Source organism: Bubalus kerabau, chromosome 12 (genome assembly GCF_029407905.1).
Source record: "Bubalus kerabau isolate K-KA32 ecotype Philippines breed swamp buffalo chromosome 12, PCC_UOA_SB_1v2, whole genome shotgun sequence".
Classification (NCBI taxonomy): Eukaryota; Metazoa; Chordata; class Mammalia; order Artiodactyla; family Bovidae; genus Bubalus; species Bubalus kerabau.
The window spans coordinates 75,780,112-76,022,207 of NC_073635.1; the positions used below are offsets into that span (position 1 = coordinate 75,780,112).

Consider the following 242,096-nt stretch of genomic DNA (forward strand, 5'->3'; position numbering starts at 1 on the left):
CTCCACTGAAACTCCTGTACTGAGCCCAGGCACTCCCCCAGAAGGCAAAGAGGGGAGGCTCAGGCTCTGCCCTCCTCTGCTGCTCCGAAGCTCCCCATGGGCTGCAGGGAAGGCCTGGAGAAAGCTGGCAGAAGGCATGAACAGCCCACATGAGATGTCTTGTGGCATCTCACACGTTACATTGTGAGAGAACCTCTGTGAGCTTTTCGCTGCCCTCTTAGATTGAGAAAGGGGACTCTGTGGGGAGAGAAACTGCCTCCTAATTTCTTTCATCATGTGTTCAGAACCTAGATAAGTTACAGTGACATATGTCACAAAATACATATGCACATTTCTGGGGACCTTACCTCACTTTCAACTCTAACAATTCCCTGTTCAAGAAAGTATTATCCCTATTGTACAGATAAGAAAGATGAGGCTCAAGGACAGCACTTGTCCAAGGTCTTGGACCCAAGTTTGGGGTTCAACATGGTTGTCTCACTGGTAGATGGACAGTGTGTATGAAAAGTGCCTAGAATACGCTGTGTGAATGAATGAATGACTGCAGGACTGAATGAACACAATCTTGGGCTCCAACTCTTAAGTGTTTAATTACCAGCTCAACAGTTTCTCTTCCCTTCTACTCTAAATGAAAAAAGATCAAAATTTATATACCTACAACAAGATCACCGTATTATTCTTTGATAATTTCGCATATACCTTGGCTAAAATTGGTGTTATTAATGACAACTTTTAGCTTCAGTTATGAAAGATGAAAAGGTAAGTTCTAGAAAACTAGTATACAGCAATGTGATAATATTGCTGTGTACTTTTAATTTGCTTAAAGAGTAGTAGTTCTCAACATAAAAAAATAAAAAAAGGAAAATGGCAAAAGTACAAGTGATGGACATGTTGATTGGCTTGGTTGTGATAGCTTACGGTGAATGGTATTGAATTTGTGATCTCCAAAGTAGAAGATTTAGCTTTGGGACCAGGAACCAGGCTTGATCACTCAAGAGTTTTTGTGTAGCAGAGTTTTATTAAACTATGAAAAGGGACAGAGAAATCTTCTGACATAGACCTCAGAATGGGGACAGGGGCAGGGGATGGAGAGTGCCCCCCACTAAGTAGTCTTACCAAGGCCTTATATACTTTCACCAGACCCACTCCCACAATATACATTTGAAGATGACAGGATTAGTCAGAAGGTTCTCAAGAAGGAGAAACACGTCCTGGAGCAAGCTACATTGTTATATTGACTACGATAAAGCAATGTAGGAAAAAAGTTTGTCTTTTTCTCCTTGAGAGCCCCAGACCCCTTTCCTCTTCTTGAGGGCTCTGGACCCCTTTCTCCTCCTCGGGGACCCTGGACTTATCAATCTACCTAGGAATTGACTCTCAGTTGTGATGAATATTTCACAATGTATATGTAAATCAAGTCATCAGGTTGAACATCTACATTTATATAATATTTGTCAATTATACCTTAATGCCAGAGGAGAAATTGATTTTAAAGAAACTCTTAATATATTCAAACATTTTTTATGAGTCAAACATATAAGAATGCAAGGTGTTGATAATTTTGTATTGATGGGCATGATGACAATTTATAATACTATTTTCTTGCTTTTCATGCATGTTTGAAATTTTCTGTTGCAAAAAAGAAAAGTGATTAGAGCTGAAAATTGTAATTTTTCAATAACCTACCTTTCTGGTGTTAGCTCTCTCTCGGATAATGCAATCCACAATGTATGGTACCAGACTTTTCCTGATTTACAGTTCTCTTTTACATTCCCTACCTTTTCCAGTGCTGTAAACACTCAGCTACTAGTTCTACTTTAAAAAATGAAGGAATTGGTTGCTAAAGTTGGAGGTCTAGTGACTTCCTTGTCAGTCGGCCCCAGACTGTTCTGTCTGGTCCCCACAACTATCTCAGGACCATAATTAGCCATCTCCAAATTGCCAAATACATTCAATCCCTTCAGCTTCTGCTGTCTTTTTTTTTTTTTAAACTAAGATCTTTTGAAACTTCTTAGCATCCAATTCTGGACATAAACTAACATGGTATTTATGAGACATTGAAAACCAGTGTTGACTTGTACAGGGAAGACTGAATCTGGAGCCAGGGGACTAGAGATTTAGATACTTTCCTTTTTACCTAACCTTTCTGACCTAACTGTTTTCAGGTTTACAAGTGGTGGGGCTGTTTTTTAGGTTGTTTTTTTTTTTTTTTTTTTGCTGGCACTAGAAAGAGAAAACCTCTCTTTCCTTTCTGATTAGGGACTTATAAGGATATGATCCATAACTGCTGGTAGCCATGCCTCCCATTCACATGAAGAGGACAGAAAGAATAAAGCAGGAACCCAAAGGGAAGTCATACACTCAACAACTATTTATTAAACACCTACTGTGTGCCATGAACTCTTCTAGGAGTTAGGGACATATAAGGGAACAGCATGGTGATATAAAAGAGAGTCTGAAGTGAAGTGAAGTTGCTCAGTCGTGTCTGACTCTTTGCGACTCCATGGACTGTAGCCCACCAGGCTCCTCCGTCCATGGGATTCTCCAGGCAAGAATACTGGAGTGGGTTGCCATTCATCAAATCTCTGGGGTTCCTGAGGCTACTAGGTTTCCTCCTTAGATTATGGGACCTGCTGGAGCAGGAGCTGTCACTTTCCAGCTCATGTCCTCTGACTCTGCTCCAGGACTAAGGAGTTTGCTGCTTATCGGCAACTCTCTGCTGAAGGGCCTTTTTCCAGCTGTGGGAGCACTTTGGGACCATAGTCAAGGCAAGTCCAAACCCCTGGATTCAACCCTCAACTGGTGATGGATGGGGAGCTGGGAGATAAGTGTCCCAGTGCCCTTGTCTGTGAGTTGGAACAATTCTGTCTCCCAGCACGCTAAGCAGCCGAGTTGTCTAAGCAGTAACTTGTTAACACAGTTTTCATTGGCTTCCTTCCCTTCTCTGTCTCACTTCTTCACTCCCTACAAATGTTTTCCTAGGATCACTTATAAAATAAACTCCTCCCACTCAAATCCTTCTCATAGTCTGCTACCGGGGAACCTAAACTATGACACTTACCAGAAACATCCTTCTAATTACTGAAAAATATATTTACTCCCTGGAAATGACAACCCACTCCAGTATTCTTGCCTGAAGAATCTGCATTGACAGAGGAGCTTTGCGAGCTACAGTCCATGGTGTCACAAAAAGTCAGACACAGCTGAAGTGACTTAGTATGCATGAACCCATAAAAGTGCTAGCTAATACTATAAACCTTGGATTACCCCATACAGTAGCACTATCTACATGATAATTTTGAGGACTTGAAATGCATCCGGTCCAAATTTGAGATGTGCCATAACTGTAAGATAAGATACACAATAGATTTCAAAGACAGAAAAAAACATTATTTGTATCATTAATGATTTTTATAGTTTATATGTTAATATAGTATTTTGGACACACTGGTGTAAAAATGTCTTACTGATATTATCTTCACTTGTTCCTTTTAAAATGGTTACTACAAATTTAACATTACAGATGTGGTTCACTTTATATTTCTATGGACAGGACTGATGTAACCAATGGACAGGCTCTGCACCACAAATCTCTCACAGTCAAGAAAGCAAATTAATAATATTCATATTATTATACAAATAACCTTGAATGTGATCTAATTCATGAAAAGAAATCATCCTCACATTTCAGAACTTTGTTACTAGTAATGAATTACTTGTGTCACTTCCCACTGGCTCTCAGACATACTTGCATTATGACACTTTCACAAAAAGTCCTGGTATAAAAACTTAAACCAAATTCCTTATTTTGGATCAATATATTCTATTTGATCTTCCTTTAAGATGTTATAATAATAATGGAATCTTGAGTAATTTTGTTTTCAGTTCATTTGGAACACTAGTCCATTACTGAGATGAGGTGTCCAGAAACTGTTAAGAGTTGAGAAGATGTCCTCAGAAAAGAATATACCTAAAAAATTGAAATTCCTACTTCCATTAGGCTCACAACCTAGAAAAAGAATAGGTAAAGAGGAAATTTCAGCAGAGTAAAAAATAAAATAACACAAACACATTCATTCTTACCCTGATAAATTAAGGATGTTTTGTGATGGTGCTGGCATGGATTGTGTCACACAGTTTCATGCTTTGAATGTTTTTCAGCCAAATAAAGAGCCCAAATAGCCATCAAAAAAAAAAAAAAAAAAAGAAAACAGAAAAAAAAGAATACTCCGTCCTAATGAAGGCAAAGTCTGATAGGCACTGTAGTATATTGTTGGCAAAATATAAATTAGAGTAGTTTTTTCAGAAAATAATCTAACAATATTTATTATTCAGATCAGATAAGATCAGTCGCTCAGTCATGTCCGACTCTTTGCGACCCCACGAATTGCAGCACGCCAGGCCTCCCTGTCCATCACCAGCTCCCGGAATTCACTGAGACTCAAGTCCATCAAGTCAGTGATGCCATCCAGCCATCTCATCCTCTGTCATCCCCTTCTCCTCTTGCCCCAATCCCTCCCAGCATCAGAGCCTTTTCCAATGAGTCAACTCTTCGCATGAGGTGGCCAAAGTACTGGGGTTTCAGCTTTAGCATCATTCCTTCCAAAGAAATCCCAGGGCTCATCTCCTTCAGAATGGACTGGTTGGATCTCCTTGCAGTCCAAGGGACTCTCAAGAGTCTTCTCCAACACCACAGTTCAAAAGCATCAATTCTTCGGCGCTCAGCCTTCTTCACAGTCCAACTCTCACATCCATACATGACTACTGGAAAAACCATAGCCTTGACTAAACAAACCTTTGTTGGTAAAGCAATGTCTCTGCTTTTGAATATGCTATCTAGGTTGGTCATGACTTTCCTTCCAAGGAGTAAGCGTCTTTTAATTTCATGGCTGCGGTCACCATCTGCAGTGATTTTGGATCCCAGAAAAATAAAGTCTGACACTGTTTCCACTGTTTCCCCATCTATTTCCCATGAAGTGATGGGACCGGATGCCATGATCTTTGTTTTCTGAATGTTGAGCTTTAAGCCAACTTTTTCACTCTCCACTTTCACTTTCATCAAGAGGCTTTTGAGTTCCTCTTCACTTTCTGCCATAAGGGTGGTGTCATTTGCATATCTGAGGTTATTGATATTTTTCCCAGCAATCTTGATTCCAGCTTGTGTTTCTTCCAGTCAAGCGTTTCTCATGATGTACTCTGCATAGAAGTTAAATAAATAATAAATTTATTATTAGGAGCCTTAAAAATGTTCATTTTTTTTGACTCAATAAGATTTTCACTATGAAGATGAAGAAGGTAAAAAGTCAGCTATAAACAGCTATTTATGTACAAATACTCAAACAGTAAATAATCTGCCTGCAATGCAGGAGACCCGGATTCAATCCCTGGATAGCGAAGGCCCCGTGGAGAAGGAAATGGCAACCCATTGCAGGAAGTACTCTTGCCTGGAGAATTCCATGGACAGAGGAACCTAGCAGAGTATAGTTCATGGGATCACAGAGTCGGACATGACTGAGCGACTAACTCTCACTTTCATGTTTCTCAGAGAAGTGCTTGTTATAATATTAGAATTTAGAAACATCCTAAGTTCAGCAATAGCAAAATGATTGAATAAATCATGAATCACTTTTACAGAAATGCTTTAGATTTCCCTGGTGGTAGAGTGGATAAGAATCCACATGCCAATGCAGGGGATACAGGTTCAACCCCTGATCCAGGAAGATTCCACATGCCTCCAAGGGGCAACTAAGCCCAAGCACCACAACTACTGAAGCCTGTGTGCTTAGAGCCCATGCTCCACAACAAGAGAAGACACTGCAATGAAAAGCCTGTTCAGTTCAGTTCAGTCGCTCAGTCATATCCAACTTTGTGCGACCTCATGGACTGCAACATGCCAGGCTTCCCTGTTCATCACCAATTCCCAGAGGTTGCTCAAACTCATGCCCATTGACTCGGTGATGCCATCCAACCATCTCATCCTCTGTTCCCCTTCTCATCCCGCCTTCAATCTTTCCCTGCATCAGGGTCTTTTCCAATGAGTCAGTTCTTCACATCAGATGGCCAAAGTATTGGAGCTTCAGCTTCAGCATCAGTCCTTCCAGTGAATATTCAGGACTGATTTTCTGTAGGATTGACTGGTTTGATCTCCTTGCAGTCCTGGGGACTCTGAAGAGTTCTCCAACACCACAATTTGAAAGCATCAATTCTTTGGCACTAAGCTTTCTTCACAGTCCAACTCTCACATCCATACATGACTACTGGAAAAACCACAGCTTTGACTAGACAGACCTTTGTCAGCAAAGTAATGTCTCTGCTTTTTAATATGCTGTCTAGGTTGGTCAGAGCTCTTCTGCCAAGGAGCAAGCATCTCTTAATTTCATGGCTGCCGTCACCATCTGCAGTGATTTTGTAGCCCAAGAAAATAAAGTCTGTCAGTGTTTCCATTGTTTCCCCATCTATTTGCCATGAAGTGATGGGGCCAGATGCCATGACCTTCATTTTTTGAATGTTGAACTTTAAGCCAGTTTTTTCACTCTCCTCTTTCACTTTCATCAACAGGCCCTTTAGTTCTTCTTCACTTTCTGCCATAAAGGTGGTGTCATCTACATATCTGAGCTTATTGATATTTCTCCCAGCAATCTTGATTCTAGCTTGTGCTTCATCCAGCCCAGCATTTCACAATATGTATTCTACATATAAGTTAAATAAGCAGGGTGACAATATACAGCCTTGACATACTCCTTTCCCAGTTTGGAACTAGTCCGTTGTTCCATGTCTGGTTCTAACTGTTGCTTCTTGACCTGCATACAGATTTCTCAAGAGGCAGGTAAGGTGGTCTGCTATTCCCATCTCTTGAAGAATTTTAAACAGTATCTTGTGATCCACATAAAGACTTTGGCATAGTCAAGAAAGCAGAAGTAGATGTTTTTCTCGTATTCTCTTGATTTTTCTTTGATCCAATGGATGTTGGCAATTTGATCACTGGTTCCTCTGCCTTTTTAAAATCCAGCTTGAACCTCTATAATTTCTTAGTTCATGTACTGTTGAAGCCTATCTTAGAGAATTTTGAGTATTACTTTGCTGAGTGAGGCCCCAGAGAAGCCTTCTGATGGCTGCAGCCTCCTGAGGGACCCTGAGCCAGATTACCCAGCCAAGCTGCTTCCAGATTACTAACTCTCAGAAATTCTGCAAGATTTGGAGTATCCACGAGTCTCCAGCAGAGGCGTGAGTCAGTAGTGGCCTGCTGCTGGGTTCAGATCAGATCAGTCGCTCAGTCATGTTCAACTCTTTGCGACCCCATGAATCGCAGCACGCCAGGCCTCCCTGTCCATCACCAACTCCTGGAGTTCACTCAGACTCACGTCCATCGAGTCAGTGATGCCATCCAGCCATCTCATCCTCTGTCATCCCCTTCTCCTCCTGCCCCCAATCCCTCCCAGCATCAGAGCCTTTTCCAATGAGTCAACTCTTCGCATGAGGTGGCCAAAGTACTGGGGTTTCAGCTTTAGCATCATTCCCTCCAAAGAAATCCCAGGGCTCATCTCCTTCAGAATGGACTGGTTGGATCTCCTTGCAGTCCAAGGGACTCTCAAGAGTCTTCTCCAACACCACGGTTCAAAAGGATCAATTCTTCGGCACTGAGCCTTCTTCACAGTCCAACTCTCACATCCATACATGACTACTGGAAAAACCATAGCCTTGACTAGATGAACCTTTGTTGGTAAAGTAATGTCTCTGCTTTTGAATATGCTATCTAGGTTGGTCATGACTTTCCTTCCAAGGAGTAAGCGTCTTTTAATTTCATGGCTGGAGTCACCATCTGCAGTGATTTTGGAGCCCAGACAAATAAAGTCTGACACTGTTTCCACTGTTTCCCCATCTATTTCCCATGAAGTGGTGGGACTGGATGCCATGATCTTCGTTTTCTGAATGTTGAGCTTTAAGCCAACTTTTCACTCTCCACTTTCACTTTCATCAAGAGGCTTTTGAGCTGCTGGGTTAGGGGCACTGAATGCAATATTGTGAGCAGGAATCCTTTTGAAGGAGGTCTCCCTTATCTTCATTACCCCCACCATAGTTTGGCCTTAGGCCAAACAACAGAGGGAGAACACAGCCTCACCCATCAACAGAAAATTGTATTGAAGATTTACTGAGTATGGCCCCACCCATCAGAACAAGACCCAGTTTCCCTCACAGTCAATCTCTCTCATCAGGAAGCTTCCATAAGCCTCTTATCTTTATCTATCAGAGGCCAGACAGAAGGAAAACCACAATCAGAAAACTAACCAATCTGATCATATGGATCACAGCCTTGTCTAACTCAATGAAACTATGAGCCATGCCTTGTAGGGCCACCCAAGATGGATGAGTCATGGTGGAGAGTTCTGACAAAACATGGTCCACTGGAGAAGGGAAAGGTAAACCACGTCAGTATTCTTGCCTTGGGAACCCCATGAACAGTATGAAAAGTACAACAAACAGTAGCCCCCACTCACCACAACTAGAGCAAACCCACGCAGCAACAAAGACCTAGTACAGCAACAACAAAAATGGTATTGAATGCTTTGAACAATGACCAAAATGGTAGAAGATCTTAAGAAAGCTGGATCATGAGAGTGTACTGATAAAAGCAACAAAGAAGTTGTGAGGTATTCTGGCAAAGAAGCTATTAGGCTCTGCCTGCCATTCCCATTCCTTCATTTCTCTTTCATGGAAAAATGTGTTTGTGTATCACCTGTCAACTCAGAATCAGCCCACTGTATATTGACTTGTATGTTGACCTATCTTTACTGCACTGACAGCTAATACCTTTTACTGACTCAACTGTAGGTTCTTTCTGGATTCCTAACATTTGACTATGACTGAGCTTTGGTAACTAGAATTATTATTCTTTTTTACTTTGTATTAGGTTTTTCTGGATTCTGCCTGGTGATGGTATTTTACTATTGACCAGAGTCTACCACACAGAGGAATTGAGATTAAAATGATAGTTTGTTTGTTTGTTTGTTTGTTTTGGCTTTGTTTTACTGCCTGAAGTGGGTTTCTCTGGATTCTGTGTAGTGACAATATTTTACTATTGACAACAATCTACCAGATGGAGGATCCATGATAAGGCGATAGCTTTAGAAAAGAAGCAACTGGGAGAGAGCAATTGGCCTTTGGTTCAACGCTGGTAGTTTTGGTCAGAGAGCCTGAGGTACCTCCTCTTCAAATGAGCTGATCTGTAAGGATACATTTAACTCCATGTCATGTAGCCACACAAAGTTCAGAATCAAATTATGTAGTAGAACTTGCTTGTATCCCATGAGAGACATCACTCTGTCTAAATTGAGACCAAATTCTGGACTAAAAGTTTTGATACCTTTATGTGTATGTAATTTATCATTCTGCAACAGCCAAGAGACTTAAGTTTGTATTCATTAATCAAAACAGCCAGGGAGGCTATTTCTAGCACACAGCTAGATGTCCCATTGGGCCATAACCTTTACTCTGCTAACCTCAAACCACTTTTCTTATTTCAAATTTAGAATTTCACCCAGCAGCTGACTATCAAGCATTGCCCTACATCTCTATCAGTCAACTTGTTCAGTTTCCATAAAACAATAATCTCTATATCGTAATGGCCCTTCTTTGTAGATCCATTTAGGTGTTTTATTACATTTTCCTCCACTGTTTAAAAAAAATAGAAGATGGAAAGAATCTATATGCTAATATTGACAACAATGCAATTAACGTAAATATGGAGAGAGCATGAAATGAAAGAAAGGAGGTGCCTCTTCAGTCTGGTTTGGATGCATATTTGAAGTAAGCTGGTTCATGATGTATTTAATTTTTAAGGAAGAGAAACCATGTTTTTGAACCTCTGAAATATCTAGGGCAGCTTTATTCAAACTACCAAAATTTGGAAGCAATCACGATATCCTTCAACAGGTGAATGGACAAACTGGTTCATCCTGGCAATGGAGTACTACTCAGCACTAAAAACAAATGAGCTACCAACAAATGAAACAACATGGAGGAAACGTAAATGCTCATTACTAAGTGAAAGTAGTCAGTCTGAAAAGGCTACATGCTGTATGATTCTAACTATATGACAACAAGGCAAACTATGGAGACAGTAAAAGATCAGTGTTGCCAGAGGGTGGAGGTGGGATGAGAGATGCGTAGATGGAGCACAGGGGATTTTTAGGGCAATGAAAATACTCTGTAATATACCACAATGATGGAAATGCTATCATACATTTGTCTAAACCCATGGAATGCACGACAGCAAGAGTGAACCCTGATGTAAACTATGGATTTGGGGTGACTGCTGTGTCTCTATAGAGTCATCAGATGTAGCAAATCTTTCACTCTATGTTGATAGTGGGGAGGCTATGGGGTGTGGGGGCAGGTGAGAGAAGGAAATCTCTGTACCTTCCCCACCTCACCTCCCCCAGAAAGAAAAATTTACTAAATGCTTGTGAGACACTGATGATCAAACATTCAAACTTCCCTGGTCATCCAGTGGTTAAGAATCCGCCTGCCAATGCAGGAGACGTGGGTTCTATCCCTGCCCTCGGAAGATCCCACAGGCTGTGTAACCCGCACTCTAGAGCCTGCACTCTGCAACTACTGAGCTCACCAACCATAACTCCTGAAGCATGTGCGCCCTAGGGCCTGTGCTCCACAACAGGAGAAGTCACTGCAGTGAGAAGCCCATGCACCACAATGAAGAGCAGCCCCTGCCCACCGCAGGTAGAGAAAGCCCATGCATAGCTACAAAGACCCAGCACGGCAAAAATTAAAATAAGCAAATAAATAACAATTTTTAAAAATGAAGTGTTATAATAGAGGAAATGAGATTTTCTAACTTATAGATTGAGATTCATTTTAATAAAATGTCCCATTGATCCCTTATAGTATTTCTTAGACTTATACAACAGATAATAATGTTCTTCAATTGAATCAAGAAAGTAAGAACAATTTACCTTTTCTGTTGTCAATTTTTTAAAATAACTTATAAAACACTACCAGAGTTATACTCTCCTTCCCACCCCTTGAAAATCAAGTCCATTTTGCTTCATTAAATTTTCTGTTTCTTAAATATAACTTCAGTGAAATTAAGAGAAATGGAGTTTGAGGTAAGAAATACTTCTACAAAATTAATTTGTATTGCATATTATTAATATTTAATCTATATTTTAGATACCCTTATAAAATTCAGAGGTTAAAAGCTGAAATATTCTTTCTAAACATAAAGAACTTTAGAATTCTTTCTTTGTTTTCTGAGAAGAGACTTCCCTTGCTTCCTTTCATCCAGTCTACTTTCAATTGCACTCTCAGGGAAGCTATGGGTACAAAAGTACCAAATTGCATCTGAATGAAATGTATTTCCTACCCTCACCAAGCATACAACTTATAATTGTGTGTATAATTCCCATTCTTAAGAGTCACACCTTTGCGTGAAGGCTTTCATTATATGTGGACAACAGAAATGAAGTCCATCATGTGTCAATATTAAAACAAAACTATTGACTTTTTATGGACATTTTTTCTAACACGTATTGCTGATGTCCCTCCCTCGCAGTTTGCAGAACATAATGACAAACATTATTAACTATTTGATATCATTACCAGGAGTAGAAGTATGCCATTTGGTGCAATACACTTAGGGTCTAATGAACATAGGTATAGGGGTTTACAGATTCATTTATATACACTTACTAACAACAAATTAACTTTTAAAAATTTCATATCTAATATTTCTATATTTTTATTTCTTATATTTTCTAATAATACTTTACTTTTTACTACTTTTAAACTAGCTTGTAAAGTAAGATTTAATCGGCTTTAAAATACGGACCTAAAGATCTCTGCTAGGAATAATTATGAGTTTGCAGATCTAATTTTGGCAACTTAGATCCCTCTTGGTGTCAGATGTCTTCTGTGAGACTGAAATTACCCAAGGATAACAGCTGGAAAAGTGAATGTTATCAGAAGGTGCTTTGGTTTACCAGTGGCTTTATGAAAGTGAAGGTGAAAGTGAAAGTTGCTCAGTCGTGTTGGACTCTTTGCAACCCCAGGGACTATACAGTCCATGGAATTCACCAGACCAGAATAATAGAGTGGGCAGCCTTTCCCTTCTCCAGGAAAACTTCCCAACCCAAGGACGGAACTTAGGTCTCCAGCATTGCAGGCAGATTCTTTATTAGCTGAGCCACCAGGGAAGCCCATGGCTTTGGAAGTGTTCCTAAATGATTAGTAAATTTCCTCTCTTCTTTTGACATGAAATAGTTTAAGAATGCTAAAAATATTCCCCTATTTTATTTTTTAAATGTAAATAATTCCCAAATGGATTCCATATTAAGTATTCACACTTTTCTATAGTTATTTAAGGATTTTCATTAAAAAAAAAAAAAAAGATATACAGAAACACATTAAAGAGAAAGAGGGAGAGAGAAGCCCAAGGCTGAGACCTGAGACCGTCCAGCATTCACAGGTAGAGACTCACCCAGGGAGACTGAGGAGGGAGAGAAAGTGCAGTCACCGGAGTGCAGAAGAAGCTGGAGCCCATGCCTCTGAGAGGCTGGTAAGTTGAAGACAGAAGAGTACCAGTTGGATTTGGCAAAGACAGGGGTTTTGGTGATTTAGGTAAAGCATTATTTTAAAGAGAAAGAGATTGAAATCTTTTAAAGATGTGTTGAGCAGAGAACCATGTCTGAAGGTGTGGAAAAGTGATTATACACAACTCCTGTGAGAAAGTTTGCTGTGAGGAGGAAGAGAAAATGGAAAAAGTAACTGCTGGACTATAACCCTTGAGGAGGCACTCGTCCACACTGTGAACTGTTCAATAACCAGTCTAAAATAGACTGTTTAAGTAACATGGGTGAGCCGATGTTGTCAGTATCTGCCCTGGTGCCTTCCATGTCACCCTAGCCTGACTTCCTGCAACTCTGCCTGAGGGCTTTGTCTGCCACCTGAGTCAGCTCTGCTAAAGCACAAGGCAGCCAGGAGGGCTGGGGAATTTAACGTCTTCCTCTGCTCTCCCCTGGCAGCCTTCAGTCACCAGACAGACAGAAGCTGGCATGTAAATACCCCTACTCCCTCACGCAGGGAAGCTAACCCTGAGGCTTGTGCTCCACACTGTCTCCTACAGTTTCCCAGCAGGACTGTGTTCCAGTAACCCAGCCTGGAACATACCTGATAACACATCCTGTGCGGCCCTCTCTCCCTTTCTTGTCTCACTTACCCACTCCATTACCAGTGTTTCCTGGGACCCCCTCCCAAATAACCTATTGCATTCAAATTCTCATCCTAGACTTTAGCTTCAGCACACCCAAACTAAGACAACCGAAAACATTCATGTAATAACATGAAACCATTATACCAATTTTGCACAAGAATGCACGAAACAAGAAACATTAAAAGAAAATATTTCAAAATGATAACAATGATCATTTCTTTATTGTGGAAATATGGGTGATTAAAAAAAAACAAATCTCGTTTTTCCTCAAGAAAATAAAGTGGTTTTCTTTTGGTAAAGAAGTACTGTAATTACAACATACAGATTAATAGAGATTTTGTGAATTTCAGAAGGTGATCTTAAAAGAACAAAGAAACGGAAAGAAAGAAAGGGAAGCCACTCAGTCATGTCCAACTCTTTGTGACCCCATGGACTGTAGCCCACCAGGCTCCTCTGTCCATGGGATTTCCCAGGCAAGAAAACTGGAGTGGGTTGCCATTTCCTTCTCCAGGGGATCTTACTGACCCAGGGATCAAACCTGGGTTTCCCCAATTGCAGGCAGACGCTTTTCCATCTGAGCCACCAGGGAAGCCCTAAAAGAACAAAAAGTATTACCAAAGAAAATATGGCCGCTGCTAACTTTCTCAGCAGCACATAGCAAATGAAGTACCAATATTCATATGAAAAACACACCAATGGCTTTTGTTATAGTTACCATTTATCGATTATTGTAACAATACCCTTTTATCATCTCACAAATCCTTGCAATACTACTGTAAGGTACATATTATTCTTATCTTTTTACATAAAATATAGTTCAGACAACAGTGCATTCTCCAAAATGGGGGAAGATTTGAATCCAGATATTGGTCCCAAAGCCCATGAACTTCCTGCCACTTTGGGCTGCCTCTCTCTGTACCTTCAGGTATTATTTTAGAGTCACCAACATAAAGTCAAAGAGTAATCACTGCATCAACATTTCTAATGTGCTTGATGCAATTTAGAACTAGGAGGATAGATGTGTATGAAGACACTTTGCTGGGGCAAATGGCTTCTTCAGAGCAAGCTGAAGTGTGGTCACCAGAGTCATGTTGGATAGAACAATTAGAATGCTGTGCTGTCAAACCCTGGAGGCAAGAACAGTACATCACCATGGTGGAAAAATCAAACTGTACCACAGAGAGATGGATTTTTTAAACTACGAGGCCAAGAAAGCACAATCCTAAAGTATATCTGAGCTTAAAGGACCAAAAATGGCACAGAGTACATAATAACATACTGTAGAATAAATTTTTGGTCACAGTTAGGTTCTTTAGTCATACTTTACACAAGAACAGCTCTTACTTATCTCTCAACTGTATTTGCTTGGCTATCTACTAGATGCCAGTCACTCACTACTTTACAAGGTAAAATGCAGATTAATCTTTATGAGATAATGGAGAAATGAGCCTGTTATTTCTATTTTTAGCTTATTAAAAATGAGCTAAGAGTTATAATTTCTGGATCTGCACTGGTTCACAATGTCTGGACCATAGGCTTCTTAAAGCAGGAGAAGATCCGCTCCCTCAGACTCGAGTGCCCACTCAATGCCCTGCCCACAGGAAGTCTTAGAAAGCACATACCTGGTGAATGACAAGGATACCCACACCCCACCAGAAAGAGGAGGGCACTGCAACCTCTAAAAACATTTACTGTGACTCAAAAAGTTTCTCTGTCTCTCAGGACCAAAGGGAGAACTATGCTTCCCCCACTGCCTGAGATACACAGGGATAATGGCCAAAACTGATCAGTGGAGATGAGCATAAATGACAGGGACAAAGACAGCCAGACTACTTAGATGACAGCCCCAAACTCCCTAGTGTCTGTTCTACTCCTAGGTTGCTCCTGGAGGAATCCTGTTTTGATAAGAGAGGGAAAGAGGAAAGACCAAAGCACATTCTTCTAGGGGCATGAAGGCAGTTACCCCGTAACTGATGCACAGAGAAAAGTACATAAGCAAGAAGTAAAATTCTGGTTTCTTTATCTCTCAAATAAATAAGTAAATTTAAGTGAACTAATAAGTGCGCATCAGTATAAGAGGAAAATAAGTAACTTCAGAATTTTTCCCATATATGAAAACCATCTGAATAAAAACATAGAAATATTTTTAAAAATATAAATAATAAAATATAAGTAATAAAATATAAATAAAATATATAAATAAAAAATAATAAATGCACTCAATGCTGACTGTACTGTTTCTGTCTATAGTTTACAATGCTGACTGTAGCCCTCTCTGTCTATAAAAAGCTCTTGTCCACTGATTGTCAAGGGAGGGGGAGTCAGCCTTTGGACAGGAGTCTACCCTCCCCCCAACACACAGACCAGCATCCAAAATAAAGCAAATGTTCCTTTCCATCAACCTGGCCTCTTTATTGGCTTTTGAGTGGTGAGCAGATGGAACCCCACCCCCTTCACTTTTTGACCGTCTATGATCAGCCTTGGAACTATTACAGCACCTGTCATGGTGAGAGGGGAGTGAATTTTAGTGTTACAATGAAGGCGGAGTGAGTTAGAAGTCAGAGACCAGACCATACTCAAAACCATCTTGATTTTAGCTGGTTCAAGCCAGTTTTTGTGGGATCATGTTTATCTCAATATCTGTACCCACCTACTTCCTTCCTGTCTCACAAGCATAGACACTGTTTCCATGGTGACGAGGCCATCTTAGCCTGTCACCTGAGAGCCCAGACCTGGTTCTCTGTGGACCCTGATGCCTAGGTCCTTTCCTTTCCTATTTAAATAATACCCAGTTTTCTTCCTTAAATGAAGGGTGCCAGGGGCACCCATTATTTCAGGAGCAACATCAAGCCCCAGACAATAGGGAGCTACCTTATGGGTTAAAAAACAACAACAACAACAAAATAAAACTGATTATATCAATACCTTCCCTTTTGGACCTTCAGGAATAGAAGAGAAATTGGTCTCTTTTTCTTCATCAGGATTATCTCCACAGGTAACAAAGGAAACAGTCATTAAAGGTAAGTTGGGGCCCTTAATATTCCATGAGGCTTGGGCTGTGATGAAACAGTCACCAACAAAGCCCATCAACAATTCCCTGGGAGTAAAAGTAAAACCTTGGTAATAAAATAAAGTCTAACCTTTTGTTACTCCGTTTGTGCTGAGTCAAGTTTCACTTGCTCAAAGGGTGCTTCATGAAGAGGCCTCACACCCGGTCCATCAGACAAGACTCCCTGATGTGAAACAGCTGCGTTGACATCTCAGCTTGGAGGGCTGAGTGCAGGATCATTGCCCCTAGCACTGCGATTCAAGATGGCATTGAGGCTGAGCCACAGGGAGCACAGATGAGCCGGTCCTATGAGAACACCCCCGATCCCCAGTTGACAGGAATCACATTCAGCAGCCCTCTGAAGGGTTTTCAGAGGAAACAGTGTCCTCTAGAGCACATTCTACTGGTACGCGCCACACCCAGCAGAGGGACTTCCCAGGTGGCTCAGCAGTAAATATCCCGCCTGCCAATGCAGGACACTCGTGTTGATCCCTGGGTCAGTAAGACCCCCTGGAGCAGGACATGGCAACCCACTCCAACATTCCTGCCTGGGAAATCCCATTTCCAGAGGATCCTGGCAGGCTGCAGTCCATGGGGCCACAAAGAGTCAGACATGACTGAGTGACTGAGCATGCGCGCACATACACACGCACACCCCTGGCAGAAGGACCCCCACCTCCTGTCGAGGATAGGGGATCTCACTTGGGAGAATCGGTAACAAAATAAAAAATCAAACCATTTCTGTTTCTCATGGTGACTCAGATGGTAAAGAATCTGCCTGCAGTGCAGGAGACCCGAGTTTGATCCCTGGGTTGGGAAGATTCCCTGGAGATGGAAATGGCTACCCACTCCAGTATTCTTGCCTGGAGAATTCCATGGAATTCTCATGGGCTATAGTTCATGAAGTTGCAGAGTCAGACACAACTAAGCGACTTAGGCTTTTTCATACTTTCTAGCAAGGAAAGCAGCTGCCATTTAGGAAGAAATGAGATCTTCAGCTTCCAATAGTGGTTCTCACTTGGCTGCAGGGTGGAATCACCTGTGAGGTTTTAAAAAGTGTTGATTTCTGCATCCCCTCCCCTGAGATTCTGATTTAACTGAGATGAGGCTTCAGCACTGGGATTTACAGAGCTCCCCTGGTGATTCAAATTTGTAGCCAAGTTTACAAACCACTGGCCTTTGCCATACTGAGGATATAAAGAACTCTACCTGTATGAGGGAGCAGAGTAAACAGACAGAGTGATTCTGCAGGAGCAGGAGTATATGTTTCTGTGTACAGAGTGTAGTTGGGGTGGGGGCCTGTGACCCCTTTTGCCCACTCTGAGGCCTTCCTGGCCTCTCATTGCACAGGCTTTCCACGTTTCTCACCTGGATGCCTGGATTCTTCTGTGCCCTGGTGTGATTTTCAGTATGATATAGTTGTCTCAGGAGATTTCATACAAGCCCCACCTTAGTTCATCACACACATAAAAGCAGGATTCCCCAGGTGTGGCTTGCTGGGAGGGAAATCCTGGGAACTATACAGGATGAGCAGCTCAGTAGGAACTTCAGGAGTTGCTCCTGCACAGGGAAGTTCAGGGAGCTACAGGCCAATGGCCAACCATGGGTGTGGCACACAGCTGTGACTGGAACCTTCCTGTGCCTGGGATCTGAGGTGTGTGTTTGTACTCAGTTGTGATGACTCTTTGGGACCCCATGGACAGAGGATGGGATTTCCCATGCAGGAATACTGGAGTGGGTTGCCATTTCCTCCTCCAGGGGATCTTCCCAACCCAGGGATCGAACCTGTTACTCTTGGATCTCCTGCACTGGCAGGTGGATTCCTTACCACTAGTGCCCCCTGGGGGCTTGAGGGAACTGATCCTAAAGTCAGTGACAGGTAATTCCCAGGTTCAGTGATAAAGAATGTGCCTGCCAATGCAGGAGACACAGGAGATGCAAGTTCGATCCCTGGGTCAGGAAGAAGCCCTGGGGGAGGAAATGACAACCTTCTCCAGTATTCTGTTCTTGCCTGGAAAATCTCATGAACAGAAGAGCCTGGTGGGCTACAGTCACAGGGTCACAAAGAGTTGGACATGAATGAACACAGGCAGTGACAAGTGCCTATGATATCAAGCATCAAGAAGTGCAGAGGTGTAATGTAATAAGCATCCCAATAAATAGCAGCTGCCCCTTATTCTGCTCTGTGTGACAAGGATGTGCTTTTGCTTAACTATCATATCACATTTCATTTTTTTTTGGTATATGAAAATTTATTACTATCATTCTTTCATCATCAAAATTTATGATCTTGGTCTTTCCTTCTTGCCTTTGTACAAGGCAAAAAAAGAGACACTGGATACTTTGACAGCCTTAAAGTGGACTCCAGGAATGTCACCAACAGCATGACCTTTGAAACAAAATCCAGCAACCAGAACTTCATCATTTTCCTCAATAAAATTCAAGCAATCATCTCTGGGTACAAAAGGCTGTGATTTTTTACCACTCTTGGTGAACTGAACCCTGACACATTTGCTGATGGCAGAATTTGGATGTTGGCTTCAACCCCTATTTTTTCGAGCACAATTCTCTTGGCATGAGAAGTGCATCTAAAAGGGTTGGCCTTCAGGGCTGTGCCCAAATGGGCTTTATTGTACTGTTACCATGCCATTTCAGGGCTTGTCGGTGGCTACAGAGCTTCCTGGCTAAGACCATGACGCTTGCTCATCCTACCAGCACCATGAGCCTGAAAGAAAGACCATCATGTTTAATTTTAACACAAGCTCGGAGGGTATTAGGATGTTAGGACCCCCACCATTTTACAGAGCTTAAGGACCTTGCTAGAGGTCATAAGACTCCTAACTGACAGATGCGGCCTCTGAGCCCCGGTGGAACTGCACAGTCTGTCCGCGCTCCACCTGTGTCCCGTGGGACCAGGAGGTGTCCCTGCCCAAAGACCTGCTCAGCCTGACACCCTGGGTGGGTCCATGTGGTCCCTCCAGGGGCCTGCAGCCCCTTTGCTCCTATTGCCCCTGACTCAGGTCCTTCCTTTTGCAGGGCAGCCCCCAAGAGCCCCATGGTCAGCAGGAGGACACCCTTGCCCCATTTTAGCAGCTTCTCCCTGCAGCCAACTCCCGGGGGTGTGGTCAGGCCAGGTTGTGAGGAGAAACATGAGAGAGGCAGGAAGGTGTGAGCTTGTGGTCAGCACCTTCCTCTGACCTGGGACCGCCCTCTCTTCTCCTGACACTTCCTGCCACTCCGGGCAGCTCCTCTCAACGCCCCACCCCCCTCCATTACAAGTGCTCCTGTAGCTCTGCTGTGGATCAGAGTCACCAGGGGAGGAGTCAGAATGCAGAATCATAGGCTCCAGCCCCAAAGGTCTGATCCAACATCCCAGTCCCAGTGGATTGGGATGCAGGGGGTCCTCTGAGCACATTCTGAGAAGCATTTAACAGACCTGCCACTCACATATGTGGGCCTTGGGTCAAGAATATAAATGAAGCCCATCCTATATGTTTAAAATATTTAAAAGTTATAAATCAAGCTAACACACTGTCAAGTACACCGTCATAACCACCTGGCAGGCTGGGATTCCTGGACCCTGGAGTTTGGAGCTAGAAGGCAGGACAGCAGAGGGCTGGGCTGACCCAGCCCCCAGCCCTCCCCCTGCTCTTCCCACCTGTGGTTCTGACCCTCTTTGTGCCCTGAGGAATCTGCTGCTCAAGCAAGAGCATTACAGCCTTCAAGTCCAAGCTCAAGCCATCCTATTCCGCCCCATAAACAGCTGTATCTAGACTACCTGTCAGGTTGGGACACGGGTCCCAGGAGGGAGGCCTGCACTGGCGCTGGGAGCAGGGGTTGTAGGGTCTAGGTGCTCAGAGCATGGCCTGGAGAGGGCGGGGCTCCAGGTGGCCACACGCCCTGGTCTGCTCTGGCTGCCTGCACCTGGGGGAAGGTGCAACCGCAGGATGAACTGAGCAGGGCCTCTAAACCAGTGCTTCTCAAACTGTACTGTGAGCAGGATCCACCTGGGATCTGGAGATTTTGTCAGTAGGTCTGGGGTAGAGACCACAATCACGTGTTCCTAACAGCCTCCCAAGCCAGCTGACACTGCTGGTACTCAGGCCTCACTTAAAACAGCAGAGCTCTGGGGCAGGGAGGGCAGAGATTTCCTGTAAAGGACCAGGAAGTACATTTCCAGGCTTTGGGGGCCTTATGGTCTATGCTCAGAAAAACATCTACTTCTGCTCCATTGACTACGCTAAAGCCTTTGACTGTGTGGATCACAACAAACTGTGGAAAATTCTTCAAGAGATGGGAATACCAGACCACCTTACCTACCTCCTAAGTAACCTGTATGCAGGTCAAGAAGCAACAGTTAGAACCGTACATGGATTGACTGCCTGGGTCAAAATTGGGAAAGGAGTATGACAAGGCTGTATATTTATATTTATTTAACTTACATGAAAAATAATGTGCATATTTGTACAACTGAATCACTGTGGTATAGCAGAAATTAACACAACATTGTAAGTCAACTATACTTAAATAAATTTTTCTAAAAACAAGGAAAAAAAAAACAAGGGTGTTATTAAGTTCTTTATTAGTAATGTGTACTCTGGTTACTTGCATGGCCTGTGTTTGCTGGATTTTCCCACTTTAGGCAAACAATTCTTCCTTAAAGAATTAAGCTGAGAAGATACTTTGAGTCCATGAAATGTCGTGTTCCTCTCAACACCCACGCCCTGACATTCACCATGTAGTCAGCCATTGATTAATTTTGGCTGAATTATTTATGACAATGATTGCTGTCACATGGTACTTTTCTGTCAATCTGTCTACATTTGTGAGCTGGCTTTCTACTACAAAATAAGAGCTTTCCCTTCCTCATAGCTATTCTATATCTTATCAGAATCAGTATAAACTCAAGGATTAAAAAAAAAATCATTGTTGTAAAATGTGGGGTGTAAAACCCTCAATCCTCTGTTCACCATTACTTACCACATTTCTAATGTGATATAAACTCCATACCAGAGACTCATTTTTTGCTAGGTAGTCTGCAAAATTTAATCTTAAAAATGTTTTTCATGTAATGTTCTCCAGAATTAAATATGATTAGCTTTTGGATCAAACATGGTTTGGAATACCCAAAGATTCCACCTATTTGGATGGATACTTATGAGCATGTTTACTGAATGGAAAAGAGAATTTAGTCAGAAACATGCAATGTATACTTTGTGCAGAACATTCTTAGTGTGTTTAACTCTTAACCTTGGTTCTTCTTTAATTTTATTTATTTTAATTGGAAGAAAATTATTTTACAATATTGTGGTGGTTTTTGCCATACATCAACATGAATCACCCTTGGGTGTACATGTGTCCCACCATCCTGAACCCCCCATCCCATCCCTCTGGGTTGTCCCAGAGCACTGGCTTTGAGTGCCCTGCTTCATGATCGAGCTTGCACTGGCCATCTATTTTACAAATGGTAATATACAAACACCTTTCAATGCTATCCTCTCATACCGCACCACCCTCACCTTCTCCCACATAGTCCGATAGTCTGTTCTTTACACCTGTGTCTCTTTTGCTGCCTTGAATATAGGATCATCATTACTGACTTTCTAAATTCCAAAAATATGCATTAATACACTGTATTGGTGTTTTTCTTTCTGGCTTACTTCACTCGTATAATAGGCTCCAGTTCCATCCACCTCATTAGAACTGACTCAAATGTGTTCTTTTTATAGCTGAGTAATATTCCATTGTGCATATGTACCACGACTTCCTTATCCATTTGTCTGCCAATGGACATCTAGGTTTCTTTCATGTTTTAGCTATTGTAAACAGTGCTGGAATGAACACTGGGGTACATGCATCTCTTTCAATTCTTGTTTCCTCAGTGTGTATGCCAAGCAGTGGGGTTGCTGGGTCATATGGCAGTTCTAGTTCCAGTTTTGTAAGGAATCTCCACACTGTTCTCCATAGTGGCTGTACTAGTTTGCATTCCCACCAACAGTGTAAGAGGGTTCCCATTTCTCCACACCCTCTCCAGTATTTATTGATTGTAGGTCTTTTGATGGCTGCCATTCTGATTGGCCGGAGAAGGCAATGGAACCCGACTCCAGTACTCTTGCCTAGAAAATCCCACTGACGGAGGAGCTTGGTAAGCTGCAGTTCATGGGGTCGCTAAGAGTTGGACATGACTGAGCTACTTCACTTTCACTTTTCAGTTTCATGCATTGGAGAAGGAAATGGCAACTCTTTCCAGTGTTCTTGCCTGGAGAATCCCAGGGACAGGGGAGCCTGGGGGGCTGCCTTCTATGGGGTCGCACAGAGTTGGACACGAATGAAGCGACTTAGGAGCAGCATTCTGATTGGCATGAAATGATACCTCATTGTGGCTTTGATTTGCGTTTCTCTGATAATGAGTGATGTTGAACCTCTTTTTATGTGTTTGTTAGCCCTCTCTATGTCTTCTTTGGAGATATGTTTGTTTAATTCTTTGGCCCACTTTTTGATTGCACTGTTGTTTTCTGGTATTGAGCTGCATGAGCTGCTTCTATATTTTGGAGATTAATTCTTTGGCAGTTGTTTTGTTTGCTATTACTTTCTCCCATTCTGAAGGCCGCCTTTTCACCTTGTGTATAGTTTCTTTTGTTGTGCAAAAGCTTTTAAGTTTAATTAGATCACAATATGCCAGAAAATTTGGAAAACTCAGCAGTGGCTACAGTACTGGAAAAGGTCAGTTTTCATTCCAATCTCACAGAAAGGCAATGTCAAAGAATGCTCAAACTACCGCACAATTGCACTCCTCTCACATGCTAGTAAAGTAATGCTCAAAATTCTCCAAGCCAGGCTTCAGCAATACGTGAACTGTGAAATTCCAGATGATTAAGCTGGTTTTAGAAAAGGCAGAGGAACCAGAGATCAAATTGCCAACATCCTCTGGATCATGGAAAAAGCAAGAGAGTTCCAGAAAAACATCTATTTATGCTTTATTGACTATGCCAAATCTTTTGACTGTGTGGATCACAATAAACTGTGGAAAATTCTGAAAGAGATGGGAATATCAGACCACCTGACCTGCCTCTTGAGAAACCTACATGCAGGTCAGGAAGCAACAGTTAGAACTGGACATGGAACAACAGACTGGTTTCATATAGGAGAAGGAGTATGTCAGGGCTGTATATTGTCACCCTGCTTATTTAACTATATGCAGAGTACATCATGAGAAATGCTGGGCTGGAAGAAACACAAGCTGGAATCAAGATTGCTGGGAGAAATATCAATAACCTCAGATATGCAGATGACACCACCCTTATGGCAGAAAGTGAAGAGGAACTCAAAAGCCTCTCGATGAAAGTGAAAGTGGAGAGTGAAAAAGTTGGCTTAAAGCTCAACATTCAGAAAACAAAGATCATGGCATCTGGTCCCATCACTTCATGGGAAATAGATGGGGAAACAGTGTCAGACTTTATTTTCTGGGCTCGAAAATCACTGCAGATGGTGAATGCAGCCATGAAATTAAAAGACGCTTACTCCTTGGAAGGAAAGTTATGACCAACTTAGATAGCATATTGAAAAGCAGAGACATTACTTTGCCAATAAAGGTCCGTCTGGTCAAGGCTATGGTTTTTCCAGTAGTCATGTATGGATCTGAGAGTTGGACTGTGAAGAAGGCTGAGCGCCAAAGAATTGATGCTTTTGAACTGTGGTGTTGAAGACTCTTGCGAGTCCCTTGGACTCTAAGGAGATCAAACCAGTTCATTCTAAAGGAGATCAGTCCTGGGTGTTCACTGGAAGGATTGATGTTGAAGCTGAAGCTCCAATACTTTGACCACCTGATGGGAAGAACTGACTCATTAGAGAAGATCCTGTTCCTGGGAAAGATTGAAGGCAGGAGGAGAAGGGGACTACAGAGGATGAGATGGTTGGATGTCATCACTGACTCGATGGACATGAGTTTGAGCAGCCTCTGGGAGTGGTGATGGACAGGGAAGCTTGGCGTGCCAGGGAAGCCTGGCCAAGACTTTGGCCACCTCTTATCCAACAAAGAGTTGGACATGACTGAGTAACTAAATTGAACTGAAACTAGAACAGGAATTTAACTCTTTCTAAATTATCAGTTCAGTTCAGTTCAGTTGCTCAGTCGTGTCCGACTCTTTGCGACCCCATGAATCACAGCACACCAGGCCTCCCTGTCCATCACCAACTAACTCCCAGAGTTCACTCAGACTCACGTCCATTGAGTCAGTGATGCCATCCAGCTATCTCATCCTCTGTCGTCCCTTTCTCCTCCTGCCCCCAATCCCTCCCAGCATCAGAGTCTTTTCCAATGAGTCAACTCTTCACATGAGGTGGCCAAAGTACTGGAGTTTCAGCTTCAGAATCATTCCCTCCAAAGAAATGCCAGGGCTGATCTCCTTCAGAATGGACTGGTTGGATCTCCTTGCAGTCCAAGGGACTCTCAAGAGCCTTCTCCAACACCACACTTCAAAAGAATCAATTCTTCAGTGTTCAAATTTATTCACAGCACAACTCTTACATCCATACATGACCACTGGAAAAACCATGGCCTTGACTAGACAGACCTTAGTTGGCAAAGTAATGTCTCTGCTTTTGAATATGCTATCTAGGTTGGCCACAACTTTCTTTCCAAGGTGTAAGCGTCTTTTTATTTCATGGCTGCAGTCACCATCTGCAGTGATTTTGGAGCCCAGAAAAATAAAGTCTGACACTGCTTCCACTGTTTCCACATCTATTTCCCATGAAGTGATGGGACCAGATGCCATGATCTTTGTTTTCTGAATGTTGAGCTTTAAGCCAACTTTTTCACTCTCCACTTTCACTTTCATCGAGAGGCTTTTGAGTTCCTCTTCACTTTCTGCCATAAGGGTGGTGTCATCTGCATATCTGAGGTTATTGATATTTCTCCCGGTAATCTTTATTCCAGCTTGTGTTTCTTCCAGTCCAGCGTTTCTCATGATGTACTCTGCATATAAGTTAAATAAGCAGGGTGATAATATACAGCCCTGATGCACTCCCTTTCCTATATGGAACCAGTCTGTTGTTCCATGTCCAGTTCTAACTGTTGCTTCCTGACCTGTGTACAGGTTTCTCAAGAGGCAGGTCAGGTGGTCTGGTATTCCCATCTCTTTCAGAATTTTCCACATGTTATTGTGACCCACACAGTCAAAGGCTTTGGCATAGTCAATAAAGCATAAATAGATGTTTTTCTGGAACTCTCTTGCTTTTTCCATGATCCAGAGGATGTTGGCAATTTGATCTCTGGTTCCTCTGCCTTTTCTAAAACCAGCTTGAACATCAGGATGTTTACAGTTCACATATTGCTGAAGCCTGGCTTGGAGAATTTTGAGTATTACTTTACTAGCGTGTGAGATGAGTGCAATTGTGCAGAAGTTTGAGCATTCTTTGGCATTGCCTTTCTTTGGGATTGGAATGAAAACTGACCTTTTCCAGTCCTGTGGCCACTGCTGAGTTTTCCAAATTTGCTGGCATATTGAGTGCAGCACTTTCATAGCATCATCTTCCAGGATTTGAAATAGCTCAACTGGAATTCCATCACCTCCACTACCTTTGTTCATGGTGATGCTTTCTAAGGCCCACTTGACTTTATATTCCAGGATGTCTGGCTCTAGGTTAGTGATCACACCATCGTGATTATCTGGGTCGTGAATATCTTTCTTGTATAGTCCCTCTGTGTATTCTTGCCGCCTCTTCTTAATATCTTCTTCTTCTGTTAGGTCCGTACCATTTCTGTCCTTTATTGAGCCCATTTTTGCATGAAATGTCCCCCTGGTATCTTTAATTTTCTTGAAGAGAACGCTAGTCTTTCCCATGCTGTTGTTTTCTTCTATTTCTTTGCATTGTTTGCTGAGGAAGGCTTTCTTATCTCTTCTTGCTATTCTTTGGAACTCTGCATTCAGATGCTTATATTTTTCCTTTTCTCCTTTGCTTTTCACTTCTCTTCTTTTCACACCTATTTGTAAGGCCTCCCCAGACAGCCATTTTGCTTTTTTGCTTTTCTTTTCCATGGGGATGATCTTGATCACTGTCTCCTGTACAATGTCACGAGCCTCAATCCACAGTTCATCAGGCACTCTATCAGATCTAGGCCCTTAAATCTATTTCTCACTTCCACTGTATAATCATAAGGGATTTGATTTAGGTCATACCTGAAAGGTGTAATGGTTTTCCCTACTTTCTTCAATTTCAGCCTTAATTTCGCAATAAGGAGTTCATGATCTGAGCCACAGTCAGCTCCTGGTCTTGTTTTGGTTGACTCTATAGAGCTTCTCCATCTTTGGCTGCAAAGAATAAAATCAATCTGATTTCGGTGTTGACCATCGGGTGATCTCCATGTGTAGAGTCTTCTAAAATTAGTCTTCTAAATTTTAAATGCTATTAAAAACATTGATAATGTGATAGTATATCCTTTTGAAAGCCAGTATGGCCTCATTTTAAACATAATTATGACGGTGAATAAGAAGGAAGTACTGGAGAGGGTAGTACTGATTAACAACTAATCACATATCCAACATTGTTCGAAAGCAGTGTTTCTCAACTGTCTGGAATTACATATCAGTTTTATTTAATTTTACATTTTCAGCCCATTGCAACTTAGTCACTGATCCACTGTGCAAGGCTAGTATGCACCTCCCCCGTCAAGTGCAACACTCACATTGGTCTCTGGGCTGTTCAGGAACACATCCATCTTAAGTGTGGAATATCATGGCAATAGCTGATGGCTCTGAGTTTCTAGCTTTCTTGAGTTTCCTGTACTTACTTCTAATGGTTATAAACAGTTCATGAACTGGAACTAGTGCGCAGACCACACAGTGAGTGTCACTGTCAGAGTTAATCTTTACAACAACCCTCTGTGAATCATACTATCCCCACCTCAACTTTCAGACAAAGACACTGAAGCACAGTGGACTTCCCAACCTTAAGAGCCCATGGTAAACAAGAGCAGAATTTGTATCCAAACCCATTCAGCAATGTCCAGAAACAGTATTTGTCCCTAAAGGGTGACCCCAGAGCTTGTGCTCCTCCCTGGAGGCTTATGTCATTTTAACTACATGTGGAGGAAGAACAGTCTGATTTAGGCCATCAGATGAGGCCCTCCTCAAATTCACCTTCTATAGTCTACAAACCTCACTCATTCACACTCATCTTGTTCTCCTCTCCTGGTGGTTAGGAATCACCAAGGTCAGTGATTCCACTCTGTGTCTCTGGATGCTCTTGGTCCATCCATCATCCCAACCAAAGAACTCCAAGAGCAGGAATCATATCCATCTTCCAGATGAAGAAGCTGAAATTCAGAGGTTAAGATACTTGCCTAAGTATGTAACTAAGGCTACATGGCTGAAGGGTGTCCATAGTCCATTTTGTCAAGGATGGTGCCAGTTTATTTCCCTAGCACTCAGGCTGGTTACTGCTTTCCTTTCATTCTCAAGTATCCCATTCTGTGCAGTACATTCTTCAGACACCCACACTGCTAGTGAGAGCAGAGAAAGACCTAACAGGCAGATCAGTGTGACTGACTCTAAAACCAGGGCTTTCTGTTATCCCAGGCTACTTCTTAGAATTCCAAAATTACAAAGTTGATAAGGAAGGTTTGTTCTCAGGCATCATTTATTCATTCAGCAAACATTTACTGAGTGCCCCCGATGTGACAGACACTGTGCTGAAAGATGTAATTAAAAAGTGAATAGAACACAGTTTCAAGTCTTTTTCTCATTTGGTTTAGTGAGAAAACAGACCATATGGATAAAGAAAGCTGGGCGCAGAAGAATTGATGCTTTTGAACTGTGGTGTTGGAGAAGACTCTTGAGAGTCCCTTGGACTGCAAGGAGATCCAACCAGTCCATTCTGAAGGAGATCAGCCCTGGGATTTCTTTGGAAGGAATGATGCTAAGGCTGAAACTCCAGTACTTTGGCCACCTCATGCGAAGAGTTGACTCATTGGAAAAGACTCTGATGCTGGAAGGGATTGGGGGCAGGAGGAGAAGGGGACGACAGAGGATGAGATGGCTGGATGGCATCACCGACTCGATGGACATGAGTCTGAGTGAACTCTGGGAGTTGGTGATGGACAGGGAGGCCTGGCATGCTGTGGTTCATGGGGTCGCAAAGAATCGGACACGACTGAGCAAATGAACTGAACTGAGACCCTATGAATACTCATAGTCAGGGCAGGCTACATAGTTTACATAACCTGTGTAAAATGTAAAGAACAGGCCCCTTATTTTAAAATCACCACACTGGATGACAATAGGACACTAACCAAGTACGGTTCAGTTTAAACGAGAGGTGCTCAGGGTCCTACAGAAAGACGAGTTACCTAGGATGATGACTGATCCTAAAGTGACTTCCTAGAAGAGGTGACGACTGGGCTGACCCTAGAAAATGAGATTTCTCCCCTTCATGGACCTTCTCCTCTATTTTTTAAAGCAGAGGGTATTGAGGAGAATCACTAACTCATCATTTTGACTTACACATCAGTCATCAAGATTTTCCCCCACAGTACATCTTCATCACCTACCTTAGAGCTGTGACACAGGATGTGGGGGGACATGGAGATGTGCAGTTCAGACCTCCCTTCAAGGACTCATTGCCCAGCTGCTGGGGGTGCTGCCAGTGGGCAACCTTAAACCACCAGGCTGCATGCAATGATCCTTCCAGGTTATAAAGACCAGCCATTGGATGTGTCAGGACAACCCTGAAGGGCCATCTTCATTCCAGATGCCCCATGGGATCAGCTAAGGTCATCCAGCCAGGGATCAAGCTGGATCTTTCCTTCTGCCCTATCCCGTTTCTTCCCTCCTGATTCCACAGTATTGATTCCAAGGGCAGTCATAATAAACACCCCAGCACTAAACTCCATCTGAGTCTGCATTCCAGAGAACCAGCCTGCAACATGTATCAGAAAACATTCCAGTACTCAGGGAGGAATTTTATTTGAAAATTACTGGTTACACATGTACTTAAAACATTTTAAAACCCCCAAATAAAATACAAAATGGTGGAAACAAGGAGTTTTTGTATGAATATCATTACCTTTGGTTTAAAATCCACAACCTAATGTCTGACCAAAATGAAATTGCTATATATTAATAAAAGAAAAATATTACATTTAAATACATGAAAGTGCCATTTTATATAAAAGGCTGAATGTTAGCAGTTCCACATGTTCAATCTAATAGAAAAAAGCCACTAGCATTTGAAATTTAGAGAACATTATACTTATGAATAACTCATGGGTAAAAGATATAGTTAATGAATTAAATTAGGAATTAGAAAATACATAATACTTTGGAGAGTGGTTGGTGGTAAGTACCAAAACTTGTAGGTTGTATCTAAAGTGGATCACAGAAAAATTGTCAAATTTATATACTTATGTTAGAAAAATAATGATATTATTAATCTGTTTCCAATTTAAGAATTTAGAGAAAAAAAATCTCAAAATAAAGGAAAAGTTGAAAGAAAGAATGATATGATGAACTAGAAAGAAAAACAGAGTATCAAGCAATAATTTGATTCTTTGAAAATAAGAAAAAGTTATACAAGATTATTCATAAAAAATGAGAAGCCTCAAAGAAAACTAAAAGGCTAAAAGAACACAGAGATGATGCAGAGATTAAATATGTAAGATATTGTGAATACATTTATGCCAATCAAGCTCAAGACTCACAGGAAAAAGATCTACTTCTAGAAAAGTTAAAGTTACCAAAATGACTCTGCAGAAATAAAACACTGAAGAGGAAGCACATAATTACCGAAAGTTACCCAGACAATGATGGCTGCACAACACTGTGAGTGTGATTAATGCCAAATTGTGTGATTAAAAATGGTTATATGGCAAATTTTATGTTATATATATTTTACCACAATTTTTTTAATGTAAAAAAATAAAATCCTCCATCTAGAAGACAGTCTAGAACATGTCTGTCTTTCATTAGCAAATCCCCTAGAGGGGTTCCTACTTTGATAAGGCATATTTTCTATTTTCTCTCCTTCTCTTTTAGAGGGCTTCCCCAATGGCTCAGTGGTAAAGAATCTGCTGGCAATGCAGGGGGACACAGATGAATGTACAATATTGCCCTTCTGTATTTTAACCATATATTTTTTGGAGGGTGACATCTCTGTCTTCTATAATGTCACTTAAACTACATGTACTGTATGTTTTTCCTATTTTCTCTGTAGTAGTTTAACTAGAGGTCTTTGAGTGGAAAATGGATAGTAGTTCTGTTAAAGGAAGTGGTGACACAAAACGGCAACTCACACAGTCTTCAAGAATCTGTAATATAATTAGAAAGTAATATGAAATTCTGGGAACAGTAAAAAAAAAAAATTGTAAGAACTTTTTCTCAAATCTTAGAAAATGAGTTTGGCTCCAGAGTCTCTCAGGACACAAAACCTGGGAGACAGCTTTTATCAGTGGCCTGCACCTCTGATTTGGATAAAAAAGAAAATAGTATAACACATAAATAAACACAATAAATCCTTTTGCAAGAGCTTGAAGTCACTGAGTGAAGTTGGAGAAAAATTATAGATTAATATCTTGTAATATGTCAATATCTGTTGCTGGTGTAAAAATAGAACAACATAATTTACGCAGTGCAGAAACCAATTGGAACAATGGAATAGACGTGAACTCATGGTAGAATCACAGAGTTGACTCAAAAGTTGTGAAGGCTGAAGGTTGTCCATTGGCCATTCATAATATTCATAACCACACGGTCACTACGACAGATATCTGGTTATTTTCTTTCAGAGTGCACCTGAGGGGGGTAAAGACAAAAACCACACGTTTATGAGTTTTAAAGTCCTTCTCCTAAGGCAACACATTCTCAGGTCCACGGCTTCATGTGAAGCAAATCACATCACCACTAGAGGCACAATAGGAAAAACCAGGGGTGTGTTTATTCTATGGAGGAAGAAGCCCCATTAAAACCTTCATTGGGGCTGGACATAATGCCAAACTATCTGTACATACACTTGAGTTCTGATCATTCTGATTCACAAATATGTTTTTAAGACTATGTAAAGTTTAAAAATAAAATAAAATTAAAATAAAATAAAAAAAAAAAAAAGACTAGAGTAAATTGATAAGTAAAATCATCTTACTAACTCAAAACCTGGAGAGAAATTAAAAACAAGGTAACAAAGAGGCTGGGAAATCTATTAATAGTGCCTGACCAAGGGTTTCTCATTTTCACATATAAAATGAGCACAACAAATTTGGATGTTAATATCAGGGTGTAATCCCTATATTTTATAAACTCTGATTAACAAACATAGAAAATAAGGAGTAGGAAATGGAGAAAGCATAATAATATGTTCTTGCCCGGAGAACTCCATGGACAAAGGAGCCTGGTGGGCTACAGTCCATGGGGTCACAAAGAGTCGGACACGACTGAGTGACTAACGCACACACACACGTAGTCATTAAAAATAATGAGATAACCACATGCTTGGATATAATCTGAGATACAACATTAAGTGAAAAAAAGAGAAAGAATCACTATCATTTGTGCTTAGAAACAGAAATTTTCTTCCTGATACACAGAACATCTCAACAGAACAGTCAACAGTGGTGCTGGGGCTCCACCTTGGGAGGGAGCTGTGTGATGACAGGATTGGAGAGTGATCTACTTTTTGTTCATAAATTTTAAAAAAGTATTTTAAAAAGTTCTTAAATTTTGTAGCATTAGATAAGCCACGTGTTTTAAAATATATTATTACAAATACATTTTAATTTTCTACAGCAGAGGCCCCCAACCTTTTTGGCACCAGGGACCCAGTTTCTAGAAGACACTTTTTCCACAGACAGGGCGAGAAAGAGGAGGGTCAGGTGTAAAGTGAGCGATGGGCAGCAGCAGCTGAAGTTTGCTCCTTTGTACACCACTCACCTCCTGCCATGTGGCCCAGTCCCTAACAGCCCACGGACCATACGAGTCTGGCCCGGGAGTTGGGGACCCCTGATTTAGAGTCTCTAAGCTATTTAGAACTATGGGTGTATTCTTTATTACTAGAAAGCAAGTCTTCCGTCTACAGCCTTTTAAAAAAATGATCCCATTGTAAAACACTCTATATTCTCAAAGCCCTTAAGTATCTGCTCTCTCATCTGATCCCTGTGATAAGTGTGAAGAAGCCGGCAGGGCTGTAATCCCTGATCTATACACAGGTGAGGACCTGAGGCTCAGAGGCCCTGGGGGACACAAGGCCACGTGGATGCTAAGTGCCTCCTCCATCTATTCAAATGGGTCCGGGCTCCCAGAGCTCGGATATGAGGATTTTATAACTTCTGGGCTGTATTAAGTGATTTCATGAATAGACAAAATGACACCTCTGTTACACACTGGGAACAAAGAAACTTCAGAAAACCTCAACCAGCTCTGCTTCATCACAGAACAGAATGGATAACAGGCATTCATTCTTTGAGCTGAACTGTGTCCCCGCTAACTTTACATGTTGAAGTCCTAAACACCACAGTCCCTCAGAATGTGACTGTTTGGAGACAGTGTCTTTAAAGAGGCAATAAAGCTAAAATGAAGTCATACAGGTGGGTCCTAATATAACAGACTGGAGTTAGATTAAGAAGAGGAGACCAGGACACAGGCTCACACAGAGGGAAGAGCATGTGGGACACCGAGGGAAGATGGCGTCTCCAAGCCAAGGAGAGAGACCTCAGAGGAAACCAACCCTACTGACACCTTGACCTCAGACTTCTAGCCTCCAGGGCTGTGAGGAAATAAGTTTCCATTGTTTAAGTCACCTGCTCTGTGGTCTTTGTATGGCAGCCCTATCCCCTATCAAACTAATGCCCCCTCCAGCTTTATGTATCTAAAAGGTACTTTCTCTGCTATTTCATCGATCAGGGTCAATCAGATAGTGATCAACTCGCCTGAACAGTTTGTTCAAGAAAATGTGATATGGAAGCACCTTCTCCCAGATGTTGAGTTTTCTTTTCAGATGAATGAATTCTGTTCTATCCGTGAAACCTTGTGACTGAGGCTCATGCTCCCAGTGTTATAGCTCTGAACAATACATTGATACCTAATGCTTGCATATTCAAAAAACTGATAATCTGACAGTTTATCCTCCTAAGAGGATGCAGAGTATGCAGAAATAATGTCAAGATGGGATGAGAATCAAGAACTGCATTTGTTTCTGTAGAGGTGACCTGAGCCAGTGGCAGGACTGAAATCTAAGAGTGAGGTTCTGTCACCCTGTGAACTTGAGTGATTGCCTCCACCTTGGCTACCATGTGAAAGGAGCAGTGTTCTCAGACGTGGCACAGAACACAGAAACCAGGACTGCACTTAGCCTCCCCAGAAATTCCCCCTCTGTCTCCCTGGACCAGCTCTGTGACCTTGGGTGAGCCCTGGACCAATCTCTTCATCCATGACATGGGATAAAAAAGGGCAGTCATGAGGATTAAGTGAAATCATACATGCAAGAACTGTGTAAAATAAATGATAAAGAACTATACAAATATAACTTACCATTAATATTGTTAGAGTAGGTTCAGGATTAATAGACCAGGAATCACAAGATTTCTAATTCTATGACCTATGTCTGTTTCTGTACATATCATATGTGACACTTGGTTTAAAATATATACTTAAAGAACAGATTTCTAACTCTGTGTCCGATGCAAACTAGCTTAACACCAGTTATATACATGGGACCACATTCCTTCAAAGAGGACTTAGTTTCCTCACCTGTAAAATGAGGATGTTGAATGCTATTATCTTATCTGAAAATATCTAAAATTCTGAGATCAGTTTCTCATTGCTCAATGTCTAGCTCATACATAAGGATAATATAGTTTTTCAATGAACACTTTGACACATAAGTGGGGACACCTCTCTTTGATGTGTAATGCCTAAGTTCTAAAAACAAAAGGGTTTTAAGAGTCCTGATTGTTTTGGGACTAGGTTATATGGGGAATCACAAATGATTATCCGGTCTCAGGATGGAAACTCTGACTGGGAGACACTCTAGTAGATGAAAGCACTCTGTGAATTTTTGGCACAAAAAATACAGAGCTCCATGTTCATCTTAAAATTTGCATACAGTAAGTACCGACAAAAAGCTATCTCCTACCCGATGAACAGTGGAAGGTACTGCTGTGCATTTCCTCATTTCTAAGGAGGATTGAGATGAAACAGTGACAGAGGGAATTTAGGCCACATTTTAGATACATTTTTCATACAGAAATACTGTTAGATTCTGGGACATGTGTTTTTTTTTTAAACAGGTATTTTAAATATTACACAAGTAATTTTACTCTACTTACAAGTGAAAATCTGGGAAATGCAGAAATGAAGAAGGTAAAATGCATCTATAATTTAATAACCAGAGAAACAGTTTTAATGGGGAAGCCTCATCACATAAGCTGGAAACCTCACCCCACCTTGAACCACGCATCTCAAGTGGTAAGAACACCACACCTTTCCTCCCTCCCTCTATTTTCCCATCAGTGTCAGTCCCACCTTATTCCAGAATGAATTACAGGCGGCTTCATGACAATTGCTAAATCCCTCAAACTAGACCTCAGTTGTCACATCTGTACAAGACACTACCACCTCACCTTTGTTAGAAAGACACCATGTGAGTGAACGTCACTCATCCAGTACCTTCTTCACACCATGTATAGTGCTTATTGCTTTTAACACACCTCATGTTCAAGCGGAGAAGGCAATGGCACCCCACTCCAGTACTCTTGCCTGGAAAATCCCATGGACAGAGGACCCTGGTGGGCTGCAGTCCATGGGGTCTCTAAGAGTCGGACATGACTGAGCGACTTCACTTTCACTTTTCACTTTCATGCATTGGAGAAGCAAATGGCAACCCACTCCAGTATTCTTGCCTGGAGAATCCCAGGGACGGGGGAGCCTGGTGGGCTGCCGTCTATAGGGTCGCACAGAGTCGGACACGACTGAAGCGACTTAGCTGCAGCAGCAGCAGCATGTTCAAGCACCATCCAGAGTACAGTGTTAAGGTATTGTGAATTCCTGATTTATCCTAATGACAATCTACCTTCTTCTGGAAGTTAGAGGGAGCATGGGTGGGGAGGGGGTAACTGGATAAAATTTTAAACAACAAAGAATTAGGAATTAAGTGACAGTATCATGTAGGAGTTTTCTTTACAGTTTAGAAACAGAAGCAACTTATACCTTTCCCTGGTTAATCTTCCTAGACTCAAAGTATTCCAAAATGTTTTCCTTACACTCTCAAATTTCATGGATATTCCTTGACAGCACTCACATCACAAAAGTGCTAAGCACCAGTCAGAATGATACGTAAAGGGTCTGCAAAATGAGAGTGTTCCATGCTCTAAGGGAATCTGAACCTAGGGTCCAAGTGTGTGGTGAGTCCTATCTCAAATCTGTCTGTTAGGCACAGGTGCATGTGCACAGAAGTGCACACTCATCCTACACCCCATCCCCACCACTGTTGCAGATTCTCAGCAGACCTGCCTTCAACCTGCCACATGCTGTTAAGACCCAGCCATGAAGCTTAGTCTCTGGAGGTTTATGACTGAAAAGGGCACAGAGACCCCTGGTGGAGATTCCGGAGAGTGAATCTGGAAACAAACTTCAATTACAACACCCTGCAGCAGGCTTACCTGTTTTGCCCTTTCAATGAGAACAGTGGCCTCCACCTCACCCAGTTGTTGCACCATCTTGTAAAGCAGGCTGTCTCTATTTTGCAGCAAATCATATGACTCATTATATTCTAACAGTTCCCCTGAATCCAAAACCTGTTAATCAGCAGAAAGAAACCAATTAGCACCAATGTTTCACAGTAACATATTGGGTGTGTGTGTGTTAAGTCGTTTTAGTTGTGTCCAGCTCTTTGTGACCCAATGGACTACAGCCCGCTAGGCTCCTCTGTCCATGGAATTCTCCAGGCAAGAATACTGGAGTGGGTTGTCATTTCCTTCTCCAAGGGATCTTTCTAACCTAGGGATTGAACCCATGTTTCTTATGAACCTCCTGAATTGGCAGGTGGGTTCTTTACTATGAGCACCAAATGTTTCACAGTAACATAACTCGGATAATTATTTCAGAAACGGGCAGGACAGGGAGAATAGAGAGAATCTATCTGGGTGGTAGGCCTGCTGGTGTTTAAATGATTTGATTACCCTGTTTTACTAGACAGACAAAGGCCTAATGTGATCTTTTATTATTATAAGGTTATGGGAAAGGAAGAAAATGGAAGTTTTACACTAGGATTACTGGCACTTAACAGGCTGAAGCATCTAATACTCTGCCCAGGGCATTTGGGGTTGTTATCATTAGTCAGTGCTTTTAGCTCTCAGACTCTGAGCTCTGAGGGATATTTATAGAGATACACAGAGTTGGAAAATATCTTGATTCAAGAAAACCAAAGTCAATTTATCTAAAATGTAGGTTGATGTCATGCAAACCAGATGACAGTGACCTGACAGCAAATTGTCAATTTGGTTTGACAGAATCTGATCAATATTTGGGGAAAAAAGGGTGCTTCTAGAATTTCTTCAGGGTTCTGGATTACTGTCAGCTTCTAAGAGGGGCAGAATCCTTTATATGAGAGGTTAAAATACTTCTTAAAGTTGGCTGTGGTTGTATTTTATTACCCTGAGAGTGAAAGGCTGGCAAAAGGAGGTGCTACATAGCAGCATTAGTAGAACTGCTCTGCACACACACACAAAAATCTGTATAAATCCAATTTTCTCCTTGGATAAGATCAAAGAAGCAATTAAGAAATTGAGCTTGTAATTCTAGAGATCATGGCCCACATAGCACATGGAGGCACCCCAATCTAAATTGCCTAGGACCTGAATCTGTTTTTACAAATTATCTTTCTGTTTCTTTTTCTTTCTTTCTTAAGGTGCCTTCCTTTCACTCCTTTTATTATCATTAAAAGGTCTGCTGGGCTTTCCAGGTAGCTCAGCTGATAAGTAATTCACCTGCAATGCAGGAGACCCCTGTTCAATTCCTGGGTTGGGAAGTTCCCCTGGAGAAGGGATAGGGTATGCACTCCAGTGTTCTTGGGCTTCCCTGGTGGCTCAGACCGTATAGAATCCACCTGCAGTGTGGGAGACCTGGGTTTGATCTCTGGGTTGGGAAGAGCCCTTGGACAAGGGGATGGCAACCCACTCTAAGGTTCTTGCCTGGAGAATCCCCATGGACAAAGGAGCCTGGCCGGCTGCAGTCCATGGGGTCACAAAGAGTTGGACCCTTGAGCGACTAAGCACAGTAGGTCTGTGCTTACTGACTAAGCACGATGAAGTGAAGTGGAAGTGAAAGTTGCTCAGGCATGTCTGAATCTTTGCAACCTCATGGACTATACAGTCCAAGGAATTCTCCAGTCAGAATACTGGACTAAGCACAATATGTCTGCTAATTGGAAATTGAAAGAGAGAGGAAGGGGCTCTTAACTCCCTCTTTCTACTTTTTAGTGACTTTGGTTAATGATTTATTTTTTTGGTGGGGGAGGAGGGAGTGTCTAAAACAATATGCTCATATGATATAACTATAAAAACAGTTCTGATGTTAAATAGTATTTCATTCTTCATTTAGAGTAAATGTATCTTAAGAGAAAATGCTGAAACTCTATAAACAAGACATAGGTTGTTTTTCCATATAAATACAGTTAATTTCATTCTTTGTATTTAATTAAAAATAGTTATTAAGTCTCATAAAGTCTCATCTCTGGTTAATCTTTTGTTTACTTCTGTGGATCACTCCTAAGAGCAGCTCTCTCAAAAGAGCCCAGGAATAACAGAATCTGTATCACTCACATAATAATTTATATCTTCTGTAACTTGGCCAACTTAGATGTTCTGATTGTATAATTTTACTTAAGTATGACAGGATAGAACATAACTACTTATTCTGATGCCAAGGAAGAAAAAGCACAATTTTAAAACACAGGTATGCAAACACCTATGATCAATTAATCTATGAAAGAGTAATCAAGCATATAAAATGGATAAGATAGTCTCCTTGGTAAATAGTACTAGGAAAGCTGGACACCTACATGGAAATAAATGAAATTAGAACACACTAATCTTTTTGTATATGTACAACCATACAAAATAAACCATATACAAAAATAAACTCAGAATGGTTTAAAGACCTAATATAAGGCTGGATCCTATAGAACTAGAGGAAAACACTGGCAAAACACTCTTTGACATAAATCACAACAATATTTTCCTAGATCAGTCACCCAAAGCAAAAGAAAAGAAGCAAAAGTAAACAAATGGGACCTAATCAAACACAAAAGCTTTTGAACAGCAGAGAAGACCACCAACAAAATGAAAAGAAAACATTGAATAAATGGGATAAAATATTTACAGATGATGCAACCAACAGGGGGTTAATATCTAAAATATACAAACACCTCATATAACTCAATATCTAAAAACCAATAACCCAATCAAAAAATGGACAGAAGATCTAAATAGACATTTCTTCAAAGAAGACATACAGATGACCAACAGGAAAAGATGCTCCACATCACCAATTATCAGAGAAATGTTAATCAGTCAAAATGAGGTACCACCTCACATGGGTCAGAATGGCCATCATTAGAGTCTACAAATAACAAATGTTGGAGAGCGTGTGGAGAAAAAGTATAACTTGGTGCAGCCACAATGGAAAACAGTATGGAGATTTCTGAAAAAAACGAAAATAGAGCTACCATACAATCTAACAATCTTACCACTGGGCATGTATCAAGAAAAGACAAAAAGATACATACACCCTAATTCAAAGAGATACATACACCCCAACATTCATAACAGCATCACTTACAATAGCCAAAATATGGAAACAACCTAAGTTTCCATCAACAGATGACTGGTTTAAGAAAATGTGATACACACACACCAATGCGCGCGCGAGCACACGTTTGCACAGTGGAATATCCCTCATATCACAATAAATGATGAAACACTGCCATTTGTACCAACACGGGTGAAACTAGAGAATATCATACTAAGTGAAGTAAATCAGGCAGAGAAAGACAAATATGATACCATTTATTTGTGGAACATAAAAAATAATACAAATGAATCTACATATAAAACAGAAGCAGACTCACAGACACAGAAAATAAACTTATGGTTACTAAAGAGGAAAGGAGGGGGCATAAAAATTAGGACTATGAGATCAACAGATACAAACTACTATAAATGAAACAGATAAGCAAAATGGGCTTAATGTATAACACAGGGAAGTATATCCAATATACTGTAATTACCTATAATGGAAAATATTCTGAAAAAATATATACATATTTAGGTGAATCACTTTGCTATACATCTGAAACTAACAAAATACTGTCAATCAACTATATTTCATGTTTACAAACAGGAGTAATACATAGCCAAAACACACTTGAGAAACACTTAAGTAAATTTTCATTAATTTCTGAATTAATTCAGCAAACACATATTGCACATTTATGTGCACTGATGGCATTTTGCTGGATGCTGTGGAAAATGAAAACACACAAAAGCCAGAGACCCTGCCCCTAGGGAGCCTGTACTGAGAGGAGAGAGAGAAGAAAACCTCAAGTGTGTATCATGCAGGTAAAAAAGCACAACAAGGAGGGTTCAGTAACAGAAGAGATGACTCCTGGTCAGAGGTTCTGAGGATGAGCTTCAGGGAGGAGAGAGGGCAATGAACTAGGCCTTGAAGAAAGGACAGGCATGAAAATGCAGAAACAAAGGTGGATGGGTGGACAGTGGTCATTCCAGACACATGGACTATCATGGGCCAAGTGGACAGGAAATGAACCTGGCATCTCCTTGAGGGCAGGGTGATGCAGTTTTCCTTGTTCACTGCTGCATCTCAGGGCCCTGGCATTATACAAGATAAGTAACAGGCACACAGTAGATGAGAGTTTAAAATTAAATACAAATGAAACTAAATTCAGGGTGTGACTGGGTGATAACCCAATGGTGTGATCTGTCAAAACTACAGGGTGAGATCAAGGCGAAGATAAGTCCAGCTGGCATGGGAACAGCTAAGGCAGGGGATACAGGGATGACAGGATGAGGGATGGGGAACTGGAGGACCACATGCTTCAGGTGGAAGGCTGAGGACAAGAGGGAGAGTGAGAGGGGAAATGAGGGAGGGACAAACCAGGGCTGAGGATGGAGGCTTCAAACTCATTTATGTTAAATACTGGAAAAGATAAAGAAGAAGAGATAGTCAGAGAGGAGGGGGAGTTGAGAGGAGCAGGAGGGCAGTGCAGCCACAGATATTCCAAGGAGCTGTCCTACACATAAAAACTAAATGGACCCACTGCAAGATAATACAATTTATTTTCATTGGCAGGATGCCATCAGTGACAATGGAGTGGCTTCAGGGAGAGGTGGGGGCAGGAGAGGTTGGAAGAAAAGCCTAGTAAGAAAGAGATGCCAATCAAACAGGACACTAACAGATGGAGAAATATACCATGTTCGTGGATTGGAAGAATCAATATAGTGAAAATGAGTATACTACCCAAAGCAATCTATAGATTCAATGCAATCCCTATCAAGCTACCAACAGCATTCTTCACAGAGCTAGAACAAATAATTTCACAATTTGTATGGAAAAACAAAAAACCTCGAATAGCAAAAGTGATCTTGAGAAAGAAGAATGGAACTGGAGGAATCAACCTACCTGACTTCAGGCTCTACTACAAAGCCACAGTTATCAAGACAGTATGGTACTGGCACAAAGACAGAAATATAGATCAATGGAACAAAATAGAAAGCCCAGAGATAAATCCACACACATATGGACACCTTATCTTTGACAAAGGAGGCAAGAATATACAATGGATTAAAGACAATCTCTTTAACAAGTGGTGCTGGGAAATCTGGTCAACCACTTGTAAAAGAATGAAACTAGAACACTTTCTAACACCATACACAAAAATAAACTCAAAATGGATTAAAGATCTAAACGTAAGACCAGAAACCATAAAACTCCTAGAGGAGAACATAGGCAAAACACTCTCTGACATACATCACAGCAGGATCCTCTATGACCCACCTCCCAGAATATTGGAAATAAAAGCAAAAATAAACAAATGGGACCTAATTAACCTTAAAAGCTTCTGCACATCAAAGGAAACTATTAGCAAGGTGAAAAGACAGCCTTCAGAATGGGAGAAGATAATAGCAAATGAAGCAACTGACAAACAACTAATCTCGAGAATATACAAGCAACTCCTACAGCTCAACTCCAGAAAAATAAATGACCCAATCAAAAAATGGGCCAAAGAACTAAACAGACATTTCTCCAAAGAAGACATACAGATGGCTATCAAACACATGAAAAGATGCTCAACATCACTTATTATCAGAGAAATGCAAATCAAAACCACTATGAGGTACCATTTCACACCAGTCAGAATGGCTGCGATCCAAAAGTCTACAAGTAATAAATGCTGGAGAGGGTGTGGAGAAAAGGGAACCCTCTTACACTGTTGGTGGGAATGCAAACTAGTACAGCCACTATGGAGAACAGTGTGGAGATTCCTTAAAAAACTGGAAATAGACCTGCCTTATGATCCAGCAATCCCACTGCTGGGCATACACACTGAGGAAACCAGAAGGGAAAGAGACGCATGTACCCCAATGTTCATCGCGGCACTGTTTATAATAGCCAGGACATGGAAGCAACCTAGATGTCCATCAGCAGATGAATGGATAAGAAAGTGGTGGTACATATACACAATGGAGTATTACTCAGCCATTAAAAAGAATACATTTGAATCAGTTCTAATGAGGTGGATGAAACTGGAGCCTATTATACAGAGTGAAGTAAGCCAGAAAGAAAAACACCAATACAGTATACTAACGCATATATATGGAATTTAGAAAGATGGTAACAATAACCCTGTGTACGAGACAGCAAAAGAGACACTGATGTATAGAACAGTCTTATGGACTCTGTGGGAGAGGGAGAGGGTAGGAAGATTTGGGAGAATGGCATTGAAACATGTAAAATATCATGTATGAAATGAGTTGCCAGTCCAGGTTCGAGGCACGATACTGGATGCTTGGGGCTGGTGCACTGGGACGACCCAGAGGGAGGGAATGGGGAGGGAGGAGGGAGGAGGGTTCAGAATGGGGAACACGTGTATACCTGTGGTGGATTCATTTTGATATTTGGCAAAACTAATACAGTTATGTAAAGTCTAAAAATAAAATAAAATTTAAAAAAATAAATAAAAAAATAAATAAAATAGGGGAAAAAAAAAAAAGAAAGAAAGAGATGCCAGAAATGGTTTTTAAAATGGTGATAAACAATAAAGGGAGATCCCATTAGGGACAAATAGAGCGGGGAGGTGAAGATCTGAGTATTGGACTTCTGCTTTTGGCTGCCAGGTGACACAGGAACAATTGTCCAATTTGGGTCCAACTTGGAATTTGGGTCCCTAATTAAATGGGTTCTTGTGATTTTCTCAGAGACTAGACACTGTGGCAGGTATTAACTCAAATTTTTTTCTTAGGTCTTGAAATAAGAAGTCATTCTTCTTGCCCATGGAATGATGAAAGCTGCAGCATGGTCACCTCCATAACTGCTCTCCCAAATCTGCTGCTTTTGTATGTAAGCACCCCCTTAATAAAGTATTTCTTTTCCCTTATTGTGCTCTCTACTTTCACATTAGTTATCTTTTCTCTAAAAACTTTAATGAAAATACTTGGCATGTTTTTGAAGGAGGTTTCTCTTCTAAAATGTTGTAACTATATCCATGTAGGCTTATGAAAGAAAAAAATCCATAAAGGCAAAAAACAGAATTTAAGTAAAACACTAGTTAGGTATAAGCTGTTTTTGTGCTTTTCAGGTAGATATATTACAAGATTTTCTGGTTTTAATGTATCTGGGAAAAAATATACTTAAAAGAGACTTGAGTTGAGGAAAAGAGGTAAAGAATATGCACAATATTGTTTACAAATAGAAGAGGTAGAATTTGAGATTCCTGGTCCTGGGTTTTGTCCTGCGTCATTCATTTTCAAAGAAAAACTGCAGACAGTGAAAATGTTGACCACAGACAACAACCCTGTAAGGGCAAGTGCAGATTTTCATATGCCCCTTTCCTCGTGCTTCTAGGGAGAATACAGGTCATATGAAGGCTGGAGTGTGAGAGATGGGAGGGGACAACTGTGCTATTGGCTGAAGAGAAAACAGGTCATAAGCACCCAGCAAATCCTAAAAAGCACAAGAAGAACTCACCTTTTAATGCAGAGACAGTGGTGAGTCTTAGGAGAAAGAGGATTTCTAATTTATCTGTCTTACTCCACTGTTATGGAGCAAATAAGGATGATTAAATTAGTTGTCATTATGACTTCATTATGTTTCAGTTCAGTTCAGTTCAGTCACTCAGTCATGTCCGACTCTTTGCGACCCCATGAATTGCAGCACTCCAGGCCTTCCTGTCCATCACCAACTCCTGGAGTACACTCAAACTCACATCCGTTGAGTCGGTGGTGCCATCCAGCCCTCTCATCCTCTGTTGTCCCCTTCTCCTCCTGCCGATAATCCCTCCCAGCATCAGAGTCTTTTCTTTTTTTTTTTTATTTTTTAAATTTTATTTTATTTTTAAACTTTACATAATTGTATGAGTCAACTCTTTGCATGAGGTGGCCAAAGTACTGGAGTTTCAGCTTTAGCATAATTCCTTCCAAAGAACACCCAGGAGCAATCTCCTTTAGAATGGACTGGTTGAATCTCCTTGCAGTCCAAGGGACTCTCAAGAGTCTTCTCCAACACCACAGTTCAAAAGCATCAATTCTTCGGCACTTAGCCTTCTTCACAGTCCAACTCTCACATCCATACATGACCACAGGAAAAACCATAGCCTTGACTAGATGGACCTTTGTTGGCAAAGTAATGTCTCTGCTTTTGAATATGCTATCTAGGTTGGTCATCACTTTTCTTCCAAGGACTAAGTGTCTTAATTTCATGGCTGCACTCACCATCTGCAGTGATTTTGGAGCCCAGAAAAATAAAGTCTGACACTGTTTCCACTGTTTCCCCATCTATTTCCCATGAAATGATGGGACCAGATGCAATGATCCTCGTTGTCTGAATGTTGAGTTTTAATCCAACTTTTTCACTCTCCACTTTCATTTTCATTCAGAGGCTTTTTAGTTCCTCTTCACTTTCTGCCATAAGGGTGGCGTCATCTGCATATCTGAGGTTATTGATATTTCTCCCGGCAATCTTGACTCCAGCTTGTGTTTCTTCCAGCCCAGTGTTTCTCATGATATACTCTGCATATAAGTTAAATAAGCAGGGTGACAATATATAGCTTTGATGTATTCCTTTTCCTATTTTGAACCAGTCCGTTGTTTCATGTCCAGTTCTAACTGTTGCTTCCTGACCTGCATATAGGTTTCTCAAGAGGCAGGTCAGTATGTTTAATAAAATTGAAAAATGAGAGAACATCTTTGTAAAATAGAATTCTGAAACACTAACGGCGCTTAATGAACCAAAGCTGGGTAAATCCCTTTGAAGAGTCAACACATAAATAAAGCTATTAACTAAGCCAGTTGGTTCCCAAAAAGTCTTTTGCTTAATTTATTTACAGTAAACAAAACCATTTCAAATAGCTGAGAAAAAAAGAGAAGAAAAGGCAAAAGAGCAAAAGAAAGTTATACCCATCTGAATGCAGAGTTTGAAAGAATAGCAAGGAGAGATAAGAAGACTTCCTCAGCGATCAATGCAAAGAAATAGAGAAAAACAACAGAATGGGAAAGACTAGAGATCTCTTCAAGAAAATTAGAGATACCAAGGGAACATTTAAGGATAAAAATGTATGGAACTAACAGAAGCAGAAGATATTAAGAAGAGGTGGCAAGAATACACAGAAGAACTGTACAAAAAAAGATCTTCTTGACCCAGATAACCACAATGGTGTGATCATTCACCTAGAGCCAGACATCCTGGAGTGTGAAGTCAAGTTGACCTTAAGAAGTATCACTACAAACAAAGCTAGTGAAGTGATGGAATTCCAGCTGAGCTATTTCAAATCTTGAAAGATGATGCTGTGAAAGTGCTGCACTCAATATGCCAGCAAATTTGGAAAACTCAGCAGTGGCCACAGGACTGGAAAAGGTCAGTTTTCATTCCAATCCCAAAGAAAGGCAATGCCAGAGAATGCTCAAACTACCACACAATGTACTCATTTCACATGCTAGCACAGTAATGCTCAAAATCCTTCAAGTGAGGCTTCAATAGCATGTAAACTAAGAACTTCCAGATGTACAAGCTAGATTTAGAAAAGGCAGAGGAACCAGATATCAAATTGCCAACATCCATTGGATTATAGAAAAAGCAATAGAATTCTAGAAAAACATCTACTTCTGCTTCATTGACTTCCCTAAAGCCTTTGACCATGTGGATCACAACTAACTGTGGAAAATTCTTCAAGAGATGGGAATACCAGATCACCTTATGTGCCTCCTGAGAAACCTGTATGCAGGATAAGAAGCAATAGTCACAACTGGATATGGAACAACAGACTGGTTCAAAATTGGAAAAGGCATACATTATGGCTATATACTGTCACCTTGCTTATTTAACTTCTATGCCAAGGACAACATGTGAAAAACCAGGCTGGATGAAGCCAAGCTGGAATCAAGATTGCTAGGAGAAATATCAACTTCAGATATTCAGGTAACACCACTCTTATGGCAGAAAGCAAAGAGGACCTAAAGAGCTTCTTGATGAAGGCGAAAGAGGAGAGTGAAACAGCTGGCTTAAAACTCAACATTCAAAAACTAAGATCATGGCATCTTGTCCCATCACTTCATGGCAAATAGATGGGGAAACATGGAAACAGTGAGAGATTTTATTTTCTTGGGCTTCATAATCACTGCAGAGGGTGACTGCAGCCTTAAAATTAAAAGACCCTTGCTCCTTGGAAGAAAACCTATGACAAAACTAGACAGTGTATTAAAAAACAGAGACAGTAATTTGCTGACAAAGATCCATATAGTCAAAGGTATGGTTTTCCAGTGGTCATGAATGGATGTGAGAGTTGGACTATAAAGAAGACTGAGAGTGTTGAAGAACTGTAGTTTTGGAGAAGACTCTTGAAAGTCCCTTGGGCTGCAAGGAGATCAAACCAGTCAACCCTAAAGGAAATCAACCCTGAATATTCACTGGAAGGACTGATGCTGAAGCTGAAGCGCCAATACTTTGGCCACCTGATGTGAAGAGCTGACTCATTAGAAAAGACTCTGATGCTGGGAAAGATTGGAGGCTGGAGGAGAAGGGGACAACAGAGGATTAGATGGTTGGATGACATCACTGACTCAATGGACATGAGTTTGAGCAAATTCTAGATGATGAAGGACAAGGAAGCCTGGTGTGCTGCAGTACATAGGGTCGCCAGGAGTTGGACATGACTGAGCAACTGAACAAGAACAAAATAAAACCATGCCCATCTGTCTTTGTGCAGATATATTCACCAGTGCCACAAAATGTACTTGTTACAAGAAATGGTAACCCATTCCTGTATTCTTGCCTGGAGAATCCCCATGGCCAGAGGAACCTGGTGGGCTACAATCTATGAGGTGGCACAAAAGTCAGATACAACTTAGCAACTAAACAACAACACCTTCAACACCTATAACCACACGACTTCACGGTGACAACCCTGTCGGTTATGCCCTTCCTCAGTATCAGCCCCTCCCTCAGGCTGGCTGCCTGCCCTGTGGAGCATCAGGTTTTGCAGCAGGTTGACTCATCTCATGTCCACATTAAAGCTTTCAGAACAGACAGTCACCTGCTTTCCTGAAAGGAAAGAGGTACAGGGATTCCCTTGGAGATATTGGGGGTTCAGTTCCAGAACACTAGAGTATAGTGAATATCACAATAAAGTCAGTTATACAAAAGTTCTGGCTTCCCAGGCTGTATAAAAGTTATGTTTAGACTACACTGTAGCCTAGCGAGTGTGCAGTAGCATTATGCCTGAGAAAACAACGCACAGACCTTAATTTAAAAAATAATTTATTGCTCATGGGCATACCCATGGGTGATTCTTGTTGATGTCTGACAGAAAACAACAAAATTCTACAAAGCAATTATCCTTCAATTAAAAAAATAAATTAAGGTAAATAATAATAATAATGTATTGCTAAAAAATACTAACCATCATTGGAGACTTTGGCAAATAACACCAAAAATCACTGATCGCAGATCACCATAACAAATGTAATGATAGTGAAAAAGTTTGACATATTGTGAGAATTACCAAAAGGTGACACAGACACGGAGTGAGAAAATGCTGTAGTCCCCTAAGGTCTAATCCTGCTGTTCCTACAAGAGGAGTCAGCAACCACAACCGTTTTGGGCCAAGATGTAAATAAGTGGCTGAGTTTACATATCCTGGCGGGACCTCCCTGTGACATCACTGATGACCTCAATCAGGGACCCTTAAACTGAAGGTCTCCCAACATAGGAGTGGGAAGGGCAGCTCCACAGTGAAGGACATCACAGAAAACAAGTCCAGTCATTGCAAAGGTGACAGGCTCCAAAGAGAACCCTCACGTTTCTCTTCTCTCTCCATCTTCCCTATTCACCCAGATGCTCAGTCTCCACACCCAGACATCAGCATCAACTCCTCTCTCTCCCCTCAGGTCCTGCATTCAATTTATCACTTGGCTTCTCTTCCTTATCTCCCCCAAATCCAACCATCTCACCATTCCCACTGCAGATACCTTAGTCTCAGCCACCAACAGTCAAGAGAGGGCACAACTGCGAGAGAGATGGAACACTGTATTTGGAGAATTTAAGACCATCAATGTGGTTTTAGCTGTAAAGGAAGGAGGGGGTGCAGAGTGGGACAAAACTAGAAAGGTGGGGAGGAGCCGGGCTGTAAACTTGGCGGTAAACTAAAACATGTTAAAGATTTGTACGCTGATCAATTGAGAAAAATTTGAGGTTACAGAAATTTACCAGGAGATCGGCTTCCCTGGTGGCTCAGATGGTAAAGAATCTTCCTGAAATGTGGGAGAACCAAGTTCAGTCTCTGGGTTGGGAAGATCCCATGGAGTAGGAAATGGCAACCCACTCAGTATTCTTGCCTGGAAAATCCCATGGACAGAGGAGCCTGGTGAGGTACAGTTCACGGGGTTGCAAAGAGTGGGACGTGACTGAGCAAGTAACACACACTAGTAAGTAAAGCACTAAATAAATTGAACATACTTTGATAACAGCAACAAAACTGATTGGTTCAAGGGATACAGATGTTTACATCTGTGAATCAGGTGCTGAGGGATAAGACTGAGAACTGACTAGCAGACATGCTTTCCAAATTCTGTCCTTCCTCACTGTTTCCCTAACCAATCACACATCCCAAGTTGACAGTATTTCTAAGAATTAGATAATAAAAGCGATCTGCTACTATTAATGCTGGAATACCAAAAACCAAAAATAAAGCTGCAGGATACATTTAGGAACAAAGAATTTATTTGAGCAGACCCCTAAGTGAGCTAGAGATCAAGCCATCTTTCTGCTGCTGCCTATAAAACCTGACAAAGGGCTGGAAACAGTTAAATTTTATAGCATCATTTATTTATTATGGAAGAAAGATGTTTGGGGGACAGCCTTCAAAATATACAGTGCTAAGAGGTAAGAACAACAAAGCAACAGGAAAAAGTAGAAATGAAAGGCTACTTTGCCAATTAGCATTCAAGAACACAAAATGAGGGTCTAAGAATGCTGCTGCTGCTGCTAAGTTGCATCAGTCGTGTCCGACTCTGTGCGACCCCATAGACGGCAGCCCACCAGGCTCCCTCATCCCTGGGATTCTCCAGGCAAGAACACTGGAGTGGGTTGCCATTTCCTTCTCCAATGCATGAAAGTGAAAAGTGAAAGTGAAAGTGAAGTCGTGTCTAAGAATACCAGGTGCTAAAAAAACATTTCTGGAATTTGAGTTACTGTCCTGTAGTCTTGGAATTTAACCCAGTCCCTCTTGAAAGTTTGCAGGTGGAGTCAGCTTCCTACTGAGCTGCTCTAGTCCAGACAACTGGCTACACTGCTGGAGCCTAGAGCATCCCTTTGGTTGGGAATGCCCCACTCCTGTTGTTGGACTGCTTGGAGCTCACTCCTGTGCATGTCCAGCTCAGTGAGTAAGGCTACAGGCACTGCTTCAATGCTGACAGCCTGATTGAACGCAATGTCCCCACTGATGATCCATCTGACAATGCATGTGAAGTAAGGGGAGGGGTTGACATTCCAGAAACTGTCTAAGAAGTCAAAAGAGACAGTTCCATTATCATAAGACGTAAGGAAGTTTGGGTGTTACTGTTTATTATTGATTATTACCTATTTTTTGTGGACCATCAAAATACCTAAATATATCTTGCATTCTTTTGGACTGACTTCCCTTGCGGCTCAGACAGTAAATGCAGAAGACCTGGGTTCAATCCTTGAGTCGGGAAGATTCCTTGCAGAAGGGAATGGCTACCCACTCCAGTATTCTTGCTTGGAGAATCCCATGGACAGAGGAGCCTGGCAGGCTACAGTCCATGGGGTCACAAAGAGTTGGACATGACTGAGTGACAAACACATTCTTTTGGGATTATATGCAGCCAAAGGTTTTCCTTTGAGCCATGGTTTCTATATCATTTTGTAAAGCCACATTCTAACATTTACTGAAAGTCAGCAAGCAGCAGAGGGAAACAACAAAGAGATTATGAAAAGAGATAAGGAATAGAGGGAGGAAGGAAAAGAAGATAAGGAAGGAAATATTAACTTACTGAGAGGAAAGAGCCAATCAAATCTGGAGGGAAGATACTAGACAGATGTCCAGAGACCAAAGCTTGGAGCCTACTGCATGTGCAGTGCCTCGATCTACTGTGCAAGAGGCTTGTTGGTTGTTTATCTACAGCCTCTCAGCCTTGATTTGCCTTCCTTTCTAAACTCTCACCTGTGATGCACACATTGGACCTCTGCAAGTCACATTTCAGAGGCTCTTTGGTAAGCTGGCCTCTTTTAGGTTCTGCCAGTAAATGGACTCTAGAGGGAGACTGAAAGTGGGACAGAGCTAATGTTCTATCTGACTTGCTGTTCCTGCAGCGTCACCTCAGCAGTGGGACCTGACTCCGAGCTTCTATTAGCACATGGAGAAATAGCCCCATCCTGCTTCCTCAGCACATATGACCAGCAACTGGGCCTCTCCTTGGAGGTTTGAGCACCAACCATAGGGCCTCTCTTCTGAGTTCTTAGGTCTGAATATCTGTCCTAGGACATGGTAGCTGCTTCCTAAAATCATGACCCCAGCGTTTCCTTTCATTTTTCTAGCCTCCAATTCTTATGTAGCAAATTTCCTATATTAAATCCTTTCAGCTGAAATACTATTTTTCTCACGAGGCCCTTTCTTCTCATGGACTCCCTTCTGACAGCAAGAGCTGAAAAATTCTGCAACCTTAGCCAACAACCTCCTGGCAATCTAAATGAAAGGTTAATTTTTTGATTAAGGGAATTGAAAAATACCGAAACAACTGTGACACAGTAAAGGTGAATATGTTCTAGCCTCTTGAAACATTAAGCTGTAATTTGGGTTTGGAATATTTTCATGGCTGGACGTCTTAAAAAATAACAATTCAAATATAAGAATATAATATAAAATATAAGGTTATTGAATATATTATTTAATAGCACATTTTGAAGTTCATTACTCAAGTTATTTTCAGGTATGAGAAGATAAACCAAGAGAAAATTAAATTACTGGAGGTTTCTATCAAGTTTTACAAGGAAGGATTAGTGCAAAATTGAATATAAGTGAAAAAAACTGAAATGGTGAGGGACTTACCAGTATCCGTTCACAGCCAATAATGGTGCTCAACCTGTGTGTGATGGTTAGCACAGTGCACTGGGCAAATTTCTCATGAATTTTTTTTTGTATTAACTCATCAGTTCGGGAATCAGAGAAGTTGATATACTTCAGTGAAGACAGGAAAGGCAGACTAAAGAGTTAAAAATTAAACATCAATACTTTAACATATAATTTTGTTCCTAAAAAGCTAAGTATAAAAAGTCTATTTAAAAATTTACCATTTTCCATAAAGTGATGGAAAATAGCCTTCCCTTGAAACTGTTTGAAACTATGTGGATTGAAACTAGCTGGATTCCTAAATCCAGCTCTCTTAGGATGCCTCATAACAATATTAACAGCATGTAACTGTCTTGGTTTCTTCCTTTGTTTTCCTTTGTTTGTGATTAATATTATTAAAAGACATCTGCAGGCCAAAGAGAGCACAGAAACATTTTTCAGCATCACTAAATGTTTTCCATTTACCACATTTACAATTTGGATTCCAGGTTTCATGGATCTGAGCTCCATACCTTGGATCCACATTGGATGTGGCTTTGTCAAGAATCAATATCTGATTTTTCCTGAGAATAGCCCTGGCAAGGCACACTAGTTGTCTCTGTCCAACACTCAAGTTCAATCCTGATTCTGCTAATTCAGTATACATTACACAAGGCAGAGCTTTGATGACTTCTTTAAGTTGTACCTGTGGATACAGAAAGAAAAACATTTCGAAAACAAACTGCTGCAGAAATAGAAAAGCCTCTTAGACATTAGAGCTTCAAAGTCCTCATGACTTCTTATGTATCTTACATGTACAGTCACGTGATGGAAAAAGCTGTTTCCAATTCATGTTCACTGAGAAAGATGGTGGGTAGAGTCAAGTCAGGACAGAAAGATCTCAACGTCCCCCCATATCTACCACATGCCGTCCACCAACAACCCCCACCTAGGAATTAGTTCAGAAAGTCTCTCAAAAATTGAAGCTATTTCTCCCAATATGGTTTAAACAGAAAATTGAAAAGGATCTTTATGGTTGAATCAACTTTACCATGATATGTTTTGCTTAGGAGTTGAAAAAAAAATTACAGCAAGTTTAGTTCTCTAAAGATATATTATTAACACTTTACAATTTTTTAACATTTAAAATACTACAAATTTAAACAATGGAAAACTCTGTCTTATCCATTAGTAATCCTGGAACATTTCCCAAGCTTAGTCTATAAATAGTGGACCAGTCAAGTGCATTTTCTTCAATATCATAGATGTCTTCCAGTGAATGAAAACTCACAAAAAACAAGATGAATATTACATCTTATCTCCCTCACAATATGGATATAGGCCATGTTTATACTAATCTATCTTCACAAAATTATACTCATAAGATTAAAAAAAACAAATCTTTAACTACCAAATATAATCTGAAAGTACACTTCGTGGTAGGGGTCAGTTCAATGAATATTCATTTTGGAGAAATATTATGGAGCAAGAAGCAAACTTAGGCTGTACTTAAAGTGAAAGAACGAAGAAATACACTTCAAATAAAGAAACCAACAGATTGATGGCCAGTAAGCTATGTGACACCCTACAGCTTCAGATAACAAAACACCAAGGGTGAATGACTAGCATTTTCATGATATCCTAAATGCTAGAGCACTTCCAAAAATGTGATCCTGAATTGTGCTCCTGATGGAGTCCAATCCCTAGAAAGCAGGATTCTGAGTTAGGATTAAATATGGTATTGGTATTTAGTGATAGCATAAAAGGTGTACAAACTGTAAAGGGTAAGATTTGGATTGTGGTGCAAGTGATTGGTCTTTGTTAAGACTGACATTCTAACTTTGAGGAAATAATCTCACACTTACTCCTGAATTGGATGACATCACATAACTAATCTTGTTTTTTCCTTTTCCTTCAGGTTGTCCATATCTGCTTCATGATGAATAAGAGTTGTAAAGGGAAGTGTTTTTCATAAAATACTGTTTTCTGAGACACTGTATTTATTTATGAATCAGGGATGATTATGATAATAATATGAATATCAGGCCCTCTGTAGTGTAATCATAAAATCAAGGTATGAAGTATTACAATGGAAGAAAAGGGCAACAGATGCAGTAGACAATAATAATTTGAAGTTACAACTGGAGAATCTGAACACATTAGACAACAGTGTAATATGACTATTTTATTACTTAATCAAGATAATTGTGTTAGATTATGCAAGAGAATGTCCTTGAAAAAGACAGAGATTGTGTCTCTTAATGACTGTGATAGACCCAGAATCTGCAACGATGCCTGTCTAAGAAGCTGTCAGAGATATTTGTTGGCAGTGTGAAGGCAGAAGTGAATCTCGTCATATGACATATCTGTCCCTATAAATTAGAAAGTAAATCCATATAGACAGGTTATATATAACACTATTATTACATGTTAAAGGATTATATTCTTATAATAATTAACTGGCTCCAGAATATCACATCACACTGTAAACTGTGGAAAGTATATAAAAAGTTATAATTTAAGGAAAATAGAGCAAATAATACTAATCAAAATTATACATCTCAATATGAAACAGTTCAGATCATTTTTGAGGTTGGGAAAATAATGGAATATAGCAAAATTGAAAAACAATTAACTGAACTTATAAGGCACCCTATTTCTATCATCATAAACATTTTTAAAGTAACCTGCTGTGTAGTGTATCTAGTAGGTGCCAACACCTCTCACAGGAGGTTAACATAGATGTCAGGTGCTTCCCACATTTCGTGGAACCTTCTTACTTCTCAAAAAGAAAGGCTGGTGAGGGCTGGAAGAAGACAGGAAATTGTAATCAACAGATGGGGAAGAGCTTTTACTAGAGCAGGGCCAGCAGTAAAGGAAGTAAAGGACAGCCTGTTCACCTAATACAAGGCCCCGGGAAATGGACATGTGAGCTGTCCCACAGCAAGGACTGAACCACGTGGTTCCTGATGCATAGGCTGCTGACACCCAGGTTTCTGTATCTTGGTTTTCTGTGTGATGAGACACACTTGTGCCCTAACAGAGATACTATCAATGCTGAATTTGTGTAACACAAAATTTTTTAAAGAAATAAGCCATACTTCTCTGAAATGCAGAGATCAACCAAACATTTAGCACCTATTTATCAAGTACTGACTTCCCGGTGGCTCAGACAGTAAAGTGTCTGTCTACAATGCGGGAGACCGGGTTCAATCCCTGGGTCGGGAAGATCCCCGGAGAAGGAAATGGCAACCCACTCCAGTTCTATTGCCTGGAAAATCCCAAGGACAGAGAAACCTGGTAGGCTATAGTGCATGGGGTCGCAAAGAGTTGGACACGACTGAGTGACTCTACTTTCACTTTCACTTTATCAAGTGCTACTTTTTAAAAATCAAAAGACTGACCTAGATCCCATGGGAGACTAGAAGTCTGTCTATGGCTTAGAAATCTAAAGTTTCTGCCATCAGTAGAATCAATTTGTAAAACTAGGACTAATACACAAAATAATTAGTATTGAAATATACAAACCAACAGCAACTTAATAGTCAAATTTTTTTTCATGCAAGGGTAGGGAAATCCAGTGAAGTAGGGCAAGGGGAAACATGACACAAATAACAGGAGCGCCTCTAGAAATTAACGTACCCATACAAATTCTGAATCAGAACAGCAGGGTTCTGTTACCTGCATTCATGCTGCAGCATTAAAATGATATAATCATCAATAAGTAATCATGACATTCAAACTAAATACTTTACTTTTATAAACATTTTCTTATGAAACTTCATAGCATTTTATTGGAAGGATCTTGTTTATCTTTCAATTAATGAAAAACTAATGTCTCCACTTAGATATCCCCTAAGGTCATAAGAATAAAATGAACATTGGAGGGTAATTAATCAACTAGGTCACTCATAGAATTTGACCCCACGCTTTTAATGTCTGGTTTAATGCTCTGCTAAGGACAAAATATTGTATCTAGTTGCTTTGGGTTCTATAGAAAAAGCTAAAATGAAAACATGGGGAATTATTTTGTTGGTTTTCATTGTCAATACACACATTTTAAGTGTACCCATCTCATCACTGTTTTCCTAGAAAGTAAAGAGTTAAAATGATAAGCTTCCCTTAATTACGTGCAATGCTATGAATGTACACACACAAATACTGATGCTAACAAGTTAATCACATTATATAAGTTACCTCTTCTAAGACATTCCACAGTTCCTCCTCCAAATACTCATTAAAGGGATCCAGATTTTTCCTTATTGTTCCAGTGAATAAAACAGGTTCCTAAATACCGCAAAATAGTGAATGTTATTACCTTAATCTCTTTTCATTTTAAACCAATGCTTATAGAAAAGAATGAAAATACAAAATATCAAAGTTCACTGCTATTAAAGTTTCAAATGTATATTTAACAGTATCTCTAAAATAATTTTCCATTGTACAAAGTGTGCTACAAAAAATCCTCTGGACTATTAAACACTAAAAAACGAAAGTGTTTAAGAAGTATTTTCATCTTAAGAGAAAAAAAAAAAACTGAAGAAAAGAAAGGAAAATTTGATTTTTTAAAAAAATTTGCCATTCTGGTAATAAATATCTGTTTAAACACACACAAACTTACATTATAATCACATGAGAAAGTTTATATCAAGATCTATACAAATTAACTGTCAATCCTGGTGTGATTGGAAAACATCAACTGCATGATTAGTTGAGGCTTGTGCTTCAAAGCAAAACTGTTCAATATTTATACATTGGCAATGAAGAATAAACTAGGCTATTTTCTCCATTTGTCAGACTGTCTTCTAGGATCTGGAATCTCTCCCCAGGTATGAATGGAACATCCCCGCATGTTCAAAGAGAATGTCAGCTCCTGGGGCCTGAGGCACCTCTGTCCATGGAGAGATCACCTCTGATTCTGCATCAGCTGGTCCCCATGTTCTCTCACCTGTGCATCAGGATGACCTGCCTCACAGAACCTCGTTACTCACTTCAAGGCCAGAAGGACCTGAAACCCACTGTGATGTGAGCCATAATAAAATTGTTTAAATAGCTTTTGCTATTCATCATCAGGAGGAGCCACAAATAAATTATACTGGAAACACACCTCCTGAGTTTCAAGAGAGAATCTTGTACATAAGCTCATGTAGACAATTTACATTTTCTTCTGGAAGGCTCTAGTAAGCCAGGTCATAAGAATATGGGCAGCAGAGAAGAGCCCAACAGGTTCCTTTCTGTGAAGGGGGCAGAGCAAGGGGAGGCACTGTGTGGGAACCAGAGGAGACCTGACTCTTCCACAAGTGCCCGGAACTTCTCGGAATTACCAGCCTCAAATCATGCCTGGCCTTGGGGCTGGACTTTCCTCCTAACTTCATAAAAGCCTGAGAAGAAAGATGAAGAAGACAAATATTTCTTTTCCTTAGTCATTATAAAGAATGACACTCAGAGAGCCTCCCATACATTCTTTCCCTATTGTCTCAGTTTTATGTCTAGTGATCAAGACATGAATACAGAAGGCACAGGACAGCGTGCCACCAAAAGAGATATATCCCTAAGGAAAGTCCAAAATTAAAAATATACTATGTAGGGAGCTTCATTTGCACAAAGTTGATTAAGTGACTGATAAGCCTACAAAGCAGTGAAAATCACTGGACATACAACATTTCAAGATGATTATTGAATTGAACTGAAAAATCCAGAGACTCAAATTTAAAGTTTCCCTTAAAACTCTTGAATTTAGGAACAAAGATTAACAATCATCTAAGCAATAGTAAGAGTTCCTTGTCAGGAGAATAACCATCATTGTACCCCAGATTTTTATAAAAACTTTTTGTAATTTTCAACCCTAAGATTCCCCTGTGCAGGTGATTTCTCATCCTTTAGCTGTATCTATGAAGTTTGCACAAACAACCAGCAAGATGAGGGGAGGCTGGTCCCCAATATTCCTCACCCTTCTCTTCTCCAATCTTCCCTCCATTATCCAGATCCTTTTAAGTAAGTAGGTACTCCCTGAATGTAATCTCAACTGGCGTTCTTCCTGGGGAATATACTTAACTACTTCAGATCTTGAGCACAAAGGATGCATACACCTCAACTACCTGTTGTGTTTAAGGAAATTATTTAGGAGAAGCTTTCATTTTTGCTTTTTCCTGAAACTTTGAATACAAATTGAGGAGTACTTCTTAAGAACACAGAATTCATCTTTTAAAGTTTCCCCAAGGACGGATGGTCTATGTCCCCACTCCCCTGTCTCTGGTTCCTACTCAGGTCCTTGCTGCCATCACATCTCCCCCAATTCTGACCTGTTCATGGCAGGACCAACAGTGATGGGGATAAGCCTGGGAGAGAGAGATGATCCCAGAAGCTTGCTGCTGTTCCCAGGATCACAGGTAACAGGGATTCAGGGAACATGATGTGGGCCTGGCTCACCTGAGTGGGGCAACTCAAAGAAACAGCACTGGGCTCCCCCTTCTGCAGAGTCTGCTCTCAGCTTCCTAGGCTGCCTAAATCAGGGTGTTGACACACAAGCATCACTGCTTGCTACTCATTTGAAGGGAAGAGAGATGTACGTTTTCTGCACTTAGACAAGTTAACTTCAAGTAACCAAACCAACAGACTTTTCTCCATCTCTAAGCCAACAAGACACTGTAAAGACAGAGGGCTCTTGGCTGGGGAGGGGTAAGATTTTGAGTATCTTCTCCTGACACTTATTATCTCAAAACACATAAATGAAAAAACCCATTTCAAAACTGATATTCTCCAAATGAGACTCAAAACAGGAGGAGTCGTATCTTCTGACTTTACTAAACTTTTGTTATGTTTTGGGGAAAATATCTCATGAGAACATCATTCAGTTTAACTAACATTTATTGAAAACAAAAAATTAATTTGGAGTCAGACAGTTCTAAGTTCTGATTCAACTTCTCATTAGTTATTAGACTCAGGGTAAATTATTTATCTTTCCAAGACAGTTCCATTACTGGAAACTAGGGTTAGCCTTGCAAGGCTGCCGTGACAATTTGAAACACAATGAAGTTCCTGATGTGATGCTAACATGGATCAGGAGCCCAGCTCAACAGGGGGACAGGCAGGGACAGTGACTGTCAAACTTCAGATGTAGTCAGTGGATTATGAAATTAGTTTTGTGCATTGTGATCATCATTTTGTCTTTTATATGAAGTAGAATAGAACTGACATCACAGAAAATATCAGAGCACAGAGCAATAGTAATGTTGTTTTGTGACATTTTTGTTTCTCTATGTATGTGTGTGTGTGTGTGTGTGTGTGTGTGTGCATGCACATGAAATCATGATATGAAGCAGTTCTATCAAGGACCACAGTCAATAGCCACCTGAAGTCTTACACAAGCAGAGTAATTTGCTTCTCAGCCTCTGGAGTTGAAAACCTCTTTAAATTTACTTTGAACCCTATTAGTATATTTTGGAAATTAATACATTGTTGATAATGTCATTTGCAAATATTTTATTCTTTTCCATAGGTTGTCTTTTTTTTTTTTTAATGGCTTCCTTCATGTAAATACTTTTAAGTTTAACCAGGTCACATTTGTTTATTTTTGCTTTTGCTCCCATTACTTTAGGGGTCAGATCCAAAAAAATAGTGCTGTGATTTATGTCAAAGAGTATTCTGCCTATGTTTTCCTCTAAGATCTTATCTCACTAAATATCTTGTCTTACAGGTCTTTGCTCATTTATTCATTTTTATTTTATTTTTTATATGGTATTAGAGAATGTTGTAATTATTTCTTTTACATGCAGTTGTGCATATTTCCCCACACTATTTATTGAAGAGACTGTCTTTTCTTTATTACATATTGTTACCTCTTTTGTCTTAGATTAATTGACATTAAGTGCATGAGTTTATTTCTGGGTTTTCTATCCTCTTCCATTAATCTATGTGTTTAGTTTCTGTGATAGTAACATACTTTTTCATTACTGTGTCTCTGTAGTGTAGTCTGAAATCAGGGACTGTGATTCCTCCAGCTCTGTTATTCTGTCTCAAGATTGTTTTGGCTATTTGCGGTCTTTTCTGTTTCCATACAAATTAAAAAAAATTTTTTTTGTTCTAGTTTTGTGAAAAATGCCACTAGCAATTTGATAGAGATTGCACTGACTCTGTAAATTGTCTTGGGTAGTATGGTTATTTTTAACAATATTGAATCTTTCAATCCAAGAATACAGTTTATCTTTTCATCTGTTTGTATCGTCTTCAATTACTTTCATCAGTGTCTTACAGGTTTTGTATACAGGCCTTTTACATCCTTAGGTAGGTTTAGTCTGAGTTCTTTTTTTTTTTTTTTTTCCTTTGATTTGATGTCAATGGGATTGTTTCCTTAATTTCTCTTTCTGATACTTTGTTTCTAGTCTATATAAATACAGTCAATATCTGTATAAACGGAGAGGGCAGTGGCAACCCACTCCAGTACTCTTGCCTGGAAAATCCAGCTGGTGGGCTGCAGTCCATGGGGTCGATGGGAGTTGGACACAACTGAGTGACTTCACTTTCACTTTTCACTTTCATGCATTGGAGAAGGAAATGGCAACCCACTCCAGTGTTCTTGCCTGGAGAATCCCAGGGACAGTGGAGCCTGGTGGGCTGCTGTCTATGGGGTCGCACAGAGTCAGATACGACTGAAGTGACTTAGCAGCAGCAGCATCTGTATAAACAACGGCTTATACAGCTCAATATCAAAGAAATAAACCTAATCAAAAATGTGAAGAAGACTTAAATAGACATTTCTCCAAAGACATAAAGATGGTCAACAGACCCATGAAAAGATACTCTGCTGCTGCTGCTAAGTCGCTTCAGTCGTGTCTGACTCTGTGTGACCCCATAGACAGCAGCCCACCAGGCTCCCCCGTCCCTGGGATTCTCCAGGCAAGAACACTAGAGTGGGTTGCCATTTCTTTCTCCAATGCATGAAAGTGAAAAGTGAAAGTGAAGTCATTCAGTCATATCCGACTTTTAGTGACCCCATGGACTGAAGCCTACCAGGCTCCTTCTCCAGTGGGATTTTCCAGGCAAGAGTACTGGAGTGGGGTGCCATTGCCTTCTCCGTGTAAAGATACTCAGTATCACTAATTATTCAGTTCAGTCACTCAGTCATGTTCTACTCGTTGCGACCCCATGAACTGCTGCATGCCAAGGCTTCCCTATCCATCACCAACTCCCAGAGCTTGCTCAAACTCATGTCCATCGAGTTGGTGCTGCCATCCAACCATCTCATCCTCTGACATCTCCTTCTCCTCCTGCCTTCAATTTTTCCTAACATCAGGGTCTTTTCTAAGGAGTCAGTTCTTTGCATCAGGAGGCCAAAGTATTGGAACTTCAGCTTCAGCATCAGTCCTTCCAATGAATATTCAGGATTGATTTCCTTTAGGATTGACAGGTTTGATCTCCTTGCAGTCCAAGGGACTCTTAAGAGTATTCTTGAACACCACAGTTCAAAAGCATCAATTCTATGCTGAGTTTTCTTTATAGTCACTAATTATTAGGGAAATGCAGATCAAAACTACAATGAAGTATCACCTCACACTGGTTAGAATGACCATCATTTAATGTCTACAAATAATTAATGCTGGTGAGGGTGTGGAGGAAAGGGGACTCTCCCACACTGTTGGTGGGAATGTAAATCGGTACAGCTGTTATGGAAAACAATATGGAGGTTCCTTAAGAAATTGAAAAAGAGTTACTGGGTGATCCAGCAATTCCCCTCCTCAGCAAGTAACTGGAAAACATAAAAACCATAATTCAAAAAGATACATGCACCCCAGTTTTCACAACTGCTCTATTTACTATAGCCAAGATATGTCCATGGACAGATGAATGGATAAAGATATGATGTATACACATACACACACACACATACACACACACACAGAGGAATATTATTCAGCCATAAAAAATGAATATTGCCATTTGCAGCAACATAGATGAACCTAGACATTATGAGACTAAGTGAAATAAGTCAGGCAGAGAAAGAAAAATATCATATGAGATCACTTACATGTGGAATCTTAAAAAAATGACAGAAATGAATTTATTTACAACACAGAAACAGATTAACAAATATAGAAAGCAAACTAATTGTTTCCAAAGAGGAGAGTGGAGGAGAAGGATAAGTTAAAAATCTGTGTTTAAGAAATACACACTACTATTTTGCTATACAATTGAAACACTGTGAAAAAATAATCAGACACACACAAAATCTGACTCCTGGCTCTGCCCCTTACTTGGTAAGTGGGACAAGCTCCCAGGGCCTCAGATTTTAAATCTGTTGCTGTTACTAAGTCACTTCAGTCGTGTCCGACTCTGTGAGACCCCATAGATGGCAGTCCACCAGGCTCCCCCGTCCCTGGGATTCTCCAGGCAAGAACACTGGAGTGGGTTGCCATTTCCTTCTCCAATGCATGAAAGTGAAAAGTGAAAATAAAGTCACTCAGTCCTGTCTGTTAGGTAAGGATAACTACAGAATTGTGAGGATTAAGCAGGAAATGGCAGGATAAGGGGTTAAAACATGGTAATGATTCCACAAATGTTAGGAATTCTTATAAGTACTTGTCAGTAACTTGTCAGGGACTGTAATAAGCACAGAGGAGCAGAAATGAGAGATACATTTCTGTATCCTCAAGGAGATCCTCAAGGAGAGAAAGAAAATAGCCAAGAGTGTGGGGAGGGCTAAGAAAAAGGGCCAGAGGTCTTGGTGGAAGACTGTTAAGTAACAATGTGTACAAGGTGGTGGTCAGGAAAGAAGCTGCTGGGAGGGGAAAATGAAATCAAGGTACAAGAAAGTGTTATTCTGTCTTCTTGCTTTTCGTGGAAACGTTAGATACGTTTCTCTGTTACTCTTTCCCACAAATTCTTATTGTGTTTTTTTGATTTTTGTTTCTTTGCTCTACTGTTTATATGTATATAAACAATTTAGTTTATATTTTAAACAATAAATATAAAGAAAATCACCAAGCACCACGAACACATAAGAAAAATTAAAGAGCAAAGTCATTCCGGAAAGTATTACTCTTTTTAGTTAAGCAGAAATAATATCCAAAGGCCAGTACCGCAATCATTAAGAATAATAACAGATGCTGGTGACTAAGCATTCCCAAGAAGCAGACATGGGCACAAACCTCATCTCACCCAGTTGTGTGTGCTAAGTCGCTTCAGTCGTGCCAGACTCTTTGCTACCCCATGGATTCATAGCCCACCAGGCTCCTCTGTCCAAGGGATTTTCCAGTCAAGAATACTGGAGCAAGTTGCTGTGCCCTACTCCAGCAGATCTTCCTGACCCAGGGATTGAACCTGCATCTCTTATGTCTCCTGCATTGGCAGGCAGGTCCTGTACCACTAGCACCACTTGGGAAGCCCAGATACATCTTCACAACAAATCTGTGTGGCAATGATTCCCAGGCCTGGTTTAAAGATGAGGACACTGAGGTCTGGAAGCTGAGTAATGTCATCAAGGCCCCGCAGTCCTTTGAGGCAGAGAAGGAATAAAACTGTGGGCCACATTGACACTCGGTCTACACAAACATTCTATCCCTGGCTGCCTCTGAAATGATTTCCTGGGAACTTTGCACATTGCTGTTGTCTACAGATATTCCCTCTTTTATCAACCAATATTGTACCTTAGAGACAAAGGCATATAGAGAGGAATCTACATGTATACAATGTTTGGCACTATTTTGTAAGGATGCTCTCTGAAATGTGTATGTTGAACATGCTCAAAGGAAGGGTGGAAATCAACAGAACAGAACAGAACCAAACTATGTTGATGGTATGTAAGACTACCATCTTACATATGATGGTATGAAAGACTAAAGGTATGTTTAGTCTTTGCTCAGATGTGCTTCCAAACATTATTGGCAGAGCCAAGGATCTTCTAACATTATTTCTTTATCTATAGAGTTATTTTATGTACACCAGCATACAATTCTAATTAAGAAGCTTTAAAAATAAGGCAGGGTATGTTTCGAAAGCTTTGCATCAAAGGAAATGAAAGGAGTCTACAGACATGCCCTTTATTTGTACTAACTAATCTCACTTGGACATTTCAGAGATGAGTACCATCAAAATATAAAACTTGGGAATCTAAACTCCTTAATTTTCTACTGTAACCACAAGTCATGAATTAAATAGCCAGAGAAAATCTTTAAATATGGAGACTGAACGTGCTACAAAGTTCTTCCCATTTTTCCTGAAAGGGATACCTTTAAATTTTTTTTTTAATTGTGGTAAAATACATATGAAATTTACTAGCTTGACCAGCTGTAAGTGCACAATTCAGAGGTATTAAGTACATTTACAATGTTGCACAGTGATCACCACCATCCAGCCACAGAACTCCTTTGGTCTTTCAAAACTGAAACTCTTTAGACATTAAACAACAACTCCCCACTCCCAGCAGCTCATGGAACCCACCATTCTAATTCCTGTCCCCATGAATTTAGTACTCTAGGTACCTCATATTAGTAGAATCATACAATATTTGTCCTCTGTGACTGGCTTATTTCATTTAATTACCTCTAGGTTCATCTGTGTTGTAGCACAAGTCAGAATTTCCTCCCTTTCTAAGGCTGAATAATACTGCACTGTATACATATATGCACCACATTGTGTTTATTGATTCATCTGTCAATGGACCTTTAGGTGCCTCCACCTTTTTGCTACTGAGAATAATGCTGCGATGAACATGCAAGTACAGGTATCACTTCAAGATTTTTCTTTCAATTCTTTTGGATCTATACTCTAAAGTAGAATTGCTAGATCATATAATAATTCTATCTTTAACTTTTTTGAGAATTGACCAACTTGTTTTCCACAGTGGCTTCACTATCTTACATTTCTACCAGCAATGAACAAGGATTCTAATTTCTCTACATCCTTGCCAATTCTGCCAACCCATTTTCTTTCTTTCTCTCTTTCATTTTTCTTTTTTGACAGTAGATGTCTTAAGGGGTATGAGGCAGCATTTCACTGTAGTCTGAAAAGCTGTATCTTGGTTTCAAAAGTACTTAGACATATGTATTACCACATGTAAAATTAGATAGCCAGTGGAAATTTGCTGTATGATACAGAGAACTCAAATTTGGTGCTCTGTGATAACCTAGAGGGGTGGGACAAGGTAGGAAGGAGGTTCAAGAGGGAAGGGACATATATATACCTATGGCTGATCCATGTTGATACATGGCAGAAGCCAAAATGATATTATAAAGCAATTATCCTTCAATTAAAAATAAATTAATTAGAAAAAACAAGAGTACTTAGAGTAATTCCAGGTATTTTAGAAGCCACCTGTAGATAGCAGCATCTGTACTCAGTCATAAGGCCCAAGCCCACGTTCTCCTTCCCTTTGGGTGCCATGCTGAAATGCTTGCTAATAAACAGGCATTTCAGGGCACATTACACCCACATTCCAGGAAGTACATTTGCCTGGCTCTTTGTGTCTCATCTCTTCTCTGTTTCCCATCTCAAGAGGGTGTTTTTATGAGCTTTGTTTGATAGGCAGATGATTATGGAGTATAAAAATAAAACCTCAAAAAAAAAAAAAAAAAAGCAAATCTGTCAAAACAGAGGGCAGGATGAAAGATCAGGACGCCTGGCCTCTATTGCCCTTGGCTATATACCTGGACACAATCAAGGACAGAAATGGTAAAGGCCTAACTGAACCAGAAGAGGTGAAAAGAATACACAGAAGAACTGTACAGAAAGGACCTTAATAACACAGATAACCACCATGCTGTCATCACTCTCCCAGAGCCAGACATTCTGGAGTGTGAAGTCAAGTGGGCCTTAGAAGGCATCACTACCAACAAAGTTGGGCTTCCCAGGTGGCGACAGTGGTCAAGTATCCACCTTCAAATGCAGGAGACATAAGAGATGTGGGTTTGATCCCTGGGTTGGGAAGATCTTCTGGAGGAGGGCATGGCAACCCTCTCCAGAATTCTTGCCTGGAGAATCCCATGGACCATAGCCTGGGGGACTATGGGCCATAGGATCTGCAGAGTCAGCCATGAATGAAGCAACTTGGCATGCACAAAGCTAGTGGAGGCAAGGGAATTCCAGTACAGCTATTAAAATCCTAAAAGATCATGCTATCAAAGTGCTGCACTCAGTATGTGAGCAAATTTGGAAAACTCAGCACTGGCCACAGGACTGGAAAAGGTCAATTCTCATCCCAATACCCAAGAAAGGTACTAAAGAATATTCAAACTACTAGACAATTGCACTCATCTTCCATGCTAATAAGGTTAGGCTCAAAATTCTGCATGCTGGGCTGAAGCATTACATGAACCAAGAACTTCCAGATGTCCAAGCTGGGTTTAGAAAAGGCAGAAGAACAAGAGATCAAATTGCCAATATTCACTGCATCTTAGCGAAAGCAAAGGAAATCCAGAAAACATCTACCTCTGTTCCATTGACTATACAAAAACTTTGACTGTGTAGATCATAACAAATTGTGGAAAACTCTTAAAGAGATGGGAATACCAGGTCATCTTACTTGTCTCTTAAGAAACCTGTATGTGGGGCGAGAAGCAACAGTTAGAACACTGCATGGAACAACTGACTGGTTCAGGATTGAAAAAGGAGTACAAAAAGGCTGTTTATTGTCACCCTTTTTATTAAACTTATTTGCTGAGAACATCATGAGAAATGCTGGGCTGGATGAGTTACAAGCTGGAATCAAGACTGGCAGGAGAAACATCAACAACTTCAGATATGTGGATGATACCACTCTAATGGCAGAAAGAGAAGAGGAACTAAAGAACCTCTTGATGAGGGTGAAGGAGAAGAGTGAAATGGCCAGCTTAAAACTAAATATTAATAAAACTAAGATCATGACTTCCAGCCCCATCACTTCATGGCCTATAGAAAGGGAAAAGCTGGAAGCAGTGACAGATTTCCTCTTCTTAGGCTCTAAAGTCACTGTGGATGGTGACTGCAGCCATGAAACTAGAAGACGACTGCTTCTTGGCAAAAAAGCTATGACAAATCTGGACAGTGTATTAAAAAGCAAAAACATCACTTTGCTGACAAAGGTCTGTATAGTCAAAGTTATGGTCTTTCCAGTGGTCATGAATGGTTGTCAGAGCTGTACCATAAATAAAGAAGAGCACCAAAGAACTGATGCCTTCAAACTGTGGTGCTGGAGAGGACTCTTGAGAGTCCTTTGGACAGCAAGGAGTTCAAACCAGTCAATCTTAGAGGAAATCACCCCTTAATACTCATTGGAAGGACTGATGCTGAAGCTGAACTCCAATAATTTGGTCACCTGATGCAAATAGCTGACTCATTGAAAAAGACCCTGATGGGAAAGACTGAATGCAGAAGAAGAGGGCAATAGAGGTTGAGATGGCTGGATGGCATCACCATATGAAGTAGACATGAACTTGGGCAAACTCTGGGGAGATGGTGAGGTCCATGGGGTCGCGAAGTGTCAGACACGACTGGGCAACTGAACAACAACAGTATACCTGGAGGGATGGTAATTGCTCAGTAAATATTCACGAAAGTATGGAGTGCCTGATGAACTATGGAAGGAGGTTCGTGACATTGTACAGGAGACAGGGATAAAGACCATCCCCATGGAAAAGAAATGCAAAAAAGCAAAATGGCTGTCTGAGGAGGCCTTACATACAGCTGTGAAAAGAAGACAAGCGAAAAGCAAAGGAGAAAAGGAAAGATATTCCCATTTGAATGCAGAGTTCCAAAGAATAGCAAGGAGAGATAAGAAAGCCTTCCTCAGCGATCAATGCAAAGAAATAGAGGAAAACAACAGAATGGGAAAGACTAGAGATCTCTTCAAGAAAATTAGAGATACCAAGGGAACATTTCATGCAAAGATGGGTTCCATAAAGGACAGAACTGGTATGGACTTAACAGAAGCAGAAGATATTAAGAAGAGGTGGCAAGAACACAGAGAAGAACTGTACAAAAAAGATCTTCACAACCCAGATAATCACAATGGTGTGATCACTCACCTAGAGCCAGACATCCTGGAATGTGAAGTCAAGTGGGCCTTAGAAAGCATCACTACGAACAAAGCTAGTGGAGGTGATGGAATTCCAGTTGAGGTCTTTCAAAACCTGAAAGATGATGCTGTGAAAGTGCTGCACTCAATATGCCAGCAAATTTGGAAAACTCAGTAGTAGCCACAAGACTGGAAAAGGTCAGTTTTCATTCCAATCCCAAAGAAAGGCAATGCCAAAGAATAATCAAACTACTGCACAACTGCACTCATCTCACATGCTAGTAAAGTAATGCTCAAATTTCTCCAAGCCAGGCTTCAGCAATATGTGAACTGTGAATTTCCAGATGTTCAAGCTGGTTTTAGAAAACGCAGAGGAACCAGAGATCAAATTGCCAACATCTTCTGGATCATGGAAAAAGCAAGAGAGTTCCAGAAAAACATCTATTTCTGCTTTATTGACTATGCCAAAGCCTTTGACTGTGTGGATCACAATTAACTGTGGAAAATTCTGAAAGAGATGGGAAAACTAGACCACCTGACCTATCTCTTGAGAAACCTGTATGCAGGTCAGGAAGCAACAGTTGGAACTGGACATGGAACAACAGACTGGTTCCAAATAGGAAAAGGAATATATCAAGGCTGTATATTGTCACCCTGCTTATTTAACTTCTATGCAGTATACATCATGAGAAATGCTGGGCTGAATGAAGCACAAGCTAGAATCAAGATTTCTAGGAGAAATATCAATAACCTCAGATATGCAGATGACACCACCCTTATGGCAGAAAGTGAAGAGGAACTAAAAAGCCTCTTGATGAAAGTGAAAGTGAAGAGTGAAAAAGTTGGCTTAAAGCTCAACATTCAGAAAACGAAGATCATGGCATCCAGTCCCATCACTTCATGGCAAATAGATGGGGAAACAGTGGAAACTGTCAGACTTTACTTTTTGAGGCTCCAAAATCACCACAGATGGTGATTGCAGCCGTGAAATTAAAAGACACTTACTCCTTGGAAGGAAAGTTATAACCAACCTAGATAGCATGTTCAAAAGCAGAGACATTACTTTGCCAACAAAGGTCCATCTAGTCAAAGCTAAGGTTTTTCCTGTGGTCATGTATGGATGTGAGAGTTGGACTGTGAAGAAAGCTGAGCACTGAAGAATTGATGCTTTTGAACTGTGGTGTTGGAGAAGACTCTTGAGAGTCCCTTGGACTGCAAGGGGATCCAATGGGTCCATTCTGAAGGACATAAGTCCTGGGTGTTCACTGGAAGGAATGATGCTGAAGCTGAAACTCCAATATTCTGGCCACCTCATGTGAAGAGTTGATTCATTGGAAAAGACCCTGATGCTGGCAGGGATTGGAGGCAGGAGGAGAAGGGCATGACAGAGGATGAGATGGCTGGAAGGCATCACCGACTCAATGGACATGAGTTTGAGTGAACTCCGGGATTTGGTGATGGACATGGGGGCCTGGCATGCTGCAATTATGGGGTTGCAAAGAGTCGGACACGACTGAGCAACTAAACTGAAGTGAACTGAGGGGTAAAAATGATTAACCCTTTTGTTTAATTTGAAAAATATAAAAATAAAAAATAGGTAAACCTAGGTGGCTTATGAAAAGAACATGAGAGTGCATACCTGAGGTGCAACTGACATTTTCTTCCTTAAATCGTGAAGTCCAATATTGCTTGTGTAGAGCCCATCAATCCAAACACCACCTTCAGGTTCTGACAATCTAAAAAGGGCAGCGATGAGAGAACTTTTTCCAGCCCCTGTTCTTCCTACAATGCCAAGCTGTAAAGAGATCCAGGAGAGAGTAAGAATCAACAAAATGCAACAAACCTGGGAGAAATGCTGGTTATTAATGACGAATTTTAAAAGTTCTATATAAAGACTAGTTTTTAAGTTCCTCAGTCATGGCGCTGTTGACATTATGGGCCAGATAATTCATTCTTGGAGGAAGAGGGCTTGTCCTGTGTATTGTAGGATGTTTACCAGTAGCCTTGAACTCAATCCACTAGATACCAGTAGCACCCCGTAAATAAACTGTGGCAACCAAAAATTTCAGACACTGACAACTGTCCCCTGGTTGAGAACCTCCTAGTCCCAAGAAGAGTTAAAAATGACAATCTGCTGGCAGTGAAAAGCCAGTGATCTCCTAAGTGGTCCATAAGAAGTCAGCCTATAAATTAGCTTTATTCCTACAGCCTGAGTAAGTTGACCTGGAGAATTATGTGACTAATTTTATGGAGATATCAACAAGTAAAGTCAGAAGTATTATACATAAAAAAGTATTCACTTTTTCAAGGGCCTAATTATTTAAGAGGAATTATTCTTTGGTAGAAAAACTAAAAAACTTCCTAATATTAAATATCTCAATTATATTATATCTTGAAAGAAAATATCTTAAAATTATAAAATGCAGATCTCAGTGCCTTATAAGACAGAGGACAGTAGACAAAATGCACATAATGAGTCAACATCAACACAACATTTGCTACTTATATGGGACCTTTCACTGGAGCAGTTCAAAAGGTATTTTATAAATAAATTAATACTTGCAATTGCACCTTGGAAAGATACATGTCAAGTGTAAGTCTAGTCATTAAAACCAAAGCAGAGAAAATTCAGTGCACTAATGATAAGATTGGGGCTTTTCTGGTGGCTCAGTTGTAAATAACTCACCTGTCAATGCAGCTGACTCAGGGTTGATCTCTGAATTGGGAAGATCCCCCAGAAAAGGAAATAGCAACCCACACCAGTATTCTTGCCTGGAGAATTCCATGGACAGAGGAGCCTGGCAGGCTACAATCCATGGGGTCACAATGGAGTTGGACATGACTGAGCAATTAATAAATATCAGTTCAGCAGACATGGGTTCAATCTCTAATCCGGGAAGATACCACATGCTACAGAGCAACTAAGCCAGTGCACCACAACTACTGAAGCCCACACGCCCTAGACCCCGGGAGCCACAACAAGAGAAGCCACCGCAGTGAGAAGCCTGGACGCTGCAACTTTAGAGAGCTGCTCACTGCAACTAGTGACCCCTCATGCATTCAAACTAGAGAAAAAACTAGAGCAGCAATGAAGACCTAGCCGAGCTAAAGTAAAAATTTATGTTTATATTATATTTTAGTTTACTTAGTGCACAACAGTATTATGCATGAAAAACAATATCCATACCTTAATTTTCAAATCAGATCAGATCAGTCACTCAGTCGTGTCCGACTATTTGCAACACCATGAAATTCAGCATGCCAGGCCTCCCTGTCCAACACCAACTCCTGGAGTTCACTCAGACTCATGTCCATCAAGTCAGTGATGCCATCCAGCCATCTCATCCTCTGTCGTCCCATTCTCCTCCTGCCCCCAATCCCTCCCAGCATCAGAGTCTTTTCCAATGAGTCAACTCTTCACATCAGGTGTCCAAAGTACTGGAGTTTCAGCTTTAGCATCATTCCTTCCAAAGAAACCCCAGGGCTGATCGCCTTCAGAATGGACTGGTTGGATCTCCTTGCAGTCCAAGGGACTCTCAAGAGTCTTCTCCAACACCACAGTCCAAAAGCATCAATTCTTCGGTGCTCAGCCTTCTTCACAGTCCAACTCTCACATCCATACATGACCACAGGAAAAACCATAGCCTTGACTAGACGGACCTTTGTTGGCAAAGCAATGTCTCTGCTTTTGAATATGCTATCTAGGTTGGTCATAACTTTGCTTCCAAGGAGTAAGTGTATTTCAATTTCATGGCTGCACTCACCATCTGCAGTGATTTTGGAGCCCCAAAAAATAAAGTCTGATACTGTTTCCACTGTTTCCACATCTATTTCCCATGAAGTGATGGGACCAGATGCCATGATCTTTGTTTTCTGAATGTTGAGCTTTAAGCCAACTTTTTCACTCTCCACTTTCACCTTCATCAAGAGGCTTTTTAGCTCCTCTTCACTTTCTGCCATAAGGGTGTTGTCATCTGCATATCTGAGGTTACTGATATTTCTCCCGGAAATCTTGATTCCAGCTTGTGTTTCTTCCAGTACAGCATTTCTCATGATGCACTCTGCATGTAAGTTAAATAAGCAGGGTGACAATATACAGCCTTGACGTACTCCTTTTCCTATTTGGAACCAGTCTGTTGTTCCATGTCCAGTTCTAACTGTTGCTTCCTGACCTGCATACAAATTTCTCAAGAGGCAGATCAGGTGGTCTGGTATTCCCATCTCTTTCAGAATTTTCCACAGTTAATTGTGATTCACACAGTCAAAGGCTTTGGCATAGTCAATAAAGCAGAAATAGATGTTTTTCTGGAACTCTCTTGCTTTTTCCATGATCCAGAGGATGTTGGCAATTTGATCTCTGGTTCCTCTGCCTTTTCTAAAACCAGCTTGAACATCAGGAAGTTCACAGTTCACATATTGCTGAAGCCTGGCTTGGAGAAATTTGAGCATTACTTTACTAGCGTGTGAGATGAGTGCAATTGTGCAGTAGTTTGATTATTCTTTGGCATTGCCTTTCTTTGGGATTGGAATGAAAACTGACCTTTTCCAGTCCTGTGGCCACTACTGAGTTTTCCAAATTTGCTGGCATATTGAGTGCAGCACTTTCACAGCATCATCTTTCAGGATTTGGAATAGCTCAACTGGAATTCCATCACCTCCACTAGCTTTGTTCGTAGTGATGCTTTCTAAGGCCCACTTGACTTCACATTCCAGGATGTCTGGCTCTTGGTCAGTGATCACACCATCATGATTATCTGGGTCGTGAAGATCTTTTTGTACAGTTCTTCTGTGTATTCTTGCCATCTCTTCTTAATATCTTCTGCTTCTGTTAAGTCCATACCATTTCTGTCCTTTATTGGGCCCATCTTTGCATGAAATGTTCCTTTGGTATCTTTGATTTTCTCGAAGAGATCTCTAGTCTTTCCCATTCTGTTGTTTTCCTCTATTTCTTTGCATTGATCGCTGAAGAAGGCTTTCTTATCTCTTCTTGCTATTCTTTGGAACTCTGCATTCAGATGTTTATATCTTTCCTTTTCTCCTTTGCTTTTTGCTTTTCTCCTTTTCACAGCTATTTGTAAGGCCTCCTCAGACAGCCATTTTGCTTTTTTGCATTTCTTTTCCATGGGGATGGCCTTGATCCCTGTCTCCTGTACAATGTCACGAACCTCATTCCATAGTTCATCAGGCACTCTATCTATCAGATCTAGGCCCTTATATCTATTTCTCACTTCCACTGTATAATCATAAGGGATTTGATTTAGGTCATACCTGAATGGTCTAGTGGTTTTCCCTATTTTCTTCAATTTAAGTCTAAATTTGGCAATAAGGAGTTCATGGTCTGAGCCACAGTCAGCTCCTGGTCTTGTTTTTGCTGAGTGTATAGAGGTTCTCCATCTTTGGCTGCAAAAAATATAATCAATCTGATTTCGGTGTTGACCATCTGCTGATGTCCATGTATAGAGTCTTCTCTTGTGTTGTTGGAAGAGGGTGTTTGTTATGACCAGTGCATTTTCTTGACAAAACTCTATTAGTCTTTGCCCTGCTTCATTCCGTATTCCAAGGCTAAATTTGCCTGTTACTCCAGGTGTTTATTGACTTCCTAATTTTGCATTCCAGTCCCCTATAATGAAAAGGACATCTTTTTTGGGTGTTAGTTCTAAAAGGCCTTGTAGGTCTTCATAGAACTGTTCAACTTCAGCTTCTTCAGCATTACTGGTTAGGGAATAGACTTGGATTACTGTCATATTGAATGGTTTGCCTCGGAAACGAACAGAGATCATTCTGTCGTTTTTGAGATTGCATCCAAGTACTGCATTTCAGACTCTTTTGCTAACCATGATGGCTACTCCATTTCTTCTGAGGGATTCCTGCCCGCAGTAGTAGATATAATGGTCATCTGAGTTAAATTCACCCATTCCAGTCCATTTCAGTTCGCTGATTCCTAGAATGTTGACATTCACTCTTGCCATCTCTTGTTTGACCACTTCCAATTTGCCTTGATTCATGGACCTGACATTCCAGGTTCCTATGCAATATTGCTCTTTACAGCATCGGACCTTGCTTCTATCACCAGTCACATCCACAGCTGGGTATTTGACTTCTAAAAGAATGCTAACCATCATCTAAGCCTTTATTGGGTAGTAACATTAAAAAACACTGATCATAGATCAGAAAAACAAATATAATAATAATAAAATGGCTTGAAATATTGTGAGAATTACCAAAAGGTGACAGAGACATGAAGTTAGCAAATACTCTAGGGAAAATAGTACCAATGTAGTTGTTCAACACTGAGTTGTCGTAAAGGTTTAGTTTGTTAAAAAAAAAAAAAAGAAAAAGAAAAGAAGAAGCATTATCTGTGAAGCACAATAAAAATGCATGTCTGTCTTTCTGGGTGTTCTTATACATAAATCAACACACGTTAAGACACAGGTGACAACTGTATCCATGAGAATGTGTGCATCTTCCCATGTTATCAGCTCTACTGACACTGATCCATCTTTGCAAATGGGAACATTTGTAGACTTTGGATAAATGGGCTGAGATATGTAGGGGCATTGAGGGCCACTCATGACCACAGGACTGTGAGCTCCAAATTCCAGTGAGGAGAATAATAAGAAACAAGGGACTTCACGGGCAGTCCAGTGGTTAAGATTCTGAGCTTCCACTGCAGGGGACATGGGTCCAATCCCTGGTAGGGAACTAAGATCCCACATGCTATGTGGCTACACATCCCCTCCTAAAAAGGCAACTCAAAGAAAAAAAAATACACCTGCCTCTGGCTATTTCTACAGTTAAATCATTAAACCTATTAATATAGTCTGAATGTCTTATCTGGGTCACCAGTGGGTTTTACCAATTCCACAAGGAAAGTGTCACCAGGATCAGTAAGTTTACATTCCTAACACCAAAGACACTTAGAAAAAATCTTATTTTAGCTGCTTCGCAACAGCTCCTTTCTGTTTTTCCTACCACTTGGATCAGAGTGGTAAGTGTAAGACAGGAAGTCAGGAGCTGTTGTGTCTTCAGCAAGATGTCATGGGAAAATGATACCGCTTTTTGAAATTAAACTGATGTCCAATAAAATGAAGCTATAAATCCCAGGTTTGTGAATGTGCAGGGAACCATGCCAGGGTTCATCTCTGATGACCACACCAACTTGTTAGACACTTCCTCCTGGATCTCTCTTCACACATCAAACTCAACATGATCAACATCTGATGCCCCACATTAAACAGCCATGTCCTCTGACTTCCTCACTCTACTTCTTTCCCATGCTCATAGGTACAACTGTCCACCTTACTTCCAGCTTTTCCTGAGTCCAGCATGCTGTCAAGCCCTGAAGACTCTACTCTTGAAGTGTTTCATGGCTCAATCCCTCACTTTAAGGTCCACATTCACCACCTGAGTGTCAGGATGCATTATCTTTTAAAAAGCAAAATAAAACAAATCCTTTTTTAATCATAATCAGTGCAAATGAGTTGAAAAGTAAATAAAGACTAGATATACCCTAGAAGTCTGATAAAACCAATCTTAAGATGTTGATGTTTTGATTTTCCAGACTTGTGTTATGTGGTCTTAAAGATATAAATTTACATATTTAAACAAAATATGATTAGTATGAGCATAATGTATCTTCATTTAGAATTTCAAATATTTATTTTATTTTACTCTGCCAGCAAAGGTTCGTCTAGTCAAGGCTATGGTTTTTCCAGTACTCATGTATGGATGTGAGAGTTGGACTATAAAAGAACCTGAGCACCGAAGAACTGATGCTTTTGAACTGTGGTGTTGGAGAAGACTCTTGAGAGTCCCTTGGACTGTAAGGAGATCCAACCAGTTCATCCTAAAGGAAATCAGTCCTGAATATTCACTGGAAGGACTGATCTTGAAGCTGAAACTCCAATACTTTGGCCACCTGATGTGAAGAGCTGACTCATTGAAAAAGTCCCTGATGCTGGGAAAGATTGAAGGTTGGAGGAGAAAGGGACAGCAGAGGATGAGATGGTTGGATGGCATCAACGACTCAATGGACATGAGTTTGAGTAGGCTCCGGGAGTTGGTGATGGACAGGGAGGCCTGACATGCTGCAGTCCATGGGGTCACAAAGAGTCGGACATGACTGAGCAACTGAACTGAACTGTTATAATGTATCTTCATTTAGAATTTCATAAAAATATTTATTTTAAATGGCTACATAATATTACAGTATATATGATCATTTATTTAACAAACTCCTACTGGTAGATATTTAGACCATCTCCAATATTTTGCTATCATAAATAACTCTGTGTCAAATATCCTTGAAGCTCAATCTTTGCAAACAACCTTAATTATTTCCTTCAGATAAATTCTCAGATGTGGAATTGCTGAGAATTAGGCATGTACATTTTAAGAGAAAGCTGTTAAGTATTGCCAACCTAGTCCTCCATAAAAATGATACCATTTTCAACCTCCACCTGTTTCCCTGCACATTCATAAACCTGGGTGTTATGGCTTTGTTTTAATTGACATCAGTTTGATTCTGAAAAGTGGAGTCAATTTCCCAGGACATCTTACTGGAAACACAATAGCTCCTGACTCCCTGTCCCCCGCACCTGCCCACTCAGGTCCATGTGCTTTCACTTCTCAGATTAAACCCCCAAAATTTGGCTCTATGTCACTCCATCCCAGGACATCTCTTCTACAAAACTGTCCCCACTGACCTCTCCATCCTTCATGTCCGTGAGTCAGCTTTCTTGGGGTCACTAGGTAGTTGTGAGGGTTGGATATGAAAATGTGTTACACACCTGGTAGTTCTTTTCCCTGAATGCCCTGCAGGTGCCTAGTTCTTCACTCACTGGATCAGGGCACCGTGCCTTTGGCTCATGTTGGTCTCACCTCCCAGAATGCCTTTCACATGCATTTCCACCTGCTGAAACCCTGACCACACATCACTAAGCCTGTCTCACATGACTGATACTTCAGAAATGCTCTTCCTATACTCTATGTGTGCTTATCCCAATACTAACAGATGTTGTATTATCTTTTCCTAAACTTCTATAAAAATGCTGACCACCTTCTAGCTTGCAAAACTAATATACCTATTTTCTTGTTTCTTCAACTGGCCTGTATATGTTGAAAGTAGGATCTGTATTGGACTTGACTTTTTCTTATTTTTATTCCCTGAGGAGCCCTGAGACAAAGAAGCTTCTGCAGAAAACTGAGATTTTTAATCAGGCCAGAGAATTTATGGAAAATCTATCACCATATTATTTAGACGTATGATAAGTTAGACAAAGAGAAACATGGCAGATGGATCCTAAAGCCATAAATGCAACTTCAAATGCCCAACACCTTATTCTCGTGGGACAGACAACAACTTCCGCCATGTCAGTGGTTATAGTCATTTTATACAGTATAAAAACTACAACCAGCATTGGTCAAGCATTTACTCTGACCCATGTGCTGGGTGCTTTACATGTCTTATCTTGTTTAAGTCATACAACAACCCTATGGGTTAGATCCTATTAATTCCATTTTTCCAAAAGAAGACTGAGGCTTAATTAGTCTGCCTAAAATTTCAGAGTCCATTAAGTCATAGGATGAGATTCAAACCCACGTCTGTCGGCCTCTTTTCCATTCTGCTGATGAACTCCTTAAACCTGGATGGTCTGGTATCTTATCATGTGTCTGGGTAGCTAGAACAGAGAAAATGGGGAGAAGTGTAGCTGCAGTTAAAGGAACAGGCCTACCATAGAGATCCTGTGGCCAGAGAGTTGAAGTATGATGTGGACATGAGTACATATAACACGGTGAATGGGACAAGAGGGATGACATTACTGAGCAGAGAGAATACTTGGGGTCAGGTGGGCTGGCTGTCAGCAGGAAGAACCAGCACCCCAGGTGGGCTGGAAGAGAAACCTGCGGCTAAGTGGGGCAATGGTTCTTGGGATATGAGACAAAGAGACCTCCTGCCCTGCTTGGGGAGCAAGATTCATTTTTTTATCCCATCAGGTGGTGAAAGAGCCACACATACACTGCTGCACTGGGCTGTCTCTGACTCCAGGTCCAGGCAGGGCTGAGCCTGTGGAAAATCCCTCCAGTCCCTTCAGGAGGCTTGTGTGGGGAAGGCAGGAGTAGCATTAAAACTGCCCGTGATGAAGATAGATTCCACTGAGAGGACAAAAGAAATGCAGTGAAATCACACAGAGTTGAATTATAAAGCATAAGTGCAATTTGTGGAATATGAAAGTAAGTAAATCTATAGGGGAAGTGGCACAGAACTTTCTAGAGCCTCATGCTCAGTCATAACAGGGACTTGGGTAACTCTTGAGCTCAATTTCAAACTGTCAAAGATGTTTAATAGAAATCACAGGTTATCACTCATCAGAAATGCCTATGGGAGAGAAAGGAATTTACCAGAAGGTCTTGTTCAAATGTGATGCCGAGTCAAAAGGGCTGGATGGGCTTGAGACTCTGCATTTCTAGAAAGCCCCAGGAGATGTAGGAGCTGCTGGCCCTGACACCACAGTCTGAGTCACAAGGAATTAGAAAGCCAGCAAGGGAAGTGGGACAATCTGGAGTTAGGACAGGGGTTGCTGAGGAGATACTATGTAAAAAAGGAGAAAATGTAGGAAACTAATATTTTTGCATATTACAGCAAGTAATGTGTAAGCATCTCTAAAAGTGTATTATAGAAGTAAGATCTTGAGGGGAAAAAAAATAACAAATCAAAACCAATCTATCTCAACAACTGGAAAAATGCTTTAAAATGGCCCAGAAACTAAAATCATTAAATCAACCACAAAACCATTTAAATGAAAATGGCAACCAGTGTTCAGAATCTAACTGGGAAGATTACGGTGCTCTTTACCTCATTTGGGGTCTTTATTTTTACTTGCTATTTCTTCCATGAATTAGAACTCTATGTAGTACCTACTACACTCTCCTATTGACTCTAACTTTCAGGAATCAGGAGAGCAAAGGAAACAATGGAAAGAGAATAAAGCCCCATTTTTGCTGGGCGGGCTCACTCCCACATCCCCCGCAGCAGCCTCTTTCAATCAAACCCAGCACCAAAGGGGGACCCAGAGTGATGGGGTGGGACAAGTTAGCAGGGAAGGAAACCTGGGATGTTCATGGATGGAGTAGAATCACTTCCTGAACACACCACACACGGTATCATCTCCAAACACAGAAATGAAGCTAACGATGATAAGGCAGAAGGGGACGACAGAGAATGAGATGGCTTGATGCCATCACCAACTTGAAGGACATAAGTTTGAGCAAGCTCTAGGAGTTGGTAATGGACAGGGAGCCCTGGTGTACTGCAGTCCATGGGGTCGCAAAGAGTCGGACACGACTGAGCTACTGAACTGATCTGTGATACAGGGAGTGGACCAACTAAGAGATCAAAAGTCAAATTACAACAGTCATTAATTGTTTCCAAATTCAATTTGCCCTCAAACACTTTAGAATCTCAATAATCCTATAATTTGCAATTTTTAAGAAAGAAGAATAGAATTGATTATGTTCGTAAGTTGTACTGCAGGCTTTCTTAAATAATTCCTGTTTTATGGCTTTGGGGAAAATTAAGACAAGGGTTCATGTCAGGTCAGGTGAGTCGCTCAGTCGTGTCCGACTCTTTGGGACCCCATGAATTGCAGCACACCAGGCCTCCCTGTCCATCACCAACTCCCGGAGTTCACTCAGACTCACGTCCATCGAGTCAGTGATGCCATCCAGCCATCTCATCCTCTGTCATCCCATTCTCCTCCTGCCCCCAATCCCTCCCAGCATCAGAGTCTTTTCCAATGAGTCAACTCTTCACATCAGGTGGCCAAAGTACTGGACTTTCAGCTTTAGCATCATTCTTTCCAAAGAAATCCCAGGGCTGATCTTCAGAATGGACTGGTTGGATCTCCTTGCAGTCCAAGGGACTCTCAAAAGTCTTCTCCAACACCACAGTTCAAAAGCATCAATTCTTTGGCCCTCAGCTTTCTTCACAGTCCAACTCTCACATCCATACATGACCACTGGAAAAATCATAGCTTTGATGAGACAGACCTTTGTTGGCAAAGTAATGTCTCTGCTTTTCAATATGCTATCTAGGTTGGTCATAAATTTCCTTCCAAGGAATAAGCGTCTTTTAATTTCATGGCTGCAGTCAGCATCTGCAGTGATTTTGGATGCAGATGACACCACCCTTATGGCAGAAAGTGAAGAGGAACTAAAAAGCCTCTTGATGAAGGTGAAAGAGGAGAGTGAAAAAGTTGGCTTAAAACTCAACTTTCAGAAAACGAAGATCATGCCATCTGGTCCCATCACTTCATGGGAAATAGGTGGGGAAACAGTGGAAACAGTTACAAGGGTATCATTCATTAAATTACAGCTATAGTCCACTGGGGGTTGTGGTGGAGTTAAAAAGCAGTTCTTTCAGTTGTTCATGCAGTTGTCTTGTGTGTATGTTCTGGTTACTGGCTGCCCACACCTGTGTGTTACTCACCCTTGCAGACAGCAGTTCCTCAGCACCCTCTCTATGCCCTGCAGAATGCCACTTTCTAGGGAACAAACATGAAAATAAGATGCCCCTTGATTTTAAAAAGCCTCAAGGTACTGTGAGATACAGACCTCAAATTATAAAACACGCACAGATGCTATCTTACATTTTAATTACAATAAAGTTCACATAACATAAAATTTAACTACTTAACCATTTTTAAGTGGACAGTTTAATGTTCAGTACGTTCACGTGGTGTGCAACCAAGCTCAATATTTTTTTTTTGCATCATAAAACTGAAATTCTATAACCATTAAACAAACAACTCCCAATTGCCATTCCCCAAGTCCCTGGAGACCACCATCCTACTCCCTGTTTTCCTGAATTTGACCACTCTGTGTCAAATTCATAGAATTTCACCACCTTACATAAGCAGAATCAGAGTATTTGTTCCTTTCGTGTCTGACATTTAGCAAGATGTTGTCAAGGTTTAGCCATTGGTCAGAAATTTCCTCCTTTTAAACATTGGATATTTCATTGTAAGGATTAGTTCCTTCCAACTTTGGGCTGCTTTGAACATAGTTGTACTGTGAATGCTACCTTAAAAGAATATATAAGACACTGAGGAAGAATTGAGAGTCTCGCCTCACCACTTTATTAGGTTCATAGATTTCATGAATCAAAAATTCAGAAAGAGCACAGGCTGGGGATGACTCATTAGCTGAGCTGGAATCATCTGAAGGCTCATGCATCCCCATGCCTGGGCTGGGAGGACCTGGGCTGGGAGGACCTGGGGACAAGGACACCTGGCTTCTCCCTGTGCCCTGTCTTCCTCACAGCATGGAAGCTAAGAAAATGAGACTTTCACCATCCAGATGACAAAGGGGGGAGTCTCTGAGGCAGAGGGCAGACTGCACACTGGAAGCTGGGAGGATGTGGTGCTTTGGGAGAATCAACACGCAACCCGAGTAGCAGTGTGTGTAAGTCAGGAGACATTCTGGCTGCAGAGGGAGATGAGGAAGAGCTTCCTACCAACTTGTCTGCTCTAGTTTATTCTCTTCTTCAGGAGTATGCCCTGGTCCAGGCCAAGGACCTCAAGTTGAGTATAAAGGAGCATCACAGCAGACATGGACACTGGCCGGTTCAGGTCACAAGTCTTCTGCCATCTCCCATGTGGATCTTCCTTGTTCTGTTCAATTTGCTTTTGACTTTGAGCAAATCTGCCTCCATCACAGGCCCTGGTCACTCACCCTTGACTGACTCATGATTCTGGGCTCCACTCTAGTAACAGTGAGCTCACCCCATGGCCCCTGAAGGAGTGGACTTGGGGCTGTGCTCTGGTTCCCGCAGCAGCTCTCCCAGCCCAGTAAGGATCAGATCTGTGCTAAAGAAAGATGCAGTCTGTAGGGGGAGGGCAGAGGGATGGCAGCTCAGCGTGGAAGTGTAGGAGGACAAGTCTACAGAAAAGACCAAGAGAGAGAGGAGCAGGTTGAAAACAGAGGGCACCATGGGAGGAAGAGAAGATTTCAGAAATACAAAGAAGAAAAGATAGAAAGGAGATAGTGGAGAATTAGGGACAGGGAGCTAGGACTGACTTCCCAGACTTTGTATGAATAGTCAGGTGTCACATATAGCATCCTGGGTCAGGTTAAATTTGAGCCCAAGAGCCCAGGGTCCACCAACCACCATGAGGGAGCTCACAGTATAGGGGATAAAAAAATGCCTGTATCCCCATTCCATAGTCAGTTTCCAAAAAAGATTCACCTACATATCACTGATTAAATCTGCATCCATGAGGTACAAAGAGCCCCCTCTCCCTGACACACTGGCAAGGAAACCGAGAACAGATGTGATGCTAAATCTTTAGGTGGATTTTAAAGAGGCAAATGGCTTAAACTAACCTTTTCTCTTGGGTCAGTGGGTGCTTCCAGGTCCTTCAATACCAGAGGCCCATCCAAGCTGTACCTGAAGTTGATATCATAAAAGCCAATCTCTCCCCTATGGGGCCAGGATGGTGGTGCACGATACTCATATTCCCAGGGTGCTTCTTTCTCAAGGTCTGTGTATTCAATCCCCCTTTCTACTGAAATCATCTGAAACACATATGATACCACATGAGTTAGTATCAGAGAGTCTTTTCTATGGATGTTTAGAGACTGAGTTTTGTGACATTGTACAGGAGACAGGGATCAAGACCATGCCCATGGAAAAGAAATGCAAAAAAGCAGAATGGCTGTCTGGGGAGGCCTTACAAATAGCTGTGAAAAGAAGAGAAGCAAAAAGCAAAGGAGAAAAGGAAAGATATAAGCATCTGAATGCAGAATTCCAAAGAATAGCAAGAAGAGATAAGAAAGCCTTCCTCAGCAATCATGCAAAGAAGTAGAGGAAAACAATAGAATGGGAAAGACTAGAGATCTCTTCAAGAAAATTAGAGATACCAAGGGAATATTTCATACAAAGATGGGCTCAATAAAGGACAGAAATGGTATGGACTTAACAGAAGCAGAAGATATTAAGAAGAGATGGCAAGAATACACAGAAGAACTGTACAAAAATGATCTTCACGACCCAGATAATCATGATGGTATGATCACTGACCTAGAGCAATACATCCTGGAATGTGAAGTCAAGTGGGCCTTAGAAAGCATCACTATGGACAAAGCTAGTGGAGGTGATGGAATTCCAGTTGAGCTATTCCAAATTCTGAAAGATGATGCTGTGAAAGTGCTGCACTCAATATGCCAGCAAATTTGGAAAACTCAGTAGTGGCCACAGGACTGGAAAAGGTCAATTTTCATTCCAATCCCAAAGAAAGGCAATGCCAAAGAATGCTCAAACTACTTCACAATTGCACTCATCTCACATGCTAGTAAAGTAATGCTCAAAATTCTCCAAGCCAGGCTTCAGCAATACGTGAACCGTGAACTTCTTGATGTTCAAGCTGGTTTTAGAAAAGGCAGAGGAACCAGAGATCAAATTGCCAACATCCTCTGGATCATGGAGAAAAGCAAGAGAGTTCCAGAAAAACATCTATTTCTGCTTTATTGACTATGCCAAAGCCTTTGACTGTGTGGATCACAATAAACTGTGGACAATTCTGAAAGAGATGGGAACACCAGACCACCTGACCTGCCTCTTGAGAAACCTGTATGCAGGTCAGGAAGCAAAAGTTAGAACTGGACATGGAACAACAGACTGGTTCCAAATAGGAAAAGGAGTACGTCAAGGCTGTATATTGTCACCCTGCTTATTTAACTTACATGCAGAGTACAACATGAGAAATGCTGGGCTGGAAGAAACACAAGCTGGAATCAAGATTTCCGGGAGAAATATCAATAACCTCAGATATGCAGATGACACCACCCTTATGGCAGAAAGTGAAGAGGAACTAAAAAGCCTCTTGATGAAAGTGAAAGTGGAGAGTGAAAATGTTGGCTTAAAGCTCAACATTCAGAAAATGAAGATCATGGCATCCGGTCCCATCACTTCATGGGAAATAGATGGGGAAGCAGTGGAAACAGTGTCAGACTTTATTTTTTTGGGCTCCAAAATCACTGCAGATGGTGACTGCAGCCATGAAATTGAAATACACTTACTCCTTGGAAGGAAAATTATGACCAACCTAGATAGCATATTCAAAAGCAGAGACTTTGCCAACAAAGGTCCATCTAATCAAGGCTATGGTTTTTCCTGTGGTCATGTATGGAGGGGTGAGTTGGACTGTGAATAAAGCTGAGTGCCAAAGAATTGATGCTTTTGAACTGTGGTGTTGGAGGAGACTCTTGAGAGTCCCTTGGACTGCAAGGAGATACAACCAGTCCATTCTGAAGGAGATCAGCCCTGGGATTTCTTTGGAAGGAATGATGCTAAAGCTGAAAGTCCAGTACTTTGGCCACCTCATGCGAAGAGTTGACTCATTGGAAAAGACTCTGATGCTGGGAGGGATTGGGGGTAGGAGGAGAAGGGGATGACAGAGGATGAGATGGCTGGATGGCATCACTAACTCGATGGACATGAGTCTGAGTGAACTCTGGGAGTTGGTGATGGACAGGGGGGCCTGGCGTGCTGCGATTCATGGGGTCTCGAAGAGTCGGACACGACTGAGTGACTGAACTGAACTGAAGAGACTGTAAATGAGACATTTTTCTTTTTTTATCTTTATATCTGATTTTATATTGTTCAGAATATACCACGTCTCTTAGCATCCACACAGGACAGAAACAGGAGTTTGATAAGGCCTTGGATGATTTCAAATTTGTTCATCATCTTCAACACTTTTGCTTACAGCCACTTCCTTCAAATTTATATTAACACTAAAAGAATTAGAGAAATGAATGGTAAGATTTTATTGATCCACTTTTCACACCTGAATGAAAAACAAGAGCATTTTGTCAAATAAAAGAATATTTATGGACACCAATCAGTAATGTGTGGCTACAGAAGGGCCATGCATTATAGATAACAGAAGTGGATGGTCATCAAACCTCCATTTAATTATTAGTCATTTTCTATTCTATTAGAAGAGAGAAGTGAAAAGATTTCATTTTTATTGCTTTTCTCCCTTTAGGAGAAGTTGCAAATATTCAATATTCAAAAGTGTATAATTTATATATTGACTAAGGCCTCCTGAACAACCATGACTCCACATCTTTGAGAGCACTTTTTGAGAGGGAGCTTATCCTACCAGAAAGAAGGGCCACCAGAAAATTCAGGTGTTCAACACACAGAGAATAAGTGATAAAATGGTTGAGGGGCAGGAGAGAGGAGCATATTAATTAAAGAAACCTCAAAAAACTGAATTATTTTAAAAAATATGAGGAATCACCCATTAAGAAACAAAGATAAACAAGCTGCTAAGAAATTAGCTTCTCTCCAGCATTTCAGAACCTCCCACCTACAGACATTTATTGTATTTGAGGACAGTTTGATGTGAATATAAAATGTTCTGCCATGGCACACGTAAGCCTGAGAAAAACATACATACTTTATTTTACATTAACTTTAAGCAGATGGAGAAGAATGTTAAAAAAAAAAAACTTTGTTAACTAAGATGTAAAAATAATAGTTTTACTATTTTACATAAGAATTGCTTTTATGCCACTTAACAGCAAGGAGACCTGGAAAGGCTAAGAACAGAAAGATAAACATTACCATGTTCTCAACTTCGGCACTTTGCCTGACGCACCACTGGAACATCCCCGTGAGTGTGAGCATGAGAGATAGGACCAGGCCAACCTTCCCGAGATTCAAAGCTAAATGAGGAAGAAGAGGAATAAAGTCAGTCTCCTTCTCAACCCCTCATGCAGTTCCTTCTGTCACTTTACAAAGAAGACTCCTTTATTTTTATGAGTTTTAAAGGAGTATAGTTGATTTACAGAGTTGTGTTAGTTTCAGGTGTACAGTAATGTGAATTAGCTATATATATATATATATATATATATATATATATATACATACCACTCTTTTAAAGTTATTTTTACCATACGTGTCATTACAGAGTATCAACTAGAGTTCCCTATGCAATACAGAAGGTGATTTTTAGTATCTATTTTATATATAGTACTGAGAAGATTTCTTTATAACATTTAAATCATTTGCATGTAATGATAGTATTACTCATAATATTACTTCTGAAGACTGAGATAATAATACAGTTAAAAATAAACCCACTATGAGGGACTTCCCTGGTGGTCCAATACCTAAGAATCCAAGCTTCCCATCAGGGGGCTTAGGTTAGATCACTGGTCAGGGAACTAGATTCCACATTCCACAACTGAGAGCTCATATGCTGCAACTGCCTGTCACAACTGAGACTGAAGATCCCACATGTCCCAACTAAGAGCCAGTGGAGCCAAATGAAAAAGTAAATTTTAAAAATAGTATGAATTTAGAAAGCATTAACAATGTTGTTGTTCAGTCACTAAGTTGTGTCTGACTCTTTGTGATGCCACAGACCACAGCACACCAGGCTTCCTTGTCCTTCACTATCTCCCAGAGCTTGCTCAAACTCATGTCCTTCAAGTCAGTGATGCCATCCAACCATCTCATCCTCTGTCATCCCCTTATTCTCCTGCCTTCAATCTTTTCCAGCATCGGGGTTTCTAATGAGTTGGCTCTTCGTGCCAGGTGGCCAAAGTATTGAAGCTTCAGCTTAAGCATCAGTCCTTCCAATGAATATTTATGACTGATTTCCTTTAGGACTGACTGGTTTGATCTCCTTGCAGTGCAAAGGACTGCAATTAAAAAGCATCAATTCTTCTTTCTATTATTGGGATATTTTATTACTATAGACTCTCAGTCTCTTCACTTTCTGCCATTAGAATGGTATCATCTGTATATTTAGGGTTATTGATATTTCTCCTGGCAATTGTGATTCCAGCTTGTGAGTCATCCAGCCTGGCATTACACATAATGTATTCTGCACATAAGTTAAATAAGTAGGGTAACAATATACAATCTTGTCGTACTTCTTTCCAATTTTGAACCAGTCCATTGTTCCATGTCTGGTACTAACTGTTGCTCTTCACCTGAATACAGGTTTCTCAGGAGACAGGTAAAGTGGTCTGGTATTCCTATCTCTTTCAGAATTTTCAACAGTTTGTGCTGATCCACACAATCAAAGGCTTTTGTGTAGTCAATGAAGCAGATGTTTTCCTGGAATTCTCTTGCTTTCTGATGATCCATCAAATGTTGGCAATTTGTTCTCTGGTTCCTCTGCCTTTTATCAACCTAGCCTATACATCTCAAAGTTTCCAGTTCATGTTCTGTTGAAGCCTTACTTGAAGGATTTTGAGCATAACCTTACTAGCATGTGAAATGAGTACAACTGTATGGTAGCCTGAACATTCTTTGGCATTACCCATCCTTGGGACTGGAATGAAAACTGACCTTTTCCAGTCCTGTGGCCACTGCTGAGTTTTCCAAATTTGCTAATATATTAAGTGCAGCACTTCAGCAGCATCACCTTTTAGGATATGAAATAGCTCAGCTGGAATTCCATCACCTCCACTAGCTTTGTTCATAGTAATGCTTCCACAGGCCCACTTGACTTCACACTCTAGGAAGTCTGGCTCTAGGTGAGTGACCACACCATCATGGTCATCTGGATCATTAAGATCTTTTCTGTACAGTTCTTCAGTGTATTATTGCCAGGTCTTCCTAATCTCTTCTGCTTCTCGTAGGTCCTTACGATTTCTGTCTCTTATACTAGTAATTCCAACCAGATTGAGATATACTTTACAGTATTATATAGGTGAGGGTCATGTCATTATTCAAGGTCATTCCTGGTGGCTCAGTTGGTAAAGAATCTGCCTGCAGTGCAGGAGACCCAGGTCAATCCCTGGGTCAGTAAGATCCCCTGAAGGAAATGTCAACCCAATCCAGCATTCTTGCCTGGAGAATTCCATGGACAGATAAGCCAGGCAACAGTCCATGGGGTTGCGAACAGTCAGACACAACTGAGTGACTTTCACTTTCACATGTCATTATTCAGATTTTTGTTCTTATGGCTTCAATTTTCATTGTATAATTTCACTTTCTGCATCCAACGTAGTTGTAGTTTCAACCACAAAAACAAGGCAATGGGTTCTAAGAGCCAGTGCTTTTAAATCTAAAGTATTACTCTCATTGTTCCATTATCAAAGACTGTGATTCAGGGTTATTACTATGGAATAGTTAGGGATGGTAAATTCGTGCCATGCACTCCAACAGCTCTCATCTGGTATCCACACAACAGTGAGGACACTGTTCTTTGCTACAGAGACTCTTTCTCTGCCCAGTACACCAGAAACCTACAACCAAGAGATCCAAGTAGCTCTAAAGTTAAACCTAAACCCTAAGCTGTACAAAAAGCTTAATAGTAAATTTGGTTCTCTCCATTCACGTACAGGACACCACCTGGAATGTTCAGAAGGTCATCTTACTACAGTTGCATGGACCTCAACAAATTTAAAGAAAGATAAAAAGATAAAAGTTCTCAACAAAGACCTATAGTAAATAAATGAACAAACAAACCACCCAGAGTAATCTACAGATTCAGTGCAATACCTATCAAATTACCAATGTCATTTTTCACAGAATTAGAAAAAAAAAAAACAAACCTTTACATTTTGTATGGAAACACAAAATACCATGAAAAGCCAAAGCAATCTTGAGAAAAACAAAGTAGAAACTTGAAGCTGGGTAGAATGAGGCTCCTTGTCTTCAGACTATACTGCAAAGCTACAGTAACTGATACAATATGCTACTGGCACCAAAATCAGAAATATAGATCAATGGAACAAGATGGAAAGTCCAGAGATAAACCCATGCACCTAAGGTCACCTATGACAAAGGAAGCAAGAATATACAGTGGAGAAAAGACAGTCTCTTCAATAAGCGGTGCTGGGAAAATTGGACAGCTATGTGTAAAAGAATAAAATTAAAACACTCCCTAACATTATACACAAAAATAAACTCAAAATGGATTATAGACATCTATGTAACACCAGAAAATATATAACTCTTAGATGAAAACACAGGGAGAATTCTCTCTGACATAAATTGCAGCAAGATCTTTTTTGATCAACCTCCTAGAGTAATGAAAATAAAAGATAAACTAATGGGACCTAATTAAGCTTAAAAGATTTTGTACAGCAAAGAACACCATAAACAATACTGAGAAGACAACCTGCAGAATAGGGAAAAATGTTTGCAAACAAAGTGACTGACAGGGATTACTCTCTGAAATACACAAACAGTTCACACAGTTCAATATAAAAAGAAAAATCCCAATCAAAAAATGGACAGACGATTAAAACAGATACTCTCCAACGAAGACATACAGATGGCCAAAAAGCACATGAAAAGATGGTCAACATCTCTCACCTCACACTAGTCAGTATGACCATCATCAAACAGTCTATAAACAATAAATGCTGGAGAGGATGTGAAGAAAAGGGAACTCTCCTACACTGTTGCTGGGAATGTAAACTGGTACAGTCACTATGGAGAATGATATGGAAGTTCCTTTAAAAACTAAAACCAGAGCTACCACATGATCCAGCAAGCCAATTCCTGGGCATCTATCCAGAGAAAACCATAATTCCAAAAGGTACGTGCACCCTAATGCTCACTGCAGCTCTATTCACAATAGCCAGGACATGGAAGCGACCTGAATGCCCATCAACAGAGCAATAAGGAAGATGTGTGGTATCATATATACAATGGATTATTATCTTAGATGCCATAACAAAGGGCAAAATAATGCCATTTGCAGCAACATGGATAGACCTAGAGACTTTCATAATAAGTGAAGTATGTCAGACAGAAAAACATAGAATATGATATTGCTTTTACATGAATTCTAACAAAAGGCAACAAATGAACTTATCTACAAAACAGAAATAGAGTCACAGATGTAGAAAATAAACTTATGATTACAAGGTGTAAGAGAAGGGAGGGATAAATTGAAAGACTGGGATTGACACATACATACTACTATATATAAAATATTAAAATAGATAACTAATAAGAAACAAATGTAAAGTACAGGGAACTCTGTAATGACCTCTATAGGAAAAGAATCAAAAAAGGAGTGTATACATGTATACGTATTTCAGATAAATTTTGCTATACACCATAAACTAAGACAACTGTGTAAACCAATAAAACTTAAAAGAATGGTCCAAGCCAGCCAAAGCAGGGGCCCAAGACACCACAGGTCTGCTGGAGGCACTTTCATATCTGGTCTTTGCTCTTAAAGATTCTGAAAGTCCAAAATAGAAATTCTTTTCTAAAGGACAATTTATTTGAAACATTAATTAGCATGCAAATTACTAAAAAAAAGATACATGCACCCCAATGTCCATGGGGTATGGAAAAAGAATCTTTAAAAAAGTGGATATACATATAACAGATTCACTTGGCTGTACACCTGAAGCTAACACAACATCATAAATCAACCATATGCCAATCAAAAAATTTTTAAAGAGCTCTCAACAAGGACCTACTATAAATAAATAAGTAAATGGAGAAAAAGATGAAAGTTCTCATCAGGACACAAATGAGTTCACAAGGACCACACGGTGGAGTCACATGCTGCAAACACTTTAATTTCATAGAACCAAGCAGTATATATTTGACAAGATGGCAAGAGAGTAATAACTACAAAGCTATAAACTGTAAACATACTACAAATATTCACATATTTACTTACTTTCTACCAGAATCAGGGCCCCAAAGGCAACAACAGTGACAAAGATGGCACAGATGACATCCAGATACACAGCGAGCCATCGGGACGTCGTCAAAAGCAGGAACCAAGCCTCTGCATTTGTGAACCGTAATAAGCATAATACATAAACAGAAAAACCATGTTAGCTGCTTCTAATGAGGCAGAGCGTTTCCTCAGTTGAGGTACAGAAGATTTTATACAAGGTAGGACAGCAACAGGGAAGGCAATGGCACCCCACTCCAGTATTCTTGCCTGGAAAATCCCATGGATGGAGGAGCCTGGTAGGCTGCAGTCCATGGGGTCGCTAAGAGTCGGACACGACTGAGCGACTTCACATTCACTTTTCACTTTCATGCATTGGAGAAGGAGATGGCAACCCACTCCAGTGTTCTTGCCTGGAGAATCCCAGGGATGGGGGAGACTGGTGGGCCGCCGTCTATGGGGTCGCACAGAGTTGGACACGACTGAAGCGACTTAGCAGCAGCAGCAGCAGGACAGCAAAGTCACACACTCAAGGAACCTGAAGATTCCAGAAAACTAGGTTCTAACCCAAGACAAGGTATGGGACACACAGGAATCAGTCCAGGTAGCAAGCATTGAAAATGTCAACCCGTAGGTTATCAACAGAAATACGATCACAAGAAAGAAGATGGAAAATCATCTCATTGGTGCATTTTCTGCAGTGCCGGGCCTCAGTGTGAAGATCATCCTCTCACATGTCGACTGTTCCCAGCTCTCAGACACAGACAGCAGAGCTCACACTGTTTCCAGCACTTTCTGCACCCACCACAGAGCCCTGCAGTGTTTATTATTAGGAGCCAGTATCTACATGACCATCAGCTAACAGGGTCTGCATGTGGCTTTCAAAATGCTATTTTATCTTCAAAATACAGTAACGATTGAAAAGTTTGACCAGGATTTTATAGACTTAGAGGAAATTCTGAATTTTCTACCTAGGAAAAACAACTTCACCAATACAAAGTATAATCAAGTGGGTGGCAAATCAGGAAATTAGTTTCATCAATCACATCTGCTACCCTCCATCCTCTGAAACAAGTTGGCAAACTACAGCCTGGGGGACAAGAATAGCAACCACCTGGTTCTAAAAAGAAAATTTTATTGGAAAACAGCCATTTGCTGATGTATTATCTTTGCCTGTCTTTGTGCTACAACAGCCAAGGTGAGTAGTTGCAACAGGCACAGTACAGCACACAAAGCCTACAATATTTTCTATCTGGATCTTCGCGAAAAACAAAATTTTACTGAGTCCTGCCCTAAACAGAAAGAAGTCCACAGGGCACAGTGATGGAAGGACAATGCAAGCCAGTCAGGGGAGAAAAGCAGGGGGTCATGGGGAAGAGGGGAGCACAGAGGGGATGCTGAGAGGAAGGGGTGGGTAAGGTGGGTGTGCAGAGGGGGACATGCAGGTGACACAGAGAGAGGTGCTGGCCTACTAGGCCACTTGAGATGGAGGTCAGGCCTCAGAAGGCAGCACATCCCATCTGAAATTATTTCCAGAAACTTACAGACCTGAGTGCAAATCCTGGTATGTGTCGAACAGCTCTTGAAACCTCTGTTCAGATTTGTATGCCCGGATGGTCCAGAGTCCCCGCAGAGAAGATGCTAAGTGGGAAAACACCGGGCTCCGAGCTGGGGAAGCAGAGACAGACACACAACAGAGACAGTCAGGGAAGCTGGATGCGAGGAAACCCACTGACTGCTGGGCTATGTGGTGACACCTCCCACCAATAGGAATCCTCCATGTGCCCTCACTCCTGCTCACATCAGGTTTCACTTTAATGACCTGGGAATGAAAGATTCTCTTTGAAACTATGTTTGACCAAATTCATTCACAGCTAGATTTAGATAAAGAAATTATTTACTGGTTCTTTCATCAAGGTCCTTTCAAACATGCCTCCCTCCAAATTCTCCTGGCATCTCTCCAGGTGGAAACTGTTCACAAATTTTAAAAAATTTATTGAAGTATAGTTGATTTACAATAATGTATTAGTTTCAGGTATATAGTATGTTCATTCAGTTATGTTTTTCTGATTATATTCCATTACAGGTTATTACGAGATGCTGAATAAAATTTCCTGTGCTTTACAGTAAATTCTTGTTGCATACCTATTTCAAATAGTAGTGTGTCTATTAATCCCATATTTCGACTTTGTTCCTCCATCCCTCCAGTCCCCTTTGGTAAGTTTGTTTTCTATGTCTCTGAGTCTATTTCTATTTTGTGTACAGATTTATTTGTATTATTTTTAGATTCCATGTATAAGTGATACCATATTTGTCTTTCTCTGACTTTTTAAAAAAAAATATTATTCTCTAAATCCATCCATGTTGCTTCAAATGGCTATATTTTTTTCTTTTTCATTGTTAACTATTTTTGAATCAGTAGCATTCTAAAATTTAATTCCTCATTAGAGTCCTCACCACCCTGAATTTTGATGAGTTACCTGTGTGCCATCTCCACCTTAGATGAGTAGTCTAAGGGCTGGGATAGAGTCAGTACATCCCCCACCCTGGACCAGAGCCAGACACAGGACAAGGAGAGACGAGTAAGGGAGCAGACAGTCTGCCCCCTCCCCCATCCTGGGCCTCCCCCTGCACCTGCGCCAGGAGCCTCTATGCTGCACTGCCCTTGTGCCCACAGGACCCAGCAGACGAGGAGCCTTTGAATGGTCTTGACTTCTGCTCCGGGAGCCTGATGAATGCTTTCATAACTGCCCTGCTGGATCTCTGAACCACAACATGATCTAACACTTTCCCTTTGTCCTTTGTTCATGCAAAGAGCTGAAAGTGACTTGGTGGTGCCTTTGTTCATCCAGTTGAGTACCTGTGTTCTCATTCCCGAATCCACACTGCTCTCTCTCTCTCTTCACTCTATTGACTAACTTTTTAGCTTCCTATAACGTTTTCTTATAGGAGCAACATAAACTCAGATGGAGCTCATGCTCCAAATAATAAAGGCAAGGGACTGTGTTCAGGCCTTTTCTTCAGCCCAGTAGGTGTCCCAACCCACCCCCAGAACTCAGACAGGAAGCAGGATGCTCACAGGGATGATGAAGGGGTATTACTAGGCCCATCACCCTGTCAGGACAATGCCAAGAGTCCAGCTCCAGAGAGCACAGAAAACTCACCAGAATCAGGCTCTCATTTCCTAAGCAAATGAGGTTACATCAACACTATCCATCACAGACAGGGCTTCTGAGCAGGAAGCAGACGTGGTTGTTCCCCCAGGGAGAGTCCTGGAATGAACTCTCCAGAGTGGCCTCCTTCACCTGCTTCCCTGTCAGGAGATCAAAGTGCAGCTGATTCTCTCTAGCAGGGATGGAGGGCAGGGAGGGCTTTAGAGACCAGGTTTCATCTCAGCCTTGAACACCAGGGAACCAAACACCCCATCACCTACCTCACCTTATGCCCAAGAGTGACAGGCTGGGGGAATCTGGGCCTGTAAAATCTATCCTGCTTCTCTCAAACCCCATTTAGGGCTGAGCAGGATGCCAGGATGAGTGAACTGGAGGGTCTGCAAAGAAAATTAGCTAGTATAGGGGGAGATGGGATGTCAAGGCTCTGGTGGTGTGTTGCCCAAAGTAACACTTTTCCCACAAGCACTGAGCTCGCTGTCCTGAAGCAGACTATGTCCCAGTCATGGTGTCAGCTCAGAGTCACAGACACGTGTAACCCTACAGTTCACATGACTCATGTCTGTGTTTCCCACAACCCTGAGGACACTTGGGGACACACACCCCCAGGACGACAGATCTTCCCAGGCAGGATGATCCCAGGCTGACAGCCCTGCTGCAGATGATCATTCAAGCTATGTGAGACCTGCTAGTTGTGAGTAAGTTCTTTTTTTTTTTTTTTAATTAATTTTATTTTATTTTTTAAACTTTACATAATTGTATTAGTTTTGCCAAACATCAAAATGAATAAGTTCTTGATTGCCTCATGTTCAAGGTTCCAGTGCCTTTGGTCATGACCAGCAAGTACCTTACAAGCATCAGTTCAAGAAATCCTCATGAGAACTCCAGAGACTGAGGGATTAAGAGCACTCACTGCCCAAGATTAACTATTTTAACCCACCAAAGTGACAGACTTGGGTGTGAGACATAACTTTCTTAATCCCAAGGTTGTGCTTTTAATCACAATAGCAGTGTCTCAGTTCAGTTCAGTTTAGTCACTCAGTCATGTCTGACTCTTTGCGATCCCATGAACCCCAGCATGCCAGGCCTCCCTGTCCATCACCAACTCCTGTAGTTCACTCAAACTCATGCCCATTGAGTCGGTGATGCCATCCAGCCATCTCATCCTCTGTCGTCCCCTTCTCCTCCTGCCCCCAATCCCTCCCAGCATTAGAGTCAACTCTTTGCATGAGGTGGCCAAAGTACTGGAGTTTCAGCTTTAGCATCATTCCTTCCAAAGAACCCCCAGGACTGATCTCCTTTAGAATGGACTGGTTGGATCTCCTTACAGTCCAAGGGACTCTCAAGAGTCTTCTTCTCCAACACCAGAGTTCAAAAGCATAAATTCTTCAGCACTCAGCTTTCTTCACGGTTCAACTCTAACATCCATACACGACTATTGGAAAAACCATAGCCTTGACTAGACGGACCTTTGTTGGCAAAGTAATGTCTCTGCTTTTGAATATGCTAGCAGTGTCTCAGAGGGAGAATAATCAGGGTTAAGGATGCTTGTATGTGACGATGTGAATTTTTCTCCAGGCTTTGTTATATATGTTCAGAAAACCCTCAGGTACCATCCAACAGCTTTCAGCACTACTGCACATCTTATTAAGCATCTGAGTTTGAACAGAGTTCCTGGGAATCTAGTATGAGAACTCCTCAAAACAGCAGACTTGATGATCCATGGTCCTAACACACCTGACACACATCTTAACCCTCCCCTAACAATGCTTGTAGCAGACCTTGCTAGTTGATCCTAGCACCTTTCAGACAGAGTTTGGATATGGCTTCATCATTCAGGCACTGCCAAAGGCAAAAAGCTGGTTAGAGAAAGACAACCAAATACCACCCTGGTTTTATGTACTTGTCCATTGCTATGCTCACTTTTGTAAAAATGTGCCCCTGAAAACCCTATTATAATTAGCTGGCAAATGTCATTAAGACGAAAATGTCACCTAAGCTTCCAGAGGCAGTTAGGCAGTAGGATCTGAAACTAAACCTCAGGACGTCAGCAGTCTTTCACAGCGCAAGCAGGATTATGCCTTCTGGTCATAGCAGTCAGGTGTCCTTCTTTTTGCTGGTGGCTCCAGTAGTGACCTGAAGATATACTCTCACTCACTCAGTTGCTCAGTTGTGTCTGACTCTTTCTGACTCCATGAACTGTAGCCCACCAGGCTCTTCTGTCCATGGGATTATCCAGGCAAGAATACTGGACTGGGTTGCTATTTTCTCTTCCAGGAAATCTTCCCAACCGAGGAACTGAACTCATTTCTCCTGCATCTCCTGCATTGGCAGGCAGATTCTTTTATCACTAGCCACCTGGGAAGCCCTAAAACATACTTTCAGTTACTACTTAGAGAAAACAGTGGTGTCACCATTTCAGGCACAGACCCACCACCTAGAGAGAGCATACACAGTTCTAATCAGCTGGCCACCACATTTGGTTACCTGGGGTGTGTAGGAGGCGGTATCTCGATTGAATTTAGTGTCTAACTTATTGCAGAGTACTAGGATGCAGGAAAATCCACATATCCCACAGAGATGATGCCAAAGTTCTCAGACTCTCCAGCTCAAATACTGAGAAAATCCTGCACTGCTTTTTAAAAAAGCCTCAGGAGCAGCCCTTCTCTCCATTTCTGTATGCATGCCTTCCCCAGGCAAAAATGTCTGTCAAGTGTTCCTTCTGGAACAACCCCTCATTGAACATACTAGAGAGCTGCTTTTCAGTAAGACTCTTGAATGACCCCATTTCATGGGCAGCCTCAAACCATAAAATATCTGAGGCCTTGTCTTCACAGAAGACCGGATGGAGCTCATCATTCCTCTTCTGCCTCCCCAGGTCCTTCCATCAATCAAGTCACATCGGCAGAACGTCACACACACCTGGACTCTACTGCTCCCCATCCATCCAAACACCTCACAAAACTGGACTTTACAAAAGTTAGCTGGTTCTCTTGATGACTGAAATTTTTCTTTACATCTTTTATGAAATGGATGATCACTATCCTTTTTGCAACTAATTAGAAAATATCTCTTTAAAAGGTGAAATTTTTAGTCGCTCAGTCATGTCCAACTCTTTGTGACCCCATGAACTGTAGTCCACCAGGATCCTCTCTCCATGGAATTCCCCATGCAAGAATACTGGAGTGGGTTGCCATTTCCTTCTCCAGGGTACTTCCCAACCCAGGGTTCGAACCAGGGTCTCCTGCATTTCAGGAAGATTCTGAAGTCAACAGGGAAGCATCTTATGTGTTTATTATAAAAACAAAACATGCAACTGCCACAGTGAAAAAAAAACTCATTTGACTGGATAACTGAGATTTTTTTTTCCACTTGGTAGATACAAAGAACCATGAGGCTCAATATTCTCTTCTTGGCTTGGTTTCTAGAAGGTTAAGTTGGTATTAATTTGTAACAATTATTTATGGTTGAAGTCTCTGATATGAACATATTCCCACCTTACTTTTTGGCTATAGTTTTTTTAACTGTTAAAAATATATACTTCTACTTTTCTTATTAGTTTTAATATTGATGAAATATGTGCATTAATAATAAGATAAATTATTTCATCATCTGTGATTACCTGCACAGTAGAATGATTAGTCATAAAATGTGATCCCCATTATTATTATTTTTTTTTGGATGCATCTTGCAGGTTCTTAGTTCCCTGACCAGGGATTGAAGCAGCAGAAGCAGAGTCTTAACCATAGGACCACAGGAAAGTCCCTGTTCCCATTACTCTAAAACTAGGAAGCTGAATGGAGTAATAAACTAAATGAATACTGAACAGATCCCCCTCTTGTATCCTCCTAAGAGATTATTTTAAGCATTGTTTATATGAATAGCTTTAAGAAGTGGGGGACTACAAACAGTGTGGTGTCACCCCAAATACTAGTAATGATAAACAGCAAACCTGAAAATAACAGGGCTTATCTTTCAATAGGGCTTCCCTGGTGGATCAGACAGTAAAGAATCCATCTGCAATGCAGGAGACCTGGATTCAGTCCCTGGGTCTGGGAAGATCCTCTGGAGAAGGGAATGGCTACCCACTCCACTATTTTTGCCTGGAGAATTCCATGGACAGAGGAGGCTGGTGGGCTACAGTCCATGGAGTTGCAAAAAGTTAGACACAACTGAGTGACTAACATATGTCTTTTCAATACATTTAACGACTTCAACATACTTGAACATGTGAAAAAAAGTATTTTTCAAATATATCACTTCTGACATATATTTCATGAGGTCTCCTTTACTTTTCTAATCTTTTCCTTTCCTTGTCATTTCTGGTAACTTCAGGAGGAGAAAAATTGTCTATTTTCCTTCTATATTAGTTCCAACATAAAATATTTTTAAGAAAAGTATTTACAGAGTGGATACTCTGTGTTAGGAAATATGTCATGAACAAGACAGAAATGGTCCCTGTCTTCATGGTGCTCACATTCATTCTCCTTGTGCTAAAATGCAAAGATGCAGCTGACCTGCCACCAGTTTATTTGCCTTAAGAACCACACCGACTCATAGTGGCCATAACATTCAATTATCTAACATTGACTTGTGAGAAATTCCAGAAGACAGAGTCTGCAGAATTTCAGGGGTCTGGTTAATTATTGCATAAATGGAAGCCAGCCTGCATTGGATCCCAACCTGAGAGCCCCGGTACTCACTTGTACATTCCAGGCGTTTCACATCGCGTGATGTCCTTAAGAAATACCACCGGAGGACAAAGAAAATGATGCCAAGTGGAATCACAGGTATAGCAATCCAAGGAATCGCAGCCACCATCACGACCACCATACCAACCACAAGAAGAAAAGTCTGAAATAGCAAAAATAGATGCAGAGGCCTCCTTATGAAGGATACTTTTCAAAGATAAACTGTAATGATTTGTTCTATTAGGATTAAACTCCTTCCCTCAAAAAATTTGTTGGGACAGCAGGGAATCTTTCTCTTCCAAATAAATAAAATTATAGGTGGTCCTCATGATATTTAGTGTATATGCTGAGCAGAATGATAAGAATTTTCTAGGTATCCGCACTTGTGATACACTCAGTAGCCCTTTGAGGCAGGCATTACTACTTTTAACGGATGAGAATATTTAAGGCTCAGAGAGTAGGAGCTGAATCCCAAACTATCAGGAGTCAGCAGGTGTTACTAGAGAGATGAGCGAGCAGGCATCACAGGTGAGGAATCCAGATGCCTAAGCTATACATGGAGGAATAAAGACGTGGTTAAATACAAATTCTGTGTCCAGAAAAGTAGGACAAAATTTAAATGTTGACCTTTGGAAGTAGGAATTTCTCTTTCAAGATTTTCTATCCATAGTTAATACTTACGGAGTGTTGACTGTATACAGAGCTATACCTTCAAACATTCACATGTATTAACTCATTAATCCTCACAATAGCTCTATCTAGTAACAGTATTGTCTCATTTTACAGATGGAGAGAGTGAGGCACAGGGAGAGGAAAAACAACTTGATGAACACTGCAAAGCCTAAGTCACAAAACTGGAAAGTCCATGTCATGAGTCTTTATGACATATATAAGCTTGCCCCCAATATACAGCCATCTTTCTATCATTATAGTAAGTATTTAAAATGCCTATTCCAAAGGTTAATGATTGTAACAACGACAGATTCCATTTACCAAGTATTTACTGTATGTAAGACAATGGGCTAAGAGTTCCATGAGCATTTTCTTAATCATCACATTATCCCATGAGATTATTCTATTTTGGTCAAAAAAAAAAAGAAAAAAGAGAGCAGGTAGAACAGAAAACAAAATCATTGGCTGTTGCTGCTTTAAGCCTCCATCTTTATCAGGAAAAGTATGATACCCTTATTTTTTAAGAATGCAATCAACATTTAGTGCCGGCCTATTATGACAGTGAAAGAGGAGAGTGAAAAAGTTGGCTTAAAGATCAACATTCAGAAAACGAATATCATGGCATCTGGTCCCATCACTTCATGGGAAATAGATGGGGAAACAGTGGAAACAGTGTCAGACTTTATTTTTTGGGGCTCCAAAATCATTGCAGATGGTGAGTGCAGCCATGAAATTAAAAGACGCTTACTCCTTGGAAGGAAAGTTATGACCAACCTAGATAGTATATTGAAAAGCAGAGACATTACTTTGCCAACAAAGGTCCATCTAGTCAAGGTTATGGTTTTTCCAGGGGTCATGTATGGATGTTGGATTGTGAGGAAGGCTGAGCACTGAAGAACTTATGCTTTTGAACTGTGGTGTTGGAGAAGACTCTTGAGAGTCCCTTGGACTGCAAGGAGATCCAAGCAATCCATTCTGAAGATCAGCCCTGGGATTTCTTTGGAAGAAATGATGCTAAAGCTGAAACTCCAGTACTTTGGCCACCTCATGTGAAGAGTTGACTCATTTGAAAAGACCCTGATGCTGGGAAAGATTGAGGGCAGGAGGAGAAGGGGACAACAGAGAATGAGATGGTTGGATAGCATCACTGACTCAATGGACATGAGTTTGGGTAACCTCTGGGAGTTGGTGATGGACAGGGAGGCCTGGCGTGCTGCAGTTCATGGCATCTCAAAGAGTCGGACACAACTGAGCTACTGAACTGAACTGAACTGAGCAGACTCACATCATTTGATGGACAACATTCATCAGTTTCAATAATTTGGCTCTCCCCAGGTGAGGGCCTGTTAAAGCTAACCCAGCCTGGAAGACAACCTGGGAAGCAGAGGTAAAATCAAAATGAAGGGCTCCACAGCTGAGCCAATGCTTTTCCCTTAGATATGCATTCGGTTCAGTTCAGTTCGGTCTTTCAGTCGTGTCTTACTCTTTGAGACCCCATGGACCGCAGTACCCCAGGCCTCCATGTTCATCACCAACTCCCGGGATTTACTCAAACTCATGTCCATCATGTTGGTGATGCCATCCAACCATCTCATCCCCTGTTGTCCCCTTCTCCTCTCACCTTCAATCTTTCCCAGTATCAGGGTCTTTTCAAATGAGTCAGTTCTTTGTCTCATGTGGCCAAAGTATTGGAGCTTCAGCTTCAGCATCAGTCCTTCCAATGAACACTCAGGACTGATCTCTTTAGGATGGACTGGCCAACTATCACATCCATACACGACTACTGGAAAAACTATCGCTTTGACTAGACAGACCTTTGTCTGCAAAGTAATGTCTCTGCTTTTTAACATGCTGTCTCAGTTCAGTTCAGTTCAGTCACTCAGTTGTGTCTGACTCTCTGCAACCCCATGAATTGCATCATGCCAGCCCTCCCTGTCCATCACCAAATCCTGGAGTTCACTCAGACTCACGTTCATTGAGTCAGTGATGCCATCCAGCCATCTGATCCTCTGTTGTCCCCTTCTCCTCCTGCCCCCAATCCTTCCCAGCATCAGAGTCTTTTCCAATGAATCAGCTCTTCGCATGAGGTGGCCAAAGAACTGGAGTTTCAGCTTCAGCATCATTCCCTCCAAAGAAATCCCAGGGCTGATCTCCTTCAGAATGGATTGGTTGGATCTCCTTGCAGTCCAAGGGACTCTCAAGAGTCTTCTCCAACACCACAGTTCAAAACCATCAATTTTTCGGCGCTCAGCTTTCTTCACAGTCCATCTCTCACATCCATACATGACCACAGGAAAAACCATAGCCTTGACTAGACGGACCTTTGTTGGCCAAGTAATGTCTCTGCTTTTCAATTATGCTATCTATGTTGGTCATAACTTTTCTTCCAAGGAGTAAGTGTCTTTTAATTTCATGGCTGCACTCACCATCTGCAGTGATTTTGGAGCCCCGCAAAATAAGTCTGACACTGTTTCCACTATTTCCCCATCTATTTCACATGAAGTGATGGGACCAGATGCCATGATATTCATTTTCTGAATGTTGAGCTTTAAGACAACTTTTTCACTCTCCACTTTCACTTTCATCGAGAGGCTTTGTAGTTCCTCTTCACTTTCTGCCATAAGGGTGGTGTCATCTGCACATCTGAGGTTATTGATATTTCTCCCAGCAATCTTGATTCCAGCTTGTGCTTCTTCCAGCCCAGCGTTTCTCATGATGCACTCTGCATATAAGTTAAACAAGCAGGGTGACAATATACAGCTTTGATGTACTCCTTTTCCTATTTGGAACCAGTCTGTTGTTCCATATCCAGTTCTAACTGTTGCTTCCTGACCTGCATATATGTTTCTCAAGAGGCGGATCAGGTGGTCTGGTATTCCCATCTCTTTCAGAATTTTCCACAGTTTATTGTGATCCACACAGTCAAAGGCTTTGGCATAGTCAATGGAGCAGAAATAGATGTTTTTCTGGAACTTCTCTTGCTTTTTCGATGATCCAGCAGATGTTGGCAATTTGATCTCTGGTTCCTCTGCCTTTTCTAAAACCAGCTTGAACATCTGGAAGTTCACGGTTCATGTATTTCTGAAGCCTGGCTTGGAGAATTTTGAGCATTACTTTACCAGCGTGTGAGATGAGTGCAATTTTGCGGGAGTTTGAGCATTCTCTTCATTGCCTTTCTTTGGGATTGGAATGAAAACTGACCTTTTCCAGTCCTGTGGCCACTGCTGAGTTTTCCAATTTTGTTGGCATATTGAGTGCAGCACTTTCACAGCATCATCTTTCAGGATTTGAAATAGCTCTACTGGAATTCCATCACCTCCACTAGCTTTGTTCATGGTGATGCTTTCTAAGGCCCACTTGACTTCACATTCCAGGATGTCTGGCTCTAGGTGAATGATTAGTTTGGCCATAACTTTTCTTCCAAGGAGGAAGTGTCATTGAATTTCATGGCTGCAGTCACCATCTGCAGTGATTTTGGAGCCCAAAAATTAAAGTTTGACACTGTTTCTCTATCTATTTGCCATAAAGTGATGGGACCTGATGCCATCTTAGCTTTCTGAATGTTGAGTTTTAAGCCAAATATTTCACTCTCCTCTTTCACTTTCATCAAGAGGCTCTTTAGTTCTCCTTTGCTTTCTGCCATAAGGGTGATGTCATCTGCATATCTAAGGTTACTACAGGCAATCTTGATTCCAACTTGTGCTTCATCCAGTTCAGCATTTTTCATGATGTATTGCACATATACGTTAAATAAGAGGGAGACAATATACAGTCTTGACATACTTCTTTCCCCATTTGGAACCAGTCTGTTGTTCCATGTCCGGTTCTAACTGTTGCTTCTTTCTTGCATACCGATTTCTCAGGAGGCAGGTCAGGTGGTATGGTAATCCCATCTCTTTAAGAAGAAGACCCATTATTAACACTCTCAGAGCTCCAAAGTTAGGTTACATACCTCAGATTTCATGCCACTAAATTCTGAAATAATTTAAAGCTGTTGTCTCTGACATCTACTTGTAGATGTAATACTATAGCCACCCTCATTGTGGATTGAATATCATATATATATATGATCATGGCATCTGGTCCCATAACTTCATGTGAAATAGATGGGAAACAGTGGAAACAGTGTCAGACTTTCTTTTTTGGGGGCTCCAAAATCACTGCAGATGGTGACTGCCGCCATGAAATTAAAAGATGCTTACTCCTTGGAAGAAAAGTTATGACCAACCTAGATAGCATATTGAAAAGCAGAGACATTACTTTGCTAACAAAGGTCTGTCTAGTCAAGGCTATGGTTTTTCCAGTGTTCATGTATGGATGTGAGAGTTGGACTGTGAAGAAAGCTGAGTGCCAAAAAATTGATGGTTTTGAACTGTGGTATTGGAGAAGACTCTTGAGAGTCCCTTGGACTGCAAGGAGATCCAACCAGTCCATTCTAAAGGAGATCAGTCCTGGGTTTTCATTGGAAGGACTGATGCTAAAGCTGAAACTCCAGTATTTTAGCCACCTCATGCAAAGAGCTGACTCATTGGAAAAGACTCTGATGCTGGGAGGGATTGGGGGCAGGAGGAGAAGGGGATGACAGAGGATGAAATGGCTGGATGGCATGACTGACTCCATGGTCATGAGTCTGAGTGAACTCCGGGAGTTGGTGATGGACAGGGAGGCCTGGCATGCTGTGATTCATGGGGTCGCAAAGAGTCGGACACGACTGAGTGACTGAGCTGAACTGATGACAAGTTTTCTCATAACACAGAGATCCACAATTCTCTAGATCTAGCCAACAAGCAAAGAAGTAATGGTTATGCCATGCTTCCAAATACCAATAATGGATGACAGTTCATAAGACTTGTCATGAGTCCAAATCTCAAGTATTTCACAGGCTTTATATAATCTCATTCTCACATCAATATGAGGAGGTATTATCCTCTCCATTTGCAAAGCAGGAAACTGATACTCAGAGAGGCTTATTGATTTGCCCAAATTCAAACAATTTAGTCATTATGACCCCAAATCTTTTCTTTTAAATTTTGCCTGATACTGTATCACATACAGATACTGTATCACACATAGATACTGTATCATACATCATATATTTCCCCTTCTGTCTGCATTTTCTAACCCTGTTGGGTTTCTTGTGGTTCTATCTGGTCTTTCCCATGAGGGGGCCAGTTCTAGATTCCCAGCTATTTACGGAATAACAGCCTGTTCAGTTCAGAGAGCAAAATGATCATTAAAAGATCTTAAAAGTGCTCACTGGGCTTCCCTGGTAGCTCAGTAGTAAAGAATATGCCTGCCAATGCAGGAGATGTGGGTTTGATCACTGGATCAGGAAGATCCTCTGGAGAAGGAAATGGTAACCCACTCCAGTATTCTTGCCTGGGAAATCCCATGGACAGAGGAGCCTGGAGCACTGCAGTCCATGGGGTCAAAAAGAGTTGAACGCAACTAAGCGACTAAATGGCAACAGTAAGGGTTCATTCTGTTCATAGTTTTTCAGGTACTCTGTCTACCAGATCTAATTCCTTGAATTTATTCATCACCTCCATTGTATAACCATAAGAGATTTGATTTAGGTCAAACCTGAATGGCCTAGTGGTTTTCCCTACTCTCTTCATTTAAGCCTACATTTTACAATAAGGAATTGATGATCAGAGCTATAGTCAGCTTCAGGTCTTGTTTTTGCTGACTGTATAGAGCTTCTCCATTTTCAGCTGAAAAGGACATAATCAATCTGATTTTGGTGTTGATCATTTGGTGATGTCCTTGTGTAGAACTTTCCCTTGTGTTGCTGGAAGAGGGTGTTTTCTATGACCGATGTGTTCTCTTGACAAAACTCTGTTAGCCTATGCCCTGCTTCATTTTGTACTCCGAAAGCCAGACTTGCCTGTTACTCCAGGTATCTCTTGATTTCCTACTTTTGCATTACAATTCCTTATGATGAAAAGGACATCTTTTTTTTGGTATTAGATCTAGAAGGTATTGTAGGTCTTCATAGAACCAGTCAACTTCAGCTTCTTTGGCATTAGTAGTTGAGGCATAGACTTGTATTACTGTGATGTTGAATGGTTTGCGTTGCAAGAGAACTGAGATCATTCTGTCGTATTTGAGTTTGTACCCAAGGACTGCATTTCGGACTCTTTTGTTAACTAGGACAGCTTCTCCATTTCTTCTAAGGGATTCTTGCCCACAGAAATAGATACAATGGTCATCTGAATTAAATTCACCCATTCCTGTCCTTTTTTTTTTTTTATAATTTTATTTTATTTTTAAACTTTACATAACTGTATTAGTTTTGCCAAATATCAAAATGAATCCGCCACAGGTATACATGTGTTCCCCATCCTGAACCCTCCTCCCTCCGCATTCCATCCCTCTGGGTCGTCCCAGTGCACCAGCCCCAAGCATCCAGTATTGTGCATCAAACCTGGACTGGCAACTCGTTTCATACATGATAGTTTACATGTTTCAATGCCATTCTCCCAAATCTTCCCACCCTCTCCCTCTCCCACAGAGTCCATAAGACTGTTCTATACATCAGTGTCTCTTTTGCTGTCTCGTACACAGGATTATTGTTACCATCTTTCTAAATTCCATATATATGTGTTAGTATACTGTATTGGTGTTTTTCTTTCTGGCTTACTTCACTCTATATAATAGGCTCCAGTTTCATCCACCTCATTAGAACTGATTCAAATGTATTCTTTTTAATGGCTGAGTAATACTCCATTGTGTATATGTACCACCACTTTCTTATCCATTCATCTGCTGATGGACATCTAGGTTACTTCCATGTCCTGGCCATTATAAACAGTGCTGCGATGAACATTGGGGTACATGCGTCTCTTTCCCTTCTGGTTTCCTCAGTGTGTATGCCCAGCAGTGGGATTGCTGGATCATAAGGCAGGTCTATTTCCAGTTTTTTAAGGAATCTCCACACTGTTCTCCATAGTGGCTGTACTAGTTTGCATTCCCACCAACAGTGTAAGAGGGTTCCCTTTTCTCCACACCCTCTCCAGCATTTATTACTTGTAGACTTTTGGATCACAGCCATTCTGACTGGTGTGAAATGGTACCTCATAGTGGTTTTGATTTGCATTTCTCTGATAATGAGTGATGTTGAGCATCTTTTCATGTGTTTGTTAGCCATCTGTATGTCTTCTTTGGAGAAATGTCTATTTAGTTCTTTGGCCCATTTTTTGATTGGGTCATTTATTTTTCTGGAGTTGAACTGTAGGAGTTGCTTGTATATTCTCGAGATTAGTTGTTTGTCAGTTGCTTCATTTGCTATTATCTTCTCCCATTCTGAAGGCTGTCTTTTCACCTTGCTAATAGTTTCCTTTGATGTGCAGAAGCTTTTAAGGTTAATTAGGTCCCATTTGTTTATTTTTGCTTTTATTTCCAATATTCTGGGAGGTGGGTCATAGAGGATCCTGCTGTGATGTATGTCAGAGAGTGTTTTGCCTATGTTCTCCTCTAGGAGTTTTATAGTTTCTGGTCTTACGTTTAGATCTTTAATCTATTTTGAGTTTATTTTTGTGTATGGTGTTAGAAAGTGCTCTAATTTCATTCTTTTACAAGTGGTTGACCAGATTTCCCAGCACCACTTGTTAAAGAGATTGTCTTTAATCCATTGTATATTCTTGCCTCCTTTGTCAAAGATAAGGTGTCCATATGTGCGTGGATTTATCTCTGGGCTTTCTATTTTGTTCCATTGATCTATATTTCTGTCTTTGTGCCAGTACCATACTGTCTTGATAACTGTGGCTTTGTAGTAGAGCCTGAAGTCAGGTAAGTTGATTCCTCCAGTTCCATTCTTCTTTCTCAAGATCGCTTTGGCTAGTCAAGGTTTTTTGTATTTCCATACAAATTGTGAAATTATTTGCTCTAGCTCTGTGAAGAATACTGTTGGTAGCTTGATAGGGATTGCATCTATAAATTGCTTTGGGTAGTATACTCATTTTCACTATATTGATTCTTCCAATCCATGAACATGGTATATTTCTCCATCTGTTAGTGTCCTCTTTGATTTCTTTCACCAGTGTTTTATAGTTTTCTATATACAGGTCTTTAGTTTCTTTAGGTAGATATATTCCTAAGTATTTTATTCTTTCCGTTGCAATGGTGAATGGAATTGTTTCCTTAATTTCTCTTTCTGTTTTCTCATTATTAGTGTATAGGAATGCAAGGGATTTCTGTGTGTTGATTTTATATCCTGCAACTTTACTATAGTCATTGATTAGTTCTAGTAATTTTCTGGTGGAGTCTTTAGGGTTTTCTATGTAGAGGATCATGTCATCCGCAAATAGTGAGAGTTTTACTTCTTCTTTTCCAATTTGGATTCCTTTTTTAGTTCACTGATTCTTAAGATGCCAATATTCATTCTTGTCATCCCCTGCTTGACCACATTCAATTTACATTGATTCATGGACCTAACATTCCAGGTCCCTATGCAGTATCATTCTTTATAGCATTGGACTTTACTTTTACCAACAGACACATCCACAACGGAGTGTCATTTCCACTTCAGCCCAGCTGCTTCATTCTTTCTGGAGCTGTTAGCAGTTGCCCTCTGCTCTTCCCCAGTAGCATATTGGATACCTCCCAACTTGGAGGGCTCATCTTCCAGTGTCATATATTTTTGCCTTTTCATACTGTTCACGGGGCTTTCATAGCAAAAATATTGGAGTGGGTTATCATTTCCTCCTCAAGTGGACCATGTTTTGTCAGAACTCTCCACTATGACCTATCTGTCTTGGGGGGCCCTGAATGGTATGACTCATAGTTTCATTGAGTTACACAACCCTTCACCAGGACAAGGCTGTGATCCATGAGGAGGAAAGGAAATGAGGATTCAGTCATTTAAGCTCGGCCAAGCTGTTGATTGTTGTTGTTGTTTTCTCTTCCTGAATGAGGGATGTGTGAGGAACAAAGGTTTTGCAATTTGGTTTTCCTCAAAAAAATTAAAGCATTTTGCTGAGGGCAGCTGTATGCAACTTCTGATGCTCAGAGAAGTCCCTCTTTTTTTAATTTAATAAGTGATTTTTTTGATATTTTAAAATTTATTTATTTTTAATTGAAGGATAATTAAAATGCCTAAATTTAACTTCCACATCTTACCTTCATTTTCATTTGTCTTATTTGTAGGAAGACTTCTTGGAGGTGATGATTTCAATGACAAAAGCAGTGCATAATTGAGACTATTTACTCAATGTTATTTGGGACTTTGGAAAACTATGAAAATTACGTTAATTTGAAATATTTAGTGTCCAATAGTCAGTTTTGAAAACAACTGGTGTTTATTCTATGAGTCTACATAAGAAAGTGCCCCTTAAAATCTTCAAGAATTACAAACCTAGAATCTCTGTAATACAAACTCATGAGATGATATTTATGGGCCTGGAAACTGTGTCTGACAATAAATTTAATACAACATAATGCCGGTGTCATCAGACAACTTTTCTCACTTAAAAATACATATGATGTTTTAAAAATAACTACCCATTACTTAGTGCTCAACATGCATTCAGATGTTATGAAAAGAATAATATTAAAGCAACTTCATTTTGCCTTCCCAGAACATTTATGGAGTTGGTATTATTTTCTCTATTTTACTGAGAGGAGACTGGCTTTGTGTGGCAGAGACAGGAAGAGGGAGAGCTGGGATTCAAGCTTGGAAAGAGAGACTTTAGGGCTTCCCATGCCACTGTACTTTAAAGTTGTTGACATCATAAATGATTATCAGGTGGAATCACACTACATAAATTGATTTTTTTATGCTGCTTTTCCTTCATCCTTTTTGAAATGGTGAACAGCTCCAATTTGCCCACAACTATAATGTGACCAAACAGGCAACTTCTCTGGTAGAGTCAGTGTACAGGATGGTGCACAAACTCATGATTGCCCTCTGTTGGGATGTGGTCTCTGAGTGACATCGTCTGAGTAGATGGACTGTCCTGCAGTGTGGACCACTACTCAGAACCCAGGGTTTCCCTTCCCACACTTGGCATCACTATTACAAAATATTAAATAAATTATCTAATATATAGTTTAAGAGAATGAGAAGGAATTAAATGAGGAAAAGTACACGGAATAAACACTTTAGAAGTAATAAAAATGATCAAGAATCTTCCAAGGTTTATAAAATACACCAAAGACAAGCAGAATCATCAAAAGTGAGTTGAAAACAATTGGCACAAACTATTTCTTTTAAAACAAAACTGAACAACCCCCTTCCAGCCCCTTCCCTTCCCTCCTCTCAGTTGGTGATGGGGAAGAAAGACTGGTTCCCACATAGGAACTCTGCTTCCAGCAGCATCTCCAGCCCCACTATCCACAGCAGCCTTTTCTTTTCATCCAGGATTAAAGGTCACCTCCTAGAAGCTCCGCCCACCTCCTGGACCTGGCTCCATAACTGCCTGCAGCCCCCACATCCACTTTGCCTTCCAGAACTTCCTCCACAGAGCTCCCACAATTAGGATTCCAAAGGCAGCGAGGGGTGAATCTCTGGATGTCTCCCTCCCAAAGGGAGGCTGCAGGAGACCACCCATGACGGGAGGGGTCTGGCTCACCCCTGTTCTTCAGGACCTCAACTCTAAGCACTGTTTGTTGAAGGGAAGGAGGGAGAGAGGGAAATACCACCCACCACCTCACACACACACACAACTCACAAACTACACCCCAACAACCAGCAATACCTCCTCAGACCGTACATTCCAGATGGGCCTGTCTCCGACTTCATTCAAACTCCTTCCAGGAGTAGCCAGTCTTCACCTCAACTCCCTCCACACCTCCTGGATTTTCAACCCTTTGCACTCTGTCCTCCTCACATCTGAAACCTGCTTCTCAGGTCACCAACACCTCCTGATTCCAAATCAACCAACAAGTTTTCACAGACTCACCGTCTCGTTTGCACTGAGCAGATCTGTCCTTCCTTGATTCCCCAACCTACTTCCTTCTTTCTCTCTTGCTGTTCACTGTGTCTCCTCTCCTCCCCTTCTCTCTCTGCTTTTTCTCTGATATCGAGTCTTCTTATATTGGCCCCTAAAAATGCTTCCCTCTCTCTGGGCAATCTTGTCATTTTCACAGATTCAGCTACTACCTGTTCAGTGAAGGGTACACAGGCTCCATGCTCATCCCAGGTCTCTCCCTCAAACACCAAACTCTTACTTCCAATGACCTACAGGACACCTCCACCTTCAACTTCAAGATAATTGAACTACAAGTGGCAGAGCTGGGATTGGAAATCAGCAAGACTGGAATTTTCCCTCCTCTTTAATGAGAATGTTTCCTACTGAAATCAGGTAGTATCTGTCCCTGTCCCTCTATATATCATGCAAAAATATGTGACAATCTGACTATGACCACTAACTAACCATGTGCTAGTAAGCACATGGCAGAAACCCAAGTTAGCCCACCTTACCATAGCAAAGAAACAACCATTCACAAAATATTTTCAAAGTAATTCACAATCACTGTTAAAATGTGACACTGTTTTCAAGCAAAAATAGTTTCTGGGGATAAATTGCATAGTTAAACCCAGAAGGGCACATTTATAAAATAAGTTTGCAGAAGAGAAAACAAAAAAAAATCAGACATCTTTGCAGTAAAAGTCCTCTGCCTCTGAGCCTCAGAGTAATTCACACTGATAACAGTTGAAGCCATGCCCACAGGCTACACTGTCTGCAGTCAGATCTCTGCTGCATTTCTGTGTGCAGCTTTTGACAATGTGTTTCATTTCCAAAATTAACACCTGAGAAGAAAAAGAAAATTCTCCACAGACTAAATAACTGAAAAGTAGACAGAATTAAATAACAGAAAAATACACCCCACATGAGCAATGATACTGAATGAGGAGATGAGAGTGGAGATGACCTTACATCATTCTTTAGAATCTCAAGTTCACAGACAAAAGAGAGACTCGATAGAAGGTATTCCTGTAGGTCTTTCTCTCTCTCCCTCTCTTGTTTTAAGACACCTTAAGACAGAGCAATCAACCTGTGAAAAGAATAACTGCCTACAAAACAAAAGACATTTTCTGAAATGACTTTGATCCTGGAATCAAATTACTGGCTTAAAGGCTTTGTATCTTTAATAACTGCTCTCTATTGCCCTTGTTGGACTTCCCAGGTGGCTCAGTGGTAAAGAATCTGCCTGCCAATGCAGGAGACATGGGTTTGATCCCTGGGTCAGGAAGATCCCCTGGACAAGGTAATTGCAACCCACTCAAGTATTCTTGCCTTAGAAATCCCATGGACAGAGGAACCTCGCGGGCTATAGTCCACGGAGTCACAAAAGAGTCAGACACAATTTAGCAACTAAACAACAACCTTTTCCTCGTTAAAGTATTATTTTCACCTTATTTTTACCAATCTTTTATTTGTAAGTAACCACAATTGGCTTTATCCAAATAAAATAGTGCAGTAAATATTTGTCCTCTGTGGTAATACGATCCATTGTGCATGTCCGATTCTTTGCAACCCCATGGACTATAGCCCGCCAGGCTCCTCTGCCCAAGGAATTTTCCAGGCAAGAATACTGGAGTGGATTGCCATTTCCTTCTCCAGAGGATCTTCTTGACCCAAGGATTGAACTCTTGTCTCTTGTGTCTCCCGCATTGGCAAGTGAATTCTTTAATACTGAGCCACCTGGGAAGCCCAATACAATGCATAATTTAGTTCATCTAGGCTATCTTTCCATGAGAGGTGATTTTTTTCTCTATTATGAAATGTGTTCACAATAAGGGAATCCACACCAGACATCTGGAAGGCAGAGGGAGAACCAATTACCCAGCCTGTCACTGCTTCAGACCAACCTTGATGTGACTGGGTAGCCACTCCTGCCCCAGATGTCACTCATGTTAGCTCAGCCTCCCAATGACAGCTGCACCCTTCTCTCACAAATATAACCTTTACTGAGGATAACAGGGCATATCACCAGGCTGAAAGCCTACCCTCAGCCCCTGTGAGAAAGCCTTGAGAAACAGGCACTCTGCTCTTCCCTGTGAGAACTCTGACAGGACTGGTACATTACCTGGATGAAATCTTGAAATATCAGGGGCAGCGAGTCATCCATATGCCCAATGTCTTTCGAGAAGCGATTTAAAATCCTTCCTGCAAGAACAGGATACAAGAAAATACCCATTTCCTTATAAAGGAACCTTAAGAGAAACAATACGTGCACAAATCGAAACAATATTTTTAAAGCACATGTATTTAGGGACTTCCCTGATGATACAGTGGATAAGAATCTGCTTGTCAATGCAGGGGACATTACAAATTCCACTTTTGAAAATAAAAGATAGGAAAGAGTTCAATTTAATATACCACTAAAAGAGTAAGCAATTTACAGCCCCCAAGCCTTTTGGGCAAAGCAGCCTATCTTTGCAATACTTATTTGGGCTTCTATTTTCTTGAAGGAATGAAGTCGTGCTAAGAGCTAAAGGAGGGGGACACAAGATAAATATTAGTGTGCTGACTGCTCTAAAATTAGTGGCCTTCAGGACTTAAACTTGATCCCAAGTCCTTCAATATAAGTAAGTCAGCATCTGGAGAAGCCTACAGGTCTTGACTATAAAGAGCCTGGTTAACTGTGGTCATGAACACTCAGAGGCTGTGAGAACAGAAATTCAGTCCCACTTAATGCTCCCAACTTTGTGACTATAGTTTTCACACTAACAGGCAAAGTGAAGCAACTTCACACCCATAATAGCATGGACTCCTCCAATCCCTTCCTCACTCTGGCTTCATAATAACATGAGAGTTGTGTGGGCCTCTGCAGTTTACTATCCTGTGCTCTGCTCACTGCCTGGACTAAACAACGTGTGCTGAATAAATCTGAACAGATTTATGAGCTGCTGCCCTCGACATTCTTATTTAATCCTCACAACAGTCTTGTGGAACAGAAAGGGCAGTGGTTATTCCCATTTCACAGGAGAGAAGCTCCCAGACACCATGCCATCATTCTCACAGAGGTTCATTAGGCACGGACCCTGTGCTAAGTGCTGTGAATTATTAACCTGCTTAATGCCCACAATACCAAGATATTGGTGTGTGAACAGCTCCTCATTTTACAGGTAAGAAGATCAAGACACAGAGAAATTAAATAACTAGCATAGAAGTATTCACATAACTATAACTATTACTATTAGTAACTAGCAACAGGACTGAACCCAGCCAGTTGGTTCCAGAGTCCACACTTAAGACCATGACAGCATCCTGCCTGGAGATTTGCCTGGCCAGGAGAATATACCTGCTTTGGCCTCAGTCACATGCCTAGTTGATGACCAGGCTGAGCCTACACTTGTCCTCCTTCCAGTCACATCCCTGCCTCAGCAGGCCCTGTCAGTCATCACCTGGGAGAAAACAAAGCCACCCTGGGCCTCAGCACAAGTACAACCAACTGAACAGAGTGGGCATGTTCACTAAAGAACTGACTCTTCACAGAAACCCAGGTCAGGAGGCTGTCTCCTGAAGCAATACAGGTCAAAGGCCTCAAAGTAGAGGAAGCAACCACTGGAAAACCATCAGGGACACTCTTACTTAATACTGAAGATCCACCTGCTATGTACCACAAGACCTCTTAAATATAACCAAAAGTCCATTATAAAACTAGAGAGTTGATTTTATTGAAGATGATTTATACTTTTAACTGATCTTGTGTTTTAATCAATTTTCCATTACCATTTAGGTAAACCTCAAAATATGAGCACATGTCAGACCTCTGTGATCCCAGAAATGGATGAGCAATGAAAAAGAGAAACACATAGCCTGTCTCCTATAGAGATGTTCCTGGAAGAAGGTCCTTCCTAGTTAGCTTAACATTATTAACACAGGAACATTTCAACAACTAGTCAAAAATATTTCAACACATTTGCATCATATGTTGGGTGCTTCATATGTCTTACAAATGGATTCATAAATCATCCTGCAAAGTAAACATTCATTTATCTTTAGAGACACACATAAATTGGAATAAAAGGTTACATACTCCTATTCAGATTTTCTCTGGTAGGAAAGAATATCAGTGAAGCTTTTCATAGAAAATGAATGGTGATTTTCTTCTAAGCATCTCTTCCATTTTCAAATATCAAATGTAATCAGGAATTAAATGTGTTAACAAGACATATTCACTGAGAAACCTGGTGTCTGACTTACCTATTGGATTTCTATAGAAGAACAATACTGGAGCTCTCAAAATGGACCACAAAATTTTGTTATGCAAAGTTTGTGAAGAGTTAACAAGGACGTAGACTATCAACAGAGACCTTGTGATGCCAAAAAGGATGGTAGAAAAAGTTAAACCTGAAATAAAGAAACATCACTCAGTACAAGATCTCTGCCTTATCCTCAATGATGTTAAAGCATGACAGACAGTTTATAAAGATATTGTGTATTTTACTCTATAAATAAGATTTATATAAAAATTTATACATGTAGACTATAGAATAAATTTATATATATATAAATGTATATTTATGTAAATATACATATGAAATGGGTTGTATAAGAACTTGATGCTGTCACAAAATACATTTATAAAGAAGAATATGAAAATCACTATTTTTCTCTCACTAAATAGAAACAACAGAGGGGGGAAATATCTTATATAAATTACAGTTTCATTCTAGGCTTTCCTAATTCACTTACAAGTTCTAATAACAACTCACAAGAAAGATAATTACAGGCTCCCTTGGTAGTTCAGTGTTGGAGAGTCCGTCTGCCAATGCAGGAGACATGGGTTCGATCCCTGACCCAAGTGGATCTCACATGTCTCAAAGCAGCTTAGCCTGTGCTCCATAACTATTGAGCTTGTGCTCTAGAGCCCAGGAACTACAACTACTAAAGCCCACTGGCTGCATCTACTGAAGTACACACACCCTAGAGCCTATGCTCTGAAACAAGAGAAGCCATGCAATGAGAAACCTGCACATCGCAATTAGAGAGTAGACTCTGCCCTTGGCAACTAGAGAAAGTCCACATAGTGATGAAGACCCACCATAGCCAAAAATAAATAAAACTTAAAAAAAAAAAAAAAAACTTTAGTTACTTAAACACTTTTTAAAAACAAAAAGAAAGATGATTATGAAAAACAATTGATCTTCTTCCCTTTGCCACATTTCAAATCCCCCTAGTTACATATTCCACAAAGCATACCTCAGTTTTAGATATCAGTGTGAGAAGGAAGAGGAACAGGAGAAATGACTTACCATTTCCTTGTAAACAGTAAATTTACATGAAAATTTACTTCTATGTAAAGTAGCTACTTGAAAATCTACTTTTATAGCACAGAAAATTCTACTCAGTGGTGATCTAAATGAGAAGGAAATAAAAAAAAAAATGGGGATATATGTGTACTGTACATATGACTGATGGCACTTTGTTGTACAGCAAAATCTCACATGACACTGTAAAGCAACTATACTCCAGTGAAAATAAAAATAAAATAAATAAAAAATAACATAGCAATTTCTAGGTCCAAGTAGTTTTAAAGAGTACAGAAGGACCATATTAAGTTGCAAACAGACAACTTAATTGTTTGCAACTAACAATTAATTAGTTTGCAAACTATTGCTATTCAAGAAATAGCAAGAAACTATTATATTTTGACAAGAGATAATTATAACCTAAATAATAATTTATAGATAATCTAAACAAGCAACTAACCTCTCACTAAGTGTTTTAAGGAAACACAAAGCATTTGTAAATAAATATTATCATTTAAAATTTTTTATCAATGATAAATGAGCATCACTATGCATATAAAACCATATCCAAAGTCAGAAGGAGCAGCCCCACATCCAAGGTCAGGGAAAACCTAGTAAGATGGTAGGCACTGAAGCGGCTGTGAGGAGATACCCCATGTCTAAGGGCAAAGGAGCAGCCCCAGCAAGACAGTAGAAGTGGCGAATTCATGTTTAGAATCAAACCCAATTCCTGCCAGAGATGCTCAGAGGGCTCAAATGAACCTTGTGCGCACCAGGACCCAGAGTCCCCACAGAGACTGAGACAGAACTGTGTTTGAGAGTTTCCTGTGGAGGTATGGGGTCGGCAGTGGTCTGCCACAGGGACAGGGGCTCTGGGTGTGGGTATGGCATAAGTCCTCTTGGAGGAGGTTGCCATTAACCCCACCATAGAGCTGTCATAACTTACACAGGACTGGGAAATAGACACTTGGTGGGCACAACAGAACCTTGTGCACCAGGACCAAGGAGGAAGGAACAATGACCCCAGAGGAGACTTGCCTATGGGTGTCCAGGAGTCTCCAGTGAAGGTGTGGGTTGGTGGTGGAATGCAGCAGGGTTAGGGGCACGGTCTTTAGCATTACATCCATGGGATCTTTTGAGGGAAGTCACCATTATATTCATTCAGTTCAGTTCAGCTCAGTTCATTGGCTCAGTCGTGTCTGACTCTATGCGACCTCATGAATCACAGCACACGAGGCCTCCCTGTCCATCATCAACTCCCGCAGTTCACTCAAACTCATGCCCATCAAGTCGCTAATGCCATCCAGATATCTTATCCTCTGTCGTCCCCTTCTCCTCCTGCCCCCAATCCCTCCCAGCATCAGGGTCTTTTCCAATGAGTCAACTCTTTGCATGAGGTGGCCAAAGTATTGGAGGTTCAGCTTTACCATCAGTCATTCCAATGAACAGCCAGGACCGATCTCCTTTTGGATGGACTGGTTGGACCTCCTTGCAGTCTAGGAACTCTCAAGAGTCTTCTCCAGCACCACAGTTCAAAAGCATCAATTCTTCAGTGCTCAGCTTTCTTCACAGTCTAATTCTCACATCTATACATGACTACTGGAAAACCATAGCCTTGACTAGACGGACCTTTGTTGGCAAAGTAATGTCTCTGCTTTTCAATATGCTATCTAGATTGGTCATAACTTTCCTTCCAAGGAGTATGCATCTTTTAATTTCATGGCTGCAGTCACCATCTGCAGTGATTTTGGAGCCCCCAAAAATAAAGTCTGACACTGTTTCCACTGTTTCCCCATCTATTTGCCATGAAGTGATGGGACCGGATACCATGCTCTTCGTTTTCTGAATGTTGAGCTTTAAGTCAACTTTTTCACTCTCCTTCTTCACTTTCATCAAGAGGCTTTTTTAGTTCCTCTTCACTTTCTGCCATAAGAGTGGTGTCCTCTGCATATCTGAGTTTATTGATATTTCTCCAAGCAATCTTTATTCCAGCTTGTGCTTCTTCCAGCCCAGCATTTCGCATGATGTACACTGCTTATAAGTTAAATAAGCAGGGTAACGATATACAGCCTTGATGTACTCCTTTTCCTATTTGGAACCAGTCTGCTGTTCCATGTCTAGTTCAAGCTGTTGCTTCCTGACCTACATATAGGTTTCTCAAGAGGCAGGTCAGGTGGTTTGGTATACCCATCTCTTTCAGAATTTTCCACAGTTTATTGTGATCCACACAGTCAAAGGCTTTGGCATAGTCAATAAAGCAGAAGGAGATGTTTTTCTGGAATTCTCTTGCTTTTCTGATGATCCAGCGGATGTTGGCAATTTGATCTCTGGTTCCTCTGCCTTTTCTAAAACAAGCTTGAACATCTGGAAGTTCACCGTTCATGTATTGCTGAAGCCTGGCTTGGAGAATTTTGAGCATTACTTTACTAGCATGTGAGATGAGTGCAATTGTGCGGTAGTTGGAGCATTCTTTGGCATTGCCTTTGTTTGGGATTGGAATGAAAACTGATCTTTTCCAGTCCTCTGGCCACTGCTGAGTTTTCCAAATTTGCTGGCATATTGAGTGCAGCACTTTCACAGCATCATCTTTCAGGATTTGAAATAGCTCACCTTGAATTCCATCACCTCCACTACCTTTGTTCATGGTGATGCTTTCTATGGCCCACTTGACTTCACATTCCAGGATGTCTGCCTCTAGGTGAGTGATCACACCATCGTGACTATCTGGGTAATGAAGCTCTTTTTTGTACAGTTCTCATGTGTATTCTTCTTAATATCTTCTGCTTCTGCTAGGTCCATACCATTTCTGTCGTTTATCAAGCCAATCTTTGCATGAAATATTCCCTTGGTATCTCTAATTTTCTTGAAGACATCTCCAGTCTTTACCATTCTGTTATTTTCCCCCATCTCTTTGCACCGATCACTGAGGAAGGCTTTCTTATCTCTTCTTGCTATTCTTTGGAACTCTGCATTCAGATGCTTATATCTTTCCTTTTCTCCTTTGCTTTTCACTTCTCTTCTTTTCACAGCTATTTGTAAGGCCTCCCCAGACAGCCATTTTGCTTTTTTGCATTTCTTTTCCATGGGGATGGTCTTGATCCCTGTTTCCTGTACCATGTCACGCACTTCCGACCAGAGCTCATCAGGCACTCTGTCTATTAGATCTAGTCCCTTAAATCTATTTCTCACTTCCACTGTATAATCATAAGGGATTTGATTTAGGTCGTACCTGAATGGTCTAGTGGTTTTCCCTACTTTCTTCAATTTAAGTCTGAATTTGACAATAAGTAGTTCACGATCTGAGCCACAGTCAGCTCCAGGTCTTGTTTTTGCTGACTGTATACAGCTTCTCCATCTTTGGCTGCAAAGAATATAATCAATCTGATATAGGTGTGACCATCTGGTGATGTCCATGTGTAGAGTCTTCTCTTGTGTTGTTGGAAGAGGGTGTTTGCTATGACCAGTGCGTTCTCTTAGCAAAACTCTATTAGCCTTTGCCCTGCTTCATTCCGTACTCCAAGGCCAAATTTGCCTGTTACTCCAGGTGTTTCTTGACTTCCTACTTTTGTATTCCAATCCCGTATAATGAAAAGGACATCTTTTGGGGGTGATAGTACTAAAAAGTTAGGACTTCCCTGGTGGCTCAGATGGTAAAACATCTGTCTACAATGCAGGAGACCCAGGTTCAATCTCTGGGTCAGAAAGATCCCCCCGAGAAGGAAATGGCAATCCACTCTAGTACTATTGCCTGGAAAATCCCATGGACAGAGGAGCCTGGTAGGCTGCAGTCCATGGGGTCGAAAAGAGTCAGACTGAGCAACTTCACTTTCATTTTCACTTTCTAAAGGGTCTTGTAGGTCTTCATACCTCCACCATAGTTTATCTTTATTACCTCCACCATAGTTTGGCCCAAGATAAGTAGCAGGGAGGGAACACAGCTCCACCCATCAACAGAAAATTGGATTAAAGATTTACTGAGCATAGCCCTGCCCATCAGAACAGGACCCAGTATCTCCCTTAGTCAGTCTCTCCCATCAGGAAGCTTCCATAAGCTTCTTATCATTCTCCATCAGAGGGCAGACAGACTGAAAGCCACAATCACAAAAAACTAACCAATCTAATTACATGGACCACAGCCTTGTCTAACTCAATGAAACTATGAGCCATGCCGTGTAGGAGTACCTAAGACTGATGGGTCATGGTGGAGAGTTCTGACAAAATGTGGTCCACTGGAGAAGGGAATGACAAACCACTTCAGTATTCCAGCCTTGAGAACCCCATGAACAGTATGAAAAGGCAAAAAGATAGGACACTGAAAGAGGAACTCCCCAGGTTGGTAGGTACCCAATATGCTACTAGAGAACAGTGGAGAAATAACTCCAGAAAGAATGAAGAGACAGAGCCAAAGCAAAAACAACAGCCAGTTGTGAATGTGACTGGTGATAGAAGCAAGGTCCGATGTTGTAAAGAGCAACATTGCAAAGGAACCTGGACTGTTAGGTCCATGAATCCAGGCAAATTGGAAGTGATCAAACAGGAGATGGCAAGGGTGAATGCCATAAAATTCCTAAAATTCCACATTTTAGGAATCAGCAAACTAAAATGGACTGGAATGGGTGAATGTAACTCAGAAGAACTTTATATCTACTACTGTGCACAGGAATCCATTAGAAGAAATGGAGTAGCCATCATATTCAATGAAAGAGTCTGAAATGCAGTACTTGGATGCAATCTCAAAAAACACAGAATGATCTCTGTTCATTTCCAAGGAAAACCATTCAGTATCACGGTAATCCAAGTCTATGTCCTGACCAGTAATGCTGAAGAGGTCAAAGTTGAACAGTTCTATGAAGACCTACAGGACCTTCTAGAATTAACACCCAAAAAAGATGTCCTTTTCATTATATGGAACTGGAATGCAAAAGTAGGAAGTCAAGAAACACCCAGAGTAACAGGCAAATCTGGCCTTGGAGTACAGAATGAAGCAGGGCAAAGGCTCTTGGCATTCTGCCAAGAGAATACACTGGTCATAGCAAATACCTTCTTCCAACAACACAAGAGAAGACTCTACACATGGACATCACCAGATGGTCAACATCTAACTCAAATTGATTATATTCTTTGCGGCCAAAGATGGAGACGTTCTATACAGTCAGCAAAAACAAGACCGGGAGCTGACTGTGGCTCCGATCATGAATTCATTATTGCCAAATTCAGACTTAAATTGAAGAAAGGGAAAGCCACTACCATTCAGGTATGACCTAAATCAAATCCCTTATGATTATACAGTGGAAGTGAGAAATAGATTTAAGGGACTAGATCTGATAGAATGCCAGATGAACTATGGATGGAGGTTTGTGACATTGTACAGTAGACAAGGAGCAAGACATCCCCAAGAAAAAGATATGCAAAAGAACAAAATGGCTGTCTGAGGAGGCCTTACAAATAGCTGTGAAAAGAAGAAAAGTGAAAAGCAAAGGAGAAAAGGAAAGATATACCCATTTAAATGCAGAGTTCCAAAGAATAGCAAGGAGAGATAAGAAAGCCTTCCTCAGTGATCAGTGCAAAGAAATAGAGAAAAACAATAGAATGGGAAAGACTAGAGATCTCTTCAAGAAAATTAGAGATACCAAGGGAACATTTCATGCAAACATGGGCTCGATAAAGGACAGAAATGGTATGGACTTAACAGAAGCAGAAGATATTAAGAAGAGGTGGCAAGAATACACAGAAGAACTGTACAAAAAAGATCTTCATGACCCAGATAATCATGATGGTGTGATCACTCACCTAGAGGCAGACATCCTGGAATGTGAAGGCAAGTGGACCTTAGTAAGCATCACTACAAACAAAGCTAGTGGAGGTGATGGAAATCCAGTTAAGCTATTTCAAATCCTAAAAGATGATACTGTGAAAGTGCTGCACTCAATATGTCAGCAAATTTGGAAAACTCAGCAGGGGCCACAGGACTGGAAAAGGTCAGTTTTCATTCCAATCCCAAAGAAAGGAAATGAATGCTCAAACTACTGCACATTTGCTCCCATCTCACACGCTAGCAAAGAAATGTTCAAAATTCTCCAAGCCAGGCTTCAGCAATACATGAACCGTGAACTTCTTGATGTCCAAGCTGGTTTTAGAAAAGGCAGAGGAACCAGAGATCAAATTGCCAACATCTGCTGGATCATGGAAAAAAAGCAAGAGAGTTCCAGAAAAACATCAATTTCTGCTTTATTGACTATGTCAAAGCTTTTGTCTGTGTGGATCACAATAAACTGTGGAAAATTCTGAACAAGATGGGAATATCAAACCACCTGACCTGCCTCTTGACATATCTCTATGCAGGTCATAAGCAACAGTTAGAACTGGATGTGGAACAACAGACTGGTTCCAAATAGGAAAAGGAGTATGTCAAGGCTGTATTTTGTCATCATGCTTATTTAACTTATATGCAAAGTACATAATGATAAACACTGGGCTGGATGAAGTACTAACTGGAATAAAGATTGCTTGGAGAAATATCAATAACCTCAGATATGCAGATGACATTACCCTTATTGTAGAAATGAAGAACTAACGAGTTTCTTGATGAAAGTGCAAGAGTAGAGGGAAAAAGTTGGCTTACAGCTCAACATTCAGAAAACTAAGATCATGGCATGTGGTCCCATCACTTCATGGCAAACAGATGTCGAAACAGTGGAAACAGTGACAGACTTTATTTTTTGGGACTCCAAAATCACTGCAGATGGTGATTGCAGCCATGAAATTAAAAGACACTTACTCCTTGGAAGAAAAGTTATGACCAACCTAGACAGCATATTAAAAAGCAGAGATATTACTTTGCCAACAAAGGTCTGTCTAGTCAAGGCTATGGTTTTTCCAGTAGTCATGTATGGATGTGAGAGTTGGACTATAAAGAAAGCTGAGTGCCAAAGAATTGATGCTTTTGAACTATGATGTTGGAGAAGACTCTTGAGAGTCCCTTGGACTGCAAGGAGATCCAACCAGTCCATCCTAAAGAAAATAAGTCTGGAATGTTCATTGAAAGGACTGATGTTGAAGCTGAAACTCCAATACTTTGGCTACCTGATGCGAAGAGCTGACTCATTTGAAAAGACCCTGATGCTGGGTAAGATTAAGGGCAGGAGGAGAACGGGACAACAGAGGATGAAATGGTGGGATGGCATCACTGACTCAATGGGCATGAGTTTGATTAAACTCTGGGAGTTGGTGATGGACAGGGAAGCCTGGTGTGCTGCAGTACATGGGGTCGCAACGAGTCGGACATGACTGAGCAACTGATCTGGTCTGAACTAAACTGATCCATATAAAAATGAAAATAGCCCTCCGAACATCTCTTCAACTCACAATGGTAAATAAAGGAGTGATGCCCCTTGTAATAAATATTCCTTCATGTAGTGTTTTTCCATTCAGCTGACACATCAGTGTTAAACTCTGAAACCTGCTCAGATTCCTGAATTCCATCAACAAGCATTTGCCTTAGCCCACTACCCTATATGAATATAAAACAGAATCATTTCCTTCTTCCTTAAAGCCCCCATAGTCCACCAATTAAGAAGGTAAACAGCTAATGTATTTAGATTTCTTAGCAAGTGATTCATAAAATAAATACCAAATTTCAAAGAGTGGATTTTTATATAACACATGCTTTGTAGACAGTTTATACAAGTGTTTCCTATGGGAATATTGTTATTTATTTATTTTTACTGGAATATACTTGCTTTACAATGTTGTGTTAGTTTCTGTACAAGGAAGTAAATCAGCAATATGTACATATATCCCCTCCTCCTATACCTCCCCTTCTCAACCAATCCCACCCCTCAATGTCCTCAGAGAGCACTGTAGTGAGTTCCCTGTACTATCCAGCAAGTTCCCACTAGCTATCTAGTGTATGGTAGTGTATATATGTCAATCCTAACCTGTCCATTCATCTCCTACACCTCCCCCACATGTTTCCATATATACGTTCTCTACATCACTATCTATATTCCTGCAAATAGGCTCATCTGTACTATTTTGCTAGAGTTCACATATATGTGTTAATATGTGCTTTTTTTTTTTTGCTTTTCTTTCTGACTTACTTCACTCTGTATAACAGACTCTAGGTCCACCCATGTCTCTACAAATCAGCTAATTTCATTCTTTTTTGTACCTGAGTAATATCCCATTATATATAGGTACCATAAATGAGACAAAAAGACAATCCTCAGAATGGGAGAAAATAACTGTAAACTAAGCAACTGACAAGGGATTAACCTTCAAAATATACAAACAGTTTATGTAGCTCAATATAAAAAAAAAATAAACAATCCAATCAAAAAATGAGTGGAAGACATAAATAGACATTTCTCCAAAGAAAACATACAGATGGTCAACATGAAAAAAAAATAGTCTATATCACTAATTATTAGAGAAATGCAGATCAAAACTACAATGAGGTATCACCTCACATCAATCAGAATGGCCATCAGCAAAAAATCTTACAATAAATGCTGGAGAGGCTGCAGAGAGAAGGGAACCCTCTTGCACTATGGTGGGAATGTAAATTGATATAACTACTATGGAGAACAGTACGGAGGTTCCTTACAAACTAAAAATAGAACTACCATATGACCTTGGTAGTCCAGGAGTCTCACTTCTAGACATATACCCAGAGAAAAACATAGTCCAAAAGGATACATACCAGGATATATGCACCCCAATGTTCATTGCAGCACTGTTTACAACAGCTAACATGTGAAAGCAACCTAAATAACCATTGGCAGGAATGGACAAAGAAGAGGTGGTACACACATACAATGGACTATTACATGGCCATTAAAAAAAAATGAAATAATGCCATTTGCCACAACATGGGTGCGCCTAGAGATTGTCAGGCTGAATGAAGTAAGTCAGAGAAGGAGAAATATTGTAAAACATCCCTTATAGGTGGAACCTAAAAAGAAATTATACAAATGAATGTATTTATGTAACAGAAACGTACTGACAGACTTAGAGAATGAAATTATGGTTGTCAGGGGGAAGAAGAAAGGGGAAGAGATAGTTAGGGAGTTTGGGATCAACATGCACACTCTTCTATATTTAAAGTGGGTAACCAATAAGAACCTACTGTATAACACAGGGAACTCTGCTCAGTTATGTGATAGCCTGGATGAGGGGTGGGGAAGGGATTTGGAGGAGAATGAATATATGTATGGCTGAGTGCCTTTGCTGTCCACCTGAAACTATCACAATGTTGTTAATCATCTATGTGTGCATGCTAAGTCACTTCAGTCATGTCCAACTCTTTGCAACCCTATGGACCATAGCTCATCAGGCTCTTCAGTCCATGGTGCTGGGAGCCAGCACAGGAGTTCCCACCCTTGACAAGGTCATGCGGGACAGCCCTGACGGCCAAGGCTAGTCAGGACTCGAGGGGCCCCCTGGATCTGCTTGAGCATCTACCCCAAAACCAGAATCTATCTGTTTTACTATTTTATGACTTTCATCAACTCCTCTGATATTAACAGGGGGCTATCCTCAACCACCTGTCTCTGAAGGAAATCAACTTAGGGCCCTAGTTAATAAGCCTCCTGGGCATAATAGGAGTGTTTCAATCCAAACCCCTCAGATGGCTCTCTTAACTTGCCTGACAGGTTTATCCGGACTCCTATAGCTACACATATGATTGTTTACAGCCTCCCAACTGTGAGAGGCACAGGCAGCTTAAGATATTCAAATAGTATAGAGCCTCTTGGGGAGTTAGAAATTATTAGAATAGAACTAGTAAAAGATTTCATTGTTGAGCTAATGCTTGCTGCCAAGTTTCCATATCCCTTACCCACTGTGTCCCTGGGAGTATAATTAATTAATTAATAATTAATTAATATAGTTGGTATATAGAAAAAATAAGTAGTGGCCTTGGTGTTAACAACTTTAGACCCTTGAGGTAGTAAATTCTTTCCTTGCTACAGCCCACTGCACCTTTGCCTTATAGGAATGCAACTTTATCTAGTGCTTTCAGAGAGTGGCGCCAAACTTTAGAAAATTACTTTTAGAGAAAATAAGTTTTCTGGTTAACTAACCTTTATCAGAACAAAGAGTCATAAAATGTTAATAGGCATCCTGGCCAGAAGATGATGTAAATCACCTAAAGCATTTGTATATGATAAGTTTGCAGAAAAGAAAGCCTGGTCTCGATAAGGGTCAAGGAATGCTGACTTTGCATGACTCTGCATTCACTATTATCCTCTATGTACAACTTAGGGTATAAAAACTCCTTTTGAAAATAAAGCTATGGGCCTTGCTCATCAGGCTTGGTCTCCCTGTGTCATTCTTGTTTCCTTTTCTCTCCTTTTCTTCTCTGTTCTTCTTTCAGGATGACTAATTGGAGCATGGGGGCTCTCTGAGACCACTTAACTGCCCGGGCTTCTAAGACCCACTCGAGAAGGTACCTAAGGTGGGGCACCTTCAGCTATTCGAGAGGGCGCCTGTGGCCTCTGTGGTCAGAGAAAGTTCAGTGTTACGAACTTTATTGGTTTTCTGCATAAACCAGTTAGATCAAGCCTCTTTCTCTCCCCTTTTATCTATCCTCTTTCACCAACGCCGTTCTCCTGAGGGAATCGCTGGATCCAACTGGGGCTGGACCCTGGTACCATGGGATATCACAGGCAAGAATACTGGAGTTGGATGCCATTCCCTTCTCCAGGGATCGAACCCAGGTTTCCTGCATTGTGGGCAGTTTCTTTACTATCTGAGCAACCAGTGAAACCCAATCATTTATAATCCAATATAAAATTATTTTATTATTTCTATTTATAATTTTAAAATTAATTAATTGATATTATTATTATTTATTATTATGCCCCAATGTTCATAGTAGTAAATATTTATAATAGCCAGGACATGGCAGCAATCTAAATGTCCATCAACAAATGAATGGATAAAAAGATATTTAAAATTTTAGATGATGACATCCTTTAAACAATGTATAATATTATATATATTCTAAGCTCTTGTGAATACAGTGAGTCATGTTAATATTAGTCACATGTTAAATTAATCACACAGCTGGAGATAAGATAACACTGTGAACTCAAGGTAAGAAAGAGAAGGAATCTATCCCCAGATGCTGGATTCCCCCCGCTTAGCCTCTCAAGTAATTAGTGATGCCCAAGAGATGAGCAGTGTGGTGAAGGGGATTTTGCATACCTTCAAGATCAATAAAAACCAGAGCTTATTCAGACAGAATTGGAACAATCTGAACCACAGAGTAGGGATCTGTTTCTAATCCCATTGCCCAAGGATATAACAATATAAGATTTAGCTAAAGCAACCTATTAGAATAGACAATACCATGTATTTACAGTGGCTGATTTTCTGAATGTGCAATCCTGGTTTAACTACCAAAATCCAGTGCACAATAAATCAAGAATCTCCATTCAACTTCTTTCTTCTAGATTTTAAAGATAATTGTTCTAGTTAATTCACAGAGCAAATGCAAATCAAACTCTTAAATCTGTTGAGACATTACTGAATTATGCCTGGAAGCCCTAGATGCTCACACAGGCTCCTTGTAAGCACCTCACACTCTCATATAATAGACTGGAGAATTCAACTTTACCTGAATAGGCTCCTAAATACCAGTTCAGATCAAGCATAACAATTGTCTCTCCTTTTCCAAATACCTCAAAATACAGGGCACTTTGTAAATTTGCCCTATAGAACAGGGAAGAAAAAAATATTATGCTTCAGACAGAATGTATTCAAATATATATATATATATAAACTCAATTTGAGAAATGTATTTTATGCTAGAAAAATGGCTCCCAGTTCACAGGGCTCTGTGTCCATCTACCTTATAAAGATTCAATTTGAATCACAACCTTCAGTTTTCAAAATCATCTATGAGGAAGCTGCTGAGGGTCAGACCTGGGGAGAGACTCTCCCCAGGACAGCGTCACTCTCCACCAGCAGGAACTTTACTTTTTCTTCAGGGAAACTATGTGAGGGTCAGAAGAGGAGGCTGAACAAGCCCCTCCCTTCTCCCCGTGACTGTGGGAAGGTGAGATTTCATGCAGATTTCACAGCACTTTGGGTCAGATCAGGAATCACTCACCAGTATGCAAGCCACCAGTCCTGCAGGGCGTAGGCAACCTGGAGCAGGAAACAACAGTCACTCACACATTGACATCACAGAGCCTCACACCCCGCTCAATAGGATGGGGGATGGAAAGGCTCCAGAAAACAGAGATGGTCCTTTCCGCCCAGGTCTGTGCCAAGCCCCACACCTCAGATGGCTACAGGTCAGAGGAGAGCATCTTACATTTTAAACTCTTTAAAAGATATTATTTTTTCCCTGGAAGTTCTCTATCATGTACATAATACCGATAACCTTCAATTATTTTGCTCCCCACAGATAACGTATTTCAAAGCAAACACAAGTGAACCGCAAAATGCAGTAATCATAGTGCAAATGCGGGGGTTTTTTCCAAGAAAAAAACATTTGACAGGTACTGTGATGGTCAGCTGTCTGTGTCAGCTTGGGCAGGCCAGTGTCCAATGATTCAATACTCGTCTAGATGTTGCCATGAAGGTATTTTGTGGATGTGGCTCACATCCATCATCAGGACTACAGTAGAGGAGATCACACTCAACACTGTGGTGGCCTCATCCAGTCAGTCAAAGGCCCTAAGAGCAAAACCTGAGGCCTCTTGGAGGAAGAAGAAATTCTGCCTCAAGACAGAGGGGTCGGCTCCTGCCAGACGTTCCAGCCTTCAGGCCTGCCTTTCTGATTTCACATTCATCCAGCTAGATCCCACAACTGCATGAGCCAGTTCTTTGAGATAAATATCTTCATATACATATTAAAATAATGATAACATAAATACAGTATAAATATGTAAATACCAAGCTGAGGGCACACACCAAAATAAATGTCCTTATTTACCTGAGCTGCAATGTTCACTAGAATAAGCAAAATGATGATAAACCATTGAGCACCGACTGTGAAGTAATCGTTGTAGGTTTTAATACCAACTTTTCCTTCCAAACGGTCCTCTAGAGGAAGTGTGACCTCTATATTCTCAGTCTGGGAGGGAAAAATGGCAGTGAGAGACAAAATTTTAAATAAGGAATCCCCGAATGTGAAAAGTTCAACAAAGCCCTCTACGGCAAAACTGTGGGGAGACAGACACGTCTCATACACTAGTAGAAGTGCAAGATGGTCCATCTCCTATGGAGAGGAGTGTGAGAATATCTGGCCAAACCATGTGTGCATTTATCTTTGGACCCAGCCATCCCACTCCTAAGAATCTGTTAGAAATAAGAAAGTATCATTTGTACAAGGTTATTCACTGTTGGGTGGCTTTGCTTAAAGTCAGTCATGACTCTCAGCAGAAGCTTGTTCCAAAATAATACACAAAATGATATGAAACTTGTGTATCCTTCTAGATAATTTGTGTCATTCAATCATAAAAACATGAAACATACAACATACTTGTGGTTCAAAATACTAGCTAAATACAGTAAACTGAGGTCACAGAGTGAATTTGAGTAAAATGGGTTTGGATAGTAAGAGACAAGCATATAATCTGAATCTATTTGATTCCTAAATTTCAGAGAGTGATTCCTGAGTTTAGAAACTGAGGAATTAATCCAAATGCTTATCAGAATCATCCAGAGTTTGGATGCTGAGGATATCTATGTATGTTTTTAAGGGAGATAAGGGCAAGGAGATCCAACGGGTCCATTCTGAAGGAGATCAGCCCTGGGATTTCTTTGGAAGGAATGATGCTAAAGCTGAAACTCCAGTACTTTGGCCACCTCATGCGAAGATTTGACTCATTGGAAAAGACTCTGATGCTGGGAGAGATTGGGGGCAAGAGGAGAAGGGGACAACAGAGGATGAGATGGCTGGATGGCATCACTGACTCGATGGACGTGAGTCTGAGTGAACTCCGGGAGTTGGTGACGGACAGGGAGGCCTGGCGTGCTGCGATTCATGGGGTCGCAAAGAGTCGGACACGACTGAGCAACTGTTCTGATCTGATCTGAAGGACTTAGAATGCATTATACAGTCACAGGAGCACAGGATGTCCTCAGCTCTCTCCTAACCACTAGGATTCAAGGTGGATTAGATGTCGTTCTCAGTCTTAAAGGATAAGAAAGGAAGATGGGAACTAACTTCAAAGTCTCCCGTTTGTCAGGTTCTTTGCACATGCTACTTCTGATCCATCATAAATCATCTGACAATGAGGCAAAATACTACCATTGGTCACCTGCAGTGCCAGGACATTCCAAAATATAGGAAAAGTAGCTGATTTAATGTGGCAACATCAGGACTCAGTCTAAGGGGATCTTCACATTAAGCCTCTGGATGCATAAGGGAAGCTGGGGGCTTCCACAGTGAGTAGGATGTAACTATGGTAAATGAAAGAGTTCATATATCATTGTGAGTCACATACACCCAGGAAGTCATAGCAGTGCACCCACTACTGATCTCCATAAAATCCTCTATCCAACACCCAAAGGAGAACCACAAGCAGGCTTGCTCCCTTCATGCTCTTCTAACTCTACCAGTTCCATGGAACAGGGCCTTGGACTCTTAGGATCTACTTTAGGACAAATGAAGATGTCACCAGTGGAACAGACTGAAGCTCCAGGAGTCTACCAAGAGCAGACATACAGCAGCATATTGCGGGATGAGAAACTCACATCTTGGAGCTCTGAAGCAGCACTTCTCATCAAGGGTCTGGACTGATTCTTCAGGGTAGAAGATTCCAGATCTGGAGATGGTTCTTCCTCATTCCTCTTTAAAAGGAAATCAAAATCTACCCCCGATTTCAGGAGCCCAATGTAAGTTCCATATTGTACTGTTTTGCCCTAAAATAAAGAATTTGAGAGGAATATATTTGCATTAGATAACAGTAATATAATCTGAACACCAATCAACTAAATTTAACTGGTAATAAATTATGATTTTCCTAAGAAATGATCCTTGAGTCTGACATTGTGGTTGACAAATCTAATGCAGTTCAATTCTGCACAGAACAGAACATTTTATTCTCTGCTAAACCCTGTGTCAGGTTCTGAGGGATATGAAAGAAATGTGTGATGATGTGTTAAGAATGGAGACCACTGACCTAACTACCGTGGGCACTTAGGGAAGCAAGAAGTACAGAGGTTGTGGGAGGATCAGCACAGTCTTTTTAGACAACATGGGAACTGAGAAACACCTCATGTGAGAAGCAGAATTTTTAAAAAAATTAATTGGGGAGGATATTCCAGGAGAGAAAAATACTGACACAACTACATAGGTAACAGTCATTCATCAAAACTTCACTGACCACTGTCATTTTCATAGTTTCATGCACTCAGCTGGGACAGGACATGTAGGAACCAGCCCTGGACAGAGAACCCAGGAGCTGCATCTTCACAGTATTTTATAGCTTCCCCACAAATGCAGGAAGTTCCCAGCTGAAAATTCAATATTCCACCTTTTGAAGCAACTAAACAAGGACGCCATGAGATTGGGGTGGTGCTAATGCCTTGGCAGCCAGCAAACCAAAATCTAAGCCACAATCAGTGCACCCAGATCCAAGAAAAAACCTTAGGAACAACCAACCACAAACAGCCAATGAGGCTTCCCCAAATCAGGCCTCTGTTTTAAGTTACAGCCAATCTAATCATTTTCTTTGAACACATGTGACATATCCTTGCACAGTTTCCCTCCCTTACAAAGTCATATAAAATAATATGCAGATATTTTCACAATTTTCTCACCCCATGTAACAAGACTCAGCTGATTTAGTTAGTGGCAAACAAAATATTATTAAAAAAAAATCCTAAAATGAAAAACTCATAAAATGAGAGCAACTCTGGTTAAGACAAGTCAGGTGGAAGAAGATGACCCAGGACCCTCACTGGACCCCTTCTCACCCTATCCCCTGAGGTGTAGCCTTGGAAAAACTCAGTGAAGACTTTAGTACCATCTGACACTGCAGAACTGGAAAATTATTCAGGATACATTGTGTTATTTCACTTGGGAGGCAAAATTCATGCACCTTTTAAATGAAATTACCACTTTCCACTTCACATCTGTAAGACGCACAAGGAAACGACTGGTGGTACAAAGGTTGCAGCTGTACTCTGCAAGCAAGTACTGACAATTTCGAGAGGACAGCCATCCTCTCCCTTCTGTGAATGGGACCAGATGAATAGTAAGGAATCTTTTAAATCCCACATCAGACCACATCACTCCTCTGCTCTGGACAGCTCAAGACTTCCATTCCACTTCCACGCACTGCCCAGTGCTCAGAGACCAGCTCCCTCCACATCCCCCTGTTCACTCTCCCCAGACACACTGCTCTTCCTGTTGTTTCTCCAACCTGCCAGGTCAGCTCCTTCCTTAGGACCCCCTGCTTCAGACCCGCCTACCCCAGGTGATTGCATGGCCCCCACCTTCATGTCACTCAGGCCACATGAGGCACCAGCTCTTTAAGCAGGCAGCCAGGATATCAGCTCCATCCCTATCTCTTTGTCACATTTGTCCCCATAAGAACAGGAGCCCCATAAAGCAGAGCTTTATCGTCCTGCTGCACAGGCTCCCACACATATCAGGCATGGAAAGAGACAGTGAAATCAGCAACTGGGGACACCAGCAGAGTGGGCGTCTCTGACCCGGGTGCTCAGATACCCAACCTCACTTCTGGTGTTAAGGGAAGATGCTCTTTAGCAAACTGCGTATGACAATCACGTGGATATAAACAAGTCTTAGTATCTCTAATTTCCAAATAATATACTTTGATTTAAATCCTGGAAGGGGAAAACAAAAAGTTCTATATAAAATAGCATCATTATCCTTAACAAATTTCACAAGAACAGTGATGACTCAGTAACCCTGTGGTAGCACTTTTATACACTTTAGGGTTTATGTGGCTCAGAGTATAGTAGTGACATTTCTATAGGTTTTTGGATTCATTGTCAAAGGCTTGAACACAAACTTTGAGAAGAAGAAGCTGTAAAACTGAGGGAGAAGAAGGTGTTTACCATGAACCCAAGGGGAGCGACCTGCTGAGAGGCCTGGCTTTCAGCACACCTGAGTGCTAGCAAGTTCCACAGGCTTCTAGAAATTACTTACAGCTTTCAATATCAGAATCCAACTTGCAGCTTTTAGGTACTGCCACTGATGCGTCACTAAGATTGTGATCTTCTCCCTCAAGGCTTGACAAATATACCTACAAACGTAAAACGTACAGTATACAAAAGCACATTAATGGGGCTGCTCCAAATTGGAAACATATTTTGTAAACATGAGACAAAGACAACACAGCAAAGATCTGTAGTTTAAATACCAAATCAATAATACAAATTGAATAAACATAAATCAATAAATCTGACTAGGTCCTCACAGTCATCAGCAGCAAACTTTAAAGAATAGTTATGCTAAAAAATTCTATAAAGCAATCCCGTGAAGAAGGCACTAACAGCTAAGGCTTTTTTGCCTAAAACTCAGCTTAACCCATTTACATGTTTCATAAAGAAAAACAACTAATACTGAAATTCCAAAACTTGACTGAACTAAAACACTTTTATCTCTATGCAGAATCCCAGGGATGGGGGAGCCTGGTGGGCTGCCGTCTATGGGGTCACACAGAGTAGGACACGACTGAAGCGACTTAGCAGCAGCAGCAGCAGCAGGAATGGAAATGAGGAATCTATGTCATATAAAAATGTGTACATTTATCTTAGGCAGTTTTCTAGGTGATTATTCATGATTAATGATGTACATATTGCAACAAAAAAAATAGATTCTTGGTAACTTTTGCCAGAGTGCATTTTTCAGATACTTCTTCCAAAATAGTACTAGACAGAAAATTAATGCCAGTGTGGCGTCCATCAGTCTCTACAATATCCCCAGTCCCATCCAGGAAGAAAGTCTTTTTTCATTCGGACTGAACACCTTCCAAACATGAAAATGACAGAACGGAATCCAAATCACAGCAGGAATCATCCAACAGCAGCGTTAGTTTCTTTTCTACAATAAAAAAACTGCTGCTACATTCTAAATGCAGACCCCCAGGAAGTGGTGACAGTCCCATCTAGGAAGTAATTTTTTTTTTTTTTTATTTGCACTGAAAACTTTCTGAATGTGAAAATGAAAGATGAGAGTCCAAATAGTCCCAATCAGAGGGAAAAATCACCCAAGGCTCAAAGGACACACAATTTTCTTAGCCAAGACCCCCTCAGAATTCAAACCTCAGTGTGTGTGTGTGTGTGTTCTTCTCATAGTACCCCTCAGACTGCTCCTACATTTTAAAGGCGGATCCTTAGGGACTCAGCCCCATTTTCACCCCAGAGGGTCTACAGCCCCTCCAAGGAAGAGAGTGGGTGGGACCAGGACCCCAGTGACCACGGGCTGGGCTCCAGGCAGGTATTCTGGGAGCCCGAGCCCCTCGTAGCGCAAATCTCAGGGACCTGGGCCAGAGCTCAGCTTGTGAGTTAGTCAGATGAAGAGTCTGGAGGCAGCGGACTGCAGCTCAGTCCCTCTCATGAGCCTGATAAGTGACTAAACTTCAGACGCTTTTTAGGGGACTTCCCAGGTGATACTTCCAGTGGTTGGGAATCCATGTGAAAATGCAGGGGACACAGGTTAGATCCCTGGCAGCCTGGTAGGGGGACTAAGATCCCACATGCCTCAGAGTGCCTGAGCCTGTGCATCACAGCTAGAGAGGCTGTGTGTCGCCAACGGAAGATCCCACATGAAGCAAGAAGATCCTGTGTGCTGCAACTAGGACCCAATGCAGTCAAATAAATACATAAAAATTAATTAATTAAATATAATACTATTTCTCCAAACCACTCTACTTTCCAAGTTTTTAGAGTAAAGATTTCCAAGTCATGCCATAAAAATGACTGATTCAACAGTCAGTTGTTTAATTGTTATTAATATGTAAGGGCTGGGTTAATCTTAAAATAACCATATGAAAGTGAAGTCCCTCAGTCATGTCCGACTCTTTGTGATCCCATGGACTCTAGCCTACCAGGATCCTCTGTCCATGGGATTTTCCAGGCAAGAGTACTGGAGTGGGTTGCCATTTCCTTCTCCAGGGGATCTTCCTGACCCAGGGATTGAACCTGGGTCTCCCACATTGTAGGCAGACACTTTACTGTCTGAGCCAGCAGGGAAGTCTAGAAGTATGGAAGTACACTAGTTTGGAAGTACACCAGGAATTATAATACCACGTATAATTCTATAATGGGCTCTGTTAAGAGTAGACACATCCAATGGTACAGGGATGTGTACCAAATAAAACAAAAAAGACAGAGTCCCCACCTTCATTCATCCAGTCAGCAGAGGTTTGTGAGCCAGGCACTGTCCTACATGCCAAGGATACACCCACTGGTCAAGACAGGAGATAAAATTATATACCATATAAACATGAACATAAGAATGAGTATAGAAAATGCCCTTTCAGGCCATGACATGTGCTGTGAAGAAAAAGAAAGGGGGGCTGCTGTCTTAAATAGGGAGACACGGGAGCCCTGAGACTCTCTGGGGAAACATCCCTGGAAGAAGACACAGCAGGTGCAAGGGTCCTGGGACAGAACAAGCCAGGCTGAGGCACCTCCCTGCATTCACAGCTTATGGGGGCTTGGGAGGGTATTCATAAATGGTCAAGTGCAGCCCTCTGTGGGCTGTGGGAAGACAGGGGGCACAGGTACCCACTGGAGGAGCAGGGGGAATGGCAGGACCCGTTTTTCACCTTTTTTCTGTGCCCTGACACACTGTTCCCTAGCTTAGGGGCAGAGGGACCAGAATATACAGACAGACAGGGGTGATAAAAAAGTGAAAATGAAAGTGTCAGTTGCTGAGTCATGTGTGACTCTGTGACCATGGACTGTAGCCTGCCAGGCTCCTTTGTCCATGGGGTTCTTCAGGCAAGAATACTGGAGTGGGTAGCCATTCCCTTCTCCAGGGAGGGATGAGAAAGGGCCACCACAAAGCCAGCACAGCTGGAAAGGCTGATGGGAACAGACGGCAAAGAAGCCTGTTCTCTGTTTGAGGACCTGGAGCTGTATCCTGAACATGGTTGGCAGGGGGGTTTCTGAAGGGCTGGAGCAGGAGGGTGAGCTGTGTAGACAGCAATGTGGGAGTCTGATCAGAACAGACCCGAAGACCTGATAACACAGGATGCAGGGGTTTGGTGATATGGGGCTGACACATGTTAAAATCCAAGTTAGACACAGGTAACACTGCATCAGTTCCTGTAAGGCCGCTAACCTTCTGTATGTGATAGAACCCACATAATGTCTGCAATATATAGATGTAAATTCACAGAACCTTAATAAACTTGGATGTATATTCACAACTGAAGGAAACTGTTAACAGCAAGTAGAGTGCGATTCATTCACTTGTAATGTAAAAGAATCCCCATTACTAATACAAAATGCTCCCTGGTGTGCTACAGTCCATGGGGTCACAAAGAGTAGGACACAACTGAGTGACTGAACAATAACCCCAGTACTAAGCTTTGACATGCCCACCATCACTCATAGCATATTATTCCATCCAACTTTCTAACTAGAGAACATTCTCCCCTTGCTGCTGAGTGACTTCATAAACTGCCTTCATGCTCTCTGCTTCAAGTTTCCCTAGAGAATGTGGCTGTGATTAGCAAGCAACAGTCTAAACAAGCTTGCTTCCATCAAGTGTACATTTCAAGTCATTAAACCCAAAATGTTTAAGAAAACTTTACAAATACTTCCTGTGTTTGAATAAGAACTTGGGAGAACTACTGTGATCAGCACACCGTTCTCAGCAATCAGAATGCCTCCCTCTCCCCTCCCCGTGACACAGATGCGATGGCCAGCAGAAACTGTTCAGGAAATGATGGACAACTTGTGCAGCCTCACATAAGATGGGGTGGCAGACATTTGAAGGTTCAGGTCAGGGTCCTGGGAAGAGGGAGCCTAAGCTACTCATGATGCCAGGAGGGTGGGGGTGGGGAATCCCTGTCACAGCACTAGCCCCAGTCACTCAACTCATGACAAGTCACAAGGCACTTCTCTAAGGGAAAATTCATCCAGGATCAAAACAGCATGGGAAAGGAGGGGCAGATTAGAGAACTGGAGGCCATGCCATGTGTCAGCTCCTCTGCTACCTTGGATTCTGAAAGATTCGATTCTACTATGCAGTCTTTTTTTTTAAATTGTGGTAAAATATGTCGTTGATGTTTTTCAGCCCCTAAGTTATGTCTTACTCTTTGCAACCCCATGGATTGTAGCCCACCCGACTCCTCTGTTCATGGGATTCTCCAAGCAAGAATACTTGAGTGGGTTGCCATTTCCTTCACCAGGGGATCTTCCCAACCCAGGGATCCAATCTGCATCTCCTGCTTGGCAGGTGGATTGTTTACCACTGAGTCACCAGGGAAGCCCCGTAGTAAAATATACCTAACATGAAATTTACCATTTCTGCCATTTTAAGCATACAGTTGAGTGGCATTAAGTACATTCACATTGTGCAGCCATCACCAAAATTTATCTCCACAACTCATGCCAGCACTAAGCATGTTTTTCATACGGGCAGGTTCCATCAAAGTTTAACAACCTCTGCTTAGTAGATGTGGAATCCCAGCTCCTCGTGTCCAGAGGTCAGAGCTCCTCATACATCGGCTGACTCTGCTGAAGTTTCTATTCTGTTACTCTGGACCTGCTGTAAATCAGTCATGTCCTTAAAATTCAGTTGCTGACATCTTAGCCATTAGTACCTTAGAATTTCATGACAGGGACTTTAAAGGAGTAACTGTTACCCTTAATCACTCTGGGCCTAATTTAATCTGACTGGTGAGCTTAGATGAATAAGAGACTAAGACACAAAGGCAGAGACACAGGCTTGTAAATCAGTGAAGTTAGAACATACCCTCTCACCACCCACCAATATAAACTTAAAATGACTTAACTTAAACTTAAAACATGACACCATAAAACTTCTAGAAGAGAACACAGGTAAAATATTCTCTGACATAAATAATATCTATGTTTTCTTAGGTCAGTCTCCCAAGACAATAGAAATAAAAACAAAATAAACAAATAGGACCTAATCAAATGTACAAGCTTTTGCACAGCAAAGAAAACCATCAGAAAACAAAAAGACAACATACAGAATGGGAGAAAATATTTCCAAATGATGCAACTGACAAGGGGGTAATCTGAAAAATATACAAATACTTTATACAATTCAATAACAAACACAAACAACCCAGTTGAAAAATTAGCAGAACTAAACAGACATTTCTCCTAAGGATATATATATATATATAGATAGATAGATAGATAGATAGACAGATAGATAGATAGATATAGATATAGATATAGATGGCCAATAGGCACATGAAAAGGTGTTTAACATTGTGAATTATTAGAGAAATGCAAATCAAAACTACAGTGAAGTATGACTTCACACCAGTCAGAATGGCCATCATTAAAATAACAATGGCTAGAAAGGATATAAAGAAAATAGAACCTTCCTACACTGTACAGGAGCTGACGATGGACAGGGAGGCCTGGCGTGCTGCAGTCCATGGGTCTCCAAGTCAGACACAACTGAGCGACTGAAATGAACTGAAACTGTTAGTGGGAATGTAAGTTGGTAGAGGCAATATGGAAAACAGTTTGGAGGTTCCTGGAAAAATTAAAAATAGAATTATCCTATAATCTAGCAATCTCACTCCTAGGCATATATCCAGATAAAACCACAAACAGACACATGCACCTCTATGCTCGTAGAAGCACTATTCACAACACCGAAGACATGGGAACAACCTAAATGTCAACTGACAGGTGAATGGATAAAAAAAAAAGCAAAAAAAAAATGCCATTTTCAGAAACATGAGTGGACCTGGAGATTATCATACTAAGTGAAGTAAGTCAGAAAGGGAAAGACAAATATCAATATGATATCACTTATATGTGGAATATAAAATATTGCAAAAATGACACTATCTGCAAAACAGAAACAGATTTACAGACTTAGAGAACAGACTCTGATGTAGAATAAATCATTCTTAAATTCTAGACTTTACTAAGTATTTTCAAACATACAGAATAATAAGCATAAAACAAGGGTCTTTCCAATCAGTACTGAAAACTTTGCTTCTCACATGTCTTAAAAAAATGATGGAGGATTAACAGATTAACAGATAAAGAAGCTATGGTACATATATACAATGGTATACTACTCAGCCATAAAAAGGAATGCATTCGAGTCAGTTCTAATTAGATGGACGAACCTAGAGCCTATTATACAGAGTGAAGTAAGTCAGAAAGAGAAATATAAATATCGTATACTAACACATATATATGGAATCTAAAAGCATGGTACTGATGAATTTAAGTTCAGGGCAGCAATGGAGAAACACACATACAGAAATGACCTAACGACACAGGGCTGAGGGAAGGAGGGAGAGGGTGAGATGTATGCAAAAGTAGCATGGAAACTTATATTACCAAATGTAAATGGATAGCCAATGGGAATTTGTTTTATGACTCAAGGAACTGAAACAGGGGTTCTGTGACAAAGAATGGATGGGGTGGGAGATGGGAGGGAGGTTTGGGCAGGAGGAAACATGGATGTAACTATGGCTGATTCTTGTTGATATATAACAGAAAACCACAAAATACTGTAAAGCAATTATCCTTCAATTTAAATATAGAAAGAAAGAAAAGAAAAAAAAATGATGAAGGAAAAGAACTACCAGCCAAGTACCAGGTTACCAAGACCTGATCTCTGACTTAAAAACCATATATCTTTCTTATTCCTCAGGTCTGGATCCATCAACTGCAATTTGCAGGGGGAAATCTGCCATCTATCCCTCGCTCCGTAAAGCACGGACCCCACTGGTCTCCACACAATGGAAGCACCTGCTGTATTGTCCTTTCTTGACCTCATGAAGATACAAGATCTCTCTATAATGGATCTTCTGTGGAAGGAAGAGACGGGGAGAGGGACACCAGGGCAGAATGAGCTGAATCTCCTGAAGCACAAAGGCTTTCCTGAGCTCTCTTCTCTGATCTCTACAGGGTTCCTGGAAAGCAGAGATGATAGAAACACAGGAGCAAACTCACTGTTCGAACAAGTGTCTGCTGACTCCTGCATCCACTGCACTGAATGGATCATCCAGGAGGTAGATGTCTGCATCCTGATACATGGCTCTAGAAAATGTAGAGAGATGTCAGGAGAATATACTTCACATTGCCTGGGGCTCATCTCTGAATCATGATGATGTCCAATAACTCCATGTTCATTCCAAGAGTCCATAGAAAGAACCAAGACCCTGCTTCACCAAGGCCCACCTGGTGAGCGGGGTCTGCGTGCTCACGTCCACTAGCAGCCGCGGAGGAGGAGGGGCAGGATGGCAACTGAAACCCCATTTACCTGGCGAGGCTGACCCGGGCTTTCTGTCCTTCACTCAGCGGGGTTCCTCTGTCTCCTATCAAAGTTTGATCTCCATCCTCCAGAAGCCATAAATCCTATGTGGAGAAAGAAAAGGGAAAGAGAATAAGATTTAAAATGTATTCTCCTCCTCTCATAGCTCAGTTGGTAAAGAATCCACCCGCAATCAGGAGACCCCAGTTCAATTCCTGGGTCAGTAAGATCTGCTGGAGAAGGGATAGGCTACCCACTCCAGTATTCTTGGGCTTCCCTTGTGGCTCAGCTGGTAAAGAATACACTTCCGAGGGGAGGAGCCAAGATGGCGGAGGAGTAGGACGGGGAGAACACTTTCTCCCCCACAAATTCATCAAAAGAGCATTTAAACGTCGAGTAAATTCCACAAAACAACTTCTGAATGCCAGCAGAGGACATCAGGCACCCAGAAAAGCAACCCAACTCTTCGAAAGGAGGTAGGAAAAAAATATAAAAGACAAAAAAAGAGACAAAAGAGGGAGGGACGGAGTTCCATCCCGGGAAGGGAGTCTTAAAAAGAGAGAAGTTTCCAAACACCAGGAAACCTTCTCACTGCTGAATCTGTGCCGAGCTTTGGAAGCACAGAGGGCAACATAAAAGGGAGGGAAAAAAATAAATAAACAATTAAAAATCGCAGATTGTGAGCCCTACGGTAACTCCCCCAGCGGAGAAGCAGTGCAGACACCTGCACACGACATTAGCAAGCGGGGGCTGGGCAGGGAAGCACGGCGCGGGCTGTGTCCCTTAGAGTAAGAATCGGCCCGAATGTCCTGAGCGCTATTTGAGCGAAATAATTTGGGCTAGCAAACCAGACTGTGGGATATCTACCATGCGAAAAGCCAGCCCTAACCTAAGACACCGCCAGGCCCGCACACAGAACAAAGGACTGAACTGAGATAGCCGGTTGCAGACCTTCCCCCTCCGGTGACAGGCAGCCAGAGCCGGAAGGGGGCAATCGCAGCCCAGGAGAGACACTATCTATAAAACTGTAAGCAGGCTTCTTTGCTAACTAAAACTTCTTGGGGGTCTGGACGGTCAACATCTGCCTGAGAAGGTGCGCCGGTTTTACACCCAGATAACTGAGTGGTGGGGAGGCGATAAGTCGCAGCATTGGCGCCCGCCAAACACATCACCTGAGCTGCTCGGATCTGGGAAGAGCACAAAACGCAGGCCCAACTGAGTCTGCACCTCTGAGGACTACCCGAGTGCCTGAACCTGAGCGGCTTGGACCTGGGAGCTCAGCCCAGGGCCGGCCTCTGTTCCCGGCGGAACAACCTAGAGCCCGAGCAGTGTGGGCAGGGAGGCTACACGCACCATGAGCGGGGGCAGACCCAGTGTGGCTGAGGCACTGCGAGCGCACGCCAGTGTTATCTGTTTGCAGCATCCCTCCCTCCCTCCCCACAGCGCGGCTGAAAAAGTGAGCCTAAATAAAATTAAAAAAATAGTGTCCTCCACCGTCCCCTTTGTGTCAGGGCAGGAACCAGACACTGAAGAGACCAGCAAACAGAAGAAGCTATAACAGAGGGAAACACCTTGGAAGCTACAGGCCATAGATTAAAACCCCGTGGTTACTACAGACTACATAGGATCTTGAGAAATATAAGTCAGAGCAAGGAACTAGCCAAAAATGAACTGAACCCACAATACTCACAACAAAACCAGAGAAAGACCTAGATATATTTTTACTATTTTTACGATCAATCTTTCTTTTTTTTCTTTTTTTTTTAATTAAAAAAAAAATTAAGTCCTCTGTTGTCCTTTAATTTTCACTTTTATAACTATTACTTTGCAACAACAACAAAAAAAGACCCTATTTTTTTTTCTTCTTCAGCAAACTTCATATATATATTTTATAATTTTTTGACCGTGTTTTTTTTTTTTTTTTTTCTTTTTCTTCTTTTCTTTAACATTGTATTTTTGAAATTCCAAACTCGACTCTAGATTTTTAATTTTAGCCTTTTGGTATATGTTATCAATTTTGTACCTATAGTTTTTTCATAATTTCTGTGACTTTTTTTTCCCTCTGTTTCTTTCTCTTCTTCTTTTGTATAACATCGTATATCTGCAATTCCAAACTCTACTCAAGATTTTTAATTTATGCTTTTTGGTATTTGATATCAATTTTTTACCTGTATTTTCCTTATAATTTTTGTGACATTGTTTTTGTTGGTTTTTTGGTTTTCTCTCTTTATTTTTCCTCTTCTTTTTTTTAACATTGTATTTTTGAAATTCCAAACTCTACTCTAGATTTTTAACTTTTGCTTTTTGGTATTAGTTATCAATTTTGTACCTGTAGTTTCTTTATAATTTTCGCGACCTTGTTTGTTTTTCTTTGTTTGTTTTTTCTCTCTTTCTTTTCCTTCTTTTCTTTAACATCGTATTTTTGAAATTCCAAACTCTACTCTAGATTTTTAATTTTAGCCTTTTGGTATATGTTATCAGTTTTGTACATATAGTTTTTTTTTATAATTTCTGTGACTTTTTTTTTGTTTTTCTTTTTTTTTCCCTCTGTTTCTTTCTCTTCTTCTTTTATATAACATCGTATATCTGCAATTCCAAACTCTACTCAAGATTTTTAATTTATGCTTTTTGGTATTTGATATCAATTTTGTACCTGTATTTTCTTTATAATTTTTGCAACATTGTTTTTGTTGGTTTGTTTGTTTTCTCTCTTTATTTTTCTTCTTCTTTTCCAAACTCTACTCTAGATTTTTAATTTTTGCTTTTTGGTATTAGTTATCAATTTTGTACCTGTAGTTTCTTTATAATTTTCACAACCTTGTTTGTTTTTCTTTGTTTGTTTTTTCTCTTTCTTTTCCTTCTTCTTTTCATTAACATTGCATTTTTGAAATTCCAAACTCTACTCTAGATTTTTAATTTTTGCTTTTATGTATTTGTTACCAATTTTGTACCTTTAAGAACCCAATCTTCAGGACCCATTTTTCACTAGAGAACGAGATTACTGGCTTGACTGCTCTCTCTCTCTTTGGACTCTCCATTTTCTCCACCAGGTCGCCTGTATCTCCTCCCTAACCCCTCTCTACTCTACCCAACTCTATGAATTTCTGTGTGTTCCAGACGGTGGAGAACACTTAGGGAACTGATTACTGGCTGGATCTGTCTCCCTCCTTTTCATTTCCCCCTTTTATCCTTCTGGCCACCTCTGTCTCCTGCCTCCTTCTTCTCTTCTCTGTATAACTCCGTGAACATCTCTGAGCGGTCCAGTTGTGGAGTGCACATAAGGAAGTGACTACTGGCTAGCCCACCCTCTCCACTATTGATTCCACCTCATCTCATTTGGGTCAACTCTAACTCCCTCCTCCCACTTCTCTTCTCCATGTAACGCTGTGAACCTCTCTGAGTGACCCTCACAGTAGAGAAACTTTTCATCTTTAACGTAGATGTTTTATCAATGGTGCTGTATAGAAGGAGAAGTTTTGAAACTACTGTAAAAATAAGACCGATAACTGGAAGTAGGAGGCTTAAGTCCAAACCCTGACTCCAGGGAACTCCTGACTCCAAGGAACATTAATTGACAGGAGCTCATCAAACACCTCCATACCGACACTGAAACCAAGCACCACACAAGGGCCAACAAGTTCCAGGGCAAGACATACCAAGCAAATTCTCCAGCAACAAAGGAACACAGCCCTGAACTTCAAGATACAGGCTGCCCAAAGTCACCCCCAAACCATAAACATCTCATAACTCATTACTGGACATTTCATTACACTCCAGAGAGAAGAAATACAGCTCCATCCACCAGAACATCGACACAACCTTCCCTAACCAGGAAACCTTGACAAGCCACCTGTACAAACCCACACACAGTGATGAAACGCCACAATAAAGAGAACTCCACAAACTGCCAGAATACAGAAAGGACACCCCAAACTCAGCAATTTAAACAAGATGAAGAGACAGAGGAATAGCCAGCAGATAAAGGAACAGGATAAATGCCCACCAAACCAAACAAAAGAGGAAGAGATAGGGAATCTACCTGATAAAGAATTCCGAATAATGATAGTGAAATTGATCCAAAATCTTGAAATTAAAATGGAATCACAGATAAATAGCCTGGAGGCAAGGATTGAGAAGATGCAAGAAAGGTTTAACAAGGACTTAGAAGAAATAAAAAAGAGTCAATATATAATGAATAATGCAATAAGTGAAATTAAAAACACTCTGGAGGCAACAAATAGTAGAATAACAGAGGCAGAAGATAGGATTAGTGAATTAGAAGATAGAATGGTAGAAATAAATGAATCAGAGAGGATAAAAGAAAAACGAATTAAAAGAAATTAGGACAATCTCAGAGACCTCCAGGACAATATTAAACGCTACAACATTCGAATCATAGGGGTCCCAGAAGAAGAAGACAAAAAGAAAGACCATGAGAAAATACTGGAGGAGATCATAGTTGAAAACTTCCCTAAAATGGGGAAGGAAATAATCACCCAAGTTCAAGAAACCCAGAGAGTCCCAAACAGGATAAACCCAAGGCGAAACACCCCAAGACACATACTAATCAAATTAACAAAGATCAAACACAAAGAACAAATATTAAAAGCAGCAAGGGAAAAACAACAAATAACACACAAGGGAATACCCATAAGGATAACAGCTGATCTTTCAATAGAAACTCTTCAAGCCAGGAGGGAATGGCAAGACATACTTAAAATGATGAAAGAAAATAACCTACAGCCCAGATTATTGTACCCAGCAAGGATCTCATTCAAGTATGAAGGAGAAATCAAAAGCTTTTCAGACAAGCAAAAGCTGAGAGAATTCTGCACCACCAAACCAGCTCTCCAACAAATACTAAAGGATATTCTCTAGACAGGAAACACAAAAACGGTGTATAAATTTGAACCCAAAACAATAAAGTAAATGGCAACGGGATCATACTTATCAGTAATTACCTTAAACGTAAATGGGTTGAATGCCCCAACCAAAAGACAAAGACTGGCTGAATGGATACAAAAACAAGACCCCTACATATGTTGTCTACAAGAGACCCACCTCAAAACAGGGGACACATACAGACTGAAAGTGAAGGGCTGGAAAAAGATTTTCCATGCAAATAGGGACCAAAAGAAAGCAGGAGTAGCAATACTTATATCAGATAAAATAGACTTTAAAACAAAGGCTGTGAGAAGAGACAAAGATGGTCACTACATAATGATCAAAGGATCAATCCAAGAGGAAGATATAACAATTATAAATATATATGCACCCAACACGGGAGCACCGCAGTATGTAAGACAAATGCTAACAAGTATGAAAGAAGAAATTAACAATAACACAATAATAGTGGGAGACTTTAACACCCCACTCATACCTATGGATAGATCAACTAAACAGAAAATTAACAAGGAAACACAAACTTTAAACGATACAATAGACCAGTTAGACCTAATTGATATCTATAGGACATTTCATCCCAAAACAATGAATTTCACCTTTTTCTCAAGCGCACATGGAACCTTCTCCAGGATAGATCACATCCTGGGCCATAAAGCTAGCCTTGGTAAATTCAAAAAAAATAGAAATCATTCCAAGCATCTTTTCTGACCACAATGCAGTAAGATTAGATCTCAATTACAAGAGAAAAACTATTAAAAATTCCAACATATGGAGGCTAAACAACACGCTGCTGAATAACCAACAAATCACAGAAGAAATCAAAAAAGAAATCAAAATGTGCATAGAAACGAATGAAAATGAAAACACAACAACCCAAAACCTGTGGGACATGGTAAAAGCAGTCCTAAGGGCAAAGTTCATAGCAATACAGGCACACCTCAAGAAACAAGAAAAAAGTCAAATAAATAACCTAACTCTACACCTAAAGCAACTAGAAAAGGAAGAAATGAAGAACCCCAGGGTTAGTAGAAGGAAAGAAATCTTAAAACTTAGAGCAGAAATAAATGCAAAAGAAACAAAAGAGATCATAGCAAAAATCAACAAAACCAAAAGCTGGTTCTTTGAAAGGATAAATAAAATTGACAAACCATTAGTCAGACTCATCAAGAAACAAAGGGAGAAAAATCAAATCAATAAAATTAGAAATGAAAATGGAGAGATCACAACAGACAACACAGAAATACAAAGGATCATAAGAGAGTACTATCAACAATTATATGCCAATAAAATGGACAACGTGGAAGAAATGGACAAATTCTTAGAAAAGTACAACTTTCCAAAACTGGACCAGGAAGAAATAGAAAATCTTAACAGACCCATCAAAAGCACGGAAATTGAAACTGTAATCAAAAATCTTCCAGCAAACAAAAGCCCAGGTCCAGACGGCTTCACAGCTGAATTATACCAAAAATTTAGAGAAGAGCTAACACCTATCCTGCTCAAACTCTTCCAGAAAATTGCAGAGCAAGGTAAACTTCCAAACTCATTCTATGAGGCCACCATCACCCTAATACCAAAACCTGACAAAGACCCCACAAGAAAAGAAAACTACAGGCCAATATCACTGATGAACATAGATGCAAAAATCCTTAACAAAATTCTAGCAATCAGAATCCAACAACACATTAAAAAGATCATACACCATGACCAAGTGGGCTTTATCCCAGGGATGCAAGGATTCTTCAATATCTGCAAATTAATCAATGTAATACACCACATTAACAAATTGAAAAATAAAAACCATATGATTATCTCAATAGATGCAGAGAAAGCCTTTGACAAAATTCAACATCCATTTATGATCAAAACTCTCCAGAAAGCAGGAATAGAAGGAACATACCTCAACATAATCAAAGCTATATATGACAAACCCACAGCAAACATTATCCTCAATGGTGAAAAATTGAAAGCATTTCCTCTAAAGTCAGGAACAAGACAAGGGTGCCCACTTTCACCATTACTATTCAACATAGTTTTGGAAGTTTTGGCCATAGCAATCAGAGCAGAAAAAGAAATAAAAGGAATCCAAATTGGAAAAGAAGAAGTAAAGCTCTCACTGTTTGCAGATGACATGATCCTCTACATAGAAAACCCTAAAGACTCCACCAGAAAATTACTAGAACTAATCAATGACTATAGTAAAGTTGCAGGATATAAAATCAACACCCAGAAATCCCTTGCATTCCTATACACTAATAATGAGAAAACAGAAAGAGAAATTAAGGAAACAATTCCATTCACCATTGCAACGGAAAGAATAAAATACTTAGGAATATATCTACCTAAAGAAACTAAAGACCTATACATAGAAAACTATAAAACACTGGTGAAAGAAATCAAAGAGGACACTAACAGGTGGAGAAATATACCATGTTCATGGATTGGAAGAATCAATATAGTGAAAATGAGTATACTACCCAAAGCAATCTATAGATTCAATGCAATCCCTATCAAGCTACCAACAGTATTCTTCACAGAGCTAGAACAAATAATTTCCCAATTTGTATGGAAATACAAAAAACCTCAAGTAGCCAAAGCGATCTTGAGAAAGAAGAACGGAACTGGAGGAATCAACCTACCTGACTTCAGGCTCTACTACAAAGCCACAGTTATCAAGACAGTATGGTACTGGCACAAAGACAGAAATATAGATCAATGGAACAAAATAGAAAGCCCAGAGATAAATCCACGCACATATGGACACCTTATCTTTGACAAAGGAGGCAAGAATATACAATGGATTAAAGACAATCTCTTTAACAAGTGGTGCTGGGAAAACTGGTCAACCACTTGTCAAAGAATGAAACTAGAACACTTTTTAACACCATACACAAAAATAAACTCAAAATGGATTAAAGATCTAAATGTAAGACCAGAAACTATAAAACTCCTAGAGGAGAACATAGGCAAAACACTCTCTGACATACATCACAGCAGGATCCTCTATGACCCACCTCCCAGAATATTGGAAATAAAAGCAAAAATAAACAAATGGGGCCTAATTAACCTTAAAAGCTTCTGCACATCAAAGCAAACTATTAGCAAGGTGAAAAGACAGCCTTCAGAATGGGAGAAGATAATAGCAAATGAAGCAACTGACAAACAACTAATCTCGAGAATATACAAGCAACTCCTACAGTTCAACTCCAGAAAAATAAATGACCCAATCAAAAAATGGGCCAAATAACTAAATAGACATTTCTCCAAAGAAGACATACAGATGGCTAACAAACACATGAAAAGATGCTCAACATCACTCATTATCAGAGAATTGCAAATCAAAACCACTATGAGGTACCATTTCACACCAGTCAGAATGGCTGCGATCCAAAAGTCTACAAGTAATAAATGCTGGAGAGGGTGTGGAGAAAAGGGAACCCTCTTACACTGTTGGTGGGAATGCAAACTAGTACAGCCACTATGGAGAACAGTGTGGAGATTCCTTAAAAAACTGGAAATAGAACTGCCTTATGATCCAGCAATCCCACTGCTGGGCATACACACTGAGGAAACCAGAAGGGAAAGAGACACGTGTACCCCAGTGTTCATCGCGGCACTGTTTATAATAGACAGGACATGGAAGCAACCTAGATGTCCATCAGCAGATGAATGGATAAGAAAGCTGTGTTACATATACACAATGGAGTATTACTCAGCCATTAAAAAGAATACATTTGAATCAGTTCTAATGAGGTGGATGAAACTGGAGCCTATTATACAGAGTGAAGTAAGCCAGAAAGAAAAACACCAATACAGTATACTAACGCATATATATGGAATTTAGAAAGATGGTAACAATAACCCTGTGTACGAGACAGCAAAAGAGACACTGATGTATAGAACAGTCTTATGGACTCTGAGAGAGAGGGAGAGGGTGGGAAGATTTGGGAGAATGGCATTGAAACATGTAAAATATCATGTATGAAACGAGTTGCCAGTCCAGGTTTGATTCACGATACTGGATGCTTGGGGCTTGTGCACTGGGATGACCCAGAGGGATGGAATGCAGAGGGAGGAGGGAGGAGGGTTCAGGATGGGGAACACATGTATACCTGTGGCGGATTCATTTTGATATTTGGCAAAACTAATACAATTATGTAAAGTTTAAAAAATAAAATAAAATTAAAAAAAAAAAATACACCTCCAATGCAGGAGACCTGGGTTCAATCCCTGGGTTGGGAAGATCCCCTGGAGAAGGGAAAGGCTACCCACTCCAGTATTCTGGCCTGGACAATCCCATGGACTGTATAGTCCACGGGGTCACAAAGAGTCAGACAGGAATAAGTGATTTTCACTTTCCTCTCATCCTAATTTTTTTTTTTTTTTTTTTTTTTTTTTTTTTTAGCCAAACCATGTAACTTGTGGGATCTTAGTTCTCTGACTAGGCATTGAACCCACAATCTCAGCCATGAAAACACGGAGCCCTAAACACTGAACCACCAGGGAATTCCCATCCTCCTAATCCTTTAGCATCAGTTCTTCATACAAGTATTTGATGAAGAGCAATGGGAATGTTTCATAGTGACTAAACTATAACCTTGAACAACACCACCAAAAAAGCTCTTTGGTTTCTCTTTTTCATTCTGTAGTTTTTTGCAGCATTTATGCATTTGACTATTATCACACTTATTTATTGAAGATCGACATATACACCAAACATTATTCAGGGCACGATGAATTCAGCCACAAAGAAACAAAGTCCCAGAGTTTCTTTCCATGGTGGAAGATGGATGATATAAGAAATTAACCTGAGTGCAAGTACTGAGGACTAGAAGGAAAAGGAAGCCGGCTCAGGGGGATGGAGAGTGAAGTAGGGAAGAGAGTCTACACTGGGGTGTGAGGGCTCTGCTCAGAGGGGGTGTGAGCAGATCTGGGGAGGAGGAGGGACTCAGGCAGACCTGGAGAGGCTGCTCCCCACAGAGGGATGGGTGAGTGCAGGGGCCACGGGGGGATGCCCAAGGTGTTCAGGACAAGCAAGTAGGCCAGGAGAGCAGAGCTGAGTAAGAATGAGGGGAACTAGGGCAGAGACAGAGCAGGAGGAGCCTGGGGGCACTCCCAGTAACAGGGGAAGGGGGAGAAGGGAGGACTGACCTGGTCTGAGGTTTTTTAAAGAATCACTTCTATGCTTTGTGGAAAACAGGCAGTAAAGGGGAATGGGTGAGGGTGGATACAAGTGAGGAGGCTACTGGAATAATCTACGGGATAGATAATGCTCCCACCAGAGTGGGAAGCTTTGATTTGAGAATCAGGGAATCTATCATAAGATTTATCTGAATACTATTTAAGAAATAAATAGACAAATCTGTTTATTTTCCCCAGAGTACCTGGGGAAATAAAAAATGATGACAAGAACATCCCCAAAACCACAAGATAACAATCAAGTTTAAGTTACACAGTTATTATATTAGAAATTTTAGACTGCCTGTACTTATCACTGGACAGATCCTGGCATAGACAAGCAGCACTCATTTCTCTGTCTTTACTTTAGCAAATTTGGGGAGGAAGCAAATGGCACTCCGGGGTCTCCATGATACAAAAAATCCTTTGATCTCCTAAGTCTCACTTTCCTCTTCTACAGAATGTACTTCAGAAACAAGAGTCACTAAACTCAAGGATGCTGTGAGAATCTAAAGTGTAGGAAAACCCTCTATAAATGGAAAAAGGACAGGAATTGATAACTTGTTTTTGGTGACTGACCACACTCCTAGTAAACAGAGAAACTGAGACTCAATCTCTGAGCCTGCTGACTCCTGGACTTGGAGTTGTCTCATCAGCCTCAATTGATATTCCCAATGTGATTACTTCATATCTCCCTATTTTATTACAGAAAAGTTTTCAGCTCAATAAGCTTAAAAGTTTACTTCAATTAGATCTAGTTTAAAACATCTAGTTATTAACATATGTAATACAAAAAATTTTGTTTTTAATTATTTTTTTCCTCCAAGATTAGGCAGATGTGAGCACAGAGAGAACTGTAAGGAGAAATCTTTATAATATTTATATGCATTTAAGTATGGATGAATAAAGAGAAAAAGGCTGTGTTAGTAACAGTTGCTACCATTAACTGAAACCCTGACTTGTTTGCATTTCACAGGCGTGGCCTGTAGCCTTTAGGGTAGTCCCACCCCTCTACCATGTAATAAGAGGAGAAACTGAGACAAACACTTGGAGTTACTATCCAGGACCATTTTTCTCTAACGGTCAAACCTTTTCTACTACACGTGCAGTCTCTGTATCTTCAGGCCAAGATAACCCTGCTGCTGCTGCTGCTGCTGCTGCGGCTTAGTCGCTTTTGTGTCTGACTCTGTGTGATCACATGGACTGTAACCCGCCAGGCTCCTCTGTCCATGGAATTCTCCAGGCAAGAGTACTAGAGGAGGTCGCCATGCCTTCCTTCAGGGGATCTTCCCTACCCAGGGATCCTGCATTGCAAGCAGATTACCACTGAGCCACCAAGGAAGCCCCAAATAACTCTAGACACCTCTACTCTCTGTGACCATCTCATGTCTATCCACCGACACATGGATTCCAAAAGGAGATAAGCAGAGGCTCTCATAACTCATTAAATGGTTCCCAAGTGCTGCTAAGACCTTGCCAACCCCTTGCTAATTGCTAAACAGTCATAGAGACATTTAAGAGCAGCAACAAAACCTCTTGGAAAACCGCTGAATCAGTGTCCTCATTTTGCTGTGGAAACCTCAGGCAGGTAACAGGACGTGTTAACAGTAAGAGCAGGAGTGACACAGCCGGGTCCGGGACTCCCCTCTCACTACTCCTCTGCCCTAGACCACCTTCCATTCAAGGAGAGAATGGGCACCAGGAGCCCCAACTCTCTGTCCTGATCATGCGAACAGGAGAGCAGTCCATTTTGTAAATATTTGTCTCATCACATACAGAAGAATCACTGTGCAGCCCAATCTTGCAGGGCCCCTTCTCACAGAATCTGCTGCATGGATGGTCCAGGGTGAGGGAAGCCTCAGAACACTGTCCACGGTACTGGTCCAGTCATGCCACGTGGCTGCAGCGGAGCATCGTCCCCAGGGAGAACAATGGTCCCTGAGGAAAACGCTGAATGGTAGCCACTGCCCCACAGCTTCTCTTCTCCAGAGATGCTCAAATGTGGGAGAGAAAGACAGGGCTGAGCTTCACCAAAAAGGCAAGGTCATGAGAGAAACACTCACACCTGGCCTGGGTCTTTGGGGTCTGATGTGGGCAGCAGGAGCTGGACATGATTAAGGTAAAGAGGAAACGCCTGAAATCTGTTTATTCCACATCCCATCTTCCACCTTCACCCATCACCTGCTTTTTGAAAAGTTCTTTCTTTTAAACTTCCTCAATCCAGCATAGCACCAAGGACAAGCATGGAGTCTAGATCTGTGCAGAAACAGATCTGAACTTGAACTCCAAATGTTAAGGACAGCTGTTTCATCCCCCAAGCTTCAGCTTTACCAACAAAAAATGAGGAATTTAACATCAAGGACACTCATAAAGAATAACTTACATACCTTCTTATATGTGTATACATACACGTGTGAGAAAGAGAAAATGATTTGCATGTAGACTCTGAATGGGAGCTGCTGTTCTCACTGTTTACCTTTGCTTCCCCATTTTCTTACACAGTATTTGTAGTATAGCATTAGTCACTCAGCTGTGTCCAACTCTTCTGACCCCTATGGACTATAGCATGCCAGGCTTCTCTGTCCATGGAATTCTCCAGGCAAAAATACTGGAGTGGGTTCCATTCCCTTCTCCAGGGACCTTTTGGACCCAGGGATTGAAAGTGGGTCTCCCACATTGCAGGCAGATCTTTTACCATCTGAGCCACCAGGAAAGTCCATATATTTGCTCTTAAATTGTTTTTAAATTTTTGGTTGCACCTTATGGCATGTTCTTCATGACCCAGATAATCACGATGGTGTGATCACTCATCTAGAGCCAGACATCCTGGAATGTGAAGTCAAGTGGGCCTTAGAAAGCATCACTACCAACAAAGCTAGTGGAGGTGATGGAATTCCAGTTGAGCTATTTCAAATCCTGAAAGATGATGCTGTGAAAGTGCTGCACTCAATATGCCAGCAAATTTGGAAAACTCAGCAGTGGCCAGAGGACTGGAAAAGATCAGTTTTCATTCCAATCCCAAAGAAGGGCAATGCCAAAGAATGCTCAGACTACTTCACAATTGCACTCATCTCACATGCTAGTAAAGTAATGCTCAAAATTCTCCAAGCCAGGCTTCAGCAATATGTGAACCATGAAATTCCTGATGTTCAAGCTTGTTTTAGAAAAGGCAGAGGAACCAGAGATCAAATTACCAACATCCTCTGGATCATGAAAAAAGCAAGAGACTTCCAGAAAAACATCTATTTCTGCTTTATTGACTATGCCAAAGCCTTTGACTGTGTGGATCACAATAAACTGTGAAAAATTCTGAAAGAGATGGGAATACCAGACCATCTGACCTGCCTCTTGAGAAATCTGTATGCAGGTCAGGAAGCAACAGTTAGAACTGGACATGGAACAACAGACTGGTTCCAAATAGGAAACGGAGTACATCAAGGCTGTATATTGTCACCCTGCTTATTTAACTTATATGCAGAGTACATCATGAGAAACGCTGGACTGGAAGAAACACAAGCTGGAATCAAGAGTGCCAGGAGAAATATCAATAACCTCAGATATGCAGATGACACCACACTTATGGCAGAAAGTGAAGAGGAACTCAAAAGCCTCTTGATGAAAGTGAAGGAGGAGAGTGAAAAAGTTGGCTTAAAGCTCAACATTCAGAAAACGAAGATCATGGCATCCGGTCCCATCACTTCATGGGAAATAGATGGGGAAACAGTGGAAACAGTGTCAGACTTTATCTTTTTGGGCTCCAAAATCATTGCAGATGGTGACTGCAGCCATGAAATTAAAAGACGCTTACTCCTTGGAAGGGAAGTTATGACCAACCTAGATAGCATATTCAAAAGCAGAGACATTACTTTGCCAACAAAGGTCCGTCTCGTCAAGGCTATGGTTTTTCCTGTGGTCATGTATGGATGTGAGAGTTGGACTGTGAAGAAGGCTGAGCGCCAAAGAATTGATGCTTTTGAACTGTGGTGTTGGAGAAGACTCTTCTTGAGACTCATTTGGACCGCAAGGAGATCCAACCAGTCCATTCTGAAGGAGATCAGCCCTGGGATTTCTTTGAAAGGAATGATGCTAAAGCTGAAACTCCAGTACTTTGGCTACCTCATGCAAAGAGCTGACTCATTGGAAAAGACTCTGATGCTGGGAGGGATTGGGGGCAGGAGGAGATGGGGACAACAGAGGATGAGATGGCTGGATGGCATCACTGACTTGATGGACATGAGTCTGAGTGAACTCCGGGAGTTGGTGATGGACAGGGAGGCCTGGAGTGCTGCGATTCATGGGGTCGCAAAGAATAGGACACAACTGAGCAACTGAACTGAACTGAACTGTGGCATGTAGAATCTTAGCTTTTGACCAAAGATCGAACCTATGCACCTTGTATTGGGATCATGGAGTTTTAACCACTGGATTACCACATTATAAACACTATTTAATAAAAATCCAGCTCATTCCTGCTACCTTGATGCTGTAACCAGGAAGGGTTAATTTTGAACTCATACTGGATCTGCCTCTGTGACTTTAATCCTTATCTTGCTGCTTTTGTTACTGCAGGCATGCATAACGGCCTGCCTCAAGAAGACAGCCTGACCCTGCCCACCTGTGAAGGGTTATAAGGAAGTGAAACTAACTTATCTCCCACATGAGGCTTGCTGCTTTATAAGATATTCACAAGAATTAAATGATCTTTTTACTTTGTTTCCTCATGTCCAACCATCTCTGATTCTCAGAAGAACGTGACATCCTGCCCCTGATGAGATGGCTATTTTGAGGTGCTAACCTGACATCTCAGCTATTTGTAAGGCCTCCTCAGAGAATCATTTTGCCTTTTTGCATTTCTTTTTCTTGGGATGGTCTTGTTCACTGCCTCCTGTACAATGTCATGAACCTTTGTCCATAGTTCTTCAGGCACTCTATCAGATCTAATCCCTTGAATCTATTTGTCACTTCCACTCTATAATCATAAGGGATTTGATTTATGTCATACCTGAATGGTCTAGTGGTTTTCCCTACTTTCTTCAATTTAAGTCTTAATTTGGCAATAAAGCGTTCATGATCTGAGCCACAGTCAGCTCCCAGTCTTGTTTTTGCTGACTGTATAGAGCTTCTCCATCTTTGGCTGCAAAGAATATAATCAATCTGATTTTGGTGTTGACCATCTGGTGATGTCCATGTGTAGAGTCTTCTCTTGTGTTGTTGGAAGAGGGTGTTTGCTATGACCAGTGCGTTTTCTTGGCAAAACTCTATTAGCCTTTGCCCTGCTTCATTCCGTATTCCAAGGCAAAATTTGCTTGTTATTCCAGGTGTCTCTTGACTTCCTACTTTTGCATTCCAGTCCCCTATAATGAAAAGAATGTCTTTTTGGATGTTAGTTCTAGAAGATCTTGTAGGTCTTCACAGAACCATTTAACTTCAGCTTCTTCAGCATTACTGGTCAGGACATAGACTTGGATTACCATGATATTGAATTGTTTGCCTTGGAAACGAACAGAAATCATTCTGTTGTTTTTGAGATTGCATCCAAGTACTGCATTTTGGACTCTTTTGTTGACTATGATGGCTACTCCATTTCTTCTAAGGGATTCTTGCCCACAATAGTAGATATAATGGTCATCTGAGTTAAATTCCCCTTTCCACTCCATTTTAGTTCACTGATTCCTACAACATCAGTGTTCACCCTTATCATCTCCTGTTTGACCCCTTCCAATTTGTCTTGATTCATGGACCTAATATTCCAGGTTCCTATGCAATATGGTTCTTTACAGCATTGGACTTTACTTCCATCACCAGTCACATTCACAATTGGGTGTTGTTTTTGCCTTGGCTCTGTCTCTTCATTCTTTCTGGAGTTATTTCTCCACTGATCTCCAGTAGCATACTGGGTACCTACTGACCTGGGGAGTTCATCTTTCAGTGTCTTATCTTTCTGCCTTCTCATACTGTTCATGAGGTTCTCAAGGCAAGAATACTGAAGTGGCTTGCCATTGCCATCTCCAGTGGACCATGTTTTGTCAAAGAGTCAGACACAACTGAGTGACTGAACTGATACTGATACTAAACCTGCCACCTTCTCTGTCAGTGGCTTCCTGAATAAAGTCCCTTCTTTGTCTCAACACCTCATCTCAGACTTATTGGCCTACGGTGCAGTGAGCAGAGTAAGCTTGGGCTCAGTTCAGTTCAGTCACTCAGTCGTGCCCAACTCTTTGAGACCCCATGGACTACAGCATGCCAGGCTTCGCTGTCCATCACTAACTCCCAGAGCTTGCTCAAACTCATGTCCATCAAGTCATTGATGCCATCCAACCATCTCATCTTCAATTATTTCCTTCTCCTCTTGCCTTCAATCTCTCCTAGTATCAGGATCTTTTCCAATGAGTCAGTTCTTTGCATCAGATGGCCACGGTATTGGAGCTTCAGCTTCAGCATCAGTCCTTCCAATGAATACTCAGGACTGCTTTCCTTTAGAACTGGTTGGATCTCCTTGCAGTTCAAGGGACTCTCAAGAGTCTTCTCCAACACCATAGTTCAAAAGCATCAATTCCTTGGCACTCTGCCTTCTTCATTGTCCAACTGTCACATCCATGCATGACTACTGGAAAAACCATAGCCTTTATTAGACAGACCTTTGTCAGCAAAGTAATGTCTCTGCTTTTTAATACACTGTCTAGGTTGGTCAGAGCTTTTCTTTCAAGGAGTAAGCATTTTTAATTTCATGGCTTCAGTCACCATCTTCAGTGATTTTTGAGCCCAAGAAAATAAAGTCTGTCACTGTTTCCCCATCTATTTGCCATTAAGTGTTGGGATTGGATGCCATGATCTTAGATTTTTGAATGTTGGGTTTTAAGCCAGCCTTTTCACTCTCCTCTTTCACCTTCATCAGGAGGCTCTTCAGTTCCTCTTCACTTTTTGCCGTAAGGGTGGTATCATCCGCATATCTGAGGTTATTGATATTTCTCCCAGTAATCTTGATTCCAGCTTGTGCTTCATGATATTGTTACTGAGTCCACTGTATGAAAAGAGTGGATTCAGTAATAATATCATTTCCACAAAAGAAGATCTCACATTAACAACAACCCAGGGGAAAGAAAGAAGAGCATTAAACAAGCAATTCTGTTTTGTTCACATAATCACAAAATGCTGCTCATCTGATACAATCTATGATGTTCAAGTCATTGTTCAGGCACAATTACTATTGCTTTACAAAGTGAGTTTGGAGCCTTCAACACCATACCTTTGAAAGACTGTCCCAATCTTTTTCTACAGTACAAAAGAACACACTGCACTGAACAGGCCCTGAGGAGGAGAAGCCCTTTAATGCTATCATTTCAATTTTTATAACCTAAGAGAGTAACACAGTATTTATCAGTATTTACATTTTTCTTTCTTTTTTGCCAGATTATATTGTCTTATCAGGTAATTTCATTTTCACCATTCATTCACTGATTTCATCTAAATTTCAGAGTTTCACCTTGCCATTTTCTGTGAAACACAGTCTTTTCTGAAAACAATCTCTCCCCCAGTGAAACAATGCAGTATTAAGAAGAAATGTTAAAGCATTCTCTTTTCTTTAAATAAAAATACCAGTCATAACCAAGTGTAGAGAAAAATCTAGAGACTGAAAGGGACTGAGGAGGTACCAACCAAGTGCAGGGGGCAGACCTCAAGTGGAATCTGATTCAAACCAATGGTAAAGGAGACTTCTCAGTGAAATGATTAGCAACATGTAAACTAGAAGGTTGATAATATTGAAGAATTGGGGTTATATTTCAGATGAAATAATATGTTTTTCCAAAGGCTCTCCTATCTCTTAGAGAAAAACTAGTAAAATATTAGTGTGTTAGTCACTCAGTGGTGTCTGACTCTTTGCAACCCAATGGACTGTAGCCCACCAGGCAGGAATATTGGAGTGGGTAATCATTCCCTTCTCCAGGAGATCTTCCGAGCCCAGGAATTGAACCCACATCTCCTGAACTGCGGGCAGGGTCTTTATCCTCTGAGCCACCAGGGAAGCTTTGAAAGTATAAGTGAAAGTCACTCTGTCGTGCCCCATTCTTTGCAACCCCATGAACTACAGAGTCCATGGAATTCTCCAGGCTAGAATACTGCAGTGGGTAGCCGTTCCCTTCTCCAGGAGATCTTCCCAATCCAGGGATCAAACCCAGGTCTCCCACATTGCAGGCAGACTCTTTACCAGCTGAGCCGAATGCTTTCCAGATGAACAAATCTGAGGTCTAGGATCTGCTCCAGAATAACCTGGGGTAGGTTGGGGCTGGCAGAGGGCAGGGGTGGAGATGCAGCAAGACTGCATCAACCAGCTGGTCCTGGTTGAAGCTGGAGAGTGGGCACATGAGGGTTCATTATACTGTACACTCTAATTTTAGAAATTTTTGTAATTCTCCACTACGAAAATAAGTTAAAAGTAAATGAAACTTCACAAAGTGAAACAACCCCCTCCTCAACAAAGCATTCTGTGAGCGTCCTTATGGCATCAGGATTGAAGGACTAGCACATTTGCCTGCATACACACTAAGAAGACCGGTGTAAATATTAAACAACACTGAAAGATCTTTCAAACTTTTTTTAAAAAAAGAACTTTCAACAAACTTTACTGATAGTTTAAACCAAGTCTGTCATTTGAAATTCTAGTACATGCTACTCAAAAGTCCTTACTCACCTCTCCCAAAGCACAAGCCTTTATTACTTCTTCATATCGGTCTTTTTCATATTTCTTCCCAAATAAAATGTTACTCCTCACAGTTCCTGAGAACACCCAGGGCTGCTGAGAAACATACGCGATCCTCCCATGCACGCTGACCTGCCCCTGGCTCGGGGGCAGCTCCCCCAGCACAGCACGTAACAGTGAAGACTGAAACAGATGGCAACACACACGAGTGAACAGGGAGCACTCAGAATGAAACACATCCCATAGCACAGCTGACCCCAGGATGGTGCTTGCTACACAATAGAACACTTGCATTTAGAACAGGATAAAGTACAACCCTGGAAGTTTGGACAAAAACAAATGAAAATAACAGAATTGGTCAATGCAAATGAATGGTTGATAAGGAATATTAATAAAATACTATAACAATCTCCTCTGCCCAAGAGGAGCACCCAAATGAAGCACTACACTCAGCAAAAACTAAGAACATTTAACATCCTTCACTAGCAGAGCAGCCCAGCAGGACGTGTATTTCATGTATCTGATGTTTAGTGCAGTTGTTCCTGCATCCAGGTATCCTTCACTTGACAAACACTTATCCTTAAAGAGCTATGTGTGAAGAATATATCCAAAGATGATTACTTAAAAGAATTCTGAAATGAGTTGTGTCTAAAGAGCAAAAGTCCATATAGAGGAAATCATCACCCTCTCATGTGCACATCCACATTTAGGTTTCTGTATTTCGTTGTTTCACAACACAGGACACTAAGTGCAAGTGCATGTCTTTCAAATCTCTTGTGACACACAGAAGTGACGTATCTGTGTCTACACCATCAGAGCACTCACCACACTTGGCTGAGATAAACTGCCTGTGTATCTGTCTCACCCTGGAACCTGGTTGCCTCTGGACGGTGGAGACGTCGGGATCTGGCTCACATCTGTGTCTTTAGCTCCAGCACGTGGCTGAACATTCACTACACGTGCACTGAAAGCATCACATCAAGTCCTATGAGGAAATGCTCAGAGCTTCCTGGAAGAGCCTTCACCATCTCCAGACTTTCTAAGGGGGCCACTGTGATGAAAAGAAGTCCCCACTGTCTCCATCCAACCTGAACAGCTGTCACATCAATAATTTCATTCACTGAGAAGTCCAAATTCCTGACAATGGTCCCCAACTGTGCAATGTGAAACACCAAGAAAGAAAACACAGTGTGTGCTTATCTAGATTTATTTGGCCATGAAATCTTCTTGCAAAACTAATATTCCACGGAACACAGATTGAGAAACGCTGTTCTAGGTACACCCAACCAATTCAAACTGTGTCACACATAGCTCTGGGCTCAACTCTGAGAATTTAACAAGGGCAATGGTGTTGCATCAAGCTGACAAAAGGCATCACAACTTACCTTTCCTGCACCCACAGGTCCAACCACAGCTAACAGTTCACCGGGTCTGGCAGTAAAGAAAAGGTCTTGTAGGGTTGGGGTTCCTGATTTCTGCAAATTAAAGTTTATAAAAATGTGCCCATTTCAATAAAGTAACATACGTTACTTCAGAAGGTAGAGAAAATTATATAATAGTCATTGATATGCTAATGTAATCCACATTTTTGTCCTTCCTATTTTAAGATAGTAAGTCCTGGAGGCCTTTTCATCCAATCATACATATCTCTTTGGGGGTTAACAAGGCTCATTCTTTTACCAGATTTCCATAAGGACATAGCTCTAGACACCCACAGAATTTTAGTAGTAGAAATGACAAGGCACCTGCCTGAAACACAAACTGAATAATGCACATAAGCTTATTAATATAATGCACTTAATAGAATATACAGCTTGGGAGGCTTTTAATCATTTATAAGTTTTCATTATGACCCTTGGTTTTAACTGTCTCATTAATCTTCACAGTTCAATTCAGTTCAGTCACTCAGTCATGTCCAACTCTTTGCGACCCCATGGACTGCAGCATGCCAGGCTTCCCTGTCCATCACCAACTCCCAGAGCTCACTCAAACTCATGTCCATGGAGTCGGTGATGCCATCCAACCATTTCATCCTTTGTCATCCCCTTCTCTTTCTGCCTTCAATTGTTCCCAGCATCAGCGACTTTTCCAATGAGTCAATTCTTCACATCAGGTGGCCAAAATGTTGGAGCTTCAGCATCAGTCCTTCCAATGAATGTTCAGGACTGATTTCCTTTAAGATTGACAGGTTTGATCTCTTTGTTGTCCAAGGAACTCTCAAGAGTCTTCTCCAGCACCCAGTTCAAAAGCATCAATCAACCCCCACAAGTTGGCAGCATAAGCTCCTGGCATGCCTGGCCTGTAATTAAATAATCTGAAATCTCCACTAATCTCCCCACTTTCATTTGATAAAGAACGAACCTCAGTAGTGCTCAGCAAGCAAAGGGGTACACTTTATACAATAGTCACTCCTGGCAAATTAAGTGCTATTAATAACGGTCCAAGCTCTAATTTTTAACAAGAGCTCTAATTTAATACCACCAACAACAACAAAAAAGGGGGAATAAGTTAATTATGACATGATGAATCAAAGCTATAAAGCCTCAATTTTATATGTATTTACATACATTATCTGTCTTGGCTGAACGGAGGATAATAAAGTACTTCTACTGAAGAAAAACAGGCAGCTTATTTACTGTCTGAGCCACCAGGGAAGCCCAAAGGAACAAAATAACAACAAAAACCATAGAGATACATGCGCTAGTACCCCCACCCAATGCAATAGAGGACAAAGTATTCATTGTGCCAATAACAAGTCACATTCTTGAGAGATTTACAGGTTCATTGTGTCTTTACATATCATAAGTGTTAAGAAAATTGTCAATAGCTGCCAATGCTTAAAAAAAAAGAAAAATGAATGCTGACACTTGACTCTAAAGTGCCGCAAAGACTAAAAACACAATTCTGAATTTAAGTCTGGATATTCCTCAAAATGAAAAAGTTCTCCGGAAAGAAATGAACTAATTATAAAGCATTCACATGCTAAAAAATGACAATTATTTTGCATGGTCAAAAACACTAGCCCCAAATTTTAAAGAAACTATAAATGTACCAATAAGAAGTTAGATGTTAAAACATAAGAAATATTTTTTAACCTTCTCTACTTCTTTATTCTTTTATGCCACTTAGGGTTCCTATTTTATTACTTATCACTCAGTTATGACTAAAAAACAATGAGTCACATACCAACATCAGCTCCCTGTCAACACCCCTTACTGTTTCCCAGGGTCAGACACTGAGTTCCCTCCCTGTTCAGGCTTCAGGATCCGGCACTACTCTGCCGAGACCAGTAGAGGGCAGCACTCAGCACCGCAGACGTGCTGGGTCCAGTCAACTCCTGGTTATCCAGACTCAGGGGATGCTGACTCAACAAGGATCATCAGCTGAGCCCCCACTTTGTACCAGACATAGTTGAAAACCCCTGCCCCATGAAGAAATGGGGGCTCCCACAGGACCATTTATTTTACAACTTCAAGATGGAGACCAAGTCCCATCATTTCATGAATGAGACATGGGTCCCTGAGACCTGCCCCCACCTGCCCACCTGGCTGTCTAGTGGAGCAGGTTACAGAGTTCATGTCTATCTCCTGCCTCCCAACCCAGCAGGGGCTTCATTCAGATTCAGCTTCTCTTTAAAACCCCAATGTCTGTGTCCCCCGTCCAAGGGATCTCTCACCCATGATCTAACCTGACAGCCATAATTACTAATGACCCCAGCAAGGGGCACAGTCCTTCATAGGCAAGGCCAGGACAACATAATAGGCTGTTCTGTTTTACAATGCAAGTTGCACAAAAATCTGAGAACATGTTATTAAGTTCTTGAAAGAAAAACAAAATAGCTCATTTTAAAATGCTGCATAATTTGGTACAAAAGAAATTTGGTAATGGGTCATTAAAAAATATGTGTTAGCAATCACATGGAGTGGTATTTATAATGGAATTTTAGTGCTTTCCATAAATGCATCAAGAGTACTGTGACGAGAAATATGAAGCAGGAGGTAAATCTACCGGAATAAGGTATGAGAAACTCTCAGGATAGGTCAGGCACCTTCTGTGCATTGCCATGTTCAACTGATACAGGGATGTGGTTTTATATATTCAGGAACATATTATCCTACTGTGCTATTGATGGAGATGGCAGGCACTTAATCAGAAGTTGGTGAACACCATGCAGGTGGCAAAACAGAGTCACAGGCATGAAAGACAGGAGGAGTCTACAGAGTCTAGACACTTGCCCTATGGTCCCCACTCTGACAGCAGCCAGGCTTCTGAGCTCTGCTCTGGAGAGTGGACCCTCTGGTAGAGATATCTTCCTGAGTCCTCCCGGCTCTCCGGTGGGAACAGTTTCCTGCCTTTGCTAATTTCTGGGTTGTCTCACCCACCACCATTTTGCTGTTTCTGCTTTTCCCCACTCTTATCATCTATGTAACTAATTCCCTGAATGGAACTCCCTCTCCCATGGTGGGGTTCTTTTTTCCTGACTAATCCACACTGATATGGGAGGATGTGCACAGAGGACCAGGGAAACATGGAGGCAAGAACATTTCAATCATTGATAAAGGAGGCAACATTGCATGTGCAATTTTGAAAGTGGACCCTTGTTTTTTTCTGTTTGTCAGAAGGTCATAAATAAACTAAGTGTTGGAAAGTCACCAGTTCTCCCTGTAAATTTCCATATACTGCAGCCCTTCAACTAGGAATCACTGGTGCTCACTACGCCCACCTGCTGTTTCCTTCCTGCCCCTGGCTGCTACCAAAGTAGCCAGAACCATCCAGAAGCTTATGATGGGGGAGCCACCACTCTACCCCACAGCAAAGATCCAAATCATGGCCTCACTGCATGTACAATAAAGTGATCTGATAATCAAGGCAAAAAATGTACACTGATTCCCCAAAGCCTCTTTAACAAATCTCTGTGTATTCATTAAACCATTCCACACTGCACCATTTTGTCCATCCAAACCTGTACATTCTAACATTATAAACACATGTACTTTAAATTCAAAATGTGCTAATACTTTGAAAACTCTCTTGAAAATGAAATAAAGAGCAACATGTCAAATGTCTTAGGCTGATTTTACACTTAATCTCCATTAGCTGCAAACCTTATTCCTGATTTTGAGAATTTTTATAACATACTCTCAATATATGAGCAAATCGCATTTTACACCATGTGGAAAACCTCATCATTCTCCCATAAACTTATATCTTCAGTTGTCAATTAGTAGTCATGATCTTGGGGTGGAGGACTTGTTACCTTATCCCAAGAAGCAGTGAAATCATTCATGTCCACTATCGTTTCACCATCTGATGGCAGCTGAGGGTTGAGCTGTGGTATCTCATCAAGTAATAGGAAGTTCTACAGAAAAAAGAGAAACACATATTGTTAAAATGCAAGAACAAAGCACAAACAAAAATAATTGCTTTCTTGGAATTTATAATAAAAGATTTTATACAGCCTACATATCATTTTGTCAGCTGTACTTAAACTAGTTTTGTTTCATATCAGAACATACTAAATAATATATGTTATATAGAGTAATATATATCATATGGTATACATAATCATATAATGTAGTATATATAGTATGCATAGTGTTTTATATACATATGTATGTGTATATATAAACATTTATATATAAAGCACATATAAGAATATTTTATATACAAACACTATTGTTTAACTGCTCAGTCAAGTATGACTCTTTTGAGACCTGCATGGGATTTTCTGGGCAAGAATACTGGAATGGGTTGACATTTCCTTCTCCAGGGGATCTTCCCAGCCTAGGGATCAAACCTGCATCTCCTGCATTGGCAGGAGGATTCTTTACTACTGTGCCACCTGGGAAGTCATATAAACATAAGGTTATTGACCACTAGTACCACCTGGGAAGCCCCATATATATATACATACAGATATATATATATATATATATATATATATATATATATATATATATATAAAATAAACAGTTCCTGGCCATGAGCAAAGTAGTGACTTTCTCAACAAGTATACTGGTTCCCCCTTTAAGAGAAAATATGACTTCAAACTTCAACACATTTAGAACCTGGACATTTTTATTGTTTACCTTTTGAGTTACTAACAACAAACAGGAGAATTGGTAGGAAACGATTCCACAAATACTTACTGAATTCTACCAGGTGCCAAGCACCATTGACACTGCTAGGAACACAGCGAGGAAGGCCATGCCCAGGCCTTCAGGCATCAAGGGGCACAGGACAGGCTGGGACAGCAAGACCAATGGCAGAGATGCCAAACGAAAACCCTGGTGATGCCTGTTTTGCATCATGACTTTTCCCTGGACACTTAAACACACTCTGCCTTTCTCCTAATGTGTTTTAAGTCAGTATCACTGTTTTCCATTAATTATCACTTAAGTCATTATTCTGAAAATGAAGTGCTCTTAAATTTCTCTTAAAAGTATTTTACAAGCATCTCTCCACAATCAGTGTCTCTTCTTCTTAGACACTGCCCTCTCTCCTACAACAGGAATGACTGTAGCTCCCACTTCTTGCCATGTTCACATTGCTTAGCAGTTATTCAGTGGAAAGAAAGAAAGAAAGTGAAGTTGCTTAGTCGTGTCTGACCCTTTGCGACCCCATGGACTGTAGCCTACCAGGCTCCTCTGTCCATGGGATTTTCCAGGCAGTAGTCCTGGAGTGGATTGCCATTTCCTTCTCCAGGGGATCTTCCTAACCCAGGGATCAAACCCGGGTTTCCCTCATTGTAGACAGACGCTTTACTGTCTGAGCCACCAGGGAAGTCATATTCAGTGGAATGCAGCTGATTAAAACCAACTCCTGAGAAACACTACAAAGCTAGCATAATCTTATGCAGGAAAACTCCCTCCTGTCCTGCAAATGCTAGACATAATCCAACAAGAAAAGCTACTATGGCAGAGAAATTGAGTAAACAACTGAGACAACCCCAGTGCCATCGCCTCTTCCAAGAACCATGAAAATGTGGCAGAGATTGCTGGCTGTCCTCAAAATCTGCTCTCATTCTTCCCAAACCCCAGATTTTAGCTGCAAGTAGCAGCCTGGAAGGAGGCCCTCGCTCTCTAGGCTCCCAAGCAGATAGGAGCAGCCATGTGACTAAATCCAGGTCAGTGGAGAGTGACAATGTCCAGAACCTTCCTCTGCCCCATGGCCTGGGTTTTGGAGGCTGCCAGCTTGGTCAAGGCCATACACAATGGAGTAACAAGAAAGAGTCTGGGACTTCCCTAGAGATGCAGTAGATAAGAATCTGCCTGTCAATGCAGGGGACACGAACTTGATCCCTGGTCCAAGAGATTCTACATGCCACAGAGCAACTAAGCCCATGTGCCACAACTACTGAGTCTGAGCTCTAGAGCCCAAGTGCCACAACTACCGAAGCCTGGGCACCTGGAGCCCATGCTCCACAAGAGAAGTCACTGCAATGAGAAGCTTGCTTGCCACAGCTAGAGAAAATCTGTGCAGCAGTGAAGACCCAGCACAGATAAAATTAAATTTTTGTTTAAAAAAGAAAGAGTCTGAGTCCCTAACACCATGGAGGATGATTCCCACAAAAAAAAGTCTGATGAAATCCTAAACTGTTACCTCAAAATATGACTTAAAAACAGGGTTGCTGCAGATGTAATCAGTTAAGGTGAGATCACACTGGAGTAGGGTAGGCCCCAAATCCAATATTAGTGTCCTTATAAGAAGAGAAAACCAGGGACATATACACACTGGCAGAAAATGCCCATGTGATGATGGAGACAGAAGCTGGAGTGATGGCAGTTACAAGCCAAGGAAGATCAAGGTTTTCCTGCAACAACCTAAGCTAACAGAGGCAAGGAAGGATTCCCTCTTGCAGGATTCAGAGGGATGGTGACCCTGCTGACTCCTTGACTTCAGACTTCTAGGCTCCAGGACTGAGAAACAATCAATTTCTGGGGTTTTAAGCATCTGTTTGTGGTACTTGGTTACAGCAGCCCCATACAGAGCCTTATAAGGACACTTGCATGAGAGAAAAATAAACTATCTGTGTAAGCAGCTTTAACATGGGTAATTCTAGGACTCACAGGCAAACTGAGTCCAAACCAACATAGGGAGAAACTGAAATAAGTATCTGAGGATGTGGAAGAAAGAAAACAACACATAATCAGTAACCTATTACCCTAAAAATCATAAACACACTTCAAGTCCTTGACACCCAGAATATCATGCTCCCAAATCATAAATGTTTTTGCTATCTTCTACTGCAAAAGAACAACTGGTTAAAAACTGAACATGAAAATCTGCTTCTGTGCAGGAAAAGAAAGACATCGTGATCCCTGCATCTCTCTCAAAAACCAGCTGGTGGGAGACACCATCCACTTGTTCCCTCCTCCTCTCAGGCAGGCTCACTGAGAGCCTAATGCTGGGAATGGCTCCTCCTCCCCACTCCGAGCCCGAGTCCATCAGGAGACAGGGTGGATGGATGGAGGTCTGAGGACTCCTCTGCAGACTCTCAACCACCACAGCCCGAGTTCTCTCTCCACACCACCTCTTCCGCAGTCAGCCAGGTACCAGCTCTCACCTGTTCTGACATAGCTCATCCCTCTCCCAATGCTTTTCTCTCAAAACAACATAATTTCAGAATTCTACCCACTATTAAGCACTGAAAATATTAATACAACTTTTCTTTTGCTGGTTCCTTCCCCAGCCCTCCCCAACACCACAAAACCAATCCCAACACCACTTCTTCCTGATCTCTTTACAGCACCTCTGAGTGTCCACCATGCTTAACACACCCAGAGACCCATCAGTACCTAAGTCCACAGTCCCCAGGTGGCCTTTGCCTGGATACCCTGAGTACTAACCCCACCCATCCTTCCAAGTCCATCTCAAATGCTAACTCTCCATGGAACCATTCAGGACAAGCCAGGCTCACACTGTCCTCCCTACCTCTGAATCCACAGAGAGGCAGTAAGTCACACAGAGGGGAGACACTTCATCATTCATGCACCTACAGTCACAACTCCGACTGAGACCAAGCTTTGCACAGAGTCAACCATCATGGGTAAGGCAAGGAACAGACTGTAGGGCTGATTCAAATCAGTACAAACACTGACTACATTACTACTATAGCCTTACACAGTCTGAGCTAACACAGCAACAAGCAAAAGGTTACACATGTATGTTATACATTTTGTCTAGACATAAATTTCAATTTTAGCTTAAATGTGTTACCAAGATAAAAAAACAATGTTAAGTATGTGCACAGTAGAACAGAAATTTTCCACTTTCAAAAAAAGAAGATGAAAGTAAGGAACAAGCACTAAGTAAGGAATTAAATCTATTGAGTGCTTGTTCACAAATAATAGGTTTGAGTAGGGAAAGAGTCATAGTCTTCCAGGGGTTAAATGACACTCCATTCAGTACATGACCAACTCATGAAGGTGCAGAAGTGCTGGCTGGATTCTTCTTCAGGACTCAGGCTAATGAAAAAGCTGAAATTAAATTTCTCTTAGACCCAGAACAGGTTCTGCAGGAAAGTATCAACATCAGAACTGTAGCCAAAAAGATTGAGTTCCCAGTGGCTGGAAATGTAAAACCTGCTTTATGAACAATATAACCTCAGAGACTCATTTTATGGCATGTAAAATGACTGGACTTTCAGTGCTTCAGAGACAAGATATTTACAATCCTAGTTCAGTCATTCAATGCCAAGACCTTCAGACCCCTTTTCTTATTAAGAAAAAAATAGAGGGACTTCTTGGACCATAAAATCATAATAAATCCTCATATTCTCTATATTAAAAAAGGAAATTGAAAAACATGTATAAACAAGAAGACACAAAACTATGAAGACCACGTGTAAGTCTGATTGTGGGTATGGACCACCACACCCCGTCCAAGGTGGGCAGGGGTGGTGGGTTTCCTTTCTAGGACTCCCAGATATGACCTGAGAAGAAATCCTAGGAGATGACCATCCAGTCTGCTGAGTCCCAGGCTGCAGGGGAGAGTAGGGCTGCAGAGCTCAACCCCACACTGTATTCTAAACTCCTCATGTCCACCACACCTCCAGCCCATCTGTGATCAAAACTCACCCAGCTCTAACCACCTATCAGTACACTCAGCTGCCCTTTTCTTCCACTCTTGCTGCCCTTTAACCCATCTAAGTGAGAGGCAAGTTGAGGAAGAAAATGGACATCCAATCATTGTCTATTACCTGTTAGATAAAAGCATAGGAACTATATAACAGGATAGGAACTATATAACAGGATAAGAACTAAAGAGCTTCCTGATGAAAGTGAAAGAGGAGAGTGAAAAGTTGGCTTAAAACTCAACATTCAGAAAAGTAAGATCATGGCATCTGGTCCCATCACTTCATGGCAAATATTTGGGGAAACAATGGAAACAGTGACAGACTTTATTTTCTTGGGCTCCAAAAATCACTGCAGATGGTGACTGCAGCCATGAAATTAAAAGACACTTGCTCCTTGGAAGAAAAGCTATGACAAACCTAGACAACATATTAAAAAGCAGAGAAATTACTTTGCCAACAAAGGTCCTTCTAGTCAAAGCTATGGTTTTTCCAGTAGTCATGTATGGATATGCTAAATCACTTCAGTCGTGTCCGACTCTGTGCAACCCCATAGACGGCAGCCCAACAGGTTCCCCCGTCCCCGGGATTCTCCAGGCAAGAACACTGGAGTGGGTTGCCATTTCCTTCTCCAATGCATGAAAGTGAAAAGTGAAAGTGAAGTCCCTCAGTCGTGTCCGACCCTCAGCAACCCCATGGACTGCAGCCCTCCAGGCTCCTCCATTCATGGGATTTTCCAGGCAAGAGTACTGACAGTTGGGCTATAAAGAAAGCTGAGTGCCAAAGAATTGATGAATTTTGAACTTTGGTATTGGAGAAGACTCTTGAGAGTCCCTTGGACTGTAAGGAGATCCAACCAGTCAATCCTAAAGGAAATCAGTCATTGGAAGGACTGATGTTGAAGTTGAAACTCCAATACTTTGGGCACCTGATGTGAAGAACTGACTTATTTGAAAAGACCCTGATGCTGGGAAATATTGAAGGCAGGAGGAGAAGGGGACGACAGAGGATGAGGTGGTTGGATGGTATCACCAACTCACTGAACATGAGTTTGAGCAAGCTTCAGGAGTTGGTGATAGACAGGGAAGCCTGGTGTGCTGCCTTACATGGAGTTGCAAAGAATCAAACACAGCTAAGCAACTGAACTGAACTGAACAGGATAGGAAGCTGAATCAGGCCAAGGACAGTCAATGAAGTGGGTCTTACAGCAAACATTTAGGTATTTCTAAGCATCTCAGAATTCAAAACCAAGTTCATGCTTTCCTCCCCAAGTTTGGTTCTCCTCTGGTATTCATTATTTGAGTGAATTCAGGTGATTTTATAGCCCCAAAAGGTGAAGCAGACTGAGTTCCACCTTTCCCACCCTCAATACCCAACTCAAGACATGCCCCGACTATCTCTCAAATCTGGCCAAGTCTCTCTATTGCACCCTAAACCTAAACACATCATCTCGTCCCTGGACCACATATGGCATTAACCTCCTGACACCTCATCTCCCCACCTCTTCTCAGGGTCCTCACCCCACCTCCCTGTCCTATTCCCAGGTTGCGGCCAGGCTGAGCTCTAAGATGATAAAAACTTTGATGTCACCTGTAGAGCCCTGTACAGTACCCTGCTCAGGCCTCCAGCTCTCTACTCTGCAGCCTCAGACATTCTTGGTTCCTCAAATCCATAGATCCCCATCTTGTGCACTAGAAACCTGTGTCACATCACATCCCCAGGAAAGTGAGAAGCATCAGCCTCCCACCTCCCCCAGCCCACACACAGAATTCTTCAGGTAACTTCTTCAGCCTTACCGGGAGGCACCACCTCCAAAACTACACCAGTGACTTTGCCAAAGCACCTCATGGCACCTCAGAATTTTCCTTCCAAGGACTAATGACATACAAACGCATGTCCACAGTGACTTTCACTATTTGATTCTTTATTAATCCACTACTTGATGAGACATAAATTCCAAGAAGGAAGGAATTCTCTCCTGCCATTGTACACACACATCTAGCTTGTGCCAAGCTTCAGGTAGACACTCAGTTACTTTGTGGAGTAAGTGATTGGATGAATAAATTCAAATTTGAACCCAAAAGTCTAGCAGAAAACAAGAAAGGTTTTTCTTCTCAACTGATTTTAGTCTTAACAAGATCCTATCAATCCTATTGTTTTTTACATTTGTTAAAGTACATTTTGGTTTTGTTTGCTTTTTTCTACAATTAAGGCAATATTTCCAAAATGTGGCCTATTTTCAGGTACATAGGGGCATTTACTAAAGATATTGATATTTTGGTCTCTAGACAAAATCACTTTTCAGTTCAGTTCAGTTCAGTCATGTCTAACTCTTTGTGACCCCATGAACCGCAGCACGCCAGGCCTCCCTGTCCATCACCAACTCCTGGAATTTACAGAAACTCATGTCCATTGAGTCAGTGATGCCATCTAACCATCTCATTCTCTGTTGATCCATTCTCCTCCTGTCTTCAATCTTTCCCAATATCAGGGTCTTTTCAATTGAGTTGGCTCTTCACATCAGGTGGCCAAACTATTTGAGTTTCAGCTTTAACATCAGTCCTTCCAATAAACACCCAGGACTTATCTCCTTTAGGAGGGACTGGTTGGATCTCCTTGCAGTCCAAGGGACTCTCAAGAGTCTTCTCCAACACCACAGTTCAAAAGCATCAATTCTTTGGTGTTCAGCTTTCTTTATAGTCCAACTCTCACATCCATACATAACCACTGGAAAAACCATAGCCTTGACTAGATGGACCTTTATTGAAAAGTAATGTCTCTGCTTTTGAATATGCTGTCTAGTTTGGTCATAACTTTCCTTCCAAGGAGGAAGAGTCTTTCAATTTCATGGCTGTAATCACCATCTTCAGTGATTTTGGAGCCCCCAAAAACAAAGTCAGCCACTGTTTCCCCTGTTTCCCCATCTATTTCCCATGAAGTGATGGGACCAGATGCCATGATCTTAGTGTTCTGATGTTGAGCTTTAAGTCAACTTTTTCACTCTCCTCTTTCACTTTCATCAAGAGGCTCTTTAGTTCTTCTTCATTTTCTGCCATAAGGGTAGTGCCATCTGCATATCTGAGGTTGTTTATATTTCTCCCAGCAATCTTGATTCCACCTTGTGTTTCCTCCAGCCCAGCATTTCTCATGATGTTCTCTCCATATAAGTTAAATAAACAGGTGAAAATATTCAGTCTTGATGTACTCCTTTTCCTATTTGGAACTAGTCTGTTGTTCCATGTCCAGTTCTAACTATTACTTCCTGACTTGCATTCAGGTTTCTCAAGAGGCAAGTCAGCTGGTCTGGTATTCCCATATCTTTCAGAATTTTCCACAATATATTGTGATCCACACAGTCAAAGGCTTTGACATAGTCAGCAAACCATAAATAGATGTTTTTCTGGAACTCTCTTGCTTTTTCCATGATCCAGCAGATCTTGGCAGTTTGATTTCTGGTTCCTCTGCCTTTTCTAAAACCAGCTTGAACATGTGGAAGTTCATGGTTCACGTATTGCTGAAGCCTGGCTTGGAGAATTTTGAGCATTACTTTACTAGCATGTGAGATGAGTTCAATTGTGCAGTAGTTTGAGCATTCTTTGGCATTGCCTTTCTTTGGGACTGGAATGAAAACTGACCTTCTCTAGTCCTGTGGTCACTGCTGAGTTTTCCAAATTTGCTCACATACTGAGTGTAGCACTTTCACAGTATCATCTTTAAGTATTTGAAATAGTTCAACTGGAATTCCATCACCTCCACTAGCTTTGTTCGTAGTGATACTTCCTAAGGCCCACTTGGCTTCACATTCCAGGATGTCTGGGTCTAGGAGAGTGATCAAACCATCATGATTATCTATCTGGGTTGTGAAGATCTTTTTTGTACAGTTCTTCCATGTATTCTTCCACCTCTTCTTAATATCTTCTGCTTCTGTTAGGTCCATACCATTTCTGTCCTTCATTTAGCCCATCTTTGCATGAAATATTTCCTTGGTATATCTAATTTTCTTGAAGATATCTCTCATCTTTCCTATTTATTGTTTTCCTCTATTTCTTTGCATTGATCACTGAGGAAGTCTTTCTTATCTCTCCTTGCTATTCTTTGAAACTCTGCATTCAAATGGGTATATCTTTCCTTTTCTCTTTTGATTTTTGCTTCTCTTCTTTTCACAGCTGTTTGTAAGGTCTCTTCAGAGAGCCATTTTGCTTTTTTGTAAGTCTTTATCTTGGGGATGGTCTTGATCCTTGTCTCCTGTACAATGTCATGAATCTCTGTCCATAGTTCTGACAGAATGTGGTCCACTGGAGAAAGAAATGGCAAACCACTTCAGTATTCTTGCCTTGAGAACCCCATGAACAGTATGAAAAGGCAAAACGATAGGACAGAGAAAGATGAACTCCCCAGGTCAGTAGGTGCCCAGTATGCTACTGGAGATCAGTGGATAAATAACTCCAGAAAGAATGAAGGGAAGGAGCCAAAGCAAAAACAACACCCAGTTGTGTATGTTAGTGGTGATAGAAGCAAGATCTGATGCTGTAAAGAGCAATATTGCATAAGAACCTGAAATGTTAGGTCCATGAATCAAGGCAAATTGGAAGTGGTCAAACAGGAGATGGCAGGAGTGAACGTCAACATTCTAGGAATCAACAAACTAAGATGGACTGGAATGGGTAAATTTAACTCAGGTGACCATCATATCTACTACTGCGGGCAGGAATCCCTTAGAAGAAATGGAGTAGCCATCATAGTCAACAAAAGAGTCCAAAATGCAGTACTTGGATGTAATCTCAAAAACAACAGAATGATCTCTGTTCATTTCCAAGGCAAACCATTCAATATCACGGTAATCCAAGTCTATGGCCTGACCAGTAATGCTGAAGAAGTTGAAATTGAATGGTTCTATGAAGACCTACTAGACCTTCTAGAACTCATACCCAAAAAAAGACATCCTTTTCATTACAGGGGACTGGAATGCAAAATTAGGAAGTCAAGAAATACTTGGAGTAACAGGCAAATTTGGGCTTGGAGTACAGAATGAAGCATGGCAAAGGCTAATAGTTTTCCCAAGAGAATGCACTGGTCATAGCAAACACCCTCTTCAAACAACACAAGAGAAGACTCTACACATGGACATCACCAGGTGGTCAACACCAAAATCAGATTGACTATATTGTTTGCAGCCAAAGATAGAGAAGCTCTATACAGTCAGCAAGCACAAGACCAGGAGCTGACTGTGGCTCAGATCATGAACTCCTTATTGCCAAATACAGGCTTAAATTGAAGAAAGTGGGGAAAACCACTAGACCATTCAAATCACTTTTGATTCTGCCCAAATCAAAAGTGCTGCCTTCATCAGAACACAAAGCAGCTTGACAAAGAAAATTTGTCAGCCCCAGAAAAGTCAAAGTTTTCCCCATGTCATAATTTTAATATTACTGCACATATCTACATGGGAAGAAATTTCAAGCCTCAGACATATTTTAACTGAATTTTGGTGGGGAAAAAATAAAAAATCCTAGTGAATCAGAAACTCCAAAGTATGATCATGTAGGTTTAAAGACCCTGATACTGGGTAAGGTCAATGCAGGAGGAGAAGGGGATGACAGAGGATGAGATAGTTGGATGGCATCACCAACTCAATGGACATGAGTTTGAGTAGGCTTTGGGAGTTGGTAATGGACAGGGAGGCCTGGCGTGCTGTGATCCATGGGGTTGCAAAGAGTCCGACATGACTGAGCAACTGAATTGAACTGAACTGAACTAGGTAATTCTGATGAACTAGACAACTAACTATTTTAAAGGGTTGTAGAAACTATATGGGCTGAAAAAGCATCTAATATCTAAATGAAAGTCTTACACCAATTACTTCAACCCACCAGGAAGCAAGGGCTTCCTTGGTGGCTCAGAGGGTAAAGTGTCTGCCTCCAATGCAGGAGACCTGGGTTCGATCCCTGGGTTGAGAAGATCCCCTGGAGAAAGAAATGACAACCCACTCCAGTACTCTTGCCTGGAAAATCCCATGAATGGAGAAGCCTGGTAGGCTACAGTCCATGGGGTCACAAAGAGTCAGACATGACTGAGTGACTTCACTTCACTTCACCAGGAAGCAGTTTCACACTGTAACACCTACTCTTCTCACCACTCTTATCCTCAGCCATTGGTCCCATCTTTACTGAAAATAGCTACTGCTGACAGATCTCTAAATTCCTAGACCAACTTCCTGCCAGACATCTTGTATACACAAGGGAAATTTTAGGTTTTCTGCTCAGATCACAAGTGCTTCCTTCATCAGAACACGAAGCAGCCTGACAAAGAAAATTTGTCAGCCCCAGAATATTCAATGTTCTCCCCAGGTCATAATTTTAATATTACTGCACACATCTACATGGGAAGAAATTTCAAGCCTCAGACCATTCAATTGCATTTTGGTGGGAAAGGAATAAAAAACCCTACCCAAATATTTGAGCACAATTCCCTAAAACCTTCTGCAGGACCCCTTTCATGTAACAGTTCTTGGTGTATCACATAATCTACCAAAGAATCAAAGTTATTACTTTTTCTACTATAACCATATTAATGGTTAGGCATTTGCAAGAGCCCAGACATGATGAAGCTGGAAGTTAAATATTTTCTGAGCATCTGCTATTTGAGAGGACTACAAAGATGAACGAGGCACTGTATCTACCCTTTAGGTAAGTCTGGAGCTCAGGGAGGGAAAGAAATCCATTTACACCGGGCTTAGTGAGGACAAAGTCACATCTAAGAGCTCAAAGGAGGAGACAGGGATTCAAGAGGGAGTGATGGTTACTTTTATGTTAATTTAGGTAAACCACAGTCCCCAGATACTTCTTCAAACACGTATTACAGTGAAAGTATTTTTCAGATGAGATGGACACTTATATAAGTAGACTCTCAGTAAAGCATAGAGCAGATTATCCTCAATAATGTAGGTGGGCCTCATCCAATTAGTTAAAGGCCTTAAGAAAAATTAAACTAATATCAACAATAATAAAACCACACCCGCACAACACACACATGAAGCTTTCATCTTGGACAAATTACTGTGTCACTCATTACATCACTACAGTCCAAGGATATTCCTGAATGTCTTATTTCAAGCCATGAAAGCTATGAAAAAGAAATTTTGTAAAATGCATGGACCATCCCTTATCAGTGTTGCTAGAAGTCCCATAAGAAAGAATGATAAACTCAGGGAATCAGAAATGACCCAGTATGGCTGATCTATTTTATGGGTAATAGTTTTTTTATGGTATAGAAACCTCATCACACACACACAAAGCTCGTTTGAGTCAGCACAGGAGATGCAGTCTGCTTCCTTCCTTCTCTTGCTTTGGGTCACTTTAACTGCCCTGCAGGCATCACTGCGCATAGAGCCTGTGCCACTGCTATTGATATAACTGCCCCTAAATGAGCAGGGATCCTACGCTCTTTGTAATGCATTCTACCTAAAATGAGACAGGAGTATGTAAGACAGTTTGGAATGACTGGCAGATTTGACACTGAGAGTGGTAAATCTCACCTAACTGGAACACAGTGACACCACAAAAAAGGAGGCAATTTAAAAAGAATCCACCTGCAATGGAAAAAAGTTATCTGTCACCAAACCTTGATTCTTCGGATGCTGACAATGGCCTCCGACACCTTCTCGACAGCCATGGGGAAGTAGAGGGTGCTCGAAAACCGCAGAGCCTCGAACAGCGTCACCACCACATACACTTGGCTGGCTGTGATCCGGTTGTCAAGGAGATCATTGGTGATGAAGGTGACAAAAATCATGATTTTGCTGACAGTGAAAAATGATGCCAAATTCATTCCTCTAAGGTAGGAACTTTTCAGAATCTTGGAAATTTCCTTCCTAGAAAAGATAGTAGGAAGTAGCATTTTTAAGAACCATTGACATCCAACACATGAATTCAAGTGCCCTGTGTGAGTGGCTTCTTTTTAGGGAGTGGACACAGATTAAGGTAAACCATCAATCATGTCATGGAGACACTCAGAGTGCACACCTGGGATTCTGCTCCAAACAAGGACTACACACTTCATCACCACTTCACTTTTCCAACTAAATGAAGTCTTAATGTCTTGTCACACTTTAAAAAAATTGGGCTCAATATGACAGGATTTGAACATACATTCAACAAGCATTCACAACCACATATCCTGTGTTGGGCTCCTCATTGATGACAGAAAAAAATGCCCACCCCCACCAGGACCTCATGAACTCGGAGAAGAAAAGAATAATAAACCTCAGGACTTCCCTGATGGTCCCATGGATAAGAATTGGCCTCCCAGTGCAGCAGACAGGGGCTCAATCTCTGGTCTGGAAGATTCCACATGCTGCAGAGCAACTAAGCCTATGTGTCACAACTACTGAGCCCAAGCTGTAGAGCCTGTGCATTACTGCAACTACTGAAGCCTGTGCACCTGGAGCCTGTGCTCCGCAACAAGAGAAACCACTAGTTAGAAGCCCAAGAACATCAATGAAAAAGCAGCCCCCGCCCACCACAACGAAAGAAATCCTGTTTGCAACAATGAAGACCCAGCACAACCAAAAATAAATGAATAAAGAAATAAAAAAGATGTAGTATGATGCGTGTGTACATTTTTAAAAAAGAATAAACACAAAATTTGTGAGACACCAAGACATTAGACAGAGGCAGCCAGCACATCCCCACAGGAGCACAGAGCTGAGTCATGTAACTCAGAGCAGTAGAGACAGGACAAATCACACACATGTGGACCCTGAGAAGATGAGCAGGAGTCAGTTAGGATTGGCAGAGACCAGAGAAGAAGGAAGATGAGAGATTATTTCCAGCAGAGAGCGGGGTCCCCACAAAGATGCAAAGTGAGAGGTGACAGGGTACTCCCAGAAAATTCTAAGTACCCTGTGCTAGAGTATAAACACTTATCAAATATTTAAATGAAACATTTTTTTTTAAGTCTACAAATATAAAGCAAAGACAAAGAAATAGTATTTTCATAGCTCTGTTTGGAATGAGTAATATTGATCCATAATGTTTGGCCTGATACAGGTACACTCAATCTATAACCCCCCCCCATTTAAGCTAAATTAACATATATTATAGCTTTAGTTTAAATATCATCTCAAACACTAATATCTTAGAATCATTGCTTATTTGGAATTTCCAGTATTTAGAAGTATTTGGAATTTCATTTCTGTATAAGTAAGAATCATATGTATTTCAAGAAGATGGTAAATGGAAGAGCAGCTTAACATAACATCTCTACTATTCCGCTTAACCCTCCTGCCACATATAGAGGGATGGTGGGGTAGTATTTAAATTTACCTTAATATGAAAACTTGGTAAGATTTCTAAACCATTTAGTAAAAATAGGAAATAAAACAGTACAAACATTCACTGTGATATATTAAAAAAAAAAAAAAAAAAAAACAACTTACTGTCTCAGTCTGGAAATAACGTCTATAAATGACTTTTCCCAAGCATTCATTTTTATTGTTTTGATACCACTTATAACTTCACTCATGGCACTGATCCTGTCGTCTGTGAGAGCTGCAGTCTTACTCCTGAGGGGACAGATGTGAGAGATGAGCCTTAGTGATCACAGCATAACTTTCTGTAGCAGCAACAGTGGGCACAGGGAGGGATCAGTGATCAAATTATTTTCTATAAATCTTTTGAGCTGACAACACAGGCAAGTCCTACTCAAAGTACAAATTCAGAAAATCTTCAATTAGGAAGTCAACCATTCAGTCCCATTCAAGAAGCAACTTGGAGAACTTGCCATATCAGCTAAGGAAGACCTGAAATGAGTCAGATACAAACCATCTTCCCAAGGAGGTTGTGCTTGGGCAGAGAAGGCAGAAAGGGATGTACCAGGAAGACAGAGTCTATGAGGTAAAAAAAATAGGAGTAAAATTCTGGGGAGCTGAAAAGATGGGATTGTTAATTCCACTGGGAAAAGAGAGCAAGAAAATCTTTAGAGACCTGGTAGCATTGGAACAGAGCCTTGAAAGATAAGGAACATTTCTCCACAACAAAGACAGGATAGGAAATTCCAAATAGACAAAAATATCACATGTAAAGTCACACATAGAAGGAAAAAACTCAAGGAAAAAAACCTTCAAACAGCACAATACCTCCATCATCTGACAACCTGGACAATGACCCACCTCCAACCCTCTGAGACCTGCTTCAGGTTTATCTCATCACCATCAGGCCCTTCATCACTAGCCACTATTCTATCACATATTCTGCTGGGACTGTGCGGCTGTATAAACACATAATTAAGGTCAACCTTGCCCTTGGGGTGCCTATAACTTAATGAAAGCATTGAAATACAACACGACATAAATACACTACCTGAAAGTGGCTCTAAAACAAGCTTAACAAAAATAAATGCAGCTAGAAATGGGCCTGTAAAATTATTACTCTTTTTAATCATGTTTAAATAACTTGGATATTGGTAAATTCTCCTTAAGGACTCTCTACTTAATCAGGTACAGTGTCAGGAGGAGCCAGTGAATGCCATCACCTTTTTTGTTTAAAGATCAGCCTTCAGCTTAAGGCTGGAGCCTCCACTGGCTAAGCCTGAAGGGTCTACAACCCATGCAAAGAAGAGACTAGAGAAGGCATTGGTTTTGTTTTTGAACAGAAGCATCAACTTCATTGGCAGACTGCGGATGTTACCAAGCACATATCACCTATTTTTTAAACCAGTGTTTCTCTTACCGGAGTGATGAAAACAACTTCCCGAAGCAGCTTTGCAAAAGCAGAAGAATAATGAGAACCGCCATCCCAGCAAGACACGGCATTCCTATTTCCATCCAGAGCAGGGCAGTCACTGCGACAGCCTGCAGTGGCCCCACCCACAGATAATGCAAAAACATCGTTACCTTGAAAGAAAAAGACAAAGCCTTCTTGGGACTGTATACAATCAAAATCAGTAAAGACACAGAGTAGAAACAATCTGCTCTGAAAGAAGAGACAGGAACCTAACCAGGGATATCTCAGTGGGTTTTAAACCTGCTAAAGCAGAAACCTGTGTCCACCCCAGATGATGCTGTTCCGGGCAGCACAGGGCCAGCTTCAGGGACATCCAGGGAGAACCCGACCTGAAGGAAGATGTTGATTTTGTCTACACCACAGATGAGCTCAGGGCATCCCCAACCTCTCACTGCACTCTATATTCTGCCCCCATCTCACTCTAGCACCCAAGAAAACCTTATATTATGGTAAGTACCACACTCTCCAGTAATTATTTGTATACTTACGTCCCTAATGGGCTGTGGTTTCTCCACAGCAAAAACTAAATCATATTCAAATGAGTAGCGGCCTTATTTCATGCTTGATGAATGAATAACTGAAAGAGAAGTGTCTGACCAACAGCTACAAGGCCCTGGACACCGTGATCTATTCATAAAGTCAGTGGAAAAAAAGAGTGTGAGGGGACAGAAGAGAGTAGGCTGTGTCTGGCTGAGGGCCACCCACTTGGCATTATTCCTCTCAGGCTCCCTATGAAGCAGGCACTGAACAGGGCACAGGGGAAAGAACAACCCCTGCCCACCAGGCCTTCATCAGCCAGAAGAGGAGGGAGACAGTTCAGGCAGCAACACTGACTCCACGTGCCAAGAAGGGCCATGCCAGGAGGACCCCTAGGGACACTCACTGAGCCGGGCAACACTGCTGCCTGTCTATTACTAGAAAAACAAAACCCTCATCTACAACCCACATTATTACATCTAAGTTGCACACAGAGGAAATGAGAGTTGAATAAAGAGAACACTTGTCTTAAGTCCTCAACAGAACCCTGGCTGACACCAAATGCTGGCACCTGGCATCCCAATGAGCCTAACCCAATGAGAAAGACAGGGCATGGAAGAGGATCTCTCAGGGGCAGCTCACCTGATCAAACCTGTTCACATCGTTGGACAGCAGGTTGACTATCTGGCCTGTGGTGGTCTTTCCCATGGCCGAGCTACTTAGGCGAAGTGCCTGAAATGAGAGAGGGAGACAGAAAACTGGATTCCTAAGATGATACCAAGTCATCTTAGAACATAACGTAACAGAGCATGTGTTCCTGGAGTCTTGAGTGGTGTCAGCAGGAGCAGGATGACCACTGAAAGCGGGGCTGTAGGGACCCTTCTTCAGCCTTTAACTTGGTGTGGTGGCAGCCCCGCCAGCAAGGATGGCAAAGGGAGGAGAGGGAGGTAGAAGCAAATCCCCCACCCAGTTTCTCAGTGAACTTGGGCCTGCCTGAAGTGTAAAGGGTGTAGATTTAGACTTAGGGGCCAACTAAAGTAATTTTGAGACAAATTAGATGTGAGTAGAGAGACTGCATTAAGGAAATAAAATAAGAGACTTGGACTATAAATCTGGAATCGATCATTAATTCTGTGGGTGATGTCATTTTAACACTTTTTGTTTAGCTTCTTCATTCTAAAGAGTATGGAATCTACATTCTGAAGAGTGTGAAAGGGAATCTTCATTCCCTTTCATTCTGAAATGAGTATAATGCTCAAAACACTATTCCTGTGAGGAACCTCTGTTTTTAATGCCAGTCTTCTGAATTTAAAAAACACAGCCTGTGTTTCACAGTCCCTTTATTTGGAAAAAAAAAAAAAAAAAAAAAACCCTCTGAAAAATGCCCTAGAAAGCTGAGGAACCTGAACAGATACCATGAGTTGCTTCAACAAACCATCAAGTGGAGGCTCTGATGCAAACAAAATGTCATGGTTCATAAAAACTTCTTGTTTAGTCCTTGAATTAAATAGAAAACTCAGCAATCAAGTGTGAATGTAAAACAGTATAGCTGTGATGGAAGAGAGTATAGCAGTTCCTCAAAAAAGTAAACATAAAATCAGCATCTAGCACAGCAAGACCACTTTTGTGGATGTACTCAAAAGAACTGAACACACACACTTGATCTTTTTGCACTCTTGTGTGCAAATGTTCACAATAGCCAAAGGTGGAAATAACCCCAAAATCCACTGACAGATGAATGGATACAAACAATGTTATATAGACCTATAATGGAATATTGCCTTTTGATTGCCTTTGCTCAGTCGTGTCCGACTCTTTGCAACCTCATGGACTGTCACCTACCAGGCTCCTGTGTCCATGGGATTTTCCAGGCAATAGTACTGGAGTGGGTTGCTATTTCCTTCTCCAATAATGGAATATTATTCAGCCTTAAAAAGAAATTAAATTCTGGCACTGGCTTCAACATAGATGAACCTTGAAGACATTGTGCTACATGACATAAGCTAGACACAAAATGACAAACATTGTGTGATTATACTTATATACAGCACCTAAAGTAGTCAAATTCAGAGAGAGAAGAAGTAGCATGGTGATGGATGAGGGGAGGGAAGTTCTGAACAATGTGAAAGTACTTGATGTGAATAAACAGTGTACTTAAAAAGAGTTAACATAGTAAATGTTATACTGTATATATTTTGCCACAATTTAAAAAATCAATGATAAATAGTAATTTTACCAAAGCTGTGGAAATGTGAATAAACAAGTCATTTTACATAGGATACCTCCTGAAAGATCATTCCAAGTTCAGCTGAAAAGAACACTAAAATGCTGAATGGGGCATTTTAGGAAGCTGCAGATGTGCAGCCTTAGAGAGCTCCTGGAGATGTGCCCCAGCCATAAACCAATGGTGCAGACAAATTACAACTATGAGCTTAGTAGCCATCCCATTTCTAACACCCAATGTGACTTCTTCCCAGGACCAGGGATTAGAAGTTGAATAAGAGCCACAAATGTTCAGAGCTGCTCTGTAGCACCAGATTTGCCCCCTAGGAATCAGCCCACCTGTAACCTTCAAAAAAGAAGTGTCTTATTCTGCACCTCAGCAGGATTCTGGATGCAAGGCTGGTCTAGTGCTAAGTCACTTCAGTCATGTCCGACTCTTTGCAACCCTGTGGACTGTAGCCCGCCAGGCTCCTCTGTTGGTGGGACTCTCCAGGCAAGAATACTGGAGTGAGCTGCCATTTCCTTCTCCAGGGGATCTTCCTGACCCAGGAATTGAACCCAGGTCTCCTTCATTGCAGGCAAATTCTTTAACATCTGATGCCCTAGATGCAAGGCTAGGCACAAGGAAATTTGTCTTTCCCACATTTCTTGAATTTCAGATTAAGTCTATGGTTTAACCTCTAAAATTCCTGACTTCATACAGGGACAGTTCTTTCAGGCATAATCAAGCCAGCAAATGAACACCTTTGGGAGCAATTTACCTTCACACAGCATACATGCCAGGTCAGATCAGATTTCCCAAAGGTGATGTTCCAAAGTGTTAGTTGGAAAGAAATAAAACAGGTGGACTATGGCTCGCCTATACAGCGAAGAGTAAGTTTTGACTGAATCATCACCTCACACCTAACTTTTTTTTTTTTCTGTTTAAACTCATTTTATTCAGTTTTTCCTTAAATGCACATGACAAAACTAAATAGGGAATAGCTGTTATTTAATACATAAGTATTTAATGTGATACTCAATTCTCCAGGTTAAAAGATCAATAACCACAGCAAGAAAAACAAGCCAGTGTTTCTCAATTTATTTTATCAAATACTAAATCATCTACATTAGTTGGCATGCTAATAATTTTCACTCAGTTTGGAAACTTTGCATCAGTGGTTCACCAAAGCAGCAGCAGAGACCTGTTAAAGTTTAAATTCTTGGGCCCCATGCCAAGATGCTGGGGTTTCCCAGGTGGTGCCAGTGGCAAAGAATCCGCCTGCCAAAGCAAGAGACCTGAGTTCGATCCCTGGGTTGGGAAGATCTCCTGGAGTGGGAAATGGCAACCTGCTCCAGCATTCTTGCCTGGAAAATCCCATGGACCGAGCAGCCTCAGGCTACTCGGTCCATGGGGTTGCAAAGAGTCAGAAACGACTGAAGTGACTAAACACATCCTAAGACGTACTTAAATCAGAAACCCATCAAACTATGTTTTCATAAGGTGCCTAGTACTTCTGCTGAGTCCCCACTTGCTCCACATGGAGATCAAGTTTAGACTAGTATGCACTAGCAGGATTTGCTAAAATAGTTGTATCTTTAGTGAAAACATATGGTTGCAAGCACTGTACAATTGTTCTGATGCCAATCTTTAGAAGTCAGACATAAAATGCATTGCTTAACTAATTATCAAATTAAAAAAAAGAAAGTCTTCTCTAGCTTTCTTCTTCCCTACAGCAAATTGGATAGTTAGCTTCAGCTCTCCTTCCTCATTCCACAATGATTATCCAATATCATTTGGCCTGGTTCTACCTGGATATAGTTTGTTGATTGGCGGTATTTGGACTGTTAGTGGAAACATCATACTATAAGAATATTGTACAAATTTATGTAATAAGGTATTTTTTCTCTGGATATCTCCAGCCCGCAACTGTATCCACCTTGCTCATATCCTGCTTTGTCGTTGTTTAGTCACTGTCGCACCTACATCTTTTGTGTCCCTATGGGCTATTGCCTATGAGGCTTCTCTGTCCATGGGATTTTGCAGGCAAGAACACTGGAATGTGTTGCCTTTTCCTTCCCCAGGGGACCTTCCCGATCCAGGAATCCAACCTGAGTCTCTTGCTTTGGAAGGCGGACCCTCCACCACCGACCCACCAGGGAAGTCTACTCACTTCCTGTATGCTTCTAATTTTCTAGGCTCTCCAATTATGAAATTATGTTAAGCTCTATTTTTTTCTCTACAATTGTATGTTTTGGAAGCAACCTCACACCTAACTTAAGGCTTTCACAGTATAGTTCTGGTGAATTTAATGCATATTCATGGGAGCTAAGCGTGATCTAGGAAGACAAGCATCATTTGTGGGGAAATCTAAGTATTTGTCTGCTAAATGGTAGACTGCGAAAGAGAATAGGGCTTCCCTGGTGGCTCAGTGGTTAAAAATCTACCTCTTCTAGAGGAGGAATTGGCAATGCACTCTTATATTCTTGCCTGGGAAAGTCCATGGACAGAGGAGCCTGGCGGGCTACAGTTCATGGGGTCACAGAGCACAACTTAGCGACTGAGCAAGCACGCACGTACACAAGATGACGATGGAGGACAAGGAAGACCCCTGACTAGAGTGGACAGGCACCGCTGCCATTTCCGCATCACCCAAGAGGAAACCTGCTCATGTGCAATAGCCAAACACAGAGCATGAGATGTCAGGCCCTGGATTCACACAGCCCTGACATTAATAAGACTCTGCTCAAGGAAAGATGAGAAGACACCTTACATTTTGCAAAGAAAAGCATTCCTAAGAAACAGAATCTCTAGATAAGTAGCAAGTAGGTAAAAGAAGCAATAATTTTGATTTAAATTGTTTGGTTTAGTTTTCAATAAGGATTTTTTAAATAAAAATTATATATATTTAAGGTGCACAACATGATGTTTTGTTAAAAATACAAAAATGATTTCTGTTTTAAAACCAATTAACATATTCATCATCTCATGTAGTTATCATTTTGTGTATGTGAGATGAGCTCACTAAGACCCACTCTCTCAGCAACTTTCAAGTATACAATACAGTTAAGTAAGGATTTGAAAAAAAGCAAACAACCCAGAGCAACAAGATACACAGGATCAAGTTTATATGGAGTCTTCAGCTCCTGACATAGTGTATCTGTGGCAATTTCTTTGTAAAGACACCCGAAATCCTTACTCTTTTTATATTAGCTAAGACCAGAATAAACTATGAAATAATTCTATGGCATTTCTCAATAGGAAATCACTGAACACGTCAAATCAGGTCTTATTAAAACTGCTATAATGCATGCTAAAGACAAAAAGGAAATATTTAATTATGAAAATAATTTGAATGAACTGCCACAAATTCTCTCCAAATTGCCAAGGACAATGGAAAATTTCAGGTTTTATCCTAATATCCAACTATTTTCTTTAATACCATTAAAACAATCATAATTATAGAATATAGTGAGTGAGTCTGTATATGCATAGATTTTATTTATATTTTTCTTTAGTTAACATAATTTTACTGAATATGAGTAAATGAGCCATATAAAAATATAATCATTCCCTTTCTCAAACACATTCTGGTCTCCTATATTTAATTTTATAAATTAAATCTCCTAGATTTAATCCAATTACTGAAGTTCACTTTCAAATACAACTTTGATATAAATGAAGGTTTTAATGAACAACAACAACAACAAAATTTCCATCAATACTACTTTGGCATGAACACACTGAAAATCAATGTGATATTTTTGGTACATATTTTTTAATTAGATTTTGTTACAAATTTAGTAGATATTGTGTAACAGCCTGTGACTAAAAGTCATCAAAGGCAGTCTTGATCTGATCTCAATAGAAAATTTTTTATTATATATTTGTAAAGTTTGCTTAAAGGACAACAAACTTGGCTTGATGAAAATAAGCTTCTCTGTTTCTGTTCAGTCACTCAGTCATGTCCAACTCTCTGAGGCCCTATGGACTGTAGCCTGCCCGGCTCCAGGGAATTCTCCCGGCAAGAATTTTGGAGTGGGTTGTCATTTCCTTCTCCAAGGGATCTTCAAGACCCAGGGATTGAACCTGTGTCTCCTGCATTGGCAGGCAGATTCTTTAACACTGAACCATCATCTGGAAGCCCTAGCAAAGTATAAATGATTCCAGTTACAAAATTTTTAATTTACAGAGAACTTTCCCAAAATATTTCTGATGCTTCAGGGGAGGTACACACCATGGTACCGAGTGACACTCACCTTGCGGTAGATCATGTGGCACACGGCTACCCTCAGCCTCATCCCCACACGCTGAATGTGGTATGAGTACAAGTGGTGCAGAACAGCCCACACGAGCACGCAGGCGCTCAGCCCTGCTGTGTAGCCGTAGGCTTCGTGCAAAGCGGCAGAATCATTGGGATCGTAGGTTTCAACATAACTAACCATTTTCCCCAAAAATATGGGTTGAACTACTCTGGTGCCTTCCTGAAAGAAAAGAAAAAAAGCCTTAATTAGAAATGTTAGTTTCTCTTTACACAGATTTACTTTTAGCATTAGCATGCTAAAAATACATTTTGACAAAATGATACATTCATGGCTAATTTAAAAGAAAAATATGCAGATTCACTATCTCCTATAAGACAAGTGGACAACAGTTTTAAGCTTAAGACAAAATTTTACATTCAAAAATAGTAAAGCCTTAGTATCATGCTTAGTGTAATGTGAATGCTCAGTAAATACCACAACCAGGCTCAATACCAACTGAGCCTTAAGATGAATAAGGAAAAAGGTGGCAGAAGAAGAATCTGCTTCCATATGAAGAAGCCTGTGGCAGCCTGCCCCTGTCCCCTGTATTCTTAATGTCCCAGCCCAATAGAAAGTCAACCTGGTTCACATATGGGAGACACGCTTTTATTACCTTCTTTGTGAATCTTTATGAACTGAGACTCTGGCACAAACACATCCACTCTTTTCCATCCCAAACTCCACATGTCTGTAGGTCAAGGGAATGGGAATCAGCTTCAGCTGGAATACCACAGAGAAACCAGGCTTGGCAGCTCTGCAGGCTCTCAGGTCCCGAGAGCCCTGCCTCAATATGTCTCTACCCCCTAGAAGTTGGAATGTTCCTTGGAGTGAAAAATTAAATATGGTGGAGGTCAAGCTAAAAAAAATCATGTCTTCCGTGGTTCTCCGTCCACCATTCACTGCAGTTGGTGGTTTGGAAGAAATGTTCCCAATCCTCTCTTCCCCAAGGTTAAACCAATTCACTCAGGGTGCACTGAGGCTTCCACTCTGAGTAAGACTTAGGGAAAGCAAGCTTCTTTCCCAAAGAAAAAGGCAAAGAAACAGCAACACCTACCCACCCTGCCAAACAGCCACTTTGCCCCACAACTTACTCCCTCCCTCTAGTCACTCCTTTCTCCCCAGGTCCCCTTCTTTCTCCACCATCAAAGAAAACCAAACACTCAATGAATCCAAGTCACCAAAAGTAAATACCTTGACCCTCAACATCATTTCCTCCACAGACTTCTCAAAAGACAAAATGCCAAAAGTTTGGAAGTCTTTCAGGAACAGGGCTTTTCCTTTTCTGGCAATCCCGCCTTATTAGCATGGACAGGGGAAGCTTGGCTTACCTGACAGATTTGCTTTGATAGCCCTCTTCTGTCTGTCTGAAGCTGAGGAACGCACACACAAGAGGAGGGAAGGAGAATCCGTAACACCAAACACCAAAAAACTAAGCATTTCCTGCTCAGCCAACTAGTGCCTAATTAGGATATTTATCAAAAGATGTCCCCATCCCTCATATGGGGGTCTCATTAAACCTTAGCATTCCTGTCTTGTTCTACACAAATGGACACACACACATTCACAGGCTGCACCAACTGCCTCTCCCTCCATGAAGTCATGGAAATTTTCATCTACTATAGAGGATAAAGGAAACACTATTTAGTTGAAGAGGTATAAGTAAGATGATCAGTCTGGAGTAAAATGGCCAGTTCTGATACCTTTCCACCATGTTCTGTCACCCATTCCAAGAGGCACAGAGAGCTCATGGAAGAGTCCCTCATAAAATGGATTGTCAAACACACTGTTTATAGAGTTTCCTGAGATGGAAATGTGGATGCTCACACAGAGAAGCAAGAACATCAAACTGTGCACACAGGCAGTCCCAGCCCAGGTATGGCCAAGGGCAGTCCAGTGCTGCAGCCACAAACCACCAGAATCCCAGCAGTAATATCTGCCATCCCAAACTTTCCTAAAACTTATGATTCTCTTTGGGAATCACTGTTGCCTGTTACTCAGGTCTCCATTTCAGCTAACATCCTTGTGATTACAGGAGAAATAAAAGTAATGTCACTCACCAAACAGAGTATGGATAAATGCAACAAATCCAGCAATAAAGAGTGTAAATAAAGGCAGGTCTCTACTGCCTAAGCATATCTGGAGTTTTTCACTGAGAAACAAAATTTAATAACCCAGTTGAGGGACTTCCCTGGTGGTCCTTTAGATAAGACTCCACACTCCCAACATAGGGGACCTTGGTTCGACCCCTGGTCGGGGAACTAGATCCCACATGCAGCAAATAAGACCTGGTACAGCCAAAAAATAAAAAATAAAAAACAGTTGGAGAAATAGCCTCATTAAGGTATAATGCCAGTTTATGGCTCATATCTTCCACTCATCTGTCAATTCTTTTTATTCTTCATAATGATTATTATTTAATTGGAATAGAAAATTTGTTATCTTTCAAAAAGATAACAAAGGATTTCAAACATGAAGTGTTACTGATGCAGTTTGGGAGGAGAGTCATTTATTATTCTTAAGCACTATTTTGGGACTTCCTCCAATGGCTCAGTGGTAAGGAATCCATCTCAACACAGGAGTCACAGGAAATGCAGGTTTGATCCCTGAGTTGAGAAAATCATCTGGAGGAGGAAATGGCAACCCACTCCAGGATTCTTGCCAGGATAATCCCATGGACAGAGAAGCCTGGTGGGCTACAGTCCCTGGGGTTACAAAGAGTCGGACACAACTGAGTGACTGAGCACACATGCACAACTTTGCCTCCAGCAAGGAGCAGTCACGGCAATTCAGAGATGTGATGAAAAGTATAATGTACAAGGAATTTCCATCGTGGCATAAGTTGCAACTATGGAAAACAGAAAATTGATATTATGCTCCATATGAAAAATAGCAGCAAGTAAAAATCAATTTTCCAGTACTGTCTCTCAAACAGAAAAAACAGAAACCAAAACAGTGAATAGCACAAAATTGTGAAAACAAAACCCCAAGTACATATAGAGAGAAAGAATACACATATTAAATATGATTCTTCAAAGCTTCTAGAACAACACAGGACAGAAGTTATTGAAGTCATCAAAGGTAGACTGAGTAGATCTGTCCCCTCCACACACAAAGAAAGGTTAGATGAACAGTCATTTAATAGGACAGCTGGCAGCAGCACTTGTAATCTGTGAATGTTTCCATTTCTGACATTTGGTAAAACTGACTGAGGCAAACCAGGCAAAAGATTTTCCAGCTACCAGAAGATTAACTCCTGCATATGCTCAATGTTCTGTTCTGAGTATTAACTCCAAGTGAAACAGTGGTGTGAATCCCAAGGATAGACCAAATTTCAGAAGACTCTGCTTGTCTTGGAGAGTCTCTCAGAGAGGCAAGGAGTGGCTGTGGCTCACCCTGGGGACACAGACACTGGTGGCAGCCATTCCTGGGAGCTGCCCCCACCACGTGTACGCTGGTGTGGGCAGACACCACCAAGGAAATCTCTCATCTGTACACTCCTGATTCTCACCATCAACTAAAAAGAAATAAAACAACTGAGAAAATATTCATTATCAACCATGAAGCTAACCATACTGAAATTTTCTTGATCAGTAGGAACGAGGTCAAACACTGTCCCTTAAACCCTTCCTCTTTGACATAAATCTATGATCACATGTATATTCTTTCCACAAACCAATTGAGAATATAGTTCTTATTCTTTCACAAGAATTCTTCACAACTCTGAAATCATAAAGGATCTTTAAAAGAGCAGAATTTATTTATTTTTTTTAAATTTTATTTTATTTTTTAAACTTTACATAATTGTATTAGTTTTGCCAAATATCAAAATGAATCCGCCACAGGTATACATGTGTTCCCCATCCTGAACCCTCCTCCCTCCTCCCTCCCCACACCATCCCTCTGGGTCGTCGCAGTGCACCAGCCCCAAGCATCCAGTATCGTGCATCAAACCTGGACTGGCAACTCGTTTCATACATGATATTTTACATGTTTCAATGCCATTCTCCCAAATCTTCCCACCCTCTCCCTCTCTCTCAGAGTCCATAAGACTGTTCTATACATCAATATCTCTTTTGCTGTCTCGTACACAGGGTTATTGTTACCATCTTCCTAAATTCCATATATATGCATTAGTATACTGTATTGGTGTTTTTCTTTCTGGCTTACTTTACTCTGTATAATAGGCTCCAGTTTCATCCACCTCATTAGAACTGATTCAAATGTATTCTTTTTAATGGCTGAGTAATACTCCATTGTGTATATGTGCCATAGCTTTCTTATCCATTCATCTGCTGATGGACATCTAGGTTGCTTCCATGTCCTGGCTATTATAAACAGTGCTGCGATGAACATTGGGGTACACGTGTCTCTTTCCCTTCTGGTTTCCTCAGTGTGTATGCCCAGCAGTGGGATTGCTGGATCATAAGGGAGTTCTATTTCCAGTTTTTTAAGGAATCTCCACACTGTTCTCCATAGTGGCTGTACTAGTTTGCATTCCCACCAACAGTGCAAGAGGGTTCCCTTTTCACCACACCCTCTCCAGCATTTTTTACTTGTAGACTTTTGGATCGCAGCCATTCTGACTGGTGTGAAATGGTACCTCATAGGAAACTATTAGGAAGGTGAAAAGACAGCCTTCAGAATGGGAGAAGATAATAGCAAATGAAGCAACTGACAAACAACTAATCTCGAGAATATACAAGCAACTCCTACAGCTCAACTCCAGAAAAATAAATGACCCAATCAAAAAATGGGCCAAAGAACTAAATAGACATTTCTCCAAAGAAGACATACAGATGGCTAACAAACACATGAAAAGATGCTCAACATCACTCACTATCAGAGAAATGCAAATCAAAAGAGCAGAATTTAATACCACAACATCCATTATTCAGGATTCTCTGGGAGTCTGAGTCTCTGAGGCAGACTTTTTATTTTGGCCATACCATGTGGCATGCAGAATCTTAGTTCCCCAACCAGGGATCAAAAACCCTCACATCTGCACTGGGGGCATAGAGTCTTAACCACCAAGCTTCGACTGCCAGGGAAGCTTGTGGTAGCCATTTCTTGACAGAGACCTTGGTATTCAGCCTCCTGAAAGCACCTGATATTGGGTCTCACCTTTTGCTTCTTAGGATAACTTCTTGCAGGGTTAGGTTAGAAACTAGAACTTCTGCAGTGGATAGAATCCCTTCTCCAAGTTAATGTACTTGAAACATTTCTCACCCAGTTTCCCCATATCTCATTCATGGAAATAAAGACACAAAAATAGAAACAAGCTAACAAAGAATGGCAACCCACTCTGGTGTTCTTGCCTGGAGAATCCCAGGGACAGCGGAGCCTGGTGGGCTACCGTCTATGGGGTCACACAGAGTCGGGCACGACTGAAGTGACTTAGCAGCAGCAACAAAGAAAAACACTTGAGTGAAACATATAAGCAGAAAAGAGTGAGCTTGTAGGAAAAAATTGAACAGGCAGTTAATCTTTAGAACTGGGGGAGTTTTAAAGTGGAGTTGAGAAAAATCCAGAGATAAGGAGGAAAAGCAGTAAATCTGGGAAATCATACCCACCAGCATTCTAGATATCCTAGCCTTCACTCATCTTTAACACGGTGGTCTTCATCCTGACTGCACCTTAGCATCACCTGGGTGGGGATAAGGGCACTCTGATGCCCGAGGCCCAGCCGCCAGAAATTGGTTCAGGTTCAACTGCTTAGGGATGAAGCCTGACGATTCCTCTCCCTGGAAGATTCTGGAAGCTGAAACTAACCCCATGTAAGCATCTGCTAAACTTCATTCTTGCACTGTCTTGGCAGCTGAGCCTGGAATGGCTACAGACCTGCTCTGAAGGAATTACAACGATCACAGAGTTTTAATCAGAGTTCCATGGCACATTTCATGCTTCCAGAAAAATCCTTATAAACCCAAGTCCAGAGATTACGGTATTGAAATTTTCATTCTGCACAGTAGGAAAAATAAAATTTCAAATAAAACTATATTTAAAAACATTAATAAAAAGATGAGTCAAAATTAGCCTGAAAAGTTATCCCTAAAAGGAGAAGGAGAATTAGAATAGAGCTAACGAGGATATCAGCCTTCTTTAAAAGTAGCCTTGTCTTGATTTTGGAATCATGAAAACATTATACAGAATTATAATCATAAAATAACTAATATTTTAAAAAGCAATTCCTAAAATTTCAAAGTAAATTTAAATAAAAGTACCTAAATATCTACCCATCCTGTTGGTTCACAGAGCCATACAAAAAAGAACTATCAAAAGTGATTTTAAACAAAACATTTTGAAAACACATTCTCTGCATCATACACCCACATGAAGACAATATGAACTGCAAAAAGATAAATTTTATAGTGTTTACAGAAGTCACATTATAAGAAAAAACAAATGAATAATTATGTTGACATCAATGAGAATTGGGCTTAGACTTGGGACAAAGAGAATAGATGATGGGAGAAAAGAGATACAGATGTAAGCACAATAAGATGAAGTAAAAACACTAGTGTCCTGCATCTGACTTGGATTGGAAACACCCATGTAAACATATTTGTTTACCTTAAAAAATGTATTCTAACTTTGTCTGATGGAAAATAGCCAAGAAACAATGCTGCTGCTGCTAAGTCGCTTCAGTCGTGTCCAACTCTGTGTGACCCCACAGATGGCAGCCCACCAGGCTCCGCCATCCCTGGGATTCTCCAGGCAAGAATACTGGAGTGGGTTGCCATTTCCCTTTCCAATGCATGAAAGTGAAAAGTGAAAGTGAAGTCGCTCAGTCTTGTCTGACTCTTCGCGACCCCATGGACTGCAGCCCACCAGGCTCCTCCGTCCATGGGATTTTCCAGGCAAGAGTACTAGGAGTGGGGTGCCATTGCCTTCTCTGCCAAGAAACAATAACCAAGAGCAATAAGCTCTTCTAGTACCCAGACTATAGTCTTTAAATACCATTTCACAGTAAAAGAAAACAGGGCTGCTTGGAGAAATGGATGATTCCAGGGCTGAGCAAATGTGGTACAAAATGAACTAGAAATATTCTGTCATATCAGAAAGCAAAAAACAAAACAAAAGACATGAAAAAAAATAAAGAAAAACTAGCCAAGACTTCTAGAGTATGTGCAAAAGACTTAGGACCCAACCTGAATATACTCCTACTGCCCAAATATGGCCAAAGGTTGACACAAGCATAACAAATGAAATGGACTGAAGCGGATCAGAAATGCTTAAATCCATGAGCGCAAACCAACAGTCACAAAACCAAACCAAACAAACAACAATAAAAACTTACTAGCCCCTCTCCTCACTAGAGGAGAACCAATTGATCATTTTGAAAACAGGTTTTAAAAACTGAAATTATTTTCCCCTACTCTCCCTATAAATACTATAGGTGAGTGTTAACCAAAGTGCTTAAAACATCTCCATTTTGCAACCCTTAATAAATTAATGGACCTTGAGCAAGGATCATGATTAGCTCCAACCTCACACACACATACACACGCACACACACAAAAGATGTTATGTACCTTATAATGGATATATACAACCCTACCTCCTACATAGATGAAAGGGGTGAAGAAAATCCAAATGAGCTACATCCAACTTCTAGACCTAAACACCAACCTAAGGTGCCAGAGGAACATGTGAATTGACACAGAGGGAGAAGCAATCAGCCAAATCCAGGCTGTGGGAATCTCTACAGGACAAACAACCTAGAGGCTCGGGGTGGAGGGGAACAGAAAGGCAATCTGAATAACCTGTGTCAGCCAAGTGTAACTTATTTAATACTGCCTCAAACAGAAGAGGGGAAAAAGACACCTGTGAGCACTGGCTAGATATTAAATGTTAATGATATTAAAGTTAATACTTATGCTAAATATGTTTAGTGGGGGAGATTCCATATCTTTTAAAGATACACACTAAAATATTTATGGATAAAAATGATACGATGTCTTGGAACTGCTTTAAAATAATCTTGGGAAGTAAGAGTGAGTTTCAGAAGAATCGAGACTGCTCATTATGGCAATTATTGAAGCTGGCTTAGGGTGACATAGGGGCTTATTTCCCTTTACCCTTCTGCGTTCTTAGCTTAGGATCTCTGTAATAAATGACAGAATAGCAAGAGAAAATCAAACAGAAGTTTATTCATATGTATATTTCTGATACACATGTGAAATATCAAGAAGAACTGAGTAACTCTCTGAGATGGCCCAAGCCATCACCTTAAATACCGTCCCCAGCTAAAGACTAAAGATAAGGTGATAGGGCACCTATGAGAGGTTAATAGGAAAAGCAGCTTAAACTACAGTAGGGTTGGGTTTGTTATGCAGATTTCATCCTTCTTGAAGACTGTCCTTCAACAGGATTCTTCTGTGATTAAGAGCCATCCTTTTTTTTTCTGGTACAGAGAGGGAGACACCTTTACAAATGGAGACTTCCTTTATCAGTGTAAATGTCATTAGAAGAATAACTTCTACTCTGTCTTCAGAGTTTCTCCTGTGTCTATTTCTGAAAAACACAATCAACTCACAACAATCTTTCTGCCAGAGAGCCCTATTCTGGAGTGACACATTATGCTACCCTTTCAGTCTATTCTATTTTTGTATTTTTGAAATGTTCTTAAAAATCTACAGGAAATTAAAACAAAACAAAACAAAACACTATAGAAAGCAGTTGACAGAGGAGCACAGAGCTGTTGCTAGAAAAGCAGCTCCTCCTGGCTCTGAGCCTCAGTGAAGGCTGTGGGAGGAGAGGACAGAACACAGAGAACATGGGTCTAGCAGTCAGAACACCGCGCCTCAGAGACCAGGTCGGCCACCTGAGAGTCACATGACCCCGAGCCAATCGTGTGCCCTCCTGGGCCTCCGGGTCTTTATCTGTGAAAATAGCGGCCTTGCCTCCCTTGGAGGAATCCTGGGACAGCTAAACGAGCTACAACAGCTCAGAGAGCTCTGAAACCACCATAAAAACAAGGGTTTTTCATCACTTTTATTATTAGAAGTCCTGGTAAGAGATTTACTCTATTCTTAATGGCAGAGCCTGGTTTCACAAAGGGCTTGGAGAACTCCTTGTTGCTCACAGGTGGTCACAGTGGAATAAGAACTCTTGAGAAAAGCCATGTGTAAAGCCAAATTTTCTAGACTGCAATTTGTTTCACTTCTAAGCAGATAGCTAAAATTTTTAACCATTATGAATGCAATCTTTTAAAAATAGTCTCCTACCTCCCTAACTACAGAATGAAAATGGATTGAAGAGGGTGGAGGAAACAAGTGAAACAGGTGAGGGAACTTAAGAGGTACAAACTCCAAATTATAAAATAAGTAAAAGGGGATTGGGGGCAAAAAATAAATATATAAAAGTTTAAAAAATAAATAAATCACAGGATTATAATATACAACACAGGAAATATATTCAATAATATTGGAATAATTTTGCATGGTGACAGTTGGTAACTAAACTTATCATGTACCATATAAAATATTAAATCACTAATGATGTATACCAGAAACTAATATAACATTGTAAGCCAATCATACTTCAATTTAAAAAAATTGTTTTAATTTTACATTAAAAACTTACATATGCTTAGAAAAAGAAAAGAAGATGGATATAAAACCCCAATTTATAACTCAAGGTCATCACTTTGGACATTACCAACATCTAATGGCTAATGCTATGCTCTCAGGAACCAGCAGGGCGCACACAGCAGGTGTGCTCGGCAGGTCCCCTTCTGCTTGGCTCAAGGCCCCCTCCTCCTCTCCCTTGCTGTGTGGTCCTCAGTGGTTGCTCTCAGCCCACAGTGTCTTTGCCACCAACAGCCACTCCTCAGCCTCCTGGGTTGAGCAAAGTGAGGGACACATGGAAGAAAGGATTGGGAAATAAATGCAAAGACCACTCAGCTCTTGGGGAACCAGCCGTGAGTCGAGGCACAAAGCCCACTGTGGGATGCAGAGGATTCTGTTTACTTCCTGCCCATCAGCTGAGCTCCAAAGTGAACATTTACACACACACGTGCTTCCCACAGCCTCCACCTGGACCAGAGACCATCAGCAAAAGTGGCTTCAAACAAAGGCCAAGTGACCAGACAAGGCTGGGCCACTTCTAAGAGTCCTAAGAAAAGGACACAACTCCTGGCAACACCTCCCCTCTCAGGGGAAGGGACTGGGTGAACCCACTCTGGCTCTCTGAGGTCACCCCACTTACACACCAGCAATGGAGACCTTACCTTTCAAAGAGAGGCACTAACGACCGGGGGAGGTGGTCTCTGTGACTCAGGCCCAGGCAGAGGCTTCAGGCGCTTCCTCTCCACCCTGAGGGCCCTGGGCAGGTGGGGACCTGTCCTCTCCACCCACAGTACCCGTGGAGGTGCACACAGGGGCCAGGGGTGCTGGGAGCTCTCCAGCTGTTCTGTTCTAATTAGGGGTGACCGGCAAGTGCTCCTTATCCTGGTACTTGTTTCTCTGAGAGGAAGAGATACTCCTCAGTTCTCACAGGACAGTCCATGGAATTCTCCAGGCCAGAATACTGGAGTGGGTAGCCTTTCCCTTGTCCAAGGGATGTTCCCAACCCTGGGATCGAACCCAGGTCTCCCTCATTGCAGGCAGATTCCTTACCAGCTGAGCCATGAGGGAAGCCCTTCTCATAGGACAGAGGTTTCATATATCAAAATCTTAAAAGCCTCACTCTGGACTGGCGTCACCCTGCTTTCTCCCACTGGTGCCGCCAGGAGTACCTGGGAGGCCCTGCTCGTGCTGTGGGTGGAAAGACCACACTGCTTGGGATCATGGATGATCCATGGGGCATTCTGTGCACCTGAGGGATTAAAAGAGGGCCGGAGATCAAAAAGGAAACATGTTTGTGTTTTAGAAAATCCTGGGCTGAGTTTAGATTTCCACCATCTAAAATATAAAGAATAACAAGCAGTATAGATTGATCACAACACGGGAAGTTGCTTCATAAAATCAATTATTAACTAACTAGCACTGCTGCTAGTGCTAGCAGTACTGCCACACAGATGAGCCCCTACATTTACGTCCTCTACTCCCCACTTCTCTGCCATGACCACCCAGAGACCAACCTCCTGAAAGGGCCCAGGGCTCTACCAGCTGCACCTTATGCAGCCCCAGGCCTGGCCTTCCTGGATCCCCAGCAGGAAGTATTACTGGGGCTGGACAACTTTGAAATCAACACTCCCAGCACCACAGTGGGGAGGTTTCCATCTCAGGAAGAACCCCAGATCCTGCGGCCTCTCCCTCTATGTCTGCTTCTCCCATGAGCTGCCACAGCCAAGACCCAGGACTCATTAGAATGGGATCCATCCAAGGCTTAGCAACCCCACTCAAAGGGCTAACAGCCCAGAACAGCAAGAAAAACCAGTAGCTCAGTTCAAACCCAGCCACATGGGCTATGCTTTGAACCCACCTGACTTTAAGTCTCTTTGGCATCTGGTACCAAAGAGAAACTAGAGAACGAGGGACAGCAGAGAAAGACCTGCTCCAGGATATGATCCCAACATTAAACCCGGAGGCCACTCAACCAACCGGGCACCTGGCATGAGCCACAGGCAGACACCGAGGCCCCAGGGTTTCCTGATAAGCAGAATTCATGAGAGCTCTGCTGTGTGAGGTCAGGAAATCCTGCACAAACAGGCCACACCAGCTTGCCACCTGTGTATTTCAAACAGACTTACTGTGACTATGTGGAAATTCCACGACTGGGACAGCTGCACATGGGACAAAGAAGGGCTGGGGCAGCCTGACGGGCTCCTGCTCCCTCTCCCACCCCTGTCCTTCACAAGGCACTGCAGTACCTAGGTGGTCAGTGCCCTCTCAAAGGTGGCACCCTGCCCCACATAACTGTCCCACCCTCTGGCACAATGGCCAATCCTCTTCTGAAATCAGTGAGAATTCTATCCCCTAGGACCATCCAGTCACCTGAGAGCTGACGGATTCTCTGGTCTCTCCAGTTGTATGGGGTGGACTTCACCTGACCAGCTGCTCACTGCCCACAGTGGCAGTGCCCTTTAGTCCAGCACAGCCTTTAAACAAGAGCCATGCCTCCCACCTGTAAACCACCTGGCCCACCCACCTCACCCCCAACACGATGGACTGAGGACAGCTCACACCTTCTCCACCTTCTCCACCCCTTTCTCAGCACCTGCATCTTCCACCCCTCCTGCTCTCATACTCACAGCCCACCTGTGTCCCTAAGGCAGCACTAAGGGACCACGGAGAGCACGAGCCCCCCGGGGGGTCTGCAGCAGACCCCAGCAGGCTCAGCCAGAACAGGGGGCTGACAGCCCTGTGTCCCCAGGTGAACTGTCCTCTGGGGGATCTTGACCAAGGATCTTCAGGGTCATGGAGGTCACTGACATCACAGCTTTCCTCCTCTGGTTTGCCCTGCACATTCCCTCCTACACCCTTTGCCAATGCCAGGCTATCAGGACTCCCCCTTCAACCAGGAATCTGCTCCCACAACCAGGGAAAGAAAGCAGTGTGGAGGGTGCACAGAATTCACGGTGAAGCTGGAGCTCCTCCCCACGGGGGCTTTGCTCACAGTGCCAGCCCACGGGGAAGGGGGCAGCCTGGGGAAAGGTATGCTCTTAGGAGCTCTGGGCAGCTATGGTCCAGATGCAGGGCCCTGGGTTCTGTTCCCCTGGAAGAGGAGAGGCGATGGTATCTCCTTAGAAAAGCATTTATCAGATGTGACCTGGTCAAGGTAACAATTTTTACCTTGTTAAACTATAAATGAGTGCCATAAAATGTATGTTATTCTGGGCTCGGGTCCAGATTACCTTCCTCTAAATCACAGGGCACATATTGCCTGAGGCTGTTGGAATCTTCTTTTGGTCAAAGATCAGTCAGCATTTATACTGAACACCAGGAAATTTCTAACACAATATAAAATGTCTTTTATTTCAAGGCCATCCTTCCACAACACTCTTTAACCAGTTAAAAGAAGAATAGTAACCCCTGGAGTCCACTTCTCGCCATTCTAAAGATGAATACAACCTCTGAGCTCTCTCATGTTTCCATGAGGGTTTATCCTCAGACCTCAGACCACTGGCCTCTCTCCCCACCTGCCCCGTCCACCTCAGTACTGAGACACATACACCAAAAAGCAGCGCACAGTATGAAAATCTTTTACCTCAAGAAATGTAAACATTCCCCAAATTAAATAGGATTTCCAGTAACACTTTACAATTGCTTTCACTAAAGAGGGTTCCTGTCCATCCTTCTGGGCTCTCTTAACTTCTTGATCCCAGTACCTGTGATACAAAACAAAGCACAGTAAAGAACAGCGTGTCCACCAAAGGGAAAATGGGAGAGGGACAGAGTGGAAGATAAGCCTTCACTACAGGGCACTCTGTGGCTGCCCCAGAGATGCTGGCTACCTGCTTACAGGGCTCCTAAATGATAAGCAGTGCAGACTCTGAAGCACCAGAGAAACAGGCCTTGAGGGGAAAGTTCCAGATTCTGGAAACAAATTCCTGCCAAGATTTGCTGGACTCACAGGTCAAGAGCAGCTCAGGAGGACAGATTCCCTCCTCCAGGGACCCCACCTCAGGGGAGAGAGCTCGGCCTCCAGGGCCGTGGCTGTGGGCTCCCTCCACACCCACAGATGTACAGGGAATGTGGGCCTCCAAAGTGGGCTAAGCCCAGGGTCAACTGAGTGGCTGAGCGTGCAGTGTCAGGAGAGGAGTCAAAGCCTCCCCCAAACCTTTAGCCCCACGTGGAAATTCTCACCCTTTCTCCCCTTCTCCCTGATGTCTGTGCTCACCCTTGCAGCTCTTCTCCAAGGCACTGGGAGCGATCTTCTGGAAGCACCGAGTACATGTCATCTGGTTCTAATTTCCGTTTGTGACCAATTTTAAACAAGGGGTTTAGCCACCTGTTAAAAATTAAAGGAGAGTGACATATATCCAAATTACATATCTCTAATTAGAAACCTACATTCATGGACATTGTTAAAAAAAAAAGTCTACATTTTAAATATATAAAGATATGGGGAAAATTAGATATATGCTTACAAACACACATACATTCTAGGTATGGGAAAGTCATGCTGGCTTATATATTACATAATTAAAGCAGCCTCTTTGTGGCCTACTGAACATACATTGTACCTCTGCTTTAATTATTAAGAAAAAAAATATGTTTAGAAATCAAAATAAAGTAACAGTGGTTCAGGCATGCAGAATAGAGCTGAATGGCCATTGTGGGTAAGGCTGCAGATATGTTCCTGTATTACTGAGGACTTAAATCTTCTGAAATGTATCAGATTGAAAGATGCCTACATGCGCTAGTGGTAAAGAATCCGTCTGCTAAAGCAGAGATGTAAGAGATGCTGGTTCGATCTCCAGGTTGGGAAGATTCCCTGGAGAAGGAAATGGAAACCCACTCCAGTGTTCAAACCTGGAAAATCCCATGGACAGGGGAGCCTGGTGGGCTACAGTCCATGGGGTCACAGTCGGACATGACTGAAGTGTCTTAGCACCAGTCATATTCAAAGCAGTTGTAAACTTGAGGTCTCAAGATCTCCTCAGATCAGTTGTCAACACAGAGAAGTTTTTGCTATGCTATGCTATGCTAAGTCACTTCAGTCATGGCCAACTCTGTGCGACCCTATGGACTGCAGCCTACCAGGCTCTTCCATCCATGGGATTTTCCAGGCAAGAGTACTGGAGTGGGGTGCCATTGCCTTCTCCACAGAGAAGTTTTTACAGGGAGTTATCTTATGGACACAACACCCTGAGTCTAACAGGATCTGGACCCTGAACTACTTACAGTCCTGTCAGACTCCCCTCAGCCAGAACACTCATGTGAGCCTCTTTCTGAACCCAACCTTCTGAAGACAACCTCAAGATAAGTAATAGCTTCCCAACTAAAATGTATTGATTCTTCTTATGGTCCTCCTCAGTATCACTCTCTGGAAAATTCATTTATTTTTAAAAGTAACATTCAAACATCCAAAAGGGCTGGGATTTTACTGACTGTTGGATCTGTCACCATCAGCCTCAGTCGGGGCTAGCCCACCAGACTTTCAGGGAACTTCAGCTGACAATATCACCAAACTACGGTTTAATTCCACCATGCCCAGGCTTCTTCCCAGGGACATCAGGGTTGCCCCATTGCCACCACTCCCCTGCAAAGGCCTATGTGTTAGTCAAATCCCTGTTTTCTGGGGGTCCAACCAACAGTTCACTATGAGCCCTCCACTGACAGGCATGGCTGACTCTAGATAGTTACCATGCTTAAGGGCTCTGGGGACAGGATCATACCAAACATGGAGGGCCCTGGCCATGTGCAAGTACCCTGGATGGGAGGGCGCCACCATGAGCCTAAACAAGACTCAATAAAATTCAAAGACAGTGTGCGTGCCCCTGAGGGATATTTGTTCCTTGAGGACCGTGTAGCAAGGGCTACCCATGTTGGGCCATCAACTGTCTCCAAGAAAACTACCAGGGGACACTGGGCTATATGTGGTTCACACCCAGATCAAGGTTACATTCAGATTTTAATTACACTCGCACAACCTGTGAATCAAAGGGGGCCATTCATCTAGTCAGGAGGGGAGCTGGGCTGGTAATGGCAGTTGTCACTCTTGTAGGCTCCCTGGTGAGCCTAGCATGAGAAAGAATTTATAGTAACCTAAGTATAAAAAAAGAAGAAATTAAAAAAGTCAGAGACTGGCCTAGGTAAGTAGAGAACCCAGTTCTAACCTTAGAATGACAAAATCTTCACTAGACCCTCTGGCCCACATGACACTTGACCACTTCAAAGCTCTTGACTACCTGCTGGCTGATCAAGGGGGAATTTGTCCCCCAACCATTTCCTGTTGTTTTTATGTTAACACTAGTGGTCAGATAAAAGAGAGCACATCCCAATTGCCAGAGAAAACCACTTGCAGACAAAGACAAATATCATATGATATCACTTATACATGGAATCTTAAAAAGCAGTACAAATGAACTTACCTACCAAAGAGAAATAGAGTTACAGATATAGAAAATGAACTTATGGTTACCAGGGGGTAGGGAGGAAGGGACAAATTGGGAGACTGGGATTGACATACATAAACTACTATATACGTATCCAACCTCTTTGCAACCCCATGAACTGCAGCCCACCAGGCTCCTCTGCCTATGGGGATTCTCCAGGCAAACCAATACAATATTGTAAAGTAAAAATAATAATAATAATAAAAGAAGACAACACAATTTAAGAAAAAAAAAAAAAAAAAAGAAGACCTGAGTGGGTTGCCATGCCCTCCTCCAGTGGATCTTCCCAACCCAGGGATCTAACCCAGGTCTCCTGCACTGCAGGTGGATTCTGTACGGTCTGAGCCACCAGGGAAGTATATATAAAATAGATAACTAATAAGAACCTACTGTATAGCAGAGGGAACTCTACTCAATACTCTGTAATAGCCTTTATCTTTTTTAAAGAAAAGAACCTTTTAAAAACAGTGGATATATGTCTATTGATTTACTTTGCTGAAACTAACACAACATTGTAAATCAACTATACTCCAGTACAACTTTTTCTTTAATAGAGAGAAGGTCACTTGGCCAAATACTCAAAACAAGAAGGGCCTGGCTGAACAAATTTGTGACAGGAACAAAAGAAGGTTCCCCAGCTTCCTTGGGCTTCTAAGGTCATTCTTAGAACCCCTTACAGTTACTTTCCTTCTCTTGCCCTTTGGTCCATGATTCCTCAATTGTGTCATTAGTTTTATCTCTTAGAGAACTGAGACAATCAAGTGGCAGATGGTCTTTACCTAAGGCTATGAGCAATTGGGACTCTAGCCTGATAACAATCAGATTCATTTTGGTGGAATCAGGAGAAATCTGCTCCTCTAACCCAAAGTGAAAACAACACCCAGTTGTGGATGTGACTGGTGTTGGAAATAAAGTTCAATGCTGTAAAAACAATATTGCATAGGAACATGGAATGTTAGGTCCATGAATCAAGGTAAATTGGAAGTAGTTAAACAGGCAATGCCAAGAGTAAACATCGATATTTTAGGAATCAATGAACTAAAATGGGGTGAAGTGGACGAATTTAACTCAGATGACCATTATATCTACCACTGTGGGAAAAAGTCCCTTAGAAGAAATGAAGTAGCCATCATAGTCAACAATAGAGTCCAAAATGCAGTACTTGGGTGCAATCTCAAAAATGACAAAATGCTCTCTGTTCATTTCCAAGGCAAACTATCAATATCGTGGTAATCCAAGTCTATGTCCCAACCTGTAATGCCAAAGAAGCTGAAGTTGAATGGTTCTATGAAGACCTAAAAGACCTTCTAGAACCTTAGTTCTAGATAGGATATCACCCCAAAAAAGATATCCTTTTCATCATGGGGACTGACATGCAAAACCAGGAAGTCAAGAGATACCTGGAATAACAGGTAAATTTGACCTTGGTGTACAAAATGAAACAGGGCAAAGGCAAACAGAGTTTTGCCAAGAGAACGTACTGGTCATAGCAAACACCCTTTGCCAACAAAATAAGAAAAGACTACACATGAACATCATCAGATGGTCAATACCAAAATCAGATTGATTATAGTCTTTGCAGCTGAAGATAGAGACAGTCTATACAGTCAGGAAAAAACAAGACTGGGAGCTGACTGTGGCTCAGCTCACAAACTCCTTAGTGAAAAATTCAGTCTTAAATTGCAGAAAGTAGGGAAAGCCACTAGACCATTCAGATATGACCTAAATCAAATCCCTTATGATTATAGAGTGGAAGTGACCATAGATTTCAAGGGATTATATCTGATAGACAGAGGGCCTAAAGGACTATGGACAGAGATTAGTGACATTGTACAGGAGGCAGTGATCAAGACCATCCCCAAGAAAAAGAAATGCAAAAAGGCAAAATGGTTGTCTGAGGAGGCCTTACAAACAGCTGAGAAAAGAAGACAAGAGAAAGGCAAAGGAGAAAAGCAAAGATATACCCATCTGAATGCAGATTTCCAAAGAATAGCAAGGAGAGATACAAAAGCCTTCCTAGTGATCAAGGCAAAGAAATAGGAGAATATTAGAATGGGAAATACTAGAGATATCTTCAATAAAATTAGTGAAACTAAGGGAAAATTTCATGCTAAGATGGACACAATAAATGACAGAAATGGTATGAACATAACAGAAGCAGAAGATATTAAGAAGAGGTGGCAAGAATACACAGAAGAACTATACAAAAAAAGATCTTCATGACCCAGATAACAACGGTGGTGTGATCACTGGAAATAGCCAGACATCCTGGAATGCAAAGGCAAGTAAGCCCTTGGGAAGCATCATTATGAACAAAGGTAGTGGACTTGATGGAATTCTAGCTGAGGTATTTCAAATCCTAAAAGATGATGCTTTTAAATTGCTACATTCAATATGCAAGCAAATTTGGAAAACTCAGCAGTGGCCACAGGACTGGAAAAGTTCAGTTTTCATCAATCCCAAAGAAAGGCAATGCCAAAGAATGTTCAAAGTACTGCATTCATGTCACATACTAGCAAAGTAATGCTCAAAATTATGCAATAGTACGTGAACCATGAACTTCCAGATGTTAAAGCTGGATTTAGAAAAGGCAGAGGAACCAGAATCAAATTGCCAACATCTGTTGGATCACAGAAAAAGCCAGAGAATTACAGAAAAGCATCTACTTCTGATTTATTGACTATTGCTAAGCCTTTGACTGTGTGGATCACAACAAACTGGAAAATTCCTCAAGAGACAGGAATACTAAACAAATTGACCTGCCTCCTGAGAAATCTGTATGCAGGTCAAGAAGCAACAGTTAAAACTGGACATGGAAAAAGAGACTGGTTCCAAATTGGGAGAATACAGCAAGGTTGTATTCTCTATTTCTGCTTTATTGACTATACCAAAGCCTTTGACTGTGTGGATCATAATAAATTGTGGAAAATTCTTCAAGAGATGGGAATACCAGACCACCTGACCTGCCTCTTGAGAAACCTGTATGCAGTTCAGGAACCAACAGTGAGAACTGGACATGGAACAACAGACTGGTCCCAAATAGGAAAAGGAGTACATCAAGGCTGTATGTTCTCATCCTGCTTATTTAACTTATATGCAGTGTACATCATGAGAAAGGCTGGGCTGGATGAAGCACAAGATGGAATCAAGTTTGCCGGAAGAAATTTCAATAACCTGAGATATGCAGATGACATCACCCTTGTGGCAGAAAGTAAAGAGGAACTAAAGAGCCTCTTGATTAAAGTGAAGGAGGAGAGTGAAAAGGTTGGCTTAAAGTTCAACATTCAGAAAACTAAGATCATGGCATCCAGTCCCAACACTTCATGACAAATAGATGGGGAAACAGTGGAAACAGTGGCTGACTATATATATATATATATATATATATATATTTTGGCTCCAAAATCACTTCAGATGGTAATTGCTGCCATGAAGTTATGACCCATCTAGACAGCATATTAAAAAAGCAGAGACATTACTTTGTCAACAAAGGACCATCTAGTCAAGGCTATGGTTTTTTCCAATAGTTATGTATGGATGTGAGAATTGGACTATAAAGAAAGCTGAGTGCAGAAGAATTGATGATTTTGAACTGTGGTGTCGGAGAAGACTCTTGAGAGTCCCTTGGACTGTAAGAAGATCCAACAGGTCCATCCTAAAGGAAATCAGTCCTGGGTGTTCATTGGAAGGACTGATGTGTTAAAGCTGAAACCCCAATATTTTGGTCACCTGATATAAAGAGCTGACTCATCTGAAAAGATCCTGATGTTGGGAAAGATTGAAGGCAGGAGGAGAAGGGGATGACAGAGGATGAGATGGTTAGATGGCATCACCAACTCAATGGACATGAGTTTGGGTAAACTCCGGGAGTTGGTGATGGACAGGGAGGCCTGGTATGCTGCAGTTCATGGGGTCGCAAAGAGTTGGACACGACTGAGCAACTGAACTGACTGACTGAACTAATGGTAGAAAGTAAAGAAGAGCTAAAGAGCCTCTCAATGAAGGTGAAAGAGGAGAGTGAAAAAAGCTGGCATAAAACTTAACATTCAAAAGATGAAGATCATGTATCTGGTCCCATCACTTCATGGCAAATAAATGCGGAAACATGGAAACAGTGACAGACTTTATTTTGGAGGCTCTAAAATGACTGCAGATGGTGACTGCAGCCATGAATTAAAAGACGCTTGCTCCTTGGAAGAAAAGTTATGGCCATCCTAGACAGCATATTAAAAAGCAGAGACATTACTCTGCTGACAAAGGTCTGTCTAGTCAAAGCTACGGCTTTTCCAGTAGTCATGAATGGATGTGAGGTTTGGACTATAAAGAAAACTGAGCACCGAAGAATTGATGCTTTTGAACTGTGCTTTGAAGAAGACTCTTGAGAGTCCCTTGGACTGCAAGGAGATCCTACCAGTCAATCCTAAAGAAAATCTTTCCTGAATATTCATTGGAAGGACTGATGCTGAGATTGAAACTCCAATTCTTTGGCCACCTGATGCGAAGAACTGACTCATTGGATAAGACCCTGATGCTGGGGAAGATTGAAGGCAGGGGGAGAAGGAGACAACAGAGGATGAGATGGTTAGACGACATCACCAACTCGATGGACATGAGTTTGAGCAAGCTCCAGGAGTTCACGATGGACTAGGAAACCTGGCGTGCTGCAGTCCATGGGATCACAAAGAGTCAGACAATTTGAGTGACTGAACTGAAGTGAACCCAACATGTAACAATGCCTACGCTTAGCAGGTAGCAGGATCAGAAGATGAACCTTTGCCTCTTCAGAGTCCTTCAGTAATAAGGAACAGTAAAAAGGAAAGGCTGATGCCCTAGAAATATATCCCTGCCCCTCCCTCGAATGGAAACCAACTGCTCTTATCTGAGTTTCAGGCTCAATCATAAAAGGAAAGAAAAAAATAAGAACTGATTAGAACTAGGTAGGACCCAAATGGCAGAAGACTTAACATCTAGTAGACACAGAGCCTCATTATGCACCCACTGTAATATATAAGCATGATAAATGACACACCCACCAGGACCACTACAGTTGACAATGGCTATGACAACAAAGCAAAGAGCTCATACAAGGACTGAAAGGAGTGTTGCCTTAATTTTAGGTCCAAATCATACCGCATTATTGGGTAAGCCATGAATATTCCTCCCTCTCTTAACCTGATTCCCTTCCTTTTACTTCAACCCTCCTGTATACCCAGTTGGGCTGAGAGGTTGACTTGCAAACTAAGTCTGCACTTTTCCATTCTTTGGTCACTGAGCAAAGCTTGTGCTCTACCAGTCTCACCATCAGTTTACTAATTGGTTGGGGGAATCTGAGTGGAAAAAGAACCTCCCCATCATCATAAGGGGTCTCAATCTGGGCCAGGACCCTGGAACAAGTCCAGGCAGCCAATTCCATGGCAAGCACAGCAGTTACATACACAAGAAACACAGATCCCAGAACCAGACTTCCTGGTTTGAGATCCCATTCCACCACTTACTAGCTGTTTGATGGTAGGCAACTACTCAACCTCTATGCTTCAGAGTCTTCAAGCATGAAATAAGAGGTAATAGCTCCTTCCTCCCCAGCAGGAAAACTGGAAATGGGTGCCAATGAAAATGGAAGTCTTCACCTTCCATTTCTATACACATACATTTTCAAAGTCAATAAATAAAATGTGCTTTGAGAGTTTCTTGCCCTACTTGACGTTAAGGAGACATTTGTCTACTTTGCTATTATTTATGGTAACCACACACATACTCCTTCTTCTAGGCCCCTCTTTCCTAAAGGGCAACCAAATAGCCAAGGGATGTAGCTGCATGCACTGAATACATCACCATCAAAACAAGCATAGGAGCTGCCATCCCCCTGGGGATCCCCTAGGCTGTCCAATAAAAGAAGTATCAGAATTTGTGGAAAAGATAAATGGGTTAGGGTCCAGAAACAAAAGACCTAATAATCACCCAAGTGTGATTAAAATCCAAAGGTTCAGGCCTGCATATCTGTAGTCCCAGCTATTAGATGAAGATTTCAACTAAGAGCTTCAGCTCTTTGCAGTGCTTTTCATCTCTGTGTTTCCTCCCAGCTCATGGACCTGTCAGTGGTTTCAGGACCAAAGGACTCCTGGGCAGGACCACCCGCATCAAGACCATGCACTGCTTCTCTGAAGGATAGAGATCTGGATAAGACCCCACAGGTTTCAGGGACCCCATTCCCAGGGTTTGGTTCTCAAAGATAGAAGTGGAGATATTCACAATAGGGCCAGGGCTGTGGTCAAATACACACTCTACTCCTGGCCATGTGTCCCAGGCAAAAGCAACACATGTTCCAGAATAACGTCCCCATTCATTTCATAAAAAAACAATAGTGTTTTGTACACACATGAAATTGGCCAAAACTAGGTACCAGGACATACAGGACCACACAGGGAGTGAAGGAGGGACAGAAAGAAAGACATGGCCATAGACAGGGGGAAAGAGGGAGCCCAGGGCAGTTGGAACTCAGATGTTCACCTAAGGAACATGGGAAGAGGTAGGCACATTATTGGAAGATGGCAAAGATGCAGGGCACTAAATAGATAAAGAAAATTGTTCACAAGCTGCTTGCTTGGTGGGGGGCAGGGGCGGAGGGGGGATGGGGGGGGAGTTGCAGCTTATTTCAGAACTGACAGCGAATTCCTGAATGGTTCTGAGGCCACTGGATAAGGTGGAGAGTGGGGAGCCCTGTCCCTTCTCCTGCTGGGCAGTGACTCTCCCTGAGCAACCTCCTTGCCTTCTGCTCCTGCTGCATCAGCTCTCAGGCTCCAGGGCTGGCTGGGCGGAGAGCAGCAAGGCAGGGAGACTCAGTTCCCCTGACACCAGGTCCCTTGGTACCCCTCCCAACCCCACCCCTCCCAACCTCGCAACCCCACCAGCCCCAGGCTCCCAGGCACACTCCCTCGCTTTGTCCCTTGGTCCCCAACAGAAGCCGACAGTGTTGCACCCGTGGTGGAATGTCAAAGCTCAGGGCGCTCACCAGACAAACAGGCGCGAGCAGAAGTTCGCCTTCTGCAGCGGGCTGGTCTTCACCTCTGCAGACACGGGCAGCATCTTGTCGGCCAAGGCGGACACAGACCGGGGTCTCCCTGCTCAGGCAGCGGTGGGGCTCCTGCTGCTCCTGGAGGCGCTGGTGGGGATGCTGGAGACTGGCCGCCTCGCAGGTCCACTGGGCCGGAGCCTGAGAACACCTGCTTCTGAGAGTGGAGCGCCCTTTGTGCACCAGGTCCGCCTCCCAAGACTGAGCGGCCTCCAGGGTCCACCTCTGAAGCACCCACTCTGTGCAGGTGCTGCCACAGGCATAGGATGGATGCAGCGTGCCACGTGTGGGGCTGCAGGACCAAGAGACACCCAGGTAGATGCTTCCAGAAGCCTCACGCAGGTGGGAGGCAAAGTTATCAGCTCTTTGATAAAGGCAGCAGGCTGACTGTGGGGCACAACCAGCCCAGCTCCCAGGAGCGCACCTGGCCGCAAACTCTGCGGAAGTTCCTGCTCTGAGCCCAGGCACTCATCCAGAAGGTGGAGAAGGGAGGCTCGGGCCCCACCCATCTCTGCTGCTCAGAGGCTCCCCATGGGCTGCAGAGGAAACCTGGAGAAAGCTAGCAGAAGGAGATAGCAGCCTTCTCTCTGGGCCCTCTGCCCTCATCAAGACCAAATAAGGGCGCTGTGGGAAGTTCTCCAACTGTAATGAAGCAGAACCCAGTGGGGCCTTCCTGGGATAGATCCTACCCCCACCCCATGCCCTCTGCCTGTCTCCTGTTTGTAGAAAATCTTTAGTCTCCCAGGCCTCATCTGAATCACAAAAGGCTGGCTCAAGAATTAATGGCTGGAAAAATGTGAACACGTAAAAAAAAAAACACAACCTTTATCAATAGACTAGCCATACGGCAGTCACAAAATCTTTAGTTTTTCCCAGAAGGCTACAGAGAATATGTTTGGTGCACATTCCCAAGTTGTTTTGCAGATACTAAAAAGTCCACCAGGTGGAAGAAGTTAACTGCATGATGACCATGATAAACTGGAACCTAAGGATTTATGATGATAACTCCAGTTGCATTACCGTGCTCCTCAACATCAAGCAGAGAATACTGCATGAGCTAAATCAAGTACTCTCCACTCTCTCCCCTAGTCTGCCTTTAAAAAACCTCCCCTGAAATCCACTGGGGAGTTCCAGCCTTCTGAGCACGAGCATCCTTATTCCTTGCTTGACCCTTGCAATAAACCTTTCTCTGCTCAGAACGCCAACATTTCAGTTCATATCACCTCAGTGTACATTGGGCACAAAGGCTTGGTTTGGCCAATACAAACCAGGCACCAAACATTTGACAATGGCCAACAAGGTTTAGCATGTATTATGTTTGTAGAGCTATAAGACTTAAACAAATGTAAGAGAAGATTAGAAGACTTCAAATGATTTCGAAACATGAATTCATGCTGTCATTGGAGATCGCTGCAACATGTGAGGTGTCTTGCATCTCACAGGTTACATTGTGGGGGGACCTCTGTGAGCTTTTTGTTGCCCTCTTTGAAGAGGAATTTGGGACAGAGAGATTGCCTTATGATTTCTTCCATCATGAGCTCAGGGCCTGTCTAGTGGAGTAATAGTGGCAATATGTTACAGAATACAGGTTATGTGCATTTGTGGGAAACTTGATTCACTTTTAACTCCCACAATGCTCTATTCAAGAAGGTATTATCTCTATTTTACAGATGAGAAAGATGAGGCTCAAGGACAGCATTCTCCAAGATCTTTGAATCAGTAAATGATGAATTTTGATTTGGATTCAAGTCCAAGTCCAGCATGACTGTCTCACTGTTGGATGGTCAGTATGTGAAAAGTGTCTGGAATATGCTATCTGAATGAATCAATGCTGTAGGACTGAGAATAAAATCTTGGGCTCCCACTCATAAGTGATAAGTTATTTGTGTGGCCATCTTACCAGCTCAGCAGTTTCTCTTCCCTTTAAATCTAAATGAAGAAAGATCAAAGTTTGTGGTGCTTATAATAAGATCATCTCATTATTCTTTGATAATTTCCCATGTACCTTGGCTAAAATGGTGTTATTAATAATGACTTTTAGCTTCAGTTATGCAAGATAAATATGTCCTGCAGAACTAGTGTACAGCAGTTTGGTTACAGTTGACAGTACAGTACTGTGCCCTTTTCATTTGCTGAGAGAGTAGAGTTTGGGAGTTCTCAACATACAAGAGAGAAAAAATTAAATGATTAAGATGTGAAGTGATACATATATTGATTGGCTTGGTATGATGAGCATTTCACAATGTATATATATATCAACTCATCAAGTTGTACATCTAAATATACACAATTTTTGATCATCAATTAGACCTCAATAAAGCTGAAGGAGAAATTAATTTTAAAGACACCCTTAATGTATTCAAATATTTTTTATAACTCAAACATATAAGAATGGCAAACTGTTGATAATTTTCTATTGATGGGCATGCTGATGGTTTATTATACTATTTTCTTGATATTTCATGCATGTTTGAAGTTTTCTATTGAAAAAAAGGAAGACAAAGCTGAAAACTGTCAACTTCCAATTACCCATCTTTCTGGTGTTAACTCTTTCTCAGATAATGCAATCAAACAACCTAAATAATCACTCCTCACTTGATTTCCAGTTCTCTTTGAAATTCTCTACATTTTTCCATCCCTATAAATGTTCAGCTACCAGTTCTACTTCAAAGATCAATAAATTGCTCGCTGAAGTTGGGAGTCTAGTGACTTCTCTTGTCACACTTCCCCAGACTGTTCTCTCTGGTCCCCACAAGTGTCTCAAGACCATAATTAGCATCTCCAAACTGTCAAATACACTCAGTCCCTACAGCTTCTGCTGTATTTTTTTTTAATTAAGGTTTTTTAAAACTTCTTAGCATTCTTTTCTGAACATACACTACTATGATATTTAGAAGAAATGTTCAAATCCAATGTTACACTGTTCAGAGGACTGGCTCTGGAGCCAAGGGAACAGAGCTCTAGATGCCTCACTCATCCTGCTTCCAACAGGGTTACCGTCAGCCTCAGAATTTGTGAGAGTACTTTGTAAACACTAAAACAAATACAAATAAAATTCTGTTTGTTTTGAAATTACTATACTACTAAGTGCAATCAACAGATTCAATGCAATCCCTGTCAAATTACCAATGGCACTTTTCACAGAACTAAAACAAAAAAATTCACAATTCATATGGAGACATAAAAGACCCTGAATATCCAAAAGTCTTCAGAAAGAAGAATGGAGCTGGAGGAATCAACCTTCCTGACTTCAGACTAAACTACAAAGCTACAGTAATCAAGATAGTATGGTACTGGCACAAAAATGGGTGAATTTAACTCAGATGACCATTATATCTACTACTGTGGGCAGGAATCCCTCAGAAGAAATGGAGTGGCCATCATGGTCAACAAAAGAGTCTGAAATGCAGTACTTGGATGCAATCTCAAAAACGAAGGTATGATCTCTGTTCATTTCCAAGGCAAACCATTCAATATCACAGTAATCCAAGTCTATGCCCCAACCAGTAATGCTGAAGAAGCTGAAGTTGAACAGTTCTCTGAAGCCCTACAAGACCTTTTAGAACAAACACCCAAAAAAGATGTCCTTTTCATTATAGGGGATTGGAATGCAGAAGTAGGAAGTCAAGAAACACCTGGAGTAACAGTCAAATTTGGCTTTGGAATACAGAATGAAACAGGGCAAAGACTAATAGAGTTTTGCCAAGGAAATGCACTGGTCATAACAAACACCCTCTTCCAACAACACAAGAGAAGACTCTATACACGGACATCCCCAGATGGTCAACACTGAAATCAGACTGATTATATTCTTTGCAGCCAAAGATGGAGAAGCTCTATACAGTCAGCAAAAACAAGACCAGGAGCTGGCTGTGGCTCAGACCATGAACTGCTTATTGCCAAATTCATACTTAAATTGAAGAAAGGAGGGAAAACCACTAGACCATTCAGGTATGACCTAAATCAAATCCCTTATGATTATACAGTGGAAGTGAGAAATAGATTTAAGGGACTAGATCTGATAGATAGAGTGCCTGATGAACTATGGAATGAGGTTCGTGACATTGTACAGGAAACAGGGATCAAGACCATCCCCATGGAAAAGAAATGCAAAAAAGCAAAATGGCTGTCTGGGGAGGCCTTAAAAATAGCTGTGAAAAGAAGAGAAGCGAAAAGCAAAGGAGAAAAGGAAAGATATAAGCATCTGAATGCAGAGTTCCAAAGAATAGCAAGAAGAGATAAGAAAGCCTTCTTCAGTGATCAATGCAAGGAAATAGAGGAAAACAACAGAATGGGAAAGACCAGAGATCTCTTCAAGAAAATCAGAGGTACCAAAGGAACATTTCATGCAAACATGGGCTCGATAAAGGACAGAAATAGTATGGACCTAACAGAAGCAGAAGATATTAAGAAGATATGGCAAGAATACACAGACGAACTGTACAAAAAAGATCTTCACGACCTAGATAATCACGATGGTGTGATCACTGACCTAGAGCCAGAATCCTGGAATGTGATGGCAAGTGGGCCTTAGAAAGCATCACTACGAACAAAGCTAGTGGAGGTGATGGAATTCCAGTTGAGCTATTTCAAATCCTGCAAGATGATGCTGTGAAAGTGCTGCACTCAATATGCCAGCAAATTTGGAAAACTCAGTAGTAGCCACAAGACTGGAAAAGGTCAGTTTTCATTCCAATCCCAAAGAAAGGCAATGCCAAAAACTGCTCAAACTACCGCACAATTGCACTCATCTCACAGGCTACTAAAGTAATGCTCAAAATTCTCCAATCCAGACTTCAGCAACATGTGAACCCTGAACTTCCTGATGTTCAAGCTGGTTTTAGAAAAGGCAGAGGAACCAGAGATCAAATTGCCAACATCTGCTGGATCATGGAAAAAGCAAGAGAGTTCTAGAAAAACATCTATTTCTGCTTTATTGACTATGCCAAAGCCTTTGACTGTGTGGATCACAATAAACTGTGGAAAATTCTGAAAGAGATGGGTATACCAGACCACCTGATCTGCCTTTTGAGAAACCTGTATGCAGGTCAGGAAGCAACAGTTAGAACTGGACATGGAACAACACACTGGTTCGAAATAGGAAAAGGAGTTCATCAAGGCTGTATATTGTCACCCTGCTTATTTAACTTATATGCAGAGTACATCATGAGAAACGCTGGACTGGAAGAAACACAAGCTGGAATCAAGATTGCTGGGAGATATATCAATAACCTCAGATATGCAGATGACACCACCCTTACTGCAGAAAGTGAAGAGGAACTCAAAAGCCTCTTGATAAAAGTGAAAGAGGAGAGTGAAAAAGTTGGCTTAAAGCTCAACTTTCAGAAAACAAAGATCATGCATCCGGTCCCATCACTTTATGGGAAATAGATGGGGAAACAGTGGAAACAGTGTCAGACTTTATTTTTCTGGGCTCCAAAATCACTGCAGATGGTGACTGCAGCCATGAAATTAAAAGACACTTACTCCTTGGAAGGAAAGTTATGACCAACTGCCGGGAGCCGGCATATTGCATATTGAGTGAGGATCTGTAATAGCTCAACTGGAATTCTATCACTGCCGGGAGCCAGCGTGAGGCACTCCGCCCGTGACAAAGGTCATGAGGAAGGAGGCTCGGCATACGCAAAGGCGGGATCGAGCCTCAGGAGTCCCCCTGGAAATTCTCGAGCATCTACCCCCAAAACCAGAGTCTGCCTACTTTCTGCTTTGTGCTTTCACCTACACCTCTGACTTTACGGGGGGCTGTCTCCCACTACCTCTCTCTGAAAAGAGAGTTAGCTTACAGCTCCAGTTAATAATTCCTGGATGTGACAGTGTTTCAACCTACAAACTCCTTTGGAAATCCTCTAGCCTGCCTGAATGGGTTTTTCCGGCCACATGTGATTGTTCAGAGCCTCCCAACTGTGAGAGGCAGGAGATGTTCTAAACTGCCTAAACACAGATTCCTTTGAGTAGTTAAAAGATTGATTAGAAATTGTATTGGTGAAGGGTTTTTCACTGGTTGGGCCAATGTTTGCTGCTAAGTCTCCATACTCCTTACCTACTGTGTCCTTGGCAGTGTATTGATTGATATAATGGGTGTATAGAAATGTAAAATGCAGCTTTGTCCAATGCTTTTTGGAAGGCTGGCGCCTGACTTTGGAATAATCACCTTTAGAGAAAAATAAGTTTCTTAAAATGTTAACAGGCCTCCGGGCCAGAAGATGATGTCAATCACCTGAACTTTTGCATATGATAAGTTTGCAGGAAGAAAGCCTGGCTTGCTGCATGACTCTACCCCTTCCCCCATTATCCTCTATGCATAACTAAAGGTATAAAAACTACTTTGGAAAATAAAGTACGGGCCTTGTTCACCAAAACTTGGTCTCCCCATGTCACTCTCTCTCCCAAATTCCAGCTGAGTCTCCATCTGGAGCGCGGAACCCACCATGCTTGCTAATTATGCCTGGGCTTCTAAGATCCGACCGGGGAGGCCTCAGTGTCTCCTCTCCTTCGGGAGAACGGAAGGACGCCTGCGGCCTACGTAAGTGGTGCAAACTTCTTGTCTTGAAGTTTTATTGGTCTCCCACGTAAACCAAGCTACTCAGCCTCTTTTCTCCACTGAATTTTCCTACTGAGCTATCCTTATTTCAGCCGCTTTTCTCCACTGAATTTCCTCACTGAGCTATCCTTATTCTATTACTCTTTGTATCCTTAATTAAAGTGTAATTAAGCAGTTGTTTCCTGACCCTCGCCTATGCCGTCTCTCCTTCGAATACCCTGGATCAGCTGGAGCTGGACCCCGGCAACCAACCTAGATAGCATATTCAAAAGCAGAGATATTACTTTGCCAACAAAGGTTCGTCTAGTCAAGGCTATGGTGTTTCTTGTGGTCATGCACGGATGTGAGAGTTGGACTGTGAAGAAGGCTGAGCGCCGAAGAATTGATGCTTTTGAACTGTGGTGTTGGAGAAGACTCTCGAGAGTCCCTTGGACTGCAGGGAGATCCAACCAGTCCATTCTGAAGGAGATCAGCCCTGGGATTTCTTTGGAAGGAATGATACTAAAGCTGAAACTCCAGTACTCTGGCCACCTCGTGCAAAGAGTTGACTCATTGGAAAAGACTGATGCTAGGAGGGATTGGGGGCAAGAGGAGAAGGGGACGACAGAGGATGTGATGGCTTGATAGCATCACTGACTCGATGGACATGAGTCTCAGTGAACTCCGGGTGTTGGGGTTGAACAGGGAGGCCTGGCGTGCTGCAATTCATGGGGTCGCAAAGAGTCAGACACGACTGAGCAACTGATCTGATCTGATCTGGAACAAGATAGAGATGAACCCACCCACCTATGGATACCTAATTTTTGACAAAGGAAGCAAGAATATACAATGGGGCAAAGCCAGCCGCTTCAATAAGTGGTGCTGGAAAAACTGAACAGCTACATGCAAAAGAATGAAATTAGAACACTACCTTAAACCATACACAAAGATAAACTCAAAGTGGATTAAAGACTTAAATGTAAGATCAGAAACTATTAAACTCTTAAAGGAGAACATATGCAGAGCATTTGACGACCAAATCAAAGCAAGATGTCCTACCCACCTCCAAGAATAATGGAAATAATAACAAAAGTAAACAAGTGCAGCCTAATTAAATTTAAAAGCTTTTGCACAGCAAAGGAAACTACAAAGTGAAAAGACAACCCTCAGAATGGCAGAAAAAAATAGCAAAGGAAACAACTGATAAAGAATTCATTCCTAAAATATACAAGCAGCTCATACAACTGAATACCAGAAAAGAAAACAACCTAATCAAAAAGTGGAAAAGGGGCCTGAAGAGACATTTCTCCAAAGAAGACATACAGATGGGTAACAGGCACATGAAGATGCTCAACATCAAATCAAAAATACAAGAAGTTACCACCTCACACCAGTCAGAATGGCCATTATAAAAATCTACAAACAATGGATGCTGGAGAGGGTATGGAGAGAAGGGAACATTCTTGTAATATAAACTGATAAAGTCACTATGGAAGACAGTATGGAGACTCCTTAAAAAGCTAGGCATAAAACCACCATATGAACCAGCAATCCCACTCCTAGGCATATACCTAGAGGAAATAAAAACTGAAAAATACACACGTACCCAAATGTTCAATGCAGCACTGTTTAAAATAGTGAGAACATGGAGGCAACCTGGATGTACATCGACATATAAATGGATAGAGAAGTTGTGGTACATATATATACAATGGACTACTGCTGCTGCTGCTAAGTTGCTTCAGTCGTGTCCAACTCTGTGTGACCCCAGAGACGACAGCCTACCAGGCTTCCCCGTCCCTGGGATTCTCCAGGCAAGAACACTGGAGTGGGTTGCCATTTCCTTCTCCAATACTCAGCCATGAAAAGGAACAGATTTGAATCTGTTCTAATGAGGTGGATGAAACTAGAGCCTATTATGCAGAGTGAAGTAAGTCAGAAAGAGGAATATAAATATTGTATACTAACACATATATATGGAATCTGAAGAGATGGCACTGATGAATTTATTTTCAGTGCAGCGATGGAGAAACACACATAGAGAACAGACCTATGGATAGAATGGGAGGAGAGGAGGGAGAAGGGGAGATGTATGGAGAAAGTAACATAGAAATTCACAATACCATATGTAAAATAGGTAGCCAATGAGAATTTGCTGTATGACTCAGGGACCTCAAACATGGACTCGGCGAAAGGCTGAAGGGTGAGGTGGGGAGGAAGATGGGAGGGAGATCCAGGAGGGAGGGGACATGGCTATGCCTATGGCTGATTCTTGTTGATGTATGACAGAAAACTACAAAATTCTATAAAGTGATTACCTTTCAATTAAAAAACAACAAAAAAACACTTTTTGTTTTGAACAGGTGTTCAGTGAATGAGATCAGCCCTGGGATTTCTTTGGAAGAAATGATGCTGAAGCTGAAACTCCAGTACTTTGGCCACCTCATGCAAAGCGTTGACACATTGGAAAAGACTCTGATGCTGGGAGGGATTGGGGGCAAGATGAGACGGGGATGACAGAGGATGAGATGGTTGGATGGCATCACTGACTCGATGGACATGAGTCTGAGTGAACTCCGGGAGTTGGTGATGGACAGGGAGGCCTGTCATCCTGCGATTCATGGGGTTGCAGAATGGGACATGACTGAGCTACTGCTCTGATCTGATCTGATCAGTGAATGTCTTTCAGGCGCAGGACCACTAGGCCAGACACAGAGCTTACAAACATGGGGGAGATGTCATAAGACCTCTATCTGCACTTGTTTACTGAGCTGAAATTGTTCAATACTACAACTAAAAGAACAATAACAAGTGATAGAAAAGATGTACAGAAACTGGAATTCTCATATATTGCTGGTGGGAATGTAAAATGGTACAACCACAAAGTTACCACATAACCCAGAAATTCTGCTCATAGTTATCTATCCAGGATAAATGAAAACATATGTCCACATGAAAACTTAGTTACTAATGGTATAACACAATTATTCATGAAAAGGTAATAATTAGGGGTGTTAGGGGTGGGAGGAAGCAAGTGTACACCACCTAATGAATGGATAAATAAAATCTGGTATTACATGCAATAGGATATTATTTGTAAAGATAGATACATGTATGTATGCCACAACATGGATGAACATTGAATATATTATGCTGAGTTAATGAAACCAGCCATTGACAAAACAACATCTAAGGAGAAAATCAATCTTGTTGGACTTGATGATTAATTTCCAAATAAACCTCATGGATCATGGGGGAAATCTGTATCTGTGCAAACTATAAATTATTATATGGTCTACAGCAGGAGTCCCCAACCCCTGATCTATGGCCTATTAGGATCCAGGCCACAGAGCAAGAGGTGAGCAATGGGCAAGGAAGAGAAGCTTGATGGGTATTTAGAGCCACTTCTCATCATTCACATTGCCATCTGATCTCCACCTCCTGTCAGATTAGCAGCAGCATTAGATTCTCATAGAAGCATGAACCCTACTGTGAACTGCTCATGTGAGGGATCTAGGTTGAGCACTCCTTATGAGAATCTAATACCTTATGATCTGAGGTGGAGCTGAAGTGATGACGCTAGCACTGGGGAGCACCTGCAAGTACCATTATCATTAGCAGAGAGGTTGACGGCAGAGGGTCTGCAATAAGCCAATTGCTTGCAGACTCATATCAAGACCCTTTCAATGAGTGGCAAGTGACAAGCTGCATCTGTTGGCAGGCTGTACAGTAGCACATGAGTTGGTACTTCAATTGCACAGCTGCATCTCGTGATAGGCTTTAAGGCAGAATCCAACACTAATTTTAGTGTACCCAAGGCCTGCCCATTACTTCCATCAGTGCCTCTTTCCTGCACTGCATACTGTCACAGTTTTTGTAAGCCCACAAGCTAACTTTAGCCAAAATGAGTAAAAAACAAACAGAGTCAGAGCTTCTTTGATAAGGGGGAGAGACCCAATGATGAGACAGCAAAACAGCCTAAGACTGCGAACAAAAGAAAACTTCAATTAAGATAAAATATCAAGAGTTCTACTTCAATTACAGGTTAAGTGCAACACATATATTTGCAACCAGTTATGCAATGAAGCCATGAAACCATCACAACTGTTGTCATATGGAAAACAAGCACCCTGCATTGAAAGACAAGCCTTTGGAGTTTTTCAAAAGGAAATATGTGAACACGAAGAACAGAAGCAATTAGTGATGGCCACAACCTCATCAAATGTGTCTGCACTGAGAGCATCATTCTTGGTGGTGAACATCATTGCTAAAGTTAACAAGTCCTTCACTCTTACTGAAGAGTCAATCCTGCCTGGTGCTGAGGACAGCTTTCATGAACTTTTAGGAGAGGCTCAGTTCAAAAGGTGGCACCTTTCCCTCTTTTGGCTAGATGAATTCATCTAGACCATAGCTAGATTGAGGCACAATTGTAGGAAAGATTAATGGGTCACCATGGTATGCAATCCAACTGAACAAATCTACTGATGTTGACAAAAAGGCAACAACGTTTGTTTCTATGAGCCATATTTTCAGGAGTATGTGCACGAGGATATGTTCTGTGCACTTTTGTTGCCAACCAATACCACAGCTACAGAACTATTTAAGTCTTTGAAATTACATATCAGGAAAACTGAATTGGTCATTTTGTGTTGCTCTGTGCACACAGTGGTTGCCATGACTGGATGGCTTTCTTGTTTCACTACTTGGGTCAAAGAAATCCCTTTTAAATGTGAGTCGATATACACTGTTATCCATAGAGAAATGCTGGCTAGCTGAAAAGTGTCACCTGAACTTAACAGTGTTTGCAGGATGTGACTAAATGATCAACTACATTACAGCGCATGCCCTTAGCTCACATCTGTTCATGAAGTTCTGTGAGGAGATGGATGCACAGCGCACACATTTCTTATGCACAAAAAAGTGAGAAGACTTTCTAAAGGTAGATCACTGGCCAGAGTTTTTGAGGTACAAGAGATGCTCCAGAGATTTCTGGCAGCACCTTTCAGTGACACAGAAGGGATTGCAAACCTTGCTTACCTGTGTGACATACTCAACCTGCTCAATGAACGCAATCTATCTATCACTTTCGGGGAGAAGGACAACTGTGTTTAAGTCAGCAGATAAAGTGGCTGCATTGAATGCCAAACTGGAATTATGGAGGTAACAAGTGAACACTGGGGTTTTGACATGTTTCAAATATTAACGGAGATTTTGAAAGAGACTGAGCCAGGGCCTTCTTCATCCTGGCTGGTGTGTGATCACCTATTTCAGCTTTCGAAAGAGTTTGAGCATTACTTCCCAACCACAAAACACTCTTGAACTGGGAAGGAATAGATCTGTGATCCATTTGCAAATAAGCCAGGTGAATCGACTTTATCTGTTGTAAGAGAGGATCACCTTCTTGAGATTGTAAATGATGATCTAAAAAGTATGTTTGAAACAATTTCAAATATCTATTTGTTCTAGATTAAAGACAGAATATCCTGAGATTGCCACAAAGCACTGAAAAGTCTGCTTCCATATTCAACAAGCTATCTTTGGGAAGCAGGCTTTTCTGCAGTGACAGCAACCAAAATGTGATTGCAGAGTAGATTGGACATAAACAGCACACTTCAGGTGTCAGTCTCTCCCATCACCCCAAAATGAGACTATCTAGTTGCAGAAAAACAAGCTCAGGGCTCCCACTGATTCTGCAGTATGGTGAGTTGTGTAATTATTTCATTTTATAGTCACAACATAATAATAAAAGGAATAAGTACACAATAAATGTAATGAGCTTGAATCATCTCAAAACCATCCCACCCTCCCTGGTCCATGGAAAAACTATCTTTCATGAAACTGGTCCCTAGTGCCAAAAAGGTTGGAGACCACTGGTCTATAGGATCTCTGACATATGGTCAAAGCTGTGTTAAATGTGCAGCAGGTTTAACAACAGAACTCAAATGGCTCGGGTGGGACAAGGCTGGTCCTCAAGCATTTTTCTATCAAGACATACATGACAAATGGGATTCACAATTTAAACATAATCCTGTGGGTATCCATAGTTCTGAATATGGTGACAATCTCTGTATCACTCCTCCTTCTAGTAATATATCTACCTCTGTAAACTCAGGGCTGGGCATCCAACTGAAATCTAGCCAATCATAATATGTCATGTCAATAGGCAAAGGGATTGGCCCACAGATAACCTCATGGCTAACCAGACCAACTGGATTTCTTCCTTGAGAATGTTGAGCGAGGGGTAATTTCTGTTTTCTTTTTTGCTGGAGCTAGAAAGAGAAAACCTCTCTTTCCTTTCTGAAGAGGGAGTTTTAAGGACATGACACATGATTGGTAACCATGTGCCCCATTTATTTACATGGAGAGCCTGAAAGAGTAAAGCAGGTACTCAGGGAAAGCCATACAGTCAATAACTATTTATTGAACACCTACTATTCCAGGAACTAGGGATACATAAGTGAACAGGCCAATTGGTACAAAGCAGAGTCTCAGTGACATCAAGTCCCTAGGGCTCCTGAGGCTAACAGGATCCCTCCTTGGATGGTGTGACCTGCTGGAGCAGAAGCTGTTACTTTCTAGCTCGTGTCCTCTGACTCTTCTCCAGGACTAAAGAGCTCACTGCTTCTCAGCAACTCTCCACTTAGGGCCTCTTTCTAGCTATGGAACCACACTGGGGCCATATGCAAAGCAAGTAAAAAAACACTGGATTCAGCCCTTAACCAGTGATGGATGGGGAGTGGGTAGATAAATGCCCCAGTGTCCTTGCCTGTCAGCTGGAATAATTCTGTCTCCCAGGGTGACTCTAAGGGAAGGAACCCAGTTACAAAAGCAGTAACTTTCTTGATAACACACATTTTATTGGTTTCCTTCCCTTTATTGTCTCACTTATCCACTCCATACATGTGTTTTCCTAGGATCACTTCTAAAATAAACCACTTTCATACAAATGTTTGCCTCACGGTCTGCTACTGGGGGAACCCAAACTATGACACCTATGAGGAACATCCTTCCAATTATGAAAACTACATTCACTCCCTTGAATTAATGAAAATCCTTACTAATATTATAAACCCTGGGTTGTCAAATACAGTAACACTATTCACATAATGATTTTGAGGACTTTAAATGCATCTGGTCCAAATTGAGGTGTGCTCTAACTGTACAATCGGAGAAGGCAATGGCACCCCGCTCCAGTACTCTTGCCTGGAAAATCCCATGGGCGGACGAGCCTGGTAGGCTGCAGTCCATGGGGTCGCTAAGAGTCGGACACGACTGAGCGACTTCACTTTCAATTTTCACTTTCATGCTTTGGAGAAGGAAATGGCAACCCACTCCAGTGTTCTTGCCTGGAGAATCCCAGGGACAGGGGAGCCTGATGGGCTGCCATCTATGGGGTTGCACAGAGTCGGACACGACTGAAGTGACTTAGCAGTTAACTGTACAATACACTACAGATTTCAAAGATAGCATAAAACTCTTTTTCGTCTCAATGATTTTTTTCCTGTTTATTACATGCTAATATATTTTTGACACATATCACAGTTCAAAAGCATCAGTTCTTCAGTGCTCACCTTTCTTTATAGTCCAACTCTCACATCCATACATGACTACTGGAAAAACCATAGCCTTTAGTAGATGGACATTTGTTGGCAAACTAATGTCTCTGATTTTTAATGTACTGTCTAAGTTGGTCATAACTTTCCTTCCAAGGAGTAAGTGTCTTTTAATTTCAAGGCTGTAGTCACCATCTGAAGTGATTTTGGAACCCCCCAAAATAAAGTCAGCCACTGTTTCCAGTTTCCCCATCTATTTGCCATGAAGTGATGGGACTGGATGCCATGATCTTAGTTTTCTGAATGTTGAGCTTTAAGCCAACTTTTTCACTCTCCTCTTTCACTTTCATCAAGAGGCTCTTTAGTTCTTCTTCACTTTCTGTCATATGGTCATCTGCATATCTGAAGTTACTGTTATTTCTCCCGGCAATCTTGATTCCAGCTTGTGCTTTATCCAGCCCACCCCACGCTAATTAAAAGTGTGATAGGCACTGTAATCTACAATTGGTAAACTATAAATTAGAATAGCCTTTTCAGATAATAATTTGACAATATTTATTAAAAGCCTTAAATTGTTCACCTTCTTTTACCCAATAGGATTTTTACCTACAAGATGATGAAGGCAAAAAAGTCACTTACAGAAAACTGTTTATGTACAACTTTATATACAAATGTTTCTCAGAGCAATGATTATTATTAAATTATAATAGAATTTGGAAACACCCTAACTTCCAAGTTTAGCAACAGCAACATGATTAAACAAATTATGAATTATTTTTAAACAAGTGCTTTTGAACACCTATCACACATCACATACCCTTCAAAGAACTAAGAATCAGTGGTTTACAAAACATGTAAAGTTTATCTTCTCACATTGTTTACATTGAATTAGTAGGAGATAGACAGTAAACAAGTTAATGAATGAACAAGATAATATCTGAAGTGCTGACTCATTGGAAAAGACCCTGATGCTGGGAAAGATTGAGGGCAGGGGGAGAAGGGGACGACAGAGGATGAGATGGTTGAATGGCATCACCGACTCAATGGACATGAGTTTGGGTAAACTCCGGAAGTTGGTGATGGACAGGGAGGCCTGGTGTGCTGCGATTCATGGGGTCACAAAGAGTCGGACACGACTGAGTGACTAAACTGAACTGATGAAGAACAAGAAGTGAGAGTAGCTGGAGATGGCTGACAAGCCCTGATTTTAATTGGGTAGTCAAGAAAGCTACTCAGATGAGAAACAGCCAAAACATGAAAACCAAGGAGTCAGTCTTCTATAAACCTGGGAGCAAAAAAAAAAAATAAAAAAAAAATGTAAAAAAATGAAAAACTGTCCTTGGTATTGGATAAGATAACTTAAGTGAGTGTAGATTTAAAAAAGGAAAGGGAGACTTCCTTTTGCATCTGTCAGAGGAGGCAAACTGCCACCCCCAAGACTGGGGAGGCCCACAGGTGAACAGAGGAAATTGAGGCTTCTCAGGGTGAAACCACCATGGGAGCCTGCGCTTGGAGAGGAAACCAGAGCCATAACCGAAAAACTGCTGGAGACTCAGTGTGAACAATCTGAGAGTAAAAAAACCCCAGGGGGACCTGGTAATGAAGGGACTCATAATACTGTGAACCTTGCCTCCAGGAGTTTCACTGGGATCCTACAGGAAATACCAGGGAAAGTCTCTTCAGCCTTCCTGCTGGGAGTAGGGGTATGGGGAGGAGTCAATTTGAAATAATCAGAACACTCAGTCTTCTGAAGAAGGCCTTTCCCAGGGGAAAACTAGTACTAGAGTCTAATCCTCTAGAGTATTAACTGAGCCAACTGACCCGGGGAAGGGAATACCCAGCTCCAGCTGGCTTGAGCTATTCTGTCCCATATAAGAGAAGGGGTGGGGGAGAGAAAAATGAGAAACACTTGTGAGGTTTACAGTCCAGAGCAAGAGGGTCACTGAGGGGCTGAGACCTAATCATGGGATCTGCCTGCCCTCACACCTCACCTCCTCATTACTAAAACCCACTTATAGCAGTGCCTTTAATCCAGGACATCATGTCTACATTTCAAGAAAAAGTTACAAGGCACAGCAAAGGCAAAAGAAAAAAAAATTTTTTTGAAGAGACAAAGCATCATCGGAACCAGACATAGCAGGGATGTTGGAAACATCAGACCAGAAGTAAGCCAGAAAGAAAAACACCAATACAGCATACTAACGTATATATATGGAATTTAGAAAGATGGTAACAATAACCCTAAAAGCGAGACAGCAAAAGAGACACAGATGTATAGAACAGTCTTTTGGACTCAGTTGGAGAAGGCGAGGGTGGGATAATTTGAGAGAATTGCACTGAAACATGTATATTATCATATGTGAAACAGATCGCCAGTCCAGGTTCAATGCATAAGATAGGATGCTCAGGGCTGGTGCACTGGGATGACCCAGAGGGATGGGATGGGGAGGGAGTTGGGAGGGGGGTTCAGGATGGGGAACACATGTATACCCATGGCTGATTCATGTCAATGTATGTCAAAACAACTACAATATTGTAAAGTAATTAGCCTCCAATTAAAATTAAAAAATAAAAGCAACTCTGGCTTCCCCAGTGACTCAGTGGTAAAGACTCTGCCTGCCAATGCAGGAGACCTGGGTTCAATCCCTGGGTCAGGAAGATCCCCTGGAGAAGAAATTGGCAATCCACTCTAGTATTCTTCCTTGGGAAATCCTATAGACAGAGAAGCATGGTGGGCTACAGTCCATGGGGTCACAAATGAGTTGAATACGACTGAGTGGCTAAACAACAATGACAATAACATGATTAATATACCAAGGGCTCTAAAGGATAAGGTATACAGCATGCAAAAATAGATGGGCAATAGAATCAGAAAGATGTAGATTCGAAGAAGGAACACAGAAGAAATGCTAGAAATAAAAAGCAGTGTAACAGAAAAGAAGAAAAAACCCTATAACTATGCTTATTATTTTCAAATTAAAGAAAAACACTTTGTCTATAAAGGAATAAAAATAAGTATTGTATCCAATTCTACTCAGAAACCATCCAAAACAAGGAGAGAGGAGAGTGAAAAAGTTTTAAATGTTGAGAGAAAACAAAAAACACCAATTTAGAATTCTATAGTTCGCGAAATGATTTTCAAAAGTAAAGGAAAAACGAATACTTCTTCAGACAAACAAAAATTGGGAAAGGAGTATGACAAGGCTGTATAATGTCACTCTGCTTATTTAACTTATATGCAGAGCATCATGCAAGGTGCCAGATTAGATAAAGCACAAACTGGAATCAAGATTGCCAGGAGAAATATCAGTAACTTCAGATATGCAGTTGAAGCCTAGTGGCTGCAGTCCATGGCATCACAAAGAGTCACACACGACTGAGCAACTGAACTGAACTGATGATGATACCACTCTGGAGGCACAAAGCAAAGAGTAACTAAAGAGTCTCTTGATGAGGGTGAAAGACAAGAGTGAAAAAGCTGGCTTAATGCTCAACAATCAAAAAGCTAAGATCGTGGTATCTGGTCCCATCATTTCATGGCAAATAGATGGGGAAAAAGTAGAAGCCGTGAGATTTTAATTTCTTGGGCTCCAAAATCACTGCAGACAGTGACTGCAGCCATGAAATTAAAAGATGCTTGCAATCTGGAAGGAAAGCTATGACAAACCTAATAAAATCTAAAGGGAAGATGTAGATGTTCTAGAGATGGATTCACAACAATGTGAATATAACTAATGCCATAGAGCAGTACATTTTAAAAAATGGTGGAAATGGTTCATTTTACATTACGTATATTTTATGGTGTAGGGGAGAGGAAAGTTTCTTTTACTCTTCTAGGCTCTCTGGCTGGGGCCTTGGAGATTCAAACGATGTAAGACAGATGAACAAGAGAAATACAGTTTATTAACTTGTATAGCACGCACACTTATGGAAAGATCTTCTATCATTTACAGGTTGTTATTTTTGTACTCAGATAGTATTACAAAGTGCTTCATCTTCAAGAAGATTCATAGGAAGGACTTTTGACAAATACAGGTTTCTGATAAATTTCAGACCTTGCTGCTAAACTTTGTAAGGAATTATATAATTCTAACAGAAAGCCTGATGGGCTCATAAAACTGTTAACAAAAAGGACTAGTTGCTGAGTGAACTTGTGAATATGGTTATAATTTTTTTTATGATTTTTGTCTAAAATATTACTGGTTTTAGCTAGCATTTTCCAGATACAAGGAAACCCTTCCTTTCAAGATAATGATGACTTAAAGGGACCCTCTTACACTGTTGGTGGGAATGCAAACTAGTACAGCCACTATGGAGAACAGTGTGGAGATTCCTTAAAAAACTGGACATAGAACTGCCTTATGACCCATAAATCCCACTTCTGGGCATACACACCGAGGAAACCAGGATTGAAAGAGACATGTGTACCCCAATGTTCACCGCAGCACAGTTTATAATAGCCAGGGCATGGAAGCAACCTAGATGTCCATCAGCAGATGAATGGATAAGAAAGCTGTGGAACATATACACAATGGAGTATTACTCAGCCATTAAAAAGAATACATTTGAATCAGTTCTAATGAGGTGGATGAAATGGGAGCCTATTATACAGAGTGAAGTAAGCCAGAAAGAAAAACACCAATACAGTATACTAACGCATATAAATGGAATTTAGAAAGATGGTAATGATAACCCTGTATGTGAGACAGCAAAAGAGACACAGATGTATATAACAGTCTTTTGGACTCTGTGGGAGAGGGAGAGGGTGGGATGATTTGGGAGAAAGGCATTGAAACATGTATAATATCATATATGAAATGAATCGCCAGTCCAAGTTCAATGCATGGTAATGGTTGCTTGGGGCTGGTGCACTGAGACGACCCAGAGGGTTGGTATGGGGAGGGAGGAGGGAAGCGGGTTAAGGATGGGGAACACGTGTATACCTGTGGTGGATTCATGTTGATGTATGGCAAAACCAATACAATATTGTAAAGTAATTAACCTCCAATTAAAATAAATTTATTTTAAAAATAACAACAACAACAAAAACAATTTGGAAAATTAGACCTTTGTAAGTATAATTAAAACATGTCTTTTCTTTCTACCTGATTCCTCCAAAAATGAAACTCTTAGGTTCCCAGCAGATTTATCAGATAAATAAGGGAGGCCATCTCCTAACAGGGGCACTCTTCCAAACTCCAGTTGATAATTCTATTCTCTGAATGAAATTTCTCATCTGTAAATTGGGAACTGAAAAGTAATATCAATTTCATGGAGTTACTGTTGATGTGAAAGTGCTTACTGCAGGTCATAGCACAGAGGAGAAAACCAATAAGTAGAAAGAATGACAGCAAACTATTTTACCAGAGTATTAAATTGACCGTCCCTTGCTGCGGTGTGAATGTTTGTGTAAAAGGAATGAACATGGAATTCTTGAGGTTATAGCTAAGGAGCACTGGTGCTGGTATAAAGAGCACAGTTGGCAAGAAAACAGCCAACCAAGATTTCCTCCACAGAAGAGAGATCAAAACCCAAGTCAGAGGTGAACAAAGGTCTGGGCATGAGAGGCAGAGAGCTGGAGAGGCCTGTTCCTGGTGATGACCATCCCCAAAGTTGAAGGGACACAGGATATGATAGAAACCCCTTCAAGTATGGTTCATGCCTTACCTCCTGCTAGAAGCCAGCAGCGTTATCAGCTTTGTAGAGGAGACTCCCATGCCATAAACCTGTGTTATGAGTGAAGTAAAAAACCCCAATTTCCCACTTGGGGTCTAAAACATTCAGAAAGAGGGAGACAGCAGGCTTATGGAGTCTACAGCCAGGGTGAGAGAATGCCATAGAGGAGGATGAAATATGTGTCTTCCAACTAGGGAGCGGATGAGAACCAGCTACATCCTTCCTTCAAATTGAGAAGTTCCATACACTCGGCAAAAACAGGACCAGGAACAGACTGTGGCTCAGATCATGAACTCCTTATTGCCCAATTCAGACATAAATTGAAGAAAGTGGGGAAAACCACTAGATCATTCAGGTATGACCTAGATCAAATCCCTTATGATTATACAGTGGAAGTGAGAAATAGATTTAAGGGACTAGATCTGATAGACAGGATGCCTGACCTAAGAACAGATGTTCATGACATTGTACAGGAGACAGGGATCAAGACTATCACCTAGAAAAACACTCCAATACTGTAGAGTAACTAGCCTCCAAATATAGTTTTTTAAAAAAGGCAAAATGGCTGTCTCAGGACGCCTTACAAATAGCTGTGAAATGAAGAGATGTGAAAAGCAAAGGAGAAAAGGAAAGATATACCCATTTGAATGCCGAGTTCCAGGGAATAGCAAGGAGAGATAAGAAAGCCTCCCTCAGCCATCAATGCAAGGAAATAGAGGAAAACAATAGAATGGGAAAGACTAGGGATCTCTTCAAGAAAATCAGAGATACCAAGGGAATATTTCATACAAAGATAAGTATAATAAACGACAGAAATGGTATGGACCTAACAGAAGCAGAAGATATTCAGAAGAGGTGGCAAGAATACACAGAAGAACTGTACAAAAAAGATCTTCACAACCCAGATAATCACGATGGTGTGATCACTGACCTAGAGCCAGACATCCTGGAATGTGAAATCAAGAGAGCCTTAGGAAGCATCACTACGAACAAAGCTAGTGGAGGTGATGGAATTCCAGTTGAGCTATTCCAAATCCTGAAAGATGATGCTGTGAAAGTGCTGCACTCAACATGCCAGCAAATTTGGAAAACTCAGCAGTGGCCAGAGGACTGGAAAAGGTCAGTTTTCATTCCAATCTCAAAGAAAGGCAATGATAAAGAATGTTCAAACTACCACACAAATGCATTCATCTCACACACGAGTAAAGTAATGCTCAAAATTCTCCAAGCCAGGCTTCAGCAATACGTGAACCCTGAACTTCCTGATGTTCAAGCTGGTTTTAGAAAAGGCAGAGGAACCAGAGACCAAATTGCCAACATCTGCTGGATCATGGAAAAAGCAAGAGAGTTCCAAAAAAACATCTATTTCTGCTTTATTGACTATGCCAAAGCCTTTGACTGTGTGGATCACAATAAACTGTGGAAAATTCTGAAAGAGATGGGAATACTAGACCACCTGACCTGCCTCTTGAGAAACCTGTATGCAGGTCAGGAAGCAACAGCTAGAACTGGACATGGACAAACAGACTGGTTCCAAATAGGAAAAGGAGTATGTCAAGGCTGTATATTGTCACCCTGTTTATTTAACTTCTATGCAGAGTACATCATGAGGAACATTGGGCTGGAAGAAGCACAAGCTGGAATCAAGATTGCAGGGAGAAATATGAATAACCTCAGATATGCATATGACACCACCCTTATGGCAGAAAGTGAAGAGGAACTACAAAGTCTCTTGATGAAAGTGAAAGAGGAGAGTGAAAAAGTTGGCTTAAAGCTCAACATTCAGAAAACGAAGATCACGGCATCTGGTCCCATCACTTCATGGGAAATAGATGGGGAAACAGTGGAAACAGTGTCAGACTTTTTGCCATAGTGCAGGCGGCTGTGAGGAGCACAGCATAGCGCAGGCAGTTGCGACGGGTGCGGCATAGCATGGCCGAGAGGAGCCACCCCACGTCCGAGGTCAGGGGCAGAAGCCAGGAGGACCCCATGCCCGAAGGGCGGCAGCCAAGAGGAGTTACCCCACGTCCGAGGTCAGGGGCAGCAGCCAAGAGCACAAGACTGTGACGGTGCAGAAACGGCCAAGAGGAGCTACCCTGCATCTGAGGTCAGGGAGGGCGGCTGAGAGGAGATACCCAGAGTCAGAGGTCAGGGGTGGCGACGAGAGGAGTTACCCCGTGTCCAAGGTCAGCGGCAGTGGCTGGGAGGAGCTACCCCACGCCCCTAAGCCAGAGGCCAGGGGCAGCAGCCAGGAGGAGCAACCCACGCCCAAGGCCAGGGGCAGCGACGAGAGGAGTTACCCCGCGTCCAAGGTCAGGGGCCACGGTCGGGAGGAGATACCACATGCCTCAAGCCCAAGGCCAGGGGCCACGGGCAGGAGGAGCTACCACACGCCCTAAGCCCAAGGCCAAGGGCAGTGGCGGGGAGGAGCAACCGCTCGACTGAGGCCAGGGGCGGAGGCCGGGAGGACCAACCCCACATCCAAGGAGCAGTGGCTGCGTGGGCGCAGAAAGGCCTAGAGGAGCTATCCCACATTGAAGGTCAGGAAGGGCAGCAGTGAGGAGATACTCCTCATCCAAGGTAAGGAGCAATGGCTGCACTTTGCTGGAGCAGCCATAAAGAGATACCCCACGCCCAAGGTAAGAGAAACCCAAGTAAGACGGTAGGTGTTGCAAGAGGGCATCAGAAGGCAAACACACTGAAACCATACTCACAGAAAACTAGTCAATCTAATCACACTAGGACCACAGCCTTGTCTACCTCAATGAAACTAAGCCATGCCCATGGGACAACCCAAGACGGGCGGGTCATGGTGGAGAGATATGGCAGAATGTGGTCCACTGGAGAAGGGAATGGCAAACCACATCAGTATTCTTGGCTTGAGAACCCCGTGAACATATGAAAAGGCAAAATGATAGGATACTGAAAGAGAAACTCCCCAGGTCAGTAGGTGCCCAATATGCTACTGGAGATCAGTGGAGAAATAACTCCAGAAGAATGAAAGGATGGAGACAAAGTAAAAACAATACCCAGCTGGGGATGTGACTGGTGATAGAAGCAAGGTCCGATGCTGTGAAGAGCAATAATGCATAGGAACCTGGAATGTCAGGTCTATGAATCAAGGCAAATGGAAGTGGTCAAACAAGAGATGGCAAGAGTGAATGTCGACATTCTAGGAATCAGCGAACTCAAATGGACTGGAATGGGTGAATTTAACTCGGATGACCATTATATCTACTAATGCGGGCAGGAATCCCTCAGAAGAAATGGAGTGGCCATCATGGTCAACAAAAGAGTCCGAAATGCAGTACTTGGATGCAATCTCAAAAACGACAGAATGCTATCTGTTCGTTTCCAAGGCAAATCATTCAATATCACAGTAATCCAAGTCTATGTCCCAACCAGTAATGCTGAAGAAGCTGAAGTTGAACGGTTCTATGAAGACCTACAAAACCTTTTAGAACTAACACCCAAAAAAGATGTCCTTTTCATTATAGGGGACTGGAATGCAAAAGTAGGAAGTCAAGAAACACCTGGAGTAACAGGCAAATTTGGCCTTGGAATACGGAATGAAGCAGGGCAAAGACTAATAGAGTTTTGCCAACAAAATGCACTGGTCATAACAAACGCCCTCTTCCAACAACATAAGAGAAGACTCTATAGATGGACATCCCCAGATGGTCAACAACGAAATCAGATTGATTATATTCTTTGCAGCCAAAGATGGAGAAGCTCTATACAGTCAACAAAAACAAGACTGGGAGCTGACTGTGGCTCAGACCATGAACTCCTTACTGCCAAATTCAGACTTAAATTGAAGAAAGTAGGGAAAACCACTAGACCATTCAGGTATGACCTAAATCAAATCCCTTATGATTATACAGTGGAAGTGAGAAATAGAATCAAGGGCCTAGATCTGATAGAGAGAGTGCCTGATGAACTATGGAATGAGGTTCGTGACATTGTACAGGAAACAGGGATCAAGACCATTCCCATAGAAAAGAAATGCAAAAAAGCAAAATGGCTGTCTGAGGAGGCCTTACAAATAGCTGTGAAAAGAAGAGAAGCGAAAAGTAAAGGAGAAAAGGAAAGATATAAACATCTGAATGCAGAGTTCCAAAGAATAGCAAGAAGAGATAAGAAAGCCTTCTTCAGCGATCAATGCAAAGAAATAGAGGAAAACAACAGAATGGGAAAGACTAGGGATCTCTTCAAGAAAATCAGAGATACCAAAGGAACATTTCATGCAAACATGGGCTCGATAAAGGACAGAAATGGTATGGACCTAACAGAAGCAGAAGATATTAAGAAGAGGTGGCAAGAATACACAGAAGAACTGTACAAAAAAGATCTTCACAACCCAGATAATCACGATGGTGTGATCACTGACCTAGAGTCAGACATCCTGGAATGTGAAGTCAAGTGGGCCTTAGAAAGCATCACTATGAACAAAGCTAGTGGAGGTGATGGAATTCCAGTTGAGCTATTCCAAATCCTGAAAGATGATGCTGTGAAAGTGCTGCACTCAATATGCCAGCAAATTTGGAAAATTCAGCAGTGGCCATAGGACTGGTTAAAGTCAGTTTTCATTCCAATCCCAAAGAAAGGCAATGCCAAAGAATCCTCTAACTACCACACAATTGTACTCATCTCACATGCTATTAAAGTAAAGCTCAAAATTCTCCAAGCCAGGCTTCAGCAATACATGAACCATGAACTTCCTGATGTTCAAGCTGGTTTTAGAAAAGGCAGAGGAACCAGAGATCAAATTGCCAACATCTGCTGGATTATGGAAAAAGCAAGAGACTTCCAGAAAAAAACATCTATTTCTGCTTTATTGACTATGCCAAAGCCTTTGACTGTGTGGATCACAATAAACTGTGGAAAATTCTGAAAGAGATGGGAATACTAGACCACCTGACCTGCCTCTTGAGAAACCTGTATGCAGGTCAGGAAGCAACAGCTAGAACTGGACATGGACAAACAGACTGGTTCCAAATAGGAAAAGGAGTATGTCAAGGCTGTATATTGTCACCCTGCTTATTTAACTTCCATGCAGGGTACATCATGAGAAACGTTGGGCTGGAAGGAGCACAAGCTGGAATCAAGATTGCCAGGAGAAACATCAATAACCTCAGATATGCATATGACACCACCCTTATGGCAGAAAGTGAAGAGGAACTACAAAGCCTCTTGATGAAAGTGAAAGAGGAGAGTGAAAAAGTTGGCTTAAAGCTCAACATTCAGAAAACGAAGATCATGGCATCTGGTCCCATCACTTCATGGGAAATAGATGGGGAAACAGTGGAAACAGTATCAGACTTTATTTTGGGGGGGGGGGGGGGCTCCAAAATCACTGCAGATGGTGACTGCAGCCATGAAATTAAAAGACACTTACTCCTTGCAAGAAAAGTTATGACCAACCTAGATAGCATATTCAAAAGCAGAGACATAACTTTGCCAACAAGGTCCATCTAGTTAAGGCTATGGTTTCTCCAGGGGTCATGTATGGATGCGAGCGGTGGACTGTGAAGAAGGCTGAGTGCCGAAGAATTGATGCTTTTGAACTGTGGTGTTGGAGAAGACTCTTGAGAGTCCCTTGGACTGCAAGGAGATCCAACAAGTACATTCTGAAGGAGATCAGCCCTGGGATCTTTGGAAGGAATGATGCTAAAGCTGAACCTCCAGTACTTTGGCCACCTCATGCGAAGATGACTCATTGGAAAAGACTCTGATGCTGGGAGGGATTGGGGGCAGAAGTATAAGGGGACAACAGAGGATTAGATGGCTGATGGCATCACTGACTCGATGGACGTGAGTCTGAGTAAACTCCGGGAGTTGATTATGGATAGGGAGCCCTGGAGTGCTGCGATTCATAGGGTCGTAAAAAGTCGGACATGACTGAGTCACTGACCTGAACTTAATTGAATTGATGGATATATATACTCATACTCATTACTATATCTCAAGAACATCTTAAGAAACTGACAGTTGCCTGCCAAAATCTTAATGCTAGTATTTCACTACAGTTTTCTTCAGATCATCAGCCTTTATAAGCATATGCATTTAATTCAGCATTACAATCCTTTATTTACTGAACCCAAGAGGTTGTACCAATTATGACTGCTTCCTTTTCTAAATCATCACAAGCCATTGGTTTAATACTGCACTTGGGCTTCCCTGGTGGCTCAGTTGGTAAAGTATCCACCTGCAATGTGGGAGACCTGGGTTCAATCCTGGGTTGGGAAGATCCCCTGGAGAAGGGAAAGGCTACCCACTCCAGTCCTCTGGCCTAGAGAATTCAATGGACTATATCCATGGAGTCTCAAAGAGCGGGACATGACTGAGCCACTTTCACTTTCTTTCATTTTTTCTTTGGAATTTTACATGAGGGCAGTTTCTGGAATGATTTATTTCTTCCCTTTGAAACACTGGATAAAGAGCATAAGTCTTATCTTGATACCACTGCTTTTCTTTTGTCATTATTATGCAATAAGCTAATGAGATGATTTTCCACCCAACAAATGGAGTCAGATAATAAATTTGAGTTTGAGGGTTTCCCTGTGTTTCAGATGGTTAAGAATCTGCCTGCAATGTGGGAGACCTGGGTTTCACCCCTGGGATTGGGAATATCCCTTGGAAAAGATAATGACTACTCACTCCAGTATTCTTTCCTGGAGAATCCATGGACAGAGAAGCCTGGCAGGCTACACTCCATGGGGTCACAAAGAATAGGACATGACTGAGTGACTAATACTTTTATTTTCACTTTGAAGAGAGATAAGAACAGACCAAAGACCTGCAGTACATTGGGAGGGGCTGCTGGTGACATGGAGGTCAGGGGCCAACAAAGGTACCTTTTCCTCCCTGTCACAGTTGTAGGGGATCTGGTTCTGGTGAAAATGCTGTGATGTTTGCCTTTGCTGTGTGTTAAGTGGCCCACACCCTTGTTTAAAAGTGAGATAAGAAAAAAAAAAAGTAAGATAAGAAACTAATCAACACCTCAGACCCTCCTGCCTTTTCCATACTCCTGGTTCTCCCCTTGTCCTCCTGAGTAAAGTCACTCAACTATCAAGGAATAAGCTTTTAAACAACAAAGAAGATGGTTTAAGAGATTTCAGCTCTGAGATAGAACTCTGGGAAACCTTGCTTGAATATGAGAGGAAATCCAAGGGCAAGTCCCACGGCAGAGGGAATGGAACGGTGGAGGTGCTGAGGGCAGGGCAGGGGGAGCACTGGCTGTGGGACCAGAGGACACTCAGTCATCTCACCTCCTCCCCACCTCTCAGTCACGGGCTGACTCAACAGTCAGGGGGCTGGGGATGGAGACACGACAAGCCTTCTCCTACCCTCAGCCCTGCTCTTCTGGGGAAAGGGAGTGAAGAGTTCTCAGAGGTTGAAGGGTAGGACTCAGGGATAACCAGTCCTTCCTTCCCTGGGAGTGGATGAGAGATTTGGACACTGTAAAATGTGTGCCATCCCTATTTAAGCAGCTTGTTTGGGGGTGCTAGTGTAGTAACCATTTATACAAAGAGACACAACACGTGTTTCCCTCGAGTTGAGTTTCCATTCACAGCCTTGACCTCAGAGCCTCAGCCTATCAGAGAACCAGCCAGAGTGAGCCCTCAGGGAACACCTCCATGGCATGTTCATCCTGGGAGCCTCTTTCACGTACACAGGACAGGCTTTGTGGAATCACAGCAACTGGCTGTTGGCCATGCTCTTCCTGAACTTCCCGGTTCTTTTCTCCCTTCTCTCACCAACTGTCTTCTATTTAAATAATGCATGTGTCCTTACCCTCCCCCAAACACCTGAAGTTTATTAGCCACTAAGTCCTAAGTCCAAGGGGAAAAGAGAAAGCAAGTGGACACATTTGAGACTTGGAAAGTTGTTCACCTACCGCCTGGGTGCTTTCAAAGTCAGCCACTGAACACTGAGCCCTCCTGTGCCCAGGCTCCCAGACAGGTGCTGGGGTCCCTGGAGGAGACACAGCTGCCACTCTTCCAGGCTGAAGGAGAGGAGAAAGGAGCCAACACAGGGGAGTCAGGAGAAGGGGGGGAAGAGGAGGGTTCATTTCAGGAAGAAAGAGTCCTGCTGGGAAGAGCTATGTCTCACTTGTGACCTGAGAGGAGAGTAAGAGTCAGTCAATAAAAGATGCGGGGCTGGAGGTGGGGGTGGGGGGTTCCTTGGCAGAAAAGGATGAACCCAAAGGTCCAGAGCAAAGGAGAGGTTAGTGGATTTGAGAAACTAAAACAGTTAAGACACTTTGGAGCTCAGGCTAGAGTGAGAGAAAGTCTGGAGATGAAGCAGGAGAAGAGGCAGGACTCAGCTGGTGGAGGCCTGTCCCTCTGGACAGACTAGAGTCACTCCCACTTCCTCCTGCGTACACATGGACTGGGTGGACCTCCTTGCAGTCCAAGGGACTCTCAAGAGTCTTCTCTAACACCACAGTTCAAAAGCATCAATCCTTCAGTGCTCAGCTTTCTTTATAGTTCAACTCTCACATCCACACGTGACTACTGGAAAAACCATAGCTTTGACTAGGCGGACCTTTGTTCTGTCCTAAAGGAGTCCTTCCCCAACTCCTTACATGTCCCATTAGGGTTTTTCACTGAGTAATTAAAATCCAACCTTCCTCAGCACCTACTAGGGCAGACCTGGGACTAGACCTGGAGGAAAAAGTAATAACACTCAGTCCTCCTAATAAGGGGGTCATGTAATTATGTTTTTTGAAACACCAAATATTAACCACAATGAATATACCTAAGACATAGATAAAATTAAAGACTACAATAAATAAATAAAACCCCTCACATAATCAACTCCTTTCAGTTTAGTCACTCAGTCGTGTCCGACTCTTTGCGACCCCATGAACTGCAGCACACCAGGCCTCCAAGTCCATCCCCAACTCCCAGAGCTTACTCAAACTCATATCCATAGGGTCGGTGATGCCATCCAGCCATCTCATCCTCTGTTGACCCCTTCTCCTGAGTTTAATCTTTCCCAGCATCAGGGTCTTTTCAATGAGTTGGTGCTTCACATCAGGTGGCCAAAGTATTGGAGTTTCATCTTCCACATCAGTCCTTCCAATGAATATTCAGGACTGATTTCCTTTAGGATGGACTGGGTGGACCTCCTTGCAGTCCAAGGGACTCTCAAGAGTCTTCTCTAACACCACAGTTCAAAAGCATCAATCCTTCAGCGCTCAGCTTTCTTTATAGTTCAACTCTCACATCCACACATGACTACTGGAAAAACCATAGCTTTGACTAGACGGACCTTTGTTGGTAAAGTAATGTCTCTGATTTTTAATATACTGTCTAGGCAGGGCATAACTTTTCTTCCAAGGAACAAGTGTCTTTTAATTTCATGGCTGCAGTCACCATCTGCAGTGATTTTGGAGCCCCCCAAAACAAAGTCTGCCACTGTTTCCATTGTTTTCCCATCTATTTGCCATAAAATGATGGGACCAGAAGACACAATCTTAATTTTTTGAATGCTGATTTTCAAGCCAGTTTTTTCACTCTCCTTTCACTTTCATCAAAAGGCTCTTTGGTTCTTCACTTTCTGCAATAAGCGTGGTACCACCCGCATATCTGAGGTTACTAATATTTCTCCCAACAATCTTAATTCTAGTTTGTGCTTCTTCCAGCCTGGGATTTAGCATGAAGTACTCCACATATAAAATAGCAGGGTGACAATATACAACCTTGATGTACTCCTTTCCCAATTTGGTACAAATCTGTGGTTCCATGTCCAGTTCTAACTGTTGCTTCTGATACAGGTTTCTCAAGAGGCAGGTCAGGTGGTCTGTTATTCCCATCTCTTGAAGAATTCTGTGCAGTTTGTTGTGATTCACACAGCCAAATGCTTTGGCATAGTCAGTAAACCCAAAGTAGATGTTTTTTTCTGGATCTCTCCTCCTTTTTCTATGATCCAATGGATGTTAGCAATTTGATATCTCATTCCTCTGCCTTTTTTAAAGCCAGCTTGATCATCTGGAAGTTCTCAGTTTATGTACTGATGAAACCTCTCTTGGAGAATTTTGAGCATTACTTTACTAGTGTGTGAGATGAGTGCAAATTGTGTGGTAGTTTGAGTATTCTTTGGCGTTGCCTTTCTTAGGGATTGGAATGAAAACTGACCTTATGAAACAAGTTGCCAGTCCAGGTTCGATGCACGATACTGGATGCTTGGGGCTAGTGCACTGGGACGACCCAGAGGGATGGTATGGGGAGGGAGGAGGGAGGAGGGTTCAGATGGGGAACACATGTATACCTGTGGTGGATTCATTTTGATATTTGGCAAAACTAATACAATTATGTAAAGTTTAAAAATAAAATAAAATTAAAAACAAAAACAAAAACAAAACTGACCTTTTCCCGTCCTGTGGCCACTGCTGAGCTTTCCAAATTTGCTGGCATTTGAATGCAGCACTTTCACAGCATCATCCTTAGGATTTGAAATAGAGCAACTAGAATTCTATCACCTTCACTAGTTTTGTTCATAGTGATGCTTCCTAAGGTCCACTTGACATCACATTCCAGGTTGTGTGACTCTAACTGAGTGATCACACCACTGTGGTTATCTAGGTCATTAAGATGTTTTTTGCATAGTTCTGTGTATTCTTGCCCCCTTTTCTTAATATCTTTTGCTTCTGTTAAGTCCATAACTCTTCTGTCCTTTATTGTGTCCCTCTTTGCTTGAAATATTCCCTTGGTATCTCTAGTGTTCTTGAAGAGATCTCTAGTCTTTCCCATTGTATTGTTTTCCTCTATTTCTTTGCATTGATCACTGAGGAAGGCTTTCTTTTTTCTCCTTGCTCTTCTTTGGAACTCTGCATTCAGATGGGTATATCTTTCCTTTTCTCCTTTGCCTTTAGCTCCTCTTCTTTCACAATTATTTGTAAGGCCTCCTCAGACAGCCATTTTGTCTGTTTGCATTTCTTCTTCTTGGGGGTGACTTTGATCATGGCCTTCTGTACAATGTTACGAACTTCCATCCATAGCTTTTCAGGCACTCTATTTATCAGATCTAATCACGTGAATCTGTTTGTTACTTCTACTGTATTTGAATTAGGTCATTGGGATTTGATTTAGGTCATACCTGAATGGTATAGAGGTTTTCCCTACTTTTATGAATTTAAGTCTGAATTTTGCAATAAGGAGTCCATAATCTGAACCACAGTCAGCTCCTGGTCTTGTTTTTACTCACTGTAAAGAGCTTCTTATCTTTGGCTGAAAAGAATATAATCAATCTGATTTCAGTATTGACCATCTGGTGATGTCCATGTGTAGAGTTGTCTCTTGTATTGCTTTGGAAAGGGTGTTTGCTATAATCAGTGTGTTCTCTGGGCAAAACTCTGTTATCCTTTGCCCTGCTTCTTTTTGTACTCCAAGGCCAAATTTGCCTGTTACTCCAGGTATCTCTTGACTTCCTACTTTTGCATTCCAATCCCCTATGATGAAAAGGACATCTTTTTTTGGTGTTAGATCTAGAAGGTCTTCTAGGTCTTCATAGAACCATTTAACTTCAGCTTTAGTGGTTGGGGCATAGACTTGGATTACTGTGATATTGAATGGTTTTCCTTGGAAATGAATGAGATCATCCTGTTGTTTTTGAGATTGTGCCCAAGTACCTGCATTTCAGACTCTTTTGTTGACTATGAGGGCTACTACATTTCTTCTAAGGGATTTTTGACCACAGTAGCAGAAGTAAGGGTTATCTGAATTAAATTCACCCATTCCGGTCTATTTTAGTTCACTGGTATCCCAAAGTGTTGATGTTCACTCTTGCCATCTCCTGTTTGATCACTTCCCATTTACTTTGATTCACGGACCTAACATTCCAGGTTCCTATGCAATATTGTTCTTTAAAACATCAGAGTTTACTTCCATCACCAGTCACATCCACAACTGGGCATTGTTTTCTCTTTGGCTCAGTCTCTTCATTCTTTCTGGAGTTATTTCTCAACTCTTCTCCAGTAGCATATTGGGCACCTACAAACCTGGGGAATTCATCTTTCTGTGTCCTATCTTTTTGCCTTTTCATACTGCTCATGGGGTTCTCTAGGCAAGAATACTGAAGTGGTTTGCCATTCCTTTCTCCAATGGACACCATTTTGTCAGAAATGTGAATGAAAGCATTTGCCATTTGGGAAGAAATGAGATCTTTTGCCTCCAACAGTGGTTCTCAGTTGGCTGCAGGGTGGAATCACCTGTGGGGTTTTATTAATAAAAAGTGTTGACTCCTGCTTCCCCTCCCCGAGATTCTGATTTAGCTGAGATGAGGCCTCAGCACTGGAATTTTATAGAGTTCTCCTGGTGATTCGAATTTGCAGCCAAGTTTACAAACCACCAGCCTTTGCCATAATGAGGATATAAAGGCCTGTACCTGGAGGAGATAACTGAATATACAGGGATCAGGTGATTCTGCAGGAGCAGGAGTGTGTGTTTCTGTGTGTGGAAGGTGGGGTGAGTGAGGGTGAGGCAATGCTAGAGGTCCCACCGCTCCTGCCTGCTGTGAGGCCTTCCTGGCCCTTCATTCCCTGGCCTTTCCACTCTCCTCACCTGGACTCGTGGATTCTGCTGCCCCCCTGGTGGTGATTTTCAGTATGGTACCGTTGCCCCTGGAGGTTTCATACAAGCCCAGCCTTGGTTCATCTCAAACCTATGAGCAGGATTCCCAAGATGTGGTTTGCCGGGAAGGAAATCCTGGGAACCATACACAAGGAGCAGCTTGGCAGTAACTTCAGGAGTTGCTCCTGCACAGGGAAGCTCAGGGAGCTCTAGGTCACTGGCCAAGCACAGGTCTGGCACATGCCTATGACTGGAGCCTTCCTGTGCCTGTGGTCTAAGGAAATTGGTCTTATCAGCCAGTGACAAGTGCCTATGATATCAAGCATCAGGAAGTGCAGAGGTGTAAAGTAACAAGCTTCACAGTAAACAGCAACCACCCTGCTGTATATTCACCCTCCTATATAGAAAAGGTGTGTGTTTTTACTTAATGACCATGTTTACCTGTAACACAAGCCTAGAGGATGTTAGGATCCCCATCTCACAGACAAGGAAACAAGCTTAAGGAAATTGCTCAAGGTCATATGACTCGTAACTGATAGATGCAGCCTCTGAGTCCAGGCAGGTGGGACCACACAGTCTGTCCCCGCTCCTCCCGTGTCCTGGCAGGACCCAGAGTTCTCTCCTGTCCAAAGATCTGCCCAGCCCTTCAGCCCGACTCCCCGGGTGGGTCCGGGTGATCCCTCCAGGCTCCCACAGCCCCTTTGCTCCTATTTCCCCTGATTTGGATCCCTCCTTCTGCAGGGCAACCCCACCCACCCACCCAAGAGCCCCACGGCCGGCAGGAGGACACCCTTGCCCTGTTCTAGCAGCTTCTCCCTGCAGCCAACTCCTGTGGTTGGAGTCAGGCCAGGTTGTGAGGAGAATCATGAGAGAAGCAGGAAGGTGTGAGCTGGTGGTCAGCGCCTTTCTCTGACCTGGGACCTCCATAACTTGTGGCAGCTCCCCTCTACATCTCCCTCCCACATTACAAGTGCTCCTGTAGCTCTGCTGTGGCTCAGTCACCAGGGGAGGGATTAGAACGCAGGTTACTGGGCTCCCCAGTAACCTCCCCAGTAACCTGATCCAGGGGGTTACACAAGTGGGGCTTGGGAATTTGAATTTTTAACCAACAACCCAG

At 41.5% G+C, this 242,096-nt stretch overlaps 1 protein-coding gene and 1 pseudogene across 1 annotated transcript; both read right to left on the reverse strand.

Moving 5' to 3' along the window:
- Window positions 1-18,556: 18,556 nt before the first annotated feature.
- Window positions 18,557-18,968, reverse strand: LOC129624249 (40S ribosomal protein S23-like; annotated as a pseudogene).
- A 10,234-nt stretch (window positions 18,969-29,202) lies between these two features.
- LOC129624250 (ATP-binding cassette sub-family C member 4-like) lies at window positions 29,203-209,429 on the reverse strand. The gene is made up of 31 exons (XM_055541910.1): window positions 208,572-209,429; window positions 199,342-199,452; window positions 198,709-198,829; window positions 185,512-185,736; window positions 179,692-179,781; window positions 178,519-178,682; window positions 177,228-177,353; window positions 175,412-175,661; window positions 162,974-163,075; window positions 159,102-159,191; window positions 157,708-157,899; window positions 138,945-139,039; window positions 138,635-138,721; window positions 131,646-131,742; window positions 129,221-129,388; window positions 127,455-127,595; window positions 126,624-126,661; window positions 126,129-126,223; window positions 113,460-113,606; window positions 111,337-111,416; window positions 97,645-97,795; window positions 91,320-91,439; window positions 89,772-89,882; window positions 84,728-84,828; window positions 81,478-81,669; window positions 68,735-68,890; window positions 55,308-55,397; window positions 51,644-51,816; window positions 51,111-51,216; window positions 35,917-36,051; window positions 29,203-31,060 (listed from the first exon to the last, which is right to left on the reverse strand). Exons 1-31 carry the CDS (start codon window positions 208,643-208,645, stop codon window positions 31,040-31,042), a joined length of 3,849 nt encoding a protein of 1,282 aa, XP_055397885.1. The 5' UTR covers window positions 208,646-209,429; the 3' UTR covers window positions 29,203-31,039.
- Between the last annotated feature and the right edge of the window lie 32,667 nt (window positions 209,430-242,096).

What these genes read in the sequence shown, in the direction of transcription:
- LOC129624250 (XM_055541910.1), bottom strand. Translation starts at nt 208,645, where the DNA reads ATGCTGCCCGTGTCTGCAGAGGTGAAGACCAGCCCGCTGCAGAAGGCG. An exon ending in TCACTGCTTCTTGGGATAAG is followed by an intron (nt 159,192 to 162,973) that starts GTAACAAGTCCT and finishes TTTAATTTGCAG; the next exon opens with AAATCAGGAACCCCAACCCT. An exon ending in GCCCGGGTCAGCCTCGCCAG is followed by an intron (nt 138,722 to 138,944) that starts GTAAATGGGGTT and finishes TACATTTTCTAG; the next exon opens with AGCCATGTATCAGGATGCAG.